General features: G+C 45.4%; 13 protein-coding genes and 1 long non-coding RNA gene across 29 annotated transcripts; 6 read left to right on the top strand and 8 right to left on the bottom strand.

The window, feature by feature from the left end:
* Positions 1–2,084: 2,084 nt before the first annotated feature.
* On the bottom strand, positions 2,085–20,697 carry LOC135401602 (phosphatidylinositol phosphatase PTPRQ-like). The gene is made up of 16 exons (XM_064634105.1): positions 20,578–20,697; positions 18,329–18,383; positions 16,072–16,386; positions 15,105–15,416; positions 14,764–15,036; positions 13,076–13,378; positions 11,972–12,271; positions 11,143–11,273; positions 10,095–10,290; positions 7,829–7,999; positions 6,770–6,868; positions 5,773–5,902; positions 5,638–5,702; positions 4,482–4,599; positions 3,704–3,736; positions 2,085–2,735 (listed from the first exon to the last, which is right to left on the bottom strand). The coding sequence occupies exons 1-16, from the start codon at positions 20,644–20,646 to the stop codon at positions 2,729–2,731; spliced, it is 2,577 nt and encodes an 858-aa protein (XP_064490175.1). The 5' UTR covers positions 20,647–20,697; the 3' UTR covers positions 2,085–2,728.
* A 2,585-nt stretch (positions 20,698–23,282) lies between these two features.
* On the bottom strand, positions 23,283–36,613 carry LOC135401603 (netrin receptor DCC-like). The gene is made up of 6 exons (XM_064634106.1): positions 36,476–36,613; positions 34,318–34,372; positions 31,397–31,714; positions 28,309–28,608; positions 26,500–26,817; positions 23,283–23,452 (listed from the first exon to the last, which is right to left on the bottom strand). Exons 1-6 carry the CDS (start codon positions 36,542–36,544, stop codon positions 23,376–23,378), a joined length of 1,137 nt encoding a protein of 378 aa, XP_064490176.1. The 5' UTR covers positions 36,545–36,613; the 3' UTR covers positions 23,283–23,375.
* A 1,933-nt stretch (positions 36,614–38,546) lies between these two features.
* Positions 38,547–58,171, bottom strand: LOC135401601 (venom metalloproteinase BumaMPs1-like). The gene is made up of 13 exons (XM_064634104.1): positions 58,046–58,171; positions 56,699–56,859; positions 56,248–56,337; positions 53,879–54,017; positions 52,614–52,747; positions 52,058–52,132; positions 50,924–51,063; positions 47,911–47,960; positions 44,638–44,746; positions 44,414–44,581; positions 41,667–41,811; positions 41,062–41,181; positions 38,547–38,685 (listed from the first exon to the last, which is right to left on the bottom strand). Exons 1-13 carry the CDS (start codon positions 58,104–58,106, stop codon positions 38,596–38,598), a joined length of 1,482 nt encoding a protein of 493 aa, XP_064490174.1. The 5' UTR covers positions 58,107–58,171; the 3' UTR covers positions 38,547–38,595.
* Positions 58,172–60,499: 2,328 nt separating this feature from the next.
* On the top strand, positions 60,500–68,561 carry LOC135401619 (fructose-2,6-bisphosphatase TIGAR-like). Its single transcript, XM_064634123.1, has 7 exons — positions 60,500–60,609; positions 61,051–61,088; positions 61,350–61,468; positions 61,927–62,001; positions 63,583–63,693; positions 64,222–64,385; positions 65,157–68,561. The coding sequence occupies exons 1-7, from the start codon at positions 60,527–60,529 to the stop codon at positions 65,449–65,451; spliced, it is 885 nt and encodes a 294-aa protein (XP_064490193.1). The 5' UTR covers positions 60,500–60,526; the 3' UTR covers positions 65,452–68,561.
* Positions 68,160–87,801, bottom strand: LOC135401614 (protein CIP2A-like). Of its 2 annotated transcripts, XM_064634119.1 has the most exons (23): positions 87,652–87,801; positions 87,371–87,539; positions 86,900–87,012; positions 85,494–85,588; positions 83,272–83,365; positions 82,478–82,600; positions 82,190–82,335; positions 81,135–81,213; positions 80,371–80,556; positions 79,733–79,889; positions 79,487–79,610; positions 79,296–79,377; positions 79,053–79,171; positions 77,747–77,951; positions 75,698–75,760; positions 74,753–74,863; positions 74,263–74,346; positions 73,305–73,429; positions 73,126–73,239; positions 72,100–72,182; positions 71,845–71,984; positions 70,457–70,638; positions 68,160–68,713 (listed from the first exon to the last, which is right to left on the bottom strand). In XM_064634119.1, exons 1-22 carry the CDS (start codon positions 87,751–87,753, stop codon positions 70,492–70,494), a joined length of 2,661 nt encoding a protein of 886 aa, XP_064490189.1. In that variant the 5' UTR covers positions 87,754–87,801; the 3' UTR covers positions 68,160–68,713; positions 70,457–70,491. The 2 variants fall into 2 exon arrangements, with proteins under 2 accessions (XP_064490189.1, XP_064490188.1); XM_064634118.1 differs by lacking the exon at positions 68,160–68,713 and having other exon boundaries at positions 69,540–70,638.
* Positions 87,802–88,028: 227 nt separating this feature from the next.
* Positions 88,029–89,876, top strand: LOC135400653 (NADH dehydrogenase [ubiquinone] 1 beta subcomplex subunit 2, mitochondrial-like). Its single transcript, XM_064632482.1, has 3 exons — positions 88,029–88,212; positions 88,507–88,630; positions 89,702–89,876. Exons 1-3 carry the CDS (start codon positions 88,130–88,132, stop codon positions 89,774–89,776), a joined length of 282 nt encoding a protein of 93 aa, XP_064488552.1. The 5' UTR covers positions 88,029–88,129; the 3' UTR covers positions 89,777–89,876.
* A 500-nt stretch (positions 89,877–90,376) lies between these two features.
* LOC135401598 (transmembrane protein 138-like) lies at positions 90,377–128,416 on the bottom strand. 2 transcript variants are annotated; one of them, XM_064634099.1, is made up of 4 exons: positions 128,348–128,416; positions 92,304–92,475; positions 91,552–91,627; positions 90,377–91,387 (listed from the first exon to the last, which is right to left on the bottom strand). In XM_064634099.1, the coding sequence occupies exons 1-4, from the start codon at positions 128,365–128,367 to the stop codon at positions 91,278–91,280; spliced, it is 378 nt and encodes a 125-aa protein (XP_064490169.1). In that variant the 5' UTR covers positions 128,368–128,416; the 3' UTR covers positions 90,377–91,277. The 2 variants fall into 2 exon arrangements, with proteins under 2 accessions (XP_064490169.1, XP_064490170.1); XM_064634100.1 differs by having other exon boundaries at positions 91,552–91,624.
* LOC135401599 (uncharacterized) lies at positions 92,746–97,282 on the top strand. 12 transcript variants are annotated; one of them, XM_064634102.1, is made up of 8 exons: positions 92,746–92,954; positions 93,403–94,229; positions 94,304–94,465; positions 94,589–94,786; positions 95,954–95,986; positions 96,187–96,315; positions 96,414–96,531; positions 97,025–97,282. In XM_064634102.1, exons 4-7 carry the CDS (start codon positions 94,640–94,642, stop codon positions 96,456–96,458), a joined length of 354 nt encoding a protein of 117 aa, XP_064490172.1. In that variant the 5' UTR covers positions 92,746–92,954; positions 93,403–94,229; positions 94,304–94,465; positions 94,589–94,639; the 3' UTR covers positions 96,459–96,531; positions 97,025–97,282. The 12 variants fall into 12 exon arrangements, 3 of the variants coding, with proteins under 3 accessions (XP_064490172.1, XP_064490171.1, XP_064490173.1); XM_064634101.1 differs by having other exon boundaries at positions 92,748–92,954; positions 94,687–94,786; positions 96,187–96,531; XM_064634103.1 differs by lacking the exon at positions 96,187–96,315 and having other exon boundaries at positions 92,749–92,954.
* LOC135401597 (protein AMN1 homolog) lies at positions 98,006–103,192 on the top strand. Its single transcript, XM_064634098.1, has 8 exons — positions 98,006–98,392; positions 98,888–99,023; positions 99,110–99,251; positions 100,625–100,842; positions 101,435–101,491; positions 101,988–102,099; positions 102,590–102,674; positions 102,997–103,192. The coding sequence occupies exons 1-7, from the start codon at positions 98,370–98,372 to the stop codon at positions 102,643–102,645; spliced, it is 744 nt and encodes a 247-aa protein (XP_064490168.1). The 5' UTR covers positions 98,006–98,369; the 3' UTR covers positions 102,646–102,674; positions 102,997–103,192.
* Positions 104,891–124,540, top strand: LOC135401593 (arylsulfatase B-like). The gene is made up of 12 exons (XM_064634095.1): positions 104,891–105,040; positions 107,294–107,449; positions 107,517–107,676; positions 108,723–108,835; positions 109,488–109,598; positions 109,937–110,086; positions 110,143–110,269; positions 110,726–110,889; positions 110,966–111,095; positions 112,684–112,912; positions 114,659–114,860; positions 124,373–124,540. Exons 2-12 carry the CDS (start codon positions 107,351–107,353, stop codon positions 124,496–124,498), a joined length of 1,611 nt encoding a protein of 536 aa, XP_064490165.1. The 5' UTR covers positions 104,891–105,040; positions 107,294–107,350; the 3' UTR covers positions 124,499–124,540.
* LOC135401594 (uncharacterized) lies at positions 115,075–115,580 on the bottom strand. The gene is made up of 3 exons (XR_010424850.1): positions 115,552–115,580; positions 115,277–115,327; positions 115,075–115,182 (listed from the first exon to the last, which is right to left on the bottom strand). It is a non-coding gene; the product is annotated as an uncharacterized LOC135401594 (long non-coding RNA).
* On the top strand, positions 127,702–147,694 carry LOC135401596 (A disintegrin and metalloproteinase with thrombospondin motifs like). Of its 2 annotated transcripts, XM_064634096.1 has the most exons (15): positions 127,702–127,956; positions 132,451–132,564; positions 134,539–134,729; positions 135,459–135,551; positions 135,710–135,842; positions 137,007–137,072; positions 139,645–139,760; positions 140,008–140,079; positions 141,073–141,203; positions 141,265–141,317; positions 141,417–141,525; positions 142,091–142,258; positions 143,072–143,210; positions 144,180–144,299; positions 145,768–147,694. In XM_064634096.1, the coding sequence occupies exons 1-15, from the start codon at positions 127,878–127,880 to the stop codon at positions 145,792–145,794; spliced, it is 1,611 nt and encodes a 536-aa protein (XP_064490166.1). In that variant the 5' UTR covers positions 127,702–127,877; the 3' UTR covers positions 145,795–147,694. The 2 variants fall into 2 exon arrangements, with proteins under 2 accessions (XP_064490166.1, XP_064490167.1); XM_064634097.1 differs by lacking the exon at positions 132,451–132,564.
* Positions 147,695–151,325: 3,631 nt separating this feature from the next.
* Positions 151,326–164,420, bottom strand: LOC135401592 (venom metalloproteinase antarease TserMP_A-like). The gene is made up of 14 exons (XM_064634094.1): positions 164,301–164,420; positions 161,572–161,759; positions 161,266–161,355; positions 161,074–161,197; positions 160,328–160,381; positions 158,638–158,759; positions 158,206–158,277; positions 157,920–158,065; positions 156,261–156,310; positions 156,096–156,204; positions 155,035–155,202; positions 154,656–154,791; positions 152,974–153,114; positions 151,326–151,487 (listed from the first exon to the last, which is right to left on the bottom strand). Exons 1-14 carry the CDS (start codon positions 164,359–164,361, stop codon positions 151,428–151,430), a joined length of 1,521 nt encoding a protein of 506 aa, XP_064490164.1. The 5' UTR covers positions 164,362–164,420; the 3' UTR covers positions 151,326–151,427.
* Positions 164,421–165,572: 1,152 nt separating this feature from the next.
* Positions 165,573–260,005, bottom strand: LOC135401591 (prestin-like). 2 transcript variants are annotated; one of them, XM_064634092.1, is made up of 20 exons: positions 259,742–260,005; positions 180,692–181,001; positions 179,417–179,527; positions 179,056–179,222; positions 177,536–177,700; positions 176,050–176,205; positions 175,797–175,879; positions 173,781–173,934; positions 173,570–173,683; positions 172,663–172,740; positions 172,502–172,597; positions 172,217–172,323; positions 172,060–172,129; positions 171,817–171,926; positions 171,663–171,720; positions 170,405–170,584; positions 168,663–168,717; positions 168,471–168,580; positions 167,363–167,412; positions 165,573–165,734 (listed from the first exon to the last, which is right to left on the bottom strand). In XM_064634092.1, exons 2-20 carry the CDS (start codon positions 180,969–180,971, stop codon positions 165,725–165,727), a joined length of 2,154 nt encoding a protein of 717 aa, XP_064490162.1. In that variant the 5' UTR covers positions 180,972–181,001; positions 259,742–260,005; the 3' UTR covers positions 165,573–165,724. The 2 variants fall into 2 exon arrangements, with proteins under 2 accessions (XP_064490162.1, XP_064490163.1); XM_064634093.1 differs by lacking the exon at positions 259,742–260,005 and adding an exon at positions 186,355–186,455.
* Positions 260,006–260,205: the final 200 nt, after the last annotated feature.

Below are 260,205 nucleotides of genomic sequence, written 5' to 3'. Positions count from 1 at the left end.
CAATTACAATTTGGATTCAAGTATTTTGTCTGGCGTATCTGATGGCAACACAGTAACCGGCCAGAAGCAGACCGTCGCGGACAGCGATTAAACAGCAACTGCGTTGAGTGGATAGCGAAGCCACGATCCTTCGGCGAAGCTCAGCAAAATGAACGAGAGGTGACGCATTCATTTTGCGAGCATATTTTGGGTACTGAGTCAATAACATCTACAAAAGGGCATTTGAGGTACTAGATTATGTAACGCTATGGGGGAAAGTCCCCAAATGAAGGTACCAAACACCAAGGACGGTTTTTAAGACAGAGCGCGGTACACAAGATGGCTGAAGACACTTTGAAACGCTGTGCCGATGAGAGACAACAAGCTCGAAACGGCTATCTCCCTTCAGACCGGCGTTCTAATGATCACCACGGAGGGAGACAATGTAGTAGATAGAAGTTCTGAAGTGGGTGGTTGGCATAACATAGTCTGAAAACACAACGCAGCAACAGACGCACAAAGGATCGCAACAATACAACTGCGTATACTCTCAACCAGGAGCGCCGCCAGGATTTTTTCCAGGACGGGGACGGGGGCAGTCCGGTTACTACAGGACGCAACTACCTCCTATTTTTCGCCTTTGCCTCCACCCTGCTCCGCAGCTGTGGCTCATTATTGACAGGAATAAAAAAAATATATATATATTATAATGAGTCGATTGTCACGTGAGGTAAGTGAGCCAATAGACGAGTTAAGAAAATCCCAGTGCTCTTTGCGCACGCATTGCATCCTGGGCTCTTGCTGAGCGGAGGAACGAAGAAGAATCCTTCTCAGTTCGCTTTCGCTGACCTTGACTCGTCGTGGACAATGGACCGGTGGGGAAGAAATCGGAACAGTTTGGAGGCCACCCGTTTCTTTCGTATACCAGTAAACTCCCACAGTTCAAAGCGGCTCTATAAGCACTCTGGGATTTTCTGAACCCGTCTATTTGTGTGGCGACGTGCTGCACGTGCCGCAGGGCAGGAGAGTGCGGATAGTTTCGACCACCTGGAAGGAAGTCATTGGGATATATGCGTAGAGCCCATCTTTCATACCCTGACAGCTTTGAGACATAGTGAACGGTGAAAAAGACGTCGCTTTCACGTATATGTGAAACAGGTTCGTAGACGTAATGTCAGGTTCCAGATTTGTCATATGGTCACATTTGGTGAGTAGAACTTGAAACTTGGTATTACGTATATTAGAACACAATTCCTCTTCAGTGCCACTAGCCCGCTCAGCCGTTCCGGAGGCCATTTATTGGGAAAGAAAGCACGTCGCCCGTCTGTGTGCCCAGACTCGGAGCTTTTACATTATGGAGTTCATCGCATTAGCGGCAAGCCAATCAGGATTCGGGAACGTAGATGACATTGGCTTGAGGAATTGGTGGTTGTTGTTTGTTTGTTGTTGTTGTTGTAGAAGAAAAAGAAGAAAAAACGAAGAAGAAGCGGAGGAAAAGAAAAAGAAGAAGAGGAAGGAAAGAAGAAAATAAAAAGAAGAGAAAGAAGAAGAGGAAAAAGAATAACAAGAAGTAAAAGAAGAAAAAGAAGAGGAAGAGAAAGAAGGAAAGGAAAGAAGAAGATGATGAAAAGAAAAAGAAGAAGAAGTAAAAGAAGAGGAAAAAGAAGAAGAAGAAGTAGACTTGTCCTATCCCTTTTGTGTCAGGGTGGACTACGCCTGCTCCAGTAGGGGGCCCGCGCGGCGCTGGGACCAAAACGAAAATGAAAAGTTCGCTGCGTAGCTCTCGTCTCTTGTTTGTGTCGTTTCCATTCCACCAGGCGGTTGGGGATTATTTCTCACCAGGTGTCGGCCCGAGCCGTGTTACTGCAATCTTACTAGCAAATTAAATTTATGTTTTGCGTTCCCTGCCACATAGGAGGGGGGAAGCTGTTTATTGGGCACGTGTGTAACTTGTCCTGGGTTTACATGAAAATTGTCCACGCAACTACGCAAGTGCATTGCAGTAGTTACGAAAACAGTAGTTACGCGACAATTTCGAGTATCAGAGAACTACTAAAGTAGTAATTATTGCCCGGCATCACCGGATATCTGCACGAGAAACAACATGGGTCGCAGGAAGGCTTTATCTGCATAATCTACGCGCTACATGTTTTATATGATCACATCTTATCGATATGTACAGTATGTATGAAAGTCATTCGCACTGTAAGACTTTCACGTGCCTTCATACGGGCCAACCCTTTTGACCACCTCTGACCCGTGACTAACTTCGTGTCGGTGGCATCTTCACGTTCACACGCACCAGCATGGCATTTTTCTCTATTACAATAAATATAACCGAATATTAAATTATTTCATCACGTCTTGCTGCAAGTCCCGCTTGTTACCCGCAGCTTAAAAAAAAAAGAGGCATAACGCTTCAGTAGAGCGAAAAACGGGAAATAGGTATGACGTGTTCCCGTAGCCGCGGTGACAAGCTCTGAGACGATAAGTTTTATCTTCTTGACCGATTCCTGTTGGCTACAAACTATAAAGCTGTCGTGAAGCAAGTGCAAAGAGTTGCAAGGAGTGCAAAGAGTTGCAAGGAGTGCAAGGAGTCCGACACAGGAAGCCGTCTCTGGGCGCAGGTCACTGGACTCCACACTGATCAAGTTCTTTGACAAACACTCTGCAATATTTCACAGTTCCAGATGGTCACACAGATGGTCCTTTCACCGGTCCCAAACACTCTTGATCGTCTTCGTAGATTTCACCATCTGGGAAAGTATTAGATATTGCATTACTGCCTGGTGCTCATGTAGTGGATGATCACTTCGAGGACAAATCAGCGAGTTTCAGATTTCGCAAAACTGGCCCGTAAAAACTTTCAGTTGTCGACTACGGGGTATGGTCCGGAGACACCGTGAGAAGTTATGTAATTAGGGTTCCGAGTTTTCGGTTTTAATCGAAAAACACCGAAAAACATACGCCGAGTAAATTTTTCCTCATTCGGTGTTAATCGAAAAACACAGAATACAGATGGACATGACAGAGCTACATTGCTGCACATGCACTGCAAGTTGTTGACGCAGATCAGAAAACCAAACAGAAATATGATGGTTGTGAAAAGTGTCACTTTACTTTTTCGTTAGCTGTAAAACGACACCGCACAGAACGACGCCATCTTGAATGAGCGTCGTGCGTTAAATATTACATTGGGATTTCTATTCGCCGGCAACTGTCGGGTAAACCCTGTACACGCCAGGAAAAACACCGCAAAACGCCGATTTCGTGAAAATAAAAAAACACAGAGAAACGTTCGCCGAATCCGCCCAAAAATAAAAATCGAAAATGCGGATTCCTAGAACTTATGTTTAAGAACAAAACGAGGCTTACACAAATATTGTTGCAAAATTATTATTGTGCACAGAAAAATAGTTGAACATTTGTCCAACATAAACAAACACAGTTTGAAAAGTGCTGCAACAGTGTAACATTTACTTCCTTATACTAATAACTCCTATCCGATCGACGTAGGAAGCAAATTGCTTATGTCGTCCGCTACTTATACACAGCTATAGCACATCTTCTGTCATCGAATAAAGGAAAGCCAACTGACTCTGCTTCATAGTTGCACAATCCAATCTATCCTTACTGATTTATGGGGCAGATATAACATATGTAGTAAAATGAAAATTTCTCTTATATTGTCTGTCTAAGAGCCTTAAGAATTTATTATACTTACATGACGGCTGGTTTGTGTGCCTCCCAGCAGCATCTACAGGACAGAGATACAGTATATTACACACAAGTTCAAAAAGAACTCGGGACACATCTATATACCTGAATACACATAACACTGTGGCGCTGGAGAAAAAAGAACATACACGCTGCTTTGTTGGCCACACATTAAATATAAGCTTCAGCTTGAGATGAGACGGAAAATATAATTAAAAAGAACGGAAAGAAACGTCACATGAATGACATTTCCGTCTCAGATTTCCGTGAGTTTTTTTTTTTTTTCGCTCCCAGAATACGAAAGGATTCCTGACCGATATTTTTGAAACATCATCCACACAGCCTATATTTCGAGACTATTCATCTTTTACGTTTCTCTCTCTCCCTCTACCTATCGTTTCTTGTGACATTTTTGCCATGTAACCAAATCAATCAATCTATCTATCTATCTGTCTGTCTGTCTGTCCGTCCGTCAATCTCTCTCTCTCTCTCTCTCTGATACCTTCTATCTATTTTTTTCAATTTCTCATCATTTTGTGTATCCTCTGTCTTTCTGTCTCTACCCAGTAATCTCTGTCGCTACCCTCCCCCGGGTGTCATCTCGCCCTGAGCGCATCATGTGCTTCTGTTTTATGGCAACGCTAAGTAGATCCTGGTAATTTTGTTCGATGCTGCAAACTCAACTTTGGCGTCGAGCGTGTCTTTCACTTGTCATCCCGCTATCTAGATTCAGAATGACATAGATTTATCTTGTGCGATGAAGCGGATGCCAATAAGAAACTCACTTCCTGTTGACGAAGAAATAGCAGAAGATGGTGAAGATGACAGCCAGGAGGATGACTGCGAGGAGCGTCACTCCAGCCAGCATCACTCTGTGGTTGAATTCGGAGTAATCCGCCTTGGCTTTTAAGCAACAAAACACCATGCGTCATTTGAAATACGTATGTACACATCCATATGACAGCAAGACTATTTATAGTTAGGGAATGACTTTTTCGGGTTAAACCCGGTTCCGCCCGGTTTCCCCCCCGAACTGACCTCCGACCAATTCGGGTTAAACCCGATTTCTCCCCGAATTCGAGTCACTATGAAATCCTCAAGTGACGTTTCAACTGAAGACGAACAAAAGGTCGTCACGTGCAACAAATCTAAGAATGGGTCGCTTACGTTCCCAGCAATACACCCGTGTGTGTCAGCACTGTCTATGCCTTAGGTGATTACCACTGGAAGGTCACGATCCCACAAAAACAACAAAAAAACACAAAAAACAGAGAGGTTAGGAAAGGACTTAATAGGCGAGAGGAGAAACAAAAACACACGATAACACCCGAAGGCACAATTATCGCCCGATTTCTCCCCGAATTACGGATTTAAAAATAGTGCCCGATTTTCACCCCCCGAATCTGAGAAAGGCATTTAACGCGAAAAAGTCACTCCCTAGTTGGATTGGATAGTTGGATTGAAAGAGAAGCCTGTTCTTCTGCTGTGAATGCTTACCAGGGACGTCGATGGCGGGAGCACCGTCGTACTCGGGAGAAGGAGTTTCAGTGATTCGTTCAAGCAATTCAGTCAAGCAGTTTTGGCTTTTATGCCCCGATTTCTCCACATTTGGAGTGTATAATAAAGTTTATCTTATCTTATCCCTAATTTGTCATTACGTCACAAAGTAAGGACGTCCACTCGGTGACATCAGAGGGCACCGAAATTTTCGGTAACAAAGCATGCGCGAGGTCCGTTTTCAATCGCGATAGAAATTTAATAATAGAATTTAAGAAGCCCTTATGCGGACACAGTACTTTTCCCAAACAATTACTGGACGTACCTACAGCTATATAGGCCAAGTTTATATAGTGACTGTGACATTACCCATGTGGATTATTAACCGTGGTGTATCGGGATAGCCCGTGATGTCGACATAGATAGCAGTGTAGAATGTAATACCTGTAACGAAGACCCGAGGCTCGGTGTCCTGAAATCCTGCGGCTGTGTAGGCTCGAAGAACAATTCTGCAAGATGCACAATCTACGTTGTAAGGAGCTTGAATGTCTTTTTTTTCCTTATTATTATTGTTGTTACCCATAACTGGTACCAGACTTGAGAGGTCCGTTACATCTGTCCTCAAATGGGTCGCAACCATCCGCAACACCAAGGGTGCATCTTACGAAACTGCTGTTTCGCATGCAGTTCATGGCGTCATTCTTGAAATCTGTTGAGAGGAAGAAAAGGTGTCACTCGATACGCGAAACAATCTAACATTTGAAAGAGCTGGCAATTTTCTTTCTCGCAAATAGTTAGATCACGCACGTTCAGTCATTAGCGAGAGCGTTTTCCAGGAACGCGCGGGCCTCTCTATGAAAGTAGATATGCACCACGTGGAGCAACAATAGAGAAGGGAGCCAACTTCTTCAAATTAGAAACGACACTTTCCGTATGATCTGCATCACACAGCCAAGAAATATTATAGCAACGGCAGTTATAATTAATTGTTATTGCGTTATCATTATAGTCCTCGCTACGCAGGAATCGCGGCGTGGCCTGTCTGTAGTCCCAGCGCGGCGCGCATGTGCGGAGAGTGGAGAGGGAAGGAGAGGGCGCGTGGAGAGTGTGACGCGGCCACGGCGCGTCGGCACTCGACCACTTGGCACAGTGCAGTGTGCAGCTGTGGCGGTCGACAGGTACAAACGTGTCTGCATGGGCGCGCCACGGGTTATGAAAGCTGGGTGAAGGAGCGGCGGCGAAAGAAGGCTGCGAAACTGCGCCGCCATGCTGAATCAGAGTAGGCCCGGATGGCTCGTTTGGCTGCGAATGCTGTCTTGCGTTAGCGTTGTGTATAGGGTCATGTGAAGAGTTGTGTAGCGTTTTTTGTGAAGGGAATTTTCCAAAGGGTTTAAATGCTTTCAAGTTTAAATGCTAACGTATTTCCGTCGAATCAACCGATCGATCGACCATGTTTTATTAGCGTGCCTTTGACGACACGTTTCACTTTTGCTGGGTGCATGATATGTCGATTACCAACGTAATATTGTTTCAACGACATGCCTGCAGCTACGAGGGTGAAAGTCAGGCAACTAACCTGCACTGAAGGGGTTCCAGTATTCTGGGCTGGCGACGTAGCAGGAGATGAAGCCGTGGACGTGAACTTTGCCCCAAGTCGAGCAGCGTGTTCGGCTACCTGAAATCGCAGCTCTTAGTCATGTTACCCCTAGCAACGAACGTCCCTTTGGGACCTGCATTTTTGCACAGGAAGTCAACGAGGAGTGTGTCCTCTTGCTGACATTAACAAAAATTTCAGCTACATTGTCGCTTAAAGATGGAGGAAAACTGTGCCTTAAACGGTACAAAGCTTTCAAAGCAACAACAGGAGGTTGTTCCCTGGTGACCGCGAGGCACAGAATGAATTGCTCCCAACTTGCGCCATACTGCTTGTAACACCATGCAAGGCTTGCTGATGAAACTTCCTGTTGTTGGATCCGTGACCGCCTGGCCACGAAATGGTGCTGTGCACACTTTGCTGCAACAGTGATGACGTGATATCGCCCCTCAAACTGCCGCGTCGGTGTGCACAGCTGCCTCTATAGTGGCAGGCCAAAACATGTGTGCAGCGCAACGGTATCTCATTTGCTTGGTCCATGTTATAGCTAAATTGATACTTTTTTACCCTGCCTTGTACTAAGTGAAAAGTGCTCGGTAAATACGACTACTTTCGCTGACCAGTGTGGGTTCTGACGCGACCACGTCGCGTGGAACACGGTGTTACGTTCCTGGATGAACGAAGACGTCTGACGCTAACCCCATTGAACAAGTCGATTCCAAACTCTCTGCGACCTGCAAAGGCCCGTCGGTCGCCGCTCTGTCCGCTTCCTGATAGGACTTGTCTGCGCTAAAGGGCGCTCCTTGTCCAAGTTACGTTTTCTTCGATGTCCAGAGAGGGTATTCCTGCATACCCTCAACATTAGTCTCCTGCTCTTGCCATGCATTACATCAAATCGGGCACAAACTACTACACTGACTCGCGTCAGACTTTTCGGCGTTATTGTCGGTGGTGTATTAAAAGTAAACGGCACTGTACTTTCAGAATCGACCGCGATGGATGCGCCTTGAAATGTCGAAATAATATCATTATCCACCTTACCAAAGTTAACATCCAACGATACCAGGATGTCATAAGCGATGATGTCGCCACCTATATCGGAGAAGGTGTCGTTCCAGAAGCCAAATGTTATCTGATGCTGTTGATTTAAGTTGTTGTCGGTCCAGGATGGATCGGCCTGCAGGATCAGGTCCTTTTGGGGTGGAGGAGGCGCTGAAAAAGGGAATCACTCGATGAAATCAATCAAACTCCGATTAGGAGCAATTTCGTGGAAATTGAACTCCTTTGAAAGCAATTATGCGCATGCGTGCAGTACATGTGACGTTGGAGGTGCACACTAACATACCGTGACGCAAATTGCAGAGGCTGAATTCAGAAAGGTTCAGCAGACAAACACAACTAAGCCTCACCAATGCAAAGCAATGATCAGAAAGACTGCTGTCGGTAGCGCACCTAACGGACAATCAGAGGGATATGAGTAGTATGGGAGGATGTCCAGTTAGCCCGCGTCTAAAGTCACTGGGTTGGGGAAAGTGATGCTATCCTTTCCCTTTCAAGCCTCGACCTTGGAGAAACGATGGCGGCTGCAGCTTTAGGTGGCTAGAGTAACTAAATAAGCTCCGCTTCAGAGTATCGACACTGAGGTCCAGGGGAGAGCAGGAGCGCCATCTTGTTTTCGCACCACGCCGGTACCATTCCCAGTTGAGGATCGAAGACAGCTAACATAATGCTCACTGTGGGATAGAGAAGCGAGTATGATTGTTGTGCGATAATCCACGTGTTGTCCACCAGAGCGTCCTGAGGATGTCAAGGTGAGCTCAAAGCCATCAGCCTTGATGGGCTGCTTGCAAGAGAAAGGAACATTTCACCCGCGCACGACAAATGGCATCATGCGTTAAAGTGCTCGCGGCTACAGCGACACGGAAACCAGATGGCGCATGCTCGCTCTTGGAACTCAGTGTCGATACTCTGAAGCGAAGCTTATTTAGTGGCTCTAGTGTTGGCATGCTGCAGCCGCCCTTGTTGCTACAAGGTCGCGGTGCAAAGATCAGAGGATGGTAGTACTTTCCCCAATCCATTGACCTTACCCGCGTCTTGCTGGCACCGCCAGCGGTCATCTGGGTGACTCTCTCTTATACAATGCCAATGCCATGTTCATTGGGAGGAGATAATCAGTATCAAGGTTAGGCAGACGTCTGAAGGCCTGTTCCGGCTGCGCGCTAATATAGCACTACAAAACAGCGTGCAAAAACAGCGCCCACTGTTATCAGATGGTTTACACTTGCAATGCGGCGCTAGTGCTATAATTTAACGCAAGTTCGGTGGTCGTCTCCGGTCTGTCCGATGATGCGCTTCTGGAGTTCAACATCATGAGGACGAACAAGTTCAATCAACTGACTGAAGGAAAAATTACCAGACATTTTGGATGACAGCCTTACCGGTTCCAATGCGGTTGTCGTGCCGTGAAATCTGTGCGCCGCTCATGGCCACAGTTGCTTCGCGGCGCTAACACCCAATAAAACAAAACATTTCCAATGGAATGCCAATGGTGCTGGAACGAATGCTGACGCTTCGACATTGCTTTAACAGGACACCCCTCTATACTACAGGTACGGGCCTATATACAGACAGCCTTGCAACTGGCTTTCGCTACCTTTTTGTCAAGTGCCGCCTTTCAGACCATGGCGATGCATTACATTGTATCATGTGTGTACTGAACAGATGACGCTCTACGAGTATAAAGCGTAATCAAGCCGTGCCGTTGTAATCATCAGGCATAATCACCTGTGAATGCCATCTCACGCCAGAGGTGCGCGCCGGATGCATTCTGATTTATGCGCAGAAACATAATATTCTGATATCTGCGCGGACAAAAAATCGGATAAACCGCGCGTCTCTGCGGTATACGCGCGGTATCCATATTTCATCGGCAAGCGTGCATTAGGGCCGACGTCCATTTGGGGGAGCCACAGTTGCATGCATCGAGTGAGCTCAAAATCCCTTGCATTACTATTATTGAACAATTTTAGGTGACATAATGTTCCTCGAAGAGTTTGTGCGCTGAAAAATAAAGACGTCTGCAACATAACACATTTGTTGTTTTTCCTACAAATGCAATGCCCGCGGTTTGCACGCGGATATACTCAGTATCTGCATGGATGTTGTTGCTCAACTAGTGCTGGTGTGGATCTTACATGTGCATGTACCATGTGGATGCAGATGTTGTCAATCGTATCCACGCTCACCTCTAGAAATGATTTGGCACAATCAGTGTAAGAAGCAAACAAGGATACTTGAGGAGGTTCACCTGCAGCAGGGACGATGCACGTATCAGCGATTTCTTTCATGGCTCCAAATCCAGGCATGTCTTTGTTCTTGGCTCTGATGGTGATGACATAGCTGTATTCTGCATAAACTTTGTGCAGCTCGAAGGCACAGTGCCCTCTATGACAGGACAGCCCAGCCCCAACGTTCACAGTCCGACGAATTGTTGGTTTTTGTTTCTGCAAATATTACGAGTGGAGTCAGTACGAAGGCATCGTGCTATGAGGTGTACCTAACGGTACATGATGCTAGCTAGCTAATTAATTACACTTAACGATGGAACGTACCGAACTATGAGAGGTACGTACTGACACTTGTATATAATTAGTTACGTGTATTTTGAACAGATGGCAGCTCTTCCTCTATCGTGAACAGTTTCAACAGGTCCTGCACAGGAAGCCCATCTAAATGGATATGCAGGTCGAAGATGGACGGTTGTGTGCTCCAGCCGAAGAGTGCTTTGATTGGCCAGCCTCGTGTTCATCCGCAGTTGACGCTTCCGGAATCGCGAACGCTGGGCGAAAATACCTGGCGTGGGCAGATCGTCGGCGAACGCTCACATTTTTGACGCCTCGCGCAGGGCGTCCGAAGCTGAACGAAGTTCGCGGCTTTTTCAGTGTACATTCGCTCAATGGAGGAGGCCGCTCGATGCTGACTAGCTTGGACAACAAATAACTTTTGGTGACGATGAGGAAATTTACTTACACAGCCACACCAAAGACACACAATAAATGTCCTCGCACGGTACTGCTGTTTTGTGTTCGGAGGCGCGCCAGCAATGAAGGAAGCCACCTCCGGTCCTCTGTGAGTGCTCCGATTGGCAGCACGAAACGGTTCTCGAAAAGCGAGGACGCTGTACTGACTTAAGAAGCACATGTGCGCACACATATGTAGTGCGTGTCCACACGCGCAGTTTCGCTATCGAGGTTGGTTCGGCAAATCGAGGCACAATAGTGGAGTCACCTCAGAACTCCTTCTGGATTGCTACCAACCGCTCTAAGTTATTTGCTGAGATTGGTTAAAAATGCTACCTTCTTTCCCGAAAGGGCGATGTTATAACCCTGTACTATCCCATAAGAATGAAGTGGTGGCTTCCAGGTGAGCTTGACGACATTGGGCTCCGATTCACAGTCAGCCTCTAGGTCCTGCACGACATCTGGAGCTGTTCACAAATGGCACCATTAATTTCAATTTGGCAAAAATGCAGTGACGCACAAAAGGGTATCAATTGCAGACTCTTATGGGTTAAGTGGCCCAAAATCACGAATTTGTAGTGCCTTTATCACAGTTATGGTTACCAGCAGTCTACTTCAAGCTCTCTACATCGCTTAGCTTCGGAAAAACCGTACGACGACAAGTCTGCATGTATAACATATATTTGGAGATGTCATGTCAAAATGCACTAGTTCCATTACAGGGCCCACTCAAGATTTCGTTCTAGTCCTGACGCAGATCGTATTTCAAATTACTCTATCGTTTATATTAAAGGGGTTCTGAAACCATTTTCAAACTGTCGAAGAAATAACTTGTAAATATTAATTTGTGTGTGCTAAACTTGTAGTACATCGAAATGCTATGTTTCTGCGACTGTTGTACTTCGGGCAAGCGTACACGGGTATAACGTCACTTCCCGTGTGTCTGCCGTCGACTCTCAGCACAGTTCGGCGCCACCGTCGGCTCGAAAAGATCGCAGTTTTAAAACTCTCAACAGTTAAAAACCATTCAGATGAGGAATGTGCCGGGTCTTTGCGAGTCGATTCCATTGAAACGGAACCGTTCTGATGGCGTGTTGCATATGGTTATTCAACCCCATTAAGCGACAGCATTCTTGCTCCATATAGTGCAGATATTGCGACGTACCTTCAGGATCTGTCTGGAGCTCTTCCGTGATGCTCTCACTCTCCCATACTTGTCCTTGGTACTTCGTGATAGCAGAGACGCTGATGACGTACTGGGTGAACGGCTCCAGCTGGTCGTACTGGATACGCGTGTTTTCCGTTTCTAGCTCAGCTGTGGGCACGACGGAGGCGACGGCCTTCTTTATGAGGACTTTGTACTTGAGAGATCCCTTGGGGCCATTTCGTTCCTGGGGCTCCTCCCAAAATGCCGTTACGGAACGTGACTTTACAACTGTCACCAGGGACATTGGAGGCGACGGTGCTACAAGAAAAAAAAAAGTTGCAAGCATTCTTGGAATACAGAAGAAGAACGAGAAGGAGGGGATGTAGGAATGTGGCGAGGTCAGACTGACTACCCCAGTACACGTCAAAGCAGCCTCACGCACGGAGGTGCATTCTGCACATTGACATACGAAAAGGTGTAGGCGGGAAAGCCATCTTTTGTTGACGTGTTTCGCGGAGCCGTTACGCGCCCGCCTAAGCCAATCGCAGACGTTTTAAGATTTATGGGCAGAGTTCACCTGCAAGGAGTTGTCCTCAGTATAGATTAGCTAAGAAAATTGTAATTAAAAAATAAGAAAAGAAAGAGGGGGGGCGAAAGTTCAACCGATTGCGAATCGACAGGGGAAAACGCTCGTCGAGTGACCACATGCAGTAGCGAAGGCCACAAAATGTCCTCAAGGAAGTGCGCGTCGCTTGGTACGGGCCAACGACTCAACTTTGTGAAAACATTCAAGTTATTTTACTCGGCTGGTAAACAACGTTCGAATATCTTTCCTCCCCTCACCGGCATGGGCTGCCTGGTTTATCCGGCAGTCTTTCCAGACGAATGTTGGCACAATTCCCCCGAAGCCAGCCCAGGACGCATAATAACACCCCTGTCCTACTGTATCCAAAAAAAAAGTATCTTTTGTTTAGGTGCAACCTATAGAAACGGGACATAGAAGATGTTGCGCCCCCCGTAACCATGGTTCCTTAGATTTCTAAGACTACCCCGCTGCGCTAACATGGCGGGTGTCGCACTTGAGCGACCATCCTCTATCCGGTGACTCGAAGTTCAACTTACGTCCAGGAAGCGTCGTGAACGTGACCTTGGGACGATTGCTGCTGATCAGCTGCGTCATGCTGGCATTCAGGTTGACAGCCCCGACAGCGACTACGTACTTAGTCCAGGGATGCAAGCTGGTGATCTTAGCCTCGGTTTTCTTTCCGTCAACCTCCAGTCCCGTTGGAACGCGAGTGCTTTCGATGACGACGCTGATAAAATAGGCGTCTATGGGTCCGTTGCAATCCTGAGGGGCCGTCCAAGACAGGACGGCGCTCGTGCTCGTAATATCCGACACTTTGAGACCTCCAGGTGAACCCGGACCTTTTAAAAAAAAGCCCGTTTGTTGCAGTTTAGAACATGCTGTCACGTGCCTTCACATGCGTATTTATTTGCACATACTACGAGCCAAGCAGGAGTGAGCTGCGTTTCATTTTCATATTAATAAATATAAAATAAAATAAAACAAAAATAAACCACATATTGCACGCGGAAAGCAAAGTGTGCACTCTTAAAAATGAACTTCACCGCATAGCACGCTCCTAGCCAACCATCATCCCGAATGACAACGTTCTCGCCTCTGATTTGTTGAAAACGGGAGGCGGAGCCTATTCTGTGCCGTGCATAATGAGCACAAAATAGGCTTTTTTCTTTTTTCTCCCTTTCCGACCTTTCACGTTAAACAAAAGTAATCCACTGAGCAGTCTCGTGATTTCAGACTGGAGAAGGTCCACAACGAGGACCCCTGCGCTGCAATCATAGATGACGACATCGTCAGTGTCGTCGCTTCCGATAGTGTTCAAGAAGAATCTGATGATGAAAGCGTGGATGCGCTAGCTGTGATGGTAGAATATGAGCGGGCGGCACTGAGAACAGCGCTATTATTTTTCGATCAACAGGACAATGTTTTGCAAGTCAATGCCATTCGCAAAGGTTTGCAAGAACTGGATGCGTGTATTAGAATGAAACAGATGACAATGGATAGTTTTCTGCGTAATCGTCAATAAAGATCTCGTTGTTGTTGTTGGTTGGTTAAATAACAAGGTCTCCTACCTTTTAGGATCACTCTGGAATTTCGCGTTTCACTTATCCGGTTCCCCCGCTGTCCGCACATTTTCACAGGAAACGAAGCCGTCCGTATAAACGCGGGTCGACTGTATAATCAGTACATAACGAAATAACCGCATAAGTTCAATGTGTATTTCACATCAAGTGACCCTGAATCCCCACAAGAAACTGCCCAACATTTGTCGCACGCTCTAAACACAGAACTTCACCGCATAGCACGCTGTGAGTCAACCATTGCCACGAATGATAGGGTTATCGCTTCTGATTCGAAGACAGAGGTGGGCGTACACCTTTTTTTGGCAATTTGGATATATGAAAATTTCCGAAGTAGCCCAATGTCACCATACCAATGGCGGTTCTCCCGTGGCCGGCTCCCTCTTTACAATCGCACACGTCGCCATGGTAACGGAAAAGCATGCACATCCTTTCTCTGCGATAAAACGTCACTCCATAAACCAGCGAAAAGGTGAAGAGTTGAGGGTTATGGAGGCCCAGCGCGTAACGTCCAATAGCTTCGTACGCGGAATCACATGTATTGAAACGTTTGGACATGGATTCACAACCGCTTTAAAGCAGGAAAGGCGTGCTAAATTTAACTGTGGAAAAGTTAGTGGAGGTGGATATAGAAATGAGCAACTTACGTTCAACCAGTGTTGTAAAGCATCCAATGCCCAACGTGCCGTAAGGCCTAATTTTCACTAGCACACTCGTCCACGGTGCCAATCCATTCCAGGAGAATTGAGGTGTTTCCGTCGTCTCGTTTTGAACCACGCAGTCCTGGGTGTCAAAGTCCAGTCCAGCGCACGGCCCGGTCCTGACGCACGATTGAACGCTATAAATGGATGCTTGTGATTGCTCTTTCCAAGATAGCGTAAGCCCAGTCGTCGTAATGTCTTGTACCTCAAGGGTCTCGTCTGCAGCAAAACAATAGAGTCTTAGATGTCAAAGAGTGTAAAAAGGGAAGAATGAAAGACTCTCTTACCAAGTGGTAAGCTTCGCACGCATAACGTAGACTCATTCCCGTGAACGTCCGATCGCAAGACTTCTATGAAGGGTGCAACGGTGAAGCATATCCTGGTGAAGGGCAGAATATCCGTAACCGTGAAGGTCGTGCGGGTGACCGACGCATTTCCCGATGCGACACATCCCTCTGTTATGCAGCCGCTGTCCGTGACTTCCCATATCACTCGGTACGAGACAGGAATCTTGTTCCGAGGCTTTGGGCCGGTCCACTCGATCGATATGCTGTCTTTCTTTACGGTGGACGCCTTCAGGTCTGTCACCTGGCGAGGAACTGAAACGACATACCGACGAAAGACACATGTACGTGCATGTAACAAAGCGTCGACTTGTCACATGCTGCATTCGCAGACACACCTGTGGATGGCGATGTCCCTGCGACAGGTTACTTACTTTGGACCGTCGAGCTGCTGGAACAGCGTAGCCAAAGATACATTGATTTAACGTATTTACTCAAAAATAAAATAACGAAACGAAAGTAAAGGAAAACAACTCGGTCCTCATTTCGTTTCTTTTTCACCACACAATGAAATTAGTCTCTCAGTTTTGTCGTGCTGCTCTGTCCGCTTACATAGTTAAAAATCCCTCCCGAGATGCCTTGCGTTACATTTTGCCATGCGTATGTCTCACTCTTGTAGTGTCTCACTCCACATTATTAATACCCACATATCCCATTTACTTCAGTTGAAATCTGCTTCACGGCGTAGTAAAATACAAACATTTCAGAACCATATGTTACTGGAAACCCTTGTTTTCGGAAATTGGTTAAATTCAAACGTGATGTTATGTGTAATATTACTCATTAATTAATTAAATGAAGTACTGATTAAATCTGAAACACGAAGACGAGTTATAGCATGAAGCACAATTGCGGCTTCGCCTCCCCCCCAGTCCCTCCTCTATGTATGATAGCAGTCAAGTATACTTACTACCACGCGGTGTCGCTATGCAGGCGATCGCGGCGCCGAGCCTGCACTTCTCTTTGTGGACACTTTCTCGGTACGAAGACACGGACACGGTGTAGGACGTGAGCGGCTGCACATCGTAAATGTGAAACTCAGTGTTACTCGTCATGTACTCATCACCGCACTCGTCGACGTCTTCGTGTTTGCAGGACGATCCCCAGCACCATTGGACCAGGTGCCCGACCATGGGAGTAGAGGCATCGGAGATCCACGTAGCTGTAAGGTTGTCGTCGCCGTCGAACGTGATCGTCAGGTTCACCGGTGGGGCGAACTCGCTCCCTGAGGAATAATGATCGAACTGATGATGGCCCAAAATAGAAATGGTGTCGAATGAGTGTTTTAAAAAAAAAAACCCCGACCAGCTCACATGACCAACTTGTTGTCAGCTTCTTGATCCCAAGGTCGAGCCCAGTCTGGGCTACACACTTAGTGCAGTGGCTACACCATGGCATGGTACAAATTTGATAGGTACATCATCCTCGACGAGGGACCACTCCTTACCTCCCTTCCCCTGAGTAACACGCATCCAGAATAGGCAGGCAGATCGCTCGTCTACCCAACGTTACTGCCCTCCCCCTTCCACCAAGTGGCGAGAGATATGTTCCAGAACACCATCATCGGGTGAAACCATGAGCTGACGGCTTTGCTCATGACCACGATAGTCTTGCGAAGCAAAGCCACGAATTATTACAGTTACATTACAGATACATATTACACGAATTAGTTATTAATAACAGTTACACAAGTAAATGGTACATAGACAACCTTGAAAAATACAAGAGGAAGGACGTATATAGAATTTGGATATGCCATTCTATACAATATAACTTGCAGAAGCTCAGTGAACAATAGACCTCTACCCGTTTGTAAAGAAATGACGTCATAGTGTTCGACAGCGCCACAAGTTTGGTAGAGTTGAACTACGTTCAAAGCTAGTGGCGAACAAGGTCGCGCCCAAAAGCCTCGATCTTGAGGGGATTACGATGGTCTCTGAAAGGGACGCGACCTTCGGTCCTACTTTTCTTTCAGCGAACAATTGCCCATTCGTGAAACCCAGCTCTCCCCCTTCCGATCTGTTTCGGTTTCGGTCTGTCTGCCAACGTCATGATGACGTTTGTTGGGTAGAGGTTTATTAGGACAAACAGAACATCTAAGCCACACCAACACCTAGGCAATGACGATCCAAGGAGAGCAGTCTCAGCTGACTTCTATTCGGCTGCAGTCGTTCAATGAATTCGATGTAATCTTCTCAAAATCAACGTCACCACCTCTATTCAATAAGTGACGACAAATCCTTATTCCTTACATAAACATGCAATCATTACCTGAAAATTTCGTTCTGGAGAAGAACCGAGCTTGAACTAGAAAATTTGATCTTTTCTGTGTGTGGATGCGTCAGAGCCTGTGTTAATGATAACTGTCGACTTTGCGTTGCTCGGTTTATTATCCCGATACAAGACGGCCCCTCAAAGAAGAAGGCTGCATGATGAGATACTTGAAACGATTTCCTCCCTTCGCGGCACGTTTTCTTTATCGCCCCTGATATAGACGTTGGATAACAGGTGCTGAACTTGGCTCGAGCACACGCATAAAAGGGCCCGCCCGGTAGTTGAGATGCGTAACATAAAGGACTATACGGGGTGTTTCAGTTAAACGCTGGGCTAAATAATTCGCGAACGGTTGCACCAATTGACAAACTTTCTTTTTTTTACAAGTATCTGTCCGATACCACCAACAGGCTGCGTGTGAATGAGTTGGGGGCGTCATTATTTAAATAAAAATTCGAATGAGTTTCGTAAAAAAACGTAACTTCTAAAGCAGGTTGCCGTCGGCAATTGGTACTACTCCTTTCGGTACTTTCAGTGGAGAACCTTTTAGAGCAAAATCTGCCACCGAAGTGGGTCATTTGTTGCAGTAATTAATTGCTTTCGGTTTACATATTTTTGTCGCAGCTGGTCGCTCTTCCACTCCCTTATGCACCAATCTATTATATCCTTACACCAATGAATTACGTCCTTTTGTGCTTCACTTCTACCAGCTGCGACAAAATATGTGGTGACCTAAAAACACAACACAAAAAGCACAAGCACCAACGATGGTGATCAAAAGGACCGTCCAATCGCCGTGCGTTCCACTGGTGGCGCCACAATTGCCGTTTTTTTTTTGTTTTTTTTCACGATAACAAAATCACCTGTTCCAGTGAGCACAGAATATCTCTCACCGCAAGCTGTGCTCTCCGTACTTGGACTTCGTGCCGCTGCATTTTCTGCCGACACCTGCGTTGAAGCGCGGGAGTGAGTCTTTTTTCTTTTTTCTTGATTTGGTCACACACAACGAAGAAAAACAAAAGATAGAGATATTCACTAATACGACGATTTCGGACCGCTCTTGGATATTTTGAGGGAAAACCATAATCATCGACATCGATCGTTATAGGCTCGCTCTCTCGTGTAGTGAGGACGAATATGTAGGTTCTTGCACACCGTACAATACTACTCGTTTCGTTGCCGATGACTATGTCGTTGTTCCATAGGAATTTTCCCTTTCTTCCCTGTTCATCCCTCTCATTTCCTTTCTTCCTTGTTCATCACAGTCGTATACTTCCATCCTCATCATTAGCTAACACCTGAACATTTGCTACGACATCATCTGCTTCGCAGTGCTGCACACTGGTTCACGAAAGACTGTCGTAAAACTACTTGTCGATTATTCTTGCAACGTTTACGAGAGCCGTCTTTGCACTTGTACCTTACCGTTGTAGCCGCCAATAATTTCCCTCTTTCTATCGCTTCGTTGCATGTGCCTATAGCGATCTTTCTTCGGCGCCATTAACGGACCCGTAACTATAGAGTGGCCACTACATAATTATTTCGTTCCCTGTTTCTCCTCTGAGCCCGTTTCTGGTATTTCCCATAACGGACACAGACCGCGGCCGTTTAAATAAAGCAAACAGAGAAATGGAAAAAGCTCACAGTCCAAAAAGCTTCGAACGGTACTAGCATTCCCTTTCCAAGAGAAAACAAATACTATATATTGCTCGCCGCGCGAGCTTCCGCGAATTCGAGGGTATACTGCCCGCCTCCGAAGCAAAACGGAGGGTGACCTGTCTAAGTATAATTCGATTGTGCACAAAAACAACAGTCAAGTGAGGAGTTGCGTGGTGTATTAACTCTGCAACAAGGTAACGCCTGCACTCTTAAAAATGAACTTCACCGCATAGCACGCTCCTAGCCAACCATCATCTCAAATGATATCGTTATCTGCCCTGATTTGTTGAAAACGGGAGGCGTACGCCTTTTCTGTGACAATTATGAACTGCATAAGTGTCACAAAAAAGGCGTACGCCTCCTGTTTTCAACAAATCAGGGAAGATAACGATATCATTCGAGATGATGGTTGGCTAGGAGCGTGCTATGCAGTGAAGTTCATTTTTAAGAGTGTGCGTGTCTTCAGTAGGTTCATCGAAAGTCAAATTTGAGAATGCCATAGAATTCCGCGTCTCTGCCTCTTTCGCAATAAATGCTCAATGCAACATATAGACGGTCAGTTTTGGATAGAGCGAAATCTTGCAGTCTTGCACAGGACCGCCCTTTGTTTCTGAGAAAAGTCATTCAGCCCCTGTTTGGCCCTGGTTTGTACTTTTTTGTTCGTAATGCGATCATCTCAGAATATCCAAATCTGGATGTACCCAACAAGATGGCGAGAATGTGTACAGCGTATTGGTTGGGACTGAACATGATTAAGAACGTGAGGCCGACAACGGCAAGCCCTATCACCACCACCACCACCACCACCAGAGGGACAAGTGCGTGTGTCGTCCTCGTCCCTCTGCGTTCTTAATCTTGTTCTGTACCCAAGATATTCTCTTTGGGACGTACACTCTTAAAAATGAACTTCACCACATAGCACGCACCTAGCCAATCATCACCCTGAATGACAACGTTCTCGCCCTAGATTTGTTGAAAACGGGAGGAGGAGCCTATTTTGTTCCCATTATGCACGGCACAAAATAGGCTCCTCCTCCCGTTTTCAACAAATCTAGGGCGAGAACGCTGTCATTCGGGGTGATGATTGGCAAGGTGCGTGCTATGTGGTGAAGTTCATTTTTAAGAGTGTACAGAGGATATACAGAATTTTGCATATAGGGAAAGGATGATGGTGGGGAGAGAAAAAAAAAACAGAAACACACTTACGGAATATCCTGCGAGGCGGATGTATAAGACAATAAATTAAGCCGCATGGCGGCCAGCTTTAATCAAATGAGCTTTAATCGGCTTAGGAATGAACATGCACACCAAAACAGATATTACTATTATATGGAACCATAATCATCAAATTGTAAAATCAAGCACCGCAGCACAAATTGCAACAGGTGTTCGATTGGAGATAGGGACCAACATATTCGACATACGTTGTGGCATAAATGTTTAGGCGATTGTTTGTCAAAATTGGGGACGACAACTCACTTACCCAACTGGCCAAGAAACACAGGTGCACACCTATTAAGAATGCCACGATGAACACATTCGAGTAATCCATTCCAGTTTGTGTTCTGCGCCCGCTAAGGTCAGTAGATGGATGAGAGTAAGTATCAGTTTTTTTGTTGTTTTTTTTTCTGTCCCTTCCACACTCTCAAAGATAGCGGTACCCTTCAAGCAACGGTTCACGTGGACGGAGATAATGATAAGGTGGCCTAGAGAAGAAAAGGAAATATGAGTGCAAGGACAGTTGGACAATAGGGAGTTTATCGGCACGATAACTGTTCCGAAAACACGGTAGGGCTTTCCTTTCTATATTGCTGAGCTTGGAGTGGACAGCTTATTTTATCGTATCGTGCTTCCGATCCACTCCCTAATACGGTTGTCTTTGATACAATGTCAGTATAATGGAGATAGAGAGAATATCATTATACCTCCCCATAGCGGCGTGAAATTTCTCAGGTACACTTTTAAAAATGAACTTCACCGCATAGCACGCTCCTAGCCAACCATCATCTCGAATGATATAGTTATCTGCCCTGATTTGTTGAAAACGGAGGGCGTACGCCTCTTCTGTGACAATTATGAACAGCATAAATGTCACAAAAATGGCGTACCGACCGAGACGCCACGGTCTTTAGGGGATTACGATGGTCCCTGATGGTCCCTGGACCGACCTTCGGTACTACGTTTCTTTTGTAGATGAGGTGTTGTTCCTCTACATGAGTCCCGACCGGCGATGTGGTATGTCATGGAGATGACGGTGACGGTTATGATGGAGATGACTTTCAGTAGGGGGCAGCGAACAAGTGCCTATTCGTGGAACCCACCCGATATGTTTCGGTTCGGAACTCACCCCAACCCTCTCGATTTGTCTCGGTTTCGGTCTGTCTACCAACGTCATGACGACGTTGTGATGCGCACACGCGCTCGCGTCACGCTCACGATTAAATCTATCGACTCGAAATGTGTGGGTCCACTCTGAGGTGAGGAAAGACGAGACGAAACCGACAAAGAGTTAAAAAATGTTTAATTCGCTATGTATGAACGTCGCATGTGCGTCGGGCTCACCACCACTACGATCCGGCGTGTCCACTGCTTCATCGAGACCGCTTGCTCTGGCGAAGGTATAGGTCGTCGCTAACGTTGACATGTGGTGGCGAAGTTGGCCCAGGCTGGTTCCTGACCGAGGATACAACGGCGGAGTTGGCTGGTGAACAGCCTGTTCGAAGCACACCAGTCTGAAGATGCTCATTGCTCGCTGGATGCCGCTCTTGTTCCCACTCGAGGGTCCCCTTCCTCACTCGAAAGCTCAGTCCCTCTTGTTTTTTTTTATAGTTCCGTGTTAGCACCGCGAAGCAACTGGTGGCTATGAGCGGCGTGCAGACGTGGACAGACGGAGAGATGACAGCTGGAAGGAGTTGGGGACAAGGGTGGTTACTATGCGTCCTGGGCAGACTTCAGGGGAACTGTGCCGACATTTGTCCGGAAAGTCTTCGGGAAAACCTCAGACAGCACAGCCGGTGACAGGATTCGAACCCGTGTCACCTCCCAGTCTCGGCGTGGAAAGCGGGCCACGGAAGCTGGTTGCCCATCTTGTCGTTCGCCCTGTCCTTCCAGGTGGTTCTCGTTTACCATTCGTTTTGGGCGCGGACTCGGTCCGCCGGGTCCGTCGACTCGCTCGAGGTGACGATTCCGCCAATTTGTTCCAGATGCGGAGTCTCGGTGGCGCGCCACAAGGTAGTTGTCATCTGGCTTTCATTGTACCTGTCTCTACCTGAGCATTGTTCGAGCCACGTATATCCATATACGGTTCGTTATATCAGGGTTCGCCCAACGTCACGGTTACGTTTCTTCGGTAGAGGACTATTGGGGGTGAAAGTTGCGACGAAAAACTACCGAGGGCTCAGACTATGGCGAGGAGAATATCGAAAATACCTTGACTCCCGACAGGCTCCCCGATTACATGCAAATCCAATCGGCAGCGCTTCTGAACTACCTGCGGGCCGGACACCATGCTTCTTAGCAGCCTGTGATATATATCGTGGGTGGAACTGCGGAAATATTGGTGACCTCTCGTCACCTAGAGATCATTCTCGTCGTCATACTCTGACTGCCCTCGAAACTAGATTCCTAACTAATCGTATTTTTCTTTTTCTTTTTTGAAAATCGGGGTAATACACGGAAGCTCATTTCAGCCGACCGTTTTCGCGTCCACGCTGTCATGGTGTGTTACAACGCGTTCGTGTGACTGAGCCCTAATTTGAAAGTTGCTTTGTGTGTTCTGAGTCTGCGGACTAAGCCTATGGCCCTGCCTCAACGAACAGAGCGCTAGATACGGCGCCACCCCTACACCCTCCCGGGTTCTCGCGAATACCCCTCGGCGGTGTTAGGGCTACTTCATTTACGCCATGGGACGGAGGGCAATGTCGTTGTTCACATCAACATTAAGAAGTATGAAGCTCTGCTGCGCCGTACTTATGCCAGTGGTGGATCCAGGAGGGAGCGGTTGCCACAAAAATCGTCAGTTTATTCATTGCATTTCCCACTCTCCTCTTCCCCAATACGTGCTGCGACAAAGGCAGCCCCCCCCCCCCCCCACACACACACACACACACACTCATATACCGCCCGAAGGTCTAGATCCGCCCGGTCGATACGCGGTCGTGGTGCCCCTCATCAAACTGAACAGTTGGCTCACTGCGACACTTGAGTTTATTTTTGAAACGACAGCAGACCAGTCCTACTTCTACTCTTGGCTTCTTCTTTCTTCGGCGTTATTCGACGTAGTCATCCCAAACGCAAACGCATGAGTCTCCTTATGATTTTTATGCCCAGACTGGCCCGTCCAAGTAACCTGCGCCGACCTGCAACGAAGGAAGAAAAAAAAAACACTATGCAGAAGAGCGCTGGTTCTGCGGTGCGATGCGTGTGTTCCTTTCCGTCTGTTTCGACATAGGTTGAATAAAACACTATAACTGAGAGCCAAAGTTGTACAACCGACACGGCGGAGAACGCCCAAGGCCTTTGGGTTTCTGTAGAGATGCGGAGTCGTCTCTGCGCATTGCGCAACTTCATTGGGGAACTTGAAAGCGCCTGGGTACGCTATACTAAAACTCTCCAGATTTTTCGTCGAGGAGCGGCCCCTGCACGGTCAGGTCCCTGAGCCGAACCCGAACCGAACCGATATACCTGACTACACTATACTAAAACTCTCCAGGTTTTTCGTCGAGGAGCGGCCCCTGCACGGTCAGGTCCCTGAGCCGAACCCGAACCGAACCCATATATCTGAACCGGTTCAAGCTGATAATTTCGGTTCAGCGGACCTAAACACGAACCGAACCAATATGCCTGAACGCGAACCTGAACCGGACCGAAAAGAATACCGATTCCGATTCCTTGCTCATCGGCAAGTTCCCACAAAATCGGGTGTTGCTCTACCAGGTGTATTAGATAAAAAAACAAAAGAGCTTGCCACATTGGCAACAGAGGTGTGTCTCTTTTTTTTTCTAATTTTTTATCTAATCTAATGAAGTTAGACGATCAGGAACGACCCCTGCAATCACTTTACCTACCTGAGGGTTCTCGAGCGTATATACGCACTCTCTTTGGGATCAAACTTTTTCACTACGGATGATGCCAGCTGGGACCATTCTCTCCGTTCAACCCTTTTTTTCTCTCTCTCTCTCTCTCTCTCTCTTCGGAACCCCATTTGTGCACTTCCTCGCGCAAAACTAGGACGCACCCTTGATCTTAAGAGATGGGCCTCACTTCGATGCTCTCCTACGCAGCTGGACTTTGTGCTGTAGACGACTTCGGAAAATCCCACAAAGCCGCCGCTTTAAACTATGGGAACTTGCTTATAACAAAGTAGAAGGTCTCCAAACTGTTTTGATTTCTCCTCTCTAGGCCCATTGTCAACGTGGTGCTAAGGTCAGCGAAAACGAAACATGAAGGACAGTCCTGCCTTTCTCGTGACAGTAATCTCCCAGGGTTCAACGCGTGCGCAAGGAGCACTGGGATTTTTTTTTTTTCTTGAAGTCGTCATTGAAGTCGTACTTTCAGATACCCACGAGTACATAACTCAAGGACTATCCGAATGCGCTACTATGTCGTTGAACATTCAGTTCGGTTCTGACTTCGAACATTCGGCGATTCGGAACATTCTTTCGGTTCGGCTTTCATGTAGTGCGTCCCTTATGATATTTTAGCTGATATGATATGACATATTTTATGATATGACAGTTTCCTCAAATCGGGATATTTTTGGCCCCAATCAATTTGAAAGCCAATCAGGCTTTCGGTGGACAACAGAGGCGGCAATTAAAAAAAAAATACAATGTTGTGTTTCATGCGCTGAACCCGAACATCTCGTGATGTCGTGAAAAGCCCGGGAGGGGGCTCGAAACGTGACGTCTTATATTTTTGGTGGGTCATAGGATAGCAGCGTTTGGAAAGCGCTGACGTAGGCGGTTGTAAAGAAAGGGCCTGCCACCCCAAGCAGCACAATGTACTGAAAGTCAGGTGCAACAGGGGTGGACGGTATGTGTCTTATCAGTGTTCTTTAGTTTCACGAGTTTGTTCAAGGCCTTCCACCTACCCGTCCACCCCTAATGCACTCGACTTTCAGTACATTTTGCTGCTTGGGACAACACCTCGTAGATAGTAGAAGGCCTGCGCACTACCCAACTCACGGAGGCCTGCCTGAGCTTTTCTCCTGTTCGCTCTTTCATTGACGTCATAGCAGCATCCACAGCAGGGCTTCGTGTGTGACGCTGTGTCACGTGGGGCGCGTGCCTGATGTTATCTAGGAGGAGTTGCCTCCCACCGGAGAACGGCCTTCGGTATGGTGACCTTTCGTGTATAATTCGGGCAAGCGTGCACGAATAAAACGTCACTTCCCGTATGTCATGAACTGTTGCCAAAGGACCACAGTGGGTGTACGAGGGTCAGGGGCATCGAGATGGGCATCAAGGCGGCGGAGAATGAGACCAATCCTCGTGAAGGTTTTCTGCCGCAGGCCCGAGGGATCGTGGTGCTACCACCAGAGACATGTTTAGAACGTCATCTACAGACCTGTCCTGACATCCTCAATACATTTTCAAGACATCCCTTCCACCACCGAGGTTTACCTTTTCCAGGCTTGCCATTTTCATCATTGCTTCCATATATCTACGCAGGGCTTGGAGTCCGTTTGTTCCCACGTTCACCTTCATCTATCACCACCCACGTACTGCACACTCTAAGGAAAAAAGGTAGAATTTCCTACCCAAAGTTGCAGCAGGACAGTACTTCTACCATTTTGGGCCGATCCACACGCGATTTCTCCCCCGCGGTATAAGCGGCGGCGGCCCTTTTCTTTGCTATTCTCTCACACGTTGGCTCTAAGAGGAGAGAAAATGGTAGAATCTCCTGCCCAAGCAGGTAGAACGAAAGATTCTACTCTGTAGTTTGTTTCTACTCTACATTTATACCCAAAAGGTAAAACTGGTTGGAGTAGAAATGTGGTTGCAATGCAGCTCTACCGAAATGGGTAGAAAATCGTGCCTTCTTTTCCTTAGAGTGTGGTATTAAAACATTTTCCAATTGTTTCCGCGTCGCAATTCCTGATCGTGTCCCGTTAGTACCGCGTCCCAACCTTCAGAGATGCTCGCTTTGACGAACCACCCCAACTAACATCACACCGTGTGTCTGCCGACGTCTCTCAGCACAGTCGGCGATGCCTTGAAAAGATCGCAGTTTTAAAGATCCCAACAGTTAAAAAAAAAAATATTCAAATGAGGAATGTGGGTCTTTGCGCGTCGAATCCATGGACTACAACGTCTAAAGCGGAGCCGTACATGGGGGTTGCATATGGCTATACTCAACTCCTTTAATCGAACACATTCTTGCTCCACAGTGCAGATGTACGTACCTTTGACGGACGACGCACCTTCAGGATCTGTCTGGAGCTTTTTCGTAATGCTCCGACTCTCCCATGCTTGTCCCTGGTACTCCATGATAGCAGAGACGCTGATGACGTAGCGGGTGTACGGCTGAAGCTTGTCGTAGTAGATATGTGTGTCTTCCGTTTCTAGCTCAACTGTGCGCACGAAGAAGAGGCCGTCCTTCTTTATGAGGACTTTGTACTTGAGAGATCCCTTAGGACAATTGAGTTTCGCGGGCTCTTCCCAAAATGCCATTACAGAGCGTGACTTTACGACTGTCGTCAGAGCCCACGGAGGCGAAGGTGCTGCAAGAAAAAGTTAGAGACATTACATTCTTGGAGTACAAAAGAAGGAGGGAACGTAGGGATGTGACGAGGTCAGACTGGCTACCCCAATACTTGTATGCTATACTCTGAGACAGCTCAAGAGCTACAGGCACAGAGATGGACGTTGAGATGGGGCATACGAGAAGGTGTAGGCGTGGAAGCCGATCTACATGTTTCGTTAACGCCAATATTTTACGTGTTTGTGCTACACTCTTAAACATGATGGTGGTGGGTGGGTGGTGGTGATAGGGCTTGCCGTTGTCGGCCTCACGTATGTGGGCAACGTCACGACTGTCGCCCTGGGGGAATGTGCGTCCTGGGCCGACTTCTCTTAAACATGAACTTCACCGCATAGCACGCTCCTAGCCAACCATCATCTCGAATGATATCGTTATATGCCCTTATTTGTTGAAAACGGGAGGCGTACGCCATTTCTGTGACAATTATGAACAGCATAAGTGTCACAAAAAGGCGTACGCCTCTCGTTTTCAACAAATCAGGACAGATAACGATATCATTCGAGATGATGGTTGGTTAGGAGCGTGCTATGCGGTGAAGTTCATTTTTAAGAGTGTACGACGGATATTTTCGCAACGTGATCAGTGTAACGTTGTGACGCGGTGGCCTTATGCGCCCGCCTTAGCCAATCGCAGACGTCTTAAAATTTGTGGGCGGAGTTGCAGGAGTTGCCCTGAGTACAGATTAGGTAAGAAAATTATAATTAAAAAATAAGAAAAGAAAGGGGCGAAAGTTCAACTGATGCAAATCACCAGGGGAAAACGCTCGTCGAGTGACCACATGGAGTATCGAAGGCGTGGTGCGGGCCAACGACGCAATTTTTTTTGTTTCTTTTGTTTTTGTTTTTTACAGTATGAAAGGTTCAAAGTTATTCTTGAAGTATACATAGGTGTCGTTCAAACAATACATTTTCAAGTGCACCACTACCACCGACAACGACGGTTTAATATGCTGGTTCTCGTTCGAACGCACCTGGTTCATTAACAAAATCCATTGTACTAAGCCTTTCCCTGCATTTTCCGGCAGGCTTTCTATGCATACAGTTCCCCCTGAAGGCGGCCCATTACGCACATCAAACCCCGCTCCTTTCATCTGTCCATGTCTGTAGGCAGCCCACAGCCACAGTTGCTTCGTGGCGCTAACACAGAACCAACACGACTTCCCAGGCTGCGTCATTCGGGGAGGTGTGTCAGCTTAGCTCAATTGGTATAGAGCCCTGGATCCAGAAGATGTGGGTTCGAGTCCTACACGTGGCTAACCTTTTCGGTGAGTCCCTTTCCCAAGCAGCACAATGTACTGAAAGTCGAGTGCATTAGGGGTGGACGGGTAGGTGGAAGGCCTTGAACAGACTCGTGAAGCTAAAGAACATTGATAAGACACATACCGCCCACCCCTATTGCACTCGACTTTCAGTACATTGTGCTGCTTGGGTTCTTTCATTCAGCGACGTACCTTCAGGATCTGTCTGGAGCACTTCCGTGATGCTCTCACTCTCCCATGCTTGTCCCTGGTACACCATGATAGCAGAGACGCTGATGAAGTAGCGAGTGAACGGCTGAAGCTTGTCGTAGTAGATATGTGTGTCTTCCGTTTCTAGCTCAGCTGTGGGCATGACGAAGGGGGCGTCCTTCATTATGAGGACTTTGTACTTGAGAGATCCCTCAGGACCATTGAGTATCGCGGGCTCTTCCCAGAATGCCGTTACGGAGCGCGACTTTACGACTGTCGCCAGAGACGTCGGAGGCGAAGGTGCTACAAGAAAAAGTTCGGAAACAGTACATTCTTGGAGTACAAAAGAAGGAGGGAACGTTGGGATGTGACGAGGTCAGACTGGCTACCCCAGAAAGGCTTACAAGCCTTACCCACGGAACAAACACGGTACAAACCTATCTTATCAAAAATGAGGTCACCCGACGGCTTGTAAGCCCTTCCCCCCTCGTGTGGCGTGTCAATGTAACCTCCTTTCTTCGCAGTTTTGCGCTCAACTACACTGTTAAAACAGAACTTCACCACATAGCACGCTCATAGCCAACCATCATTCCGAATGATATCATTCTGTGTATTGATTTGTTGAAAATGGGAGGAGGCGCCTATCTGGGACAAGATAATGTGTCCCAGATAGGCGCCTCCCCCCTGTTTTGAACAAATCAGGACACACTGGAATGATATTATTCGGAATGATGGTTGGCTAGGAGCGTGCTATGTGGTGAAGTTCTCTTTTAACAGTGTACGAGCCGTCAAAAAAGAGGCGGAGCCAATGGCTCATTTCCACGGATTTTCGGCGAATTTATTTCGGCAATTGCCATTGCATTACGAGTGGGATTATGGGCTATTCTGAGTAACATGACCACGGAGAACCCATTTCCGCAACGAAAACGTTAGGTTGCCTGGGGAAATTTCGGAGTTCAATTCAAGAAATAAACTTTCCGTCAATTGAAATTAAATAAAAATGTTACCAATATGTGGCAAAAGTTATTGGCAGAAAAAAATCCCACGACCGCGTGTCTCTCTGGGGCCTACGCTTTTTACTATGAATTTTTATCATGGTTGGTGGACCACGCTGTATGTACAACGCACTGGTTCCACTTGCATAATCCACTCGCCTTTTGGTTTGTGGGTGTGTTTTTGTATTTTGTATTCTTTTGTAATTTGCACTCGCTAGAAATGCGAGTCGAGTTGCCAGAGATTATGCTATTGCCGGGTTGCTTGCCTGCTTCGTACTGTGATCGACTTCTCAAGGCTTCGAGTGCCTGTAAAAAACTCCCAGCCAGTGCTGGAATTGGAACCCAAGTCACTCGAGTCAGCAAACTAAGGAAATGTCGGGGGAATTGCCTCAGGACCGAAGCCGCTGAGATTTCGAACAGAGACGGTTCTTCTGGGCATCGTCCTCATCACTGACAAGGTATACACCATGAACCTACAATACCCACAGTCCCTTAACACGCCGTCCCTATAACCCTTTAAGTAGCATGTCATTGATGAGGACGGTGCCCAGAAGAACAGTCTCTCTTCGAAGTACTGGAGGCTCTCGTGCTCAGACATAAATTTCCCTTTACATAAGAAAACCCTAGTAGCACATGTTGTTGCCACAACGTTGCAGCAACGTTGCGAATGTTGTAAATAGTGGAGCAATCTTTTACAATATTCAACAATATTGTGGCGACATTGCTAGATGTTAGTCAACATTTCTCTACGTACGGCAACGTCGCCACAACGACACACTAAAACGTTTACCGGAAATTTGCTGCCAGTAACATTGCAGCAACGTTTGAACAACGTTGAAAACATGTTATTATGTGGCAGTATCATTGCGGCAACATTGCAAAGCCAATTTAAACACTGTGGCAATGTTGGAGCAATGTTCGCATGTAACGTTACTAGAATGTGGCTTCAAAAGGACATTAGCCATTTGACACATTTGACAACGTTTGGGGGAAATATTGCAACAATGTTCCGGCAACATTTTGTGTTACTAGGGAAGCTGAGTATGTGTAAACGACGCTTATTAATGCCCTTGTAAAGAGCACGTGGGCCGCTACAGGTGCAGTGTTTCAACTTGGCGAGACAATTTCTTTCACAGAGCGACTGCTACCGCGATATACGGTGAAGACATTCAAGTTATTTTACTCGGCTGGTAAACAACGTCCCAGAACCGGCTGTGCTGTCGAGGGTTTCCCCCGGTCTTCCGGCAGACCTCCCAGTCGAACGTCGGCACAGTTCCTGTTGAAGCCAGCCCAGGACGCATTCTAACACCCCTGTCCCTCGCTCCTTCCTGCTGCCCTCTCTCCGTCTGCGCACATGTGTATGCCACTCGTATAGGAACAGTTGCTTTGCTGCGTTAACGTGGAATTATAAAAGAAAAGTATATCTCTTTAGATGCCGCCTAGAAACAGGGACATAGAATCCGTTGTGCACTATCATCATATACAGGGTGGGTGCATAGCCCCACAAGTAGCCCCCACATTTTTGCACGTATGCCGTTCCCTGCTTCCCGCATGAACTTCTGGTGGCGCGGGATGACGCATTTCTCGGATGAAAACGAACAATAAAATCGTAGTAACCAAACTCTACGTAATACAAAAAAAAAAAAAAAGTTATCCATGCAAACTTTGCTCTCCGTGCATCCTGATTTTCCGATGCAGAAGTCAATCAGGCAGTCACGGCACAGTTGCGTCTAGCTACCGCTAGGCGTACCAGGCCTCGTTTTGTTTCTGCGTGAGTGGCACCCCCAGCGGGAGGGCGGTGCAACGGTGCTGCACTGCCATGTCCCATTGAAAACACATCGAGCGAAGTTCGCGTTGCTAACGATTTTATTGCGCAAAGTTTGGGTTACTTCTCGACGTGTACCGCATAAATGCACCATCGTGCGCCGCCGGAAGTTTGTACGGTATGCAGGGAACGCGCTATGTGCGAAAATGCGGGGCTACTTTATCTGCACCCACCCTGTATATAGAATTATGGTGTGTGTGCTATGTGCGCTATCATGGCGGGTGCTGCACTTGAGCCATCATCCTACCTGGTGACTCTAAATTCAACTTACGTCCAGGAAGCGTCGTGAACGCAATCTCGTGACCATTACGACTGATCAGCACATCAATTATGCAGCAGTTCGCCGGTATAATTTCGACAGGGATGGGGTCCGGTGTGCCCAGGTCAGGCAAGAAACGCAAGCGGGTGAACTCAGCCTTGGTTTTCTTTCCATCAACCTCCAGTCCGCTTGGAAAGCGAGTGCTTTCCTGGACCATGTCGATGAAATCGGCGTGTATGGGTCCATTGCGATCCTGAGGGGCCGTCCGGGACAGGGCGGCGCTCGTGCTCGTAATATTCGGCACGTTGAGATCTCCAGGTGAACCCGGACCTTAAGAAAAAAAAAAGCCCGTTTTGTGCAGTTAAACACATGCTGTCACGTGCCTTCGCATGCATATTTATTTGCATATACTACGAACCTCTGTTGTGGCTCAAGCATGAGTGAGCTGCATTTCATTTTCATTTTAATAAATATAAAATATAGTAAAAAGTATAATAACATTATAATACAGTCGACCCGCTTTTATCCGGACTTCATTTATCCGGATCCTGCGCTATCCGGACAGAAAAAGCATGGGGACGGATTTCTCTGCATGTATTTCGCCCTCGTTTATCCGGACTTCAGCTTCCGGACTCGGACAAGGATTCCAGGGAACAGAAGTGACTAACACCCAACAGTCGGCTTCAGTTACGCGATCATTGTCCAGGAATGACACTTGGCCCACACCTAGTCAAGCGAGGTCCAGAACCCTGGTCGTGGCCTCCTTTTTACTGACACAGAGACGGTGTTGCTAGGAAGAATTTTCTCCCTTTCCGACTTTGCACGTTACACCAAAGTAATCCACTGAGCAGTCTGGTCATTTCAGACTGAGAAGGTCAGCAACGAGGACCCCTGCGCTGCAATCACAGATGATGACATCTTCACAGGAACAGTGTCGTCGCTTCCGACAGTGTTCAAGAAGAACCTGATGATGAAAGCGTGGATGCAGCAGCTGTGATGCTAGAAAATGCGCGGGCAGCATGCACTGAGAACAGCACCAGCTCCGGTGGCGCAGCGGTAACGCGTGCGCTTGGAGACTGGGAGGTCCGCGGTTCGAATCCGCGGGCCGGCTGTGCCGTCTGGGGTTTTTCCTGGGTTTCCCTCAGATGTGTAATAGGCGTATGCCGGCACAGTTCCCCTGAAGTCGGCCCATGGACGCAGCTATCCTCCCCCCGAGCGGATTCCGCTCGGTCTTCCACTTCACCCATTCCTCCTCTCCACCACCTTTCCCTTCCCGAGAAACATGCCGCCTAATCAGGCAGGCAGACCTCTCGGGTTCCTCCCAACGACACTCCTCCTCCTCCTCCTCCGAGAACAGCACTATTATTTTTCGTGCAACGGAACAATATTTCGCGATTATTAGCAAAAATTTACGCAAATTAGCATTTATATTAGCAAAAATTTGCAAGAACTGGATGCGTGTATTAGAATGAAACAGATGACAATGGATAGTTTTCTGCGTGATGGTCAATCAAGACATCCTTTTAGGATCACTCTGGATTTTCGTGTTTCACTTATCCGGTTCCCCCGCTATCTGGACATTTTCGCAGGAAACGAAGCCGTCCGGATAAACGCGGGTCGACTGTAATAGAAAAACCACATTACACGAAGAAGGCAAAGTGCGACAAATACAGGAAAGAAATGCAACAACACAAAAATACGCAGCAGAATAATGCGCATAGTATTCCTGTTCACATGATATTCTAAATTTCACAGGATCGCTTACAGTAACAATAGAATGCGGGAGCAAGTTTCAACCACGGATTCATGTTAGTAATGGGGAGTATTTGAATGTACTACACTCTTCAAAATGAACTTCACCGCATAGCACGCTCCTAGCCAACCATTATCTCGAATGATATCGTTATCTGCCCTGATTTGTTGAAAACGGGAGGCGTACGCCTTTTTTGTGACAATTATCAGCATAAGTGTCACAAAAAAGGCGTACGCCTCCCGTTTTCAACAAATCAGGGCAGATAACGATATCATCCGAGATAATGGTTGGCTAGGAGCGTGCTATGCGGTGAAGTTCATTTTTAAGAGTGTAGTACACAGATGAAGTGGCTGAACCTTTAAACAGTGATCGATTCTTCAAATATACGTCGGGGGGTGGCACTGTCCAGTCCAACTGTCTGTTTCTGGTGAGGCATTTCAAAGTTAAGCTTATAGAAAAAGAAAGTCTAAGCATACATAACAAAGTAACCGCATAAGTTTAATGTGTATTTCGCACCAAGTGACTTTGAACCCCCCCAAGAAACTGCCCAACATTTGTTGCACTTGGTATGGACCAGGGGTCTCGCCTGGGGTTGTCATGTGGCCCGCGCGGCCCCTGAGCAAAAAACATTTTTACAAGATGTTCTGCTCAAGCTTCATGAAACGGTCATGGCGCTGTCACTGGGCTTTGTACTCGTTCAGTTTGTCTTGCGCTAATTAGTGACAAAAAACTGTTGCCACTGACCTGTAACAGCTGATGACTCTTTAATTATAAGAGATCAGCAGGGCCGTGTGGCACGGGACAATAGCGAAGACGACAAAAATAACGCAAAGACAGGAATGGAACGTCGAACTTTCATTATTTAATCCTAATCCACCTTTAACAGCACGGTACTAGTTAGCCTTAAGGCATCCTGGCTGCGTAGGAGAATTCCTGACTGGTAAGAACGGCATTTCCGTACTCGAAGCCTCGACAAAATGACGCCTGAGAGGTGGAAGATATTATCATACCTGAGTAACTTAGCACTGGCAATTCATAAAAAAAAAAAAAAGCACAAGCAACAACGATGGTGAGCGAAAGGGACCGTCCAATCGTCGTGCGTCCTACTGGTGCTGCCACAATTGCCGTTCTTTAACGATAACAAAATCACCTGTTCCAGTGAGCACAGAATATTTCTCACCGCGAGTTCCGTCCTCCGTGCTTGGACTTGGTGCCACTGGATTTTCTGCTGACACCTGCGTTGAAGCGCCGGAGTGAGTCGTTTTCTTTTTTTCATGATTTGGTCACACACACACACAGAGAAAAACAAATGACGGAGATATTCATTGTTATGACGATTTCGGGCTGCTCTTGGATATTTTGAGGGAAAACCATCATCATCGAGATCAGAGCCGTATATTAAAAGGGAGTCTGGCCATTGGGAGGAGTCACAAAAAGAGGCTCGACCTGTCAATCACAGTTTCGCTCCTCTGATTGGTTTGCTTTTTACCAAGGGGGTCGCCATGACACCATACTGCCACCCAAAATGGCGACGAAAACAAACACAGTGAAGCGGGGATTTCGTGACAAAAAATTTTCACAGACCAACCTGATTTTACGCTGCAAATGTACATCCTAATATAAGTTTCTCGGAAATCAGTTTCAACTTATGCTCATCCATCGATATCTAACTAAAAATAATACGTTTTGTCGCCGGTGTTAGGCCTAGTGAACACGGCGATCACAACGAAATCTCAACAAAAACGGCGCAGTGCTGTACAATCTTATATTTAATTGCTGGATTTCATGGATATAAACATTCTTGTCTCTTATATTCCAACTATTCATGTAGATTTGTTTAAAAATCATACCGACAACAGAATGTGTCCCGGCAGGTAGTTCTGCCGGCAGCGGTACAACGACGGAAGCAGACGACAATTCCCGACGTGCCTTACGCTCCCTAGGTGGCGCTCATCAAATTTGCACCAACAATCCACTACTTTTGCAGATTGCGAGAGGTATCCATTTCAATCCCATCCAATCCACTTGCCACCCAAAATGGCGCTGCCCATGTTGGATAAGGGGGCAAATAGTGAGGATAGGCTGATTGATAGCGCCCCATATTTCAAGACTTCATTGGTCGGAAAGCTGAAAAAGTGGGTGGAGCTTCAGGTATAGGCATGACCCATTAATGGCCAGACTCCCTTTTAATATACGGCTCTGATCGAGATGACAGTAAGGCTCCCTCTCTCGTGTAGTGAGGGCGAATATGCAGGTTCTTGCTCACCGCACAATACTACTCGTTTCTTTACCGATGGCTATGTTGTTGTTCCATAGCGATTTCCCCTTCTTCCTTGTTCATCACAGTCGTACTTGTGTCCTCTTCATTTGCTAACATCTACAGATTTGCTGCGGCATTAACTGCTACGCGGTGCTGCACACGGGTTCACGAAACTTCGTAAAAGTACTTGTCGATTATTCTTGCAACTTTTACGAGAGCGTCGCGCACTTCCATACGGTACCGTTGTAGCCGCCAATAGCGGGTATTTTCCTCTTTCTATCGCTTCGTTGCATGCGCCTAGCGATCTTTCTTTTTATAATACGGGGGGGGGGGGGAGTCTGGGAACAATACGGCGAGGTTTCACCCGATTTCCTTTTCCCAAATGCATTACCGCATTCAAGGGGGGGTTGGACGACACCCCCACCACCTAGCTGATAGAAACGACAGCGATTCCTAATACGTTTCATGGAATCCAGTCATTTAGAACAGTACCAGGAAAGGTAGAAAAGCACGATTACATTTACGTTAAATGAATCGACTTATTTGAAAGTTAAAAGAATGGAACAACGTTATTATCTCGTGAAACCGTTGTCTAACTGCCGAGGGCGAGGGAACAGCGGGAAATTCGTAAGCAGGAATTTTCCCAGCACCCCCCCCCCCCAACACACACACATATTGGAGGAGGATGAGGGGGGGGGCGAGCATTTGGAACGGATGAGGAGATGATGATGGGGGGAGAAAGGCAAAAAAAATTACAAAATACAAAAAAAAACAGCAAATATAGGTGTCATCCTTAAGGGACACCCCGCGAGACGAATATCCCTGCACCTAAGGAAGAAGACAATAAATTAAGCCCCATGGCGGCAAGCTTTAATCAAATGCGTTTTAAACGGGTTATGAATGAACGTGTACACCAAAACAGATATGGAACCGTAACCATTCAATTGTAAAATCAAGCATCGCAGCACAAATTGCAACAGGTGTTCGATTGGAGATAGGGACCAACATATTCCGCATACGTTGTGGCACAAATGTTTAGGCGATTGTTTGTCAAAATTGGGGCCGACAACTCACTTACCCAACTGGTCAAGAAACACAGGTGGACACCTATTAAGAATGCCACGGTGAACATATTCGAGTAATCCATTCCAGTTTGTGTTCTGCGCCCGCTAAGGTCAGTAGATAGATGACCGTAAGTATCCGGTTTCTTTTTTTTGTTGTTTTTTTTTTGTCTCTTCCACACTCTTCAGAGATAGCGGTACCCTTCAAGCACCGGTCCACATGGACGAAGATAATGATAAAGTAGCCTGGAGAAGAAAGGAGATATGAGTGCAAGGAGAGTTGGACCATAGGGAGTTGATCGGCACGATAACTGTTCCGAAAATACGGTAGAGCTTTCCTTTCTATATATTGCTGAGCTTCGAGTGGACAGCTTATTTTATCGTATCCTGCTTCCGATCCACTCCCTAATACGGTTGTCTTTGATGGAATGTCAGTATAATGGAGGTAGAGAGAATATCATTATACCTCCCCATAGCGGCACGCCTGGTGAAATCTCTCAGGTAGCACTTAGGCTCCCGTCTTCAATGGGTAGCGCTGCTTGAATATGTCTATCATAATGCAAGAAAAATATTTCAAACGTGTACTAGTATTTCTTTAACGCACTTCTGAGGTCTCTGCGTGACGACTCGGTCTTGACCCGCGTCGCGTCATGACTGCCCCATCACTCTCGGATTCCGATCTCTTCCCCTCGATTGTTGTGGGCGCCGCCTCGGATGAGAAGAAACTTTTCTGCTGACTCACTGTCTCAAGTAGGGAGATTTAGCAGATTGGAAAGTCTTTCGGTGACGGTTCCGAAAGCATGATACGCCAAGCACATGATTCCTTTGAAATGGCTGAGATCACATTGCTCATCTCTGATTTGACCACTTCCTCTGTTTAATTTTCGTAGAGCTCTTCCGATATGATGAATCTCCCTAGTACCCGCAAAGAGCGTCTTCGCGCGATGTCGTCCGTGTCATCCGGCAACACGGACGCCGCGGAATTAAGGGCGAAACACATGTACGACAAAATGCACGACCCGTCGTGCGACGAGTCGCATAGTTTCGTGTCACGAGTTGTCGCGTGCTGCATCAGCAGACACATGGGCGGCGACATCCTTACGACATGTCGCTCTGGACCGCCGTGTTGCAGGAACAGCGCGGCCAGAGATACACTTTATTTAACATAACCAAATGTGCTCACAGTAAACGAGAACAATTCATCCCTTATTTCACGTGTCTTTCAAGGCGCAACACGACGAAATCAGCCACTGTTTGCATTCAGAACACACACTGTCCGCCATTTTTTCTCGGATCCATCGCATCTACCAGAGAGGCAGCATCATTGGCTGCTTGGCTCATGACGTCACTACATCCGCACGACAACCCACCGACGGAAGCGGTGATATCTGAGCAGTTTTGTCGCGCTGCGACTTGTCGCAGAGCGCCGCTGCGACGACCAATTTCTCCAGAATCAGTCCCAGGATGCTTTGTGCTGCGACGCGTCGCACGACGCGTTTTTTTAAAACTAATTTTTAACTAACTAACTTTTTTTTTTTTTCAGATGTGTAGATCCCCCCCCTTCCCCCAATCGGGGTGTGCACAGAGCCTCATTTCACCCGACCGTTTTCGGGTCCATGCTGTGTACATTGTGCCACAATGTCACGTGCATGTGGATGAGCCCTAATTTGAAAGTTGCTTTGTGGGTGCTAAGTATTGCGGAGTAATACATAGCCCTACCTCAACGAACCGAGCATTACAACCAACCCCCCCCCCCCCCATCGGTTCCTGCGTATACCCCTCGGCGGTGTTAGGGCTGCTTCATTTACGCCATGGGACGTAGGGCAAAGTCGTTGCTGACATAAGCATTGAGAGGTGTGAAGTTCTGCTGTGCGTTATATTCATACCAGTGGCGGATCCAGGAGAGGTGGGGGGAGCGATCACCCCACAAATCGTCCGTTTTTACATTGGATTTCCCTCACTCCCCTCCCCCATTACGTGATGCGACAAAGGTACCCCCCCCCCCCCCCGCAAACCGAAGGTCTAGAGCCGCAGATTCATACGCGGTCGCGGTGTCCCTCATCAAACTGAACAGTCGGCACACTGAGATACTTGACGTGCAGTTTATTTTTGTTAAAAGACAGCCGACCAGTCCTACTTATTCTCTTGGCTTCTTCTTGCTTCGTGATGATGATTCGACGTACTTATCCCAAACGGACCTGTCCACGCAACTGCCGCTGAGGCACACCTGGAACGAAGGAAGAACAAAACACTATATGTAGAAGAGCGCTGGTGCTGGTGCGGGGCGTGTAATTTCACTCTGTTTCGACATAGGTTAATTTTATAAAAACACTATAATGGAGGCAAAAGTTGTACAACCGACACAACGGAGAGTGCCCAAGCCCTTTGGATCTCTGCAGAGATGCGGAGTCGTCTCTGCGCGTTGCGCAAAACACTATTTGACTTTTGATGACCCCTTCATTGGGGGCTTCAAAGCGCCTGGGTGTAGCGCCATTATCATCGTCAGCGCGCAGCCTGCCAAGGCGCGCGAGAAATAAACCGGCGCTCGTTCAGTTGCTCTCTGACGAGCATCCAGCGAACAGCTGTCCTGGTCTGTCCCTCGTCTAGCAACATGGGCATACTAAAACTCTCCAGGTTTTACGTCGAGAGACGATGAGGAGCGACCCCTGCAACCACTTTACCTATACCTGAGAGTTCTCGAGCGTATTTACGTACTCTCTATGGGCTCAAACTTTCACTACGGATGATCCCAGCTGGGACCATTCCGGGACCATTCATTCCTTTCAACCCTTTTTTCCTTCCGGTGCTCTCCTACGCAGCTGGACTCTGTGCAATAGACGACTTCAGATAATCCCAGAGAACTTAGCGCCGCTTTCAACTATGGGAACTTGCTTATAATAAAGGAGAAGGTCTCCAAACTGTTTTGATTTCTCTTCTCTCGGCCGATAGTCCACGAGTTGTCCGAATGCCAGCGAAAACGAAACGTGAAGGACTGTCCTTCCTTTCTCATGACAGTAATCTCCCAGGATGCAATGCGTGCGCAAAGACCACTGGGATTTCTTGAAATCGTATATACACTCTCAGATACCCAGCAGTACATCCATCAAGGACTACTCGAATGCGCTACTATGTCTTTGAACTTTCCGTTCATTCAGCGTGTCCCTTATAAAACTCATTTTCTTCGAGGATGGTCACGAGGCCTTCAGTTTGAGGGCGACGAAGTAGATAAACCGAGACGGAAAGAACATACACGACGGACTCACTCACTCCGTCGTTGACTCCATCCTGTCCCGGTTTGTCCTCTTCGTTGCCCTCAGACTCAAGGCCACATGTTACCCTCCTCATGCTTACATCAGCTTGCTTGCATATTTCTTCCGCGTTCAACATTTTCTATGAGTATGCCTCATCAGCGGAAGCACTATCGGCACTGTGCACTAAAGTTTTCTTTCGACTGCAGCGCCCCCTCGCGGAGAAACGCGTCCTTCTGGAAATTAACAAAAACGACGTATTTATATCCTGAAACAATCTGGATTTATTGATTTTTTTTTTCATCATGACCACGTTGCAAATACTTACACAAAGGGCATGCCCTGCCTGGGGCAACACGTGCGTGTGAAATAGAATACCTCAAGCGTGGGAATATCATGCTGCACCATCACGCTAACAGGCTGCAGTGCATCAGAAAGGAACGAAAAAGATTGTTTCTACTAGCCTCATAAGGCCCATTCCAGTTTATACTTGACTATAGTATTGATGTGAATTTTCCAGTGCGAGCTTTCCATCCTCATATGGCAGGCACTGGGGTACTGGTGCAGGTTGGTTCAAGCAAATGCAGCGGGATACATATACTACACGCTTCTCTGTGCTAGACACTGTGCATTCATCTTTGATGTTCCATCTGCGAAGACTTCTCGTAGACATTTCGCATTGCGGAGGAGATGCCCTTCCTTCAAACCACCTCCACAGTAGTGGATACGGCGTCAGTATACCGTGCCGTTAGGCACGAAATCGCCACGGGTGTCGCTGTCGTTCAAGCGACCCCAGAGCCGTTTATAGGGAGAGTTTGGCCATTAGGAGGAGCCTAACTTGAAGTGCGTCATGCGACGTCACGGCTAGCCACCTCCCTCGCCGTGCTCTATTGTTGTCCCGTTGTCGGCCGGTCGGCGACGCCATATTGATGCTGGTCGTTGTTTACGATGCAAGGAGTGAAGACACGTGCGTATATTGTCCTTCGAAAGCCCTTCGTCCTTGAACTCTTTCAGTTTGGCAACAAAACCCCCCTTATCAGAGGCGACTGTGGGTCATAAGCCGGTTATTCCTGTAGATTGCATTCATTGCGACAACAAAGCTGACGGACGGCATCAATATGGCGCGCATCAGATGGCTGATTAGCGGATTCTGCTTGGATTCAGACTTTTTGAGCGGCGCAACGACGACTCTGACGTCAAAATAGGCTCCACCCACGAGGCGGCAAAAGATCAGAGAATGGCGAAACTCTCCCTATAGATGGCTCTGAGCGACCCACTGAACCTCCAACTAATTGCACGGTGCCGATAGCCCGCGTGATAAACTGCTCTGCTGTGGAGCAAGATTGCAACATTACCTTTTTGGGGTCTGAGTTGTCGCATCTAGCGCCCTCTACAGCATAGTGCGTATACGTCCTTGGGGGGAAGCCGGCTCTGGGTGCTATGCACTGCAACTTGCAGCTCGACCTGTTGTAATTCTGGACAAAGTGCACAAGTGTGACAACATCTTTTGTTAACCAAGTCAGACTAAGGCCCGGTTTAACTTCAACGTTTTGCAAATTAAATCGTTTAATTAACATTTGAACCGAGATGAACGGTCTTTTAACTTGAATTTAATGTTTAACTCTGCTTCATTAAAGGGAGTTACTGTCACTGAAACATTCATCACGTCACTAAATAACGTTTGTAAAAAAAAAAAAGAAAAAGGAATTGAGTGTTAACTTTTAGCCAACCTTCATCCTGATTCTACGCAACAGCCAGACGAGCACTGAACATTGATTACGAAAATGAAAATGATGAACGAAACGAAATGAAGGATTTTTTTAGCTAGGACAAGGCTGGCTAAATAATATCAGTTTGGAATGGGATAACGACCAGGCTGGTTGTGATATGATCTTGGGAGCAAGACACCGCAACGACAAAAGTCCCACTGCGTTTTAGCGAGCAATTGTTGACACCTTACCCCGTCAAGGTATGCCAGCGGATACCGAAAGGCGTGGACGCGTTTGCAGAAGTCTGAAGCATTCACAAAGTCTCCTGGGAGGGACTTGGATCTCGTGATGGTGTAGTTTGAATTCCTATGAAGGAGGCACGAGCGATCTGGTAACCTGAAATAGCCGGAAAAACTTCTTTTCAAGGTTCAGTGTATAGTGTACACCTCGAGGCTTTCATACACAACAACCAGGCGGCCTAATACCTATCACTCTAAGAAAAAAAGGAGTAAAACGGGGAGTAATTGCAGCTTCTACTCCCCTAGTCTGCAATTACTCTCCATTTTAGTCCCCTAACCCAACATTAATTAGTCCCGACATTTACTCCCCAGGGCTGCAAATTGTCACTAAACTGCGCGAATGGTCTCCTGAATGCGACAGTCCACGTAAATATGTGCCCTTGGTCAATTTGAACGACATAAGGCTGTATAACTCAGACAACGTAGCAATTTTCCAGCCACACAGAGTAAGAAACAGTTAGCGCATCTTTCTTCGCAAATTGTGCCCTAGTATGGCGCAAGATTTTATATCACTCGATATATCACCGTTGACGGTTTGCTTCAAAGTATTTTCATGCATGCACACGAATTATGTACCTACGACTCTTACAACAGCGCGTGAAATGCGGTCTTCACTCTGTGACATCCATTTATTCCCGTGCATTTACTCCCGAAAGGGACTATTTTTTGTGGCAATGCAATTACTCCCCAGAAGGAGTAAAAGTACTCCTTTTTTTCTTAGAGTGTAGGGCATGTCTTCAAGGAATATGCTCGTAGGGTGTTAACCTGCCAATGGATGACTTTTGTGATACGCTTGGTGATGTTACGCGCATATTCGATGATCATTGATTCAATGATCGTGTGACGGTATAAGTCACATAATTGTCCCTTTCTTTTTATCCTTCTCCCCTTCAATAGCATTCCTTCCTCCTCATTCTCCCTTTTCTCTTATTCCTCTTATCTGTTTCTCAACCTGCGGTTCTAATTTTCATTTTATTTATTCGGTTCTTTTTTTCAAATAACCCCAGAGTAACTAGCTCTACTATAGTTGAATGGCCTCATTCAACTTTACTCTATGAAGTCCCCTGTGCAACAGTTCCAAGAGGCCAGGCTACTTCAAGGTCTTCAGTCAAGGCTACTTCGTTCCGAACATCCTAGGGACGTCACGTGACTTCATGTACTTGCGAGTAACTGTATCAAATTCTATTTGCAAGAAACAGCATTACCCGAACTGAACTCTGAAATTAGCCAAGTTCAATTAGTGATTTGTCTCTGCTTGAAGCTGTAAGGCACGTTTCAGATATCGTAAGATGGTCTCGGTGACGGATTCGAAGCCAACCGTGAACTCCACAAATACCGATGGCCTTTCGCAGAATTACCCTGTATATAGGTAGGGAGTGACTTTTTCGGGTTAAACCCGATTCCGCCCGGTTATCCCCCCCCCCCCCCCGAACTGACCTCCGACCAATTCGGGTTAAACCTGATTTCTCTCCGAATTCCAGTCACTATGAAATCCTCAAGTGACGTTTCCACTGAAGACGAACAAATGTCGTCACGTGTGTCAGCAATACACCCATGTGTGTCAACACTGTCTATGCCTTCGGGGATTGCCGCTGGAAGGTCAGGATCTCGCAAAAAAAAATACAATAAAAAAAATAAAGAAAAACGAAAGAACAAAAAAGAGACATTATAGGAAAGGACTTAATAGACAAGAGGAGAAACAAACGACAACAAACCCGACAAAACACCCGATAACACCAGAAAGCACAGTTATCGCCCGATTTCTCCCCGAATTACAGATTTTAAAAAAAAATAGCGCCCGATTTTCACCCCCCCCCCCGAATCTGAGAAAGGCATTTAACCCGAAAAAGCCACTCCTTATACAGGGTGTTTCAGTTAAATCCACGGGCTAAATAATTCGCGAACCGGTGCACCAATCGAATAACTTTCTTTTTTACAAGTATCTGTCCAATACCGCCTACAAGATGCGCACCGCGTGAATGAGCGGGAGGCGCTCATTATTTAAATAAAAATGCAAATGAGTTTCGTAAAAAAGCGTAACTTCTAAAGCAGGGCGCTGTCGGTATTAAAACGGGTACTACCCCTTTTGGGACCTTCAGTGGACACCTTTCAGAGAAAAATCTGCCACCGAAGCGGGTCATTTGTTGCAGTAATTAATTCGTTTCGGTTTACGTATTTTTGTCGCGGCTGGTCGCGGCGAAGCGCAAAAGGACGTAATTCATTGGTGTAATTCATTGGTGTAACTCATTGGTGTAACTCATTGGTGTAAGGACGTAATTCATTGATGGATAAGGGAGTGAAAGAGCGTCTTTTTGCGCTTCGCCGCGACCAGCCGCGACAAAAATACGTAAACCGAAACCAATTAATTAGTGCAACAAATGACCCGCTTCGGTGGCAGATTTTTCTCTGAAAGGTGTCCACTGAAGGTCCCAAAAGGGGTAGTACCCATTTTAATACCGACAGCGCCCTGCTTTAGAAGTTACGCTTTTTTACGAAACTCATTTGCATTTTTATTTAAATAGGCGCTCATTCACGCGGTGCGCATCTTGTAGGCGGTATCGGACAGATACTTGTAAAAAAGAAAGTTCTTCGATTGGTGCACCCGTTCGCGAATTATTTAGCCCGGGGATTTAACTGAAACACCCTGTATAGGTAAGGTTAGCCGCGCAATGTCGACAAATCAGAGGCGAGAAACTTACGTGAAAAAGTGTCGCATTTGCGTCTTGCAGCAGTTTGAAAACTTGAAGTGGTTGGAGTCGTTCGTAACGAAACTCATCACGTAGCCGTCAGTATAGGAGCAGTTGAGCGTACCAGGATGGTTGGGTATGCTGGGATCTGGCCATAGACCGTCGTCCTGGCAGCCTAACCTGAACACGCCACTCGATCAGGATCCCATATAGACTGAGCAGGTTGGTATGCTTACTGATGCGCTATCTGGTGAACGATGAGGTGAACCCCGTCGTAAGTCAGAGGCGTGTCTTCTACTATCGCGAATCTAAAGTTTGTGCAGGCACCTCCTAAATAGGTGAAGGCTGCGATAGAGACAAGGATTTAGTTTCAAAAGGTCACCAGGCAAGCTAGCTACTATCTCATAAACGGGTTTCGGGGGCAACGCGAAAACACATCCTTCCCGTTCTACGTGTTTCCCAGCCACACTCATATACAGTTTACTGTAAAACCCTCTACTTTCGCGAGCCCATAATTTTCGCGAATTTCGCGAATCGAACCTGGGTAACAGTTTTGAAGGCAGGAAGGGAGTTGCCTCAGGACAGAAGCCGCCGATATTTCGAACAGAGACTGTTCTTCTTCTGGGCACCGTCCTCATCATTGGCATGGTATTTAAAGGGTTAGGTGTGACGTGTTTAAAGGTTCATGCGAATTGTGGGTCAACAGCCCGGAGGGAAGAAAGGTTCCGTACGGGCTTTATTCCGTACGTATGCGTGCCTTACACCCCAATCTCACAGCATAGCAATTGAGCTCCCAAACAACAACCATCAGTTGAACAATAAACGGAGTGAGATTAATATAAACTCGCTCAAAGACTCGTACACACACAACGCTGGACCCAAAACCCTTTTGCCGCCGACGCCGCGTATCGCGGTCACGAGACCATAAGAACGCCGTGGAGAGCCGCCACCGAGAGCGTCTGTCCTGTCGCCCACAGCGCCACCACAGCCTCGCACAAGGGGGCGCTCTATTTCGCATCGCCATCCAATACCTCCCGCTATCTCTCACCATGCTCCCCGAAGGAGCAATGACGTCATCCGCGGAATGCGACAGCAGCGGCCCCTAGTGGTGAGGCGTCGCTCGTAGCGCCCTCTAGTGGTGTACCCTACACAATGGCTAATCCTTCTATTCATCGGAGATAATCCGTCTATTGGGGGCTGCATTGGAAACAACACCCGTTACGTGGGGAAAATTTCAGAACCAGCAAAGTTTTTTTTTTTTTTTAATATTTGTAATGCAAAGTTGTGGCATGCAATAAAGAAAGTAGAAAGCAGTGGCCATGCAGAACATAACAGATGATAATGGAGGTAGAAGGGAAAAGCAGATTTTATTTGTGAAGTGTTTCTAGGGTGCCGTGTGATTTGTTGATACCGGACGGGTGAAGAGCGTTGAACTTGTATATGAGATAAGACTCCCTATCACGTCTGTCACGTGTGGATCTAAACCCGGTTTCTAGAATATATAGTTTAATGTTATCAAAATTGTGACCAGGAACGTTAAAGTGTTCGGCGACTGCTTTGGGGAGTTTGTTGGACGTGTCGGTTCTGTGTCTGTGTGGTAAGGCGGTTGTTCATTTGTTGGCGGGCCAACAAATGAACAACCGCCTTACCACACAGACACAGAACCGACACGTCCAACAAACTCCCCAAAGCAGTCGCCGAACACTTTAACGTTCCTGGTCACAATTTTGATAACATTAAACTATATATTCTAGAAACCGGGTTTAGATCCACACGTGACAGACGTGATAGGGAGTCTTATCTCATATACAAGTTCAACGCTCTTCACCCGTCCGGTATCAACAAATCACACGGCACCCTAGAAACACTTCACAAATAAAATCTGCTTTTCCCTTCTACCTCCATTATCATCTGTTATGTTCTGCATGGCCACTGCTTTCTACTTTCTTTATTGCATGCCACAACTTTGCATTACAAATATTAAAAAAAAAAAAAAACTTTGCTGGTTCTGAAATTTTCCCCACGTAACCACTAACCTCCTTATCTTTCGCTATGCTTGCCAATTCTTGCCTTTTGTCCCGTTTCGTCCACGTGTTCGTGAACCTTCCATTTTTCTGTAACCGGTCTGTAGCCTAGATCACTACGTTCACATAATCCCCCCCACACTCTAACAAAGCAGCCATTCACTCCGGCCGTGAAAGCCCGTACGGAACCTTTCTTCCCTCCGGGCTGTTGACCCACAATTAGCATGAACCTTTAAACACGTCACACCTAACCCTTTAAATACCATGCCAATGATGAGGACGGTGCCCAGAAGAAGAACAGTCTCTGTTCGAAATATCGGCGGCTTCTGTCCTGAGGCAACTCCCTTCCTACATTCTACCGGTTCGCTGGATTTCTACCCATCTAGTTTTGAAGGCAGTTCCTTCTCGCCGCAGTGTCGGGGTGGGGTGGGGGGAGGAAATTTATTGGCAGAAAAAAACAAAGAAAAAGAAGGGGGAAATGAAAAACAGAAAGGGGAAAGGTCAGGCATGCAACACGCCGGCTTGCTATTCCTTAAAAAAAAGGAAAAGAAAAAGAAAAATATAAGCAAGAAAGAAAAAGAAATAACAAAAAGGACAAATAAATAGCGCAGTGTCAGCTTCAACAATGGGGACCCTTGGGAATCCGATTTTTGTCTTCCGGTCACAACTCGCGAAATTTAGGGGTCGTGAACAAATCCCGAGTGCTCAATTCGCGAAATTTGCGGCCCGCGAAAATAAAGGGGTTTTGCAGTATTTGTTCACTGACGTCACACCTCCAGAAGGCGCCAGCATCGAAAAGGCGAAACCGCCGCCTTGATGCATGTGCCTCCAAGTTTGGTTCCGGTTTCGTTCACTGCCATCATGCTATTTAGGACTATTAACGTTGAAAGCGGGGGGATATATGTTTATTATTTTAAAAAAAAGGAGGGAAAGCGGGGTTGAAAGCGGGGATGTTACTTGAAGTATGGCTTAGGTGCAGGCCAAGTGGTAGACAAACTCCACAATAATGTGAAAAACCCTGAGTCTGGGTAACAACTAGAGGGACAGGACAAAGTTACTCTAGTTGTGCCCAAACTCGCAGGCTTTGCGCGTTATGAAATTACTTGGATAGTGTGTACAAATAATATTCGCACGATATGGGTGGCCTGGACATATACCTGGGTCCGTTTGCATAAAAGTTGACAGCGGGTGCCAACTTCAACAGCTTCGGCAACGTTTCTCACGCGCAATGCACTGCCAAGGCTATCCAGACTCGTACTCAACGAACGGTCCCCGGACAGTCAGAAACTCAGGACCTACATTACAGCGACAAATCTGCTAGCGACAGCGGCGCTCTCCTCCGGATGACGTTGAGCAACTTTATTTCCAGATGATGACATCACGTCATGAGGTCAGATATATTGCCATTTTTATAATATAGACGTCACATAATACTATACTAAAATATCGATGAGAAAAGTTGACGAATAAAGGTGGTGTACTCACCGACAGTTTCAACAATTGTACCAATTCCATAACCTTGCGCCAGATTTAGGCTATAAGAGAATTAGGACCCTCGTAAGTATAGACGGCAATTGACGAAACGCAACTAAAAAAAACTTGACAGCATATGATAGGGTTATCGCTTCTGATCCCAAGAGAGAGTGTGGGGCGTACGCCCTTTTCTGTCTTTATCGTACGACGGCAATTTAGACGGCAATTGACGAAACGCAACTAAAAAAACTTGACAGCATATGATAGGGTTATCGCTTCTGATCCCAAGAGAGAGTGTGGGGCGCACGCCCTTTTCTGTCTTTATCGTACGACGGCAATTTAGACGGCAATTGACGAAACGCAACTAAAAAAACTTGACAGCATATGATAGGGTTATCGCTTCTGATCCCAAGAGAAAGTGTGGGGCGTACGCCCTTTTCTGTCTTTATCGTACGACGGCAATTTAGACGGCAATTGACGAAACGCAACTAAAAAAACTTGACAGCATATGATAGGGTTATCGCTTCTGATCCCAAGAGAGAGTGTGGGGCGCACGCCCTTTTCTGTCTATATCGTACGACGGCAATTTAGACGGCAATTGACGAAACGCAACTAAAAAAACTTGACAGCATATGATAGGGTTATCGCTTCTGATCCCAAGAGAGAGTGTGGGGCGCACGCCCTTTTCTGTCTATATCGTACGACGGCAATTTAGACGGCAATTGACGAAACGCAACTAAAAAAACTTGACAGCATATGATAGGGTTATAGCTTCTGATCCCAAGAGAGAGTGTGGGGCGTACGCCCTTTTCTGTCTTTATCGTACGACGGCAATTTAGACGGCAATTGACGAAACGCAACTAAAAAAACTTGACAGCATATGATAGGGTTAACGCTTCTGATCCCAAGAGAGAGTGTGGGGCGCACGCCCTTTTCTGTCTTTATCGTACGACGGCAATTTAGACGGCAATTGACGAAACGCAACTAAAAAAACTTGACAGCATATGATAGGGTTATCGCTTCTGATCCCAAGAGAGAGTGTGGGGCGTACGCCCTTTTCTGTCTTTATCGTACGACGGCAATTTAGACGGCAAATGACGAAACGCAACAAAAAAAAAGAACTTGACAGCTTATGATAGGGTTATCGCTTCTGATCCCAAGAGAGAGGGTGGGGCGTACGCCTTTTTCTGTCTTTACAGTATAACGAAATTGAAAGTTTTCTTTTTAGAGCGCGGCACTGACATCAGTTGCCGTCTTTCAGATCACTGCTTCGACGTTGGTGAGTTTTAAATGTTCACTGAAGCCTCTGCAATTATCATCTATAGTGCTGTTCTTGAATAGATGAGAACCGGGAAGGATATCAACAATAGGCTGCAGGATACAAGCCATGCCGGATAAACCGCATCCATGTAAACCTGCATCCCAAGTAGAATATCTTAGTCGCGAATATCAAAACCGCGTGTGACACCATAACAGACATCTCTACCAATATAAGAACCTAAAGAGAGTCTCAGATAGCACAGCTGATTGGGGACCAAGAGACCAGTCTTTAACGTGACCTTGAAGCTGATACGCACTCGACCACCCCTTTAATAGAGGATACAGTGTTGCCATCTGTCCATTTTTTTATCGCCGTACACAGTGTTTGTGTTCCTCCAGGTGACATACCTGAGGTGCTTGAACGAATTGAACAAGCTCCTGCCCTATGTCAAAATAGTTGAGGTTCAGGCACTAACTAACTAAGCTGCAGGTTGTTCATTCGATTCGACCCTCACATATAAAAAGTGTTTCCCCTACTGAGGACTTGCCATATGGTTATTATATGATCGCAATGTGCCGGAGGTATAAGCATGTGTCGGAGATTTCCGGCGGACGTTGAAGAATCCCAGGTAGCGCAAGTGTGGGTAGACTCAGTTTACGTGTAAATCTACTTCCAATTATTATTAGTATTATTATTACCCTATTGATAAAACCTATAAGTAATTCATATAGGTCCTGTGCAAAATTATATACGATTCTAAAGGATCTCTATAGGTTATATAGGAACCTATATAACTCCTGTGTAGGCCATCGTGGGATCCTATATACGAGTCCATGCGGGAGTCATGTCGGAGCCATAAGGTCCTATATAACTCCTGTGTAGGCCATTATGGGATCCTATTCGAATTCATGCAGGAGTCATGTACACTCTTAAAAATGAACTTCACCGCATAGCACACTCCTAGCCAACCATAATCTCGAATGATATCATTATCTGCCCTGATTTGTTGAAAACGGGAGGCGTACGCATTTTTTGTGACACTTATGCTATTCATAATTGTCACAAAAAAGACGTACGCCTACCGTTTTCAACAAATCAGGGCAGATAACGATATCATTCGAGATTCTGGTTGGCTAGGAGCGTGCTATGCGGTGAAGTTCATTTTTAAGAGTGTAGGGCAACGCAGGAACCATAAGTTCCTACACTCTTAGAAATGAACTTCACCGCATAGCACGTTCTCAGCCAACCGTCATCTCGAATGATATCGTTATCTGCCATGATTAGTTGAAAACGGGAGGCGTACGCCTTTTTTGTGACACTTATGCTGTTCATAATTGTCACAAAAAAGGCGTACGCCTCCCGTTTTCAACAAATCAGGGCTGATAACGATATCATTCGAGATTATGGTTGGCTAGGAGCTTGCTATGCGGTGAAGTTCATTTCTAAGAGTGTACATTGAGGATGTAGCGGCTACACGGATGACCGTGCAGGAGTCATACAGGCTCATTATACGGCCACATATGAGTCGTCCTTTGTCGACCAGTTATGAGTCCCTGAAACACTGAAACAAGTAAGAATGTGCAGAAACACCATGTCAGCCCTCCTAAAATCAATATAAATCTCTGACAGCTTAAAATAACTGATGTTCCATTCATTTTTGGAACATACGAGTCATTTATTGATCGACCAAACATCAAACATAAAATAATGCGTGCGTTCCACGCACACATTTGGCATATTATTAGCTACTACGAATGTACATACCCTGCGATCAGCATGATCATGTCGGCATGTTGTAATAACGGATGCAGGAGTGGCGAACTTCTCATGTCCTGAATCGACCAGTACGTATCCATGAACCCCTTGAGTTCGTACATTCTCAATACGTACGGTTCATCGGTTGGCTGTAATGACATCGTATATGTACAACTGTCGTAAAGTAGACATTCGCTAATAGCTTATCATAGAAACCCTACACCCTTAGAAATGAACTTCACTACATAGCACGGTCCTACCAGCTCCCGTGGCATAGTGGTTAGAGTGATCGCTTTCCACGCCAAGACTGGGAGGTGACACGAGTTCGAATCCTGTCACCGGCTGTGCTGTCTGAGGTTTTCCCTGGGTTTTCCGAAGACTTTCCAGACGAATGTCGGCACAGTTCCCCTTGAAGTCGGCCCAGGACGCATACTAACCCCCCTATCCCCCACTCCTTCCTGCTGTCCTCTCTTCATCTGTCCACGTCTATACGCCGCTCATAGCCACAGTTGCTTCGCGGCGCTAACAGGGAATTTAAAAAAAAATAGCACGGTCCTAGCCATCCATCATCCCGAATGACAACGTTCTCGCCCCTGATTTGTTGAAAACGGGAGGAGGAGCCTATTTTGTGCCGTGCATAATGTACACAAAATAGGCTCCTGGGGTTTTTCCGTCTGGGGTTCCGTCTGGGGTTTTTCCTGGGTTTCCCTCAGATGTGTAATAGGCGTATGCCGGCACAGTTCCCCTGAAGTCGGCCCATGGACGCAGCTATCCTCCCCCCGAGCGCATTCCGCTCGGTCTTCCACTTCACCCTTTCCTCTCCTCCTCTCCACCACCTTTCCCTTCCCGAGAAACATGCCGCCTAATCAGGCAGGCAGACCTCTCGGGTTCCTCCCAACGACACTCCTCCTCCTCCTCCTCCTCTGCTATGTGGTAAAGTAAATTTTTAAGAGTGTACGATCAACGCTGCTGCAACAACTGACTCGACTTGGTCTTTTAAAACCAAAGTATCCAGCGATAATTTGTTATTTAGATGAATCTAAACTTAAACTTCCGCAGACGCAAAAGGCATCGTAAAGGTTAAGGTTAGGCCTGATGTCGTTTCGTTTAGGTTACGAAGAAGGAACCAGGATTCCGACTCACGTCCTTATTAATCGTGATTCCAGCAACACGGATCTGAACCTTGGGATCTGTGAAGTCGCGGAACCTCATATTCACCTGAAAAAGACGTCCATAAGGAAGTAATCAAACCCCTATAAGACCAAGTTTTATAGCTCCGGGCCCGCAAAACTCACCCATGGCCATCCTCACTCGTGCTCACTCACGCTCAACGTGGCGAGTGAACTGAGCATGAGTGGAGCTACGGATTACTGGGGAAGAGGAAAGCTGGACGAGTAAGTGGATCCTACTACCACCCTACACGCGGAAATGCGCCTCTATACTTCTGCCGCCCGCTCACGACGCCGCGCCGGGCGTCGCCAAGTGAGAACTGGCCCTAACCGCCACTTTCTTCGAATGATTACATATCATTGCGAGTACTTATAGTTCGCGTATTAAGACTAAATTGGAGCAGCGTTCTTTTATAATATACGAAATGAAACAATTATACAAATTTGTTGAGTCCACTAACACATCCGTCACAAAAGTGGAATGCGGGGTGACGGTTTGTACTGTTGGTGCGCGCTGGAAATCTACTTACCACGTTGAGCATCACTGCCAAGTACCGGATGATTGCAGTTTCATTGAAGCCGAAAGCAAGGGCGTGATCATACTGCACTATGAAATGTATCTCGGGGTACACCGTCTTTTTGGGGATATCTTGCCTACTGGTCACTACAATGGAAAGAAATCCGAATGAGTGTCAGCCCGTAATCATTTATTTCTATTGAAAGCTGCAGATGGGACAGCGGAGTAATCGTGGAGGCAGGGCCGGTGCTAGGGGTGTGCGGGGCCTGAGGCAAAGCCACATCGCGGGGCCTGTTTCACACCAGTAGTAATGAAAAGATAAGAAATGATAAGATTTTCGCAGTGGGAGATTTTAGCAGTACGAGAAATGCCAGCAAAAGAGAAAGGTGCTAAATCCTCGGTACTCATCACATGACGGAATGGCACATAACACATTCTTCTCTCATTTCTGTTTTAGTCGAAGATGGCGCGTGCGATTAAGTGATAAGATAAATAAGATAATTCCTGGTTGAGGCCTTCGTGCGCGTGGCTTATACTCGCCCTTCCCCTATCGCCGGCCCTGCGTGAGGGCTTTCTACTTTGGATTTGGACACTCGGATTTGTTTCGAAATGGCGTCATTGCAGGCTAGCCAACGCCATCTGGATTGTGTGAGACATGCCCCCTGGTCGACGCCGCCAATTAGAAGCACGTTTTGACCACCGTTGCCATAGAAGCATTCCCAGGTCATTGTCGCAGCTCGTGTTTGTTTAGGAGAGAGAGCAGACCTTGAACCGTGTACATGGTGAATAATCTTTAAAATAACCGTACAAAAAGTATTAAACGAAACGAAAAAGATTAGGTGAGCATCATACCGAACACGGACTGCTCCCTCGATACCGAATACAACACTCGCATTCATTAATTAATTCGTGTAATTAATTCGCGAGTAATTAATTCGTAAATGATGACAATGCCAAACCGAAACCAACATGCAAAGCGCACAGCGGTCCGCCCGGAGGAAGATACTGTGACGTCACCCGGCATTGTCGTCTGCTACGAAGCTTGCATCCTTCCATGCAGGATGACGTCGGCAGTGTTGCTTTCAGCGCCCTCTTGCTTCACAGAGGCGAAGCGCTCACTTCGTAATAATTCGTTCGAATAAAATCTGCGCACTGTGGGAACGCGACATTTCGTATGTATGTTCCCGACACCGCAAGGGTCGCTGCTATGTGGCGATTTTGTTGCGGAGTCACACTTTAACTGAACCCACGATACAGTGTGTTAGTGATATACTTTACCGATATCAGATGAGGACGAAACGTCCGCGTAGTGGCCTTTTTCCTTCACCTTGTATATTTCGTGAGCCGACTGCCCGTCCAAGGACCGTTCTAACCACGGCAATGGCCTGATACGGAGACCAGGTCCCAGAATCCCTTCCTACGTATCACAGAATAACGTCCAGTTAAAAAAGTAGCATACTTTTTTCTTGGTGCAGATCTACATATATACTTTGCGACACATGCGCTAAATCAGTGGTTCTCAACCGGTGAGGAATGTAACATATGCCTACAATGGGACATTCTGCGTAGTTTATCATTCTCCGTCGCCTCGACGGTGTCATGATGGCACGCACGGTAGTATAGCCACAAACAATGCTTTCGAGAAACTTCGAGAACTTTCGAGAAGCAATAAAATACCTCCAATATTTATGCGTGTATTGCTATGGGGTTAATATACGGGGTGTTTTTTTTTATTCGTTACACAATTTTTATTTTAAAAAACTAGCTGAGCAAAATAGATGCTTTTTTAGCGGGTGAGTTATACGCCCAGACGAACATCCTGTAGGACAGCGTATACAACTACAGGACGACTAATTAGCTAAAATTTATTAATTAACTTATTAATTAGATGTTTTCTGTGGGATAGCAGAACTGGAGCCAGTCATCGTTCAAATCCACCGTCCTTATTAAACACCCTCAGAAGCGAACGTACCTCGAGATATAAATTGTAAAAATTGGCTATGCAAATGAGCCGAAACCAGAACTATACGTAGTATACGCTCTGCAAGTAACCGAGCGTTCTGCGCATACCTCCTCTCCCGGTTACTCCACTCGAGAAGCCCCATTGGCTACGGCGGCGCCCTCCCTCTTCCCTCTCACTGCCTCCTCTCATGCGTAGAGACGCACTTGCACAGCGTTGGGCGACAGGCAATCCATGCGAGACGGCAATGTGCTTTGGAGCGATGGAGCTGATTGGAGTATTCGCGCCGAGAAGTTTGGGAGTCGCCCCCTGGTGTTTACTGAACGAACCTTGTCGTGGGGATGTCCCCGGGCAGTATTCTCACATTGCATTGCGTATAAAGGCATTGCACGTGTTAGGGGCTGTCCAGCATTGATATTTCCTGGTGATTCATGAAGAAAACGACATATGTGTTCCAAGTAAATCGCATTTTTTATTCCAATATGACAGTTTTTACTGTAAGTAACAGAAACGAAACCGAAACGGGGATCCCCACCAAGAGACGGCACAGTGGCGCCCCTAGTGAGGGTCTCGCCGCCAATAGGCGCTATCCTGTTGGCCAGATAGACTGCTATGGGCTCAAATAAGGCGAAAGTCGCGTCGTTTCTGCGCTCGAAAACCGCATAGCGAAATTGCGAGCGAACTCTCGCGTCTAACTGGCCCCAAGCCTGCTTCGAGGCGCGCCCGTGTTGTACTCGTCGTCTTGTGTGTTCCTCAAAGTCGAGGAAATATTACCGTACTTTTTACAGTATACCAGCTCGCTTGCACCACTCAGCTAAATTTTGCCATGCTATGTGGTGCTCTCTCTCTCAAAGTTGTTTGGTCCCTGGTCAAATCCATCCCCGCCGACGCTGTGCCCTCGAAGCTCTTTTGACATTTTTGGACACCACACAGGACTTGGAACATTATTGTGAAGGGGCTCATTATTTCATTCCCCACATCACCATCAGCAATGGGGTAGAGCATCGCCCCTGGCGATGAAACTCCCCAAAGTTGTTGTTGTTCTTGTTGTTGTTGCTATGCAAAGGAGCCGAAACCACGCACTTCTCGAGCGCAAAAAAAAGAGGGACGAGCGTTCGCGTCGGAGGGTCACATGTTTTTTAGCGATGGAGCTGATTGGAATAGGCGCTGTTGTGATGGTCAGATAGAACGTTTTTCGGCCCAGATAAGCTAGGGGTAACGTCTTTTCTGCGCTCGATAGGTGCGTAGTTCTGGTTTCGGCTCATTTGCATATCAAAATTTGGCGATTTGACTTTTTTTCAAAAGGGAGTGAATTGAAATAATGAAACATCTCATTAAAAAGTTAGTTAATGAATTTTGGGTAATTAGTCATCCAGTAGTTACTGCGCTTTCTCACAGGATGTCCTCCTTGTCGCTGAACCTGCCTGCAAAAATGGCATCAGTATTGCTCTCACAAAAAAAAAAAAAAAGCTCCTTCACGAAAAAAAAAAAAAAAAATCTGTAGAGGATAAAACAGAGAAAGACACAACCTGCACAGAGAAAAAGAGGCATCCGCAAGACTCGAACATGACTCCTGACCCTCACTAACGGCTGTGCAGAGCGTGACTAATATGCACAATTTGCATTTCTAGAAACCATTTCCTTATATTTTTCGCGCATTTAAAGCGTAAATAAATATTTCACTTACGACTCGAAGGTCATCTCTTTCCGTGACCATCACCGACGCCCGCTTGGCTACGTCATGGTACAGGTCCTTCTGGAAACCTTCTGCAGCGTGCTACAACGCGTAAAGTTCAAATAGAAATATTTAGAAACTTGAACGAAACATATTTACCGCGGGAGACACAATACTTGCACAGAACGGGCTCAAATTGACATATTACCACGGTTCAATCAGTATTTTTTTTATTTATTTTTTTACCAGTCTCCATTAATCCTTTCGTCACTCCCGCAAGTTCTCACGTCAACTAAAGTTGAAAGTGACGGACGAGTTGTTCCTGTTCATAAATGACGGTTATTTATGCGGAACGAAACGCCAGGAGAGTTTATTTCAATTAATGGAGGGAGCCAACTGACGTGTTGGGTCACGAACGCAGTTCTGTGTGTTTCGTATATGTCTTTACAAAATAATCACTTACGTAGCTTTCGTGCGGTTGACCATCTCGGAAGGTGCGTACCACGAAGACGTCCGAGAAAACGGTACTGGGTGCCAGGGTCAAAACTAAATCATCGTTCACCTTCAGTGCTCTCACACCATCTTCATCCCTGCTTTCTAATAGCCTCGGGTAGACGATGTCAACTGCACAGACGGGCACGTGACTTATACAAAGCTAGGGGGCGGATTTCTTGGGGGGGGGGGGCGGTCGCCCCTCTCCTGGTGTTCCCTATGTAAAAACCCTATCTCCTGGATGATGCTGTGCCGCAAAGCACGAAATTTCCTTAAGACTCCCCCTCCCCGACCCTTAACAGACACATGACATGACAGACCCTTCAATCCGCCCCTGTACAAAGCTGCTGTGCAACATCGCTGTACACGGTTGAAGCTTCGTTAAAAAGGAAACGTGCTGACACGGCGAAAATTTCTGAAATCGTCCATGATGATTGGTGATCCTGGATCCAAGAAGCTATAGACAGCGGAGGGAATCGAACCAGGCATCTCTCGATTGCGGGCCGTGTGCATTAACCAATTACACTACGCTGGCATCTGCTTTGCAGCGACCTACCAAGGGGCTTTCGAGTACTTTCAATTGCTCATGTTCTTAAAGGCACCTGTATTCGTGTATTGGCGTAGTTTCCGCTTCAGAACAGTTACTTTCCATCGCGTCTGACCATCACCATCACCTGCACCATCGCGCAGCCAGGAGGGGAGGCGGCTCAGGAGTTCCAACCATACCTGGGTAGTAAATGTCATTACTGCAATGTAATTACAGTAATGAATTACTTTTTCTTGTAATTTGTAATGTAATGCATTACGTTTGGCATTATGTAATTTGTAATGTAATTTAATTACATTTGGGCAGTAATTTTAATGACATTACTCATTACTTTTTACGAAAGAATCGAGTATGTGTTCTGTGTTGGCACTTGGCAGAAAGAGAATTGCCAACTGGCGAGTTAAAAGAATTCCAACGTCCACAATGAATTTCCACATCCTCAACATCGTTACGATTAAGCTCGCAGTAATGACTTTGTAATGTCATTACTTTTTCGTAGTAATTGTAATGTAATTTCATTACATTTCGATTGCAGTAACGAGTAATGTAATTTAATTACATTTTAGAAGTAATTTACCCAGGTATAGTTCCAAAATCTCCCGAAATTTTACCTTTAGCTAGTGCATTTACACGCACTACGCCCCTGTCATTACGAAACTTTCCGGAACTATAGCAGAGCCAAATGAAAGTGACCTGATGGGGCACATCCTCTGAGAGACTATTACAAAAAACAAAAAAAAAACATAAAACGGACAGGAGTAAAATGCTTACGCGACACAACAAATCCTCCAGTAAGAGCGAAGCCCGTCCATAAGACGCACAATAAAGTCATAGCGGGTATGTCATTGGAAAGACGGCTCTTCGTAACCAATCCACCTTTCAGATGCGATTAAGCAAGTCCGACGCATTCAGCAGCATTTCTTATTTCCGGTGTTTAAGTGCTTGTCGAACTTTTGTCGGCCATTGTATAATGTTGAAGGATGCACCGCGCAGCTGTTTGCCTTTATCGTAGTTCGCTACATCTCGTCGAGCTGTGAGAAAGAAAAAACTCCAAATCGGTTAAAGCATTTTAATTAAAATGGTGCGAGCGAGCTCGTGCCCTCTTTCTACAGATTTTTTTAAAATCCTTCACACATTAAAAAAAAAAAAGCTGTGAGAGCAGGATTTTTTTTTTTTGCGAGTTATAGGCAGCCAGGCCGACATCCTGTGGGTAATAGCGTGTGACTACTGGACTGCTAATTACCTAAAATTCGTTAATTAACTTTTGCTAATTAATTAATTCATTAAGATGTTTTCGCGAAATTATTTCAATTAAAAACGACATTATTTAAATCTACACTCTTTCTTAAAGATCCTGAGACGAGGGCGTAGTTTGATATATAAGTCGGCAAACTTTGGTACGCAAATGAGGCGAAATCGAAACTACGCACTTGTCGAGCGCAGAAAAGACATCGCTTCGGCTTATCTTGGCCGGAAAGCGGTCTCTCTGGCCAACAGATCAACGTTTACTCCAATCAGCTGGATCGCTACGAAACACGTGACCCTCCGACGCGAACACCCTTTCCCCCTTGCGTTCGAGAAGCGCGTGGTTTCAGTTTCGGCTCCCCTGCATAGCTCAAATTGGCGATTGATATCTCAAAGTACTAGTAGCTCGTTTCAGGATATTTAAAAAGGAGGATGGGTATATCAACAATGGCTGGCTCCAATTCTGCTATCTCGAAGTTCCCCGAAAACATCCGATTAATAAGTTAATTAATTTCAGGTAATTAACCGTCCAGTATATAGTTAGGTGGTCTACCCCGCAGGATGTCCGCATCACCCACCTGCGAAAACCGCATCTAGGTAGCTCTCATAGAAGAATGGAAGCCTGAGCGTGGTCAACGTGGTGAAGCCCTTTGTGTGTCTGTTACCCAAGCTCAGGCTTCCTCCTTCACGGATTTCGTCCATCAGCTTGCCTGAGTCTACGCCATTTTATTACCTCTGACGGCTTTATTAAACAAAAAACAATCTGTAAAAGATATAAAAAACGCCTTGCATAAAGCTGTTGTTGGGCTTAAGCTACACAGATACAAAGTGGTGAGGAACGAACTCTTGAATTTCGAAATTAAAGTCCCCAACACATTTATGTCCGCAGAGCTGGGAGTATGTTCCCTTGACGCAGCTGTCTCTCTCTCTCTCTTTGTTTTTTCACGCATAATTTACGTCCCTACGATCGGTTTGCGATTCTCACGCTTCGGCGTTACGGTTCCGTGTTAGGCTAATAAAATAAAATATAATATAATATAATAAAATAAAATGGATTATTAAGTAATTGAAGGAAATAAATTAAAGCCATTACCATACTAAAGGTCGAGAACAATGCTCATCTTCAGCACTTAGCACGTGTCATGTGAACTGACATTATCACGAGAAGTGAAATTTTACATTTTTTTTTTTTCTGGTTGGTGGACGATGGCCTTTTTCTTTCTTTTTTCCGAGCGACTACCTGCCGATAATGCGGCATATGTTGCTATATGAGGGGCACGGGAAGAACGTCCTATACAAAAGAAACCCATCACACATGTGTTGTATAATCACTTTCAAATGATTTGTTTAACACGTGGCTGATGAGTTTAGTCTGCCCAGAACGACTACCTCCAATCAGTGGCGTAGCCGCAAAGCCGGGTTCAACCCCATCCCCCGAAATCATGGGCGTACCGAGGAAGGCAAGGAGGAGCCGTGGCCCCCGCCCTCGAACTCCAAGGTCGCCTGTCAAAATAGTGCACTCTTTATAGTCATATGTCGTAATGATTATTCTCAGATGTCATAATAGGAACCTCTGGACACCCGCACAGTGCGCAATGTCCGCCTCCAGGAAAAAATTGGTAGGGGGTGGGGGTTTGCACGCATCCCCCACCCCCACCGGAAAAAATCCTAGGAACGCCCATGCCCGAAATCGCACCTTTGCTGCATTTGGGACATGGACACGAGGGTACCTCCTCAATGAAAGTTCCCCCAAGAGTCCCTTCGGAAATGATTTTCTGTCTACGCCACTGCTCGCGGAAACGAAATTCGGGTAAAATGTGCTGTGCTAAAGATACCACACTACGACTTGTGTCCGTCTGCAAAAAAAATCGTGTGCTTGGAAGAGTAACAAGACATTGTGCATTATCTACGTGTCGTATTTCTTTCCCCCGCAAACAGAAAGCACCTCGAACGAAATACCCGAAATACCAATCGCCATCAGCATCATTAGGGGTGATTCTTTTGAGTATGGGAGTGTTCACGTCGCTAAGCAGAAGCACAAGTTTCACTTCCAAAACCACGGCGATGTTTTCTCTCACCCTTGCACGGCAGTGAGTAATACACATTGTGCACATACGTGTTTGCATTGACGTGTGCAATGACGGGCTAATCTATGGAAGGCAGCATTGCAAAGGTTGACCCACACTTAACCTATGCTTCCACTACTTGTGTTCCGAGCAATTTTTGCGAAACAATTACTGCATTATTTACATTGTGCAATACTTCACACAGTTTGAACGTCGAGAGCGGGGCTCTCAGTTGTTTATGTGCTCGTGATCCCCTGGCATTTTGAAATCTGCGTTTTCACGCTGGTTCGGCGGTTTCAGATAGTAAGACAGGCATCTCGCAGATGCTTTTATGTTCGCAGCGTTGACACAGCTGTTAGAGCCCATGGCACACGTGTATAAGGCAGAAAAACTTGGGTGCTGAACGGGAAAAAAAAAATAAAAAATACACAGATGATTTAAAATGAGTTTGTGACAATATTTCAGTGGAGAGACGGAACATAACAAAGAAAACATCATTCAAGGCAAGTGCAAATTCGTCACATTTTTTTTTACAATTAAAAATTTGTCTCGTGCGTAATCCTGCTTTTGCACATATCCACACGTGGTTTTACAAGGTGTAGAAATTTCTAAAAAATTTACAAAATTTATTCAGTGTCAGGTTTTCTTGTGCAAGTTAATGCGATATATTATTTTAAGGAGCAGCAGCAAAGCTTCTGCGACCCAAAACGTTGCTCTTTCAAGTTGATTTTTAGTCAATTAGTACAATATGCATTTCCCTTCAGGCCAGCTGGACGTCCCTCTTTCAGCCATGGGTCTCATGCAAGCGAGGCTGCTCGGAAAATACCTGGAACAGCAAAAATACACGCACGTCTTTTCCAGTGATCTTTCCAGGGCTCGGGAGGTATGTGCCCTGCATGGCCTGGGTTTGGCCAGAAAAAGGAGAGCGACACATGGCCCTATATCTGCTAGGGAGCAAATTGAAAGGTGTCCTCAGTGGTACATGTGCAATGAACGAATTGACGAAAATGAAAATGAACGAATGAATATAAAACAATAAAACTTCTTTTACCTACCGAGTGTAGAAAGAGAAAGAAATAAAGAAAAAAAAGACTTCAGTGACGTCGTAGACCAATTTGCAGCACCAAAAGATGTTAAGTTACAGATTTTTCATATCATGTCATAACTTATCTCCCTGTCTGCCTCTCTTATCTGCTGGATGTATAAAATAAATGAGATATCGGCAGAAAAGTGAGCAAAAAAATGCTTTGTTACGACTGGTCAAGTTTTACGTATATGGGTATTGTAATATGTATCGTATGTATTCACTTTATATTTAACTACCTTTATACATTATTGCAGACTGCCAGGTGCATCTTGGCTATGAACCGCGAAACCACGTGTCCAGTATCCGAAGACAAAAGGCTTCGTGAACGGGTGAGTTGGCGTTTCCCGGCACTTCATTCTCGGTCACACGTAATTAGGGTTGCCACCAGGCCGGTATTATACCGGCACGGCCGGTTATCTGCTCGCTCTGCAGGTTGCCGGTAGGAAGGTGATACCGGCAGCCTTTTGCCGGTATTTGTGACTCAAGACCTTTCATATGGGCTTTTGCGGGGTTTTCCCTTCAACATTCCACTACAGCTTGAATAAATCTGGAGCATAGACCCAACTCCGCAGTCACCAGTTCCTTCCTTAGTTATTCATTATTATTATTACACACAGGAACATATGCTTCCTCGTATCATCTTGAGCTCTCTCTCTCTGTTTTCTGTGTGTGGTCTTCCACCCCTCACCCACTTCCCTTTCCCGCGAGCCTTTCCTCCTTCCCCTGTATTCCACCTCCTCTCCCTCAGCCGGTATTTTTCACTACGAAAGGTGCCATCTATTAATGGACACCTTAGTTTAGTTTCTGTGACACTCAACTAGTATTGCTAGTTTGGTAACAAATTATATAGTACAGGAAGTTTAATGGGGAGGGCTTTTCTGCTGCGGCAGATGTCACATTCCGCGACGGGGAATCCGAGATTCTGCAATTTTCCGCAGCAATTGCTCAGCAAATTGCGCAGCAAAGGTTGATGGAGACATACGAAGACAAAAATCATTATTAACTGTGTGACATACAAGTAAAGTGTCTACAAATCCAAAATACAGTTGTAGCTAAGCATCACATGGATGATACTTTGTGTCGCTTTAACAGCAGCATAACACAGTTAACGCAGTAACGACAGAAAACCAACCGGGCGTTTTCGTAGAACTCTTCAGTACCGTGCTAACCTATGTGCCCTTTGCACTCATGCTTCCCCAAGTGGGAACATCTAGCCATTCCGTGAGGAACGTGCTAGACGGGATATCGCCGATGGGAGCAAAACAGAAGTAGTAAAGGCTGGATGCATGTGAGCTGAACCAGTGTTGCCAGTGCGAGATACATGGTACACGGGCAGTGCTGGAGAGGGCGTTATGAGCCGTGGGTACATCCATTTCTGGCACCAAAGCTGTGTTACTCAAGTCAAGACTTGTAGTATACCGCAAAATTCCTTCTTCCCTATTGTAATTAAGGACTGGACTGCACTGCCCATAGCGATCTTGTTAACTCCAACTCTCCTGCCTCATTTATTTGTGGAATTGATGATTACTTTCAAAAAATGTAAACACATTGTTTTCTATTCTTGATGGTGTTTTGGTACCTTTCTCGTAGCAAAGCGTTTTCGTTTCGCTGTTAATGCCTACTCCTGTTTAATGCGCGTGTAGTTGTTCGTTCAATTATTGTTTAATCGTCATTTAAGTCTCGTTAATTTTGTTCTAATTCCGAGACGACGGATTTACTTTTGCTGTACAATGTGCTCATGACCTGTACATTTTCTTTTATGTTCACACTCCTGCTAATGACATCTTGGTGATGTCAGCTGTATCCTTTAAATAAATAAATAAATAAATTCCGCGCATTTTCGTGGATTCGCAGAAAAGTCAGGGCCTTAAGTTTCTAAATTGGTTTCTAAGCAGGAGTACGTTTTACAGAAATTTGGTTCAGCAGAAGGCAAACGATTGTCCTCACTCAAAGAAGCTGCCCGCAATGCAAACCAGACTGTGAGCAACTACACCCCTCCAGGAGCAGAGACACTCGACCAGGTCAGTTACAAACCTCTAATTTTACCAACACTTTGCGCTGCATGGCCCTCATGAAGGAGGGAAAGGGTTACCGCTGTATTCATGACATACTCTCGTCCTATTCTGTTCGAGAAGTCTGAGGGATGCTAGATGTCTGAAAAATTGTTTGGTGACTGTATGTCATTTTGTTATTTCCCTGCTCCTTTAAAGCTTGCTTCAGTAATGACATACTACTCTTCCACATGTACCGTACAGTCGCAGACTGACATTTCTGACATTTAAATTTTTCGGACAAAACTCCTGGCACCGTCAAACACCCCGTAGGGTCGATGTATTTCTGCTTCCAATACATATTTCGGACTGTGTTTCGGACGGACTGGCCAGTTTTTCGTACTCAAGCTCTGTCTATACTCTGGTTTATCATGGTTCCCACTCAGTTTTGGAACGAAAATTGAAGGGTCTTTCAATGACCTTTTAAGCGTCCCCCTAAACCCTAACCCTAACCCTAAAATATCAGGGTCTAGTGATAAACTGTACACAATCGCACAGGTGCACCAACGAGCAGTGGAATTTCTACAAGAGCTGTGCCACAAACTGCGCCACTCCTTACCACCGACGGGCATCTCCGCAAAGCTGCCTCAGGAACCTGCGCCACGTCCCTGCACCGAAGAACAGGTGTCGATAAACGAGTCCGCTACCTCGTCCGGGAGCAGGTGGGTCAGAGCCTGAAAGTGCTACACCAGACAGACGTAAAACAATTTTCCGTCTGCGTTAAACCTGCAATCCAAGTTTTATGGAAGAGGGGATTAAACGCGACAGGTACCACAGGTACTGGAGTAGTTGCAGCTGTGACATCCCGCCGGGCACGGGGAAAGGTAACGGAATCTTTTTCGTTTCCGTTACGGCCTCCATTACTGGCCTGTATTTGTTTCCGTTACCACCGTTGTTCCCATTACCACCGTTGTTTCCGTTTTCGGTACGGGCCCCCCGCCCCCTTGTTGTTTTCCTTCTTATTTCTTTTCAGTTTAGCTTTGAGACCGTGACGAAACTCAATACCTCTACATATATGTTCTGAAATCTATTTTGAGGACTTTAGGGATAAGTGCACGCAACGGACAATTTTTTTTTTTCAAAAATATGCATATGTGGTTTCTTTGAACAGCTAATATGAACATGGTTCTCACGAATGTTACTCGCGTTTGCAACTCACCACAAGAACTATGCTTCTTCTGTTACAATAACTGAGTAACTTAGTTACAGTAACATTCTGGTGAGGCTTGTGTTACTTCAGCCTTCCCTGCTTCAGCCTTCTGGTGAAGCTTGTGTGTTGTGTTTGTCCTTCTATGTTTAATTGCCTCATCCACAGCAACATTACTGCAATTACTTTAATCATAAGTTAGTGCAAAAAGTAACTAGCTACAGTTACAAGTTACCACTGCGTAGGATGAGCTTCCTCACGAGCACCTGATTTCTCTCTCCTGCAGCCTAGGCGACGACGAATGCCCTGCACTAGTGGCCAACGTCCTCATAGTCAGCCACGGCGCTTTCCTGCGGGAGATGGTGCGGCACCTGGTGGACAACTTTGGCTGCCACGTTCCGGGAAACAGGGCCCAGACCCTGAGCCCCAACGGTGCGGTGTCGCGCTTCACCATAGACCTATGCGTCCATGAGGGGTCCCGTGCGGTCTGCCACGAATTTCACGACCGCGAGCACTTGATGCTGCAGGGAGCAGGACATTTGCAAACAGACGCGCTTTCTGCCGAAAATACTGCACTATGAATGCTACGACACGAGTACACCTGGTGACGCAGAAATATTTTGATTTCCCTACGAGTGTGGCTTCCCCCGACTCAAAAAACATTTGTGTCGCGAGTCAGCGCACATAAACACTTGTGTAGTGAAAGAAACATGCGAAAAATTAATACTGTGTCGGTAATTTTTACACGTTGAACTAAATCTTTGTAGTATTACAAAAAAAAGGCGTGCACGGGACTCGATTTGGACTGCGTTAGCGTTAGCTAGAACGAAACTAAATTAGTAATTAAAAAAAACTGACACAAACGTTATTATTAAGAGACACGATGATTGTTCATTTAAGCTTCAGTTTCATCTGTTTACTGATGTTCTTTTCCTTGATCAAAACAAACGTGCCTTAGAAAGTATAGTAGAACCATGTTTGAGATCTTTACTGTTTGGTAGTTAAGATAGAACTGTAGAAGCTACAGTGGGACCTGAGGAAACTGCTATTCCACAAGTTTTACCATCTCAGGGGGGGAGGTCTACCTGACAATGTGATGCCAGTACCTAACTTCTAATTTCTGGAGCTTGAAAATTCCCACATTTTGTGATGTGCTCCGAGCACATATATGTTATATGTGTGATAAAGAAAAAAAGAAAGAAAAAAAAGTCTGAGTACAAAATGGAGGACAAAATAGCTTGCCAAACATTCTCCAAATATCATACTCCACGAAAGGACAATATCCTTTACTTGTAGCGAGCGTGCTTTCCTAGAAACAACACAATTCACGCGACCATCTGCTTGGAGTCCTATGTGTAGCAACATGGCAATCCAGGCACACAAGTACCAGTACCAGTTCTGGGTACATCGCGGGTACATCGCGGGGACCTCGCGGAGCAATACAGCGCCGAAAACATAGTGCGCACATGAAAGGCAACACTGCAGGCCTTTGGTACAGTTTGAATGTGTTAGCTTCTTTGTTTTGGTATGCAATACATACGTACTATTAATGTACAAGAAAATTAGTTAATACATTATTAAAATTGCGAAGAAGCATAGATTCCCCCAATTGAGTGCTCTGGGGGTCCTAGGGTGTTTACAGATTTTAATAATGTATACAGTCAAACTCCTTTACAACGAAACCCAGGGGACAGCAAAACAAATTCGCAGTAAAGGTATTTTCGTTAAAAAGGATGTCCATTATTGGACCTATGGGGCTCCAGCGGGACCGCAAAAAAATTTGCTGTAGTGGTATTTTCGTTAAAAAGGTGTTCGCTATAAAGGAGTTTGACTGTATAAGCATCCCATATTAGCATTTCCTTGTGTTTTCACTACCACGCGACTCAGACTGTGTATATTTTTTGCCTGCATCGCCTACGTGTGATACACCTATACTTGGATTTGTTCACTGGACACAATATGAAGTGTGGCATAAGTAGGCAGATAAAGTAGACACTTTACTGATGTGTTAAGGGGACAGTCGCATCCTTCTATGGAACAGATATGAACGGATATCACTAGGTTTGGCTTTGGCAGGCAATCTACTTGGCAAGTTTTTTTGGTCCGAAAAGTGCTTAGATATTAATAGGGCCTGACTTTTTAGGGTTAAACCCGTATCCGCCCGATATTTACCCCCCGAACGAAAACTGTAAAATTTGGGTTTAACCCGAATCTACCCGAAAACAACCGCGTCGCGTGGCACACTCATAAGCGTGCATTAAAATAAAGTTTGATAACATTGCTAAACATTAGTTCCATGTTAAGAAAAATTTTTATTAAACAAAAAAAAAAATCACCCGAATACACCCGAATTCCTGACGACAGAATATGCCGTAACGGGATTTAACCCGAATACACCCGAATTTTCAAATGAAAAATATCACCCGATATTTACCCCCCGAATTTGGCCAAAAATAAAACCCGAAAAAGTCAGGCCCTAGATATTAATAAACATTTTTTTTTTTTTTCTTAAATCAGAGCTGCTCCCACAGCTGTGGAGGCTCCGGCATCAACAAAAATCAGCAGAGGGCAGCGCGGAGGAATCCGCGGCATCCCTTTTCTCGGGACTGTGCTCTGATCGGTGGTGTAGGGAATTATGTTTTCCGCTGTTTTCCAGTGAGGGAATTCCTGCATATTCTCAACATCTGCCGTCTGCTCTCGTCATGTATCCCATCAAACAGCAGTCAAACTATGCCACTATTTCACGTGGGATTTTCGATACCTTGTTTGGTTGTCAACGACACCATAGATTCGGAATCGACTGGAACGGATGCGACAGTCCCTTTAAACAGCAATACCAACAATACCAACGACAGCGTACAATCACTGTTATTGATGCTACGAGTTGTTGTGCCTGTTTCAGCTCCCAAGCATATAGATAAAACATTGTCACTACTGTAGTGGATGTTCCAAGTGCTAACACGAGCCTGTGTATTACATTTAAAAAAAAAATTATCATCCGGGGCAAGTGTAAGTTCCTGCATAATTCGAACCCCAATCAAGCAGCAATCATCCAGACTGCAGGGTTCCGAAAGACTTTATTAATGGAACACGCTCGCGTTATCAATTGGGCTATCACTAAAGATAACATAGAATCAAAACAACGCACGTTACAGCCTTGTGATATAATGTGCCAACCTGACCGTAATGTCATCTTGCCTCAAGTACTTGGTGTGTAATGATAATGTCTGCAAGAGCACTTGGGTGATTGCATATCAATCAGGCAAGCAACTGTTATGGGCGGCGATACCAGCGGAGGCACATTGTGCATTTCTTTTTATGCTTAAGCACACTGTGCTGACATTGTCTATGCCACATATCAGTGCCAGAGATGAATTTACCTGGTTTGCTCAAAACTAGGATGTACCACGTTTTCGTCAGACTTTTAACCTCGGCACGTGACCCTTGCACTGTCGCACAACCCCCGAAACGTTGAAACGGACATTCATCAGATGTTACTGAGTCAGCATGAGGACTCTCATATTTGAATAAGTTACGATACCTGCGCAGTTTTACTGTACTTGACAATCCGGTGAGAGTTTTTTTTTATTTGTTTGTTTCCCTTTGGGAAAATGTGTACACGAGAAAGTTGAAGATGTGATATTGTCGTGATTTGTTTGGAAAGAAAATATACTGACACGTTTTTACTGCACGCTGTTTATCCTGTCTTCCCTCCTATGAATCATGACAACACTTCTTATAGAAGGTGCTTCAAAACCGCTCCGTTCAGAGTCGTGCCCAATGATAGCAGAACAAGATGCACAGGGCCTGCACACAGCTTGAATTTAGCCGTTTAACTGTAGTCTGAGGGGAACAAAAGGACAAGCGTGTAACACAGGACAGCACCTTCTGTCTCCACACGTCTGCTATTTCGCACCCCTCAGACCCAAGTTTTTTTTTGCTGAATTTAGGACTTAATCCAAATAATACGTACAAATATTAGTGATCCTTCCAGGTTAATACTGTGCTAATAAGTATTGAACCAAAACACTTATTTATAAACAAATTGGTGCCAGTGAGTTGGTGTACTGTAGGGAGAGGTAACATCTGCTTGAGTTCGAGGACGAGACAAGGCTATGAAGACAACCATGAGGTGATGGGGGGAAGGGGAGCTCTCCCTTTCCCCCTCACCCTCTTTGTTTGCTTCTATCCACTCTACACTAAAGCTTCATCGCTGGGAGGGGGGGTAAAAATCTGGTTTATTACAGGGTAAAATCAATTGGGAAAAGCAGATTTTCAGTTGATAAAAAAAAGTGTTTTAGATTATCATTTTAGATTATCACAAGATACAAGACAACCATGCTGAGTGTGTAGTGCCTGTATTGGCACATTGCCAAGTTCGTTTTCGTTTTTTTTTTTTTTCTTGGGGGGGGGCATATCCGAAGCTATGATGATGCACATTGGCAGGTACAAACGGGTTTTACCTTAAAACGCGAGGCTCTAATAAAACTTGGGTGCCTTTCAGAGTGTAGAAACAAGGAGATATACTGGGATGGACACATCATATGGACATCATAGGGACATCCCATGGACATCCCATAGCTGTTCATGGTTTATGGGATTGTGATACTGTAGTGAGTAGTAGTGCAGCGCTGCATGAGGTGCTGCCAAGAAACTTGCTGAGAAGCTATTTTATTGGTTAAAAAAATACTTTGATGCTCATTCGTTGCAGTCATTAATTAAAACACTATGGTCATGCTTTATATATAATGCATGACTGCATCAATCTGGGCACAGGTTTGTTCTTGCAGTTACGTAACACACAGCAAGATTGTCAACTTACATAAATTATATACCTATGTATATACAGGTACTTACTCTAAAACACACAAGCACGACGTCCCAACTAAGACTAGCACCAAGATTTAAAGAAAAACCACCCGAATGTTGTTGGCAGTCATGTACCAGTATTTTTTTCATTGTGCCTACTTAATTAACTAGCTAATTTTTGAAATATTGGTTTATGGGTGCACGTGTGAATTGGAAAATTGTAGAAAATGTATAAAATCCAGCAAACTGGTATGAAACCAGTTCACTGGATTTTCTACATTTTCTACCATTTTCAAATTCACACCTGACCCCGTAAACCAATATTTAAAAAAAAAAAACGGTCTCTGTTCGAAATGTTGTCCACTCGCATTCTGAGGTTCACCAGAGGCTGAGGTAGACTTTGTGCAGCCTTTTTTCTTCCCTGCCTAAAATGAAAGCTCACAGAATGTAAAAAAAGTACTGTGTTTCAACATGCCTGCAACTGCAGTGGTGAAAAAAAGAGGAGAAAGCCACACAAGGCATACGCTGTGAGACACATTTTGGCCTCTAAAGCAGTATTTTTAAATGTAGAATTAGGCACAATGAAATAGAAAAAAAAAAATGCTGGTGACTAGGATACATGGCTGGTAACAACATTCAGTTGGTTTCACTCCTGTAGAGTGCACCGTCTTTTTGTAAATCTTGGTGCACGTTCGTTGCGAACGACGTCCTGTGTATATATTACATTGAAGCGTGCACACCGTAATTACGTCACAACACTTGTGTATAAATGCTTACTGCTGACAACAAAATCGTCACCGCGAAGTGAGATGTCACAAGATGGTGTTCGCGCTGATGTTACGGATCATGGCCTGCATCTGCCGGAACTTTTCCAGGTCAGTCGTCAGTTTCTGGACCAGGGACTGCTTCTCTTGAAGGCACGTCTCGGTCTTTTGGAGAGAAGTGTTTGACGAGCATAACTGCGGAAAAGAGTGCATCCGACAGCGTGAGGTGAAGCGGGTGCAAACCGAAAGTGCCGTGCACGTGTGTATTTCGTAGTAAACGTCAGTCCGGAAAAACCTCGTTCGAGACAAAACGCGGTCCACCAGCTTTTGGTTTGTCACCTCATTTTGCAAACGTGTGAAATTTTGAATTTTAATTGGATAGTTGATCCTATTCCAACAGCATTCGCGGGGATTTAGGGACTTACTTTAGTGTTAACTACAGTAAAACCGGCGGATAGCGATATCGCGAATAACGATATCCCTCGTAAAACGATTGTTCATGATTTTACCGTCAAAATATACATTGTTTCTATGGGGAAACGACCCGCGTATAGCGATGGAGACAGCGGTTCCGAGTACTCGTATAACGATGTTGGGCGCTGTCCCGTGCGCGTAGGTGGTAACGCTTTTTTTTTTTTTGTCTCCGTATTTGGCCAATGCTGCTCAAATTCGCGAGATTCAAAAGGCCTAGCGCATGCTTTCCACCCGCGAGTTGCGCGACAGTGTTCTAAAGCGAGCTTCTCCTAAAGCACGCAGGCGTTAGGTGAAGCCGACTTGCGGAATGGTGACGTGTAGTGTTGCCAGAAGTTGTAATGCTGTTCCCTGGTTCCCTTCCACGAGTTCTGATCGCTGCTTTCCCAAGCCAGTGCGATGTCACGTAGCTTCGCGTTTTTTTTTAGCATCTGTTTCTTTTTCTTTTGCTACACGCGGGGTGACGCGAGACTTTTCGGGGACGCGCTATTTACGTCATCCTTCGTTTAACGATGTATCCCATATAACGATGGATTTCGCGATTACCGTCAATATCGTTATACGCGGGTTTCACTGTACTTCGTTTTTTTTTCCCCCCTTCGATTAGTGTTCTTAGTTATTCTTTCCCCTCGTTGTTGCGTTTCCCCTTGTTGTCTTAAAGTTAGTTTATTTTTCTTTTCTTTTTTATAGTTATTTTCTCTCTCTCTTTTTATTAGTGTTCTTAGTTATAAGTTAGTACATTAGTGAACTACCTTTCTCTTTATTCACATTTCTCTTTCTTTCTTTCTTTCTCTTAACTCGCTCCCTTCTCCTGTCTCTGTTCTTTCCCTTTATTTCACTCTTACTCACTCTTCCGCCAGTTATCCTTGTAACACCGTTGAGTGGCACAGGATAACATATGGCTCATATGTGTATTCACTATATTCTTACCTCCTGCTCCAGTCTGCTGTTCTCCTTTTGCAATGTTGAATTTGTGTCTTGCAGGTGATCATTTTCGGACGTCAATGACTTCACTTGAGCTGTTTTGTCATCTAGCTTAGTCTGTAGTATGTGGAGGCATTTTCCTTGTTCTGGAAAACAACAAGAGCCTGCAAACTGCTGCCTTTGGATACAACAGGATCTCTACGACACGGAAGGCACAGACGCAATGTACACTAACGGTGTCCATTGGTCTGGAAAGTGTACCTTTGAGTTTCGCATCTTTCTCTTTCAGTGTCTTGAGCAGGCCTTTCTTCTCCGCCTGTAGGCTTTCAATATCTCGAGACATCCTGATTCAACAAAATGTTGCCACGCATACTATTAAGAAATCTTCCGATAACATTCTGTAACAGGGTTGGTCATCACACATTTTGATCGCATCGTAAAAATAGAAGACGGGGTTTTCAGCCCCCTCGAAACTTTGCAGACTGATAGCCATTTGTCAAAAGTTTCGTTTGAAATGTTTTATGAGCATTATGAGCCTGTAGAAAAAAAAAAAATTACAAATCAAGCAAAATCTCACCCTATACATTTCCTATGGCCCATCTTACTCAAAAACTGCCATTTGTTGCTGCATTTGCAGTTCACCACACACAGGTGGCAACAACATACGAAACTCACCAGAACGGCTCTAGAAGTCATTGTTGTAGGCAGCTCCACCTGTGTGAGGTGATATGAATGTGAAGCAGACGAACCCCCCCCCCCCCCAAAAAAAAAGCCATTTGCCTTTTTTTTTTTCTTCTGGTGTTCAACAAGTGACACCACGTTGTAAAAAAAAAAATAATAAAGAAAGACTGCTTGATGTTATGTGCTGCGACAAAGAGAAGTCTAACAACAGCAATGCCCGGAGAGAGATACAAAGAGTTGAGTCTAGTTTTTTTTGTACACTGAAAAGTTACAAGAGGCTGGAAAAGTGCGCGGGATGAGTCGGTACGTGACCTTGGGAGAATGCTGCATTTTTCTTTCTTTGCTTGTTTTCTCTCGCATGCGAAATCTCTTAGATTTGCCAAGACCTTGCCCGCTTTAAGGCTGCCATCACCCAACACTACAAAACATAGTCTATATCTCATGATCACGTCACTTTCCCGTCAATAACCGGGCGGAATCGAGTTTAACCCGATAAAGTCTCTCCCTAATTATACATAGCGGATCGCGTTGAGCGCGACCAAAAGGCTCAGTACGTCTGAGCAGACAGTTTGGTTCCCCTGTTCCCTGTTTCTAAAGTGACCTTACGTTTCTTGCTTTTCTTTGAGCGCCTCGCTGTGTCTCTGCAACATGGCAATCATCTCCGACAACGACTCGTTTTCCTTCTGGTTCGTCTGCAGGTTTTTCTCAACCACTTCCAACCTGAAACGGTCACAGCTCTCATTGTATCGCCTCGCAAAGAAAATAAAACAGCCATCTGCTTCTACCTATTTGCTTTTTCCTGAAGCACTTCGTTGCACTCTTCCAAGTGCTTCATCTGTTGTTCCATGCTCTTGATATGTCGCCTTGCCCCTTTCAGTTGATCCTCCTTCGTTTGGCTCTCTGTCATGAGCTGCAATTAAAAGTCACCCCAATTTAATAGGTTAATTAAATAATTAATAACGATTATAGTGTCGAATAACTGATAACAAAGAGGATACGATGGAGGTAGGTCTAAGCCGACAATAATTAGATAAGACTGCTCTTCTGCTGCCACAGATGGGACAATCTCTGTTCGAAGTATCGACACCTGAGGCCCTTGCTCCAATAACAATCACGTTAATGAAAAGCAATTTGCATCAAACCTTTAATTGCAATTTTACTATCTCAATTACTCGAAGCAACCATATGAAAAACTAACATGTTTTTACCTAATGTCCCCATTCACAAGAGTAAATTTTGCAAGAGTCTCAACTCTTCTTCCAGTCGGGAAGCACTTGTGCAACATCTCTTAGACTCTCGCTTGTTCCAGTATGTGACGAGGACCTAGTCACAGTTTACTGGTGCTTCTTCTTTCATGAAGTGTGAAAATTCTTTATTCAGGCTGTCCAGGCTCCCACTGCCCAGACTTCCACTTCCGCTGCAGACTTTGTCAACAGGTGGCGCTGGACTCCACTATTCTACCTTTATCCCGAACTGCCCTTTCACACGTATTAATCCGGTTTAACCCGAAACTAGAGAGCCTCAAATTCGGGGAATAATCCGGTTAATCCCCAAAACTTCAGGCTCTAGATGTACTTCACACATCGACTTGCATCTTATTAATTAATTTCTTCGATTCCATAAAGCTACTGACGACAGAGTGGGCACACTAATTTTTAATTATTTTAATTTAATTTTTAGTAATTTATTTATTTATTTATTTATTTATTTATTTAAGTAATACTTTAATTAAGTTAGACAGACCCTTGCGTATGTCCTCGCATGCTCCTCTTGCGTCGCTTCGAGCTGGCGTTCCGACTGACGTAGAAATGTCCGCAGCTCATCCATCTGATAAACGTGAGAAAATTAAATTAGGTAAATTAATAGTTAAATACATAGGATGTCCAATATAACGTGCACAAGGATTTTAAAGAGTGAAGCGCTCTACATGAATGAAACCAGCTAATTGTGGCCAGCAATCACGTGTCACCAGTTTGTTTGTTCTACCTAATTAATTAATTAGCTAAGACTAATTAGGCAAGTTCAAAATATTGGTTTAAACTTTAAAGGTTACGGTTTCCCACAGGATTTAACGCCCGACCGAGCTGTCTCCAAGGTACGCGAAATGAGAAAGACCCCAAAACACAAAAAAGAAAGCCCTAAAGCCTAAACAAAACAGCGTTCAGTTGGTTTTGTTTGTGTCTTGGTCGGGACACCTTGTACATATTCAACAAGAAATCTTAAAGGAACCAACCTCAGAGTCTCGCTTGGTTTGGCTGCACAGATGCTGATTAAGAAGACGATCAGATTCTTGTAGCATCATCGACTGGGTCGACAATAGCTGTCGAAGCTTCTCTTCTTTGTTCTACAGGTTGGTAATAAACATGCGGATGTTGAGGGGGAATGGTAAGGACGGTGTGTAACAAAACCGCCTTGGAGTCTGTGGCAGCTGCTCAACTAACTGCCGAATTTTATTGCAGAAATTAGCATTCTTTTTGTCAATACATACATATTCTTGTAAATTTTTGTCAATATATTTCGTCAATCCAGCCCACCAACGCTCTGCACCCACGAGCTCTTCTGACCTTCTGAATTTTATTGCAGAAATTAGCATTCGTTTTGTCAATATATATTTTTGAAAATTTTTGTCAATATATTTTGTCAATCCGGCCCACCAACTCTCTGCACCCACGAGCTCTTCTGACCTTCTGAATTTTACTGCAGAAATTAGCATTCTTTTTGTCAATACATATTTTTGTAAATTTTTGTCAATATATTTCGTCAATCCGGCCCACCAACGCTCTGCACGCACGAGCTCTTCTGACCTTTCTGGACACCGTAGGACTACGGTCATCACCGTAATGCAACTCAATATTTTTTTCCCAAAAAATTCCCACGTTTTTTTCCCCAAAATTTCCCACGTTACCACCAGCAATGGGGTAGAGTATCACCCCTGGCGATGAAACTCTCCAATCATCATCAAAAAATAAAGTTGTTGTTGTTAATTGCACTCTCGTAGATAATGCATGGATTGTTACATCTCCCAATATTTTTGCGACATATCTCAGCATTGAGATAAGGCTCTCAAAGGGCTGAAAAGGCACTTATGGACACCCCCTCGAGACCTTCTTTGGCAAAAATTTTTTGCAAACAGGTAAATAAACTTATAAAGCTGAGAATAACTGGCATCATTGCTTACCTTCAGGGCCAAGATGCGCCCTTCGTACACTGACATGATATCAGACTTCTTCAGGTCTCCAACCTAGGAACATGGATATGTAGCAGAAACTAACATTACATCCAGTCACTCATACTATTCAGCAAATCAATCACGTACACTGCACTCAGGCACAGCACCTAAGGCAGCTTTATCAACAGATTTCATGGAACCGTGCTCGCCTCCAATGCCCTCCTCTGACAAATATACTCTAAACGTATTTTTATTCGCGACATATTAAAGGAGTACAGAGGGCCATCCAAAAAAAAATTCAGATTATGACATCTGATGAAAGTGTGTGTGTCATTATACCGGGTAGCGCGAAAGGTTTTGATGTGTGCAATTTGTTTCCCAGAAAAACTCACATAAACGTAGCTCCGAGCCTTCACCCTTAACTCGCCACTCCAGCTATAACGAGGACGAGGAGGTATGATGCCACGTCACCGATGACACATTAAGGAGAACTCGTTCTGGTTCGCCGGTCAGTGGGGGTCAGCGCCTTGTCCCTTTGCCGCCGTAAACCAGTTTTGCCAGTTCTCCCGGAGAATTGGGGATAAAAGGAGTGGCCGAAGCATTACCGAGCAAGGAGAAAGGCTTTATCAGAACCCCGAACAGCCGAGTAGCAGACGACAGCGGAGTAGCAGACAACATTTCTCTAGGCCAATCAGCGAGCATTCTCCTTATAGCGTCAGCGCGAGGTTCCAGGCAGCTCACAGGCTGGTACTGCTCTTTACCACCATTGCGCACGGTCGCTTTTTGCGGCGTATTTTAAATTCAATTTCCGCGATAATTATGACTCTGTGGTGTAAATTACTTCGCACGGTGCATCTTACTGGCCTATTCTTAACAGTTTTATAGGAAGAAAACTGGGTGTTAAAAATGACTTTCTGTGCTACTTTAATTTTCGCAAATTTCGCAACTGCTAACAAATTGCAAAAACTTGTACTCGCCAACACAGTTTTACGTTTATCCCACGAAAGGAAACAGCCCTAGAATCACGAAACTAAATACTGGCGAATAACTTCACAAATGACTGAATGCACGATTCGTGAAAATTAATACAGCGCAAATAAAAATATGTTTACAGTAATTAAAGTCGCTAAAAACTCCAGTGCGGGGCGACGCTTAAAAAGATGACACGAGACACAGCACTGAACTGGCAAACCAAGACTTCAAAACTCAACTCTAGCTGCCTATATTTGCTTTCTCCTCTCCCCTCCTTCTTTTCAGCTTTTCGATTGGTTATTTGGTTTATTATTTTGATTGTTTATGTTTCTACCATCAATTGTTGCTGATGTGCCCCTTCTAGATAAACTGTTCTATATTAGAATATAGGTAAACCGATGAACTGCTGACGCACCTACCACCTGCTTTCGTATCTTAATCGAATCCTGATACAGCAATGCTCCGACTTGCCTGCTTTTGTAACGAATTCTTGTGCCGTCAAAATTTTGTTCACACCCTTTATAAGCCTTTTAGGATGTTCCGTTAATTTACCATATCCTGTTGCTTTGCTAGCATTATGTTCTTTTAGTTGACAGTTCACGCGCCTAGACGTCTGCCCTATCAGCGACGTAGCCAGAAAAATATTTCGGGAGGAGTTCTATGGGGACTTTACGTGAGAAAGGAGGATTTCCCCTCGTTTCCCTTTCCCAAATACGCTACCAGAGGTACCATTTAAGGGGGGGTTGAACACCCAGACTACCCCCCCAGGCTACGCCAGCGTGCCCGATGTACCCTTTTGCTGAACGAAACAATGTTAAAAAACAGCAAAGTTTTTTAAAATTGTTCGACAAATATAAGTTTATTTATATACCGCTACTAGGTTATCGTAGAAACCGACAGTTTCAGCCTCAGAGGTTAGACGATGCATTTATCTCCTAGCTCTTCCTGGGTCTGTCTTGGAGTGAGAACAATGTTGACTCAATCTTTATATCGATATTACTTTTCCATACGTCACATAGAGCAAGAATATTTTCTGAGTAAGTTTCAACGACACAAAAAAGTACACACATAAAAAGTAGGAAGTACCTCAACACCATTTTCTAGCCTATGTGCTATCTCTTCTATGCTGCTTTCAATGGAGAGCCTTCGGCTATGTTTGGTGGGGGGCTCCCGTAAGCACTGCGAAACGGTGTCCGACAGCAACCTGCTTGTTGTGTTCAGGTTGGAGCAAGTAGTGCAGGGCAGGAACGTCTCCTTCCGCCGATTCACTGCAGCATGGGTGAACAGGAACCTGGTATGGTAGAGCAGCCCATAGTAAATGTAAATATAATAAATAAATATATATATTAATAAACAAATCATAATACACCACATCCCATGTGAGATATGCGTGCAGGAAGGCGTTGCCATCAGAAAAAGTGTTCCAATGCACATAGCCAGCAGCGTGTTTTCCCTTCACACACACACGTTTGCACACAAGTCAATAACAGTAAAGATGATGATTTAAGCAGTAATGATAAGAGGCAGTTCAAGTTGACGTAGTTCAACGATCATTAATACAAAAGTTTTATGATTTAGTGGTAAAGACATGGCAGTAAAATAACGATATAGTAAATTATTTTAATACATTACCATTACCTTGTGCAAGATATGCAACATGTGAACAAGAGGCAAATCCTTCAATGTAACAGCTTTTTTTTTTTCAGGCATACAAATTGTCTCCATTATACTGTTGTCTGCTAAGAAATGTGATGACTCTTTTGCAAATACATTTTTGCAGCACTGCATGAACTTCAGGCTCGGGCAAATTGGAGAACAAACAAGAACGAAAGTGATGGATTGATTTAGCTTGGATTTGTATTGACCAGTATAGGAACAGATTGTGAGCACAGCGACAAGTTGTCAAGCAGAAAAGCTAACTTTAGTAGTATTAACCCAGTAGTAACTGGGTATTTACCCAGTATTTAGTATTTTTCCAGCGGGTTCTTTGCACTTGGAAGTCAACAGAGCGAATAAGGTTTCAGGTCAGCATAAAATGCAACTCATCCTCAGTCGTATTGCATAACACTATATGCACATTTTTGTTGCTGTCTTTGTCTCATACACAATGCGGACATGAAATTGAGTCAATGAAGGTGCTTCACTTCATTTTGGGGATATATTTGAAAAATATTTGAAAAATGCAAATGCTCAAAATCACCTGCGAATACTGTTTGAATAGCAATACCTATATGACTCTAATTTTTCAAATATTTGCCCAGCTATAATATTTTCACAAAAACTTATTTTTCTGAATGAAATCTCTCAGATATGCCAAGCGAAGGGAACGTTCATGGCCGCTAAAGCTAACCTGTTATGAAAAATTTTATTTAAAAAAAAAATCTGCTCATACTTTTCACCGCTGAAGCCATCAGCTTTGGTGGCTGCACAAAGAAGCTGAAATGCTTGTTGCATCACGTTCTCCTTAGTTGATGATAGTCCGAGTGACAAGAAGCCCATCACCGCAGATTCCTGCAATACATAATACGTAGCAGACGAGATGCCAAGCCAGGCCGACGTTAACGAGAGAGGTGGCATTTTGGGTGGCACAAAAATAGTGAGAGCAGTAAGCAAAACAACAAAACAGTAAGCAAACCTTGAAAAATTTCTGAAGGAGCTTTTGAGAACTGTCCAGTGCCAGAATCAGTGTGGATATCCTCAGCACCACCTCTACGGTCCTTAAAATGAAACAAAAAAAGGAGCGTTTTTGGCACTTTCAGATATAATTTTACATTTTATATTTCCAAAAAGCTGCATACACACTTCAAGAAGTATCGCAACACTCACGTATCACCTGAAGACAATTCTAGAGGGTTCAACATGAAATATGGTTTCAAGACCATCAATAACCCAGCTGAAGAGACGTTTTTCGTAACAACCTCTTTTCCATGCGATCCTGACTCCCACAGCCCTGAAATGGAAGCAACATAATTGTACATGTTATAGACTATTAAGAGAATGGTGTAAAAGCACACAAATATTAAATTCTCTACAAACTTTTACTTTACTTTACTTTACTAAACATTTACTTACCAGAGAGGATTGTAAGACACGCTTGATGCATTTCGGTTGCAAAGTAAACGTCATCCAAAGCCTTGTCCTGACACTCGACAAAGACCTCCATCATTCTCTGGAGCACACGTTCTGCCACATTTTTGTTCTCTTCCAGTTGATTTGCATTACATAAGTGCTAGAGAGGAGGAAATGTAGACTTATGTGAACGAGAACGTTTCATGTCGAATCAAACTGATGCAGAAACCATCTATTATGTAGTCTTTTTCACGAGAGCTACAGAAAATGTGACAGTTATGTACTATGTGACTACGAGCAACACTTTAAAAATATATTTTATATGGTTCACATAACTGGTGCACATTTTTTACCCCAAAATATAGTGCCATAATTATACCATTAATTAATAATTATAATCATTCATTAATAAGCTAAGCCATATTTACACCATTAATTAATTAACACCAACTAACTAATGAATTAACTAATTAATGCCATAATCATCCATGGTAACTACGTGGCTGGAGCAGACGACACATGTCCACATAGCGAAGGAGGGAGAGAGTGCCTTCTTTACCGTAGACAACCTTAAGTCCGATTACGTAAAAAAAAAATACCTTCTAGTCCCAGTGCCATACCAACAATTCCTGACCTAATACCTTAAAAAATGCTGCAAAGGACGTCAATGTCCACTGTGCGGTCTGCAGAGAGGAGCCGTCCAGACAGACAAGAGTCAGCAAGGAATTGAGCAGTGGTTCAAGTGTACCGGAGGCATTTGGCGGCTGAAAAAATATCTCATCAAAGAGCTCGGCCTCGCCACTGAGCACCACCAGGAGGCGCAACACCTTGAAGAGGAAAAACACGCGACTTGACGTCACTTTTCACACACGTTTGGTTATTGTTACAGCCCCTAGCTTACCGCGAATCCGCAAAATATTGCGGAGTTGGCCATATCTCGCGGAGCATGCTGTTTCCCTCAGAACTGTCTGTTTTTGCTGAATATTTGATATCTTACAGAATTATGTAAGGATTTTCGATCGATCTGCAACATTTTTGACCAGGTTAAATCTGCTCACTCATGATTGCATTGCTTGACACCACTGATAACGCTGGCACTTACACGGCTGAATGTGCAGAGACGAAAGGAAATTAAACGACAGCAATGATTTATAGAGTTGAGGCAGCGCACTGAGAAGTTATGAAAGGCTGGAACAGCATGCAGGATTAGTCAGTGTGCGACCTGGGAGAATGCGCCTTTTTTTTTTTTTTTTGCTTGACTTCTCTTCCCATAGATTCGTAAATCCCACTTAGCAGAAAAGTAAATTTTACACTGCAAAAAGCTAGGGGCTTTAGTAATGATACAAGAGTAATAACAAATCTTTTTAAAGCACACTGTAGCGATCTCAAAGGCTATGTGTCTCACCGTTGTGAAAGTTGGCGAAGCAGTCTCTGGAGCATGGTCTACTATTCTCCGTAGGCACGGCACCAAAACCCGCTTTTGCCTTAAAATATGCGGAGGGAAGAAAAAAATGCTGTTGCAACAAAACATGTTCATGGGATATTTTCCGCATCGTTATTAGAGGCAAGAAATAAGTCTGCACACTGAGAGCGTGCTTTTAACAACTAACGTGTTAAAAATTATATCGAAAGATGTACTTGTCCGGGAATTATGAGGTCAACCGTAATCTTCTGCAGCCTTCTGCCACCACTTATGACAGCTTCGATCAATTTTTTGTGGCAACAAATTTTCTGAATTGAACTCCGAAACCACAAAGTGAGTGTAATGTTTCTTTGCTAGAAACAGAAAGCGCATGTCGGATTTACCCCATTTCCGTCACAAAATACATTGCCCATTAAAAAAAGAAAGTGAAAACTGTCGCTTCGAGAGGACCAAACCATCAGTTCTCAATCAGGCTAATGCAAAAAGTGGCGGGGGAAAGAAAAAAAAGGTGGTCTGCTTATTCCCGTTTGCTTTTTATCCGCTCTATTAATCGCCCCTTTACAACACTCTCTCCCTAATCCATACAGGAGGAACACAGAAAAAAAAAAAAAAACAGAAGGCAGGTTCATGTCCTCCTTTTTTGCTAGTTTTTGCACTAACTTAGATGGAAAACTGACACCAGCTATCAAAAACTGATGCAACTCTAGTTCAAGTTCACAGTGTTACCACTGCTGAAAGGAATGTCGGTATTTCATAATGGAACAGGGTAAATCTAACACATGCTTTCTGTTTGCAGCAAAAGGTGTTACATTCACTTCGCAAATTTTTGGACTTCAATCCAGAAAATTCAATTTGTTGTGGCAGAAAATTGATCGAAGTCATCATAGATAAATGCTATCCCAATCTAAATAAATAGTAGAATTTTCTATACAATTTTTTTACACGTTTGGTGAAACATATATAAAAAAAGTGAAAGTATTCTTATAGTTTGTGTACATTGAACGGAGCAGTATCAAAAGGAATTCAAAGTCAAGAACCTCAACAGCTCTTCTCGTCTCCCTGACTGAGACAGCAAGTCTTGAAAGAGATCCACGGCGGCGCTCCGAGCTTCCAAGTCATCCGAAGTCATCATGGAGAGGACCAAGTGTAACACCTGCTTCATGTTGCCGCTGCTGCCAAATATCTGAAGTGCAAAGCTCATTATTGGGGATAGCCTCCCCTTATGAAAAATGTTCACTTCAAGCAGTATTTCACTATATGTGTGGATTCACTATATAAGTTGCACCACACATAAAAGCGTTATATGTTTCATCAAAAATACTCACTTTTGAAGACAGTGTCGGTGTTAGGGGCAGGTTCGCAAGTGCTGATAACGAGTGTATGACAACAACGGGGTTCTGGACATTCACCTTGCACAGCAAAAGCTTGCAGATTTGGCTGAAGTTTGGCTGAAGTTTGTAATCGTTAGGCAAAAAATGCATCGAATGTCAACTTATCAAGTTTTCCAACATTTTGTACTGACAGATCATTTCAAGATTTCAACAACGCATTGTACAGAAGCAACAACTTTTTTCAAGGACGTCCGCTTTCTATTCCAGCAATCGCCATCTGCTCTTAAAGTTGATTTCCACAACTATACTTCTTTAGTTCTGGAGTTCAATATGTCGATATGCTTGTCCCATTGTAGCTAGAGGCTTTTTATCAGTTAAGTGTAAAATAACTTATCACACAGCAGTTTCTTGCAGAAGTTTCTAACCAAATTGAAAGCAATAAAAAGATAACATGTGATAAATATATTTCCGCTAGGTAATACCAATTACCGCAACCAATTAAATTAAATATATCTAGAACTTTTATATGTTTAATATTGAGACTTCCTTCAAGTCGAGAAACTACTCCTATGACAAAAAAATTAAAAAAATTAAATAAAGTTGACTTTTACAAAAGTGATTCAAATCTAACTTGAAATGAAGAAAAATGTACGATAAAATTTTTTTCTCTCTCAATAGTACAGTTTTCATAACCGGTGAAAATAAATGAATAATCTTACATCTCCTTGCTTATAGTCATATATCTTGAGCAAGGGCAGAAGTGCATTAATTAAGTAATCATGTCTCACCAGCCTTCCAATGAACAAACGATTCTCCCTAGTCCACGACACAAAATTCAGCAGCTCAAGGCACGGCAGTGCAAGGTCCGACGTCGGCTCTTCTCTGTGACCGATTATAAAAAGTACTACTGAGTTACATTTAACGAAACACACGAGTATCGTGTTAAACAAAATGTAAGAGGATCAGAACGTGTCGGTTTACTTGAAACCAGGGTGTCGAACCGCAACAAATACGGGTTCAGTTCGGGTTCGGGTTCGCTTTGTTTTGATTTCGTTCCGGTTCAGTTCCGGTTCGGCCACGCCAAAAATCGAACCGGTTCGCAAACCGGTTCGCAGCCCCGAACCGGTTCGCGAACCGGTTCAACGCTTCCGTTTTATATGTTCCATAAAACTGCTTTTATCAGGAAATGCGTGGCTAATAGCTTACTGCTGTTGTCTGCATTGACGTCTCTAGAGGTGAGGTAGCCCTTTAGCGAGAGCAATGAGAAATGGATGAACACTTATTGCAAATAGAGCGCGCGTTGAAGCGGTGTAGTCCTGCTACTTTCTGTTCCCAAAATCTCTTTTTTCACACGCACAGTGCCAGCAAGATACACTTAAAGGAAGCCTAATAAGATGGACAGTGTAACATATAGACGACAGTACTTCCCGGCACACTGCCTTCGCAGCGTGAATCGATCTGAAACCGTACTGAAGCATGTCGAAAATAAGCTGCCAGCCTTACTCTGTCCGAGCTCACAGCAGTGTACTAGTTCATCCACAACACAAAGGCAATGTGTCACGACACAACTGCACTACCAATAAGAAGAACCAAATTTACTTTTCAAACCACGACCAATCGAACAGGCACCGTTATGCGTACGCTCCTTCTCCACTTCTCATGTTTCTGACTTGTTTAATTTGTACTGCTCACGTGTAAAGGGAAATCTTATGCGCTTATTTGATCACATATTCGTCCTGTAGAGCTACATAACTGGCCTACTCCATTCCTGTTTCATTCGTCCGCGTGCTCTCTTAAAAATGAACTTCACCACATAGCACGCTCCTAGCCAACCACCATCTCGAATGATATCGTCATCTGCCCTGATTTGTTGAAAACGGGAGGCGTACGCCTTTCTGTGACTTATGCTGTTCATAATTGTCCCAAAAAAGGCGTACGCCTCCAGTTTTCAACAAATCAGGGCAGATAACGATATCATTCGAGATGGTGGTTTGCTAGGAGCGTGCTATGCGGTGAAGTTCATTTCTAAGAGTGATGGCACCTCTTCTCTGAAGAGTAGACGCCGCATCACCGCGTGCGTGGGGCGCTAGCCGCGGCGCTCACAAGGACAACTGCGCTTCACCGTGTTAAAAAGACACTGAAAGTATACTTACTATACGTCGTCGTCTGACTGCTAGGTGAAAATTTCTGAAATCCATGATATAGGCGCGTGATGATGATACCAATGTGCCTTCGTTCGGGGATAGAGAGGAACTCTTATGCTGACTTTTTTATGTCCGAACCGTTTTGTTGCGAACCGGTTACCGCTATCATTTTTTACGGTTCTGCTCCGGTTCGGGTTCAGCAGTGTCATGAAAATTTCGGTTCGGGTTCGGGTACGGTTCCGGCAAAAATAACGGTTCGGGTACGGTTTTCGGTTCGGGTTCGGGTTCGGTTCGACACCCTGCTTGAAACACAATGCTGGCCAACAGTTGCTGGCCCATAGGTAACGATAATTAAAATAATTTGTGATTTTACGTTGAAAGACAGCCATAATCATGAGCGACACCACAGAAGTCGGTCACAACGGTCACAAAATAAAAAACAAACAAGCAATAATATTACGTGTATAGTAACAAAATAAACTGTGTGCACTGAGTAATACGCATCATGGTTATTGAATCAACAAAAGGGGACAAACCATTCAACAGACGTGCAGCAAAGAAAACAACAGTGATAACTCAACTCAACTCAAGGCATCTGAGATTATTAGTATGACTGCGACCATAAAATGAATTGCAAATGCATACAATGTGTGTGAGGAATAAATGAGAGATCAAGGCTAAGGAAAGTAGAAAATGAGTACAAATAATTGAAAAGCAGCTTATACAAATATTCTGGCATAGGTTCCATCTTCCCCATGGCAAGATCATTTTCTCCTAGCGTTTTGCGGCAAAAGAATTTTGCCCTGAACAATGCAATGTCGGCATCCCTAGCGTCAGAAAGCGTTAACTGCTAGCTTAGGACGTACATGTGCCTGACGAGGACTTTCACGAGATGTGCCAAGCTCGATTCCGTGAAAATTGACTTGCGCCTGTAAACCAGGACCTTGAGAAGCTGAACGACCTGCGTGAAACATTGTGTCAACTGAATACGTGCGCTATGAGCACATGCGTGGTTGGGATGAAAAAAGTTTTTTTTTTTTTTAAAGAACACTGATTACGTATACATGTTACACCCTGCAGGCAGCAGTTTGCTCCCATCTAGACAAAGAGATTAACAGTTTACAGATTACAATACAGGTTAACGTGCTTGCTGACATTTTTGCAATCAAGACCAGCAACGACAACAAAAATTGTGGTGATCCGACTCTGCATAACAAAAAAATATAACCACGCAAGCTTTGCCACCGGTGCAGAAGCCGAAATTAGGTCCCACATATATGGAGGCTCATTTCTGCATGCATTTTGTATTATATCAGTATACATACAGGGTGTTTCAAAACCTCGCGTGATAAAAAATCGTACTAAAAAATTCTACTAGTCTCAACATTATGGGGTCAACACTTTTTGGGGCAGATTCTGCAGTTACTCCTGGGCACTTTATCAAAACTTAATCCGTGATGAATTGTATTCTCCCCGATTGATCTCCAAAATTTGCGAAGACAATTTCACTTTTTTTTTTTACAGAAACAGAAAGCGCAAGGTTCCTCCTAGCATTCTTTCGGAGATCTGAGTGTTGCTGGCACTTTGCGCACCTCGAAGCGACAATTTTTGCAATTTTTTTTTCCCGGCTATTATCATTGTAGTACTGAATGTATTTTGCAAAAGAATGGGGTAAATCCAGCATGCGCTTTCTGTTTCTGTCGAAAAAAAAAAAAAAAATGTTACGTTGACTTGGAAAATTTCAGAGTTCAATTGGGAAAATTCAATTTCTCGCAAATTAAATTCGATAAAAGTGCTCGTAAGTAATGGCAAAATCTTCCCGGAGATAAATGGCGTTGACCCCATAATGTTCAGACAAGTAGATGTTTTAACGCAATTTTTTTATCACGTCAGGTGAAACACCTTGTATATACTTCCGTTATAACGGTTTAGTGCCCCTACCAGTACCTGCACACAACCTTCAGGAGACTGCCATGTCAACATCAGTATATCTTATTCGAAATGCACAGAGCACAAAGTTTGCGTGGCTATTATAGTCTATTAGGCAGAGTTTTGTTAAGATTTTTTATATTGGTTTTGACCACAAAAATGTGTTATCGTGCGCCATCGGAGGTTAGTCCGTAAAGTAGGCAACATGCTGCATGTGCGAATGTATGTTGGCATATATGTGGGCCCTGTATAACTTTATTTTGCTGTATTAAACATTATCATTATAATCCACATGAATTAACATAGCGTAACTAAGTTGGGCTGCGAATTTGTGTCCACAAACCTGGATCAACAGGTGTGAGTTCTCCAGTATCACTGAAGATTGCAAAAATACTGCAAGCGCTGAGCATGGCTGAAACTCCTGGCAGAGCCATTCCTTGAGCCTTGGGTCTTGAACTACGATAATGAAAGGCATCATCGTGTATGGATAGATACAATGACTAAAAATTGTAAATACTACGTGATAATCAGTCTCTAAATATCTACAAGGCACTTTGGGTGCCGCTAACTTTTATTTATGCATGCATGGAGTTATGCTGTGTGAAATGCATGGCGATTTTCGTAGGGTCAGAAAGCATGGGCTACTGTAATTTTTACGTTTTGTGTAAGTATAAGTATGCTAGCTACAAGGTATTTTTGGAATGACAGTAATCTCTTACGATAGCTACAGAAAGAAACGAAATTAACTTTGGGGAACAGGGTTCCACAGTTCCCCCTCTAGATCAATGTCGTTTACAGAACAAAAAAATCGTACCTAATGTTTGCAGAAAGCAGAGTGCCTTTGCAGCCACATCTACAGTCGGCCTTGCATCCAGAAGAAGCGATATCACGCAAGAAATGCAGTCTCGCCAATGCTTGCTCCTCGGGCTATAGTCTGAGCATTTGCTCTTAATGTCAAGCGAAGACCAGTGCCCCAGTAAAATCTGAAAGTCACAAGCAATATAATGCGTCCATTTCAGATCATTATTTAGTAATGTGGCCGTTATAATAAACAATGCATCTCTTTTAACAGAAAGCTCACGCAATGGCACTTACATCTAAGTTCTGTAGAATTTGTTCGCTGTCCCCTGGTTCAGGGCTTGAGCTTACATCATTACACGAACTTACAAAAGCCCTAATGATAGAACTGGTGTCCATTTGCTCCGTTCGTTTTTCAAATCACCGCTCGACTCGCTCGACAAGGCTGACGAGCATCATTCATTTGGGATTGGTCGGATGGGTCGGATCGCTACTTTTTTTTTTATTATTATTCTTGAGGGTACAGGCTTTGAAACATTCACATTCATATTCATTCAGATACACTACATGTTGTCTATTTTATTCATTTCAACGAACATTTGCTGTTTTACTGAGCTTTTGTTATCCAGATATCTTTTTAACGCGTACCCTAGCGCCACCACCGCCCACACCAACGTTATTCCAGACCTGTCCCAGTCTGTCCTTTGCTTTTATTTTACCTTCTTTACTGCCTGACCTGTGTCTTTCGTATCAGAGGGAAGGTGAAATTTCCGAAATGTTAGGTTCTGTACTGCGGTCAGCTGTACGAGCTCCGTTGCGACGAAACGGGGCTGTTAGAATCCTGAAAAGAAATTCGGGGTGCGTTTCTTCCTACGTTTCTACGTACAGGTTACCTTCTTTTTCAATGCTGCTACGATGAAAGCGCCCGACATGTAAACGCGTCTTGAAGTAGTCCCAAGACGCATACTAACCCCCCCTGCCCTCCACTCCTTCTTGCTGTCCACTCTCCATCTGTCCAAGTCCTACGCCACCCATAGCACAGTTGCTTCGAGGTGCTAACGCAGAATTTAAAAAAAAAATCATTGTCTGCAGCCAGTACTACATGCAAGATGTGTTTTCACCCTGTATATATGTCTTCTTCGCAACATGCAGAAACTGGTACTATCGGCAAACCGCACCGCCGGAGAAGCAGGAAATTATTTTAGCAGACATTATGGGGACAGCAATGTGGTGGTGGATACTATGGCATGTCTTCACCGACTATCACCATATTTTCGTAAGCATCACCTCTTATGCTTGCATATGACCATTATCAATGTTTTCTGTTCCGGTTAACTGGAGCACTCATTATCCGCTGTGTGTTACCAGGAACAGACTTGCTGTGTTTTTTATTCGGTAATCTAAGTTGGCTATCCGTATCTTGATCTTGACGTGAAGTACCGGCAGCAGTTCTCCAGAATCATTGTAATCCGCATACCCAGAAACATGTCTGGGGACTCTGCCCTAGGCATTTATAGTGTTAAAAAGTAAGTGCGTAGGGCTTCCACCTGAGAGCATTTCCAGCCTGCAGGCCTGGACCAAAGATGCACTGATCATTAAGTGCTTTGTACTTTGTTTGGCAACATGAGAAGCCGGAATGCTGTTGCCCCTGGCAACACATTCATTGAAAAGGACACAACTGCGTTAGGTTCATGTGTCTGAAAATAGTACTATGGTGCTGTCCGCTTCTCAACAAACTTGGAAGATATATTTGAATTTCATTTTTAGTGTGATTTTTTTTTACATATTATATTGCGAGCATTCGAGCCCTTAGGAAAGGTATCTAGTTGTCTGTCGCTCACAAAAAGCACGTCTTGCTATGTCTCTCCCGCTGTTATATTTCACGCTTAACAATATTTGTATTTTATATTGTCTTAATACTAAATATGTTTTTGTTTACAGGTATTTATTATATGGACTACGTGTAACATACATACATATTTAAATTTTGATATTCAATATTATTTTCTTGCATTTCAGCGCGTCTTCAATATATATAATCATGGCACACGTTGCAAATTTGCTTCATCGTAAAAACTATGCTCAGTCCCCGAGAAAGGGGAGAGAAAGTGTTATGTACTGTTGTTTTGCGGTTATCAGTAGGTGTTAAAAATATTATTGGCACGATAACAATTAGGTGTTAAAAATTTAACGCGTTAAAATTTTTATTGAAAATTTATCCGATTCCGGCGTACTATTTAAAATTTTAATCGTCTAATCAGTTTCTTTTGGCAATTTCGTGCTTTACCTACTCATCAAACAAATATGACTGAAATATCTTGCGATTGAGACATTGTTACTCTTGAAGGGCCACTTTCCGGATGTGGAACCGGAGTCGTGGACCGACAGCATGCTGGGAATTCCGCAAGACGACGAGGAATAAGCGTGGATGGCTGCCATTAGAGTTTTTAAAGTCGCGTATCCTGCACACTGGGATGGACTGTAAATATATAGTGAAGTACAAAGAAGGTCTTCTGTCTTTACTTTCTCGTCTGTCTCACTTTTGAGTGGATATTTGTCGTCCGCTGCATCACTCTGGACCTTTACGGGCCTTCGGAGCCAAGGTCTTGTGTGCAAACCCATTTGAGGACGTCAGCAATTTGCCGGACTGGTACAAGTTGCTTAGACGTGTCCTCTTCTACGATTGACGTTAAATACGGGGTGGCATGTGCTGAGATATTGCCACTCATTAAGGAACTCCCAGGTGGGCGAAATTAATTCATGGGCCGACCGCTTTGCATTGCTCTTGGTCCAGTTGTCTTGCAAGGTAATGCCACAAGGTGTCGTTACTGTGGTGTGCCGTCGTCTGCTACTGTGTCATCGGCGTTTCTTTCCCATCTGTTCTCCGCTGTGTGTCGCGTACCATGTGGAGAAGGCCATGATCAGCTGTGCTGTGCATCTCGCACAAATCCGAACGTACCCAGAATAGTTACCCGGATGCGCAAAAATGAGCTTGCATCTCTGACCAGGAATTTCGAACATCCGAGACATTTCAAAGCTTATTGGGTATCCATTATAATGGCGTACTGCTTATTACTGGTTCCAGTTACTACTTCATTACAACATGGGTAACATTTAGTTTGACCAATTAGTAAGCTTCTTTATTAAACAACACACTATTTGGTAGATTCTAAAAAAAAGATAGCCCTCTAAATAGAAAGTAAAATAATCCCCTTACTCGAATATCGGTTGGCATTTTGTCTTTACAAAATATTGTCCGGACAGACCTGTCGTGAACAAAGTTTATAGCTGGCTGAACGAACTGAGTGACCTATATTCGAGTAAATGTGGTACTTAATATGTAAAACATATTACAGAATAACTAATTAACAACCTAACAATACATGTTAGTTTCTTATGGCGAAGACATTGGAAAGTACAATTGTATTTTCTAATGTATTACAGTTAGAGCCTTGTGTTCTCGGGTAAAACCCTTGTCTGACAATATATTTGCCAAATATTGCATGAATATCTGCAATACTGGTCGAACACTGGGCCACTATTGGACCGATATTGCCCATATCCAGCCAATATTGAACCAAGATGATGTGCTGCTTGGGATACTTTGCACTCAGCATCTCGTGTTCATCCGAAATGTGAGAAATAATTTTTTTTTAAATTTTCGACCCAAAAACCCACTTTTGCATGCAATATCGCCCGGCTTTTACGCTATTTTACCGTGATAAAAACAGATTTCTACTTCCCATTTTCAAAACACTTAAAACCCGAAAACACAAGGGTGTGATTACAGTGCACTACAACACAATGCAATCTACATGTTCTCGACTGAGGTAGAAGTTTGGCACCCGTGTCGTGGACTCTCTCAACCTGCCTCGGTGGTCAACATCAGTGATTTTCTCAGCGTCTTTTCACGTAAGTGCAAATCATGTGAACACGAAGACATGTCTCTGTAGCCATTCGCTCTGTCCGTAATATTTGGGCTGTGCTAGAAACAGCGCCGTTCTCTTGTGCAGGTAGTAGTGGCAGACAGCCGCTGAAAGACATTACATTAATGCGTACACTTAAGCAGCTGTGTTACAATATCAAGTAGTAGCATTCCTGTTGTGCAGTTAATTATGAAAGTGTCCTTCAATAACATTTAGACGGACATTTTACGACAAAAAAAAATCTAGAATGTGAAAAATAAAAGGGACTCACCAAATCTCTGTAGCACGTAAACAGCAAAGAGCCAATCGTGCTGCACGCAGTTGGATCCGTTCCAGGATACCACCTTCTAAACAAATTTGCATGCATATACGCATAAGCTTTCTCATAAATATATGCATTATATTTGTGCATGAATATCTCATTCAACAGGGCCCAGAAATCATCTCAAAGATTTTCTGTTACTGACGCATTATGAAAGGATAAGACCTGAATTTACAAGTGACACACACAAAAAAAATTATCTGTATTCAACATTTTTCTAAAAAAAAAAAAAAAAAAAAAAGACGCACCGGAACATCGACGTGCGCGTTCCCGCTCAACTCGCTCTGCAGGGTAAAACGAGGAGGAGGAGGAAAAACGTCACCGGTGATGTCATTACGGTCACAATTGACCCCGCTCGTCCAATCGGGGCTTTCCGCTTCTTCTTTTTTTTTTTTTCGCTTCTCTCTTAGTTCTCTGGGTAGCAGACGACATTCCTCTTCATCAAGCAGCGAACTACGTCAAAACGACCGGGGCAGCTAGTTTCGGGCACTGCCACTGTTGCGCACGGTCGATGTATCTGTCGAATGAATCACTTCGCACACTGTATTTTAAATGGCAGGTTAACGGCTTGGTTTAAAAGAAGGGTAGTGAATGAAGCTTTCTGTGCTCCTTCAAATAGAACAAGAGCGGAGTTCTTAAACTTGAGAAGTGAATTTCGCCCCAATATCTTTCTTGTTTATACATACATAAATTGAAATCACCGTATGTAAAAGGTGCAGGAGAATTGAAAGGGCCAGATAAGAGACGCTGAACAAGAGCGACGGCCCGAACGTCCTCAGAACGACCTGCAGAAGTCCCGCTTGGAACACAAAAGTGTTGCAGATCATCAGACCCTGTACCATGATGCTGAGTATAATGCAGAAGTCTTGCATGCTGCGCAAAAGGATGCCACGCGACATTATGTATCCGAAACATGCGAATCACATGCGAAAAATAAGTTTCGGTTTCAGCAAACCGACAACTCACACGAACAAAATTAGTTTCCTGACCAGATATTCCCGGATGAAGGCTTCTGTTGCGTTCACAGATACGTCGAAAACAAGCAACAGCACTTGTAGCGCGAGAATGATTCGAAAACTGTCGGTACCATAGAGATAATATAGGAAGACTCTAGAGAACGGCCTTGGCGCGCGGCCAATGCTTTCTCCCTACCGCGGGGTGTGCCCACCTGCGCGCGGCCAGCGGAGGCATAGACAGCGTTGCCAGACCTCTTTTTGCACGCTAAATGTTAGCGGAGTACTCGTTTTTGAGGGCAACAATGCGGATCTCTATGGCAACGTAAGTGAGAACGCCTCGGGCGTGGCGTTCGTCTGCTCTCATGGCCTCCGCATTGCTCGCCGAGCAGGAAATATGTAAGCATACACCTATCAGTTGTTGTTTGCATGCATGATGCAGACGTTTGTCGTCGTACCTTTGGGCAATTGCGTTGAACGGCTTCTTTTGGATTAATAGCTTGTATCGTGGCGTAAAAGGATAACGTGTGTCTTGTTGCACACAGTGAGGCCTAGCGAATAGCATGTAATGTGGATATATGACCGTTTAAGTGTTCGAACAAAGAAAGGTGTGTTTCCGAACTGTGCGTTTCCTCGAAAGGCCTTTATTTGCCGTGGTTGTTGGTCATTAACAGGGACAACAAGCGAAATTCGTGATACATGTTACTGCCTGTGTATCACTCCTACCTTGTTCCGTCGTTTGCGCGTTATAACAATGCAACAATGTAGGAAAGCGTCGTAAACTGTTAGTGTTGTCATCAAGGCACACAGGTATATGTAAGAAGAAAAAATAAATTTTGGGTCGCAGGTCCACTTGGGGCGAGCGAAGACGACGACGATTTAGGGCATCTACTGATTGCGGAACAAGATTTGTTTCGTGAGCATCTGCCTCACTTGGGCACCACGACTTGCTTCTGTAATTCTTCGACTATGTTCTCTTAATCTGATGCCAGCATACTTTTGCAGGATCACTTTCGCCAGTGAAATTATGTGATCAGGCTCCTCTGCATAGTGCTGGCACAGTGGTAGCTTGTCACCGTGTGTTAGGATGAAGTGATTAAACGATTTCAAAACGATCACCCGCACTACAAGCTTCACAGACCTCAATTTCTCTAGACGAAAGGTCTGCTCAGCGCAACACAGCAGACGTGTAACAAAGGAGGATGGTTTAACCAGCCCTCCATTGTCCCTGAGCATGATGAGAACACTTGATGTCTCGTCATCTAGGAGTGTGTCCAAACAACCATTACAGGTGAGTTTTGAGGAGACAATTCTAACAACATATCCTCCAATATAGGCAACAATGTCCTCGCTGAACCTGCTGAGTCTGGATGATTCCCCGTAGTCATGGTCAGCACACTGTAGAAGGGCACAGATGTTGTCCTCTGCAGGAACTTCTGCAGTGGGAGTCTCCTCACCTGCACTTTCCTCCCTTCGCGGCTTGCCCTGGTGACCGAGTGTCTCTATGCCTTCCACTGTAGGAGCGACATTCGCAGAGCTTGGGGCCTGAACTTCAGCATGTATCAGAAGCTTCCTGTAGGCATGACGGAATTGGGAAGCTGATGGGTTGTTATTCCATCCTCCTCTTTGCCTGATGCAGCTGAAGAACAGTTCCAAGTGGTCCTGGCTGAGGCGGTACGTAGTGATGTAACTAGGGGAGTGCAAGGGAGTAATATAATTTGTTCAAACATACTGTTTTCTGATTCTAGACCTCTACATGTTACCTGCATGCGCCCGCCTGGAACAGCGCTTCTGCCAGCTGTGCAACACTTTTCAGCGTAAAGGCCATGCTGATGACTGACATGCGTCTCCCATGCTGAGCAGCTAGCTCCCCGGATGGAAGTCGCAGTGTCATCATTCTTGACGACAATGTAAGCATCCTTTTTCCTTGCTGGGAAATTGTTCCATTGCGAAGTGGTGCCTTAAATCCTTTGCCAATGGGACTGTGCGAATTAAGCAAATCAAATGCTCTGTAAAAGATGTTCATGCTTTAGCTTTAGTGGCCACAGTCATGAAAATGAAAGGCCTACTCATCTACGTCGGCAATGAACGAAGCGGTTGCATCACTTCCTTCAAATTCGGTCAATCCCAGGAGCCGTGCGTGGGTCAGGGCTTTGCTCACGGATGAACTTAGAGTCTGCGCTGCAAGGCGGACCTTCATGATCTGGCGGCCAAACTCAATATGGGATCTGGTGAGCTTGTTTGCTGCTCTGAGGCCCTCCTTCTCTTGGAGTTGCTGCAGCCTTTCAATAAAGGCCCACCTGATTGTCTAAGAAGGGTGAAAGTATACTTAAATTTGTTGGCAGGCAAGAGAGAAACTGAAATGGAAGCTAGGTGTACTGCATTCAGATGCAGAAAAGTGAGCTCAACTTATGCATAATGCTGGAACGTGGAGGGACCAGAAAAAAACTCGTCCATCCTTGTTCCCACATTATTCACAAGGGACAGTTGGTAGTATTGTCATCCTATTTGCTTACTCCATAGTGGCTGCTCTGTAACACCTTGTGATCCCCAAACAGGTTCCTGAGCAGTTTAAGACTGTGTGCAGCATCAAAAATTAGGTGTATGCTCTTGTCAGCATCAGCAGGATGGGAGAAAAATGTCCGAAAGTCCTCTGTGTTGTTGGCATGGATATGGCACCCCAGCAGTCGCCCCATCATAACATTAGACGATAGCCCGTCACAGACGACTGCCACGACTTCGAGTCCACAATTTGTTAGCACCATGATGGCTTCTGTCAGTAGTGTCTTCAGTACTTCCCCAGATAGCCCCTTATTTAGAAAATAGCCGAAGGGTATTTTCCATGGTGATGCGACGCCCACAGCCATAAATACCAAAGAGTCACCTGCTAGGGGCGCATCATCCGTGTCATGAGGTGTGTGGTCCTCCCCAAAATCAACGTAACCAATTAGCCGTCCAGTGGCCTTGTCTACTTCACATTTTTTGCGTATGCTCATTCCATCAAGCATGATTGAGCACAGCTTCTCTCTCCTCTCAGTTGTTTCATGCTTTTTCTTCAGGTGGTCTAAGACTTCCTGCGTGAAGCCAGGCCAAGCACCAATAACCTTTGACCATTCGCGGAGTGTGTCTACAGCTGGCATTGGGAATAGTTTTGAGACATATTTGTAGGCACGAGGTGAATAAAAGTGGAGTGTCATTGCAAATCTCCTAGTTTCTGGGGAATATCTACGGCCTGGCTTTTTCTTTCTCACGTTCTTTGCCCATTCCTTAAGTATCTCTTGTGGCAGTTCCCCAAAGGACTCCAGCTTTGTTTGAGCCTCCTCTGCCAACAAGTTCTTTTCCTTCAGTTCAGCAATGAGGCTTTTTAGATTTTTAATTTTCTTTTCTCTCCTTTTCAGGGTCAGTTGCAGCCGTCGACGGACACCACGCAGGTACTGGTTCTTCTCTCGAAGTTGTCTCATTCCTGTTCTTGGCGTTGTTTTGCTGTGATAGGTGTGCTCCTTGTGACCCTTGGGTGTGATCGGGCTGCCCTCAGTATCTGTGTTGCTCACAGACACCTGCAAAGTTGCCTGTTGGTTAAGGACAGCATTCCCCAATATTTTGCATTTTAAAATTACCGGTTGTCGTGTAGGCGTGGTTTCATTGCATGTTTCCGGTTGTTGCTGCCCTGCTCTGGGGTCAGGGGACAAAACATCTACAGAAATGTCCTCAAGTCGTTGTGTTTTGGGATCTGGGCTTTCCTGCTGACACTCCTGAAATGGTAGTAGGAACTGTCGCTGCTCACAGGAATTGGAATGCATTGTTTCGCAGTGGGCTATAGTCACAAAAGCAATTTGTCTGTGTTTTCATGTTTTTCAGCAGCAGAAGAACCTGACAGCAGCAAGCAGCAGGAATAAGAAATGACATACAGACATATACTCACTGCTTTCCGCTTTTGTGGCAGCTTACAGTAGGGATGGTCCTCATGGTCAAACAGGTTAGCCTAAAAAATGTTTGCATTTATTTCTACAGCTCGGGTTACATGACGTCACACTGCATAGGATTCACGCTTTGAGAATAGTTATTGGAGCCTTAGGCCCACAAATAGGTATTACATTCTTGAGCACTAGTGAGGCATCATCATCATTATTATTATTAAGAAAGCTCATGTGCTCACAGGCAGTAGGATAGCCGGACTCGGGCTGGGGGTCTGGGCCCGTGGAATACTGCTTTCAGGCCCTTCCTTAGAAAAGAATGAAAAAAATCCTACATGGAAGCACATGTATGACTTATTGACCAAGCCATTCTTACAAGCAGTGAAACAGGTTGAGGGGGGCTGGTAGTCTCTGCTTCCGCAGCACTTGCCTGGGGCATCTCCTGGATAGAAAATTAAGGCCATTAAAAAGGGAAGGAATCGCACAATCTATAGGCCAAGCCGTCCTACAGGTCTAGTTGTAAAAGCACGTAAGCAAGAATTCATGTCCTTACAGGCAGTGGAACAGCTGAAGAAGGGACGGCGGGCTCTGCTTGCTCAGCACTGGCTTCAAGCATTTCCTGGAAAACATGGAGTGAAGGCAGTCATACAGGGGGGTGGCTGCACAAACTACTATGTACTTACCAGGGAAACTGTGTCAGCACCACTTTCATCTCTTTCATCTGGCTGGCTGGCTGTTACTTGGCTCTAAAAAAGTTCTTCCATTATTATCTCCTTTTGTATCATTTTAAAAGTAATAAAGAATAACCGGATACCTCAGCAGTTCCTGGCCTCACTGTCATAGGGACCGCGTTTGCCTTCAGTTTTGCTGTCTGATGACCAGCGATGAAGCTAGAAGTGTGGAAGTGCCTAGAGCATACTCTCTGACCGCGTGTAGGAACGAGCGATTGCATGTCAAGTGCTTCCAGCCATCGGGAAAGCAGGTGAGGATCCCGCGGAAAACTGCGATAATATGTATCTCAAGATCGTGCCGTAAGTTTCGACAATATTTGTTTGCCTTAGAGTGAACAACGTTTATAGGCGACTGGGCACGCCACAGAATATACTTGTGCATGCATGGACCCAGTGGACACTTACTTGTGAAATGACACCCCGCAGGATTTACTCTGCCTCATTTTACATTTCACACAACAGCTGGGCATCTTTCAAGCTGCGTAACTGCAGCGTCCGCGTCTGACAAGTACAAAGCGATGCGAAAGCGAAACTACATGCCAGTTCCCTGCTGGTGCTCGATTGAGCCAGAGAACGTTGAGATCGCACTTTGACAGCACTCAGGAACTGAACTTGCAGACTTTTATTGACTTTTATCAACACTTTATTTCTCAATTTTGCACATTTCACCAAAACAGTCACAGATTTGTGACATTTGAACGAGTTTTGAAACAAGATACGAGAAAGTCAAACTTAGCGGTGAAGCGCGCAGCCAAAGGCAACCCTGTTCATGCCTCCCAAAATGTCAGCGCCCGCGGGGGCACACTTTTCTTGCCGAGTCCGACCCCCCTGGTCGGTACTCATGTCAAATATATGTCAATGCACTAGCCCACTGTTCCGCCATACTTGTTTTCGGGGGTACGTTGCCTAGCAACGCTGGGAACGCCAGCAGGTGCTAGGTGCTGGGGTTAGGACGCATGCTACAACGGGTGGAAAGAGTTGACAAGTTTTCAACGTCATATTTTTGAAAGCTTCGTAAAAGCAAGTTTCTACTGCATGGAACGCGCTAACGTGTTTATGCCGTTATCCGTTACGCATAGGAGGCATAGGCGTGGGCAGGCTTGATGAAGAATTGAAGCTCTCTCAGTGCAAAACCCGCGAAACACCTGGTTTTTTGGAGAAACAGGTCAATGAACCAATCGCTTCAAGAACGGTACGTCACAGCGGATTGTCAGATTGTGGGATTTTCTTGTGCAGTACAATAACGACGGCAGACAATAAATGCTCATCTGTGATCGTACAGTGCCTAGGATTTCCATCCCGTACGTGAGAGCTGGCGATAAACAAAATTGTATGCGTCTTTTCTATGGAGTAAGGGTGCTGGGAAAATCCCACACATATGGCTGGAAGATCGCAAAAAGCGTGATTGGACGCTGACTAGCGGCGGTTTCTTTCACAAATGTAACAGATGACAGCTTGTATACAACTAACTGATGTTGAACAAGGTCACAAGTGTTCCACGAAACTGCACAGCAGCAAAAGTTCGGCGATCTGTGACATGAACTGCAAATGTTATGACAGTGTCATCGAGCAGCAGCGAGTCAGCTTCTTTGACTGAACTACGCGTGAAATTTCAAGCTCAACCTTCCTGCTTATTAATTATTATGTTAATTATCCTGTTTTTTTTTTCTCTCTCTCTTTTTTTCAGGTGCCTCAGAGTTTTGACAGAATGCCTCGCAAGTGGATACCAGCTCAACATTGAATCCCTGCCACGATCAGTTATGGACAAGTTTTATGTAACGCTTAGATACTCCAGGCTGATAAACGACAGCAATATTCACCTGGTGAGATCAGCTTGGATAATGTCACGCGCAAACAAAGTTGTCACGTATCAGGTTATCCATTCTTCTTTTTTTTTTTTTTGCTTTAGGTACTACATCCAGGCTCAACAGAAGCCAACCTGGCCAGCAGCGATGTTGGCAAAGGTGGCATTGTACATCTTCAGCGCTGCAAGGCTCTGCGCAGACTCAACCTTTCGGCGAATCTCAGGGACAGGAATGTTAGTGAGCAGTGTAAGTTAGCAGATGTTCGATGGCTGGTTCGCACTGTGGGAAAAGTGTGTTTTGAATGCCGTTAGGTATTATGGCTGAAAAGACAAAAAATACTGCTGTCGAAACCTAGTTTAAAAGGTGGTAAACAGCTTGTGACTGTAATGTATGTAGCATGATAGGGTTGTAGCAACTTATGTATTAGTTGCTAAGATGCTCCTAAGATCATGGTCTGTAGGCATTATGATATCGTATGGGCTGCACAAACGTGGTTCCGATAGTCTTAGGGATATGGCAACAGACTTCCAGAACCATGGCTGTCCACCCACACTGGTCACAGATGCTCTTCAAAAATCAGCACAAATAGATAGATTATCCATAAGGTTCTTTGTTTGTGGGTTTTATGATTTTTCAAATTCGGGAGGGAAAAATTGGGTGCTATTTATACACGAGAATACATCGAGAACACAAAGCTCGTCTTTGACTCCTCCAGGAAGGGATCATAAAAAGAGGACAAAAATGTTGTCACAAATACTAGCTCTCTTTGCTGATATTACGATTCACTTTTCCGACAGTTTATAAAAAAATCACAAGTTGAAGGACCGCAAGGATTTCTGGTAGATATCGGGTTTCATCCGAATTCTTGAAGAAAAAAAATCTTGCAAAAAAATTTATTGAAAAAAAAATTATTGAAAAAAAAAATTCTTGTTCGGGGGTGAGCTATCGTGAAAAACTCGGGTTTGACCCAAAAACGAAGTATCATACTTATCCACTCTGAAAGAGCAAAGAGCAAAAGAGCCTGGTTTAGTTTTTGCCGCCCGCTACTACAAATCCCTTACCGACTGCAGACGTCTCTTACGCGACCACATCAACATTCTCCATGCCGACCACCAAATTACAAGCAATTTTTCCGCGACCACCGACAGTTTCATTCAAACAGCGTAACACCTTGCGAAATCTACTCACGTCATTGACATTCACCAACAACCTCCTGGCTGCGCACCCTCTGCTGTAAAGCATATTGTCAAACTTGTAAATTTATCAAACCCCACCCATCATATCACATGGAATGAACATAACTACTCCTTTGTGGTAATTGTGCCACAAAATTTGTATAAGAACATGCGCGATACACATTGATCAACTAGGAGTTCGGGTCGACATCTTGAGGCGCACGATATAGATCTTTCGCCAAGATGAAAGCTGTCCCATTTTAGGTACACAGAAGTCTCAAATATAAATGCCAAGAAGAAATCGCAAAGTAGACAGAAAATAGCCAAGTCGCCAGTGCCCAAATTTTGGTGCCACGGCAATCAGGAAGTCGCCAATTCTGGCAACCCTGACTACAATACTCGATTACTAGAAAACAGTTGTGCCAACAGAACATGTCTTTCCAGGCCTTGTAGACCTAATGTCTCATCTGCGCTCCTTGGAAGAAGTTCGCCTGCAAGGTCTCGCCGAAGTGACTTCCGCTGTCGTCCACCGTCTCATCCAGAACAATCCTCACCTCACCATCCTGGACTTCCGCGGCTGCTCCGCCGTGGACGACGCCACGTTGGTCATGTTGGGATCATGTTGCAAGCACATCAAAGCGCTCAACATGTCTTACACTAATGTGAGCAAGTGTTCAATCTTGTGCCCGTTAAAGGGATAGTTCCCCTTATATTTCCCTGAAATTCCAACAATCGGTTCATAGGTTTTTCTTGCCATAGGTAACACATTTATTGATTCACCAAATTGTTGCTTAAAGGAGTACAGTGGGCCATACAAAATATTTTCATGCGTCAATTTGCCGAACAGCACAAAAGGTTTTGAAGCATGCAGTTTTTTCCCCAGAAAAAAACATACACAAACACAGGTGGGCTCGTTCACTCTTGACTTGGCCCCGGGGTGTAACGAGGATGAGAAGGACGAGTGTAACGTCGTAACGTCTGCGCTGTCAGTTGAGGTTAGCGTCTGTCTTTTTCTTTTTTTGTGCGAGGGCTTTCCCCTCTTGTAGTCGGTAAACAATGTTCCCGAGGGGTAGATTAGGAATTTAAACTCCACACACACACACACACACTATGCCGCTGGTTGCTCCTGTCGCAGCATACTCCGCTGCGGAGAATGCGCAAGGAGGATATGTGGGAGAGGTTGTGACCATTGAGTAAGTGAGTTGCTCTTGTATACTGAAACACACTTCGTCTTCCATTTTGTGAATGTCACAGATTACAGACGCTGGCATACTGGCGTTAGTGTCCGGAGGTTGCGGACCAGTCCTGGAGGTGAGTTTGTGCAATCTCTTTTTTTTTAAATCGTAACAGACTGCACTTTATGTCCCCTTCAGCTGAGTATCTTTATCTGTATCTTTAACTGACTGTAAAAGTCTCTGTTGGTGCCTAACAACAGAAAGCAGCCAGGATAGCTGCAGTAATTGTTGAACATAGAGTTGATGCCTACGCTCTTAAAGCAGAACTTGACCACATAGCACAGTGGGGGACAACCATTGCTCAGAATGATATTAATATCACTCCTGATTTGTGGAGAGCACTGGGTGTACGCCTTTTTGTGACAATCAACGCGACGGCATAAGTGTCACAAAAAGGCATACATGTAACGTCCCGGTACCATTATTTAGGGGGCAGTACGATGTGATTCGGGAGGGGTGGTTGGCTAATAGTGTGGTATGTAGTGAAGTTCTGTATCAAGAGTGCAGGATGGCAAAGTCTTATCTCGATTGAAGATCTTAAGGTTGAGGCTCCCTTGGTGTTCACCTTCCAGGAGCTTCTGATAAATGGCTGCAGAAGCCTCACAAACTACGCCATCGAGAAGGTGGTCGACTACTGTCCAAACCTTCGCATCCTGTCCTTCCACAAGTGTCCACTCATCACAGGTTGAGTATACAAGAGACAGCCTTCTCAAGCGAATCTCAAGTCCTCCAGCTGATCTAGCCCCAATGCAAATTCTCCAGCAAAAAGCCCAAATGCCCTGAGCAAAAATGTGATTCAATCCAGTCTGTGTCGTGGCCCAGTACTGTATGTATGAAAATGTGGTGGCCTGCACAAGCTCATCCTGGACAACAGCCACAAAAATACAAGCAGGAAGGACAACACAGTGGTTACACACACACACGAAAGAATTATTACTGTCATAAAGTACAAATTAATGGGTGTCGGGACCCTTTATTTTACAGTATGATAAGAAGTCAGTAGAAGTCTCTTCACTTTCCCGTTGTGATTTGCCCTGGCGATTGAACTCCCAGGTCATCATCATCTAAAATCATCATCATCATCATAAAATGGAATTGTTTGTATGACATGGGTCTGGAAAATCTGGACATTGCAACTTTTCCTACCTTCCATATGATTGTCTCAACATTCCAGACATATCCATCGGCCGTATGGAACAGCCAAAGCAAATATCGTGGAGCATTTTCTAGAAGAGCCTTCTAGAAATTTCTGTCTACAGGTATACCTGCATTCTGTACTCCTCTTGGTGAATGCAGTCTAGACTGAACAAGGCCTGGTTTATCCTTGAACGTGATGTAATGGGTCCCCCCACCCACGGCTACGCTTCTAGTGGTGCAACCATGGAAACGTTTGAAGTCGTCTGCAACAATTACCTAAAACAGACGACACGGTTACGTGACTCTTTTCTCATGCCTAGTGACGAGAGGAGGCATCAAGCAGGGCTGTTGTTTAGTCTAGAATTGTGTTGAGTTCATTCGCAATTCTAGATGGAATCTCACGCAAAATCCGATCAATCAATCCATTAATATTCTCGATTCCAGGGTTGTGCTGGTTCACAGTTTCTGAAGAGCCAAAGCTGTACAGGCGGCATTTACCGAATCCATTTTCTTCATCAGAGTTGTCACCAAAGGAATGTGTCCGAGGTGCATGCTCCAATTGTGCTGTGGACGCATGACTCTAATGTATGTGTTGTTTCAAATTAACTTATTCTGAGCAATAAAGTTTTGTTGATTTAAACCGAAAGCTGGTCATTGCTGACCAGAGACATTCTTGTGTGGAAAAATGCTTTATGAACAAGAAGCTAACTTGCTTCCTGATCACCCTGCAAGCCTGCATGCAGAATGCAAATCCTGAGGTTAGAAGAAAAGATGGGTTGCAAGGGGCATAGAAATGATAAGGAGAGAGAGAAAGCTGGGAGAGAAGGAGTAATAGGGGAGAGCAAAGGACTTGTTCGGAGGCGACACCTCCTCACAGGGCGTTTATGTTTATTCGCTCAGAAGCGCTCGGGAGCTCAGGCTCATAGCGAATACACGGCTCGGAAGCGCCTCCGCGAGAATAAACATAAACGCCCCAAGCGTCGAAGTCTGGGAGGCGCCATGATTGACACGGTGGATTTATGGGAATCCACTCTGATGTAAACCCTTGTCCGCAGGAGGGCGCCACTGTCGCTAGCAGCGGATAATGCCCCTGCCCCTGTAGGAGGTGCACTGGAAAAAAGTGAGTGGGGGGTGTCGATCGTCATACATTTCTGGAGGTTGTAGGGTCTGGATAAATGACTGCCTTACAATACGTCAGTCTGTCTGCGGTGTGACGAGACCCAGAACCAGTGATTTATCCAGGCACCCCCTACACCCCCCTAACACTCCCCCCAAATGTTCTGTAACACCCCCTAACTTTTTCACCTGTGTACCCTGTGTACAGGGGGTGCCCTTGCGATTTCAGCGTAAGACACATGTCAGTAATGATATGTTAAGCTGTAATGACGTAACTGTAATAATGACCCCCCCCCCTACTTTTTCCAACACCCCTCCGTGCTTGGGATTCTGGATAAACAACTGCCCAGACCCCTCAGTGTCGTATAGCCAAAGGGGGCGGGGGGGGGGGGGGCTCGGGGGTTCAACCCCTCCCCCGAAATCGTACCTTCGGTAGTGCATTTGGGAGAGGGAAAACGAGGGCGAAGTCCTCATCCTCCTTCTTCATGTAAACTTTCCGTAGAAGCCCTCTCGAAATATTTCCTGGCCACGTTACTGAGACCATCTTGGGAATATCCCTTCCATGTACCCTTCTAAATCCTTTGCGACACCCCATTCCTTTGCTTCCTGCGCACGCCCACACACTGTCACACGGGCTGTCTCCAATGACCATTGAAACCAACGACCGTTGAAAATAAGCGTAGCGCCATCAAGCGGATAACGTGTCAACTTCCCAACGAGCACTGGATCGAATGTTTCTTGATAAGTTGACACATTACACGCTAGGGAGCGCTGCCTGCATTTTGAATGGTCATCGATCTCAATGGTCGTTGAAGACTGCCCGTGTGACAGTGCCATTAGACACATGTCTGTATAAACCATTTGTGGTGGGCTAGGACCATATGAAGTACGTAGACATCGCTGAAAAGCGAAAACGTATATGATATGCCGTGAAAGACACAATAATCAAACTTCGTGCTGGCCATGTGTTTTATGTGTCTCATGGTGAATCAGATAATGACCTCGCCGTCCGCTACAAAATTCGGCCATGGATCTTGTTTCGCTGTGTGCTGACCTCGCGACCGTCAATACTAAGCCCTCAACCAGCTGGTTCTGTTGGGGATGCCCTAGCTGCTCTTGTGCGCTACGTGTGTTTGCGAACGTTTTTGACAACGACCAACCAGTGAGTGGAGATGGGATAGCAACGCGATAACCGATAGCCGACACTGCGGGACGCTCATATATCTCAATCGTAGTGCGCACGATTGTGTGGAGAGCGTGTGGAGTGCCTAAGAGCAAGTGTACCTTCAGCTGCTCAACTGTTTAGAATTCATATTGGAGGCAGGTTTTCCAACGTCGTCTCAAGAGGGAAAAACTACAAAAACAACCAAAGGTGAGAGTCAAGTTTGAACTTCTCCGAGTTGCTCGTGACATGCTGCCAAGACGCGTGGAGTTTCTCGCTATATTAATATTAAGGTTAAGACACAGAAACCCTGAGAAATACTTGAGATGTTACCTCACCTAGATCCCTCTAACACCCTCCTAAAGGTCTTGCAACACAACGACAAAAGATTTTCTGGTATGAATTAATGAATATTATATAGGAGGCATACGGTAGTAACAAGCTGATGTGGTCTCATACATCCCGGCTTACGGGATTCAACCCCCTCCCTTAAGAACATGTTTTGGCAGCTTTAAATGTCCACTGCGACTCAGCAATTAGGATTCAGAATTTCATTCACCTAAAGCGTTCAGTGATTCAGCCTACTGGTCCTTCAATTCCTCGAACACCCTATGAGTTGAAAACGCAATTTTTCAATGTCTGGAACACCATGGAAGTTGTCACTGTCCTTGAAAACCCTTCCCGTCTTTTTCTTTTTCTCATGGAGCTTCTAGTGCAATAAATTCAGCTTGTCTGGAGTCAGAATACTATAGTTTCGAAGCGACAGGAGTTAGCACAGCAAGAAATTAAGAGCACTCTCCGCAATATTAATCACTTTTCCCTTCTGTCTTACGACATTCAACATTCAGGAGCTGTCAGTCACGTGTGTGAATGGATGGCTATTGTGCAGCCCCCGTGTATTCTATCATGCGATACCCATAGCTTATAAATGGTTTGCGAAATATTGAAGCCCTGGTCATAAACTGTGCTTTACATCACAGACAGATTGACGGCTGCGCCTTAAAAGGTCCTTGAAAGACCATGGAAGCTTTGTTCAAGAATTCAGTGGAAACCATGCTTACAGTGAATGTTTGGTATTCATGCTTACTTTAGGAGGAACCGGCAGGATCACGCATGTGATCAGCTACATGATCGCCATAAATACGGACAACGTTGAACACCGTATTTTCCGTGAATATGTCTCGCATATGGGCTGCTAAAACGACAGATGAGCCCTGCACTTTACTTCAGAAGATCACCTGTAGTGCTGTGTCCGTCTGGTAACGCAAATGAGACAGCTACGCTCAGCACGACGACAGGGTGAATCACCCTTTTGACAGCAACTTCGAGGCCGGCTTCGTTGTCGCTTTCAACTTTCCAGGTACCAGAGATTCCGAGGTCAATGGGAACTCAGTGGTTCTCAGGAACAGCACGCACTGCCGTTCGACTGCTCCTGGCGTAGCCATGTTTGTGCACACGTTCCACCTCGGAACATAGAAACTCAGCAGGACGTCGACCAACAAATGCACTCAAAAAGCAATAGATTAATGAAAGTGCCCCCCTTCTCCTAGACATATGGCAAAGTCGGAACGACCCTTACGATGGACGCCATTTGTGGGAACTCCCCCACTGTAACCCGGTAACCCTTTGGCAGATAGCCAAGGGAAGGAAACAACAAGCAAGAGCATAATCTCAAACCGCGGGTTTAATGCCCGATAGCCAGTGTTCCCCGTACACAACACAGGAGTCAGTCGCTCTCCAGAGTTCAAGACGCTCGCCCAGAGCAGAGTCCCAAGATGGCCGCGTCCGCTGTTCTGCACGTAGGCCAAGTTGCCAGCTCCGACCCATCTATAGCTAGATGGTAGCTCTTAGCATCTACCTACTACCGTGGTACGGTTCTGGTAATGGTATTGTGTATTATACGTAAGGTTTGTCTGTCTGTATGTGTGGCGACGTGTTGCACGTGGCGCAATGTAGGACTGCGGATAATTTCGACCACCTGGGGTTCTTTTGACGTGCGCCGAAAATCTCCGACATACAGTGCTGGAAGCAATGTTTAGCTCGCCCACCATTGCTATCGTTCTCCATACTACCGTCCTCGACCGGGATTGAGCCCAGCAAGCTCAGGAAGCTAACCAAGCCAAGCCAAGCCAACCAGCTGAGCCAAGGCAAGCCAACCAGCCAAGCCAACCAAGCTGAGCTACCAGGCCAGCACGAGACTGCCACTTCGTTTTCCTCTTCCTCCGCTTTGGGCCTTCCTTGTCATTGTTTGATTGACATTTTCGTGTTGCTCTACTTCCCAGGTTGCCACTGTATTCGCGTCAAAAGGAAGAAAAAAAAAAGGAATAAATTATAGGGATTATGAAGATTTTCAATTCGTTGCGGAGTGTCACTCTGAATTCGAGAATCGACAGAGGGACGTTTTTGTAAAATTATACGCCTTATATTGTGCGCATAGACGTATGACACTGTCCTTGCATGCAGGCAGTGGAATGAAGGATTGGGCAAGGAACACAACCAGCGCATCCTGATACGATCAACATGAAACGCCACGTATCTCTTGCTGTTGCACTATTGTCTATCTTACACCAAGGTCTGTGCAGCCCTCCTCATATCATCGTTGTCGTAGCGGATGACCTGGTGAGTTAAAGTGATTGATTGATTGATTGCATGTAAGCAGGGTTGACAACTTCCCCTCAATTTGCAGGGCTGGGGTGATGTGAGCTTTCACGGTTCTCGTCAGATTCCTACTCCCAATATTGACGCCCTTGCCGCCAGCGGGATCGTCCTCAATAACTACTATGTCTCCCCGATTTGCACGCCATCTCGGAGCGCCTTGCTCTCCGGACGTCACCCTATACACACAGGCAAGTTTAGGTCTCCCTACGACAGCTAGTCCTCGCCCTAGCCCGACCGTGGATAGTCAGAGAGAGGCGTCGCACATCGGAGAGCCGGCAGAGCGGGAGTACGCGTCATTCCGATATCCCGGAATGCGATACAGTAAGCAAATATAAACAAGAGCTCCCCCAAGCAGCACAACATTTTGGGCCAATATTGGACCAATATTGGCAATGTCGGCCCAATAATGTACCAAGATTGGACCAATATTGGCAATGTCGGCCCAACACTGGACCAAGATTGGACCAATTATTGGGCTAACATTGGCAATGTCGGCCCAACACTGAACCAAGATTCGACCAATATTGGGACAGTGTTGCCAATATTGGGCCAGTATTGGGCCAAGATGTTGTGCTGCTCAGCCCTATTGATGAACGCGTTCACTTTTCGCCTCCGAGGGATTTTCTTCTTCTCTTCTGTCGTCCTAAAGTGGTCCCTGTCTGCCCGAAAGGTGTCCTTCTGACGCCCCTTCAGGCGAGCTCAGGAGAGGCCATTGCCCCCCCCCCCCCCCTCCCTCCGGCTCCCCGTAGTCTCCAGCACTGGATAAACGGAACTACCAGGGTTGCCGGTGGACACAGCACCTAGTTATACACGATTGCCGCATCCCATACCCGCGCGTGGACCTTTACAGCGCACCTGCCGTCTGGCGGACGGATTGATTGATTGATTGATTTTAAAAGAAAAAAATGGAGATGGTAGTCTCGAGCCACTCGGGACTGGCTACTCCAGGACGCGTTATTAATAAAAGAAAGGGAAACTACGCGGACGGAAGTCTATGACATCTATATAGACACGCATGTTCTCGGACGATGGAAGCTCTGTGCCCGTTTGCATAAAAGTTAAGTACGAGTCTCAGACTTCTGAAGAGCCTTGGCTGTGCATTGAGCACGCGTTCGCTGCCCCCCCCCCCTTTCTCAGAAAAATCCTGGACCCCCCAACCCCCAATGGCACCTGCACAGACCTGTTCAATTTGATCATTTGTTCATGCGTATACCTGATCTTATGTCCTTTCCAGGTATGCAGCACGGCACGATCTTCGCCGCGGAACCCTGGGGCTTCCCTTTGCAGTACCAGTTGATGCCAGAGTTCTTCAAAAAGCTCGGCTACGAGACGCATGCCGTTGGAAAGGTAAGCATCTCCCTGTGTTCGGAAACTAAAGTAAGGTATACCACTATGCCGGAGTCCACCCTCGTCGTTCGAGCATCCCATTGCCCTCTTCTTCACTATGGGGAATTTCTGTTCAGTTGAAATATGGAAGATAGTAAACAAAAAGTGCAACGTAAGTCACGCTGCAGTTCATCTTGCCGATCCTCACATATGGTACCGAATAAAAACTAACTTATCAATTGTAATTTCGTCACCAATAACTCCGGGGCGACCTGTACCGGCGTAATTTGGACATCGGCAAGCTGTAGAGTGAAATCAAGTTGGCACAGGTGAGCATAACGTGTAGCGATACGAACCAAATATGACTGTTAATGGTCCAGTGACGCGACCGCAGGCGATGACTGAATGACGAACTCTCAGGAGGACAGCAAGTCCTTGGGAAGGTCAACTCATCGTCGGATCCTTTTACCATAGAAGCCGTTGGACGGTTGATCGGTCCATTTTGGCAGCTCAATTTCCTAACGACCCTCGAATGCAGATTAGCAGATCCCCCCTTTTTTTTTTTACTAGCCTCTGAATAATTTTTAAAACGTATCGCCTCCCCAAAACTCTATAGGTGGTTTTAATGTGGTCATGCTTCTTTTAAGCTCTTTGCTTCCGTGTATTCTAATAGTGGCACATTGGGTTTATGACTGAGGATTATACACCGACAAGGCGAGGCTTCGACTCATTCTATGGCTATTACAACGGCCATCAAGACTACATGGACCACACGACATACGAGGTATGCTCAAACAGTATTTTCTTTACGCACTATAGCATTCCTGGATTATAGCAGCGCAAAAGAAGGCAATGAAACACAGCAGCAACTCAATGTCCAGTTACCTTCTCGTGTCTTCCTATGAGCGTTACTTGGAATGAAAGTCGCCTTCCGAGTTGCTGTGGTTTGTAGTCCGCACACTTTGCTTGGCGCTGCAATCTTCGAAATTAGATTGCTACAAAAATGCTCAATGTACAGCAGAGCTATTATTTATCTAAAGCGTCAAGTTACAAGCTTTCAGCGTCCATGATTCACTTTCCAGTCGTTCCGAGAAATGTCACAGAAGAGTTTGTGCGTTTCAGCTGTACAGAACGGGAAACGACACAGTATGTGGATGGGGATTGGACATGCATCATAATCTGGAACAGGACAAGTCACAGCTGGGAAACTACGCAACCAATCTCTTCACCGAGCGGGCCATTGACGTCCTTAAAAACAGGGACAAAACAAAGGTACGTGCGGTTATAGAGTTTCGATGAAGGAACCCAGTATTTTCCCCTTTTCTCAGCCCATGTTCTTGTACCTGGCCCATCTTGCAGTACATACCGGAAGTGGTTACAACATCCTGGACGCGCCATACGACTATGTGCAAAAATTTGCGTACATCAAAGACGACAAGCGGAGAGTTTTCGCTGGTACCGACAATTCCCTCACCCTTTACCTTCCTTCTCTCAATCCACGTGAGCTGAGGGTGCTCTCTGTGCTTGACACGACTGTGTGGTTCTTGCTTGTAGCAGCTCCGCACTCCTGTTTTATAAACGAGAACAAAAAATAATGCTTTCGTCGCCGCTTTAAACGAAGTTTTGTTTGCTTTAACCGTAGTTTCTCTGCGGTGATTTTGAGGAGTAGATAATTGCGAGTTTTTCTAGCGTTCTTCTATTGAGTTAAGTGTAGCCAAGATGAGTCTGCCCTATCTGTGCTGTCTCGGGTTTTCACTGGGCTTTCTGGCAGACAAGTTCCCCGAGAACCTTCCTTTCTGCTGTCTATCTGTCTGTCTGTATATCGCTCACAGCCACAGTTGCATCGCGGTGCTAAGCCACCGACAGCTATTTGCAAGCTTCAAAGACAACCGAATATATCGCTAATTTCAGCCATGGTGTCAGCTCTGGATGACGCAGTCGGAGAGCTCGTCAAGGCATTGTTGTTCAGCAACATGCTGAACGAGACGCTTTTGGTGCTGACAACCGACAACGGCGGTGCAGCCGGTGGAGTGGACCAGAGCGCAGGCTGCAATTGGCCTCTCAGGGGCACCAAGGTGCCTTTTTTTTCTTTTTTTTTTGTCGCTTTCCATTGGTTGATTGCTGAGCCGCTTCTTTTACGGTGCTGCACAGACGACCCTATGGGAAGGTGGCGTACGTGGCACGGCCGTTCTCTGGGGTCCTCGATTGGCTGGACGGCGTCACGTGGCCTCGCAGCTCATGCACATCACTGACTGGTTACCGACGCTCTACCACGCTGCTGGTAAGTCGCTCTCGTCCGTTATTAAAACGTGCGAGCCGGCCTCAGTGAAAACCGCCGAAACGCATTTTTTCCCCTTGAAGCGCGGTGTCCGATCACAAAACGACGAAACGCAGCTATTGCACGAGGAGTATACCGTAACGTCGTGCCCGTGACATAGGACGTTCGGACACCGTATCTGCCATGTCTGCGCTTTCAGGACGCGCTGTACGGTGGCATTTCTTGCGTGAAAAACGTCTTTCTAACACAATCGACAGCCAGTTAGCAACGGTGTATCGATAACAAAGGAACAGAGCAGTACAATTACGAGACAAGAGGAACAAAGAAGGCACAATCATGAGGCCAACAACATCAAGCTGTTCACATTACAGCCACCACCGCCACCCACTGGCGCCAACGATTAAAAAAATAGTATGTTCTATCCGAAACGGCGATAGACTGAGTTAAATCATAAGCCTATAGTACGTAAATTTACACCCCAGAGATTAGGCTGGTCATCCTATCGCAATAAATTGTATATAGTACTTCTTATTCAGGAGTGACCCTTTAAAGGAGCAAGGAAGCGATGTTGGACACCCTGTTTTATTCATCAGACGTGTCTCAGTGAGGAGATGTCTTCTTAGAGGGTCTCTCTTTCTCTCTCTCGCGCTATACATGTCAGCTATATACGATAACCGCTCTTATATTGCGCGATACTCGTTCAACAATATGTCGCAGCCAAAAACGAAAATATCGAGAAGCGCACCATTAAACTATATCTTAGATGTACGTGGCCAATGGCGTCACTAGGGAGGTGCGAGCGGTGCGGTGCGCCCGCGGAACAGAGCTTCGCGCAGTGCGCACAACGACCACGCTGTCCCATGCGTACGGGCGCTGGTTACCGTGGCAACAGATGCGTGCGCGACCTCCCGCGCAGCAGAACGCAAGGAGTTCGCCCGAGCTCAACTTTTTCCGCCGCACGCAGCAGCCCGCAAGCGGAGAACAAATCGCGAGGCCGCCTTCCGAGCATGCGCAGTAGGTTTGTCTCTGCGAGACTGTTTTCAACATGGCGGCCACCGGAGTGGAAGGCGTTGAAAATCCCGCTCGGCGCTCATTGGCTTACGGTTTGGTGACGCACGCATTCGGACGTTGGTATGTGAACAGCGGAACGGATTGCTTACGACGCACGCATACGCACGCATGCGCCCGCACGCAGCAGAACGCACTATAGTGTGAACCATGCTTAATCCTCATTATTGCTTTCGTCGTGTATCCCTGGTACGGAAAGGGATCCGTTATTAGGTGATATGATGATGATGATGATTGAAGTTTTTATGGAGCACAAGCAACTGAGGCCATAGTGCGCCAAGACAATGGTTGATAATGACTATAGATAAAATCAGAAAGATTTAGACTAAAATTCGCATTTCACAAAGGTTCAGACATAAAACATGATATACGAGCAAAGCTGGGTTAATGGGGAGGAGTGACGCAAAGAGCTCCCGTACCGGGTCTGTCAGACTACTTTCGTTTATGACCATCACCGAACTAACATATTTTTCCTGAGCTAGTCCAGAGAGCCGTACTCATCTGTTCAGCGTTATCTATCCAGGTGGCTCCGTAGCCGACCTGGGCGACATTGATGGTTACAATCTGTGGGAGAGTTTGCTGTCCGACAGCGTCTCTCCGAGGCCCGACGTCCTTCACAACATCGATCCTATGGACCAGAACTCTGCGCTTCGCCACGGGGGATACAAGCTCGTCCAGGGACATATTAGGCTCAATGACTGGTACAAGCCGGCAGACTATGATCAAGGGCCACACAATGTGGAGAAACTACGGTAAAAAATCGAAACAAGAAGCGATTACTATACTGAGAAGACCACCACCTACTAAGTTGTGCTGATCATGGTGCAGCCCTAATCGAAGTTCGAGCAATAATGATAATAATCAATCTATAATTTTTGCAATAATGCACGTCCCGTGGGACATGCAAATGACATGGTCGCAGGAATCCACTAGGTCGTGGACGGTCGTGTGCTGGCGGATTTTATGAATATTTTTTCCTAAACTAGGCCATAGTAAGCTTGTAAAAGTATAAGCATGTTGAGATTAGATCACTTGAATTTCTAGGGCTGTGTAACATTTGAAAGGACACTGAGCATTAGAGACCATGCTTTGATGGTTAAGTTGGTCCGGCTACTGCCACTATAAGTAGGAAGTCACTTTTTCGGGTTAAACCCGATTCCGCCCTGTTATTACCCCCCCCCCCCCTCCCTCGAAGTGACCTCCGACCAATTCTGGTTAAACCCGATTTCTTCCCGAATTCCAGTCACTGTGAAATCCTCAAGTGACGTTTCCACCGAAGACGAACAAAGGTCGTCACGTGTTACACACGTAAGAATGTGTTACTTACGTTCCCAGCAATACACCCACGTGCGTCAACACTGTCTATGCCTTGGGGGATTACCGCTGGAAGGTCACAATCCCGAAAAAAAAAAGAAAAAGAAAGAAAGAGAGATTAGGAAAGGACTCAATAGACAAGGGGAGAAGCAAATGCACCCGAAGGCACAATTATCGCCCGATTTATCCCCGAATTACAGATTTAAAAATAGCGCCCGATTTTTATCCCCCGCATCTGAGAAAGGCATTTAACCCGAAAAAGTCACTCCCTAACTTTAAGGTAGTGGGCCGGCACGGTACAAGGTAGACATATCGACCTCGGAGTTATACTGCGTTCTGTGCGCTTGCACACGTTAAAGGTACTGTAAAGCAGCAGAAGCCGAATTTTATTTAGCGTGGCTATTCGATAGTCCAAGACATCAGTACAAAAACGGCGCAAATTTCATTCCAATTGGTGGTGCAGTTAACTAGAAAATTACAATGAAAGATTATGGGCAACACTGTATTAGTATTCGGAAGGGATCCGTACTCTCAGCCGCGTACGGCGGCAACCACGTTGCATGCGTATAACACTGGGCCCGATAGCCGAACAGCGCTGCGTTTCTTTTTGATTTTATTTCGCAAAACACACACTAAACAGGGGTCTCTGCACTCGTATGGAAATATGATACGAAATAATATAGCCACCAAAAGAACAAAACGCGACAAAATAGCGCTGCATGCATAATACATATTCGACAGTGTTGCCCGCTGCACAGGGGGTTGTTCGACACCAGGCGTCGCGCCGCTGCACTACGCCGGATTTTTTGTGATAAATTAAAAATATTTAGAGAGTGTTGTCGGTCGTATGGTTACGCATGTGGGATTTACAAGCAAGAAAGTCTCAAGCCACGTCGCCAGCATATCCTGCTTGTCTACTGCTTTACAGTACCTTTAAGGAACCCTCAGGTGGGCAAAATGAATACCCGGATTGACAAATGTTATTTGTGGTCGGTCTACGAATTACTTTTGCCCATTCGGGAGAAGATGACGTGTCTATAAGCTATGTGCTAGTAGTAGTCGGGTTCTGACCAAACTGATCTATAATCAAGCCGGTGGGACGTAAAGTAGGGGGAAAGGGTAGGCAAGAGGTCTGGCTGCGTTTATAATTATAGCATATGTAACAGTGCATACATATAACGCAGGTACAAGAGTTCCGTTGGACGGACACTTCGCAAACTGGGTCGTCCGTTGGTAGAAAGCGTTGATGAAGCTCTCGATGAGGTGGTGGTCAAGTGCAACCTGCCCATGAACGTCAGTGCCTGCTTTCCCGAGAAGGCTCCCTGTCTGTTCAACATCGAAGCGGATCCGTGCGAGAACGACAACATTGCTGATCAGCACCCGGACGTAAGTAAGAAGACGAGAACACATGGTGAGACTAAAGGAATGTACGGGTCCAATTTCAGGTACGTTAGTACGGGCATTGTGATATTGCTATGAACATGCCCATGCTGAGTTCACCGTACTGCGGAAGCGCCCATTCGCTTGGCGAGGGTAAAACAACGGGATGAGGCAGTGTAGCAAACATAGAAAAAGAGGAGATGGAACACAGCCATTAGAAATTGGTAAATGCATATGATGTTTATGATAACATCCGGGTCGACCTGAACCGCATCACATCGTACGCTCTTGGATAGCCGCAAGTGAAAGTTGGCACCACTGTGGTAATCTGAAAAAGTCAAAATGCACAAAAACTTCGCAATGCTCTCATGGGCAGAAACGAAATATCGAAGTGAGATACACATCAGAAGACAGTTCCAAACCTAGAGAACGCTGTCCATCCTCACCCTTTTACTCCTGTGCTGTACCTCAGACTGTAAAAAAAAAAAAAAAAATCATCGGGGGTGAGTCGTAATACAGGTGCTTCTCAGTCCTGCCCCGAGAGTCAAGGCAATGACACTAGACTAAGACCACTGATGCCTAAGACCATACAAGGGGGGCAAATGCCACAGCTTGGATTGCCTACGGGGAATAACAAATAAATAAGAGCAAGCGCACTGCACCAGTACAAAGTTACAATCACTTGGTTACAACTTACCGTTTCTCTCTCGCCAGCCGCCGACGCAGCTTGTGGACTGATTTCCGACCGCAACTCCGCGGTTTCCGAGGATTCTTGCACGGCCGTGTCATTGCCGCGCGTTTCCAGTTTGTGCGAAGCGGCAGCAGCAACGATACTATGAACGTGCAGCCTACCGCAGTATCAACAGTTCAAATCAGAACACGACAATCAGCACGGCGCGAATGAATGCGTCCCGCAGCACAGCGGCGCACAGCCAGAGCAGTGCGCAACGCAACCAACGTGACGTACCGAACACAAGTGACGCAAGCGCCACCTTTCGCAGAATACTGGAGTTGATCACACGGTAGTTACATGCTCCGCCACGATGTGGCCAACGAAAATCCTGTATAGTTTCGGTTTGGTCGGAATTTTTTGGAATGGTTTGGGAACGTAATAACCTGCGCTATGCTCTTCCAATCATGCTGAAATTTTCAGCAATTGTTTTGCGCATAATTGCCCATCCACTGCCACTTCTAGGCTGGTGTGGTGACATTAGAACACCTCGAAACAGGAAGCCAAAGAAAGGCATTGTTTCATGTTTTTCTGAATGCGCTTCCGGATTATCGGCGTCATATATCAATAAGAGCGAGACGGTCCACCCTCCACGTATCACAGAACAACACAACGTAACAAATTGTGCGCCGCTATCTGCTCTTCCTTTTGCGCCAGTTTCGTACAAAGACCACCCATAATCGGAGATATTGGCATGTTCCAGGCCGTATGGCGCCGCAACCGCATGCCTGGCCGAAAATCGGAAGACGGTCCCCCCGAGTCAAGAATCATAGCTTCCGAATGGCACCAGTTTCACCACCAACAGACGAAAATGAGAGCTACAGGTCTGGTACAAAGTTGCCTCTTTTGAAGAGGGGAGTGAGACCATAGCCTTAATATTCCCCTGCTGGCACCGGAGAAATTTTTTTCCGCGCCGAAGAAATTCCTCCTATCCCCATAGCCTGAGTGCATTGCGGCCTCTAGATGATCGGTACGTGCTTTTCTTGAAACACACGCACACACACACACACACATATAAATACAAATACAAAATAAAATATCTAAATAAAATACCTGGCTTTCCCATATATGAATTATACAGGGTGTCCCAGAAAACGTGTCATTGAATTATAATAAAAAAACTACACCACCTAGAGTCATGCGGTCAACGACATTTGTTCTTACTGGGTTTTTGCCACCTCCTCATGTGAATGTCGTGTAACGTAAGTTTAATTATGTAAATTTTTGCGAGCTTAAGTCGGAAATTTGCCTAGTAAAGGTCACTTTTTTACCTCACCAATGTGAAGAGCGTGTCTAATTTACTCAAATTAATGATAATTGACAGGGATATTCAGGAGCTATCCCATCGGAAAAAATAGCCGAACATCATGCTCCACGGAGGTCGCAGAGAATAGCGCGCGATGAATTTTTTAGCGCAATCTTTGTCAGTCCGACGAAAGGAGGTTGGAAACCCAGCCCTCCCCGACGTCGGAGAAAGAGATAAAACAGGCATGGCTTATCACGTCCGACTTTCGCAGGGATAATGCTTTCCCTCTTCCAATTTTAGGAACTGTTACTTTTTCTACTATCACTCTGTGGGCTGGCTTCGGAACCTCCTTTCGTCGCACTGAGAGCGATTGCGCTCAAAAAGTCATCGCGCGCTATGGTCGGGTGCTCCGAAAAGCATGATATTCGACTATTTTTTCCGATGGGATAGCTCGTGAATATCACTGTGAATTATCATGAATTTGAGTGAATTCGGCACGCTCTTCATTTTGGTGGGGTGAAAAAGTGACCTTTACTTGGCAAATTTCCGAGTTCAATTCGCAAATACATAATTAAACTTGGAGTACATGACATTCACATTAGGAGGTGGCAAAAACCTAATAAGAACAAATGCTGTTGACCGCATGATTCTAGGTGGCGTAGTTTTTTTATTATAATTCAATGACACGTTTTCTGGGACACCCTGTATATGAAACTGTGATCTCAACAGCCTGTCAGCCTGAAAGACCAACAGCGTGACAAAGTTGTCGCTTATAGGATAAGATGCTCTATGTTGAGAAATGTTCGTGTTGAAGAGATGCTCAAAAGTTGCAATCAATGGTCGTGGTACCCGGGATCTTTCCATGTGCTGTAAACGCATGACGAGGACGCGTGGATCCCCGAGTGGAGGATTTCAACGTACGTTAGTAGCCTTTTCCTCCCAGGACAACGCGTCAGTCAGACTAGTTCTTTCACCACCCCTTCATTCTTTTTTGTTTTGTTTTTTCTTATATATCTAATCTCAACGGTACGTCAACGGACAAACGCCACCCTCAAGACACGTGTCGATACCAATCACTCGCTGGGGACGACAACGACAGAACCCGCGTCTTCAGCTTATGTGCTTGCTGCAGTGTGTAGAAATTTTTTTGTCACTGTCGCGTATAGCGCTAGATTGTAAGATATGAAGAAGTGTCGAGGTGTGTCCCGTGGACTTGTGCCTTGAATGGCTGATAGGCGCCATCACGGCCGCCATCGCCGTATATCGTCTCTCCCCTATCGGTGTCGTATGCAGATGTGGTGGCAGACCGATATTTTCCGGGTAAAGCGATCGTGAAGATTATCCCCAGTTTTTAAAATGCACGTAATATAACGAGCAATGATGGCCACTAACTACTTCTACAGTAGTTTAACTATAACTATTAACTACCTCGCGATTTGAGTAGTTTAACTAGTAGCTCAACTACTTTTCAGGGGAGGTAGTTAACTAACTACTTCTTTAGCTACTGCAACGTATTTTAACTATATCTCTTCACTACATAACGTTGTCCATCAACATCAATCCCATTCTATAGTGTTCCTGGACACCTAAATATGAATCGCAAGCAGCAATAAAAGTGAAGATTTAGTACGCATGCGCGGCACAATTGCTCTGCACCTCCGTTCTCATCAAACAAGTAGCTCAAGGTAAAAGTCGGAAGCACAAGCGTGCCGTAAAGCCTGCGGCTAAATCGGAGGTAGTTGGTGCCTGCAGTATAACCTAACTACTGTAGTTAACTACTCGAAATAGTAGTTTAACTATTAGTTGCAAACTACATTTCTGCAAATAGTTGATAACTACTTTTTCACTACTGATAACGAGTGAACCAGCGGCGAATGAGGCTGTGAATCAGGGTCGTTCGGCAGGAGGAAAGTCGTGCCCGACCATGTCCAAACTGAACACGCAGTACCAAATTTATTAGGAACTTGTTCTACGAGTGTCCAGCTTGAGAAATGAAGCAACTTTGTGCATGGGTGCTGTACAGTCGTGTGGGCAGATGAAGGAATGACGGTAGACTTGGGCCGACTTCAAGGGAAGCTGTGTTTAAAAATCTAGCCATCGTATGTCTAGAAAGCCTGCCGGAAAACCGGCACAAATCCTGACACAGCGTAGTCGGATCTGCGTGTAAAAATTACTTTTGAAACGTAATTGAATTAAGATTACAACTATACATGCTCATAAAAGTAATTAAATTACCGTTAAAAGCACACAATAAAAGTTGTAACGCGTTACAAATACAGTTCGTCTAAAAAGTAATTAACTGAATTAACATTCATTTCCAGGCCTGTAAAGTAATTCGTTACAAGTAATTCAGTTACTTTAATTAATTACATTCTTAGTATAATTCATTACTTCCTGATGGTGATGCAATTAAGAAAAACATGGGATTGTAACTGTAATTGAAATAATTTTGCTAGTAATTTGTAGTGCACTCGGAATTACTTTTGGAACTACTTTTCAAGCGGTTTGGGATAATTTCAAATGTTGGATATCTTTCACAATGTCCCCGATTTTTACTCTTTCACCAAAGATTCGCAAGACAAGATTAGTGAGTTTTAGTATACAGTGAACCCTCGTTATTATGACCATGATCGTTCCCGAAAATTCTGGTCATAATGCGGAATTGTCATATTAACGGGAGGGGGGATTTGCAGAGGTTTCACTGCGTTGTTCCCCAGGAGTATGGTCGTAAAGCGCGAATGTCAGATTATCGGGGGTCATATTAACGAGGGTTCACCTATCGTACGCCGTCGCCTTTGCCAAACAACCAAAAGCCGGGACAATACGATCCTTGGGCATGTTTGTTGACTGACATTGATGGAAAGTATAACTGTTGTGACGCTGAAACACACGACAGACGAATACGCCTCAACGTGCCCAAGGACAATGAAAATATGGCAGTCGTCGAGAAACCCGGACAGGGGCGAGACTCGACCGGCAATCGAGGGGTGCGTACTTCGAGTCTGTCTGGCAGACGACTGCCATTTATCGGCGACGTATGATTGGCTGGCATCATGGCTGCCGTCATGGCTGATTGGCTGACATATGGTTGGCTGCCAACCAAGAAAGTAATGTCATCACAAGTTCTACGGCTTCGCTTCCCAAGTTCGAGACAGACGGTATCCATGAAGCGAAACCAATCTGCAATCACGTGCGATCTATAGTGGAATGTCACAAGTCACCCGATGAGGAGGCTACTGAAAGCACAATAGGAGAAATAATTTAAAAGGTACCCGTCAATCTGCTTGAAGCTTTCATGAAGCATAATGTGAGGCTATACCCAGCAGTGTTGCAATGGAGCGTCTGTTTTCTGTTGATGGTATATATTCTTGACCAGAAGTCGTAGCAGTATGATGAACGAGAACTTTAAGAATACATTGGTTCTGAAGGCCAACGGACCTTATGCGTGAATAAGGGACAAAACGAAGGCTAGCTGGTGATACATGATGAAAAAAAAAAAAAATTAAACCACGAGACAAGGAATAGAGAGACGATCACATGTTAGCACAAAGATGCTCATGCACATGTTAGATCAACGATGTTAGCACAAACACATTCTCGAAAAGTGAGAATGTGCGAGAATTTCGCAACCGTCTGTGCCTGGTCGTTCTTCTAACCCTGTGTCCGTTGTGTGGGAGAGATTTACTAAACGGATTTCACATGGGTACTATACAACAAGCACAACACACACACAACATACACACAAGATCAACGATACAGGGCTTCTGCCCACCATGAACTATCACAAACTAGGTGTTGTCCGTTAGCCTGCCACGCATTCTGGCGATGATTAGATCACGGAATCGCACGTTAGGGAGTTTTAGTACAGTACGAACCCTCGTTAATATGACCCCCGATAATCTGACATACGCACTTTACGACCATACTCTTGGGGAACAATGCAGTGAAACCTCTGCAGATCCCCCCGTTTATATGACCATTCCGCATTATGACCAAAATTTTTGGGAACGCCCATGGTCATAATAACGAGTGTTCACTGTACATCGTACGCAAAGGCGTACGGTGGACTGAAACTCTCTATTGCTTGTTTGTTGTTTTGTTTTGGGAGTAGCAGAACTAGTCAGGAGACAAGTTCAATTTCTCCCTGGTTTTCTTTTAAATACTCAATCAATCAATCAATCTCTATTGCGTTCCGGTAACATCGCGGACATCGTAGAAGTGACTGAACATTCGAAATGATGATGTATCCCATTCGCCTGCAAAAGTAATTCAAAATGAATTAAACATTGCTCGCAAAAGTACAGAATTACAGTAAAGACTTACAGTTACAGTTACATAATGTAATTATGGAATTACTAGGAATATAAGTAATTACAGTAACTATACTTTACAGGGGTCTGATAGTGTCAAATACTAAGTACCTGGTCCTGTACCTCATATACTAAACATCCCGTATTCTCCGGAAGCTGTAAGTATAGTAGCCCAGACAGTAAGGGCCCTTTGATCGGTGAACAGGCACGGAAATGTCACTGCTGGTGCCACTTCTTCAAACAGCAGAGTACGTCGCCATATCGAGTCAGTCGATGACAACGATTGACTTTCTTCATCCAATTTGCATAGACCTTGTATAGCAAAGAAACAGCATGCGTTCAGAATGGGCGTAGTATTTGAGTCAAGGACTGAATATAAAATCAATCTTCCGAAAGTGGTCACGCGGGAACAGATTTTAATTGACACGCTGCCAGTTCCGTTCGTAGGAAAATTTCGCACCATTCTTAGCGCATGTTTTCCCTGCCCTGTAAGTTATGTACCTGGCATCGTTTTCTTTTGTGTGTGTGTATATACGTTAGCACCGCGAAAAAACTGTGGCTATATGAGCAGATGTTGATGTAGAGGAAGATGGGACTTGTGGGGAACTATCTGGAGAAGCTGCCGGAATTCCAAGGGGAAAACCAGTGGCAGGATTCTAAGCCACTATCATGTCAATACCTTGAAGATGCTGTAATTACGCCGCTGGAGACTGATATCTGTTGGTGGCGCAAAAACAGTATATATGGCCCGCTCACTTAGCAGAGCAGAGAGACACGGGTTGGTCTGAGTTACGTGGAAAATGCTTTATTTTAAAGTCTTTATTCTATAAATTTCAAATAATTTCACTTGACCAGAAGCGTTACCGAGTGGACACGGCGTGCGCTTGTTGCTCACGCCAAAGACGAGACGCACGCCAAGTCCAGGACGTATTACTAATACACTTCCTGCTGTCCTGCTTCCTGCTGTGGCCAGGTGGAGACCTGGCCAGAGCAGGAAGCAGGACAGGAAGCCTGTTGTCTCAGTATGCTTATAGCTGTGTCATACATGACTTGTGACGACCTCGAGTCCTTTTGTTTCCTGCTATTTTGTCTTGGACGTGTGACCAAGACGTCCAACCTGTCAGGGACGACAACGTCGCGAGAGGTTCAAGAACGTGTGAAGTAACGCCACATTTGAACATCGTCATCAAAACAAATTCTTCCATGTAACGCTCCACGGAAAAATGAATTTTGCACGTGCATTCGATCGATCGTTGACCAATAGACAAATCAATTCCACATAAACGATATCGCAATAATCGAGCACCTTTTGTAAACATCACGCAGGGCGCCTGGATCCCGGCCAGAGAATAACTGGCTTCAGGCAAACTATGAGGTCGATTGCACTTTGCCGCGTGACGCTCAAGTGACTTCCGTAATACGCCGCTGTCACGCCTTCGCGTTTCAACGTTTTCTTCTCAGACGAAAAAAAAAAAAAAACATCTGGAGATTGTCCAAGGTACGGATTTCAAGTTCAAGTTTACGCTACAAGCTATTATGGACGATTCGTATAAACATAGGTGATGCTTGATTGTATACAGGGTGTCCCAGAAAACGTGTCATTGAATTATAATAAAAAAAAACTACACCACCTAGAGTCATGCGGTCAATGGCATTTGTTCTTACTGGGTTTTTGCCACCTCCTCGTGTGCATGTCGTGTAACGTAAGTTTAATTATGTAAATTTTGCGAGCTTAAGTCGGAAATTTGCCTAGTAAAGGTCACTTTTTTACCCCACCAATGTGAAGAGCGTGTCTAATTTAGTCAAATTAATGATAATTGACAGGGATTTTCAGGAGCTATCATATCGAGAAAAATAGCGGAACATCATGCTCTACGGAGGTCGCACAGAATAGCGCACGATGAATTTTTCAGCGCAATCTTTGTCAGTCCGACGAAAGGAGGTTGGAAACACAGCCCTCCCCAACATCGCAGAAAGAGATAAAACAGGCACGGCTTATCACGTTCGACTTTCGCTGGGATAATGCTTTCCCTCTCCCAATTTTAAGAACAGTTACTTTTTCTACTACCATTCTGTGGGCTGTCTCCATGAGCCTCCTTTCGTCGCACTGAGAGCGATTGCGCTCAAAAGGTCATCGCGCGCTATGGTCTGGTGCTCCGAAAAGCATGATATACGGCTATTTTTTCCGGTGGGATAGCTCCTGAATATCACTGTGAATTATCATGGATTTGAGTGAATTCGGCACGCTCTTCATATTGGTGGGGTAAAAAAGTGACCTTTACTTGGCAAATTTCCGAGTTCAGTTCGCAAATATTTACATAATTAAACTTGGAGTACATGACATTCACATTAGGAGGTGGCAAAAACCTAATAAGAACAAATGCTGTTGACTGCATGATTCTAGGTGGCGTAGTTTTTTTATTATAATTCAATGACATGTTTCCTGGGACACCCTGTATACTGTGATGTTTCCAGGAGTATTTTCGTTAGCCTCTGAAATCGCATAACGCCGCTTTAATAAGCTACGGGTTGGTCGATTGCAGGCTCTACCACGATGCCGAAATCTTTTTTTCTAAAGGCACGAGTGCAAGCTAGTATAGAGCGTGTTGGTTTAAAGCTACTATGGTAAAGAACGTATACGACGGACCTGTCGGGCCAGTCTTGCCGTTAGTTTGTCAATAAACTGTGTTCCTAGTGAACGCGTCCCCTGCATGGTCCGTCCGTGTTTTTCTGGGCGTTCTTCGCCATGGCATCTTTTCTAAACTTCTAAGTCAATGAAAAGAAATTGGGCAACGAACCGCCATATAGCGGCGCTGAATGGCCTATCGTAGCTTATCGGGTTTTAGTTTTGTGTTCTTTCCTTTTATCTTTGTCTTTTCTTTTTCTTTTCATCTTTGTCTTTTCCTTTCCTTTTCTTCTTTGTCTTTTCCTTTCCTTTTCTTCCTTGTCTTTTCCTTTTCTTTTCTTCTTTTTCATTTTCTTTCCTCCATTCTCTTTTCTTTCCCCGTTTCTCCGTTTTTATTCACCTTTCCTTTTTCCTTTTCTTTTCTTCCCCAATTTTCCTTTTTTTTTAATAGCAAGCCGACCCCCGTCTGGCTGATCTTTCCTTTCTTTTTTCTTAATAAACATATCCCTCCCCCATATCGTCTGTGGTGACCAAACATTCATCTCGTCACCACCACCACTCATCATCATCATCATCAAAATAAACTGTTGTCCATGTTCATTACAGATTGTGGACTTTATGTTGAAGAGATTGGCTGTCTACCGAGAGTCTATGGTGCCGCCGCTCAACAAAGCACCCATCAAGAAAGCTCTGCCGAGACTACACGGCTACGTATGGAAACCTTATCTGTAGATAGAGCGATACATTATTCTAATAAAAGTAAAAGTCAGTCTACATTACGTAATTTTTGCACAGCTTCCACGAGCACTCTGGCACATCATTTACCCATTTGGTTGTTGGAGATACTAGAGATTGACATGACAAACGTTCCTGAACCAGGGTCACGACCCGGGCTATCAGAAGGTCCTTTTCCGGACTCCCTTTGCTATACCAACAACTGAGTTAAGAGAGTGTCGTCCTGTGTTGAACGTTTGTGTGTCTTCAGCCCAAACTGTTAGGGATATGTTTACGCCAGCTCGCTCGCGTAATCCTTTTATGCTCAACAAAAAAAAATCCAGGTATAAATGCTGAACGAACGGGACAAACAACAACAGTAAATGATGACGATGAGGCGAAACGAACGACGGATGGATGACGAACGAGACAGACAGACTGTACACTACACTCTTAAAAATGAACTTCACTCGAATGATATCGTTCTCGCCTCAGATTTGTTGAAAACGGGGGGCGTACGCCTTTTTTGTGACAATTATGAACAGCATAAGTGTCACAAAAACCGCGTACGCCCCCCGTTTTCAACAAATCAGGGCAGATAACGAGATCATTCGAAATGATGGTTGGCTGGGAGCGTGCTATGCGGTGAAGTTCGTTTTTAAGAGTGTAGTTTTTACACGAACGGATTATGAAGAGCATAAGTGTCACAAAAAAGGCGTCCGCCTCCCGTTTTCAACAAATCGGGCCAGATAACGATATCATTCGAAATCATGGTTGACTAGGAGCGTGCTATGCGGTGAAGTTCATTTTTAAGGGTGTAGCCAACCATCATGCCGAATAGCAACGTCCTCGCCCCTATAATTTGTTGAAAACGGGAGGCGGAGCCTATTTTATGCTCATTATGCACGGCACAGAATAAGCTCCGCCTCCCGTTTTCAACAAAGCAGGGGCGAGAACGTTGTCATTCGGGATGATGGTTGGCTAGGAGCGTGCTATGTGGTGAAGTTTATTTTTAAGAGTGTCAAGTAGGAAGACGAGTGCAATTTCTCTTGTTTTCTTTTTTTTTCTTACAAACAAACAAACAAACAAACTTTCACCTCGTCTCACGTGCGCGACACGAGAAAAATAAAGTAGGCATTGAAGTCGTTTCGAGCAGTGATCTACATCTGATCATACAACGTCGGCAACGCAGAACAAGAAGCGTGCCCGCATGCAAGGCGAGACACTCTTTTTCTTTTTTTTTTTTGTGTGTGTCTCGTTGTGATCCTGACAACTGTGAAGCACACTTCTTTCTTGTTTAGTTTCCGGCAACAGGTTTGCGATGTTATATTGACCAGACGTGTTCGGCATACAGGGTCAGTTAGATCACGGATCTGCGATAAGACGCGGAAGAAAAAAAAAAGTCACGCTTGCGTTGCATTTCGCTTTCCTATATCTTCAAGTTCTCTTCGTGAGTTGGATTTTTCTGCGGGTATACTCTCAGAGGCTGCTCATCCTTGTTTCTCCCCTCTTGATTGAAATAGTTTGGTTCAGTCTGGTTTGGTTTGGTTCTAGCCTTACATATATCACCCCAGGAAGTGAATATTCGATTCTAGGAGGCGCTGCGTCGCTTGACCGGGTAACGATAGTGAAAGCAATACTCTGTAATCTCGACGGGGACTGGTCTAAACTGACCGCATTAATCCTAATCTGGCCTGACTGCTGTGAGGATCTGACCAGGCCTTTCGGCTTCCTCAAATCACTCGGTGCATCACTTGAGACTGACCTCAGGGGAAAATCATTGTAGCTCATCAAGTCACGTGACTTTTATGTTACTTGTTTGCATCTTAATTTTGACCACTCAGCTTTAAGCATCATGGAGTAAACTGATCCACAGTTGTGGAACAACCATCTACATGAAATCAATGAAATCAAATGACTGGAGAAAAAGGCGATGGCGCCAGTAATCGAACCCGCGAGCTCTCCTGATTTCCCGTCATGGATGCTACCGTTACACCACCACAGCAGGATTCTTCGCTGAGACTTACGTGTTCGTGTTTGTCCATAAATGTAGTCGGCTTATTCCCGTTGTTTACGTTGTAACCATCTCCGTATCTTTCTTCTTAATATCCATTTCATTCCGCGAATTAACCAGTAAGTTGATAAAGTTATTCATTCGTCTTATTAAAGTATTTTACAAAAGCGCATTATCGTGCATACGGTACACAGTGCGCATTTGAAGAACTGTCGTCTATTGCTGATTTAGTTAGCAGAAGACGTTGTGGGGGGCGCGCAGTCAAATTCTTCCTACGTTTTCCCTATTTCCCTTCCCTATTTTCGTCTCATCTTTCAGTGTGATTCTGAAGTATACTACCGCAGGCTACTGGCACAGCATGATCAATTACACCACTTGTAATGATACGATGAATTAATCATTCGCATTGCGTTCTTTCAAAGTTGGATATCTTATATCCGAGTTTTTAACCCGACATTTGCGCCTCTCTTCCTATAGCCGGCTTATGAAGTGTGTTAAACTGCTACATAATCACAAAAAATAGAAAAAGAAAACACGATTAACTTATATTTATGCTTCTACCGGTACTACTCGCACGAAATTTTAAGCATCCTCAATAAATACGTCCAGCACACAAAAACAGGCATTTTCTTTTCTTTTTATTTATTTTATTCTTCTCTCTCCATCTTGATTCTTCTTCTTTTCTCTCTTCTTAATTATTTTCATTTATTTATTTCATTCTTCATTCTTCATCTTCCTTCTTCTTTTCTTTCTTCTTCGTTCTTTGTTTTTATTTTTATTTATTTCGTTCTTCTTTCTTCATCTTCATTAATTTTCTTTTTGTTGCGGAATAGCAAGCCGACGTCCCGTTTTGCTGATCTTTCCCCCGTTTTTTTCCCCCTTTCGTCTAATAAATATATTCCTCCCCTCCCCTACCCCACCGAGGCATTTGAAAAGAAAACGAAAAATCTCTCTCCTTCCAATATGTCATCAATGTCGAATGACCATCAAGAAACACGTCTGCCTGCATCAGACTTGCTGACCACAAACCCCTTGCACAACATGTCCAAATATCTCCTGCGGGCCCAAACCCGCAAGGACGTCTGGCGAAATAGTTTTTCACCTGCGCAACAAAGGGGGTTACGTCACGATGGGTGACGTTTCGCGTAAACGCATAAACAGAGCCACTGTCTTCTTTTTAAGAACTGTGGGTGCGGCTCTTGAGAGAGAAAGCGACATCGAGCAGAAAAAGAGCGTCCCTGCAGCCGGCGCATCGCTCCTGTTCATCGAAAGCTTCCGACTTTTTTGTTATTTGGAGAGATCTTGGGAGATCTTTCGCCGAGTCCGTCCTCGTTTTCGGAATCCCTTTGCTGAGTCGAAAGGAGATCGTCGTCTGTGCACGACATGACTCCGTTACCTGCAAGGATTATGCGGGTAGCCGGACCTGTGATGGTCGCGGTCTTGGCCCTGGTCGTCGCTAGAGGTCAGTGGTGCTTTTTGTTTTTTCTCTCTCTTACGACGCTTATGCGTTTTTTTTTTTTTTTTTGTGACTCATTTTGACGGGTCTTTAAATTGGGAGTTTCAGTTCGTCGCGAGACATGGCTCCGTGGACTAAGCTTGCACGTCTATGTCCCCTCGCGGAGAACGCGCTGCCCACATCTGGAAAGTAGTTACGGGTGTTTTGGTTACTCCGATTTTTTACTCTATATAACTAGGGAGTGACTTTTTCGGGTACCCCGAATTGACCTCCGACGAATTCGGGTTATACCCGACTTCTCTCCGAATTCCAGTCACTATAAAATCCTCAAGTGACGTTTCCACTGAAGACGAACAAAGGTCGCCACGTGTAACGCATATAAGAATGGGTCACTTACGTTCCCAGCAATACACCCATGTGTGTCAATACTGTATATGCCTTCGGGGATTACCGCTGAAAGGTCACGATCCCGCTAAAAAATAAAAAATAAAAACAATAAGAGAGATTAGGAAAGGACGTAACAGACAAGAGGAGAAACAAAAACACCCGATAACACCCGAAGGCACATTTATCGCCCGATTTCTCAATGTCACTTCTGCTTTCTGAATTGTTCGTTACTTCAGCGAAGAGCGAGTTTGTGAGCTTGTGGTTTGTTCTAATTAGGTGTCGTTTTTTTTTTCATCCGCTCTTCACCATATTTATCATCTTGTCCCTGACCTAACACACGCACATAAAGAAATGATGATGAGATGTGGCCGATGTCGGCAAGCAGACTGGGCTCTGACACATATTATGAAATCGGGTATGAAGAAACCGCATGATACCCGCAGTCGTGCTTCGCATGATAAGTATATATGTGCTAGTGGTAGGATAGGTATAGTCACAAACAAGAATGTCGTTCATCATACTCCGGCAGATATTACTACCTCTGTTGGGCGAGAATTTTCACCGCAACGAACAGCGCTGAAATGTTCAAAGTGTTACTGTACATGGTGTTGTTTGCAAACTGAGGCTGTGCCAAATTATTGCCCACACAGTATACGATCACTACTGACCTATCGATAAAGCCGCGTCAGAGACAGCCTCTAAAACCATTTCAAATCAGCGAATAACGAGTTCATCGTTAAAACTTAACGAGGGTTCCGATGCTGTTATTTACTTTATTCTTTAAAACGCGATGCTGGTAACCGCTCATTTCTAAAAGTGACAACAACAACTATTCACTCCGGGTGTTTCGGAAATAAGTAACTTTATTATCTTTATCTAATCTGTATTAGGTTGATGTTTTCTTGCAACGACAGACAGATCACTCATCTGTCTGTCGTTGCTCGAGGAATTTATAAAGAGTGCGCCGACATTTGCCTCAGTGCGTCTGAGGAGTAAAGACAGGAGAGGCGTGATTTGGACCACAATGGGAGTAGCATGAACAGATTCATTGGTGATAGTTGTGAGCTACATGTACCAGAGCCGTCCAAAGTCTCTTGATCCTCGTGTTATCGTCCAAGCTGGCTCACGGAACCCAAAGCCGCTGACGGAGCCTGCCATGCGCAGTGGCGCATCTAGAGCTACCTGCGCCCATGGCAACATGGTTAACATGATGTCCTTGGGGATGCGTTTTCGTGTGGTCCGCACTAGGTTTCACACTACAACCTCTCTAATGGCGGTTGCTTTAGATCATTTATGAACGTGCCAGGTTGAGTGCCCGACCTGGCACATTCACACCCGACCACATAATGGCGCCCCTGTTCACCTGGCGCCCATGGCACCTGTCCACACCTGCCACACACTATAGGGTGTGGCAGGTGTGGCGCATCTTTCGAACTGATTTGATGCGCCGTTGAACACCCGAAACTTTGAAGCCTCAATTGCGGGACTTTTTTGGGGCAGTTCCATTTGCAATATCGAGCGGATTTCTTGGTGGATCCGACTAAGTTCGCAACGGGCTCTCCAATTCTGTAAAAAAAAAAAAAAAAAAGAAACGTTAGGTTGACTTGGGAAATTTTGGAGGTCAATTAAAGAAATTAAATTTCTTTTAATTAAAATCAAACGAAAATATTTTTGCAAGATGGCAAATTCGGTTGCCAAACAAATGCCATTTACCCCGTATTTTTCCGTCGCACCGTTTCTTTTTATAAAGTTCGAATGACACGTTTTTCGAAACACCCTGTATGACCCCGTGTATACAAGACACTTATCCTTTTTCTTTTTCGAGAGAAGAGAAAAGTGTGTCTGCTTGGGCGCGGGGGGGGGGGGGGGGAGTGGACGTATGAACAGGGGATGAGCTTTTGTCTTGTTGGAGCCCCGTAAGTCACGGTGCCTGAGAAAAAGCCAATGGCAAGGCTCTGCACACGGCACTTTAGATACACCAGCTATAGACACGGAGCCTTGAGCGACGTGGCGTAACAATGAAGAGTCGACAAATCACGGTCGAAGCTACGGAGACGACCCGCCACGAGCCGCACGGGCAGCCGCTAGTAGCCACACATGAAGCCTGTGTTTGAAAATCGTCTTTGGCGATTGGCTAACATTCTGGCTGGCTGCGGTGGTTGGCTGACTTGTTTTGGCCACGTGCAAAAGAGTCAGAGGACGCATTAAGCAGGCTTTCTGTATCCAGGTGGCGCTGCAGGTCGAGTGACATGTTCGACAAAATGCGCGACGCGTCGTCCGACGCGTTGCAACGCCATGCATCTGGGACAGACTCGCTGGCGAAATAGGTCGTCACCTGCTGCTTTCTACGACATTTCGCGGCGCGACAAAACTACTTTGATATCTCCGCTGGGGCCCTATTCCGATCTATGTCGGTAGCGCGAACATGTCGTTCGGCAGCGCGCGCACGTGCTACGTGACGCAACGTAATGCTACACTGTTAAAAAAACACACAGCTACAGTCTTCGGCCGGGATCAAACCCACACTCTTAAAAAAAAGGGTGTACTTTAACTCCTTTCCTTGCCACATATATAACACCGTTTTGAGAGAGTACAATTACGCTCAAAAGGGTGTCTCCTCACTCCCTCAAGGGAGTAGCATAACACCTTTCTCCCTACTGGAGAGTAATATTACTCCCCGGCAGGGAGAAGGTGTTATGCTACTCCCTTGAGGGAGTGAGGAGACACCCTTTTGAGCGTAATTGTATTCTCCAAAAGGGTGTTATATATGTGGCAAGGAAAGGAGTTAAAGTACACCCTTTTTTTTTAAGAGTGTAGCGATGAGAATTTGGTATTCTCTGCACTCTTAAAAATGAACTTCACCACATAGCACGCTTCTAGCCAACCACCATCCCGAATGACAACGTTCTCGCCCCTGATTTGTTGAAAACGGGAGGAGGAGCCTATTTTGTGCCATTATGCACGGCACAAAATAGGCTCCTCCTCCAGTTTTCAGCAAATCATGGCGTTTGCGGAGAGTGGGGCTCTGCTGCCATGGCGACTATTCACCGTAAACTCAGCAGTGTGAACCAGCAGTATAAGAGTAGCTCTGGCCATGCTGTGCTAGCAACACGGCGGTCCCCAGTGACATGTCGTAGGGCTGTTGACGTCCATGTGTCTGGGAACGCAGCGTGCGACGAGTAGTGAAGCAAAACTGTGCGACACATCACACGACGTGTCGTACCATAGCCTCCTTTATAGTCGGCCTACTAGTATATAGGAGGCTATGGTCGTGCATTTTGTCGTACATGTGTTTCGCCCATTAGGGGGCCACCTCGCCTCGACACGTCACAATATAATCACACCTCTCCATGAATCCCGAAAGTATGCAATGCAGGCAACTGTAAAACCGAAACAGGAAAATTAGCAGTGACGTCACACTGGCTGGCCTCGAGCTTCACTTTTCGGTGGAAATAAGGCTCCTCCTCGTATTTCCCTGTCTCTTAATACATCCGATGACTCCGGATTGGTTAAATGCAAGAAACGTTAATGTTGTTATTTTTCACCCAAACTTGGTTAATTTTAGCAGCGTAGTCCTTGCGTGGAATCAGCTGTGGTCGCATCTGTCAAGGCGGCCTATGAACTCTTGGGAGGGGGCGCTGCCTGCATACAAATCAGCAAGATGGAAGATTGTCCTAGTTGGTATACGGTATCATGACCAAACAGCTCTCAAGCAGGACAAGGACCACGGAACGACACGGATACAAGTCCTTTGCACTATCTCCCGCAGCCTTTGAAAGATTTCTGCGCGCACAAGCCAGACCATGATGTCTGTCTTCCAAATGTTAATGCAACGGCGGCTGAGGAAGAAGGCTTCGGTTAAGTGTTCGTATATCTGGTAACTGTATACTTCGAAGAAAAACTGCACTCCTTTGACTGTTCTATACTCTCAGAAGAACGACAGTCCGGTACTGTTCGTCGGCTTCTTCCTCGGCTTGTCACTGAGTTTTCCTTCTATCAACATGCAAAGATGGTGGGAAGAATTGTGAAGTATATGTGCTATCAAAGGTGGTGGGAAGAATTGTGAAGTATGTGCAAAGGAATATGCTTACTCTATGCTGGTGCTAATAACAGGTTCGCGCACCAGCGCCCATAGGTTCCACACCAGATGGAGTTTTCCGACCACAGCAACCACAGCAACCACCGCAACCAACACAACCGCCGCTAGAGGCGGTGCAAACGTCTCAAGTTAGTTGGTTTGTCCTTTTTTTCCCCTTGCTTTGAAGCCGGTGGCGGGCAAAGAAACGCTCTATTTTGATGTCTTTGACTCATATAAGCAACTGGTAAGTTTGTCTGTCTCTTTACTCAGCACACATGGTTGCCACCTGAAACTGAAGGAACGGGCTACATCGAGAGCTTCTGTCCCGCGATTGTCTGCTTCTGAAGAATACCCCCCTTACCATGTATTCACACGAGCGACATCCTCGCGGAAGATTCTAGTGGAAGAAAAAGCGAAAACACTGCTTACAGAGCCGAAGTTCTGTCCCGTGTTACGTTGAGCATTCACACGGTGCGGAATATCGGGAGTGGCGTACTGCGCATTAGCAGACGACACGTAGCAGACGACACCGTCAGCGTGTTTTCCTGTCGTCTGCTACGGAATATCTTGCGGCTGTCTAGCAGGATATTGCCCGCGGTTAGCAGTGTACGTGAAGACGCGACGTTAAGCGCTCGCGCTCACGCGAAAGCAGAAAGCCATGGCGCTTTTCGCATCTTCCGCTTCTGGGGGAATGGCGCTCGCGTGAATACACGGTTAGGCGATTACATCGCAAAATATAATCCTTATGCTAACACGGGATTTGAAACTGGTCTCAAAGTGGCGGTCTGCCTACCGTTTCGTTCTTTAATCCGCTTTAGTACCTCCTCAGTGTTTCAAATGCAGCCCTTTCGCCTTTTACGTTACACGGATGTAATGAGACTGCATGCTAAGTGACATTAAAGAAAAAAATAGCATCGAAGGTCATCCCTTATTAGCATGGCGAGCCAAATGGTGACAGCTCCCCTCGAACCGCCAGTTGACTACAAATCAGTCTAACGGCTTTGAATATCTCGTACAACGGCTTCCGTTTGTGCTAATTTTGCGCGAGCGTATTTCTGCGATAGACTTGGTTTAGAAAGTCTTAGCACGCTTCGACGGAAGGAATAATTTATTAGAGCTGCTATCGGTAAACGTCGCATGTGAGAAATGATATTGGGTGTGTACGGGATAGCGTTGAAATTGAAAGCTTATCCAAATTTATTTGAGCTCCCATCTTTTAAAATGTCACTTTGGCTCGTTAATGTTATTTGGAAGTGGTATAATGCCATAATAACTTGAAGCCACAGTATACGCGTGATAATAACTTTGCAAAGAGGGATGTCTCAGCCACAACAGATATCGTGTAGCACAAGCGAGCGGTATCGAGGCATTACGTCGCGAGACAACTATATATGTGGGCATGAACGACGTTCGCTTCTAGGATGTTCTAGGATTTATTTAGGATGATCTAGGATGTTCTAGGAGGATCTAGGGTTTTCTCCACCTTAGGGTCAGAACTTAACGTGCAACGAAGTCTCGTCCCTTCGCAGCAACTTGTGCTCTGCTACCGAGTTGCTGGCGGCTGGGTTCGAACACGCGGCCTGGAGGTCAACAGGCTGGCCAATTAATCCAACGAGGCCGGTTTATTTGTATCCCGTATATGTGGCGACGAGATGGTGCTTGCGAAAGTTTTCTGAAAAACATCAAATCCTTCCTTTGATGAGATGAAACTATAAGACGCGGTCCGCGCTGTCGTGGTATATGCGAGATAGCATTCGGATGTCCTCAAGACATCCATGGGCAGTTCTCGTATAGTTCGTCCAGATTTTCTTGTATGCGAACCAGACCAAGATGAGAAAAAACTTTTAACATTTAGTCAGGGCCGATGCTAGGGGTGTGCGGGGCCTGAGGCAGAGGCACATCTCCGGCCCTGCGTTTAGTATGACGGATAGTTGACCCATATGTATCCGATGACGATATAACACCGAAAGCGTTGCTATCAGCCTGAGGACGGCGTTTCCTAAGGCTTTGAAGCTCAGGCAGTCATATAGTGTTGGTTAAAAGTGTCCAAATGAAGATCGGGGACTCTCAGCTGTTCAGAGTGTACTGACCCGGACATAATGAGTTATGGTTCCCCGTTGCAGTTCCTGTGTACCACATGCCCGTAATGGAAAACGAGTTCCTGGTCTTCCCACATTTCCACGTGGATTCGACGGGACGGAGGTTGCTTCACATTGCGGAAGGATTTGTTCTTCATCTTCACCAGACAACGTTGTTCCCAGACCAGGTCCTGATTCGGACCTACGACTCCAACGGTGGTCCCATAGACGAAATCGTAAGACATCTATTCGTGTATATAGGCGCTCGCTGAAAGAACTTTCCCACAAGAAACAGTCACGGGTAATTTACTAAAAAAAAAAAGTAACGTTAAGTTGGCATACGGACGAAGTGGGATTGAGGACATCAGAGCATTCCTGTTGTAGAAGTCGTCGAAGTTACAGAAAGTACCCAGATTCTCGCGACGGTCCCTCTGTCCTTGAAAGCGGTTCCACAAAAAGGGAGGATTGTTTTCGCATTCTTCTTTTTTCGTGTTGGTGAGCAGCTGTTAAATTACATTTATGCAGTATTGCGTTTTATATTCTAAACGTGAAACCTTAACCGTCCCTCACATATGTTCTTGCTCGTGCGTTGAAGGCGTCATCTGAAACGAAGGGGGGAAAGTTCCATTTCTTATCCTTTTGTGAGGAGTAAATCTGACGTGAAAAGAGTATAAATGAGAAATTCACTTTTTTCACCATTTTAAAACATCCTACGAAGGCAGAGCATAGCGCCGCGTAAGGAACCGTCGATAAAATCTCCGTTTGCGTGTGGGCTGGGCGGTTTCCCGTCGCGGGATGACGTCACGACCGCGGAGCTCGACGCTTTTTCGTCGAGAAAAACGTCGTATGCGCTGGTCCGGCTTTATTCATTCCTATAACGTTGTTATAACAGTCAGTGGCTTTTTTTTTTTTTGGCGGAAAACGACGCCGTCGACATTGTAAATGAAGTGAATATTCACTTTCAGATCGAGGCCATGGCCATTCAGGAAGAGATATATTGTGACGACGAACACTTAGCCTGCGTCGCTCTACACACGGACCCCAACGATATAACTGTGGTAAGTCAGATTCTATTCTCATTTGTCGCCAAATAGGTCTTCGATAAATTTCCATCGATGTCCATATATATTCGCAACCAAATTTGACAGCGTCACAATTCCTTCGATGCTTCCCGAATAAAACAAACTCTGTAACCTAAATGTTTCGCTCTCCACAGGAAGGCATCTTGTCAGACAGCTTACGTATCGTACCGGTACCGTTTCCAAACAATACTGCCCGCACAAACCGTACCAGGCACTCGCACAGGGTGTTTCGAGTCAAGCAACGAAACTCACATCCCCTCGACTCACGTAAGTATGTAGGAACTTCAAAAAAGGTTGAGATAACTGAGATAACTGATGGCGGCTTAGCTGGTGAAGTTTCATGAAGCAAGAAAACCTTCAGCTTGAGGAACGTAAAAGACAACACATACACACACACGAAAGCTCCTGAAACACAGCAATGAAAGTTTTGAGTTTGAATATATATATAACAAAAAGGGGGGAATAGATTGAGTTCGTCAGCAATGAAAATTTTAATACGGAGGTACAAATCTATAATATGAAGAGACAGAGAGGGGAGAGGGAAAAACACGATTCATCCAACGGTTAGTGCTGAGTAAAAGAAAGCAGAGAGCAGTGCTTTTGGGGTCGAGACAAGGTTGTCTTGTATATATAGTTTTTCTTATATAGGGGGGGATATGTTTATTGAGAAAGAAAAAACAAGGAAAGGTTAGTCAGGCAAAAACCGACTTGCTATTCCTTTCATAAAAAGGAACGAAAAAAGAGAGAAAACGAAAAAAAAAGAAAGAAAACGAGAAAAACAGAAAGAGGTTTCTTATATAGGCTATAAAGGTCCTATAGTTTTTCTTAAGAGGTAGCCGAAGAGTTCAAGTGGAAAGTATGAAAGCGAAAAAAAAGTGTTCCATTCGAGCATGAATCCTTCCTCCATACCGAAAAAGACGACGGGGCATAAATGATCGAGTCACGGGACCTGTGGTTTGAGTCGTTCAAAAATGGTTACGAGGACCCAAACCACGTTTGATACCGTTCGAAGGCGGAAAATCCAACTTCACACCTCAGGTTGGGTTCCCGGCCTAAGAATTTTGCTTCAGTCTATAGGAGTATCGCTCAGATCATTTTCACTTCGTCTGATGTTGTTTTATCGGATGACCTAAAAAACTATTTCAGTTCAGACTGGCTCTTTAAGTTTATCACATATATAAATACAATTAAATGTCTTAGGATATTTACTATCTAGGGTAGGGTATATGTACAGGGTATTTACTTTCCGGTAAATGTCTTAGGGAGTACTTAACTGCTGTATCCTAGTCCGTGTCGTAAAAGCGCTGTTTTTGTTATGTTAGGTACATATACCAACTACCCCGCACTTTAATTCAGTGTCTTACGGTATTGTAGATATAAGATTCGTGTTGGTCTCAGTATAGATGTTCGTAATCGTGGTTCGTCTTTCAGAACTCACAAACAACATAACCCAACTGACTGACATCGACACCAACGAACTGTTTCAACGTCGATCACGTAAGTAAACACATTCGCACGGGTTTTTTTTCCTGTTTTTTTTTTCGCGGCAGACTTTCCAGAAGAATGTCGGTATGGTTCCCCCCCCCCCGAAGTCGGCCCCGTACGCATACTAACCAGTAGCAACCCAGGGTACTCCTAGGCTGACCACTCTCATCCCATACCAAACAAACAAACCTCCCTGTCCCCGGCTATACTGCTTGTCTCTTTCCCCACCTGTGTCCCCGGCTATATACGCCGCTCATAGGGGTTCCGCGTTTCCGGTTTTAATCGAAAAACACCGAAAAATGTACGCCGGATAAATTTTCCCTCATTCGGTTTTAATCGAAAACACCGAAAAATGTACGCCGGATAAATTTTCCCTCATTCGGTTTTAACCGAAAACGCCGAATACAGAGGGACATTCCAGGACATGACGGAGATAAATTGCTGCACATGCCCAGCAAGTTGTTGATGAAGATCAGAAAACCGTATACGGCAATACGATGGTTGTGAAAAATGTCCGAAAAAATGTCCGTTTACTTTTTCGTTAGCCGTAATACGCCACCGCAGCGAACGACGCCATGTTGAATTAGCGTCGCGCGGAAATATTACATTGGGATTTCTATTCGCCGATAACTGTCGGGTAAACAATGCACACGCCAGGGAAAACACCGAAGAACGCCGATTTCGTGAAAAATCAATAAACATAAAAAAAAAACATACGCCGAATCCGCCCAAAAATAAAAACTGAAAACGCGGAACCCTACTCATAGCCACAGTCGCTTCGCGGCGCCAACACGGGTTAAAAGGAAAGCGTGATTATAGGAAGGTGGTTCGATAAACAACGTTATATAATTTATTGACGAACAGTGAAAACGAATATTCTGGGAAGCAATGTATCATTTTTCCCCCATATCATCGTCATCATGTATTTCTCTCTCTCTCTCTTTTCCGCGTAGACCTCTTGCTTCCCAATGCCGACGCACCGTCGTTGCGGAAGCGCCTGTATTCCAGTTAAGCAAACTTACGGCCTTCAGACGGCCAAAGATGTGGTAGTCCGATAGCGCAAGGTCGGGCGAATGCGGTGCACGTAGAAGGAAATCAAATCGAAGATCGCAAATAGCTGAAATACCGATACGAGACGTATGCGGAGGGATATTAGTGAGCTTTAGTGCATGCTTAGCATCGCTTAGCATACGACACGAGCGACACTCCCCCAAAAGCGGAAGATGCGGAAAGCGTCGTAGCTTTCTGTTGTCACGTGGGCGCGAGCGCTCAACGTCGTATCTTCACGTGCACTGCTAACCGTGGGGAATGCCCTGCCACACAGCCACAGGATATTCCGTAGCAGACGACAGGAAAACACGCTGACGGCGTCGTCTGCGAAGTGTCGTCTGCTAAATGCGCCGTACGCCACATTCGATATTCCGCGCCGTGTGAATGCTCAACATTGTTACGTGCTTGCAAGTGCCATGCGGAGGTCGCGCAAAACACAAAGTAGAAGGCCTGTGCTACCACCCGCAGCAAGAATATTAAGTACGAGATAAAATTTTAACCAAAGTTTTAAGGATATTTATTGAACTACCCTCGTAAGATGAATATATTATAATTATACTTTATTACTATCATTATATTTAAACGGAAAGAGAGACAGGTTGGTTTATTGACGCCCAAAATAACTTTACAGGCTTTAAGGAGGTATGCGAGGTAATCCTGTGGCCCAGCATGTGTACGTTTCAATTTACAACACGTTATACAGGATTTATTATTTCGACGTATAAAAATTCCAGCTTTTACGCGATTTAAGAGTGGTGTCGCCGGATGAGGCAAACATTTGTAACATAATTACAGCCGCGCCAACTATTAAACCTCGATAATGGAATATAAAAAAAAGTGTATGCTCTATATTGGTCTTAGTCATTGTTCAGTTTATTTGGACCGAAGCATTATGCTGGGGGGGGGGGGGGGGACTGCTCAAAAAGCAACAGGAGTGTGCTTGACATATATATTGCGCAGTTTTAATAATGTATTAATTAAGTACATATTTATGTATTAAGTAATGTTCAAATGTATTTCGGCAAAAAATACGATCGTATAACATGCGAGGAAGAACGGTTGTGACCAGCTGTGAAAGAAACTTCCTTCCTATACCACTTTTCTGAAATAATCAGGATCATGAGATGCTTTACTACGTGCGGCATACTTTTCTTTTCGTACAGCTCGCGTCAATGTTAACTTGAGCACCGCACCAGCCTGCGAAGCTGAATGAGAGTCACCTTGGCAGCGCCTAGCAGAAAGCATAGCGAGAGCCACCCCTCTAACTGCAAATAAATAGGTGACCAAAACGCCCTCCGCCGTTATTTCTACGAAGCACCACCAGGTTGAATGGCGTTCAATTTAACTCTGATGCGAGCTGTACGTCTTTGTTTTTTCTTTAATAATTCACAGAGGAACTCACAATCGCTTACATAGACACTCGGAGATTATATTGAGATTTTTTAATATGCCGTCTATTTTTTTTTTTTTGCACTGTCATAACACGTGTATTTTAGTGAGATTCTCATTTAAGGCAACTCTCGTGACGTTACAGAGAACCGGACTTACAGGATACGTCCAGAAGTCGTCATAGTCACTGACCACGAGCACAACAAACAGTTCAAGACCAGAGGGGACCTCATTCGTTACATCGGCATCTTCATGAACGCCGTAAGAATGTCTTCTTCTTGCTGAACTATATTACGCGACAACTGCAATTGACAGTTCGTACCCCTCGCTCGGGGATTTAACCTGCGTACACCTCAAATGCATTCTTCAATAATCAACGGGAGTTTAGGTGTAGTTAAATACATATGTAGAGTGCAGAACAGCCTCCATCTGTATAAGCACTGACTGTCTGAATCTCTGTACGGACGATTGTTTTCACTAGCTGCGATTGCAACCCTCTTTTTTTCAGGTGAATCTTAGATATTCGACAGCCACTGGAATCGATATCAAAATGAAAATCACGGCCATCATCGTAAGTAAGGTAAGTCAGACGAATCACTAACAAAAATATCCTCCGCCTAACCACAATGGCTCTCGCAATGATGTACACGGACAGGGGGCGCCTAGTAGCCTTTGTCCAACCAACTCCGCGTTGTGGCAAGAGTAGATGTGGTATCATACAGTTGATAGCGTGACATTTTTAATTCATGATGCCATCGGTATCGCCACGTATTGTGGGGTCACCAGTGTCCAAGCAGGCACAGTGTAGATCAAGTTTAATTGCAGAGGGTGGGCCGGGGTGTGCCATATGGCCAACGCGGAAACACCGTTCTGCGCTGGTATTTTCAATATAACGTTGCCATGGAGACGCAACGTCATGTTGACGCAGGGAGATTACGTCATAGCGGGGCGGAGTCCCCGCACGCCGGACAATATTCGAGACAATACATGGCCATACACGTAGCCTGCGCAACAATGTACTGATGGTGCATACGTGTGTTCTGTAACAAAGATAAAAGACATCGCGTGTCAGCGCCGCGAAGCAACCGTGGCTGGCTAGTCGTGACACCAAAATTATCATTACAGTGAAGTCTCGTTAATATGACCCCCGATAATCTGACATACGCGCTTTACGACCATACTCTTGGGGAACAACGCAGTGAAACCTCTGCAAATCCCCCCGTTAATATGGCAATTCCGCATTATGACCAAAGTTTTCAGGGACGACCATGGTTATAATAACGAGGGTTCACTGTATTGGCTACGCATTCCAAGCGCTGACCAAATCCCCCCGTCAATATGACAATTTCGCATTATGACCAAAATTTTCGGGAATGACCATGGTCATAATAACGAGGGTTCACTGTATTGGCTACGTATTCCAAGCGCTGACCAAATCCCCCCGTCAATATGACAATTCCGCATTATGACCAAAATTTTCGGGAACGACCATAGTCATAATAACGAGGGTTCATCGTATTGGCTTCGTATTCCAAGCGCTGACCATAACCCCATCATTGCTCTCTATTCCCAGCCTGATCAGGAGACCTACTGGAAGACACAAGGCAAATACGTCATCGCAGACCAATCGTTAGCTGGCTTCACGTATCGTCTAGCTACTGGCTACATTCCTGGAAACTTTGACTTTGCCTACCTCATTACAGGGTATGTGACTCCGCGCATGACGGCAGAGAGCTGACGCATATGTCTCACTTTTTTTCTGCAGACGAGATATCGCTCAGTTAATGCCATCTGGTTCCCTTCATCCTCTGGTCGCTGGTGAGCTCCCATCATGTATCTGATCTATATCGGGAAGATTTAATGCTATACCAAGGTTTTCCACTGACGATGGCTTTATATGGTGGTCCCTCATCGCAGGTCTTGCGTATATTGGCGGAGCGTGCACACACCAGAGGGCGGGACTAGGGGAAGACATGCCCGGCACCTACGACGGGGTTCACGTGGCTACACACGAGATGGCGCACCTGTACGTAATTTCTTTTACTTCCATATAAAGCCCTCCCCCCCCTTTTTTTTTCACTAACCTCTCAGGGACAGCATTCTCAGTGGCATATATGACTGAGTGTGTGCAGCATTCGCTCGTTCGTGATGTCCTCAAGGACATGCCAAGTGCTGGGAGGTAGTGGGTTCGAATCCTACCACCGGTCGTGGATATCCGAGGCTATCGGAATGTCAGCACAGTTCCCCCTGAACCCCCTTTAAGTCCCCCTGAAGTCTACACGGGACGCATACTCTAACCATCCTGTCTCCTACTCTTACTTGTTGTCCTTCCCCCATACACCGCTCATGGCTGCAGTTGGTTCGCGGTGCTGACATGGAACCCTTTATGGCGCATCGAGTGTGCTCTTCGCAGACGTGATGGTTTCGTATCCTCATGTGTACACGCTTGTACCTTTCAGCATAGTCAGTCTGTCCTCAGGGTATTGCCCTCCTTGCACAAGCTCTGTCCGTGTTATGTGACATTCGTTTCCATTCTCCCGTTTTTTTTTTAATGTTCTATTTTTCACTTCTTTTTTTTCCATCTAACGCAGGTTGGGATGTGTGCACGACGGCGACCCTCCTCCCGACTACCTATCCGACAGTCCGGGCGCCCAGGACTGCCCATGGGACGATGGCTACATCATGAGCTACAAAGAAGGAGGAGTCAACAAGTACCGCTTCTCGTCCTGCTGCATCGAGACAATCAAACACATCTTAGAGTACGAATTATACCTCTTATTATCGCTTCGTTATCACGCATTATTGCTACAAACAGGGTGAGGGTACAAACGTGAGGGTAGAAAATGACTTGTGAAGGGAAAGGCCTTATGGAAAAGGAATATGGGCCTTCGCAGAGATCGATCTCGACTTATGATGAACCGGAAGAGTGAATGTGGTTCACTACATGACGTCAGGTATTTCTTCACTGACGGGTGTCAGTGAGGTGGAGTTCATGCGGCTGGAAAATAGGATAGCAGTTTGTGGTACCTATCCGGCATCTTCATGATACAGTATGACTTCACAGGAACATTGAATATACCGGTATAAAATAAGCGAGACGTGGACAGCAGAAGTAGGAGTATGAAGTAAAAAAAAAAGATATATTGTGAATTAAAAAAGCGCTAAGGGACATTTACATTCAGTCTACGTTGCGGCGGAGGCTCCGCCTTCGTCAGGATAAAAGAAAATTTAATTCATAATAAATCTTTTTTTTAAACTTAATGTTCCTGCTTCTGTTGTCCACGTCTCCCTTATTTTGTATTTATAGGCGTTGACGTTATCATCTTTCGTGCCCATCCGACTTTTCATCTCTTTTCCTATATATGTATAGTCCTGACGAAGGCGGAGTTTCCGCCGCAACGTTGACGTTACCCCTTAGCTTTCCACGTGTAAATAAATAACTTCCCCCTTTTTTCTTACTTCCTACATCTTCGTCGTCTGCCCTATACCACTGTGTAAATGTTTCGATATCCTCCGAATAGTATCCTTGAAAAGGCACAAAACACGATTAAAGGTAATTCTGATATTTTCAGCCGAGGATCTCACAAATGCCTTTTGGATGACTTCAACTATCCGCTCACTCTGGATAAGAGACTGCCCGGCCAAGTCCTCAAGCCAATCGATTACTGTAGGGTGCGATTCCCAGAAATTCCGCACGTGTGGACGGATAACGTGAGTGTTATACCATATACCTGTTACGATCAATTTCTTTCAGTGTAACTCACTAGATATTCGTCCTCATTGTGAATGTAGTTATTAACGCGGTTATGTTTCTCAACGTTTGCTTCTTCATCGAGGAACAACTACTGACAATTTTAACAGCGAGATGTACATTTTCTTCCCCAATAATGTAGCTTAAATTCGACTTGCTAAGTGCTCGTTTAGTTTAAAGTTGTATACTTCCTCATCTCGTCCAATAAATTCGGTGCACCATTGCTAAGACTGCACGGTTATTTATGGGCCACTGAAATAGAGATTAGACACTTGCGGCCACACAGGCATATACCCCAGGAATAAACCACCGCGATCATTTCTTGTTACTGTTCTGTTACGCGAAAGAAGAAGAGAAAGACATTTTTACGTCTACGTTATTTATTTATTTATTAATTTATTTCCACGTTAGCGCCGCGAAGCAACTGCGGCTTTTTCTAGAGTCACTAAATAAGCTACGCTTCAGAGTATCGACACTCAGTTCCAAGAGCGAGCATGCGCCATCTTGTTTCCGCGCCGCGCTACGCACGCGCACTGCGCACGTTAGCGCGCACGATGCCATCTATCGTGCGCGGGTGAAATGTTCTTTTCGTTTGCAAGCAGCAGTTGACGGCCTTGAGCTCACCTTGACATCCCCGGGACAAAGAAATTAACGATGAAGCCTTGTGCGTATTTGTCCTTGCTATGTTGTTCCAGCCTCAGAACATCGGTTCTCTCATGATCCTCGGGACGCTCTGGTTGACAATACATGGACAGGTTGACAATACAAGCGGTCTTTGATCCTCAAATGGGATGATACCGGTCTGTGGTGCGGAAACAAGATGGCGCTCCTGCTCTTAGTGTCGATACTCTGAAGCGAGGCTTATTTAGTGACTCTATAGCTTTTTCGTACAATGTTGGGTTTAAAATTTGAACGTATCTTTCTTTCAGAATAAACAGGACCTATTACAGTGTAGAATTCGTTGCAATTATCCCGTCAACTACTACACGGGAATGTATGTGTACAGAATAGCCAACGCTCTGGATGGCACCGTATGCGCTTCAAACAGGGTAAGCCTATATCAGCGTGTAATGGTTTAGCAGTGTCGTCAATGGGTCTGGTTAGAGTGACAGCAATGGCATAATGATGATGAGGTTCGAGTGACGCGTTTTCGACGACTGTCTTACTTCGCTATTTTTAAGAGTAACGTAAAGCTCCAATCTCAGAAAATTTATCTGTTCGATATAGCCTCACTACTATAAAGTCACAATTTCCGTTCTAATTGCGCTCATATTTTTTTAGAAAATTGAGATTGAAAATTACGGGCAACACTGTGTCCAAGTAGCCATCAACTGCTAATTGCTCGACAAATACGGCGGCAAAACTTCATTGCATGCGCGCAACACTGTGTCTAAAACAAAAGAAGTCGGCTACGTAGCCGTCGAGCAGCAAGCCAGTCGGGAATATAGAGCACTGTTGCTTGACAAATTGGGTATCACTATACCCACCAGCTACACGTCGCCCCGAGCAGTTTTACCGAAATTTTACTGGCAGCGTTCCCCACCGCGTGTATAACTTGTTGTGCTGTCCCAGTAACCCAGGGAATAGGTGCTGACGTCAGGAATTGGACCTGTGTGTCCTCTGATTTCCGGGCAGGTATGCTGCAGCTACAATCAGAAGACCGGAAATCAGAATACCCAGGTTCAATTCCTGGCGTTGGCATCTATTCCCTAAATTACTTCAATTCGTTAATTTCTGGGCGTTCGAGGCTTACGTGTTTTTGTCGTCGCCTGCCTCAGCTAATCCTCGTTGTACGTTGTTGCGCCGTGTTTACAAGCAAGAAGCTGTTAAACTGTACCGCCAACATAACCTGTCCGTCTGCTGCTTTACACCATACCTTGAAACGACAGCGCGTTAAGAGGGACATTTTCACTAAGCACACAACCCAAGGAGAATTAACGGAAAAAGTAATTACCTCACATTACGTGTTGTAGTTGGCGAAACCCGAATACCAAACTGTCTTCGAAAAAGAAACTTATAGGCATCGCGGGCTTTTGCTTGAAAGATAACGATGCAGATTCACAACGATAAACTCCACTCGACCTAACTTTTGCACTTAACAGTTACTCCGAACTCATGTGCGTGACTGGGAGGGGGGGACGCCCCCCAGACCCCCCTCCCAATCTATGTGACCTAACTAAAATGCCCTTACCTGACCTACCCCCAAGAGTCATACCTTTCGCAAGATCACCCATCTGAAGCCGTTAGGCTTAGCGTGGCCGTGTTTTTCTGTGTTTCAGATGGTGTTAATGAAATACATATTAAAAAAAGGTTCCAGACCACGTAATGTTATAATTCTTGTATTTTTTTAACTCTGTATATGGTCTTCTCTCAATTCCATGCATTATTTATCACTTTTAGACACACTCACCAACTTTTTAAAAAAGCCACCAGTCCCACAGCTATAGTACAGAGCCTCAAAACTTACCACAGATGTCTCAAGAACGACGTAGATTTACGTCTGTCTTACTTTTCCAGACGTGCATAAACGGAGTGTGCCAGTAGACAGGGCAGTGCCTTCCGAGAGGTCGATGGCTATCAACAGCCCATTCTGGAACAACCTTGGGACTACAGCTGATATGGAGTGCGGTTATCGCTGGCCACGAGACCAAGATCGTTCACTGACTGCGTAAGCGATAACGATCGAGTGACATGGCTGGACTGGTAGACTACGCACTACCAAATTATCTTTTGTGATAGATTGTAAGATATTAGGCTACTTAATGCAAGTGTGACGTGTGGATCTGTTGTCGTTATACCATGTTTTGCATGCATAGAAAGGTAACACGTCAAAATGGATGCTCCCGCAAGGTTGTTCATGGTCAAGTTTGGTCATTGGAGTTAAAAAAAATATTACTATGAAATATAGCCACATATATGCGAAATATAAATGCTACCAGGAAGCGTTATGCGTTTCCACTAACTTATTAAAGCGCTGAGAAGCCATCAGAAGTTTCGATTGGAGGAGAGGAACGGGACGTCATCACGTGCGCTCAATGCGTTTGCCACCCAGTCTTTGCCGCGGCTCCGCAGTCCACCTGGAGGAAGCAATGGCGCACCCCGTAAATTCGAATCTGAAATTGGGGTGGGGGGTGGGGGCAGCCGTGTGACGTCACTGTTAGTTCTCTTGTTTCTGTTTTACAATCGTCTGCAGGGCTGTTTAAAGGGTAGTCTCAGAAATGCGTGTCAGAAATGACGTGTGCGAATTAAGCCTTCTCATTGGCCTCCTCGGGTAACGTGACCCTTACAATGCTTCTCAACGAAGTTCATGTGAACAAAGCTTGTGTTGGAAAAAGAATCTTGTTCCCCATCCCCACGCTTTTCTTGAATACCCTATGCCTCCATGAGTCCTCCCACTCTTAAAAAAAAAGAAAAAAGAGGGAGGGGGGTACTTTAACACCTTTCCTTGCCGCGTATATCACTCCCTTTTGGAGAGTACAATTACTCTCAAAAAAGGAGTCCCCTCACTCCCTTTAGGGAGTGGGGTTACGCTCTAACCCCCTATAGGAGAGTAATATTACTCTCCGGCAGGGAGTAAGGGAGTAATGTTACTCCCTTAAGGGAGTGAGGAGACTCCATTTTTGAGAATAATTGTACTCTCCAAAAGGGAGTTATATATGTGGCAAGAAAAAGGAGTTAAACGACACCCTTTTTTTTAAGAGTGCGTAAGGTGACCTTCCAGGTAGTGCACTTAGCGTGGCCAGTCGACACCTCGACGACACCCTTCTCAAAAAAAAAAAAAAAAAAAAAAGAAGAAGAAGAAAAGAAAAGAGAGAGAAGAAGAAGTTCCAGCAAATTCCGCATCGCGCAGAGATTTAATATCTTTTACGAGAATAAAATTGGAAATAAAGTTTAGATTTCAATAGCACAAATCACGTAGGATTAACCATAATTATGATTGCGACGGAACAGGGACAGAAAAGGTCTAGACACGGGCATGCACGTATACCTCCAACAAAATTTTATGTAAAAAAAGATAATAAAAAAACTCTGCTTATACGTGTTTCGATATGTCAGTTTATGTTATATATGTTGGTTATGTACAGTTTTCGTGTTCAGTCCTTTTCTGTTCCGTCGCACTCGTTGATTCTTACCAACGCGTCGAGACCATCTCGTTACCCACGTAAGGATTCTCGAGACACAAGGTCTGACAGCAGTGGCTCTATAACTAAAAGTAAGAAAAACAAAATACTATTATAGCATCGTACTGAAATCGTGCGTTATTTAGTTGGATCCTTCAATATCTGAGCGTTTGTCTCTCGTTACCTTCGACGTAGGACACCCGATAATAATCGCGTTTTAAATATGGAGAGAAGTATATACATGTTGAATAGTTTGTTTTGAGTAGTAGTATTTTTGTACATATAACTATCTGTTCAATAAACTGTACTTTTGCAAGTTTTTATTGTCGTTTGAAGTCGGTCATTGCAAAATTATTACATATGTCCTCGGCTCCATTTTTAACCATTTTTGCACTACACTCTTAAAAATGAACTTCACCGCATAGCACGCTCCTAGCCAACCATCATCTCGAATGATATCGTTATCAGCCCTGATTTGTTGAAAACGGGGGCGTACGCCTTTTTTTGACACTTATGCTGTTCATAATTGTCACAAAACAGGCGTACGCCCCCCGTTTTAACCAAATCAGGGCAGATAACGATATCATTCGATATGATGGTTGGCTAGGAGCGTGCTATGCGGTGAAGTTCATTTTTAAGAGTGTAGCTCTGTACCCGCCCATTGCAGCATTAGCTCCACACAAGCAAATTTCAACCTATGGCTCACTACCCAGGAAAAGAAAGTGAAAAGACAAAAGAGAGTTCATGCCTCACAGTTGGAATAGACGAGTTCAGAAAATCCAAGAGTGCTTAGCGTCGCTTTGAACTGTGGGAGTTTACTAATACGAAAGAAACGGGTGACTTCCAAACTGTTCCGATTTCTCCCATACCGGCCCATTGTCCACGACGTGTCAAGGTCAGCGAAAGCAAAATGTGAAGGATTACTCTTGGTTCCGCCGCCCAGCAAGCGCCCAGGATGCAATGCGCGCGCGCAAAGAGCACTGGGATTTTCTGAGCTCGTCTATTGCCCGGCCATCGAGGCTTTTATGGACGACGAGACGTCCCACACTGTACGCCTAGCCAGTTAACTGTCGCACCTAGAAATTACGAAGTTTGTAATACCAAGTGTGAAGTGTAATACCAATTGGTACTGCACTGTTACCGTTACACAAGGCGTTTATCTTCTTACACGAACAATAGGAACAGAACAATAGGAACAGGAACAGAAGGAAGGAACAGAACGATCTTTGAAAGGCTTGAAAATGAAAGTGTGAACTGTGGATAGACCACGATAGACGCCATTATCGTTTGTACAACACCATCCATGGAAGGGTAACAGCAGCGCATGTTCGTTGTAATTGTAAAGTGTCTGGTTTTCTTGTGTCCCTAACGGTCACTGACTGTGGATCGGGTTACGGGAAATGATAGAGTTTATGAAATAGACATTCGTAGATTTGTGATACGGTGTTGTATGTCGTGTGTGAAAAATCAGCAACACGCAGGACACACACGGACGTTTTCCTGTCTGAGACATATATGTTACGTAGCACAGAAAGATAACTGAAGGCTTTAAGTCAGGGGCCTCAAAATGAAACGTACTGGTTGAAGCTAAAGAAGCCTGGAGGGGGGGGGGGGTATATGTTTATTAAGAAAGAAAGAAAGGAAAGGCAAGAAGCCTAGAGTCACTAAAGAATCTCACTGCTGGTGCCTTTTCTTCAACTTCCTCTGTTCAACTGGAGCCTCAAACTGACTAGCCTTGTTTGATGAGTGGTGACACCACGGCCCCAGCCCCCAAGGTGTACCATAGCCCCATGCCAAGGGAATGAAAGGTGAAAGCATAGAAGCCTATAACCGTGGTGGTCGGGGTCTTGGACAATCCCCGGCCGATGGTTTCTTACAACTCCAGGACCTTCTTACATGAGTGATGTGTGGCGGACATCTCGGAACGTTCAAGTACCAAACTCTTGTGTGGATAGCAAATATTTCTCTTTAGCGACCGGATCCGCAAAGCTACGCAAGACGTGTGATTCCAATGCACTACCGAGTATACAACAGATCGCTCTCTGTCTGGCCTTCGGATGGTAGCCCGGCAACCTGCGTTATCACGACGACAACGAGATGCTACTACATTCGCGGTTTCCTATATTGGAGTTCGGCTGTGTTCTGTTTTCTTCTTTACCTGACTGGCGCTTGAGCAAGCTCTTAGAGAGGCTTTGCTTAGGTCTTCCAAGATATACGGCAAACGACGTTTGCGTCGGGGAATAATGAGTCGATGAGAGACTGTCGGCTTTGCCTGGTACGCCGTTGGCACCGTAGGAACACACCGCAGCTGCTTTTCGCCGAACAACTCCTCGCGCCATTGAGGATCTCTTTGGCTGATGTGTGCGTACTTGGTCCTTGCCGGGGTGCCCCCCGAGTTCAGATCGTTGACATATATCACGTGGATGCCAAGCGCCTTCCACCGATCACTCTACAGAGGGCATTGACGAACCACTTAAACCGCTGTGCGCAGTATTGATCGTTCGTTGCAAAGGACGCGTCGGTTTCTGAGGAGCGCGCTGGAGCTGGCTTGTTTTTCCCTCAACAAGCCAGCTGGAGCTGCCTTGTTTTCCCCTTGGTTTCCAGTTTCCGATTCGGCTCCCAGACTTTACCCCACCCTTTGACAGCGAGTTTTTAGCTATGGCCTTTGCCCTCAGGAGGGTTCCTCCCGCCTTCGAAAGGATTCTCTTGCTGTCGGACTCCCTATCCGTCATTTCAGCTTTGGCGTCGCCCTCAGAATCATTGTTGACCATTTTGGTACATCTTACCCCGCATCACATTCTCGTCGACGTTGGGCATGGCTGTACCGGTGCCCGCTGTATGCTGTTTCGTGTCATTTGGCATATATCACAGCACCTGACCATCTGCTCTATCACTGAATCCAAACCAGGCCACCACACTTGCTCTCTGGCTAGTGCCTTCATCCTGGATACTCCCGGATGACCTTCATGCAACAATGTCATCACTTTCCCTTTGAGTGTCCTGGGAATAACCACCCGCGTTCTCCGGGTTAAGCAGTCAAAATCAGTTGACAGCGCGTCTTGCCTGAGCCAAAACGGTCTTCGGCCAACCCCTACGTGTGTACTCAATCACTTTTAGAAGGTGCTTCTCTTTTCCTGTTTCTTTTCGAACTTTCAGACTCGTGATTGGCGATTTATCAACAGGCGAAAAGTAGTGAAGTTTGCTTTCTTTTACGTGTTATCGTAAGCGGAAGCCGTGATAAGGCATCAGCATTGCGGATATCTGTGCCCTTGTTCCGATACTGAATATGTACGTCGTATTCTGCCAACCCAAGCAGCACAATGTACTCAAAGTCGAGTGCAATAGGGGTGGACGGGATTTGTCTTATCGATGTTCTGTAGTTTCACGAATCTGTTCAGGGCCTTTCACCTACACGTCCACCCCTATTGCACTCGACTTTCAGTGCATTTTGCTGCTTGGGGGGGGGGGGGGGGTGGACGGGTAGGTGGAAGGCCTTGAACAGACACGTGAAACTAAAGAACATTGATAAGACACATACCGTCCACCCGTATTGCACTCGACTTTCAGTACATTGTGCTGCTTGGGAAGATTGTGAGTTACTTTCTAAACTCCCCAGGTCGGTTGTGACAAACCCCGTGGAGGGTCGCGAAATCGCTCGGGAACCTGAAAAAAATTATTATGGTGTGCGTGTTGGTAGTTCTCGTACGTAGAAAAAAAAAAAAAAAAAGAACAACAGCAATTCATGTCATTAGACCATACCCTGTCCACTGTTCTGAACTAAAAAAAAAGAAAAAAAAAAGTCGTGCTAGCGGACCTCCGTATAGTTCCAAACCGCCGTTCCAAACAACAGCAACAGGCACATGACACCGCATCCGCATGAGTTGCGGTACCGTAGAGTTTCAAAGTTGTTGCATTCCATCCTGGAAAACAACATTTACCACAGACGTGATGAGGTAAGAAAGAGAGGAGACGTTTTCTATTCTGTTTGATAACTTTTCTCGTAATTCAGCGTTGCCTTCCTTCTATATTCATGACGACAAAACCTGAGCACAGTAACTATTGCTTCTTCCGGCTTGTTATTTTACGCTTCTTTTGGCAGACACCATTATAGCAAGCCTGTAATCAGAAAGAAACAATTTGAAACAACAACTTTATTTGAACATGAGAGAACTGATGTTCTGAGGCTGGAACAACATAGGACAAATGGACGAAAGGACGAACATGGACAAATACACGAAAAAACGATGAAAGATGAAAGTCACTGAAAACGTTAGCCAGCTGCAGGACTCGACCCACATCTTCTGGATTTATTCATTTATTTGACGCTGATGATTGTGGATGTGGAGTTCTGTACTACAACTCGCCCGCTTTTTAGCCGTTCTTTGAGACTCAAACGTTGTTCACTGGCCGTTAAGGCAATGAGTACAAATTTGTGTAACCCTTTATACAGGGTGTCCCAGAAAACGTGTCATTGAATTATAATAAAAAAAACTACGCCACCTAGAATCATGCGGTCAAGAGCATTTGTTCTTATTAGGTTTTTGCCACCCCTAATGTGAATGTCATGTACTCCAAGTTTAATTATGTAAATATTTGCGAACTCAACTCAGAAATTTGCCAAGGGAAGGTCACTTTTTTACCCCACCAATATGAAGAGCGTGTCGAATTCACTCCAATTCACGATAATTGACAGTGATATTCACGAGCTATCCCATCGGAAAAAATAGCCGAATATCATGCTTTTCGGAGCACCGGACCATAACGCGCGACGTCTTTTTGAGCGCAATCGCTCGCACTGCGACAAAAGGAGGTTCCGAAGCCAGCCCAAAGAGTGATAGTAGAAAAAGTAACAGTTCCTAAAATTAGGAGAGGGGAAGCATTATCCCAGCGAAAGTCGGACGTGATAAGCCATGCCTGCGTTATCTCTTTCTGCGATGCCGGGATGGGCTGGGTTTCCAACCTCCTTTCGTCGGACTGACAAAGATTGCGCTGAAAAATTCATCGTGCGCTGTTCGGAGCGACCTCCGTAGAGCATGATGTTCGGCTATTTTTTCCAATGAGATAGCTCCTGAATATCCCTGTCAATTATCATTAATTTGAGTAAATTAGACACGCTCTTCACATTGGTGGGGTAAAAAAGTGACATTTACTAGGCAAATTTCCGAGTTCAGTTCGCAAAAATTTACATAATTAAACTTACGTTACACGACATTCACATGAGGAGGTGGCAAAAACCCAGTAAGAACAAATGCCGTTGACCGCATGACTCTAGGTGGTGTAGTTTTTTTTATTATAATTCAATGACACGTTTTCTGGGACACCCTGTATAAACGGTATTTTTGTTTATGCTCCACAGCTTTTTCGAAAAAAGCTGCGACTAGATAGATGTCGTTTTTGCATCTGAGATATACAGCGAGCCGTATGTCTTCTCGAAGGTCCGGATAATCGAGACATGACTCTACCTCCATTTGATGTAATCACATGCAACCATTTTAGATTTCATTGCGCCTTGAGAAGCGATGCTCTCTTCCGCTTATACCGGAAGTAACGGACTGACTGCACATTGCCGAAACTATGGGGAGTAAAAAAGGGTATTAATTACCGTTTTGTTATCGTATACCCTTTGGTCTTCCCTAGACATACAGGGCGTCCCGTCCAAAACGGGAATGACGGTGTGGGTCTCCCAACCCAAGTAGTACTTTGGCATGAAACACTTCACCCGGCAGATTCCCATTGCGTAGTTCTACAAGAAAGCATAGTCGAATCAGAACAGGAGTAGTACTACCTGACCATACACATAATATCAATTAATCGCTGGTTCTACTAGTGGTTTCAGAAACACGTTTATCGTACACTTTATTTAAAGGAACCACCAAGATATCCCATGAAAAATCGTTGTTCTCTGTGGGTAATGGCTCTGAAGAATGACTTCGCAACGTGGGCGCAGTTAAAGTATAAAAATCGGGACGCGCAAGTGCTATGATGCCATTTGCAGCTCCAAAGTTGCACCACGCCAGTTCGCCAGCGGGAAAGGTAACCTGGTGCACTCTTAAAAATTAACCTCACGACATAGCGCGCTCCTAGCCAACCATTATCTCGAATGATATCGTTATCTGCCCTGGGGGCTTAATCGCTTCATCGTCGTTACGGTCGTTACAAGCTAACGAGTGGCGGGAAATTCAAAAAGCCGGGCGGGAAATTTAAAAAGGTGGGCACGTGATAAAACACGTGCACGGCGCTCTTCGCGCGATACGTGAAGGCCGTGGTACACGTCACGCGCAATGTGTCACGTGCCCACCTTTTTGTTTTTCCCACCACTCGTTAGCTTGTAACGACCGTAACGACGATGAAGCGATTAAGCCCCCTGATTTGTTGAAAACGGGAGGCGTACGCCTTTTTTTTTTCGACAATTATGAACAGCATAAGTGTCACAAAAAAAGACGTACGCCCCCGTTTTGAACAAATCAGAGAAGATATCGATATTATTCGAGATGATGGTTGGCTAAGAGCGTGCTATGCGGTGAAGCTCATTTTTAAGAGTGTTGTGGTGGTGGAGGTGGTGGTGGTGTAGCTGCTTGCCATAGTCAGCCTCGCAAGGCGGGCAACGTCACGCCTAACGCAGGTCCGTAAAAAAACAAAGAAAAGGAGAAAAGGAAAAGAGAAAAGAAAAAGAGGAAAGAAGAAGAAAGGAAAGGGGAAAAAGAAAGGCAGGACTGTAGGTCTGGGTTTGCAGTGAAGTCCAATCAGGTCCCAATCACATCTATAGTTTCTCCACCAAGGGTCGTGCCGATTTTTTGTTCTTCTTGTGCCGTGGACTTTAGTTATTATCTCTGTTATTCTATCTAATTTTGGATTCATATTCTGCGTGGTGAATGTATTAGCGGCCAGGAATGCATTGCGTACACTCTTAAGAATGAACTTCACTGCATAGCACGCTCCTAGCCAACCATTATCTCGAATGATATCGTTATCTGCCCTGATTTGTTGAAAACGGGAGGCATACGCCTTTTGTGTGTGTGTGTGTGACAATTATGAACAGCATAAGTGTCACAAAAAGGCGTACGCCTCCCGTTTTCAACAAATCAGGGCAGATAACAATATCATTCGACATGATGGTTGGCTAGGAGCGTGCTATGCAGTGAAACTCATTTTTAAGAGTGTATACTTCAGAGGTTCCGAAGATATCTTTATGGTCCCTTTCTCTCGTTCCGCGGCACTTGCACCAGAAATAGTATATTAAAAACTTGGGAGGTCCAGTAGGCGGACCACCTGAGCCAGTCTTACCGTCATGGCATAGGTTTCATTCACAGTGGGATACCACCAGGAACACTGCTTCGACAAGTTGATAACCTCTCCCGGGAACTTTGTGGCGTTAGTATGGCCAGTATACACGTTTTTCTCCCGGAGACAGGGGTTACGGCTGCGACGTAAAGCGTTCACAAATACATTTTCGTTTCCTGGTGACACGATAGACACTTTATCGCAAAAGCAACTATACGCCTTTTCCCGAACAAGTTGTTCCATTATTTCGAGAAACAAGTTCAGATCGTGAAACAGTGAGACATCATGTCTTTGCATTTTACGTTAGTGAAGTCATAGGCCTCAGGTAGCAATCACAGAAAACAAAATTTGAAAGTCAATGCGAAGTGAAAGGGATCGATACCGTGCGGTGTAGCTCATCATGTCGTTGCAACACTGCGAAAACATGAAGTGCTTAAGACCAGTGTCCTTATAGCTCATGATGTAGCCATCAGTCCAAGGACAGTGCCGGGATCCTGGGGCGTTCAGCAGAGCAGTGGACGCATAGTCGCCATCGTGAGGACATCCGAGTCTGAATGTATAATTAGGTGATATATACACTTTGGTGCAATGACGTCACTATTGATGTGGTATTGAATAACAAAGACGGTTAAGAGCATCAACTGTTAACAAACGCATTCATATAGCATCAACTAAAAAACGAGTCACATAGTACAGGGTGAGGGTGAAGAGGAGTACAAACAAATGCAATTTTGTTTGCATCTGAGTAGCAAAAATGTGAGAGGATGTGGAAAGCAGTCTTGGGTAAGTTACTTCTAAAAAGTAACTGAGTTGCAGTTATAGTTATTTTCTTGGTTAAGTAACTAAGTTACAGTTATAGTTACTTTCTTGGTCAAGTAACTAGTTACAGTTACAGTAACTGAGAGAAAGTAACTTAGTTACATTACAGTTACTTTTGATAAAAATGACCATGAGAGGGTGATACAATCGTTAAAAACGTACATTTAATTACATTTACTTAAGTGCGATAAAAGTATTATTGCACTTAACCAGAAGCTGTATAAGTCAATATGTGGCTCTCCCACAGGGAAAAATACAACATGTGTACGTACGTAAAAAATGATCGACATTGAACAGTAACTAGTTACAGTTAAAAGCTACTTTTCTGGAAATGTAACTAGTTACTGTAACTAGTTATCCCCCACAGTTACAAGTTAAAAGTAACTTAGTTACTACCCAAGACTGGTGGAAAGGGTGACTACAGGGGTGGGTTCGAGTCCAACTGCTGATGACCCTGCCTCCTGAGAAGAAAGTCCCGAGGTGGCATATGGCGAATACTCAGTAAAATATCGTTTCTGGATGAAGCTCATAGAAGAGTCTTCTCCATGCTTTCATTTTCCTTGTCTAATCCAATCCAATCTAATCCAATCTAATCCAATAGAACCACTGAATGATATGACTCACATGTGGGCTATCTCATGAGCAAAGGTATGAACCCCCGTGAACCTTCTGAGCCAGTCTTCACCAATTCCCGTCTTGAAGTATTCACAAGCGGTTCCCTCGAAGCCAAAGCCTGAAAGATTGCTTTCGTGAAACGTCCTCACGTTACATGTATATCAGAATACTGACCCCTATAACTTTCGGGTCGTCCATCCTTTTCGTAGCCCAGGAGGTCCAACCTAAAGAAAGAAAAAAAAAAAAATATTGGTTGAGTACTCTTTCTGTTTTCTCATCCTCGTCACATGGGAAATTGAACTTCCTTCGTTCGTGCTGCGTATAATAGAGTTTCGCAGCTAGAAAAGAAAAAGGCAATAGTGATACGCCTGTAAAGAGTTAAAATTCCCCCTTCTTTTAAGCACAGGATGGGAGGAAAATTTTCAGCGAAAACTCTCGCTGATGGCATTCAGTTTCAAAGGATCGAAGCCCGCTCAACAAATAAACATGGATGACATGATATTAAATGGGAACAAAGAGCGAATTCGTCCTTTTTAACGTAAAAAATAATTTAATTTGGTTTTATTCCTGTTGGAAATTGCTGCCGTACGTGCCTCCTAAATGTTGCACAAAACTGTGTATAAGTGTGTGTGTGTGGGGGGGGGGCGATTAATAGCAAAAAAAAAAAAAGAAAAAAAAATGGAAATGTTAGTCATGCAAGACGCTTGCCTTAAAAAAAAAGAAGTCTGCTCTTGCACGTGTCACTGTTCAGGGGGGCACTGCAGGGAGGCATCACCGAATAGCCAAGAGTCCAGCGTCCCGAAGGAACCGTAGCGTGCTATGTATAGGGCCAAGAAGGACGGAAAGCTCTGGGTAGGCCAGATGGGCAGGAAGGAGACTGGAGTCTAGAACCTTGCACCACCCGCGGATGGAAGCGGATATCCGCAAGATACTTGCGGATTCGGATGAAAATTTAGCACTTAGTGAGGATGTGCGGATTGGATGCGGATGGCGCGAGGTCGGATGCGGATATACCGCGCGTACTTTAATTTTTCCACCAGCAATTTATTTGTTTACCTTTGCTTTTCGTCGTGAGTCCTTCCGTGACAGCGTGGAGGCATCCGAAATTATACCAACATACTTCCGGCTGTCTTTACGCGACCTTCGAAAGGTGCGGATTGAATGCGGGTTGTGAATCTTGCTCAGCGGATCAGATGCCGATGTAAACTGTTGTGTATCCTGCGGATGCGGATAACGCGTGCGCGGGTGGCTCTATAGACTGGACCAGCGTCTCAAAGTGGCAAGCGAACATTCCCGTAACCTGTTCCCGTGTGGTACACTCTAAGAAAGACTGCAAATTGTCACTAAACTTCGCGAATGGTCTCCTGAATGCAACAGTCTGCGGAAATATGTGCCCTTGGTCAATTTGAACGGCATAGGGCTGTATAACTCAGACAACGTAGCAATTTCCCTCCCATACAGAGTAAGAAACAGTTAGCGCATCTTCCTTCGCAAATTGTGCCCTATAGTATGGCGCAACTCGATATATCACGGTTGACGGTTTGCTTCAAAGTATTTTCATGCATGCACAACAATTATGTACCTAGGACTCTTACAACAGCTCGTGAAATGCACAGTCTCCGCTCTGTGACATTCATTTACTCCCGTGCATTTACTCCCGAAAGGGACTATTTTTTGTGGCAATGCATTTAGTCTCGAAAAGGAGTAAAAGTACTCTGTTTTTTTTTTCTTTTACTTTTTTTCTTACAGTGTAGCTGACGAATGGCGTCCAATCTAGTGTTGCGCTTCCGAGCTAATATTGCTTTGTATTATCCGTTGTTTTGCAATACCTACCCAGTAGTGAGATACACAATGTCGTAGTCTTTGTACAGATGCTTCTTCGCAATGTAGTGAGTCACATTGTAGAGAGATTCTACACCCCAGATCTGGTCTGTGGAACTCGTGGGGATAGGAAAGATGTAGTTTTTGTCTTCTTTTTCCTGCGAATCAAGTTCTTTCAAGTTCAATGCGTGACACTGACAGAACAACAACAATTAAATTTGAAACGATGGTGTCGTGGGGACATAATAGAATATCATCCACTTCCAGCAGTTTAACAGAAACAAAAGTTTTACTTTACCGAGTTTAGCGTTATTCCCATGATCTTGAGTGAAACCTCCGGACTGGAAACGCTCTGGTACCTCAGGTTCACCTTCAAACAGAACTCGTGTATCATTTAATGGACTCAGAATTTGTCACAGAAGTAATCGACTACCGGTAATCCAATCCACCACCCACCCCACTCCGGTTTGTGCTCGGGTGTGCTCCCATATAGTCTATGCACGACGAGCTCCCGTCCGTCGTTTTGTACGTTTTCTGCCTTGAATATCATATCTGTCGTTTGTTGCAACGATACACTGAGCCAAATTTCTCGAAAGAAGGCAGCTTTGTTCTGGTTTTTAAAAATTTCAGTTTATGCATTGGCAATATATAGGAGACGGTCCCTTCCAAATCATCCCCGTTGCTGTCCGGTTTATGCCTCCCCGTCGACAATAATTAATGAAAAACTTACGGCATTGATGAATATGCCGTAGTATTCGACGGCGCTTGTCATTCCGTCTTTGAAGTAACTAACGTGCGTTGAATCCGATATGATATGAATCTCCGGATAAATAATAAAGGGCATAACAGCATCTGAAAAAAAAAAAGAAGAAGAAGCTGAAATCCGGCATCAGTATATCAATGTACACGGTATAAGTCTTGTGGGAAAAGTGAGAAGAGCAATTAAGTGAAGTGGCACACCCATTAATTATGGGTACGGCAGCAATAAAGATATTTCCAGACTTGTACGTATCTTGAGTACGTACTCAAAATACAGTATTTTAAATACTTTTTCTGGTATTTTGGTACTCTACTCAATACTTTTTTGCGACAAGTATTTTTAATGTATTTAAAATACTTTTTTCGGTATTTGCTACTCAGTACTCAAAATACTTTCCTTCCTCGTCAAGCCATATCCAGCACGCTTCCCGCCGTGCCGAGATTTGCAGCTCACTGGAATTTAACCCCCTTTTTCTTCGTTTTCTTTTTTTCGGGAATTCGCGAATCTGTCTATCCTCTTGTACAATAGGCTGGTCCCAAGCCTGGCCTTGCTTCTCAATAGCCAGCTTTGTCAGAAAACCGTTCCTATTCATATTTCCAGGTGAATCACCAGGGGATTAGGTACAAGATAATCCCGGTATTTATTTCCTTGGTCATCAAAGCAATAAACACGTGCCAGAGGTTGAAAGACCCGAACCGACATACAGGAGGGATTACGAAGTTTTGGGTCAGAACATATCAACAAAGTTTACATGGGTTCACCAAAGTTCACCAAACATTACTTGACACCAAGACGTTGCAAATGAAAGATATGCATGGCTGATGAAGTTTATTCCTTTCATTTGTAGGGCCACGTTCAGAATACGCGTTTCACTTACTGCTAATACTAAAGTAATTTAAATAGTATCTTAAATACTTCTTAGAGTATTTAGTACTCTACTCAAATTACTTTCAGTTTTGAGTATTTTGTACTCTATTTTAAATACTTTTTCCGTAGAGTATTTAGTATCTTATTTTAAATACTTTTGCGCAGTATTTTGTACAAGTCTGGATATTTCTCCGATTGTGGTCCCTGGCCACATCGAGCACACCAACGCTCCGCCCTCAAGGCTCTCTCCACGACCTTTCTGGACAGCACAGGACTTGGATCCTAATTGTGAAGGGGCTCATCATTTCATTCCCCGCATCACCTCCATAGCAATGGGGTAAAGTATCGCCCCCGCCGGCGATGAAACTCCCCATCCATCCGATCCCGTAATAAAGTTGTTTATTTTTCCGAAGCATTGGAAAAGTTCTTTCACAAAGTGTCTTTAGGAAGCGGTCGAGCGTACACTCTTAAAAATGAACTTCACCGCATAGCACGTTCCTAGCCAACCATCGTCTCGAATGATATCGTTATCTGCCCTGATTTGTTGAAAACCGGGGGTGTACGCCTTTTCTGTGACAATTATGAACAGCATAAGTGTCACAAAAAGGCGGACGCCTCTCGTTTTCAACAAATCAGGGCAGATAACGATATCATTCGAGATGATGGTTGGCTAAGAGCGTGCTATGCGGTGAAGTTCATTTTTAAGAGTGTACCGGTGGGAACCGGAGTAGACGTAAAAGGAGATCCTTTTATCACTATTATAATTTATTAACGTTGCAAGAAAAATACTCACTGTACTGTTCGCCTCTTCGTTCACTGACTTGCGCGCGATGACTAGTTTCTCGAACTGCAGACAAAAGAGTCAACATTATTGGAGTCTATGGGCGTTCTCGTACATTCTCCAGCATTCTGCTACGCTCGTTTTTCTTTCGTTATTGGTGGTAATCTGTTAGCAATGGCGAGGTTCTTTTAGACATAAATATAGAATAAATATTCGTAAATCAATCACACATGTAACGCAATGAGATTGGTTTCTACATCTCCTGTTTGTATTTGGTCCGCCCGCCCATCTTTTATGCCTTTCTTCCGCTATTTGTCTGCTTACGTGTTTCCGAGAATTCAGCCATCGATTCACTCATTTTTCACTTCACTCACACATTCATTCACTCACCAACTGCGCGGATGCGCCAAAATGGTACTTCGCCATTCAATTCTGACATGAGTACAAATCATTCTCGAATTAGATCAATCAATATAAGACAGTCACTAAACACAACAAAGAACGCCCAGTTGCAACATACAATGCAACTGGGCGTTGGGTTTGTCCTATATGTCTTCATCCACTGCAATGTTACCTGAGGAGGATGCTATGCGTGTGAATATCTGGCAACAGTGTTGTTAAGAATGAATGTATGTGGCTTGGTACATTGAAGAGGGTGTAATTGATAGCATCTCTAACCGGCAATCAGAGGATGTCGGTACGAATCCCACTGCTGATGCAACTACCATCAATCAATCAATCAATCAATAGTAGCTTACCGGCACGTGTAAGGTGCGAATCACCTTCTTCCACCTCGTAAACCACATGAGCCACGTGGCCATAGTCCGACCGTTCCATCTCAGGCATTGGTCGAATGCGAAGACCTAAACCTAAAACACCTTCCTGGCGACGCAAGCACCTTTTGTACACACAAGCTCAAGAAAGAAAGAAAGAAAGAATATACCACGTACCACTTGTAGACCTTCTTGTTCTTTGACCATCACTGCAGCCATCTTGTCTTTATCCTGATAGAGGTCTTTCTCGAAGTCCGCGGCATTCAACTAAAATTAATATATTCTATGTCTAATATAGCATATATGGTTGCCAATTATATTCATTGTGAAATTTGTGATCACTTTCTGATGTTCGTAACTCATGTCGGCCGCTTTCGATCGCTTGTCACCTCGTTTGACGTCACGACCTCTTTGGCGTCACACCTAGCTTTTTGACTAGCCCAATTTCTTTGTTGTTTGCACGCTGAAACACAACGTATTCACCGTATGCTCCTCCATGGTGTAGCCATCCTCCTTGAATGTGCGAACGATGAAGTTCTCGCCAAAGATGTTCCCGCTCTTCGTGAGCGTAAACACCAGATCGTCGGCCACCTTAAGAACTTTGGCGCCGTTTTCGCTTCTACTTTGTACCAGTTGTGGGAAGACGAGACGTCCTTCTGGGACATCGTCTCCTGCAAGAGTACAGACGAGTAAATACTTGGAAAATCAAGCCATGCCCTACATGCCGTATCTTAAACGATCCTCGGCTCGACACCAGCGAGTGGAGGAACAGTTCAGGAGTCACCCGGGCTTCAGGAAAACGGAGGTACTGCCGGGTGGTACTCGAGGAAAGCTCGTATGATTCCCTCCGCTGAAGGGGCCTTTCAGTCCAAGGTTAATTTTTGAAGCCCAAAGCTGACTTCGAGGAGCAGCTCGAATGGAGGGTCGGGACGAGTCCGAAGTGTATAGGAGCATGGTATTATAGAAGAGAAGAGACTCGAAAAGCCACCAAGGAAGTGACGTAACCCCGTTAAGGACGTGACCCCGTTTTGCAAGGATTCCTCCCAGTTGAGCAAAAACAATTGTTTGTAGGCAGCTTCCAAGTAGTCATCCCTGCACTTGGGCTTTCAAATGGAGGCCCTGCTTATCAAGGGTTACTTGCTCTAGACACATCGCCCTGCCTTTCTCTTATTACTCACCATGAAGAAGGATGGCGTTTCCAACACAACAGAGCTATGCGCTGTTATTAATTTAAATGTATCGTAAAATAGCGAGCAGACAGGTTATGCTGGCGGCGCAGTTTGTTGCTTGTAAATTCAGCACAACAAGTAATACGTATGTGACCAGGAAGGCCAATTATTTTTAATTTGCGAGAAAAATTGCGATAAAAACAGTTCGTGGCGACGTCCGTAGGGATGCAATTCCCAATTCATCTAGCAACAGTGGTCTGTGTTACCGACTGGCTTGCCGCTCTCGATGACTATGTAGCCGACACGTGGCAGACTTGGTTTGTTTTAGACACAGTGTTATGCGCCTGCAATGTAGTTTTGTCGTTGTACTTGACGAGCAATGCTGGAGACTTGGACACAGTGTTGCCCGTAATTTTCAATCTTTATTGAATAAAACCATGCGAGCAATCGAAACGGAAATTATGACGTAAGAAAACTGAGCGCTCGGGCTATTGAATAGATACATTTTCTGAGATTTCACCTCTAGTGCTTTCGGTCTGCAGCACTTTGAACGACAAAGAATAGGATGACCTCAGTAGGTTTATCCTAATGGACCGCTGCACTTTGCTGCTCTGGTCCCTTTTATCGCACGCTCTGGTTGAAAAATTACAGGTGCGAAGTAACCGCAATTTTTCAAACCGATAAATGCGACACAGAATAACAATAAACATAGATATCGATTAGAAATTTCGATATACAGTCTATCGATATCCGTGCAGCAAATATGGATAATTTTAGGGCATTGATAGCGGATTGGTAGAAATATCCGTAATATCAACACAAATATAAATATAGATTAGATATAGAGATAGATTAAACAAAAGCCATTATTCGTAGACAGTTGATAACGTGGCTTCCGCAGTGCGGTACCTACGACATACATTCTCAATCATGCACGCGACTATTTGTTACGTTACGTACGACGGTGACGTCATCAGGGGTCTAACTAAGGCTACCTATTTGTTTCAATTGCCAATTGGCTTCAAAAATAGAACCAGTCGAGCTCCGTAGGTTACAGCGGGCGGTTCCGGCTCCGTTAAAAACTTACAGCCGAGAAAAACCTTTGTGTGAAATTGTCCCAACACTCTTATTTTGCTGTAGCGATTTTGTGAGCGATGCCCACTACAATAATTACGTAGATCCTAGTAAGTTTCTGGTACGTATGGTTGCTATGGTTGCAACGTTACAGCTTAGTCATGTTATCCGATACATTGTAGTACCTACATAACCGCGGCACCTTTCTGGGTACTCTCTAGGTATCCTGCCATTTGATCCACGTCTGCGCACGACTCGCAACCACAATTACTTGGCGGTGCTGTACGAAGGTGTTCTCGATAATGACTGTTTAAAAAGACACACACACACATAAATGGGATGATGATGATGATGATGTGGGTCATTCTCCGCCGTTACGGCGGTACACTGCCCCATTGCGCTTGTGGAAGGGGTGAGAAAGTGATGATGACAACGGAAAGGTGTCCGGTTGGAGTTCGTCCATTAGTCCAGTGCTGGAGAGGAACTCAGCAACAGCTCGTAGGGATTACATGAGATGTGAGGGGTCCGACCATGGCCCGAGAATTTTGGCTAAGTCGAACTGGCGTTGATCGACGCGTTGCAGAGCAGCTTCCATGAGAGCGCCCTCGCGATCGTATACAGTGAACCCTCGTTATTATGACCATGGTCGTTGCCGAAAATTTTGGTCATAAGGCGGAATTGTCATATTAACGGGGGGGATTTGCAGAGGTTTCACTGCATTGTTCCCCAGGAGTATGGTCGCAAAGCGCGTATGTCAGATTATCGGGGGTCATATTAACGAGGGTTCACTGTATACTGTCCGCAGACCAGGAGGACGTGATGGAAGTCACCGCGCACATCACACGTGGAACAGAGGCTGAACGGCGCCGACACCGAGGTGGTGTTTAAAAGCCGGTGTAAAACGCCACGTTAAGTTTCGTGCGGTGGAAGAGTGTGGCAAAGGAACAAAAAGACAATCGAGCAACTTACCAACGGCAAAGTGTCCATAGCCTTCCACAACGAGAACCCATATCCCCACAACCCAAATCATTGCTGCCTCTGTTGTGCACGTTAGCAATTGGAGCCGTAAGGGCTGCCTTTGTATTATTAATGATATCCACTCGAAGGAAAACAACACGCTTCCGGTCGTCGAGAAGTGCCGGTTGGTGGACAGGAAGTTAAAGGTCTTCGGACGCCTCGCACATTGAAACTGGCTCTCAGACCCTAATTGAAATACTCAAACTGTAGAACACGAGAAAAGGGCATAAGCGAGCTGGAGCATATTGGAAACTTGTCTTGAGGCCGAAGGAAATCAGTGACTGCTGTTCTTCCCCATAGCATCCAGAGCCGTACCTAACGAGTTACAAGGAACGCGTTACTATTTTTGGTAACTAAGTAAAGACTTAGTTACTTTCAATAAAAACTTAACTAATAACGTACTTAGTTACAAAGGGTGATAAGCGTTACTGCCAAGTTACTCGTTCCTTTTTTTTCTTTCTTTTTCCTTACTGTCACCTACCACGACCGAGAGTTGTGTTTGTTTGTTGTTTTTTTTTCGCGCACGTGGCGGCATTCGACGAGGCAGAAGCACGTGGAAAAACCCACAGCGAAGAGCAACAACAACAACAACAACAACATAGATGAATGGATGATGATGATGTGGGGTGTTTCCCTGAGTTGGGTGCAGGACCCTACCCCATTCCAAAGAGCAAAGGAGCAACGCCTTGCTCTAGTGTCCACAGTGTTCCAGAAAACTCACCGTGTCCTTTGTGTTCCTCCTTTCAAAGATTCACTGCTCTCAGGGCGTTTAGTGCTTTGTCTCTCTGTCCCTTACTTGGGAACTCATGTCGGCCAGCTTTGAGTACCAGTTGCTACTGAAGTGAAACCCCATCATGGATGAGCGAAAAAATAAAAATAAAGAAATAAAAAAATAAAGGACCCGATGCTTTCGTATTTCTGTTGTCTTGTATGTAAATGTAACGCGTAGAAATAACTCGTTACCTCAAAGTAACGAGAACGCGTTCCTTTTATTTGTTAGCAGCGAGTAACGTTATTTCGTTGGCTTTTTTTTTTTAGTAACGTGTACAGCCCTGATAGCATCACCATAATGGATGGGGCCGTTGTGCTTTTCCAAGTGATCTGTCATGTTTAGTGCTGTCACTCGGGAAGGAATGTTTTACCATGTGCACCGCGGAGTGTGAACGTTTGAAATACGTGTAACTTGGCATAAAAGAACAACAACAACAACACATACGCAATGTGTAATGATATAAATAAGACAATGTATTAAAATATCGATGATAAATACAACACAGAGCTGTACAGTCGAACGTCCGTCACCATCGAGCAGTTCCGGACTTCTCGGAGGATGTGACGTCACAAGAGTGCCCACGAATGTCATTCGTTTTCGAAGTTTACAGAAATCTGAAATTGAAAGAAAAGGACATCTAATTTAATTATCGATTGATTAATTGATTTGAAGAAAGAATTAAATATTTGGGCTTCACTGGTGTCAAGCAAGCAATCTGATCACTGTCAGAAGTATTTGGATACTTAATTGCTACAGTGCAATTAGAGCCCTACTGAAAAAAAAAAAAAAATCGTTTCAATTATCGAGCAGGCATAGATACTCTGACAATTTGAGACAAAGGACGTCGTTGTGCAAGTTCGCCCCCCCTCCCCCTGAATTCTGTACAGACATTTCACTATCAGATGCGCTAAGTTAAATATGAAAATAGCTTGCCCGAATCGAAGGGGTATTCGATCCTTCTGTAGCAAGACAATGCTTCTCCATATATGGACACGAAACGAGCCACGAACCACGGCCACTTTCCTTTTTGCCTGCCTCTTCCCCCCCCCCCCCCTCCCTTTTTTTTTTCGTAATAAACATTCTGGACGGTCTTCTTCAATCCTTCTACCGCAACAGCTGTCGCTTTTAGAGAAGAAGCAGTTTTTTTTCTTTTTTTATTTTAACAGCAGCAGCAATTTTCGCCTTTGGTCCATACTGAGAGACGCGGGAGAACAGCGGACGGAAGCGGAAGTTGATTGATTGATTGATTATGTGTTTAATGGCACAAAGGCAACGGAATCGGAAGTACAAGCAAGAGATTTCCACGTTGATGGTGGGCGCGCCTTGGTTATTTTATTTATACTGCATGTTTTTCAAGTGATATCTGTCGTGTATGTTATGCCAGCCTATATAATAGCTCTTACTCATGACGAGAAATGCCGCCAGGGGCCTCGAGTACAAACTTTGCGCCGGCTCCTATAGGCTCCGCCGAGAAAACGCCGCGTTTGCGGGTGGGCCCGACGTTTCTCCATCGGGAGTGACGTCGTCACGACCTCAAAGCTCGGCGAATCTGCGTCGAGGAAACGTCGTACGCGATTCCTGTTTGTGGCCAACGTTGAGCGAAATTTTGGGTCCCGACGACTCCTTGCATTACGCAGCTTTCACCTTATCTTGCCACGAAAATGAGCCATGGACTATAGCGGTCATCACAGGGCGGGATGAGGCATTCTGTCAAGACTCCTGTACAGGCTTGGGAATGCGGACTCTCCCAATTGTCCAGTCTGTGGCTCAATCGAAGACGTCGAACATATTATAGTTACGTGCCCAAGATACTCCGAGTGTCGTGACAGACTTGTAGCCGCGTTAGACCGGGTGGACAATCGACCCTTCGGAGTGCAGAAGGTGCTGGGCCCATGGCCAATGAGCACTCAACTGCCAGCTTTGCGAGCCGTTACACAGTTTTTAAGGGACACCAAGCTGTTAGATGGGCTATGACCTGTCTGTGGCGTTCGTCGCCGCTTCGCGACATCTCCAGTGGGTGATGGTGGCTCCTTTCCTTAGGTGATCTGGGGTAGCCGGCCCTCGTGATGAGGGCTACAATCCCCATTTTTTCTTTCTTTCAATCAATCAATCACTATTCTGTCAAGCTTATCTGATTTTCCCCCCTGTTTTCTCTTCACTCGCTTCGTTTTCTATTCCCATCCCTACTCAGGCCCATTTAAAGACCCGTAGGACATCTAAATAAAAAATGAACAACACTTACGCGCTAACTTCAGGATGCATTTCGTCTTGTTCTTTGATGGTACCGATGAACTGAAATTTGAAGGAAGAAAGCCATCAAAATAATGCAGCGATCAGTACGTGAGGTTAAAAGCCCTATACTTCAGAGACAGCTAGAACAAAGGAAAACGGAACTCTTCCTATATTGATTCGTTTTATTCGATACTACCGACTGCCCGTTGACAGTGGCAGGAGTGCACTTTGTATGTCGATTTTGCAATGAGCAGATGTTGCACTGGCAAACAAGAGCATGGAACAGCTGTAGTCGAAGGTAACACAATGCTGCACGCTACAGCGCGGCGCTACGAAACTAACGATACTGCTTCAATATTAACGTTGTGAATAAGAACAGCAAACAATTGAGTTATAAAAGGAGTACACATTAGATCCGCATGCTCCACTCAAACCAGCGTATGAAGAGCGGACGAGAAATATTCCAGTGTCCAATATTCGGTGACAAATTGAGTCAAGGCATTCCACTTGTTCACTGTGTGATATGCATAGGGAGTGACTTTTTCGGGTTAAATCCGATTCCGCCCGGTTATCCCCCCCCCCCCCCCCCCCAACCTGACTTCCGACCAGTTCGGGTTAAACCCGTTTTCTCCCCGAATTCCAGTCACTATGAAATCTTCAAGTGACGTTTCCACAGAAGACGAACAAAGGTCGCCCCGTGTGACACACGTAAGAATGGGTCACTTACGTTCCCAGCAATACACCCATGTGTGTGTCAACACTGTTTATGCCTTCGGAGATTAACGCTGGAATGTCACATGCTCGCAAAAACAACAACAAAAGAACAAAAAGAGAGATTAGGAAAGGACTTAATAGACAAGAGGAGAAACAAAAACGCCCGAATATCGCCCGATTCCTCCCCGAATTACAGATTTCAAAATAGCGCCCGATTTTTAGCCCCCCGAATCTGGGAAAGGTATTTAACCCGAAAAAGTCACACCCTAGATACGCAGTGTGTGACAGTGACGTGAACGAACCAACCGGTTTTCATTGTGAAAGATATCCCCAAGAGATGGACTATGTTTCCCCGTGTTGCGCGAATAAGTCGCTTTGTCGACCGAAATACGTAAAACACTTGCCTTGTTTGGATGAAGTGCTGCCCGAACAGCGTCAAATATGGATGGGAAGAAGGCGTCAGACCCGAGTAATTCCACGGCTCCTCCCTTGTGCAAGAAGTTGAACACCGAAGCTGCAGAAAGAATAAGTAATAGCCCTTTAGGACTACTCGGTAAGACTATACCATGTGCCATTATGAGGCCCGAAATACTCACGAGAACAAGAAGCGATGAGAAGTTTTATGTCGATGCTGTCGTAATCTCGCTTCAGCTGAAAAATAAAACTTGGGTTCAGCGTTTGGTTTACTCAAGGTTGCTTGCTACACTTCAGAGCGCGCTACAATGGTACTGGCCCCAGGGTCATTACGCAGTAAATACTCGGACAGACAGTACAGTACAGTTTTAAGTACAGTTGTTTGGTCAAAATATCGTGTAGTGTGCAGTAAGATGTATAGCGTCTTGAAAGAAGTCGAAGCAGCACCAAACAGAACACGCTCTTGCCTGTTTCGCGTTACTTACACATGTTGCTGTAGGGTGGAGAGATCCACAGCCTCACTCATCTACTGCTACGTTATTTGTGACAATGGATAAGTGCGGAAAAAGAGAAGGCTTCAAAAACGTGTTCCAACCTTGTACGGTAATGCGTATGATTAAGAACACCAGTTCTACAGAAAATAATAATACAATATGCGGTTAATCAGAACTAAATCCCCTTTGTTCAGAATCTTACCTACATTATACCATTTAGATTACGTGCATTCTCGCTAAATGTTGTTCCTCCGTATGACCCGTAATCATATAAAACGCGGCACATTCACAAACATGCGACATATATGGCTCTCGTCCAATAACATTGCCGCCCCATCTCATTGTCAGCATCTAGTTGTTGTGCCGCTCCGCGAGAGACAAAGACATGTCAAGGGACAAACAACGCGGTAAAGAAGCACCGACGGCCAGACAAACCAAGGTGCTGATCAGACTATCCTACCCCGTCAACAAAGTACGAATAGGGACGACTGCGCCACTATAATAAACTATACAACTGAAGCGGATTCCTGAGTACTGACAGGAGTCTACCGGAAAATAAGAAATAAAAAGTGAAAAAGGACAAATCTGAAGATACAACGAAGAGATATGATACAGGCATGTCCGCATACCATGCGGACAGAGCCACACGAGATCACCCCTCGATCACCCCTCGATCACAAAGAGGCTCGCTAGGGGTGCCCCTACAATCCATCCACCCACGACATCCAAGGTCGCCTTCCAACTCAAATCGTACAGCGCCACCTTGCACCGCGAAGACACTAGACTGATCGTTAAAGTAGACTGTTTACATGGCTGTCGAGTAAGACGACATAGAGCCCGGCATGATTCTGATCCTCGACTGAAGCGTCACCCTCATCTTTGAATTGTAACCTCGAAATTTAGATACAATATACGAATTTGTCATTGCGTTAATTAGTTTACTTCTCGAATACTTTTGGGCACGCCATTCTTTGCATTAATCAGTTATTGTTCTTCCTCCGTCTCCTGTCGTCATCCACCTCTTCTACTCTGACGCGATGGAGGACGAGGCATCCGGATGTACGAGGAGTGGCTGAATAAGTCGACTGACGCGGTTTACATGGCGGAGTTAGTCGACATTTATCGTCTGAACTACCCAAGCCGAGCGACTTATTTTTACTGCGTTGACGTCTCTTTTAAATCTATAAAGTGTGTTTATTTTTATCCTTGACATATGTTTTATCCCTACGTATACTTGCGTGCACGCTCCTAATGTACCTGTTTTCCCCCTCCTACGGTACCTAGTGCAGAAGTATCTTAAAATTAACAAATTGCGCGGTGACGACATACCTAGTGGACTTCATGAATAGAGCACGGTTTTAGAGCAAAGACTTGCCTTGCACGTTGAAGATGAGGAGGAGGAGGAGGAAGGTAAGGAGAGAGGAACGTACCTGCTTGAGAACGTTAACGCTGCATCCGTCTATGAAAGTGACTCTGCTGAAGTCTAGGACGATGTGGGTGGGAAGATTAAGCATCTCAGCGATGCAAGGTATCGTAGACTTGATGGAGACGTCGCTGACGCTGCTGTTGTAAGGAGGCTTCGTGTCTCCGATCACATCAGATGAGGGAACCTAAGTCAACAAAATGGAACTTGTAGTATACAGCTAATCGCGAAAGGGAAGCTTAGTTATGCGGGCATGCGTATAACAACTCTTTCCTACAGGTTATCGCAATATCGCAACCGATATATATATATATTGATATATCGGCACAGCCCAAGGGCCTTTTGGGAAGGGCGTTGCATGTGAAGAACTGTTCTTCCTAGTTGTTGGTACATACTGAAATAGATTGCAAAACGGTCACACAGACACAACGAGAAGGGTACAAGGACAACTAACAGCTGTAATAGAGTTGTTTGTAGTCAATGCAGTCCCTGTCCTCCTTCTCTTGTGAAAGTTTTGCACTCAATCTGTTCATTACACGGGAGTACCCTGATCAGAGTTCTGTTAAACAACTTAAACCCACCAAAAAAAGAGGAACAAGTACATGTTCAGGAGCGGATTTTTTAAAATAAAAAGAAATTCTTTGGCTGGTTCGGGTTTTACCAGAACTAGCTCTTTGTGTCTATACGATGGCGAGATCGCGTTCGTATATCTGGGAGTGGCAGAGAGCACACTCGTAGATCATGAAGTTTCTTTAGCGAGTGTGATCAAATAAGACTTGTCAGAATTCTTTCTATTTTAGAAATCACACACGTAACATGAAAAACGGTTAGGAGCAACTAATATTTATTCGAACAAGAACTTTCGTGCAAGAGACTGCACTTCTTCAGCTTCATCCTTCTTCAGGTTCTTCTTCAGCTTCTTCAACCTTCAGCTTCTTCTTCATCCTTCCACCTGAAGAAGTGCAGTCTCTTGCACGAAAGTTCTTGTTCGAATAAATATTAGTTACTCCTAACCGTTTTTCATGTTACGTGTGTGATTCCCTCTTCGCGGGCTCCTTGACAGTGTTTTATTTTTTTCCCCTTTTCGACGTATTTTAGAAATCCGGTGAACCTGGAATGCACTACCTTCAGTGCGGGCCCTTCTAGATCACCCCCTTCGATATCGTATGACAGCTCTGCAGTTGCACAACTGAACCAGTACCAGATCTCTTTGACGCGTATTGTAAACTGTATTGTAGACCAGACTTGCACCACGGCGGTCTTACCTTGACTAGTGAGGAGACGGAGCTTTTCTGAGCTCTTTTTCGGGCTTTCAAAACTTCTCTGTGAGGGGGGAGAGAGAGAGAAAACTTCAAAAACTGTTCGCGCTAGAGCGCGGCTTGTGGTGGTACACCTGCTTTAAACAAATAAAGAACTTACTGCACTGTAAAGCCAACGCGCTTGTTAAGTTGATCCTTGAAGTACTCGGCGTTCGCAAAGTGCATTGCACCCCCAAAATGGAAAAGTTTTATGCCGGGAACTTCGTCTACCTGCGTCGAAATTTATACCAAATTATTCACACAAAGAAAACTTGCACAGCTACGCACTCAAGCTCAAGAAGGAGAGAGAACCACTTTGCAGATACATGCATCTGTACGAGCACAAGAATGAGAGAATTCTCACCATTTGGTACCTCTTGATTGGGACATAAAATTCCGTATTGGCGACTGAACCCAAAAGGAACGTTTTAGGCCTGCGAGCAAAACGAGGGAACGATATAACGTCGAAATCCGAGTAAATAATTTTTTACAGTTGAACAAGAAATAATGAGGAAGCTCGCCTCTGGATCTTGTAGATGAGGGTCAGAAGGGAGTAAGCAACACCAATGGCCAGCCCAGTGATGACGTCAAAGATGACTGTAGATGCGAACGACACCATCCACACTTGCTGCAACATGGAGAGGAATACGGGCCATGTAATTTCATGCAATGTCTCCATATACACGCCAAAGCACATGGACAGAAATGCATAAAACACTTTTTCACTTGATTCCATTACTTTTACTGCTATATACACGTTGCAGTAGTAGATGCTTTGTGATCTCAAGATTGGATTGCAAACTCACTCCATCGATTTTTGACAGGTCCCAATATCGCTTGAAATCTTGTACTTGCATGACGATCTTCTTGAGAGATGTGACGATGATAGCAGCTAGTACACACTGCGTATGAGGGCGTTTCGTAAGGTAAAACATATAGTAGTTGATAATAGTACAAGGCCACGTACCACGGGCAGGTCCTCAAGGTAATGACCCAGGAAGAGAACCATAAAAATGATGATGACGATGTTTACGACGCTCACCAACTATAAGAGAAGGTGTTTTTTATTAGAAAGTATTAGTATTATTAGATTTAATAAACTTTAAAATTCATTAAAGAATACTACCATTATTAAAGTATCAAAAACAATTTGTACACTGCCGTCAAGTTGCAGGCGTCCTCGGCCTGGTCGTCTAACCCTCAACCTTGGGGTCGGACCAAATGAGAAACAGAGTCCAATACAGGCAAACGAGCTCCTTATAATAGTTGAGCACAAAGGCGAAAACAAGCGCCGATAGCTAGAGTGGGGATTTACGGTGTATTCACACGAGCGACATTTCCCCAGAAGCTGAAGATGCGAAAAGAGTCATAGCTTTCTGCTGTCACATGAGCGCGAGCGCTCAACGTAGTGTCTTCGAGTACGCTGCTTACCGTGCGGAATATCCTGCTACACGGCCACAAGATATTCCGTAGCAGAAGACAGGAAAACACGCTGACGGTGTCGCCTGCTAAGTGTCGCCTGCTAAGTGTCGCCTGCTAAGTGTCGCCTGCTAAGTGTCGCCTGCTAAGTGTCGCCTGCTAAGTGTCGCCTGCTAAGTGTCGCCTGCTAAGTGTCGTCTGCTAAGTGTCGTCTGTCACTCCCAATATTCCGCACCGCGTGAACGCTCTCATAACACGGGGCGGAACTTCGTCTCTGTAAGTAGTGCTTTTGCTTTTTCTTCCACTAGAATATCCCGTGAGGATGTCGCTCGTGTGAATACACGGCTATTGGCAGAAAGAAATAAAAAAAGGGGGAAACGTCAGCCAGGCAACATGCCGGCTTGCCATTCTAAAAAAAAAAAAAAAAAAAACCTAGAGTGTAATTATTGGCATACCTGTGTTTTCCCACCAGCTCCTTCTTGGACCGCGCTTCGAGGCACCGAAGCTGCGATTGGAAAGCACGAGAAGAAGGACGAAAACACGTGACTTGCACCGAGGGCTAAAAACTCCTGAAAGCGAAAATAACAGACGCGTCTTGCCTCATCTCGACAACGAATGAACTCGAGCAAAGTCCTCGTTCTCCGACGAATCGTCTTTGATTGATACCTGATTTGCGTTCACTTCGTAGCCATGTTTCTGCCCAAAGATCCGGCCCAGCGACAAGGTGATCGAGAAGCTGACGATTGCAAAGGCGAAGGCTTCAGGAAGGAGCGTTGTGATGAGGTGGGCATTGAAACTTGGCAACGTCGGTTCTGGAAGCCTGCGCGGATCATGCAAAAGCTGTGAATCGAGACTTATAGACCGTTGACGTTCGTAAATGTACGCCATATATGCGTAGTGTAGCCGGCAGTGATGGCCACTAACTACTTCCACAGTAGTTTAACTATAACTACTTCGCGATCGAGTAGTTTACTTAGTAGTTCAACTACTTTTCAGGGGAGTAGTTAGAACTACTTCTTTAACTACTGCGATGTATCTCTCTCTACTACATCTCTAACTACTTAACGTTGTCCATCAACATGAATATCCCTTTTAGTGTTCTTGGACACCTAAATATGAATCACAACCAATGATAAACTTTGGCTCAAGCCATTGCTACGATCGTCAAGTGCAAAGCTTGCGGCGGGATTCTTTCTGTGCCTACTCGATAAACTAAGTTGCAGAATTATTTCGCAGCAAATGAGGCTTCACTAGACAAGTAAAGCTTGCGACAAAATCGGAAGTAGCTGGCACCTACAGCAACCCAAATACTGTAGTTAACTACTCAAACTAGTCGTTTAACTAGTAGTTGCCACTACATTTCTGCAAGTACTTGATAAACTACATGATTTTAGTTAACAAGTAGTCAACTACATGTAGTTTAACTACTGGCCATCACTGGTAGCCAGTAGTACATAAAGTTACACGTTGTCCACGAGATCACACGGCCAGCATACATAAGACGATGGTTTCTCTCGTTCGAAGCACCGGCGTACTGCTTGGGCGTCTGAAACCCTCAGCTCGTTTTGGCCTGGTGGTCCTTGAAGGAGCTGTATCATTTAGGATGGACAGTATGCAGTCTTTTTTTGTACGAAAAAAAAAATGAAATGAAAGATTTGCAAATCCTCGAAAATTCGGACAGGATAAACTGCGAGCTGTCGGTTTAAAAAAATAAAAAAGATCTAAGGCAAGTATGCCCCCAGTGCTTCACTATGCCAATAGACCCCCCCCCCCCAAGACTATTTGTGTTCTGTATGCAGAAGTACACGACACATCAAACGCACGTTCATTGCAACAGTCCAGCTACCCTTGGAAGAGTTTTATTTTCAGGCACCGTCTCCTACAGTCCCTGATGATTGGGCAAAAGTACCGCCATCCCTGAAGCCTCAACCTTGGACCTTTCGTGGCAGTCGTACCACGCAAACCTATGCTGTGGTCGCCATTAAAGGTCCAAGGTCGCGGCGGGAAAGGGAAAAAAAGATGTCGCTACTTTTCCCAATTCAGGGACTGTACTGTCTCCCACCTTGCAAGAGTTCAAACAGCGGCCAATGTTGGTTGATGTAAGGAATTGATACGACAGGTAAAAAGGTGAAGAGCACCGCGATAGACCTCTCCCTGCCCAAGCAGCACAATGTACTGAAAGTCGAGTGCAATAGGGGTGGACGGGTAGGTGGAAGACCTTGAACGAACTGGTGAAACAAAAGAACATTGATACAACACATACCGTCCTCCCCTATTGCACTCGACTTTCGGTACATTGTGCTGCTTGGGTGTTTGTAACAAATGACGTCATAGTGTTCGACAGCGCCACCGGTTTGGTAGAGTTGAACTATGCTCGAAGCTATAGGGGGGGGGGGGGGGGGTCGAACAAGGTCGCGCACGAAAACCAGGGTCTTGAGGGGATTACGATCAGCCCTGAACGGGACGCGACCTTCCACCCTGCTTTTCTTTCAATAGAAGGCAGCGTACAAGTGCCCGTTCGTGGAACCCAGCTCTCCCTTTCCTATCTGTTCCGGTTTTAGTCTGTCTACCAACGTCACGATGACGTTTTTCGGGAAGAGGTTTATTGGTAGCTAATCTTAAGACTGGCACGTGCTCTCAAGAGGACACAAAACTGCGAGTCACGAAAGAAGTGGAACTTACTTCTCAGGAATCTCGCCCACTACGTCGATGCCGTAGTTGCCATGGAGGTCTAAGTAGTGAGATGCCACAGTGAACAGCACCACCTGTGAAGAAAAAATGAACTCCCACGTAAGAAACAGTGCGCCCATCCTACAGCAACCCGCGGGCCAAGAGCTGTCACAACCCATTGTGCCCAACAGCGAGAGAGTTCCGATAGCAAAATTCCCCTCTTATCATTTCATGTAGTCCAATGAGGATAGCGGACGTTACTTACCACAGTGAGTTCAATGGGCAGGGGGATGCCCAGTCGCCGAATGACGGGAGGATCGAGGAACAATTTCACCAACATGATGACGAGTATAGCGACGAAGGCCACAACGGTTGTCTGCCACTGCACTTCGCGGATGTGCTCGAAGAACGCGTAGATGGTCTGGAACAAAAACGAGGTCGCGACAAGGTCCGGACAAAAAGAAAAAAAAACGCGTAATACTTAGGGAGTGACTTTTTCGGGTTAAACCCGATTTCTACCCGAATTTCAGTGACTATGAAATCCTCGAGTGACTTTTCCACTGAAGACGAACAGAGGTCGCTACGTGTAACGCGCGTAAGAAAGGGTCAATTACGTTCCCAGCAATACACCCGTGTGTGTCGACACTGTCTATGCCTTCGGGGATTACCGCTCGAATGTCACAATCCCGCAAAAAAAAGAAAAAGGTTAGGAAAAGATTTAATAGACAAGAGGAGAAACAAAAATACCCGATGGCACAATTATCGCTCGATTTCTCCACGAATTACAGATTTAAAAATAGCGCCCGATTTTAACTCCCCGAATCTGAGAAAGGCATTTGACCCGAAAATGTAAATTAATACCTACTGAAAGCGCTAAAAGGCGGTCGGTTGGTATAGAAACCGAAAAATATGAACATGTTGGCCCAACACTGGGCCGGCCACACCAGTATAGGCATATGGTAGCGAGGTCTGGCTACACCAAGGAGTCTATAAGGACGTTTGTTCCACAAAAGTCCCGAGGAAGGAAGTCCATGTGCTGATGGCCAGTAACCGAATACCTTGTTGAGGTCAAGAGGGCCGCAGGACCAACAGGGCGAGTACGACATTTTAAGAAAGAATAGTTTTCGCACGAAACCATTGAGAACAGTTCTGACAGCAAGAGGTGGGATTTGTGCAAAGCACTACCCTACGCGTGGTTCGCGTGACGTTGAAGCTAGCGCCGACCAGCGGATGTTGTATACCTACGTAGTCACTTGCAACCTTGTTGTCACATAACGACCATGTCATAATCGGCAACCCATATGAGGAGCCCGTCCGCACGATCCGCTAGGGGTGCTACTCATCGGCACGCGAGATCTGCATCACGATTGGACGATGAAAATTTGAATTCTGAACGCGCAGAAGCGTACGGCACGACTGCCGTAGCAGACGACAGCCGTAGCAGACGACAGCCGTAGCAGACGACAGCCGTAGCAGACGACAGCCGTAGCAGACGACAGCAACATCACCTATGAAAACGCGTAGAATGATGATGATAATAATCAAGTTTAGAATGAAATATCTTCCGTGGGACATGCACCGCTTGTAGAGAAATACTAAGGTAAGCTGAAGTAGAAAGTATTGTAGAAGTTGACGAAGCAATAACCGGGACGATAAGAAGCGCCACCGCTACCTTCCAAAAACGCGGCGCTGGGAAGGGGTGCCTCCGACACGGTAGTTATATAATCTAGTGGGTAGTGGTTGTCACTAACCTTGTAAATGATGAACATGCCGCTGAAATGAGGCACATGGTTGCCAAAGAGGGCCCCCAATTGGCTGATGACAACCTGCACGGCGACGCCAGTGGCGAACCCGTTCACCATTTGCTCCGACAGGAACACGTTCAACGTGCCCAGGTTTAGTAGACCAAAGGCCAACTGGAAAAGACACGATTTCTTTTAACAACGCACTGTACGGGAGAATAGAAGACTCGCAATCGTGTCGATTACAGGTGGATTAATATTTGTGGTCACAGATATATTTAGCGATTTTTCGTGTTACTTCCATAGACTAAAAATTGCTGTTGTACGTTGCAGAGCATGGTCGTACACGGACGTCATCGTCACACCCCGTCTTGAATTCACCAAGGTAAGGTTCAGTTGTTATACCCCACCGTAGTTTTCACTCGTATTTTATACCCCAACACAGTTTTACCACACACGTGCAATGTGCCCTCATACACTTAGACCCAGATACTGAAACACGCGGTGCTCGAAAATATTTAGGAGAAAATTATAATTCAATATTAGAGGGAGGGGTTTCGAGCGGTCTGCCCGCTTCTTTTTGGTGTTCCAGTCTAGCGTCGGACGTCACCTACTTCAAAACGTTACCCCCATCAGTTTTTCATCCCACTCATATATCATCCCGCATGCACAGAGGTATGGTACTGCAATTCGATCAACGCCAGTTAGACTTAACCAAAATTCTCGGGCCATGGTCGAACCCATCACATCTGATGCAAGGACTAAGAGCTATTGTTGAGTTCCTCTCCAGCACTGGGTTAATGGACGAACTCTAATGGGACACCTTTCCATCATCGTCCCTTTCCCATCCCTCCCACAAGCGCAATGGGGCAGTGCATCGCCATAACGGCGGAGAATGAGTGACCCACAACATCACCATCCCAGTTATGTGTGTGCGTGTGTCCGCAATTGTTGAGGTGATGCACCTTATCCATCGTCATCCGTGTAGTTGTCGTTACTCTGCAACACGTGAAATCGTAACTACATTGTTTCCTCTATCCCGATTTGATTTGATTTGAATCTAAGGACAATAAAATGGAGATTTTGGCTTCCTAGTGTGAGGCACGCTGTCACGACCGTTGTCATATTCGCATCGTGTCTATAAGGGGACCTCCAGCGAACCACCCTAGACGCGTGCCAAAACAAACCCACGTAGGCAGAGTGAAAGTTGTTTCACTTTCAATTCGTCTATTGTCCACGTGGGCAGGATCAAAACAGGTCTTGAAGTGGGGGGTCGAAGAGTACGCGTGATGAAGTCGGCCGAATCTAACGCCATCTATTGCATACAGAGCTAACCATGTCCGGTGCGTCGGCGTCGTAACGCATGCGCAAACATATACGATGGTAAAAACAGATCAATCATGACACAGATTACACAAGTTCCGCTACATCTTCAATGCATGTGAACAATCTCACGAAAGAGACCATACGTAAGCAGCTGATGCCGTGAGATGACATCAAATGGAGTGAGGAACTGGAACAGGAAGTACCTGTATGACGCCTATGGTGAAGCAGAGCGCCGAGGTGACCTCTGGAACCGTGTAATGCCCTTCTGTGGCATTGTGAATTGCCACCATGGAGTGATGACCAAGATGTTCACCCGGGATTAGGCTGCGCACCACACCTCCAGTCATCATGGACATGATTGCGTCCGCTCCTGCCAAGTGCAGAGAGTTAACTTTTCTCATGTAGACAGTAGAGTGATGGTCGTATGCTGACTTCTGAACTTGGACTTTTTTTCTTTCTCTCTCATACATAACTTCTCCGAGAACTTCTCTTTACGAATTCTATGGCAATTGGTATGCTAGTCTACTTTTTCTGCCTACTTGCGGAATTGGACGACGTACTCACCGACAGATGCTTGCCGTACAGTGCCCAGCAGAATGTAGATCATCATAGGAAACATGGCGTTGTAAAGAGCAAACACAGGGGGTACTGCTGCCAGAAGCGTGTAACCCAAGCCTGCATTCAGAACATACCAGTTACAAAACAGTGCTGTCGCGGGCTAGGGCGCGCCTTGACCCTTTTATCTGTACCATCAGCTCGTTCTCATCTTGACCGCTAGGTAGCACTCCCCCTCACCGGACTACATGGAGCAATGTCACTTTTCACCCATTATTGCACCCTAGAGTTGTAATAATACCAGATGCTAGAGCATGGTGGTGCAACCTGTATCACATTAGATGGTTCTACAGCGGCTATAAGGACGAGCCAGTCCCGCACATCCACGACAGGCGGTGGCCATCAACGCAGCCTATTATTCTAGGCCAAAATGAGATCGCTCATAAACCAGGAAAGAATGTCGCAATTATTGAACCACAGCGATGCCATATCAGTCCTATGTGGTGCAGAGCTAGAACATGTAATGGGTGCTTGACCCCCAGATTAATCCGAATTGGACATGCCAACGATACTGGAAACTGAAGGCTCCACAAAACGAAACATCATCGAAAGATGTCCACGACACCAAGCGAACTGGGAGAAACAGACTAGGAGCGCTCTGTGAGCTACAGTCGAGACGATGCGGTCAATCCGACAGCCTAGCCAAACATGAATGTACCCTCCAATACAACCCCAACGGCATGTCAAAAATAAACTTGTCCACCTTTCGCCGAATGGCATTATCCCTTAAATCAAGACAGTGTTTATTTTTCGCCTGCGGTGTCGCAAGATATATCTGCCCCGATTTAAGAACTAAGGTGGTGTGCTATCTCAGAGCGCTCTTCCTTGCCGGTGTGGCGGCATGGTCCTCCGGGGTTGTCGCGCGACATGGGAAGACTTCACAGGTAACTGCGCCGACATTTGTCTTCAAGCGCCCAGCGAAAATACCCAGACAACACAGCCGGGTCGAACCCGGGTCACCTCCCAGTCTCTGCGTGGAATGCGATCACATTGTAATCACAAGACCACGGGAGCGGGTCCGATTCACAAGGGACTATTACAGATTGAGACCATGAGGTTTTTTTTTTTTTTTGGGGGGGGGGGGGTTCCTTGCGCACAGGGGACATACGAGATCCGGTTTTGGGGAGCAGTGATAAACAAGTTGGTTCCTGGACGGTCACAGGAACTCTGAACCATGAACAGGTGCGACTGCTGCGAGTCACTTCAAGAAGCCCACATACTTACTCTGAGGCACTTGAAACATGGCTACTGTAAACCCCGTCACAATATCGGCAAGAAGATAGTCCTTCACTTTATAGGTCCTTAGCCAACCAAAGACGGGGAACAACGTCGTCACGCCGGCCTTAATCTTTTTCGTAGAGCACTGACTGCGTCCATACTTGCGTAGAACATCGACGGAACCCGATCGGGCCTTGGGCACATGCACATAGGTGTCGTTGAATCCCGACTGTGTGTATGCGGGCCGAGAAACACCCACTGGTCCGCCACTGTCGTTCAGCGTCATCGTAGCGGAGGTAGCGGTCACTTAGGGCATCTGAAATTCAAACCAACAAGGAGGATCAATAATGGCGTTGTAAAAATACTCTTCTGACGTGACCGTACACGTTATGGGACTGCCTGCGTCCTTTTAATGTCCCGAAATCCCGCTATCACGAGAAGGACTCTTCTATCTCTAAACCCTGCCGAGTGCTATGGCTACACGAACCAGACGTGTTGTGTCGAGGAACCACGTAGTCTGTTTGGTATATGCACTGCAAGTCACACAAACAACATGAGAGGATGGCGTCGGGGATTATGCAGAAAAGTTGGGACGAAATTATCTTATTGACTAGCCCTGTCTATGGTTACCCAGTACTCAGGTCCGGGAAATCCTACAGGTCAATAGGACGGAATGATTTACAGAACTTAGGGGATTGCCCATGCTTGAGTTCCGGGATAATCACAGATGTAACGCAATTCATTGAATACCTTTGTGGGTTTTACCGAAAGTCATGCCTGAGCACGGGGAATACGTAAAGTACTAAAGTGATTGCATGCATTAATTAAGTGCACGACAATTTCAAAAGCCATGGAGTGCTCGGTCGTAGGATCTCCTTTTCGGTTTAACTACTACGATTTTCTTTCTTTTTGGAAACTACCGGCCTCATCGACTCTCTCTAAAACCCCGTCAGCGTCTTCAGCATCATCCTCATCACCATCCTCTCATTTTTTTCCCCAATAGCAATGGGGTAGCATTCTGCTCAACGAGCGGAAGTCATCCCCCATATCATCGTCATCATGTACTCTCTTTTTTTGTGAGAGGGTGGGGGTGAAAATCTGTCATTTCTTGTACTAAAGTTTGCGGTGAAACGTGGCTTCCACTCGGTGTGGTCACTTTTCTCCCTGATTCTTTTTAGTAATATAAAACCTGGCTAACTTTTCCTTTTTCTCTCCTTTTTTCTTTAATAAGCATATCCTCTCCTCCCCGTTACCATTTATGCAACCCGATAATACCGCGTTTTTTTTTGTTTTTTTGTTTTTTTTACGTTGTGTTTACGCGTGTCAGTCAGCCTTAGCAGTAGCCATATAGCTCGGAGTTCCGGGCCTTCGGAACTCCCGATCCCATACAGTCATCTAACAAGGCGCGAGTTCGGACCCTGCTACGAACTCACGTGAAGGTAAACATGGCGTATCTGTGAGCTCGATCATGCCGCATATTAGCACACTCACCACATAACATCACATTTGCCCAGTATATCAGTGTGATATTATCCGGTGAGTGCACCAAATTGCGGTATGTCGACCTTCACGTGAGTTCTTAGCAGAGCCCAAAATCACGCCTTATCAGATGATTGTGAGTTTCGAAGGCACGAAACCCCGAACAACAACAACAACAACAAATAAGTAATGATGAGGCGAGCCGCGGCCGATCTATATGGCCGTTAGCACTGTAAAGCTACAATTCAATAAAGAGCGGCATACAGACGCGAACAGATAGAAAGAAAACAGACAATTGTTATACTAGTACGCGGCCGACATGAGGGGGAACTGTGTCTGGAATAGCAAGCAGGCAATAGCCTGGCTGACCATTTTTTTTTCTTCCTTCTTTCACTCTATTAAACATATCCCCCTCCCCCCACTTTGTGTGGAATGTTCTATCACCTTGGTTGACGGCAGGACATGAACCATCCACCTCCCATAGTTTCAGGGTGATCTTGGAAGCACCAAGAACGACCAGATGCTGTACCCAATAGCCAGGATCAAAGGAAACGGAGCCTCTTGGTGCAAGTCTCACTATAGTCTACACTCTTTAAAAATGAACTTCACCGCATAGCACGCTCCTAGCCAACCATAATCTCGAACGATACCGTTATCTGCCCTGATTTGTCGAAGACAGGAGGCGTACGCCTTTTTTGTGACAATTATGAACAGCATAAGTGTCACAGAAAAGGCGTACGCCTGTGTGTGGAAATTTTTGAAGAGTGACGTCTCGAATGTGTATCGTAGTTGGTAGCATCCTTAACCGTTGATATCCTGAAGGGTCCCTGCTGAAAATTATTCGAGTTACAAGGTCACGACAGCGGGTTAGCGCAAGACTTCTTGGACAGAAAAACCGGTCCTTCGTAAACGTTCACCGCGTGTAACTGCCTGTGTAATGCAGTCAGCGCATAATGACAATACACCTACATGGACGTTTCATCAATTGTCAGAATTGCTTGCATCAGATAGTGTACGCGCGTGCTCCTGTACCCAGAGCACCTGCGACAATAACAATGATGTATTACACCATGTATTACGTGTCGTTCATTTTTGTCTCGCTATCACTGGGAGGAGTTAGGTGTCTGGAAGGACTATCTTTTTTTAAAAAAGCTTATCGACCATTTTTGGTTCTTGTCTAGCATTATGTCGCGATACTGAATACAGCCGTGCGACACAAACTGATAACTTATCCGCAATGAACAATAAATAAGTTTTGTGCACTAACGAGCAACTGGTCGAAAAAAAAAATACTGTTTTGTGGCAGGACTTACGTAGTTGGATCATAACAAATAAGTTGTGGAACGTACCATGGTATGCGATTGCAGAGAAAACAGACACTGTCAAAGAACAGCGCACTGGAGCTCAGCGAATGACAAGTTTCAAGTGAGACAGACCTCCAAGTGAGTGTCGTCTCTTACAGCTGGCTAACCTTTTCAGTGACTTTCATCTTTCATCGTTCAAGTTTCAAGTGACATGGGGAAGACTTTGGGAGCTGGAAGATCCTCTTCCCTAATCTAAGAAGAATGTGCGCAACGAACTAAGGGAGGTCCTTGATGGGTCTTCCCTCAATAGAGTTCGACCTTCCAACTTCAGCCTTCGAAAAATGAACGTGCTTGTGAAGTGAATACCGTCGTGCGTGTTTGCACAGACGTACGTATACATTGGATGATGATGTAATGTGCCACATCGAATTGCGGGCAGAACATGTGTGGATGTATAAGTAATAAGGATATACACAAGACGAAAGAATTGATAATTGCTACATAACCCTGATCAGGATATTTAATGCAGGGATCGGAACCCGAACCGAAAACCAGAAGAAAAAAAAAACTATTTTCTGGCGAACCCGAACCGAACAATGTTGTTGCTTATCTTGAACCGAACCGGAACTGAACCGAAAAAAATTCGTACGGTTCGGGAAGCGGTTCAGAGGTGAAATAATTGTACTACAGACCCACTTTTTTTTTTTTTTTTTTTTTGAATCACCTGAGACGGTTCTCACACCAAAATTAGTGCCCATGAACCGGGTTACACCGGGACTGAAAAAGAAACTGTTCCAATCCCAGTAAATGTCCCGATTGCTGATCGATTTTTCTTTGTCCGTGTGTGTGCGGGGGGGGGGGGGGGACAGATATACCTAAACCGGTTCGAGCTGATAATTTCGGCTCAGCGGAGCTAGACCCGAACCGGACCGAAAAAGATACTGTCCCTGTCTTAATGTGACAAAGTACACTTCACGTAATCCTGTTTGCATAATTGACATTATAAGATACGCAGCAAGTCATAGTCATTATCTCTGCTACAAGTGGAAGGATATAAACACCTACTAAGCAATCTGGAAATTGATTTCGAGAACGGGAGTATTGAGGCCCTCCCTTCACACGTGCGTCGCAGAAAGGAGAATGCTTTTGCAAGTACTCATTATTATCCGGGGTTCCCACCGCCTTCCCCAAATTCGGAGGGAACTGGACCAACACATGCTTGTTGGAAAGCAACGGGAAAATATAGCCAAGGTTGGGATTCGTCCCCAATACCTACCCCTTTTATATTCTAACGTATACAGCGTTTAAAAGTCATCTAGACCATACCTGAGTAAATTATTTCTAAAATGTAATTAAATTACATTACTCCAGCTAGAATTTAAATTACATTACTGCAATTGAAATATAACGAAATTACATTACAATTACTACAAAAAAGTAACGACTTTACAAAGTAATTACTGCGAGCTTAATCGTAACTGTGTTGAGAAAACGTGGAAATTCATTGTGGGCGTTGGAATTCTTTCTGACAAGTGCCAACACAGAACACAGGCTCGAATCTTTTGTGTAAAGTAATGAGTAATGTCATTAAAATTATTGACAAAATGTAATTAAATTTCGTTACAAATTACATAAGGTCAAAAGTAATGCATTACATTACAAATTACCAGAAAAAGTAATTGATGACTGATTTCATTACAGTAATGACATTACTACCCAGGTATGATGTAGACAAAGAGTGTCCAGGGGAAGCGAGAGAAACTGCTTATACCCCAGAAGAAACACTTGTGTCAACCGACTCGATAGCCAAGCATTCTTTGTAGAAGGAAAACAGCTTCGGCTCGTTGGATTAGAAGCAAGTATTTGTATCGTAATCCTGCTAAGGGATTTACGAAAGCGACTAAATTTTAGTTTTGCGTGTCTGTATGCTAACAAATGAAAAGTGTGCGAGGGAATGACAGAGGAAACGTTTCCATAAAATAGGAAACAAATACAAATTTCACAAAGAGAAATTGCGAGTTGTTTTTATTTTGTCTATTAGTCCGTATGTTCGTTCTGTCGCCTGCAAAGGACTGAGATTGCATTCGCGGTTGGATCAAAAAAAAAAAAAAAAATGAAAGAAAGACGAAGAGATTCCGAGCACGGTGTCTGTGTTTAGTAAAATGGATAATTCGGGGCTTTACGTGGAGAGACAACTATGATCATGAGCAACGCAGCAGTTCACCTAATTTTGTCCACCTCATTTGGTGAGGCTCCAAAAAAATCGATACCTTTGAAGATCGTAGATAAGATTTGATAACATTCGCAGGAAATAAAGTAGGACTTTTAGAAAGTAGTTCTATTTCCTCCGCGCTCGCTAACTTTTTCGACCACTGCCGTACTTCACGTCCTTAGGCACCTTGTTTCACACTCAGCACAGCTGATTTCAACCAAAGTAGGACTATACCTTAATACGTATATTAGTGAGTGATAGGTCCGCGATAAGGGATCCAATGTGACAGCTTCCTTTTTCTCCTCGTTTTGGGTTCATTTGTTGTGAAACGACGACCACGCCGAGTTTTTGATACTTTTTCATACCGCTCCTGTATTTGGACCTACCACAGTGTCCTCGTTCATGAACACAGTTGACGTAAAGGCTAAAGTTATCGTTATCATCAACAGGTATTCTATCGCTGTCGTCGGTGGATCAATTGATAACGCGTCCATTAACTGACTCAGCTACATAGAGCCGGAAGCCGACAGAGAGTGCGTAACATGATGCTGCAAGGCTTCGTGCTTTGCCATGCGGTAACCAGCTATTATTTGTTCACTCTCGCAGACGCATTGCATTTCTTTTACGAATAACGGAGAAAGAAAGAAAGAGTCGAAGCGAAATCCAGTACTGACCTTTTTTTTTTTGGAAGATCGCACAATTGGCTGATGCAAAGGAATGGCAGCTGGTTCAAAGCTCATATACGACTGAATGTAGATGCAGCGCCCGATTCTGGTTTAAATACCACAACAGTTGCGACACAGATGAATGGAAAAACGGAAGCTCCATCGCGATTGGCTGGCGTTCCAGCGAATGAGTGCGCAGGAAATGAGCGCGACATATCGTACTGTTTCATACGCCCGCTTATCTCTCGGTATGCGTCTATCGTAAAAGACAACAAAATCAAAGAATGAAGCTGGCTTCCCGTCGTCAAATTCGTTCTTATCCGAAGATTCCACCGGGACAATGCTTTATCAGCTGCCTGCTAGTATATATATAAACGATACGAGATAAATGAGGTGTGTTACAAAACGCGGAGTTCTAGACGTTGCCGTAATCAAACCGTTTGAAACTGTATGTGAGTGCACAAAAGGGGAAGTGTCCTTTTTAATTCCTCGGTATAGTGTCGGTGGTTTTATAATGATGGGGGGGGGGGGGGGGAGAGAGAATAGCAAAGATGAGGGTATGTGCCCTACGAGGGAAAATTTCACAACATGATAACGATATGAGAGAACTGATGTTCTGAGCTGGCTAACGTACCTTTTCAGTGACTTCCATCTTTCATGATAACGATAATTTGCGATAAACTATAGCGGGTTGTAATCCGATGGAGCACGCAATCAGTTTGGTGGTATGAGCTAGTCGCTTGGGCTGGCCCATATCATCATCATCATCATCATCATCCATTCATCGATGTTGTTGTTGTTATTGGGTGGGCAAGTCACGCCGCCAAGGACATTAAACACTGAGATTTCGGCAGACGTAAAAGGACCCTCGGGAGAGTAAAATTAACCCACGAATAGATGATGCCGCTCATGATGTAAAGACCTAAAGTACCGTCTAGGTGGTGCTGGTGCTAATGAAAGAGCTCACCGTTGTTTGACCTCACAGAGGTGGGCAACGTCACTACTAACCGGGGAATGTGTGGGTGGGATGTACTATTATATAATAACATAACCGATTATCTGCACTGCAGACCAATCGTGAAGGAAGTAGCTCCAAGAACACAGCTCATGCCCTGATGACGCCTCGTAGACTTTCTTTTTATGTCATCCCTTTGTAACCGTTACATTTCCCCTGCAGATGTGATCCCGAAGGAGTCAATTCGAGTCACTAAATAAGCTTCGCTTCAGAGTATCGACACTGAGGTCCAAGGGAGAGCAGGAGCGCCATCTTGCTTCCGCACCGCACTGGTACCGTCTCCAGTTGAGGATCAAAGACGACTAACATAATGCTCCCTGTGGGATAGAGTATAGTGTATGTGATTGTTGTGCGATACTGACTGTACGGGTGACTGAGGCCTCCGTGAAGTCTCTTAGAGACGTTTTTTGCCTCAGCCTCCTCTTCACTTGTTTCTGTGAAGAAATAAATAAATGAAATGAAATGAAAATGAAATGAAAATAATCCATGTATTGTCAACCAGAGCGTCCCGAAGATGTCAAGGTGAGCTCAGGGCCGTCAACTGCTGCTTGTATATGAAAGGAACATTTCACCCGCGCAAGAGAACTGGCATCATGCGCTAAAGTGCGCAGTGCGTAGCGTGGCGCGGAAACAAAATGGCGCATTCTCGCTCTTGGAACTCAGTGTCGATACTCTGAAGCGTAGCTTATTTAGTGAGTCAACGAAAGTGCTTGGCGTTCGCTGATATAAGATTAGCCACCGCGAAAACAAGGTACTGCCGCGCCAAATTTGGGTCGAGGGGAGCCGCTGGACGCTGTTAAAGATAAGGGGTTCTTTATTTCCAGATTAAACGCAGACTCGGCATTCATACACGTGCCTTAGCGATGACATATGTCTTACCCTCGGCGTGACACAGAAGGTGAATGAACTGGGCACGAACGTTGAGGCTATTTCACAGTGATGAACTCCGTAGCTTTGCCAGTGCTGAAAAGAAAGTGAAGCGTCGAGGACAGCACCGTGTGCTAAAAAGCACTACCGAAACTACGGAGTACAGCACGGAAGAATAGCCTCAATAACGGTTCGTGCAAGCGGGCCCTGAAGTTACTTTCCAATGTACTCCCCGCTGACGTCCGCACACTTCACCCGGTGCTTGCTTCAGTGCTTTCATCGAAGAAACGGCGTCAACGAAAAAGTGGGCACCAGGGAGTTCCTTTTTCACCTCGAAGAACAGATGCAAGTCCGAGGAATAGTCGACCACGCAGCCATCGCCACAGCAGGATGTTGTATAAGCGCACCCGTCCGGAGCAGTCGTTTGGCTTTTATGGCGTCATGCAAGCGATGAATCAGAGTTGAATAGTAGTCTCCTGGAGGGCAACCTCTCATTACGGCCGAAGTCTCATTACGGCCAAAGTCTCATTACGGCCGAAAATCCTTTAATCCCCAAGTGTCTCGTTACGGCCAAATCTCATTACCCCTGGAGATGCTCTGTCTTTCGCCCTCCGAAACCCAGAAAACCGTAACCATCATCTTGCCTGCTGATGGAACAGACTCATACTTCTTTGGCGGTAAGGAGGAGTTTTTTCTTTTTTTTTCTTTTTTTTCCGTTGTTTGGTTTGGGCTTTATTGCTCTTGGGTCGGAAGTGGTGGACCCAGGCCATAGTCAGCCTGACGGAAAACCGCCCAACCGCAACCAACGATTTCTTGACGGCACTTGACGATCCCCGGAGTCCCTAGCGGCTTTCTTTGTAACTAGAGTAACGTACGCCATAGGGGGCGCGAACAATTTCTGACCGGACAGCTGCTCACTAGACAATTTATCACAAGATATTTGCTCACCGTCGAAGCCACCATCCCCGCTACGCGTTTCGAAAAAAAAAAAAAAAAGAAACGCTGAAGAGGGTAACATATCCTTCCCAAGCAGCAGAATGTACTGAAAGTCGAGTGCAATAGGGGTGGTCGGTATGTGTCTTATCAGAGTAGTTCAGTTTCACGAGTCTGTTCAAGGCCTTCCACATACCCGTCCACGTCCACCCCTATTGCACTCGACTTTCAGTACATTGTGCTGCCTGGGTTGAGTCTGAGGGAAGATAAACGAGGAGACGAACAGGCAACGAAGTGGAATGGGCGTTTGCGTTTTGGTTGTCTCGGGCTCTCGAGCGAAACTTTACTTCACTTGTACAAGACGTCTTGAGTCTGTCTTGTCCACTTCGTTGTGTGTTCGTCTCTTGGCTTATCTTCCTTCAGACCCAAGGAGGCTAGTTGGTATACATAGTTAAAGATTAAAAACTTCCAGTGTCTGTGTGTGTGTGTGTGTTTCTTCCGTGTCTTGTCCAGTTTTTAACGTTGTTACCCAGCACTGTTTTTTTTTTTTTTTTCATTTTCTCTTGAGAGAGGACCTTGAGCCTTCTTGCCGTGGAAAAAACGCACCGTATGCGGTTGTTACGTGCTTACCTTACATCCCCAGTCGGGAGATCTGGCTGAGGTCTCATTTTTGTGAACCCCTATTCAATCATGTTTTCACCGGTGCCTTCCGCCGTACAAATGCTCCTGGTCATGTTTATGTTGTAGGCATGCCCTGTATGTGGAAGTCGTGCATCAAGTTCCAACCAGGTCAAGTGCGCCTTTCTTCCTGGGACATTTTCCGCGAAGATGTTGAAGGGCTTCGTTGCGTCTATGAACATCGTAAAATGAACAACCAAGTATTGTCCCCAATATTTGATGCCATTTGGTGTTGTAACTGTTTGGCGTGTACATAGGATAGATTAGTATGTTTATTAGTATATGTACTAGTGTGTTTGCACCACTGTTGTCGCGCATATATTAAAGACAACTAAAGTATCAGTGTACCAGTAGGCTCGTGTTCGCTCTCTAATGTCGAGGTCGCGGGTTCGTACCGTGCCAGGGACGCCAGCAACTTGGCGGCATCGTGTAGGAGTTGCGTGGGATGCGCATCTACACCTCCCCTGGCAGAGGTTTCGGGTTGGCAGATTTTTTCCAGACCGACATCTCATAATAATAATTTTCTCGCAACGTAAAGTCACGAATTATCTTCCCCGAGTTAATGGGCGGATGGAATCGGAACGTGGTCATTACTTTCAAGTTTGCAATACGTCACGCGAAGGTTAAAAAAAAGAACAAAAAAAACGGAGGAACAAACAACTGAACTGCTCAGTATATTAAGTAACTGGACCGATACGAAGGAAAGTTCCATTATTTGCCGAAAGCTTTTTTCCAACGGGTTGAAGTTCCGAAAAAAAAAATTGATCAAATTCATTTATTTTTTGGAATGATTATTTCCACCATACGTGTAAACCATACGTGTCTATGATCTAACTTAGCCACCCGAGACGCGCTTCCAGTAGATTGTTCCTATATGGAAAAGTGCCATACCCTGTGTGCCACTCCATAAAGATACGTTCGTTATAAGATTTCATAAACGGGGTAGGCGCCCTTCAGTAGGTGCTTACTTCTCGGCTTGTTTATCGCCTCTATGACAAACAACACAACAACTTTATAATGCCCTAACTGCCAACTGCCCTAATGTCCTTCACAGATACGCTCGATGCACGAACGCATCTTTGCACGTCCTTGCAGTGCAGGAGTCGGTATTCGTAGGCTGAGCTCGTAACTCACGGGGATTTGTTTTATTCCGTTGTTAGCGCAGCGAATCAACTTGGGCTATGAGATGTATGCAGATTGAGAGCGGGAATGAGTGCGTCCTCTGGAAAGTCTGCTGGTGAGGCAAATCTTCAGACAGCACAGCCTGTGGTTAGGAACCTTCCAATCTTTACCGTTACCGTTACCATTATACCACCAACGAGCGACTGCTTCGTCGCTATAGAATATGTCCAAGTGCGAAGGAGTGACAGGAGGTATTAAGAGGCCATTCTCCATCTAGGTGGCGTTGGTGCAGGTGATCCGTAACGCGTGCCAAATGCGGTCAATAGCGTGCAGAAGAACGGGGAAAGGTACGTCGTGACGTCACTTATCCCCCCCGGCAGGCCAATCATGTGGCTGGAGACGTAGAAAAGAAAGGGAATCGTGCCGGCTGTCCAAGTGACTCCAAAATATTCTGCTCCTGATGGACAGCTTGACGAATGGACAGTTGAAATCTGGCAGTCGTCCAAAAAGCGACGGGATTTGAACCACGCACCTCTCGATTAACCGCCTTTACTAATTTCCAATTGGTAAAGGCTGTCGATTCCAACTGTTCATGCCCCCTGGCACCTTGAGGCTTGTGTTGTGGGTCGGTGCTTGGCTCTTCGGTATTCTGATCCCACGTTGCTTCAGTGCTTCGTGTCTTTTGTGTACCGTGCACTGGGGTGCACTTTTAACGGATCATTCCGTTGCTGGATGTTCTACGAGGGTCGTTCAAGGTTGACCGAGACTTGTGCTCGAGAAAAATCAGCGAGTAAATGTAATTGGATAAAGTTTTCGGACGACCAAGTGCAATCCTTCTCGACAGCTCCCCCGGACATTCCCACCATCACGGTCAGGATCGCCATCGCCACTGAGATCATCACCCATCATCTCTCATCATTGTCAACACTCATATTAGACCCCCTAGCTATGGGACAGAAACCCCCTAGCACAGAGAATCCGCGCTATGCTGGCACGAAGCCTATGGGTGTGCCTCGGTGTCCCCCGCGGGGCCGAGACAAGGTTAGTGGTTGCGGAAGCCCGTGACATCCCTTTTGAAGTTCTCCGAAACACAGAAACTGTACGCCAGTATCTCCGCCTGATCGCACACCATCGCCACCACCCGGTCATCCGCAAATTTCGGGATCAGTCCCACGGCTCAAATCACGGCCCCGTGGACACTTCCGTCGGCAAGCGTCACCGCCTGTGTCCGAAGGATCTGGGATAGCAAAAGCAAGTACCGCGACCTCGTACTACAGCAACTGACTACGGATTTCATCGGCACCGCATATGACGGGTTCTGCACTGTCTTCACGGATGGCTCCTCAACGAAAACTTCGTCATCCTCATCTTTTGTGATACCCTCGATACCGCTCACCCGGGGCTGTCGGTTGTCCCATCGCACCTCTACGACCTCAGCCGAGCTGTACGGAATCCTTCTGTTTTTACAATATGCTGCCAACTGCGACCCACGGCGATGGGTAGTCTGTACGGACTCCAAATCAGCTCTTCGATGCCTGAAAACCTCAGGTCTCCGCGGCTCACTGGCCACAATCGTGAATAATATTCTACGCCTACTGAAGCCCATAACTGCCCACGACCACACCATCGCTTTTCAATGGATTCCGGGTCATTGCGGAATCTCTGGCAACCACGTTGCCGACGCTGCGGCAGCGGCCGCTCGCCACCAGCGCAAGTGCGTCACGATTGTATTCCCAAGTGGGGGATAGACGGTCCCTTCTTCGTGACTGGGCTGCCTCCTTATCCGTCGAACAATAGCGTCGGGATGTCCCCGTACGTCAATCCCAGACCTGCCGTGAGCTCCTCTTCGGGTGTTGGCGTTGCGATGGTTGTAGACTAGTGCGTTTGTTGCGTTAAAGGGAGCCAGCCAATATGGCCGGTCTTCCACGATGATGCCAATGCATAAGAGATGTCCCCCTCAGCACGATACTGGGAATGGTGGACCCAACATTCTCGTGTCGCTTCCCGTCATCTTTAAGTCCCTCCTACATCGCTTACGGCTGAATGTTGCCTTTACGCCGTACTACCGTTACAAGATAGGGTGTGCCAGTAGCCCCCCCGTGCCCGGAGTGTGATGTGCCAGCGACCGCGGACCATGTGATCATCGCATATGTGCCACTTACAGGAGGAAGCGTCGCTTGTTGGCAAACGACTTTGCGCGGATTGACAGCCGACCCCTGACCTCAGACTCATTTTGGATCCATGGGACAAACGAAAGCAGATGTCCGTCTTGCGACCCTTTATCAAATTCCTTGAAACTACCGGCCTGATCGACTCCCTCTAAGACCCCGTCAGCGTCGTCAGCATATCCTCCTCATCACGATCCTCTTATTTTTCCCCCAATAGTAATAGAGTAGCATCCTGCTCAATGCGCGGAAGACATCCCCATATCATCGTCATCATGTATCTCTCTCTCTCTCTCTCTCTCTCTCTGTATCTGCTTGGGCGAAAAAAGGGGGTAGATACAGGTTAACTGGTGGACGAACTTCATAATGAAGGTGGCTGAGCAATGGGGGGGGGGGGGGGAGGGTAGTTTACCGAAAGTAGCAGAGAAAACACAGCACGTTGTCTCGCGATGTAATCCGCGCAACTGTTTCTGTTCAAATTAGTAGTAGGTCTACATTAAGGTGAGTCAGTCGACCTGTGTTGCGACGTGCTGCGCGTGCCTCATGTAATTTGCCGCGGATGATTTCGACCACCTGGGATACTTTCAACGTGCGCTGGAAATCTCCAACACACGGTGCTGGAAGCAACGTTTACCCTCCCCAACAGCTACAGTCTTCGGCCGGGATCAAACCCACACTCTTAAAAAAAAGGGTGTACTTTAAATCCTTTCCTTGCCACATATATAACACCCTTTTGGAGAGTACAATTACGGCCAAAAGGGTGTCTCCTCACTCCCTCAAGGGAGTAGCATAACACCTTCTCCCTGCCGGGGAGTAATACAGTGAACCCTCGTTATTATGACCATGGTCGTTCCCGAAAATTTTTGTCATAATGCGGAATTGTCATATTAACGGGCGAGATTTGCAGAGGTTCCACAGCATTGTCCCCCAAGAGTATGGTCATAAAGCGCGTATGTCAGATTATCGGGGGTCATATTAACGAGGGTTCACTGTATTACTCTCCAGTAGGGAGAAAGGTGTTATGCTACTCCCTTGAGGGAGTGAGGAGACACCCTTTTGAGCGCAATTGTACTCTCCAAAAGGGTGTTATACATGTGGCAAAAAGAGGAGTTAAAGTACACCTTATTTTTAAAGAGTGCACGATCTCGAGCTCAGCACGCCAACATATTACCGACTGAACTATAGGGTCGACGGCAACTATTTTTTTAAACCGATAGCTGTTTTGTGTTAATCGAGGTAGACCGATTGCTTCTACGGAAGTGTCGTTGAGATGCGCAAAATATCCTTCGGCGTCGCCGCACCTCATCCCACACAAGATAGCAGGAAAGCAACAATGAGATAGACATTCGAAGTAATCCTTCCTTCGTTCTACCAATGGGAAGCGTTTATGAACAGTTAGGAATGAATATGGCCCCGACAAAGGCAAACATGTGAGATGATAAGAGTGTCCCGTAAACACCGGAATGAACGAAACGGGAATTCTGTAACGAGCGACCTTGTGTGAGCGTTATCGTCGCGTAGCTATGCACGAGACTCGGGACGTGACAGACACGGGTTGCCATCCGGCCGGTATTTATATTCCGCACGGTTGCTCGTTTGTTACTCGTGTCGGCTGCCGGTTGGAAGGCACCGTTTTGCCGGTATTTTACCGCAGAAGGCAGGAGTAGCAAGCCAGCTTGTCTAGGCTGACCTCTCCTAAAATTTCCCGTAATGAAAGAAAGGCGCCCAAAAGGAGCCCATTAAAGGACATGAGAGAACTGATGTTCTGAGGCTGGAACAACATAGAAAGGACATTTAAGTACATACAAGGCCTCAAATTATAAGGCCTTCAATTAAAAGGCCTTATTTGAGGCCTTGTATGTATTTGTCCTTTCTATGTTGTTTCCAGCCTCAGAACATCAATTTCTGATGTTCAACAGATGCCGCTTGCGTCGATTCCGTCGTATGATTGCGTGTATGAGTGAGAAAAATGTAAGAGTGAAAGGGGGATGAGTGAGAGATAGAGTGGTTGATGTGTCCCTTCAGATGACGCGCCCTTGGAAGTCACCGGGGAGGTGTGTTATAGCTTAGCTCAATTGGTAGAGACCTGGACCGGTAATGCATAGAAGATGTGGGTTCGAGTCTTATACAGCTGGTTAAACTTTTGAGTGACTTCCACCTTACACCATCAAAAGAAATTTGGGACGGGTTCCCCTCCCCTGTGGTAGTTCTTGTATTTTCCATCTATTTTTTGGACCGGCCTCGGTGGCTCATTCGGTAGCGCGTTCGCCTTCTGATCCCGAGATCGCGGGTTCGAACCCGGCCGAGGACTCCAGCAACTCGGTGGCAGGGTACAAGTTGCTCAGACACGTCGTCTTCCGCGAGGGACGTCAAATACGGGGTGCCGTGTGGTGAGAGCTTTCATCGCACGTTAAAGAACCCTCAGGTGGGCAAAAGCAATCCACAGACCGACTGCTGTGGCGTCGCTCATGATCTCAGTTTTTTTCTCTCTCTCTCTCTCTCGCGACGTAAATCCCCAAATTATTATTATGATTATATCTATTTTGCGACAACAAGGTACAAACGGAACAAACATTTTGTTCTTGTCCTCGCTGTTGCTTTCTTTCCAGATATGCCTGATGCCCCACTCCCTCCCTCCCTCCCCCTCCCCCCTCTCTCTCTCTCTCTCCCTCCCTCCCTCCCTCCCTCTGAATGAATGCTTTCTCTCCTGATATGCCTGATGCCCCCCCTCTCTCTCTCTCTCTCTCTCTCCCTCCCTCCCTCTGAATGAATGCTTTCTCTCCTGATATGCCTGATGCCCCCTCTCTCTCTCTCTCTCCCTCCCTCCCTCTGAATGAATGCTTTCTCTCCTGATATGCCTGATGCCCCACTCCCTCCCTCTCTCTCCCTCCCCCTCTCTCTCTCTCTCCCTCCCTCCCTCTGAATGAATGCTTTCTCTCCTGATATGCCTGATACCACCTCCCTCCCTCCCCTCTCTCTCTCTCTCTCCTACGCTACGTGTCACTCTCAATTACTCTCTCGCCTGTTCATTTACTGTTGTTCCTCTCCCTCTCGGTCTCGCCCACTCAGCCGTTACTTTTCATGGCCAAAGGTGACGCGGGAACATCTAGCACAAGTGTCACGGAGGATCTATGACGAATATTATTAGGAAATCGCTTTCATCGAATTGTCGCCGGAACAGGCGAAACGCGTTTACGTGTTACCAGCTGAGCCCGCTTATGGCGGGGAGGAAGAGCTGGTAAACCCAATCATGCGTATATACCTTTTCTTTTTTGTTTGCTCGCTTGAGCTGCAGTGTTCCAAGGCTGTGCTGTCACCGTTATCGCGGGGCTTCCTTTTATATAGACTTTCTGTCTGGTGGATTTCGTTCTAACGAAGGTTGCCGCATTGTCTCGCGGTACAGTCATACTCGTTGCAAACACTCGTTCGACATAAACCCTTGGAAGGTTGCGCTTTAGATTGCGACCTAGACGTCCGCAATAACTGCGAATAAAATTGATATATTTTCGATTGCCCCATCCAGATACTCGGTGAAGGTTATTTAAAACGAAACGTGGCATGTAGCCAGTACTTTCTTTTGCGCCGAACGAGATATTTTATCGTGTCCTTACGTGTTCGTTGTGTATACGTAAAAACCCGAATTCACTTGCCAAGCATGCTAGCTGATATCTTATTTACGGATTTTCCAATTGAACATTTTTATATGTTTTCAATAGCGATATTTCACAAATGTCTTCAGTGCCTATAATGACGTTGCGACCTTCAGGACTTGGGCAGAGAGGCACAGTAGAACAGCTGGCAGACGTGTTGTGTTTGCGGCGTAGTTTAACAGCTAGATGCTCGTAAATCCAGCTCAACAAGTTATTCATCTGACAAGGGACGCTAAACATTTTTAATTTGCGATGAACGATGAAAGTCACTGAAAAGGCTAGCCAGCTGTAGGGATCGAACCCATCTTCTGGATTGCCGGCTAGTATTGCCTTCTTCTATCTTGCCTTCTTCTATCGTCTGTATTGCCGTGTTAGCTTAGCTCAATTGGTAGAGCCCTGGACCGGCAATCCAGAAGATGTGGGTTCGATCCCTACAGCTGGCTAGCCTTTTCAGTGACTTTCATCTTTCATCGTTGATTTCTTAGGCAATTTGAGGCTTTGTTTGTATCTGTCCCTTCTATGTTGTTCCAGCCTCAGAACATCAGTTTATCTATTTTTAATTTGCTAGTAAAATTGCGGTAAAACGGCTCGTGGTGACATCTAGTGGGAAATAATCCTCAATTTGTCAAACAACAGTGATATATGTCCCCGACTAGCGTGCTGCTCATGATGACTACGTATAGCCGACTTCGTTTGTTTTAGATCCAGTGTTATGCGCATGCAATGTAGTTTTGCCGCCGTACTTGACGACGAATGCGCAGCGACCTCGACACAGTGTATCTTCAATTTCTAAAAAAAGAAAAAAGCGTATTCAGGGCTCAGGATATGGAATAGATACATTTTCTGAGATTAGAGCGCTACTGCTTTAAAGTACCTTCAAGTACCTTTTGTTAAGCCTTGCTTTGGCTTAATAACGCGATTGCACCGCGACGCATCTGTGGCTGCTGTGAAGAGCAGGAAGTTATGGGACGTCCTGGGAAAACATCTGCCTCCAAGTTCTCCCGTGAAATGCGGATAAGACCGTGCTGTTTGTATCCAGTCGGGTTTCGCGTTGGAAATAAACACGACGTCGAGGAAACCGTTACTGTGCCGTGTACTCACGCGAGCGACATTCCTCCAGAAGCGGAAGACGCGAAAAGTGTCATAGCTTTCTGCTGTCAGATGAGTGCGAGCTCTCAACGCCGTGTCTTCACGTATACACTGCTAACCGTCGGGAATATCCTGCTACACAGCCACAAGATATTCCGTAGCAGACGACAGGAAAACACGCTGACGGCGTCGTCTGCTAAGTGTCGTCTGCTAAATGCGCAATACGCCACTCCCGGTACATTCCGCACCGTGTGAATGCTCAACATAACACGGGACGGAACATCGGCTCTGTGAGTATAGTGTTTTCGCTTTTTCTTCCACTAGAATATTCCGTGAGGATCTCGCTCGTGTGAGTACACGGTATTCGTAACTTTCTAAATTAATTTCCTTCATCTACTCGGGCGGCTTTAATGAGTGTCATCTGCTTCTTTGGTAACTCTTTACAATCTCAAACAATTCCTCGTGCCATTAGGATGTCAAACGGAATTAGGAAGCCCGCCGGCAGACGATCTTTCATCCGATGTTAGCTTCAAGAAGGAAAGCGCTTTTCATAACATTGTGAAGGTCTATCATGCATCGCTGTATGGCTTCAATACACCTCTCCCTTTTTGTAAACAAATGACGTCATAGTGTTCGACAGTGCCATCAATTTGGTAGAATTAATGGGAGGGGGGGATCTATTTATTTCCACAGGAAAGGTCAGCCAGCAAAGTCAGTAGGTCAGGTAGAGTTGAACTACGGTCGAAACGAACAAGGTCGCGCTCGAAAGGTGGTCCCTGAAAGGGAGGTAACATCTCATTACGGCCGAAGTCTCATTACGGCGCAAGTCTCATTACGGCCGAAAGTCTCATTACGGCCGAAAATCCTTTAATCCCCAAGTGTCTCGTTACGGCCAAAGTCTCAATACGGCCGAAGGTAGTCTCATTACGGCCGAAGATGTATTGAGACATCGGCCGTAATGAGACTTCGGCCGTAATGAAATACAATCGAAAGGGAGGCAACCTTCGGTCCTCCTATAGGTCCTACTTTTCTTTCAGTTGGAGGCAGCGAACAAGTTGAACATCCGTGGAACCCAGCCCTCCCCATCCGATTTCTTTCCGTTTCAGTCTGTCTGTCATGATGACGTTTCTCGGGTAGAGGTTTATTGAGTGCAGTCCCCTGGTAGCCTGCATATGCGAGGCTACAGAGCAGCTGTCGCCCTTGATGTTGCGTAACGTTTGTTGCAACTTGCGCATCTCCGCTAGAAAGTGGGTACTCCGGAAGGACAGAGACGAAAAAAAAAAAAAAAGCTACAGCTAACGTATCCGGTCACCAATGTGACGCACAAAAGGGCGCATGCCTGTGTGGCGGGAATCGTTGCTCGAGGATCGACGTCGTCACATTTTCTGTCTTAGAGGGCCCCCGCAAAAAATAAATAAAAATAAATGAATAAAAGCAGCCAGGATTCGAACACTTCCCAGTCCCAATTGGCGTGGGTAAAAAACGCGATCTTATAACACTGTAAATTGCAGAGCAACGACAAGGCAATGAAACGGAGAACGAGTGTCGAACCTCGTTCTGATTGGTCCTTGGATGATGATAGTCGCCAGCTGGTAAGCCTGGTATAGAAGGGGGTGGCCAGCCCTCTCGCCACCACCGCCACCACCTGGTATAGAAGGGGCATCTCGGCCAGAACAGATGAGATTTTCTCACTTTTCTCTGTAGAACGGAACCCGATTAATACCCAGGCTGTCAGTCTACAATGACCACTGAAACCAATGGTCATTGAACATGCACTTGGCGCCGCCAAGCGTGTAACCTGACATTGTTCTTTGAAAAGTTTACGGTGATTTCATGACTATTCACTTCAATTGTCATTGAAAAGTGACGGTATAAAAGAGACACGTAATACTCGTGGTCCAGAGCACAGCGTTGCAGCAGCCACGGTCGTATCCATTTCTCCTCCTTAGTCTGCTAACGCCACCTGGATACAAAAGGCCTGCCTATTGCCTCCTTTCCCTCCTTCACTACGTGGACATATGACGTCAGAATTCGTCCGCTACTGCTAGAGTCACTAAGTAAGCTACGCTTCAGAGTATCGACGATGAGTTCCAAGAGCGAGCATGCGCCATTTTGATTCCTCGCCACGCGCACGCGCACTGCGCACGTTAGCGCACGATGCCATCTATCGTGCGCGGGTGAAATGTTCCTTTCGTTTGCAAGCAGCAGTTGACGGCCTTGAGCTCACCTTGACATCCTCGGGACGCTCTGGTCGACAATACATGGATTATCGCGCAACTATCATACACGCTTCTCTATTCCACAGGGAGCATTATGTCAGCCGTCTTTGATCCTCAACTGGGGATGGTACCGGTGTGGTGCGAAAACAAGATGGCGCTCCTGCTCTCCCTTGGACCTGAGTGTCGATACTCTGAAGCGAAGCTTATTTAGTGACTCTAGCTACTGCGAACCGCCGTTCTGCGAATTCAAGAACTCGCAAATTGGGACCTGTCGACCTGAATCTTTGTTCCTCCGAGATCTTGTTCCGAAATTATTTTAACGACCTCCTTTATACCGTCAGTTTTCAATGATCATTGAAGTGAATGGTCATGAAACCACCGTCAACTTTTCAAAGAACAAAGAGTGCAACACGCTTTCTAGAAAGTCAGTCTTGCGAAAGATACTGGACCATTTTGCGCTTTATTTTAAAATTGTCCCTTTAGTACGCGGGGACGTTCGATCACTGCTCGCGGACGATGTGATTGGCCTCCGTGGCTACGACCGCCGAAAGCACGTTCGTGATTGGCTACCGCCGTTGCAAACACGATCCTCATTGGCTGACTCTTTGTTGTTACGTCACGTCGACGAGTAAGCAGGCTTTTTATATCTAGGTGGTGTTGACTCTGCCGACAGAGTCAACGCTTTCTTGACTTCTTTTCTTCTTCTTTTCTTTTTTCTTTTTTTGTTCTACTTCTATTCTATTCTGTCCTGAGATTGAAACCGGGGTGTCGAACCGAAAAAATTACGGGTTCGGTTCAGGTTCCGGATTTTGGTTCAGTCCAAATCCGGAGCGCAGAAATAGCAAAGAGGACGATACCCGAGATAAGGAAGAAACACACCAGTCATTTCCCAGCTATAGTCGGCAGCTTTCTACTCGTTGCAGAAATAGCAGTTCGAACCGGTTCGCACCGATTTATTCCGGTTCACAACTGTTTGACGTACTACAAAAAAAACGTTGCGCAAACATTCTCTGGTAATGCGCTGGAGTGTATATACGTAACAGGATGCGAGCCACGAACACATTGAGTCAACAGCGTTTTGAAATCAGACATTGCTTTATTTAGGATATGCACGATGAGTGCAAGCAGAAGAAGTAGTACCTACATTTTGTGGTGCCCAAATCGCCACGCGCCTACAGTATAGGCGCATCAAGATCGCAAACAAACGAAAATAAGATTTTGTAGTACGAAGTTTGTTAGAAACACGACTCACAGCTGGGGCGTGAGCCAAACAGAGAAAGACACAAAGCGCATGACCAAAGGATTACGAGCAGATCGTGTACGGTGTACTATATATTCGCGTGTTGATGTAGCTTTGAATAACATTCACAGCATATGAGGCAGTTTTAGCCCTCGACTAAGGTGTCCTTCACACCTTTCATATCATATCCTTGTCCAACCGCCTTACGCAGTGGCGTATCTAGGGTGTGGCAGGTGTGGACAGGTGCCATGGGCGCCAGGTGAACAGGGGCGCCATTATGTGGCCGGGTGTGAATGTGCCAGGTCGGGCACTCAACCTGGCACATTCATAAATGATCTAAAGCACCCGTCATTAGGGAGGTTGTAGTGTGAAACCTAGTGCGGACCACACCAAAACGCATCCCCAAGGACATCATGTTAACCATGTTGCCATGGGCGCAGGTAGCTCTAGATACGCCACTGGCCTTACGAAAAAATAAAAAATAAATACATAAATACGTAAATAACGCCGAACCGCTTGCCGAACCAGTTCGGAACAGTACTTTTCATTATATAGTTCTGGTTCAGGTTCAGTTCCAATATGTCAAAAAAAAAAAACAAAAAAAAAGATGGAAGAGGGCCACGTAATAATCGAAAGCGTTTCTGCTGTTTAGAGGAGCCCATTTTTATTATGATTATTTTTTAATGATTATTATTATTATTTCATTAATTTTTTTCCCTGTCGTACTATGCGTGTGTTGCCCTAGCGCAGGCTTTCCTCGTCATGTCTTTGTTACGGGTTCGTTGCAGCAGAAACGGGACGAAACACAACACACCGCACATGTCTTTAACTTCATTCTCATATCTCACATCTAATGTTTCCCGTGTACTGGGGTAGTATTCTGCCCTCGAGTGGTGATTCACCTCAGGTCATAGTCACGATTTATTTGTTGTTGTTGTTGTTGTTGTTGTTGTTGGGACGAAACGCTGTCACACAGCACGCTGACGGAACCACGTAAAGTTGAACAACATTGAGAAAGGGGTTCTTTACAAACCCTTTCTCCCTACACAGCCCTCTTACATCCAGAGCTTTGTCGGTGATCGTGTGTCAGAAACACTGTCGAGTTCACCGTCATGCTAATAGAGGTCGCCACGAGACTGAACGACTGAACGTCTGCGAAATAAACCCGAGACAAGGAGTACAGACAAATTCTCGCTTGAGAGAATTGTCTGTACTCCTTGTCTCGGGTGTTTTTCGAAAATCATGCACCAGCTTGTCAGCACCTAAAGTGAAAGACAAAAGCGAAAGCTTTTGTCGAGGTTGAACGTCGCACGACACGGCACGTGACACGTACGACGGGAACGTAGCGCCTCCAGAACTGTCGTCTGCTCCCTCACCACAATCGCGAACTCTCTTTCATCAGTACCAGTACCACCACCACCTGCAGTCATAGGAACGTTCGCACACTCGCCTGTGCACGTGTCCGACAGGCGACGTACCCAAACCGATAAAAAAAGAGAGAAAGAAAGATAAAAAAAAAGTGAAAGTTGCGAGCTCCATTGTTTTCGACTAGGCGAACAATTTCCAGCGAACGAAGTTAGCATGGCACCGTTTACTGCGTGCATGCTTCTGTGTCTGAACAATTCGAAACAAAGCGGAAATATACGCACGCGATCGAAATCTATTGTCCGGTGAGCGAGTCAAATAGAAAGGGTATGCTATAACGATACTTGATTGGTCACTATTATCGACTTCTTCTTTCTTTCCTTTTTTTTTTTTTCTTGTTCCTCATGAATCGTGAGAAGCGACATTAAGGAGGCACCGCCTTGAGCGTTTGCTTTTTTTGCTCTCTTCCGGTTGCGAAATTGCTGGTCTTCCGGTCTGTGCTTTTCTTGCTTCGCTCTTCTTAATAAACGCGTCGACATAATTAAATGTATACGCATCAAATACGTCGATTGACGTTCATTGACATCATTCCGCGAAAAGCGTTTAAATGCGGTATGTAAATATAACTTTACTCGTGATCTGCGGGTGTCCGTTTCAGTGCTTCCTGTCTTACCTCTTCACAACTGTTATGGACGGACCTACAAGACTGTCGAAGGTGGTGGACTCTACTCACAAAATGCAACTTTCTTCGTTGTTTTTGCTACGCACAGATCTTGCCGTGTTCTTTTCTTTTTCTTCTTCTTCTTCTTCTTTTTGTCAACTCATATGGATGGAAGGTGTCGCTAAAGAGGGCAAATTAGGTGGTGGGATCCATTTCCAACCATCGACTCTGATGTGTCTCAGGGTTTAGCCTTATTATATCCTCCTTCCTCATCTCACCATGCCTGTACCACAGTAGGGAATAGAATGAAAAGAAATCACTGTAACGCCCCTAACGTATAATCGACAGTTTTTTTTTTAGTATCGAAGAGCGGAACGCGATATTTTTTTAAAAAATCAGTTTCGGCAAAGTATTTCCGTTACGAATTTGTGGTAACGCGATCTGCGTATCGTTACCGATACCGATACATTTGTAGTACCCTTCCCCCCTCTTTCTTCACCGGTCATATTTCTCACTTTTATTCATTGCGATTGGTCCGCCTGCGCGAGCAGACGAAAATTTTGAGCGCCAGTAACTGCTAAAAGTCAACCAAAGTTTCTAAGCTGTACAACAAGCTGCATTCTGATTTTTTTTTTTTTTTTGTTGTTGTTGCAAAAATGTATTCTCCCAATTCTGGGTTGCTCACGTAACCTTGATTTGGATGTTGCAGATTTCATGCAATTCAGCAAAACTATCGCGTCATTTTATTTTATTTTTTATTTTTAGTTACGGAGCCGGTACTCCGTTGTCTTCAAAAAGAATTATCGACATCGGTATTTCGCGACTTTTTACTCAAGTAACGATTATCGGTATCGCGATACCATATTTCGGTAACGGGTACAACACTGTAAAAAAAATACACTGCCATGTATCGCGTGTCGATCAGAGATAGTCGGATGATAAAATATCTTGAAAGGGAGACGCGTGTCCATATCACTATACCGAGTGATTTTGTAATGGGCGAGCGTTTAATTGGCAGCACTTAACTAGGCTATCGCTGCGCATGGCTCGAAAAGATTTCTTCACAATGCATGGTTCGACGGCCTTTCGTGTATCATGCCGGTTGTGCATTAACTATGTATTGTCCCCGATGCAGAATGTCCTTGGGCTGGATTTGCAAAGATGTCAGGTCGTGCTTACATTTGAGGCGATGCTACTTTATCGAGCGCACCTGATCACATGTTGCGCCGGTTTACACCATCAGGTTGTTAGATGACCAGTCATGGATGGAGCGGTTGCATTTTTTGATCAACTGTCCTTCACTAACTGCGTCTCGGATGGATGGATGGATATAAATTATAAAAAAAACGGGAAAGCGCGTCTCGTTAGTCTTAGTTACATGTGCGTTACTCGAAAAAGATGCTTCTATTAATTGTAGAAGGGTAGAAAAATCCAGCAAACCGGAAAGGAAATATGAAGGGAAGTTGAAGCTCAAGACGACAGCAGCCGATATTTCGAACAGAGACTGTGCCCAGAAAACAGTGTAGTCTCTGTTCGAAATATCGGTGGCCCTCGCCCTGAGGAACTTCCCTTCATAGGTAGGTGTATAGGTTTGTGCAGTTTCCCTTTCTTTTATGAATAACGCGTCCTGGAGTAGCCAGTCGATCCCGAGTGGCTCGACACTAACATCTCCATCTTTTTTTTCTTTTACAAATCAATCAATCAACTTCCCTTCATATTCTATTAATTGTCTTTATTCACATCACATCTATTAATTGTGTTTGACCGCGTGCGAGTCGTGTATAATGGAAAAGGAAACTGTGTTCACCGACGACTCCAATCGAAAAACTGGGGGAAGGGACACAAATGTTCGAAAGTCATCCATAGCAGGACTACCGAGAATATCGGGTACGTAAATATTCGGGAACCATAAGTAGTTTCCATATAATCTAAGAAAACAAAAACAGATACCTTTCTCTCTCAGTTTTCTTTTCTTTCTTTCTTTTTTCTTTTTTTGTTGTTGTTAACACGTGGCCGTTTCCGTAAATATATCCCACCTACAGCCACTCTATGTATAAGTGTAGCTTATACAGGGTGTTCAAAATTAAGCTTTCGCTAGCACTTTATAAATAGGCGAACAAAAGCAAAACTGGTGCTATTTTTTTCTGTTCCTTGAGTGAGAAACAGGTGCTACATAATTAGCAGCACCTGTTTCTTACACAAGTAGCGTAAAGTTATCATCCGGTTTCCTGTCATCGCTGTGTTTGCGTAGCGCTCGTGAAAGCTTAATTTAGAACACCCTGTATAGCGTCAGTCACTTAGTCACTATAGTCTTATATAGTCTTAGTCACGGTCTTAGTCTTATAGTCAGTGTCTTATTAGCTGTTATCCCACCCAAGCTGAACCATCTGGGAGTCGCCCGACAGGGTTGCGCGTGTATTTCAAGCGGACTGACAGGAGAGAAGGTGGGGTGCTACTGACTTTTCCTTCCGTTTAAGGATAATAGTCGTATTGTTGCGAACGTGGGAGCAAGACGCAATATGAATATCCTTCCGCGTTCGCTGAAACTCTTTGGGCTGCGATCGCACGTCAAGAGAACGAATACCGGCAGCGTACAGAATGCTTGCTACACTTTTTGACAGCCTGAGATTTGCCTCGTGAATGGAAGAAACAAAGGACATGCCTTCTTTGGACGTCACTTGAGAACGCATAGTGTCAGCCCTATATACTACTGACTGTAAAGCACTTAACGTTCGCGCCCCCCCTAATTTGCGCTTATTTCGCAAATTGAAAATTTTTCTGAAATTTTGAGCAAAACTTGACACTTCCAGAACAGTGGTATAATCGGAAACTTGATTTTTACCCTTGGTTTCTAGGAGTTGTTAGTTTTACCATTGACAAATTTTCTGAAATTTTGAGCAAAACTTGACACTTCCAGAACAGTGGTATATAATCGGAAACTTCATTTTTACCCTTGGTTTCTAGGAGTTGTTAGTTTTACCATTGGTTGCTAGTAAGCAAATGAACCGATTTACGCAATAACATCTTATATAAATGCAATAAGGGCAAATTAAAGCGAATCACAAAGTGAGGCAACCGAACCACGATCTTTAGCATTTATATAGATTTAGATTATATAGATATATAGATAGATATTTAGATATTATATTTATATTTAGATTTATATTTAGATATTATTTATATTATATATATATATATATTTAGATATTTAGATTTTATAGATATTTAGATATATAAATTTCGCGGAATCTACAAGGGCCCGATTTGAGAAAGAATCGCGTCGCGAAATTGAAGGGTTTTACAGTACCGTAAATTTACCGTAACGTTTACACGTTTACAGTACCGTTTAAATGGCGGCCGTGCAGCAGTGGGTTTCCATTCTGTCTGCGTTTGAGGATAGTCTCGCGGCACGTCTCAAAGATGGCCTCCAAATATGGCCTGCGCAATGCTTCCTTTGTTCTTCTCTCACCTGCCCAAACATCGGAGCTCCTAATCTAGATTGTCTCTTATTAAAATGCTGAAGAAAGCCAGGCGAAGACAATTTCCACTGGACTACGTCATCGGTAATGAACTTGTCAGTCGACTTTTTCCGATCCCGATTGACTTCCTTCTAGCGAGGATGTTACGCCCAGAGAAACTATCGTATAGGAAGCAGGAAGCGCGGAGAAGAAGAAGAAGAAAAAAACGTTGCTAAAAGTGGTCGGATGCTTTTGAAAAAGAGTTGTACGCGAAGGAAGGATGGACAGCACGATACTGGGAAAATTTCGCAAAACATTGCTGCGCAGGAAAAGTTACGTGGTGACGCTTTCAAAGGAAAACACCAAAAGTTCAAAACGCGTGTGATAGCTTTGTTTTTTTTTTCTTGTTCGCCATCCGGAAAAGAGCCAGTCGTTACAAGAGGGAATTCAGGTGCTTTGCGGCGACACTGGCACTATATGTTACAACGTAAACAATGTGAATTAGCCGGGGCAGGCCACAAACATGGACGACTTAACTAGTGCTTAACTTAACTTAACGACATAACTTGTGCGTGAGGACTAAAGGTTAAAAGGACCGAGAGACACGGAGCATGAACGACACGACGGGATTCTGAAACACGGTAAGGGTTCAAAACTGTGGCATGCTGGGGGTACACTGTAAACTGAAAAACACCCTTATGGGTGTAAATCGCTTGTCCTATGTTTGACTCCTCTTTTTACACCGTATGGTCTGGAACACCCTGTTTAGAGGGTGTATCCCGTGTAAAACGCCCTTTGAAAGGGTGCTTTTCCTTGAAAATGCCGTCTTTTGCACCCTTTATACACCTTTTTAGGAGGGTGTTTAACGATCTTACACCCTCCTAAAAGGGTGTTTAAAGGGTGCAAAAGAGGGCATTTTCAAAGAAAAGCGCCCTCTCCAGGGGTGATTTACACGGAATACACCCTCTAAAAAGGGTGTTCCAGACCATGTACGGTGTAAAAAGAGGTGTCAGTTATAGGACAAGCCATTTACACCCATAAGGGTGTTTTCCAGTTTACAGTGTAGTTGGTCAGCGATGTGTGTGTGTCTCTCTCTCTCTCTCTCTCTCTCTCTCTCTCTCTCTCTCTCTCTCTCTCTCTCATTTTTCATCGTAATACACTTACTAGGTTGTGAAAGTAATCAATCGTAGTTACTTTCTCGAAATTAACAGATATACACTTAGCAGGTTAAAATAACTTAATTACTTTCCGGCTATCGTCTACGAAAGAGAACCCACGAGGACATGCAAACTTATACCATCTAACTGCAATTAAATCACGTGCATGTTATGTTCTTTCGAAGCTTCCACGCCCCTTCCCGCACCAAAAAGTCGGTCAACAAAAGCGCTTTGGAGCTTTGTTAGTATGACGTTGTAAAGAAGGAACCTGATCGCACTTACATTTCACGGCGACCTCTACCAAAAGCGGTAAGTAGTTACAGTCACAAGCTACTTTTCCCATAGTTGTAACTATATAGTTACATTTTAAAAAGAGTAACAGTAACTCAGTTACTATTTTTGCAGCGTAACTGTATCTGTAGCTTAGTTACTTTTGCTTAGTAACTTACCCATAACCGGCTACAGCTACATAGTTACTCACCAAGTATCTATAGTTCCATTTCCAAGCTAAGTAAGTAATCGAGTTAGTTACTGCCCAGCAAGTTAGTCAAGACCTTAACTTACCCATAACCGGCTACAGCTACGTAGTTACCCACCAAGTATCTAGTTCCATTTCCAAGCTAAGTAAGTAATCGAGTTAGTTACTGCCCAGTAAGTTAGTCAAGACCTTAACTTACCCATAACCGGTTACAACTACGCAGTTACTCACCAAGTATATAGTTCCATTTCCAAGCTAAGTACCTAAGTAATCGAGTTAGTTACTGCCCTGTAAGTTAGTCAAGACCTGTCGGGAGCGCCGCTTCAACCTCACTCGAAATGAGAAACTGTGACGGCTAACAGGAAACCCCCCGATCGCCATTGTGTAAAATTTGTCAGGCGTTTCAATCGCAGAAGGGACGGCGAGGATAATTCTCGCGCATAAAAAAAACTGTGTTTTGGGGTCTTTTACAAAGTCAGATCGTCTTGACCGGAAATCGTGTCAGGGCGATCGCCACGTTGCGAAAGCGGGACACACAGACAGACAGACAGACATATTGGCATATTCACACGATTGGGTCAAAGAAAGTTTTTTTTGTCGGTAATGGTAATGATAATCCGTCGCTTTACACCGCCAGATAATTTTGGCGTACGTTTTTGGATTCGCAATCTGAGGGAGCTTGTTGCCTCGCTGCCGCAGCAGTGCAGAAAATTACCCGTATACGAAAAACTCAAAAAAAGACGGTAACAACAACTCCAGTCAACTCCTGATACAAACGCCATCGGTCCTGCAACTGCTGGCCTCATTTTTCGCAATCTAAGGCTCGCACGGTACGAAACCACTTGCCATGGAGTACTTGAGTAAATACTTTAAGGAGTACTTTAAGTGCTTAATATTTAGGTACTTTAAAATAAGTCCTCTAGTAAGTACAGATTTTACGGCGCCGTTTCGTCGGAAAATTGACGTTTCATCGAATGCCATTTCATCGTATCGCTTTTTATTTCGCCCGAACCATTCGATTCGTTACGGATTACTCGAGTTATACCTCTCAAAAAACCTATACTCCAAGCAAATTTCCGCCGCTTGCTAATAAGTTACTATCATTCACGTGAAGCATATTACTCCGGGGTCCTTTGGACAATTGCTCGCCGGATGCTAGCCACCCCCAAAGGCTCAAGGCGGAAAAATGCTCACCAGCCTATCATCCAACTTTTATTTTGTCGCATTTGTTGACATGTGTCGTGGCATATATATAGCGGCGCTATTATTTCCATAAATATGTTCCGTTATGCGAAATCAGTGAATGGCAAGTTGCATCGATAAGTGCACCAAACTGTAGCGAATGCGACGTTGTAGAGAACGTTGCACACGACAACAAAGAACATCGCAAAGAGTATCGTTTAGAATCGTCGCCCACCTGGGTAACCGCCTTTTCAGCCTTTCACGTCGAGACTGGGAGGTACCCGAGTTCGAATCCCGGTGCCGGCTGTGCTGTCTGGGGTAGAGCCCTGCACGGGCCCGGGCCCCCGACCCGGCCCGCGGGCTGTGCCCGGCTTGTTATTGGCTGCGTGTTCCGGGCCGGGCTCGGGCCGATAAACACGTTTCCGAGAGTCAGGCTCGACCGGGTCACGCAGCTAATTCCACGCAATGGAGGACTATGAGTTCATATCATCACGTGCTTGCGTCATTCCTGTGCATAGTATTTGCAAAAACAAACAAGGGACACTGCATTATGCGTATGATTTGACCCTCTATAACATTCTCAAAGCCACTTTAGATTGCTCCTGACTCCTCACGTATTTCGAAAACACGTTCGCAAAGCTTGGTGAGAGGAGTAAGGATTGGGAGGGGTTTGTCGACGACATTCTCTACATCTACAAAAACTTGGTAGTGTCAACGGTAATGCGCTTGCCCGCGTGCGTTCTGGATTTAATTTGGTCTCGTGCTGTTGTGGTGTTAAACCGACAGTTCTTGTATGTTTGTGGCCGTGTCTTCTCTTCTTATAAATCTACTTATAAATTTGTGTGATAAGCGCTAGAAACGCGTACGTCACGTCTGGAAATACTAGGCCGGGATCTACACGCTGAGTCACCGGGCCGGGTCTGGCCGAGCTCAATTCGCCAATTGAGCTTCGCCAATTTCGCCAATTGACAATTCGAGTCACCGGGCCGGGCTCTATTCACTGGGCCATTGGGCCGAGCCGGGTCGGGCCGCATAAAAACATGAGGGTCCGAAGCCCGGGCCGGGCCGGGCCATTTTTCGATGCGCCCGGGCCGGGTCGGGCCCGGAAAAGTCGGCCCGTGCAGGGCTCTAGTCTGGGGTTTCTCCTGGGTTTTCCTCAGACGTTTTCAGACCTATGTCGGCACAGTTCCCTTAGAAGTCGGCCCAGGACGCACATTCCCCCAGGGCGTGAGTCGTGGCGTTGCCCACCTCTGTGAGGCCGACAACGGCGACCCCTTTCACCACCACCACAACCACCACCAACAGAGCCGAAGCATTTCTTGGGCGCTGACCAAGTGCCGGTCATACACGCAGTTACGCAAGTTTTGAAATTATGCGACCTCCTCGACACCTCTGAAGCCTTCGTGTCCTTCGACTATACTGTCCTCAGGATACATTGAGCAATGCGTTGAGCGCCATTGCTGTATTTGGTTTACGGACTTTTGAACTATTGTCTATACTCCTTCATTGGTTGGCTCCTACACTCGTTTTTTTTTTTTTTTTCTTCTTCTTCTTCTTTTTCGTACCTTCTTTTCATACCTAGCTGCCACCGGCCGACCCACCAAATCGTGCAAATCCGAGGACGAAAAATTTTATAAATTCGAGGGGTACGTGATCCGGTGTGACGACCGCGAAAGTTCTTGCAGTTCCCGGCGACTATACCTATATAATCAGCATTATTTAATAGCTTTGAAATTGTGAGCTTTCTTCCAATCTCGTGATGCGGCCTTACCGGTCATAGGTAGTCGTATTATTAGGCTTTCACATATTCCATCTCTCATCTCGCCGTATGCACAGGTATGTGTGTGTGTGGGGGGGGGGGGAGTGCACCCAGCATCAGCGAGGGAGGGATTCCTATTGAGACCCCTCTTCGATGTCTGGCTACGTCACTGACTCGGTTACTATTTTTGCAGGGTAACCGTAACTGTAACTCAGTTACTCTCTTTTTAGTAACTTGCCCATATGACCGCCACCAAACGCTTAACGGAGTTCTTTGGTCACCGCATTTCGGAGCGATACCGACACTCGTGCGTCAACGATCTCCGAGAAAACGTACGTGCCGTGAGAAGTTATACTGAATGATTGTGTGAAAGGGATAGGACAAGGCTCACGAAGGTGTACCATAACCGGGTTGGGATGGGCAATCGTCAGACCGTGGAAAGTGGGACGAGACTCCAAAGTTTAGCCTTCAGTTTTGCCGGCGAGCCATATAAGCGTCGAATAAGTCGCTCTCCAGCAGTGAAATTGCTCTGCACATATCACGCGAAGGATACAGCGTCTTGGCTGTGATGACTCGGACGTGACCAGGAAATTGATCCAATTCCTGTACCGTGAAACGAAGGCACATTATATTCCTCCGGGACGTCGTAGTACATATATATAGTTGTTCAGGATACGAGTTTACAAGGTTTAAAGCGAAAGCGGCAATAAAGATGAACTATATATACTAAACTCATTGGCGGCTGTGACGCTTATTATGGTTCCCTACTTTGACGTCACTGCGTCACGTGCGTGACATCACAGCGTATGGCAGAGCTTGACCACCAAGTTTCTTGAATGGTTTCTCAGCCATATGACCAGGCCTCGATTTGAGTGACCAAAATTTCCTTCCGCGTATTTGGCGCACATGGCTCCGCAGATTCGAATGCATTGGAATCCGTAATTGAGTGAGGTGCAATTTTTTTTTCCTCGTCTACCTAACGCTACGTTTTAGATTTAAAGAAGAGTGCGTCAATTATGCGAGTACATACGGTTATTCTTTTCCCTCTGAAGTAGCTTTCGGATCCCGGGATTGTCCCGAAATCCTGGATAGCGATTTGACCTGGAATTTCGGGACAAGAATATACATGCCGGAATCTCGGGATCCGAACCCTGCTCGTAACTCCGGAGTGAAGTATATAATGTGTGCGCTATGGAATTAACCGCATATATCAAAGCGTCGCAACACTCCGCCGCTCACGATCATATGGACGCAACAAACCATTAATTATCTGTATTGAGTCTCCCATGTAGCGGTATTTCTGTATTTAGGTAATTCTAGTAGGGACTTTGAACGAGACGTGGACCGTTGAAACTGGGACGCGCCGTCTGGAAAGTCTGGCCTTCAAAATGGGCAGCTTTCGAACGGGGCGTTGCACATCCATTTTATTCCGTAATTGTGGGTGATATTGCACGCTATTTCACTGAAAAAAAAAGTTTTTTTTTTTTTTTTTTTTTTTGCTATACACCAGTGTTCCTCGGGCTTAGTTGATGGCCAAGAGAGGCTTCTCATCGGAGCGAAGTGGCGAATGAGAGAGTTTCACCAGTGCTCCATTCGCGTCCGGGACATTGAGCTGTTTTCTTCGTGACAAGTTGGAGTCGAGGATGACACCCAGGAACGACGACAACAACATCTACATGCATGACGATGATGAGCTGACACACACGCACATATAAAGAAATGATGATGAGATGAGGCTGATACTGGCCAGCAGGCTGGGCGCTGCCCCAGTGCCAATTGTATAGATAACGGAAAGACGATGGTGGAGATTGCAGTTCAGGCGATCAAGGCCTGGTGGAGAGACCGGTTGATGACAGAAGCTCCCAAAAGTGACGGAGACATTGACACATATCAACGGGACTGGACCAGGGGCCCAGCACCTTGCTGAGGCTGAAAGGCCGGTGGTCTATTGCATACATCTCGTGCTGCAAGACCTCGCGTTCCTGCTTGTAGACCGGGCAGTCCATAAGTAAATGGTGCATAGGTCAGCGCGCATAGTGCGTGTGGCACAAAGGTATGACGGCGCGCGGCCAAGGCGTGGCCTCATAACTGGGGTAAACGCAACATGTGCGGTGAAGATTTTAGAGAGTAGTGGAGTCGTTTAGGACGTCATGTCGGGCATCCGCTGAGAACTCCTCTGTAAACTGAAAAACACCCTTATGGGTGTAAATGGCTTTTCCTATAACTCGCACCGCTTTTTACATCATATCGTCTGGAACACCCTTTTAAGAGGGTGTATTCTCTCTAAAACACCCTTTGAAAGGGTACTTCTTTTGCACCATTGAAACACCCTTTTAGGAGGGTGTAAGATTGTTAAACACCTTCCTAAAAGGGTGCAAAAGAAGGCATTTCCAAGGAAAAGCACCCTTCCAAAGGGTGTTTTACACAGATTACACCCTCTTAAAAGGGTGTTCCAGACCATACGGTGTAAAAAGCGGTGTGAGTTATAGGACAAGTCATTTACACCCATAAGGGTGTTTTTCAGTTTACAGTGTCGTCTTGTCTAAGAGATAGCACGGAGAAGGGCCCAACGGTCGCCTTTGGGCAAAGTGATGGAGTGCAGAGAGAGAGATACATGATGACGATGATATGGGGATGTCTTTGGCTCATTGAGCAGAATGCTACCCCATTGCTATTGGGGGAAAATGAGAGGATGGTGATGAGGATGATGCTGACGACGATGACGTCTCCATTCCCGGGAAAGTCCAGATGCAGACGTCATCGGCCCAATGCATGGCAAGGTTAAAAGGCATCTTATAGTACCTCACCAGTCAACACGGCATTCGGCGTGGCCCTTATGTGCAGAATGTAGCAATGACTGACTGTATCATATAGGCTCCTTTGATTTCCAGGAACACGCCATGAACACGCCCTGCTCATTGCTTGCTGGACGGGTGGTGGCGAGATCGGGGACCGAATCGATGGAGCTACGATGCCGACGGAAGCATGTCAACTCTTCGAGGCCTTCAAGCCACCATCCTAGCCTATACATTGGTTACCATGTAGAGGCTGAATGAATACCATTGGTTCCAAAACTTTATACCAAAGCAACTTGTCAGGCTAACTGGACGATGAGAGGTCAGATGGATGTTTTCCCGGGGGGGGGGGGGGGGGATACGTTTATTTTAAAAAAGAACTGGATACTTTCCACACTCTTAAAAATGAACTTCACCGCATAGCACGCTCCTAGCCGACCATCATCTTGAATTATATCGTTATCTGCCCTGATCTGTTGAAAACGGGAGGTAATGCAATGTAATACAAATAGAATGCACGAAATACTTAGCGACACGCTTTAAACAAGCTAAGCAGCGCGCAATATCAGTCATGTACAAAGAACCGAGAGGGAAATCCACAAAAAAGGACGCAACTCAAGGAAGCCAGTGGCAATGCACGGCAAGGAGACACGGTCGCGGTGAACAGTAATGTGGCGTGTCGATCATCGTCAGACGAACTCTGTCTCTTTAAGCGTTACAATCTGGGCATCTGCACCCGGCGACAACTGGTCACGTGACAGGTGAATTCGGCCCATAGATAATCCATAACCATATCCTGGTTCATTACCGGTTCCCCTCGTGCGATCGCCTCTTTAATCTCGGAAGTGTATGCGTGAGATACCTCAGCTTTTGCATCCCGCAAACATGCAGACATGATCGGACAGAGCTACAGAGTATCTTGCACACTACTACTACTACTACTACTACTAAATCATGACTATGACCTGGGGTGATTCACCGCTTGAGAGCAGTACACTACCCCATTACACGAGAAGCGTGAGATGTGAAATATGAAAATGAAGTTATGTGCAAGTACAACTCTTGAACTCCCGTCCTCTGGTTGCGCAACGCTACGTCACACAAAAGGAAGAAGCACATGAAACGGTTCTGCACACGGTTCTGCTGGCTATAACGTATTTTCTTCGGCGTCAGCACCACTAACCAATAGACCTCTACCCGAGAAACGTCATCATGACGTTGGTAGACAGACTGAAACCGAAACAAATCGAAAGGGGAGGGCTGGCTTCCACGAATGGGCACTTGTTCGCTGCCACCTATTGAAAGAAAAGTAGGACCTAAGGTCGCCTCCCTTTCTGGGACCATCGTAATCCCCTCAAGATCGTGGCTTTCGGGAGCAACCTTGTTCGCCCCTAGCTTCGAGCGTAGTTCAACTCTACCAAATTGGTGGCGCTGTCGAACACTATGACATCATTTGTTTACAAACAGGGAGAGGTCCGTTGTGGCGACGTATATACAAGCGTAGACAGGGACAGCAGGATGGAGTTACAGATATACGAGAGTTGGTATGCGTCTTGCGGGCACGCTTCAGAGGGAATTAACAGTACCGACAATGGCTTGAAGGTCTACCGGAAAACCTCATATGGTTTTCATGGGTTACCAAATGGGAATCTACGCAGACAGAAGGCCATCCACATATCTCAACTGGTCCGCTGGAAAGATAATTGGTGCGAGAGGCTGTGTTGAGTGGATAACGCGAGACACATTCGCGTAAACGCTGTCTACAAAAGTTAGAGACAATGGGCTGTCAAATGGGTGATTACCCCGGAAGATCGTAACGTTGTCCGAGAGTCATCGAACGCTGCATGGCACGTGCACGTTTTGGGGACGCCAAGAAAACAACGTCCTTCAAGGTTTGTTATGGTGCGATTAAGAAACAGACGATTAACGCATGCACGCTTCAGATGCACGACTAGCAACTGTCCTGGATTCTTGCTCGTTTCGCAAGGGTGTAAAAAGCGTAATCAACTATTGTCACGGGGCCAACGAGGCCTAATCGGACGTGACGTAATCCGTAAGTATTGCTCCAATCACAACCATCTCGTTCTGCTGCAGCTGTCGAGTTACCTTCAGCTGCGTGCCACTCGTATAGCTACAAGCCTTAGAAATTGTCCATTGGCTGATGCAGACAACATGTAGCGAAAGAGGGAAAAAAGGTGTTCTCTCTTTCTTTGTTCCTTCTTTTCTTTTTTGTTCAGACAGTCTGTAAGGAAAATGTTGTCACGGCTCCCTATGAAGTCGGCTCATGTACCCCCTATACCCCCCATGAGCCAGGGGTGGATTTAAGGGTCTGTCATGGGGGGAAGGGCGGTCTTAAGGAAATTTCGTGCATTGCGGCACAGCATCATCCAGGAGATAGGGTTTTTACATAGGGAACACAGCCGTATGGGGGACGGTCGCCCCTGCCCCTCGCCCCCCTTAAATCCGCTCCTGCCTTGAGCAGCGTGTCACCATCGCCATGCACGAGGTAAAGAATGCATTAACCCTGTCTTCTTCTAAAGGCGTTACGAGGGCTTTTCTTTGTCATCTTTTCTTTTTCTTTCTTTCTTTTTTTTTTCTCTCTTTTGTCTTGCCGACTTTTTTGTGCGCACTAACAAATAATCGGCTATAATTCGGTCCGCCAGGTTTCGTTTTTGTTAAAATTTGTTAAAATTGTTTCTGAATATTGTGACGAAGATCACCGATCGCAATCATCCCCATCGCTCTGACCATGGCGCGAGACCGCGCCCAATTCATGCTGGTCTCTGCCTCCATCCTTTCCGGCTGCTAATAAAAAGCCCTACCTCCACTGGCTACACCTGTCTCTGTTTTCTGCCTAACAATATCAACAACTGGTCGCAAAAAACGATCTTTCTCTCTTTAACCTTCGTCACACAAAGTTAGTGATTCGTTTACTGTCGCTACTTGATTTTTTATTCCAAGATTACCGGCCTTTCATAATATCCATCGAATAATGCGCAATACATACTACGAACCGAAAATTTCCAGGTCTCTTTATTCTAGAAGGTCACTGTGACAGGATGTCCCATTTCGCCTGGTACAAATTGTCGGATCAGTAACGTCGATTAATAATTATAACGATTAACAACTATAGTAACATATCGGCCCCGCTCCTAGAGTGATCGACGGCTAGATTAATAATTTGTCAATCAATCTATCCACCAACTGGTCTCCAATATGAGGCTCCGACGCTTCGCGCAACGAAACCCAGCTAGGAGTTGCTGACAGTGAAGTGAAGTCACATGTGGACGAACGTGATGAAGCGTTATCATCTTCAGCACCATAATGACACCATCCCAGAGCAGTCTTCCATTTTCGATTTATCATTACACGTTTGCGTCGCGACGCGATTTTGGCTACACTGTAAACTGAAAAACACCCTTATGGGTGTAAATCGCTTATCCTATAATTGACTCCTCTCTTTACACCGTATGGTCTGGAACACCCTTTCTAGAGAGTGTATCCCGTGTAAAACGCCCTTTGAAAGGGTGCTTTTCCTTGAAAATGCCGTCTTTTGCACCCTTTATACACCTTTTTAGGAGGGTGTTTAACGATCTTACACCCTCCTAAAAGGGTGTTTAAAGGGTGCAAAAGGGGGCATTTTCAAAGAAAAGCGCCCTTTCCAGGGGTGATTTACACGGAATACACCCTCTAAAAAGGGTGTTCCAGACCATGTACGGTGTAAAAAGAGGTGTCAGTTATAGGACAAGCTATTTACACCCATAAGGGTGTTTTCCAGTTTACAGTGTACGAGCTGCGTATACACATGACATGGACACCAGGAAGGGGTGGGTGATTGCTTCCCCCATCCGTGGGTGTGGTCTGATTGTGATGTGTGATGGTCACCTATTTGCCCCCCTTCTCACGCTGGAGAAAATTATACGCTAGCGTGTGACGAAATCATTGATTGAGAACGAACCCTTTACTCCTATTGTTCATATATATAGGTACTAGAAACGAGAGGCAGACAACGACGGTATAGGAAGTAAGAAAAAAAAAAGAGGGAAGTTATTTATTTAGATGTGAAAAGTTAAAGGACACGTCGACGTTGCGGCGGAAGCTCCGCCTTCGTCAGGACAGGCGGAAGACATCAGGACAATCACTTTTCCCTCCTCTTTCTTACTTCCTATACCTTCGTTGTCTGCCTCTCGTGTTTTCTAGTACCTATTTCATTGCGCGGTTGCCCGAACCCATTTCTTTCAGTATATATATGTGTGTGTGTGTGGTGTATATCGCTCGCTGAGCAACCCCTGGTTTGCCAATCCCGAACGATGCGCAGCTACCCAGAGCTGACGAGCGGCAAACACGGCGAAACACGTGTCCTCTGGTGCTGTCGCATCGTTCCATGAGTATCTGTTTCTCTGCGTGCAGCCATAGAAGCCATCTTAATCTGTAATTTTGAATTTCAAACACGTCTAGTGTCATTTACTTGTTTCTTTAATGGCTTTTTCCCCCTCATTATATATATATATATATATATATATATAATGTTTAGAAGTCAAGCGTGCCACATCCCAGCTGTGGACGGTCGTTTCGAGCTTCTTGGCTCTCATCGGCACAGCGTAGGGATGTGACAGAGCTCTCGGGTCGGCACGAACAGTGTGTCCGTACGAGACACCAATGTTCCAGGGTGTTAGCAACACCTCTGGAGGCCGCAGTGCAAAGCCAGCTAGTACAGATACAAATACAGAAATGAGCGGATGCTGCATGGCTGCACGTGAAGTATATGTTTATAAGTCAAGCTTGACTCGTATTGCCAACTGTAGGATGGGACAAGGGTATAAGCTTGCCCACATCACGCTTCAAAAATAAAGCGCCACCCGTGGCACGCGAGGGACTTATAAACACATACTTCACGTGCAGCCACGGAGCATCCGCTCATTTCTGTATTCGTATCTGTACCTGCTGGCTTCGCGCTCACTGCGGCCTCCAGAGGATGTGCACCATGGAACATTGATGTCTTGCGGAGACACACTGTTCGTGCCGACCCTATACGCTGTGTCGATGAGAGCCAAGAAGCTCGGCTTTCTATGGCTAAGGCCACTAAACGTGAGCTCCACATTATTTAGCGTTGCAGCTGCCTATATAGGAGTTCGTACCCATCTGGACCCTTTCAAACGAGGAGGTGAAAAATGAGTTAGCAGAAGATGATTCCCATCCATGTAATTTTATGCATCCTTTCCTGCATGTGTGCCATTGGTCTTCATGGGAAAGTGGGTCGACGTCTCTCGGAAACTGATACCCCTGTCACACGGGAATTTTCGATCCTGCTCGACCGAACCTGCTTGAACCCAATGCAGATCGGATGGTGCTACACGGCCGCTTCCAAGCAGGATCGAACTTTGATCCTGCTTGACTCAAGACAGTTCCCATAACAGGATTGAGAATTTCAAGACGGCTCGACGGCCGCCATTTGCATCCTCGACCCCGGTGAACTGTCATAACTTAAGACGGACATGCGCGCGAAGCTACAAATGATGCTTACATCGGTATACGATAAATTACCACTAATATCGCTGTTATATAGGAAACGCGAAATTAATGAGTTCCGTTTATTCATTTGCACAGGTCAACCATTCAATGCGCATTGAAAGTGGCCGTGTAGCAGCGTCAAAACTCGAGCGTGCTCGGGAAGTTCGATGCAGATCGGATTCGAGAAGGATCGAAATGCCCGTGTGACAGGAGTATAAGATCACTTGCGCGTTCTCTTGTATAGATTCCACTATAGACTCTGTAGGCTAATAGACATTGATTTGTTACTTTATTTGGTATTCTTGCTATCCCGTGAAAAGGATTTCCGACAACCTACCAAAGCTATTGAATACTATAGACAAAAACCAAAAAAAAACATTACTAATTTTCACTACTTAACGTCGAGGGTGTTAGTGCCACACCAACCGACATATTTGACAGAACTTGAATTACGTCAATATTTTCATGCACTGTAAACTGAAAAACACCCTTATGGGTGTAAATGGCTTGTCCTATAACTCACACCACTTTTTACACCGTTTGGTCTGGAACACCCTTTCTAGAGGGTGTATTCCGTGTAAAACACCCTTTGAAAGGGCGCTTTTCCTTGAAAATGCCTTCGTTTGCACCCTTTAAACACCCTTTTAGGAGGGCATAAGATTGTTAAACACCCTCCTAAAAGGGTGTTCCAGACGAAACGGTATAAAAAGTGGTGTGAGTTATAGGACAAGCCATTTACACCCATAAGGGTGTTTTTCAGTTTACAGTGATGGGAAGAAGCGCAGTATTCAATGACTGATTAATTGCACGACAAGTAGAAAAGTTGTGACGGTGATGAATAGAAGAAAAAAAAAAGGGAAGGTTGTTACTTGACGCGTCTCGGCTGTCAGTCGACAAAGATTGTCACGTGGTTTAATTGAATTAAATGACGCTCGCATTTCGGTTCGTGGATAAGGGACAATTTTACGAGTACACGCAGGCTGTCGTGGTTTTACCTATACAGTCATGCTGGGCAAGGCTGAGCCGTTCAATGATAAGACATTGGTGTCATTGGAATTTCTGCGTAGCTCTCCGCGCACGGCGTCGAAATAACAAATCCGTAATCCGCTTAATCCGTGATTTTTTTTCTGCGGCTCGATATCTTGGGTTTCCTTGAAGGGACACGTGAATACCGTTCCTGATCAGCGAATGATACAAATCTAGTTAATAAATAAACTTCCAGAATGCGCGTACTTCTCACCTCGCGTGGAGGTGGGATCCAGGTCAATACTTTTGCACTAACCTTAGGGGGGGGGGGTATATTTATTAGACGAAAAGGAAAAAAAAACGGGGAAAAGTCAGCCAAACGGGACGTCGGCTTGCTATTCCAGAAATAAGAAATAATAATAAAGAAATAAGAGGAAAATATAAGTATTAAAGAAAGAAAGAAATAGGAAGGAATAAGAAAGAAATAAAGGAAGAAAATTAAGAAATAAGAAATAAAGAAAAATAATTTGGAAATAACGAAAAACTAACAGATGATGAAAGAAGGATGAGGTAGATTAATGACAAAGATGACAAAAAAAAGATGACTAACAAACGGTGAAGGAATGATGAGATGAATCACAGAAGAAGAGTGAGATTTCACGACTGAGTTCACAGGCTGTTCATCAGACCTGAATCTCTCAAGAAAGTCAGAACTGCTTTGGTCACAGACCGCTGTGTGTGATCTCGTACTGGGCCGATCAGTGTGCTAACCTTAGGGTTACAGATGGGGTGTGATTCTTAAAGGTACTATAAAGCAGTCGGGGGGCAACCTCGTGTTTTGTGTGCCCCGAATTGTGTACGTCCTCAGGAGTAAAATGCCGCAAAATTTTCTCACATAGACGTTATAGCTACCGAAAAAAATGCAACATTAAATTTACTGACAACACTGTGGCGAAGCAGACCGACGAAACGCCAACTCCGCCAAGTACGGCGGCGAAAATGTCTCGTGCGCACGACTCTGGGCCAAACAGAGCGACGTACGATAGCAGCGCCACGGTGCTGAAACAAGGCCCAGGTATAGACGTTTAGCTACTGAGTGCAAGATTCGGCTTTTGTTTATTTTCTTTCACACAAATTACATTTTCTCAAAAGGTAGTATTTGCAAATCCCAACGGGAAAGCCATCTGTTTATCGGTCACCTTGCTTGCAGGGTTGCTCGACAAATTGGGGACTTCTTCCCACCAGGCGTCGCCCCGACAATCTTGACTGCGTTTTTATGTACCAATTTAATATACTTAGAGTAAACTCCTGCGCATATTACTTGTCGTGCTGAACCTTTGAGTCTAGCACTCTCACGTCATGCTGATTGCATAGGTTCGACCTCGACTGCTTTATAGTACACTATAACCTGTGAAGTCGGCCTGTACTTTGACATTCGGGCATCATTACTTTCAACTTTTATTATTATTATTATTATTATTCCCTGTTAGCACCGTGAAGCATTGTGACTGCATGCGGCGTACTCGGACTTGGAATGATGGAAGGAGGACAGCATGTAGGACAACAGGACAACAAAGAAATTGTCCTAAACAGGCCGAATGGCGCTGTTTTCTTCCTCCGTTCGCCTCACACGAAGCGATTTTATTGGCGTTGTAAGCAATACGGCTGTAGTTTGATAACGACTGATTTTTGAGTCCTCGGAGGTTGGAGCATCCCGAAGTTATACGATAGAGTTGCTATATAGTACAGTCACATCTCGCGATGTGGCGACGCACAACTTACGACCTCTACGTGCATATAGACCAATAGAAGTGAGGCATTTGAAGCAGATGACAAAAATTTAATAGAATGTAGTGTCTCGAAGTGGAATAAAAGCCCAAGAGCTTTTCTGAACTAAAATCCTAAGCTACGAGTTTCTTTTTTGTTTTTGTTTTTTGTTATTCTAAGCGAACAAAGATACAAAATAGCACACATGCACCGTGATATTGCTGCCGACACACAGCATCAGTTATATTGTTGCACCGTCCTATAGCAGAATGGTGGCTGTGCCTTGAAGGCCTCAGGTCTTCATTGAAGGCAGTGTCATCTTGTTCGTGTCCGCGTTGCCGTTTCTTGCCTATTTCAGTCAATTTCCGCCGTATTAAATTCGCCGAAAAGGTACTGTATCATTTTGCAGCTTACCGAAAGGCTTTCCTGTTCCCTTATAGATACGAATTGAGATTTGGTTATGACTAGGGTTAGTCCTGGGACAAGAACAGCGGGTACATCGAATACGAGCTGCTAAGATTAAAGCGCCCCGCATGTGGATAGAATTAATGAAGACTGTGGCGTCTCTCATATGTACCTGCCCGGTGGCGTAAATCCTTGAACTAAAACATGTGTAGTATGACAAATTCAGTATACTTAAAGATACTGTAAAGCAGTAGAGCTGCAATCTCAGAAAATTTATCTATTCGACAGCCTGGGCCCTCAGTACTCCTTCGTCGCAAGCCTTTTAGAAAATTAAAATCGAAAATTACGGGCAAAACTGTGTCCAAGTCACCACCCACTGAGCATTGCTCGTCAAGTACGGCGGTAAAACTATACTTTGCATGCTCATAACACTGGGCCTAAACCAAAAGAAGTCGGCTACATAGTCATCATGAACAGCAAGCCAGTCGGGAACATAGATCACTGTTGCTCGACAAATTGGGGATCATTTCCCCACCAGGGGGCGTTTATGTTTATTCGCTCGCAGAGCCGTATATTAAAAGGGAGTCTGGCCATTGGGAGGAGTCACAAAAAGAGGCTCGACCTGTCAATCACAGTTTCCCTCCTCTGATTGGGTTGCTTTTTACCAAGGGGGTCGCCATGACACCTTACTGCCACCCAAAATGGCGACAACAACAAACAGCGGTGAAGCGGGGATTTCGTGACAAAATTTTTTCACAGACTACTCTGATTTTACGCTACAAATGTACATTCTGATATACGTTTCTCGGAAATCAATTTCAACTTACGCCCATCCATCGATATCTAACCGAAAATAATACGTTTTGCCGCCGATGTTAGGCCTAGTGAACACGGCGATCACAACGAAATCATAACAAAAACGGCGCTGTGCTGTACAATCTTATATTTAACAGCTGGATTTCATGGATATAAACATTCTTGCCTCTTATATTCGAACTATTCATGTAGATTTGTTTAAAAATCATACCGACGACAGAATGTGTCCCAGCAGGTGGTTCTGCCGGCAGCGGTGCAACGACGGAAGCAGACGACAACTCTCGACGTGCCTTACGCTCCCTAGGTGGCGTTCATCAAATTTGCACCAAAAATCCCCTAGTTCTGCAGATTGCGAGAGGTATCCATTTCAATCCCATCCAATCCACTTGCCACCCAAAATGGCGCTGCCCATGCTGGATACGGGGACAAATAGTGAGGATAGGTTGATTGATAGCGCCCCATATTTCAAGACTTCATTGGTCGGAAAGCTGAAAAAGTGGGTGGAGCTTCAGGTATAGGCATGACCCATTAATGGCCAGACTCCCTTTTAATATACGGCTCTGTTCGCTCGGAGGCGCTCCGAGCCGTATATTCGCTATGAGTCCGAGTACCTCCGAGCGAATAACGCCCCAGATGTCGCCCAGAGCCGTTTTACCGCAATTTTATTTGCAAATTCAAAAATATATATTGCGCTCCTTGTCGCATGTATAACCTGTTCTGTTGGGTTTACAAGCAACGGGCTGTTAACTATACGCGTAACATAACAACATAACGTTACCTTTAAGGATCGAACGACTCCAAATTACGTTCTTGATTCACTAACAGCTCCATTTTTCTCTTCTATCCATCCTCATCACATTCTTGATTAAGCACTTGAAACATGCACCGAGCAATTAAGCAGCTCATCTCATTTCTTCCAACATATCTAAAAAGGCTTACCAAGCGGTAGAGAACAGCGACGAAGGTCACTAACCGACGTTATTCCATTGGCCAAATATATTTATGCACGGCAACACAAAGAGCAGACATGACGTCCCAAGCGAAAGCTCGCACTGCGGGGGACGAGAAAGACGGCCACTGATCTCGGCCCATTTCCCTCTCCCTCGTACACTTAACCCTTTCCTAGTTACCTGGCCACGAGGAAGGACTTGCATAGCTCACTTTCGTTTTCTAACGCATTACATATGAGCGAGGTTTCCGGTCAGTATTTTTGGGCTTCTGCGGTGGATCTGTATAGGCTACACATTCTGGTTGGCAAAGAGCAATGTTACATTTTTTTATATATATATGTAACGTCGTGAGTGCGCACCGATATATCTTGGGCCAATAAATTTTACCCCATTTTATTTTTATTTTTTTCAATGTGCCAAACCAATTTTTCTCGCTCCCTTTCCCTTAGTCCGTCCCTTGGTGAAGACAGACGTGTCTGTGCCGACTTCGTCCAACGAGTAGCCCTTGGACCCATTACCAACTGAACAGCCGAAACGCTAGCTAGAGAAACCAGAGTTTCTTTCTTATAGTGTTGGGGTCGACCGGTACAGCCAGTATGGTTTCTAAAAAAAAAAAAAAGAAAGAAAGAAAACCAGTATGGTTATATGGGCGGGAAATAATGCCTCAACAAGCGCGGCAGAAGAGTTCGGCAAAAACTCTCATAAAAAGTCTTCTCGTTAGACTTTCACCATGTTTTTATATGTGATGTTGCAAAAAAGAAAAAGATGCTTCTGGCAACTTGGGAGGGGGGGGGGTGAGTTATGCTATTCGAAAAAGAAAAAAAAAGAGACAGGAGATAAAAAAGAAGACACACTGACAACTATACTAATCCAGTCCATCACTATATCTTCATTTCCATCATTTCTTTTTCGACGGTATATGGCGCTTTCTAAAAAAAAAATATCCATCTGCATGGAATTATATGTAACATTTTGTCGTATGCTTTCTTTCTTAGCGGTCCGTATCCAATTTGAAGATACTAGGGAGTTTTAGTATATCGGAAGACGTGCCTGATAACGGCTATGCACGACTCCACCTGTGAGTTTCCTTTACTGTTTTCGTACCGTCCCGAAGTACAAAGACTCGCTATAAATATTCCGCTCAGGAAGAGAGGGAACGGAAGAGAGACGCTCATCGGCGGTGGTTGGCCCTAAGGAGGGGCCAACTCGTGGGGACCATCTGGGTTCCCAAGTTCAAGTGTTGTACGCGTTAGCAAAATATATGGTATCGCGATACTGATACTCGTTACCTGTGTATAAAAAGTATCGAAATACCGATATCGATACTTCTTTTTTAAAGTAACGGAGTACCGCTACCGTTACTAAAAAAAGTAACGCGATACTTTGCCCGATATTTTTGTTGAAAATGCGAAGATGATGCAACATAGAAGTCTCATGAACATTTATATAATAGCAAATTAGGAGAAGACAGTTTTGCAGTAAAAAGACAGCATATTTATTATGTAGCTCGGACACTTTGTTTGACTTTTATCAATATAGCTGGTTCTCAAAGTCTTCTTCTGCTGCCCTCTAAGCAGGCTGTGGTCTATCCGGAAGCTAACAGAGGCCAATGTAACAATTACGTTAGTGTCGGACCCACACACACCGTGGAGTCCAATCACCAAGGAAACTTGTTCCAAGTTGTGAGCGTTACTCAGTGTGATACGTACTGCAGGTTGGCAGTGGAATCTAGAGCGTACTGTCAAGGACTTGACCTCTGTTCGTTGACCTTCACTCCTTTGTTGAGCGCGGTGTGGTTATTTCCTCTAGGTTGAAAGAAAAAAAGTGAGCACGTGTTTGGGTATTGGTATAATTCCCCTTACGGCGTGTACACAGGGGATATGTTTATTGAGAAAAAAAAAAACGCAAGGAAAGGTTAGTCAGGCAAAGACCGACTTGCTATTCCTTTCATAAAAAGGAAAAAAAAGGAGAGGGGGGAATATGTTTATTGAGAAAAAAAAAACAAGGAAAGGTTAGTCAAGCAAAGGCCGACTTGCTATTCCTTTCGTAAAGAGGAACGGAAAAGGAAAGGGGACGAAAAGATAGGAAGAAAACGAAAAAAGGAAAGAAGGCGGCAAGAAAGAAAACGAAAAAAAAACGAAAGAAAGAAAGCGAAAAAAAGGGAGAAAACGAAACAGAGGAAAGAAAACGAAAAAAAGGAAAGAAAAGAAAAAAAGAAAGAAACGAAAAAAAGGGAAAGAAACGAAAAAGAGGAAAGAAAACGAAAAAAGGAAAAAAAAGGAAAGAAACGAAAAAAAAAGAAAAAAAGGAAAAAAGAAAGAAACGAAAAAAAGGAGAGGGCTTCTTGTCGAGCGTTATGCGGAACAATGTCAATGAAGAAGAGTAACCAATATGGTCGGTGAAGAAAGGGTGGGGCACTAAAAAAAAGTATCGGTATGGGTAACGAATATGAAGATCGCGTTACCATAAATTTGTAACGGAAATACTTTTCCGATACCGATTTAACGAAGTATCGCGATCCGCACTCCGATACCGAAAAAAGTATCGGTTACTTGTAACGGCGTTACGTACAGCACTGATTTTTCAACTAACTGGAGTTGGCCTTCGCTTGTGGTATCTAGTCCAGTTGGTGTGAGCTGGTGGAAAACGTTGTGTCGTTTGGAACTATAGTTGAAACTTACTTATCAACACCCGTTAAACTCAACGAGGAAGTTCCTTGATGAAAGGAGCAGACATCGCTTACAGAACCCTAATGGGGGGTCAACGTGGCTAATATTGCCCTTATTAGAAGCTCCGACCGAAAGTCATTCATGTTTTCCTCGTATCGAAAATCTGCAAAAAAAAAAAAAAGAACCTCTCTGGCAGCACAGCCGACGGTGCTTACTATGATAACAACAACGATGAGATTGGGGGGGTATATATTTATTAGACGAAAAGGAAAGAAAAAAAAGGGGAGGAAAGGTTAGCCAAACGGGACGTCGGCTTGCTATTCCAGAAATAAATAAATAAATAAATAAAATTAAGAAATAAGAAATAAATGAAGAATAAATAAATAAGTAAGAAATAAATAAACAAATAAAAAGAAAAGGAATTAGGAAATAAAGGATAAACTAACAAATGATGGAAACAGGATGATGTAGATTAAAGACAAAGATGACAAAAAAAAGATGACAAACAAACGGTGAAAGAGTATTGAGATGGATCACAGAAGATGATGAGATGGGGTGTTACACCTACTATGAGCTTTGTCCCCTCAGTTTTTATTACGTGAAGAATGTTACGTGGCCACGATGTGCATGACTGCTTAGGGAACGCACCACCATAGACTAAGCCTTCGTTATATGACGTATTGTGTACATTTCAAGATATTGGTACGTGTGATGTGATGTGATAGAGAAATTGGTAGGTCTTTGTTTGGTTTCTGCTATATATCCTTACGAAATAATATTGTTTGACAAAAATTGCGAAGGTCTAACTATGCTGGATAGGATAGGTTGGTTTTTAATTGTATGGGAACGCGAGTGTGAGCCAACTAAGATTAAACTTCCTTGAAAATATTTTAAAAGATCAAACTGATATTGTAACTGATAATAATAATCAAACTCATAAGTGAAACATATTTGGATATCCCCGAGGTATCGGTAAATGTTCCCGGGAGAAAAACAATACAAAACAAAAACAAGCAAAGAAACAAAACACTTGTTTCACGTCTTCCTTCGGTTTCGGCGAGCGCCACTATGCATTATGATACGCAGAGTTCTTTTTTTTTTTTTTCTTATATATATATTCATCACGTCAGTTTTTACTAGCAGAGCCTTGGAACTCCATGTAACACATGAAGACCCGGTCAGAGCCCTGGGTAATCGGAATACGGATGCCAAGCTTCCTGTGTCACGTTCGTAGCAGACGACAGCTCGTGTCGTCTGGTTTCAGAGGTTGGATTATTTCTGGATCACGGAAGCGACCACCTTGATCAGTAATCAAGTTCATCACCAATGGTGTTTGGAAAGAGAGTTTCCTTCTCATCGTCTATACATCCCACATGTCGGCAGCTTCGTCTGCTTTGAGCTCGTCCCAGTTCCTCGGGCGACAGATCTTAGTTTTCAATTGATGCGGGGACATCCTTGCTTCAAGGACGAGCAAGAAGAAAGGTTACTACCTCTTGTTTGTCGTCGCACAAATGCGATGTTCCGAGTCCGCGCAGGAGAACAGTGACCGTGAGCACCTTTGTGTTGACTTTCAGTCTCAGCTTTTAGCTTTGTTTTTCTCGCTACAATGAAGATTGAGATGTAGCGGAGGCAAGAGGAGTTGAGCCTTGAAAAGTCGTCCCACGCACGTGGGACGACTCACGACGAATGGATCATATCACGACGAATCCACAGACATCAGGGACATCTGAGTGATCCTCGCTTTCAAGTTTTTAGATAGACCACTTTATCTTTCGGTCAAGCGTCGCAAAGAACTTTCGTCGTTATTATGTTTTCGTGGACGTGTCTATCACACAGGGCTTAATATACTAATACGAGAATCTGAATAAGTTTTGTTACACTGGCTCTTTTTTTCCTCGCGAGTTATCGTTCTCATTCAAAGGAATGGGATTGTAAATGCCAGCGAGAAACACCACTGGGCCAACATCTCCGTATCTTTCTTTTTTTTTTTTTTATACCAACCAATCACCCCAGCGAGGAACACTATTATGAGATACTTTTCCGAGCGAAAACACACGAGAACATTGCTCTCGTTGGTGGTGCAGAAAGGGTACGGGGCCATTACATCCAACGAGCTGTTACATCCATCGTGTCGTTACATCCATCGATGGACGTAATGACACGTGGATGTAATGGCTCGTTGGACGTACTGGCCCCGTGCCACTACAACTACATCCAACGTGCCATTACATCCAACGCGCCGGTACATCCAAAAACGAGCCGTTACGTCCAACATGCTGTTACATCCATTGTGCCGTTACATCCAACGAGACGTTACATCCATTTTTGGCCACTACATCCACGGGCCATTACATCCAACGAGCCAGTACATCCAACGAGTCATCACATCCATCGGGCCAGTACGTCCAACGAGCCATTACATCCACGTGTCATTAACTGCAGAAAGTATTATGGGGGGGGGGGGATGCTTGCTCACCTAGGATTGGCTCTTGAAAGGCAGAGCCAGATAAGTGGCCGGGTCTGACCAATGGGGACGTCGTCTCGGGGGATACCAGAGCCCCGTCTTGTCGTTTTTCATGCACACGTGCAGAGTTTGAAACACGTTAAAAGCCGTAAAATATAGCTCCACTTGGAATAATAAGACCGTTTGTTGGCTAAAAGGTTACGCTGAAGACTTGCAAGTGAACGCTAGCTGTAATCTTTCATGTTTTCGTGGACCTTCGGAACGGACGCTGGCACCGTTCCCGCTGAAGGTGACGTATTAAAACCATCCATGCGTTCACGTCTATGCATTGCTCATATCCACAGTTGCCTCTGTGAGGTCTACCCTCGCTACCACCGTTCCATTCCGCTTAATTCTCCTTTCATAAATAAGTCCTGCAGTATATATGAGTTCCTTAGTTGAGGAAAGCACGAATGGGGGTTCAGTAACGATGAGGCTAGCTGATGAGGCTAGCGATGAGGCACCATTGAAGCTATAGCCTAGCCAGAGACGCGCAAAACTCTGTTACAAAGCACAAGGACGATTGGACATGGAAGATACCAGCAGGGCTATTGGACGTGGCCACGTGGGCACTTGAAGAAGTGAAATAGTATTGATGACTGGGAGGGCAGCTGCTCGAATCCTGCTTTCCTGGACCGGTGGTAACTACTGCAAGCAGCAACCATGAACACCAAAAAGACAGGGTCTTTCCTTTTCTGCCACAGTCGCGCTCATTTGGTGGAACGTTTCATCGAAATTTAATCGATAATTTGGGGCTCTACGTCACGAGACAACTGCGATCTTGAGCGACGCCACACTGGTAGGGTCTGTGGATTAATTTTGCCCCCCTGAACACACGCCACACCACATTTAACGTCCCCCGCGGAAGACGGCGTGTTTGAGCAACTCAACATGTACCCTTCCACCAAGTTGACACCGTCCTCAGTCGTGTTTGAACCCGCGACCTTTTATCCAAATTTGCGTCTCACTAAGTCTTGGCGATGCAGTGTGTAGGGAGTCCCACAACAACGGACTTGGAAATCACGCAACGACTCCTTTGTATATAGAACTGACGCAACAGTGGCGCAAGGCAGCGCCCGGTGCACGCAATGCTGCGATAAAACGTTATCCAACAATCTTCGCGGACGAGTCTCGCAATCGCAGGAAGCGGAAGTGCAAGATATTGCTGTGAAGGACAGCGAAAACAATAGCATGTGTGCTCTGCAGGAGGAGCGGAAGAAGTATACGTCAAACCCTTTCGATGCCACTGACCTTTCCTTGGTTGCGGCATCGAATTTCCCCCCTTTTTTTCTCGCTCGTAGAGGCCATGATCGTGACGATTGCAGGCATTGTTTGATCTTGTAACTGCAGCTAAATGGCAATACTGTTTCGTGTGTCGTTAACGCGGTGTCATAAATGTTGGCGGTCGTCACAAGGCGCTTCCGTTGAGGACGTCTTGAAGGTTTAGAGGTCGGTGAGACACTGTCGTGGTTGTTACTGTGTCATTGACGTGGGGTTAGAGACAATGGATAATTTTTACGGATGGCGATAATTTGTTCTGTGAATGTTCATAGGTCACCTCCACAGTGTCGTTTGCTTAGGAAAGGAAATGCCACTCGCGCTTCGAAGACAACCTTGTACACCGATTGTTGACGAAGAGGGGCGAATATGTGCACACGACTGGTAGAATAGATGACTTTGCGAATGTAATCTCGAGTCCTTCCGGGCAATCATTGACATACAGGACGTATTGTAAGGCTACCCTTTGCCCATGACTGTTGCGTCGAAAGCACGCGCTATTGTACTTTGTATTTTCGGTGCATTATGGAGGCTTTTCAGCTCTAGGTGTGGAGCGTACAAACACAGAGATCTCGTATAGACAATCAGGGCATTGAAAAAGGACAACTGATGGATACTTTTCGCATTCCTGTGATTACATGGTGGACCACTTTCTTAAAAAAAGTAACACGAGCGCAATAGCAGACAAACGACGGAGAAAACGCTGCTCTTACAAAAAAAATTCAGTGTCAGCTGTGCGTGTGGTGAAATGAGGCCAGATAAAAGTGTGTCGACAAATTTATTCAAGCGTGATGAGTAGTGATTTGTGGTCGCCGAAAATGGTTGGCAAGGTGAGTGTTGTCCTGAACGAGAGGGCTGTCCTGGAACACCAAGTCTATGCATGAGCCATGTCTAGTTGTGGGTTGGCGGATGTCGGTGCACAGCGCAAGGTCCAGCTGTTCGGACATATCACTTAGGAAAGTGGTGTTCTTGGCCAGTGAAACGTCCACGTTGAAGTCTCCGACGACGAGAAGCTTGTGCGCGCGGTGAGGCGCGAGTATATACATACACGATAAAGCTCGGCGCAACGTTTCCCACGCCATCGGCAAACTTTGCTGACGTACTTTGGTTTTCATCTCACTTTCCATCGATAGCGGTCGTAAACTGGCGAGATTCTTCTCCTTCCTCCCAGCGCTGAGCGCACATGCGATAAGAGTTTTGTGCGGATATGCGAATGCCGACGACGCCGACGCAATCTGGGGGAACTCTCCAGGCTAGAGCCCTGTGCGGGTGACATTTTTTGCATCTGATCAGCATCCGCGCACACGTTATCCGCATCCGCAGCACACACAACCATTTACACCCGCATCCGATCCGCTGAACAAAACGCACCATCCGCATCCGATCCGAAAAAATCCGCACGTTTCAAAAGACGCGTAAAGACCGCCGGAAGAATGTTGGTATAATTTCAGACGCCTCCATGCTGTCACGGAAGGGCTCACGACGACAAGCAAAGGTGAACCTTTCAACAAACGCGATATGGAGAGACTTCTGGAACGCGCCTTGTCGGGGCTCGCGCGGTTCGAGACGCCAGAATGCCTCCTCTCCCGTCTTGGCCGTGCATGGTCACAGGTGAAACCGAGCATGCGCTCGCTGTCGGCGCGCAATACAAATATATTGCTGGTGGAAAAATTACAGCACGCGGTATATCCGCATCCGAACTCGCGCCATCGGCATGCGATCCGCACACTGCAGAAGGTGCTAAATTTTCATCCGAATCCGCAAGTATCTTGCGGGTATCCGCGGATATCAGCTTCCATCTGCGGATGGTGCAGGGCTCTATCTCCACAATACAGCTGACGCTGTAAAACGTGCAGACGTCGTATGTGTCATGACGGTTGCCAGACTGTGACATTGGGAGATGGAGGCTCATAAATATCTCCCCCGTTTCTCGTATTTTGTTGTTGTAACGTCTCTCTTTAGGATCCGTGTGATTGTAAAAAAACTTAGTGGAGGAGGCTGGGATTATTTATTGGCCTGCTTAGGTGAGTTCATGTTCGAGCTTAACGGTACCGAGCTTTAACGGTTCGATCTTTAACGGTACCGTAAAGTAGCAGACAGGCAGCTTATGTTGCAAACAGAACCGTATGTTAAACTGGAGTGTGGCTATTAATGGGTCATGCCTATACTTGAAGCTCCACCCACTTTTGGAGCTGTCTGACCAATGGCGTCTTGAAATACGAGGCGCTATCGATCGTCGGATCCTTTACTGTTTGTCCCCCGCCCTACATGGGCGGCGCCATTGTGGCTTGTGGATTGGATAGGATTGACATTGATACTTCTTGAAATTTGCAAAACGAGTGCATTTTAGTGCCATTTTGATGAACGTCACCTAGACGACGCAAGGCACGTCGGGAGTTGTCGCTTGCCATCTGTTGTTGTTCCACTGCCGGCAAAACCACCTGCTGGTACACACCATGTCGTCGGTACGATTAACAACGTGGCTATAGTTGGAATAGATAAGAATGTTTGTATAAGATTCGGTAATTAAATTCAAAATTGTACAGCACAGTGCCGCTTTTCTTATTATGTCGTTGTGATCTCCGTGCTCACTAGGCCTAACAACGACAAAAAGACGTATTATTTTCGGTTAGGCATCGATAGCGGAGCATAAGTTTTAACTGATTTTCACACGTTTTGACGTCTGGTGCGAAATAATCCCCAATTACTTCAGCACTTACTATCATGGTTAACCCTAGCATTTCCTCGTAATTCCGTCAAAACTAGCCAAACTTGAAAGACGTTTTCTTTTCAACTGTCGCTTCCCAAATCGGTCGCCAGACGGAGCACGCCTCGGGTTTTCCTCTTTTGCTCCGTCAAGCTAGTCACGCTTTTGTCGAGTACATTCACCACCAGTGCGGATCTTGTATAATCGGATCACCACCTCTGGTCTGAGACATAGGAGTGCTAGAGGAGTGCGGCTCAACCCTTCATCTGCTTGTCTAGTCGCATTTTGCTCTAAGTTGTGTTCAGTTTTAGGCTTCTGCCACTTTCACTTCCCGCCAGTTTCCTATATATACAACTAGGGCAGGCGCTAGGGGTGTGCGGGGCCTGAGGCAAACGCACATCGCGGGACCTGTTTGACACGATTAAGTGCGTACTTAATATATAAAAAAAAGTAATCCCTGGTTGAGGGTGTGGATACCTAGCAGATAATAAGGAACATAGGTCCGTGCTGTGCACCTGCCAGGTGACAACTGGCCGGCGCGTTTATTGCGTCGCCGTCATCATGATGGCGTCCACAGAGGGCGCTACAAGGGCTTTGTGCGCGGGGCCTATGCAAGCGCGGGACCTAAGGCAGTCACCTTACTCGCCCCCCCCCCCCCCCCACCTCCTTATCGCCGGCCCTGTATACAACTCGAGCACAAATACCACGTTGGTCAGGACGTATAGCCGCGCACCTTTTTAGACCCGCCCTTGCACTCGGCGAGCGGTATTATTACTTTCGCCTCGTTGTAACACGCCTCATGGCAAGACAGGTGTAGGCTCTGGGCAGAACAAGTATACCTCGCTGTTCGCGAGGTCCCCCTGAGCGAGCACACAAAAGGCAATCGTGGCACCTGACGCAGAAACGATCGTGTTCTACTTTCCTTGCTCTTCGTGGGAGCCTTGCTCTCCCTGAGCGATCACGCGAGAGGCCAGTGGAGCCTGGCGCAGGATCGAAGGGCTTATACTCTCACGCGAATCAGTTTTCCTTGCTGCCCGTGAGAATCTGGTACTCTGTAAGCGCGAGAGGTGTTGGCAGTGCATAGCACACTAGCACGCGCAGCAGCAAGCCAGAACTACTTTCCGTTAAGACCTCCGGTAGCAATTTTGTACCTGACACCGATTTCGTACTTGACGGTTGCGATTTCGTACACTTACTTTCACACGTACTATAGGGTTTACTCACTAGTTAGAATTATTCAGTAATAGGTGCTTCCTATTTCGCGGAATGGCAGAGCCGTCATCTTCCTCTCGTCTAAGCGTTTTGAAGGGAATGATGATGGCCGTCCAGGATGGACCTGGGGAATATGGCGATCCCTACAGGCAGCCGTTCTTTCCGTGGCCCAGCTTCTCTCCTTGCTGAATCCATTCTGGTGCCTCCCTCAAAAGCAGCACTGGTCAGGCGTTCGGGTGCTGCCATTATCCACCTGACACATACAAACTCCCTATTCCTAACAGAGAAGAGGGAGTTCGCGCTTGAGGCTTTCCCGCCGGCGCTGAAGGCGCTGGTGAAAAGGATCCCTGAGCCAACAGGCGAGGACGTCGGCAAACTTTTTCGCAGGGCCTTCATGTCATGGCTAAAGGGAATGCCCAGGTCTGGCGTTCTTTGGACACCGCCATGGAATCGGTCAACAGGCCGGTTGGGGTCTCCCAGGGTGCCCCAGTTGCTGAGAGGTCACGCAGCACAGCCGGAGAGAGGGAGGCGTCAGCACACCGGCCCTTTCTGCAGCCCCTGTCCCAGGCGCGTGATTCCTGAGGGCGGGGGCTCGTGTACAGGAACAGAGGTAAGGGCTTTACCCCTCCTAGAACCGCCACAACATGCAGGCGGTATGACAAAGTGTTTGCAAGCATGGAAATCTCTAGAGGTGCGTCCTCACCATGCCGATTGGCAAAGCCGATCGGCTCTCCCCGCTGTGCCTTGTCTATGGCTCACTGTGCCGGTCGGCATAGTGAAGATGCACCTTAACAGACGACCCTTGGGTACTTCGATCACTTCGGGTTATGCTCTGTGCTTGATCGCAACTCCTCAACAATTCAGGGTGCCACCGAACCCATCACCTTCGGCAGCTCAGAGGTCACTGGTCAGTCAGGAGATCATGCTTTCGAAGGAGGCCATTGGCACGGTGGAACCTTCCCATTCTCGGTTTTTCTATTCCATTTTCCTATAGTCCGCCCAGTCCTCAATCTCCGGCCTCTAAGTCCGGCCTAAAATACGAGCATAGTATGCATCCTGGGCTGACTTCAGGGGGAACTATGCCGACATTCGCAGGTAAAACCCAAACCCTAAGCAGCACAGCTCGTGCGGGGATTCGAACCCGCGCGTTACCTCCCAGTCTCGGCATGGAAAGCGGTCACTCGAACCACGGGAGCGGGTGTGGCCCATTTCCTGTGTCAGGGCATTTACCTTGTGGTATATCTGGACGATTATTGTTACATATGGAAGCTTCTCAACTCTAGCTCACTTCAGACCCAATGGGTGACGCACATGCAAGAGGTCCTGAGTTTCCAGGTGAATGCACAAAAGTCCCGGACGCACCCTTGCCATTCCTTGGGGTTATTGGGTTTCATCATCAACACACGGACCATGCATATTCAGCTCCCTTTAGGGAAGAAGGGAAGGATTCTATTGAAGATCAGGTCGGCTTCTCAGTGAAATATTCACATTCTCCCGGGAGATGGCCGAGGGATCTTAGACAGCGTGCGACAGCTCTGCTTTAATGACATCTCTTGTGGACATTGCAGTAGCGCCTCTAACTTTTTAGACTTACTTTTTTTTTCTTCGAGTGTTTTGGAGTAGCCGGCTCCTGTGTTTTGTAGTAGCCACCATCTCCATATTTTTCTTTTCTAATTCCAACTCCAACTCTAGCTGTCTCAAATAATAGGCCGTCTAAATTCAAAAGCACTGGCAGTTTTCCCGGCCCCTTCATTGCCGCGCGTTACAGCAGCGCTGCACTCGGGTCCTTACAGTTCAGTGGTCTTCTCCACATCATCTGCCAGAGGAGAACTGAAGCGGCGGAAGAGAAACCTGCTTCATTCAGAAGGCCGCTCTCTCCACAGCGTGACTATCGTACTTGCCATCAAAACGGACAGCTCTCAGTCTCGTTATAGGGAGCAGTCTGCAAGGGTCGCTGCATAGGACACCTTTGGTCCCAGCTGGGTCGCAAGCTACACATCAACGAGCTCGAGCTCCAGACAACACGACCGCCATAGCTGATGTCAACATACTAGGCAGTGCTCGCTCACCCCTCCTGTCTGTCCTAGCTCGCCAACTGTGGTCTTGGTTCAAAGAGGGATACCAGTCAGAGCGGAGCACATCCCAGGGAGGTTGAACATACGTGCAGACTGGGCTTCGAGGACGGACCTCGACAGCTGCATGCAGTTGGAGACCCAAGCAGCACAACATGTCGGACCAATATAAGTCCAAGATCGGACCAATATTGGGCTGGTATTGCCAATATTGGTCCAATATTGGGCCAACATGTTGTGTTGCTTGGGGACTCGACTCTTGCCAGTTGGAGAAGATAAGCCGCCCGTGGGGCAACAGACTTGTTTACGGACTTCACCAATTTCCAAATTCCCAGCTTCTGCAGCTGGAAGCAGGATCCTTTGTCTCAGAGCGTGGATGTCTTCATCAACGGGTGTATATCAACTTTGCGTTTCCACTATTTTGTCTTGCAGGGAAATGCCTACAGAAACTTTAGCAAGCTGCGGAAACTCTGACCCTAGTTGTCCCAGTATGTGGACAACTCAAACGTGGTATCCGGCACTGTTCGAGACACTGGTCGACCTTCCCCGACTAATACCGCATCACCCGCACCTTCTTCTCATCAATGTCCAGCAACCCCAAGCTCTACGCAGTTGCTTTCCCCTCACTCTGCCTAGCTTGCCCACACACATGTGACATGAACACTGCCAGATCCTGCAACCACACTGACAGTCAAAGTACAGTGCATAGTATGTCATAACTACATGTACACAGCCATGCAGTCGAATGTACATAGTATCTTGTGCATTTCTCATTGCAACGAATTGTAAATAGAGCAACAGTGTGCTAGCGTTGTTGACAGATGCTCTATAACTTTCCTCAAACAGGGTCGAACTTCGATATAACGAAACTCACGGGAGACACGATTTGTACCGTTGTACATACACGGAATACACACACACGGCGCGGAATACAAATTATTTCGCTAGACCGCGAATTTCGTTATATCGAGAGCGTTATAAAAGAGCAAACGCGGAGCGTCTTGCTGGAAGCGCGCTCTGACGAGACCATTGAAGATGGAATTAAATAGACACAGACAGGCATTGAAAACATTTCAAGGTAGCCCCAGATAGCGGAATCCCAATGATAGCAGTTTAATGATAATGATGATATCTAATAATAATTTGCTCAATGGAGGGTAAGTTGATGCAACCACATGTTCCTCGATACGCAATCAAATTTCTCTGGAAGCTGGTTAGTATCTCTCTTCGTGTTTATTTACGTATAGGAAGTTTCTCAGGTCACAGCAAGCAGTCGTCAGTGCCCTGTATCCCACTGTTCGTTTATCAGCTGCTTGCTTCTCCATGAACGATTCCAATCTGCTATATATCACGAAGGAGATCACCTGACGTCGCCAAATGACGTCATCATCTGCCACGTGCGACTTTTGCCGAACGATAAGGCCAGAATAAGTGTGCACTAAATGTCTGCAGAACAACGTTTTGCATACGCTATGAAAGATGTGGCACACATTGGATATATTCCAAGGTCACGTTGACGACACCCCGTTTACGTCGTCGAGAACATTGAAGAATGCAAATAGATATCGATCAACGAAAAATAACGTCGTTCTGCCTGGAAAGGGCTGTCGTTGCGAAGGCACGGCCTAAGAAATGTTCGGTTCTTTTTAATTTCGTAATAGCGCAGCGAAGCGACCGTGCTACACACGTGGACAGATGCAGGGAATACCACTCTGGGAAGGAGGTCTTAAAGGTATAGCGGTACAGCTCTAGTCTCAGAAAATTTATCTATTCAATAGCCTTGGTACTCTTACGTCACAATTTTCGTCCCAATTGCGCTCGTAGGTTTTTTTTTTAAAATAGAATATTAAAATGGAAAATTACGGGCAACGTAACGGGCAACGTGCCAAAGTCGCCATCAACTGCGCATTGCTCGTCAAGTACGGCGGGAAAACTACATTGCGTGCGCATAACACTGGGTCTTCGGGAACATAGATCACAGTTGCTTGACAAAATGGAGATTATTTCCTGGTGTCGGAATGATGCGGGGTAGTTGGTGATAATTCGCGACAACCATCGGTAGCAGAGGGAACATAGACGGGTTAGCTATACACAGAAACAACAGGGACAACTGTCGACTGATGATTCTGTGTAGCTTAGCCCGTCTGTGTTCACTCTGCTGTCTCGATGGTTGTCACGGTTATCTCCCACCAGACGTCGTCCCGAGCCGTTTTACCGCAGTGCCGTGTATGCCAAAGGGAGTCTGGCCATTAATGGGACCTGCCTATACCTGAAGCTCAACCCACTTTTTGAGGTACCTAGCCAATCACAGGCCGAAATACGGTTGTCTATTATTACGTCCATCCAGTACTTATACCTCACCCTTATTTACTGGGTGGCACCATTTTGGAGAAACTCGATTGATTCGGATTGAAACGGATACCACCGGTGACAGACCAAAACAACGGATTTCGCGCCCACTTTTATCAACGCCATCTGCACGGAGAGAGGCATGTTGGGAAGGCTCAGAATTGCAGAAATGGTTGCTGGCAGAAGTGATTGGCCAGGAGAGCGGCACAACCGCTTCTTCGTAGCAGACGACTGCCGGCATGAAGTTTTAAATCACGTAATGTAAGTAGAGATCGAATCAAAAATTAGCAAAGATGTATGTATAAATAAAATACAATTATATAATGCAAAATCCAACGTATAAGGGTCGTCTTTCTTGCTATCGTCTTGGTATCACGGTCTTAACTAGGCCTAACGTCAGCGACGAAACATCCCATTTTCGCGTAAATAATGATGGCGGAGCAAAGGTTGAAGATGATTTTGCAGATGCGTACATGAAACGCAGTATGAAATTAAAGTATTCTGAAATTTTTTTTTGTCACGAAGGCTCCGCTTCACCGTTCCAAGCACTATCCTCCATCTTGGAGAAAATTGGGTGTCATGGCAGCTCCCATGGAAAACGGTAACCAATGAAATGCGCCTAAGTTGGATTGTATTGAGGCACCCTATTTTACCGCAATTTTACTCGCAAATTTAAAATATGTAGCGTTCCCTGTCACATGTATATGCCGATTTTACAGGCAACAAGGTGTTAAACTACGCCGCTAACATCCTGTCTGTCCGCTACTTTACGGTTGTTAGAGTTGTCATGTACGCGGGAAGTACAGAAAGTGTTTACACTGTGCACGCGCATTATACGTGAAGTCACGTTCTGCGCTTGCGGAATGCAAAGCGATTGCGCACTAAAGCTCTGTTCTGTGTTCGTGCTAATCTCTCGTTAGTAAGCTTATTTCTGTACATCGCATTATAAGCCATGCTTGGCATATAGAGAAGCAGTTCCGCGTAATAATGCGGCATTTCTAGATTCCCAAATATGTTGCCAAGTGTACCGTAACAAACACGAATGGACTGTCAGGAGGTCACATGGTGTACAAATGATTCGCTTTTCAATAGAACTCTTCTGGAACTGCTCAGGTCCCAAAAAAAGCGATATTGTAAAATATTTTAGTGTATCGAACATTTCTTCCGTAGTTCCAAAACTGTATTTTTCTGCGTAGTATGTGAATATGTGATCTATGTATGCTGCCACTGTACTGGGGTCATTGACCTCGTCAAGCTACGGACAGCGTTAGTAAGAGCCGAGAAAACCTGACTCTAGGGAAACCCACATCCGATGAAAGTCACTGAAAAGGTTAGCCAGCTGTAGGGATCGAACCCACATCTTCTGGATTACCGGTCCAGGGCTCTACCAACCTCTCCAGCGACTTTCGGGGTGCGTCATCTGAAGGGACGAGAAACCAGCCACTCACTCTCACTCACCCTCCTTTCACTCTTATATTTTTTGCTTACTCATACACACATTCATACGATGGAAATCGACGCAAGCGGCACCTGTTGAGCAAGAGAGAAACTGATGTTCTGAGGCTGGAACAACATAGAGGGGACAGATACAACAAGGCCTCAAAAGGCCTCTGTCCCCTGTATGTTGTTCCAGCCTCAGAACATCAGTTTTCTCTTGCTCCACAGCCGATATCACGATTCGAACCTTCCAATCGTTAGCGCGACCTTGGAGCATTAGACGACTGGCTGTTTACAAACAACTGACGTCACAACGCCAGAGTCGCGACCCGTCGCAAAAGGAAGCCGTTGGCAGTCGCCGTCACATGCGTTGTTTTGATTCTGATGATGGACGCCATTGCGCAAAGGCGATACGAAGGAAGACTTCGTGTGCGAGGCAGATACTACCCTGACCTCACCCCAGGAAACGCGAAAACGAAGAAGTTACACGACGGCAACAAACGTGCGCTGGTTTTGCCAGCGGTCCGGTTTTTTTTCACAATCACATGATGTCTTGATGTGAAGTGCCGCGGCGGGTGGTCTTCAGCACTGCTGGTCAGCAAAGTTGCGGCTGCTAATGGTTACGTCATTGCAAAATCAAATGTGGATGTGCGTTGTGTGCGCGGTTCGTTTCTCCTATCGTGTCAGGGAGTATATTGTACGCAATACTGTTTGAGAAGTTATACGCTTGATGGTGTTTCAATGATCGTTGAAGACCCGCGTGACAGCCCGGAGTGGATGTTTTATCTGCTCGGCAGCTGATGAAGTGGTGCTTGCGCAAAATCACTGGAGATGTGCCGAATTTTTATATTAACGCTCTTAGGAACGTACAGTCCGTCTTCAGAATGAACAATACATTGACGTGCACGCACAAACTAGAACAATACACGACGCACCGTTCTCAAAGCATCGCTTTCGGCCATTCTACCGTGACGAGAATATGGTGGTGGGATTTCAACGTCGAAGGCGAAAGTTGCCCAAGAAAATTACGTTTTCGTGAGTGCAAAACGCTTTCGGAAGATTTTTCAGATAAGCCAGCGCACTATATTTAGCATTGGCAGCAAAAAGCCGGCGGCATCCGAGCTGACCTACTTGGGCCCTTCGGGGGAAAACGGTAACTGTGAATGACGCAGTTTCTTTTCTTTTTTTTTTTTTTTTTTTTTTATGGGAAAAAGTTGAGCAATAGTCGATTTCCGCATCGGCATTGTACGATTCTGAGAAATCTAAAGGCAAAACGTCTACAGTGTCTTTAGATTTCTCAGCGCGATTTCACCCTCCCGATGCAGTGACGGGCCAAGTACACTGTAAACTGAAAAACACCCTTATGGGTGTAAATCGCTTGTCCTATAATTGACTCCTCTTTTTACACCGTATGGTCTGGAACACCCTTTTTAGAGGGTGTATCCCGTGTAAAACGCCCTTTGAAAGGGTGCTTTTCCTTGAAAATGCCGTCTTTTGCACCCTTTATACACCTTTTTAGGAGGGTGTTTAACGATCTTACACCCTCCTAAAAGGGTGTTTAAAGGGTGCAAAAGAGGGCATTTTCAAAGAAAAGCGCCCTTTCCAGGGGTGATTTACACGGAATACACCCTTGAAAAAGGGTGTTCCAGACCATGTACGGTGCAAAAAGAGGTGTCAGTTATAGGACAAGCCATTTACACCCATAAGGGTGTTTTCCAGTTTACAGTGTACCCCCAAATTTTACTTCAAAGTACTTGGCTATGTTGGTTCAGCGTCGAGATACTTGATGGGCCGAGAAAAGTAATCGGAGAGCGCCTATTGGTGGTGGTGGTGGTGGTGATAGGGCTTGCCGTTGTCGGCCTCACGTATGTGGGCAACGTCACGACTCACGCCCTGGGGGAATGTGCGTCCTGGGCCGACTTCTAAGGGAACTGTGCCGACATATGTCTGAAAGCGTCTGAGGAAAACCCAGGAAAAACCCCAGACAGCACAGCCGGCACCGGGCTTCGAACCCGGGTACCTCCCAGTCTCGACGTGACATGGCCAGCACGCTAACCACTGAGCCACGGGAGCTGGTGCGCCTATTGGACAGCGGGAAGCACGGTGCTCCCTGCTGACCAATAAGCGTGTTCCGATTATTTTTCTCGACGCGTCAAGTACCTCAACACTGAACGAACATCAACGTTCTTGTAAAGCAGTAGCGCTGCAATCTCAGAAGATTTATCTATTCGATAGCCTGAAGCTTCAGTACTTTGACGTCACAATTTATGTCGCAATTGGAATCATCGTTTTTCTTTTTCTTTTTTTTTTTTAGAAAATGACGGGCAACACTGTGTCGAAATCGCCACCGCCAACTGCGCATTGCTCGCCAAGTACGGCGGCAAAACTACATTGCATGTGCATAACACTGGGTCTAAAAGAAAAGAAGTAGGGCTACGTGTCGGCTACGTAGTCATTACGCACTGTAAAGTAAAAGAATATCTTATGGGTGTAAATGGCTTTTCCTATAACTCACACCCCTTTTTACACCGTATGGTCTGGAACATCCTTTTTAGAGGGTGTATTATGTGTAAAACGCCCTTTGAAAGGGGTGTTTTTCCTTGAAAATGCCTTCTTTTGCACCCTTTATACACCCTTTTTGGTTACACCCTCCTAAAAGGGTGTTTAAAGGGTGCAAAAGAAGGCATTTTCAAGGAAAAGCACCCTTTCAAAGGGTGTTTTACACAGAATACACCCTCTAAAAAGGGTGTTCCAGACCATAACGGGGACGGGGATACCCGACGTTTCGGTGCCAGTTCGGCGCCTTCCTCAGGGGCGACTCTAGTGTCCGTTTGCAGCAGCGTTCTTGCCATGGTTCGAATTTCGTGATTCGTAGGATTGTTTTTTTCACTCACGTGACGAAGGCCGCTGACATACATGCTTGAGGATTCTACAAACGTTCTTTTGATCTGATTACCCTCAAGGTCAACGATGCAGGCGTTATAAAGGTCGGTAGGATGGTCTCGAACTTGACAGTGTTCAGCGAGAGCGCTTCGTGCGATGTCTTACTAAAGCAAGCTGCAAATACTGAGAAATGTACTTAATGCGGTACTTGAGTACTTGGTACTTCACGAACTGCACGTCACGTCCAGATGCATCTCCACCCAAAACCAGAACATTCATATCGTAGGCTTACTTTCGTTTTTGAGACTCTCAGTTACCACCGCAAAACAACTGTGGCTAATTAGAGCGATGTACAAACGCTTTGCGTGCGATAAAGGCACTTGCAAAGACCATTCTTTTCCATAATCCATATCTCTATACCTATATTTAACGACATGTTTACGTATCACGCTGCATTACTTTTCCAACTCCCATATCCGATGCAGAAGTCGTGGTCTTTTTACTATAGTCCGTCGGACAACTCGAAAAATCTTCCACGGATCTATTAAATTGCATGGAGGAGTTTTGAAGCCAGACGGAATTCACGCATTCATCCTCCTTATAACCTCACCTGTTCACCCTCACCGATTCATCAAGTGCAGCGACAACGACAGATGAGGACGAAAATAACTGAATACGAGGACTTATAAAGTGGTTTCGCCAACTGCTGCTCGTTTATTTTTGTTCCGTGTTAGCAGGAAGGAGTGACTTCTGCGCCGTCTGGTAAAACGATTCGAACCCACTACCTCCTTGTGTTCTGCGCGACCTTGAAAGTGAGACACACTTGTGCATAGCCCCGATATATCGCAGGAAGTGAGGTTCCACATAGATCAATTCTCCACTGCGAAGGCCTTCAAAGTCTGGTTACCTCTATCATTATTGGACTCGTTCACATCTAGTATGCATTACTTATTATGCAGCTCTAATGGGGAGTGCCTACCTTCCGTTTGGTAAAATTGCTGCCTAGTACGACCTCCTCCTAGACGCTCTAAATGCTCGCCACAAACAAATGAAAAGGTCATTCTAGATGCTAATGCGCAAAAGACACGGAACGGATTAGACATTTTTCCAAGTACATATCTTAAGACAGACAGGCATGTAGTGTTTTGAGCATTGCCACAACGGCTTTTTTTACGCGCATATACATTTGTACATTCGGATTGGATTTTTACGTCGATTCGCACCAACCAGTCCAGGTTCTCTTCTTTGCCTCGAGTCGTCCCTTTTAGGCCTAAATTATGGCGGGCTAGAATCTAGCCCGCCATACCTAAATAGACGATTTGAAAAAGATGCTCGCGCCACCAAGCGCGCGGAGCAAAGCAGCATGGGAACTTTGAGGGACACTGCTCTGTCGTCTGCTACGGTTATGGTGTATCTCGGCTGACGCCGCTGCTGCGCACACCGGGAATGTTGTTGTTCTTCTTCTACCTCCGCCTCTGGCCGTCTCATAATGCTTGTAGGCGCTCTAAGTTCCCATGAGCCCTTGCGTGCCACAGGTGGCGCTTGCTTTTCTAAAAAGGTCTATTGCGGCAATTTTGCGACACATTCAGTCAGTCACGCGTAAGTTACTCAAGCAAGTAAAAAATTACAGTTAGCCCGAAAAAATAGTAACTGGGCCACAGATAGCGTTACTCTTTTTGGAATTAAACTACACATTAAAGTTTCTTAGTTACTTGATAGTTGCCTTTGAAGAAAAATACTCTTCGATGCACTGCCGAACGGGTACTAAATGGGACAGCATTGCAGTAGACGAAGGACGGTCTTGCTGTACACAATTTGCGAGCGACGCAACAGCCATACACTCTAACAAATAGAACTCCTTTTTAGGTGTAACTGGGGTGTATCAATTGCTCTGCTCCCTTATTACGCCCCCAAGAAAAAGAATACAGCGTGATTTTGGTGTAAAATGGGTGTAATATGTGCACGTCCCGCTCCGCAAGGTGTAATTTCGAGAATTGGTGTGAAAAAGCTGTGCATTAGAACCTTCATGGCCACCACACCTTTATCACACCAATTCTCGAAATTACACCCTGCAGAGCGGGACATACACATATTACACCCATTTCACACCAAAAACACGGTGTATTCTCTTCCTTCGGGGTGTACTAAAGGAGTACACTGTAAACTGAAAAACACCCTTATGGGTGTAAATCGCTTGTCCTATGTTTGACTCCTCTTTTTACACCGTATGGTCTGGAACACTTTTTTTAGAGGGTGTATCCCGTGTAAAACGCCCTTTGAAAGGGTGCTTTTCCTTGAAAATGCCGTATTTTGCACCCTTTATACACCTTTTTAGGAGGGTGTTTAACGATCTTACACCCTCCTAAAAGGGTGTTTAAAGGGTGCAAAAGAGGGCATTTTCAAAGAAAAGCGCCCTTTCCAGGGGTGATTTACACGGAATACACCCTCTAAAAAGGGTGTTCCAGACCATGTACGGCGTAAAAAGAGGTGTCAGTTATAGGACAAGCCATTTACACCCATAAGGGTGTTTTCCAGTTTACAGTGTAGAGCAATTGATACACCCCAAATACACCTAAAAGACAATGAAAAAATGCACCTAGGAAGCAAGCCAGCTGGTGAAGATGATGCATAATGTAAAAAAACCCGAGACTAGGGAACACGAAGGGACAGACGTGTTTGTGTCTGTCCCTTCGTGTTCCCTAGTCTCGGGGTTTTTTACATTATGCAACACCTAAAAGGTTTGATTTTTTAGAGTGTAGGTGCGACCATAGGTGCCTCGTGCGGAAACACGGCTTTCGCCTCCAAATGCGTTCACTTCCTCCTAAATCCACTGTGCACATCCGGCCGAGTGTAATGGCAGCACGGTCTCCGGCATTACTTACGTTCCTCATGTTCGCCCATTGCGTCCTACGAATTTGCGCGAATGCCCCGCGGCGTCCGCGTTGCCCGTATGGTTGCAGGACGGCGTGGACGACATCACGCCAGACGCGCTGTGCCTACATATAACGGAGGTATAAAAGAAGCACATATTATCGTATTTCATCATTAATTTCTTAGGCGCTCGAGGCTTTGTATGTATATTTGTCATTTCTATGTGTTTCCAGCCTCAGGACATCAATTGTCTCACGTTCAAGCACATATTACGCCCTCCCGAGGGACTCTTGGGAGTAAATAAATTGATTGATTGATTGATTGATTACCTTGTCACTAAACCCTCCGTCATACGCCCGCTCCGCTTTCTGCGTCATACGGGCCTCCTGGCCTCCCTCTGAGCCGGGTTTATTTTTCTTTTCTTTTTTTCTCTTTTTATTTTTATTATTTTAGAGAACAGCAAGCCGGTTTACTGCATGGCTGACCTCTCCCCTTTTATCTCTCCTTTTCCTTTTTTTCTGCCAATAAATCCCCCACCCACCCACACACACACATATTACGGAGTATTAGCAGATCGGCAGCGCCCTAGGGAGACGATAAAAGAAGCTGTCAAATCAAAGATCATCAACGTGATGTTAGCCATTGGAAAATGAGAGAGAGAGAGAGAGAGAGAGAGAGAGAGAGAGAAATACATGATGACGATGATATGGGGATGACTTTCGCTCATTGAGCAGAATGCTACCCCATTGCTATTGGGGAAAAATGAGAGGATGGTGATGAGGATGATGCTGACGACGCTGACTGGGAATCACTTCAAAGGAATCATATGCTTGGCTTTCGTGTTTTTGGAACCGTTGAAGCAAATACTTTCCAACCTCCCTAGCGAGCCCCGCCGAAACGTTTCTTCTCAGCTGCTGTGGCGGCCGATAAAGAAACAAACGAGTAGATGCGAAAATACTCCAAAAGCCGCGAGATGACATAACGAAAGAAAGAGATAGGACTCCGACTTAACGTAACAAACAAACAACTTTAAGCAGGCGTTTCGCCTGTCATACGATGATGATGCTGATGATGATGCCCGTCGTATGACGGGCGGAACGTCTGCTTAAAGTTGTTTGTTTGTTACGTTAAGTCGGGGTCCTCTCTTTCTTTCGAAACAAAGGAGGGGGAGAGCACACATCTCCTTCTCCAAAATGCGTGACGCGACGCGTCTACACCGAGGCCTCAAAAGTGTGTTAAAGAATGCTGTCGATTGTTTTTCTTTTTTTTTTGTTTTTTTTTTCAAAAAAGGGCGTGCCAGCGTCCTACTCCTAACGAGGTAAACCTTGCATTATAGGCAAGAGCGAACGCAATGTACGTTACACGAATTCGCTCCGGTGGCGTCGAGAACAACGACGGCATGAGGCAAGGACTTCCGAACAATACCGCCAAAGAAAAAAACGAGGCCTTTTCTGGACAGGTAATTGATGAACACAGAAGAAGGGTATAAGCACGCTCGTGCAAGCATCAGGAGAGTAACATGCATGGCCTTGAGTTTGAGGGTGTACCTAAGAGGACAAACCAGGACGGAAAGTACAGACACTATGGACTCACTGGTTTTGAATTCGAATGACAGGTTTGGAGCCTACTTCACGGGGTAAGAGGAGACGAGAGGATTGGAGTAAGAGGAGAGCACACGGTGTAAGAGGCTACAGAGAGCACAACTTCACAGAGCACACTGTATCTGCCTTTGGAACATTGACACACTCACATGAGAGGAAAGTCCGCTCAAATCTGCCGGTTTTGGCGGAGTAGTCAGCGTTGCTCTGTGAAGCGACCTTGGTCCCGCGCGACACGAACTCTGCTCCGTGTGCTTGCTCCGGAAGTGCTCCCGATCCGACATTGGAATTCAACATCAGTCCATCAACAGTAAGTCATAGAGTCCATCGTGTCTGTTCTTTCCGTCCCGGTTTTTTCCTCCTCGTTGCCCTCAGACTAATAGTTATGTCACCCTCCTAGCGGACGAGCGAAGGAGCTCCTATGGCGGTCGGGGTCTCGAAATGTTCCGAGGGACAAGCTGTCTGTCTGACGCCGCGACTTGAACAGATAGCTGCATGGGTCTTGCAGCTACTGGACTCAAGTTCTCGAAAACGCTGACAGAGACGTTAGTAACACGAATAGTTCTATCGATACTGCTTAGCATGACTGGCTTTTCTATATATCGTCTCTGCACCGCCATGTAACTGTGGCGACCTGACCGGTCTGGGAAAACAGCACAGTCGGGTTCGAGTCTCCCAGTGACATTTAAGCGAGCGTCTTCCTGTCTACACATTAATCGGCAAACTCTGCAAATATGTTCTTTGGTGCTAGCTTTAATATCATTCTGGAAATTAGCAAGTTATGTCTCGGATTTTCCTGCCGTATTGCGGCACGGGCGGTAAGGACGCATAAGCCTGCCTATCTCCGTTCCAGGTGTCCACGTGAAAAGACCGGTCACAGTAGAAAAAAAAAGTTACTTGGCGGGGGAGACACGGAATGAAGACACGAAAGGAGTGTCAAGATCAAAAGAGAAAAAGCCGGTCGATCGTCTCTGATGAAACAATCGACAGCTACCGTACCTGAAATGCAAGCGGCACTCCACGTGGCGTGACGCAGGTAACGGGTATTGTTCGTGATATATTCCGGGAAAACGAAAGGGAAGGATGTCATGAGATCGCGGTTTCTCTTGTCAAGGTAATGTTACGGGTAGTTTATATTGTGATGTCCTATATCATGGCCAGCCTTCCCCTTTTTCTCTCTCTCTCTCTTTTTTTATCAGCATTACATATATACCCCCCACCCCACCCAATCTCACATAACGAGCGTTATCTTTTAAGTTGGCGCTGTCTAAACGACAGAGTAGGTTTCAAACCAACGTCTTCGCGTGGGAGCTCGTGCTACGGAATATTGAGATGATGAAGACACCATGTATTCACACGAGCGACATCCTCGCGGAATATTCTAGTGAAAGAAAATGAGAAAACACTGCCTCACAGAGCCAAAAAGTTCCGTCCCGTGTTATGCTGAGCGTTCACACGGTGCAGAATACCGGGAGTGGCGTACTGCGCACTTAGCAGACGGCACTTAGCAGACGGCACTTAGCAGACGGCCCTTAGCAGACGACACTTAGCAGACGACACTTAGCAGACGGCACTTAGCAGACGACACCGTCAGCGTGTTTTCCTCTCGTCTGCTACGGAATATCTTGTGGTTGCGTCACTACGGTTATCAGTGTAGTTGAAGACATGGCGTTGAGCGCTCGCGCTCACGTGACAGCAGAAAGCTATGACGTTTCTCGCATCTTCCGCTTCTGGGGGAATGTCGCTCGTGTGAATACACGGACACAATTGCTTCCCGTGTCTTCCCGTCTGCTCCCGTGGCATAGTGGTTAAGGGAGGAGACTGGGAGGTGACGCGGGGTTCGAATCCCTGCACCGGCTGTGCTGCCTGTGTGGCTGTGAGCGGAGTACAGATGCGGACAGATGGAGAGAGGACAGCGCAGGAAGGAGAGGGGGGGTTTAGTGTACGCCCTGGGCCGACTTTACGGGCAACTGTGCCGACATTCGTCTGTGGAAAGACGAAAAAAGATGAAGAAAAAGACTGCCGGTTAAAACACGGGGGAAGCGTTTCAACTGGGTTTTCCGACAGACGAGTTGATGGAGACACTGTGGACCATACGGGACGTTCAGGCGACATCGGTGCGTCTGAATGGGTCGCGATATGCTGGACGAAATTTCAGCTATGGGGTAGCAAGGATGGACTACTAAGGGAACTATGCTGACATATGTCTGACAGCCCAGTCTGAGAAGAACCCAGGAAAAACCCGTGAGCTCCATCGGGATTCGAACCCGAGTACCTCCCAGTCTGGACGTGACATGGTCAGCAACCTAACCGCGAGCTGGTCATGTTCACCATACCTCACGTGTAATTGTCGTGGTACCTTTATTTAAGAGCGATCCAATGAGACCGTACTACGTGCACAATAAAGTGACTGGGAAAGGCACATGGGCTGCGCGACAGGCTGGCTTACTTGCATAACGGGAGTATATACACGTAAGATGACTCAGCCTATCTGTGCGTAGTTCTGACATATTTATCCACTTGTCACGTAAAGTGAACTAATCCCATGGCACACCAGACACCGCATTGCTGCGAGCAATCTTCGTGAAAGCCGTCTACCAAGAAAAGAAACATTTGCGGTATTGGCATGCTCGTAACGTGAAAGTGAAATTCTTAGGAGGGGAAAGATTGGATCAAGAAACGTGTTTTGGCACATATACACTTTGGTGCTGATGAAACATTCCCATTCGATATTCAGACGACGTCGCAGCAAATACGCGAGAATTTGTTCACGTGTAGTTCGAGCGCAGACTATATTTGTCTGGGGTATACAAGGAATGCGGTCCTGTTATTTTTTCTTTCTGGCTATTTTTAGCACAGTTATTTCCACTTAGCATATGACAGATCGGACCGTATGCTAGACCACCGGCAAGTGCGTTCGAATCCTGCCATCGGGCTGTGTACCACGAGACGGCACACCCCCTGAAGTATAGGCCTGGCGCAGGGATCGGAACCGGTATTTTTTTCGGTCCGATTCGGGTTCAGGTTCAGGCATATTGGTTCGGTTCGGGTTTAGCTCCAATGAACCGAAATTATCAGCTTGAACCCTCACACACACGCACAGACAAAAAAAAATCGGTCAGAGGTCGGGACATTTACAGGGATTGGAACCGTTACTTTTTTCGGTCCCGGTTTAACCGGTTCGTGGGCAGTCATTTTGCTACATGATTGATTGATTGATTGATTGAAAGAAAGAAAGAAATTGCTACATGAACGCGAGCTTACGCTCACCGTACACGGTTGTAAGAGAAAGGTGTGAGATAACCGTTTCAGGTGATTAAAAAAAAAAGGTGGGTCGGCAGTACAATTATTTCACCTCTGAACCGATTCCCGAACCGGTAACCGTATGATTTTTTTTTTCGGTTCAGTTCCGCTTCGGTTCAGGACAAGCAAAGAAATTGTTCGTGTTCGGTTCGGGTTCGTCAGAAAATAACGTTTTTTTTTTTTTTTTTCGGTTTTCGATTCGGGTTCCGATCCCTGGGCCTGGGACGCATACTAAATCGCCATCCTTTCTGTGCTCTGCTCACGTCTGCAGTTTCCTCATGACCAGCATGCCTTGCGTGTGACACGGGTTCGAGTCCCGGCACAGGTTTCTCTGCATTTTCTGACACGTACCTCCCGGACGAATGTCGGCACTGTTCTCCCCTGAAGTCGGCCCAGGACGCAAAATAACCCCCAGTCCTTCCTGCTGTCCTCTCTCCATGTGTCCACGTCTGTATGGTGCTCATAGTCACAGTTGCTTCGCGGCGCTAACACGAAATTTAAAAAAAAAAAGTCCCTCACGACGCTGACGCGAATCTACAAAGTAAAAAAAAAAACGATTTCTTAGGCAGCGCCGCCTGAGCGATAGCACCTTCGATGCAGCAATAATATCGGATGTTTTTTTTTAATTAAAAAGTAGAAGACGTTATTTGCGACATCTAATTATTTCCATTTTCCATGAACTTGATTGCATAAATGGACATCGTAGCCGACCTTGGAGTCTGCCCAACGCGTACCACGCCTTTCGTAGAGTATGCAAAACGACGTTTTCTAAAAAATATACTGGGACCTTATCGCGGCTGATAAAAAGAAAACGTAGGATTAACGCATTTTCTAGTGAAGCAAACATCGTTGCGCTGCCAGTGTTCAACATAAGTTGGGTTGGACGCGTCACACCATCTTATGAAGGCGCCTTTTTTTTTTTTTTTTTCCCCTTCCGAGTTTGGCTTTATTGCGGTGGGTCTTTTCCAGCCAACTGATAATACGTATTGCATCAGGACGGTTCTTTTTCATTTCTGCTGCTCTATCCGCAAAGCAACAGACGGAGAGAAGACAGTCAGGAATGTCCTTTCACTGTACCGTCTGCAAAGTATGCCGGAAAAACCTTAGTCAGTTCCATTATAGTGGATCACCTTCAACACCCGGAGACCAGGAGGTGAAACAGGTTCGAATCTGTTTTTTCTCAGAGGCAATAAATGTCGGGAACACCCTCCCATCTGAGCAATAATATCCCACGAATGAGCGGATCGACACACCATTGAGACTCATTGAGAGAGATTGCTCTAATAAACCAGGCTTTTCTAAACGGAAGCTCCGAGGTCACATTATGTTTTGCGGCAGTCAAAAACATAAACGAGGTTAAGCGTGATTAATAAATGATCATCAATAAAATGTCTCGTTGTCCCGCACAAATAAGTTGTCCTCTGGGCAAAATACTTATATGGCCGCATACGGGAAATATCCTGGAAAGGCGTCTCTCCACACTGGACACCCGCACCCGGCCACTTACCACTGCAAAGATTCTGGTTGCTCGGTCTACAGACGACAAATGTCGCAAGGAACAAATGTCGCTGGACGTGCGACACGTGTACTTCTCACGCATCTTGATTGTCTCGTGTTTGTGTTTCTTTTTTGTTTGTTTTGTGTGTGTGTGCGAATTTTTTTCTTTTTTGGTTCGGGTGAAGTTTTTTCCTTTTTCTGGAGTAGCAAAGCTTGAATTAATGAATCAATGTTCATTAGGATGGCTGAGTGGGCATCTTGGTACGTAGCTATACGAGGAACGTTGGAGCTGTAAGGACAGCGGACAGAAAGAACACGAGTATACACACGGGACCGGCTGCTCCACACTCTTAAAGAAAAGGGTGTACTTTAACTCCTTTTTCTTGCCTCATATATCACTCCCTTTTGGGATTGTATCTCATTACGGCCAAAGTCTCATTACTCTCATTATTCTCATGATATTTGGCCGTAACGAGACACTTGGGGATTAAAGGATTTTCGGCCGTAATGAGACTTCAGCCGTAATGAGACTTCGGCAGTAATGAGATGTTACCCCCTTTTGGAGAGTACAATTACTCTCAAAAAAGGAGTCTCCTCACGCCCTCAAGGGAGTAACATTACTCCCTTACTCCCTGTCGGAGAGTAATATTAACCGTCAGTAGGGGTTATTAATTATACTCTCCAAAAGGGAGTGTATATGTGGCAAGAAAAAGGAGTTAAAGTACACCCTTTCTTTTTTTCTTCTTCTTCTTCTTCTTTTTCTTAAGAGTGTGGAGCAGCCGGTCCCGTGCATACACGTGTTCTTTCTGCACGTTGTCCATACAGCTCAAAATTTTTCGTACGGATTAACGAATCACGTGGAAAAGGCAAAACAAAAAGATTCTGGACGAGCACGTAAGAGCATTAACACTCTGTGGATGCGATAATTGATAAAACAGAGAGGCTGCGCTCACTGGAGGGACGTATAGAAACCGTTGGCTCCTCATAAATTTTATTCGTTCGTGACCCGCTGTCACCGTGAGTGGAGGGCGTCCCCCTATAGTATCCCGGCATCCTTAGTAGAGCATCTATTTTAAGCAAAAGTCGATACGTGCTTTTGTGTGTCAGATGAACCCATTTCGTTGTAAGGCCCGGCCTCTCGGCTGCGTAATATATTCCTGATGACTTGACGCGAAGCCAAATATGATGGACAATTATGTCAGGATTGTCTCAGATTTTTTATATACGAGTAATCGCGTTGCCACTCGCAGCTATAGCTTTCATGGCTCCCTTCATAAATTTCGATGCTACGGCGTTAGAGTTTTATCTTATCAATTACTCAATCGAACAATATTTTTTTTAATATTGCGTGTGAGCGCCGCGAAGCAACTGTGGCTATGAGCGGCGTACAGATGTGGATAGGTGGAGAGAGGACAGCAGGAAGGAGTGGCGGACAGGGGGATTTTTATGCGTCCTGGGCCGACTTCAGGGGGAACTGTGCCGACATTCGTCTGGAAAGTCTTTTGAAAAAAAAGAGTGTACGCAAAACGACGCAGTCTGATTTGAAAAAAGAAAAAAAAGATGGAGATGTTAGCCCGGAGCCACTCGGGACTTGCTACTCCAGGACGCGTATTGAGAAAAGAGAGGGAAACTTCACAAATTCATACAATTTGAACAAAATTGATACAATTTGTGGTGATGTTGTCATCCATTCCGTTTCAAAGTGTATGGATTTGCGTAGTTTCCCTTTCTTTTCCGAAAAACGCGTCCTGGAGTTACTAGCCAGTCCCGGGTAGCTCGAGACTAACATCTCAATTTTTTTCTTTTAAAATCAATCAATCAATCAATCACCACAAAACTTGGCACCAAAAGCAACAGTGTAGGAGTGTCCACGTGCGAAATCTCAATGCACAAAAACCAAAGAGCATCACAAAGTGTCGAAGAGGTCCGTCGATACGAGAAATTGCAGAAGGGCGCGCATGGCAGGTATGAGCTGATTTCCGCCCCAGCACCCAATAACCTTTTCCGAAACTGTTCCGGTAATTAGTTACCGAAAAAGTCAGTCCTTCAGTGGTTTGTCTAGAATCGCAAGCACTGGGTGGGTGGGGTGGGGTGGGGTGGGGTGGGTGGTGGGTGGGATATGTTTAATGCGAAGTAAAAGAAAAAAAGAAAAAAGGGTGGGTGGGTGACCGTTGTATTTACGTTATAGCGGCATTATGTATCATTGCAGGCCTGCGGCCAAAGATGAAACAACAGAGGGTGCGTATTGTAGGGTGCGCAAAGAAGTCGTGGGGTATTGGGGAAGGAGAATGGGTAATTCACAGTTGATGCGAAAGTGAGTTTACGACAGAATCCCTCAGGAGCAACTAGCAACTAGTTCAGAAAATCCCAGAGTGCTTAGCGTCGCTTTGAACTGTGGGAGTTTACTAATACGAAAGAAACGGGTGGCCTCCAAACTTGTTCCGATTTCTCCGCTACCGGTCCGTTGTCCACGACGTGTCAAGGTCAGCGAAAGCGAAATGTGAAGGATATTATTCTTCGTTCCGCCGCTCAGCAAGCGCCCAGAATGCAATGCGTGCGCAAAGAGCACTGGGATTTTCTGAAGTCGTGGAGTACACAGACGTGGAACGGGTTAGTTGTGGTCTGGGCCGCCTTGAGGAGGAACTGTATATACCGAAAGAACCGAGGGAAAACCTGAGACGACACAACCGGATTCAATCTTTAACCTGGCGAATGATGTCACCAAGACCCACTGACAACACTCGAGTGGAAAGTAACATTCATGAGCTGATTCTTGAAGGCATCCAGTGTAGTAATGGGTAAGTTACTAAAAAAAGTTACTACGTTAATCTACAAAACAGGTAACTGAGTTATAGTTGTAGTTACTCTTTTTGAATTGTAACTAGTTACAGCTGAATAGAATATTACAGCTACCACGTTAAAGTAGCTTAGTTACTTTACAGTTGCCTTCTGGGGAAAAAAGCCGAACGAATGTAACTCTCAAAAACTTCCAAAAACCAGAGATGACAAAATTCGTGGAATTCCTGGTTGGGAAAAACGGCGGGGCATTTGAGGCCCGAACAAAATATCGTTAGAGAAATGACGCGTGGAAAATATTGCCGTAGCTGGGTAACTTATATACATCGTAGAACGTGAAGAAAAAACAATGTACCAATTTCCGGCGATGCAGAATCAAAAATAACAAAGACGGTTAAGAGCATCAACTGTTTACTATATACATAAAAAACAAGACTTTCGTGCAGTAGGCTGCACTTCTTCAGGTTTGAGGACCTGTTACAAGTCAGGTGTCCTTGTAACAGGTCCTCAAACCTGAAGAAGTGCAGCCTACTGCACGAAAGTCTTGTTTTTTTATGTATATAGCAAACAGTTGATGCTCTTAACCGTCTTTGTTATTTTTAACTTATATACAGTTAGATTTTACGGTTACTTTAACCAAAAGTGGTAATTCGTTACAGTTACAAGTTACTTTGCTTGAAAAGTAACTAGTAACTGAAAAAAAAATGAACTAGTTATAGTTACAAGTTTCTTGTTCCTTTATTAATTACTATCCAGGTCTGTTTCTGCGCATGAGCAGAAAAGTACCTTCACATTGGGCGGAAAGACGAGTGTCTGAATCTTCTCTTCCAAAATGGGCTCTGATAAGTCAACTATATACGTCCTATTAAAACTCAAATGACAGTCGTCCTCGAGAGACCTTGAAACACTTGTCAGGGAATGCGAGAGGCTTCTGTTTCCCCACAGTATCCGTGCATTCTTTGAAAAGCTCACATTACTCGGCTGCGGATGCTTGCTTCCTATGGCGATTGGCGACGTCACCCCCTCCTTGCGTATATACTGACTCTTTTCGATCGCTTTTTCCCTTTATCTTTCCTCTGTCGCGTTCCTGGTTGTTGATGTTGTTGTTGTTTTCAGTTCCACGAGATGGGTCCAGAAGTAACTTCTTCGCCAGCGAGGCACTTTCTCCGTAATTTTCTTCTACAGCGATATAACTGTTAAGCGCTCACTCCTATATGGGTATAAGCGGTTATCTCGCAGCAAGGTGCGTGCCCAAAAAACGACGATGTGAACGCCCTGGTTATGAGCGCTTGCTTAATCTCTTACTGCATCTCATACCCGTCACATTCGTGCTGTATACTGCATTGCGTGACTGTTTTTCTTTCATTTTTTTCCCCTTTTCCTTCCTTCTTTTTGTTTATTTTCAGTTTCCTTCTTTGTCTTTTTCTTCCTTGCTCTTTTTCGGAATGGCAAGCTGGCAATAGCCTGGCTGACACTTCGTTTTTTTCTTCCTTTTCTTTCACTCTATTAAACATATCCCACACCACCACACACACACACCCGTTTCACTGTTTGTTAGTCATCCTTGTCTGTACTGTCTTGGCGCATTATGGCCTTTGTTGCTTATGCGCCAAGAAGACCTGAATCATCATCATCATCATCATCATATTTGTCTGTAATCTGTATCATTCTTCTTTCACCGTTTGTTGGTCTATCCCTTACCCAAGCAGCACAATGTACTGAAAGTCGAGTGCGATAGGGGTGGACGGTATGTGTATTATCAATGTTCTTTAGTTTCACGAGCCTGTTCAACGTCTTCAACCTACCCGTCCACCCTTATTGCACTCGACTTTCAGTACATTGTGCTACTTGGGTACCTCCCACCCAGGCAGCACAATGTACTGAAAGTCGAGTGCACTGGGGGTGGACGATATGTGCGTCATCAATGTTCTTCAGTTTCATGGGTCTGTTCAAGGCCTTCCACCTACCCGTACACCCCCATTGCACTAGACTTTCAGTACATTGTGCTGCTTGGGCAGTTCTTTTCTTCTTTTTTTTATATTTATTTCATTCTTCTTTCTTCATCTTCATTCTTCTTCTTTTTGTTGCGGAATAGCAAGCCGACGTCCCGTTTGACTGCCTTTCCCCAGTTTCTTATTTCTTCTTTTTTTTTTCATTTCGTCTACTAAATATATCCCCCCCCCCCGGGTTCGAAAAACGAATAAGTACATAACAGTATGGACTATGCTTCGGTGCCGCCAAGAGAAATACAAGAAGATCAAGAAGAAGTATGTCTTTCTCGAGCGTTTTAACGCTTTCCTATAGGGAGGGAATTGGTAAGATGTGTGTGGGGTCGTCTAAATTTGAAGCACAACGGTGTTGACACTCCTCGAGAGTATTGAGTGCGATAGCAATTTGGCAAAGTTTTAGATCCCGTCTCAGTCGTTGACTCCGGGTAGCAAAGAGGCGAGATACGGTTACGAGCGGGCTAAACGGTTAGGGAAAGTTTAGGAATCTTCTCATCTCATATAGGGTCAACAGTACAAGAAGGACTGAAGCCTGCAATCGCGGAACGACACAACCAACATAACAACGTGACATGGATCGTGCGCGTCCTGCCAGCAAACACAACTACTACAACAACAAATAAATCGTGACTATGACATGGGTGATTCACCGCTGGAGAGCAGAACAACTACCCCAATTTCACGGGGAACATTGGGATAAAGGGTGCCACTACAGCGTCAGGAGCTAGACCACGAGGAACTCCAAGGACATTAGAAAACATCTCCAAACAAGGTTGTTGTTGTTGTTGTTCGACGGTGTTGCACGTGGTGCTGACATGGACCAATAATTGCCATTAATAACCGGGCGGCCATCACCAATTTGTTATCACTCCCCTGACTCTTCTTTAGGTTCTTTTTTTTTTCTTTTTTCTCTCGCACTGTTGTTCACAGGATCTATATGTGTACATCCTTGCTGGTTTTTTGCATTATGTCTTGATGACCATAGTGTTGTATTTCCTTTTTTTTTTTTAGTATATCTGATGTTTCTTTGGTTGTTTGCCGATCATGGTAATTGCTTTTTCAGTTTTTACAGTGTCATTGTCGCCCAACTCCTCCGTTATGTTGTACCCGTTTGGGTCTTTAACGTATTCTAAATAAATAAATAAATAATTGCAGCAAGGTTGAATGTCTGTCTCCTACCAGTACTCAACAGAGCACAGAGTTGTCGCCTCTCCGTTTCGTAGAACTCACATTAATGTGAGCTCTAACCGGACTAACAGAACTATAAGACTAACAGTGTTCGGCACAGCGCCAGCAGCCAACCATTTCAGTGACCATAAAGGTCACATTCATGCTATCATCACATTTTCATGCCAGAACCATCAATAAAGGTACTCTCCAGAGTATAAACGGTCTACCAGTGCTTTCTACAACATATTAAGCGAGCGCTCATTACGGGAATGTAACCAAAAGATAAGGGAATGTATAGACAGAGATGTTGTGTCTGCGAGAAAGCAAAATCTCTTACTGCGCACCGTCGCTTCATGCATATAATCGCATACGTGCAACAACTGTCACTGTAATCCCCAAGTATGAGCGCTTCCTTGATTTTTCAATCGAATTAGTGACCAGAGAGATTTGGTGGAAGGAGTTTTAACTTTCTGCCAACGCCGAGTTGGTACCTGAGCAATGACGGTAAACTAATAGGTGATTCACAGAGAGAAATATTTTTTCGCCCATGACAATTATTTTGAACAAATCAATATTTCCCAACTGTACTTTTTTCAAATAAGGAAAACCACCAGATTATTTGTGGAAATGGAAGAGTATTGCTAAGCGCCGTATTCCATACCACTTTGAGTTTGTTTTGTCCGACATATTGACCTCTTTACTCTTCGTACAACATGCCTCGTCATGTTCTACTCATGTACCAAACATTCTTAAAACCCAGCAATTTTGAATATTTACACCGATTCGGATTTACTCACCGAGCAGTGCAGGCGTCGAAGACTGACGTGCGGGGTCGCGGAAGAGCTCCCAGTTATGACAACAACAAAAAATCAAGTCCTACACGTTCACAGACAACAATCCAAGATGCACTATAGGGCTTCACAAGGGGAACAACGCAAGGCGACCAAGACACAGTCCAGTGTGTCCGAGTTAAAGGCACATAAATGATTCACAGCGGCCACGAGGCTTCGAGAGCTCAGTAAATGACGTCCATGCACGCGCTCAGTCCTGCTTTTGACGAGGCTTTCCCTTTCACTGTGGCATTACTCCCGTTACATTCCCCCTAGTAGATGCCACGGGAAAGGGGTCTATTCTCGAGAGAGAGGAAAGAGAGAGAGAGCGCCGATCGCTGGAACGGAACGATGCCCTTCTTGAAGGCTTTGCGGTCAAGCGACCGGCAACGGGCAAGGTTAGAGAGAGAAGGTTCCGTTGTTTCGTCGGC

This window comes from Ornithodoros turicata, chromosome 7 (genome assembly GCF_037126465.1).
Source record: "Ornithodoros turicata isolate Travis chromosome 7, ASM3712646v1, whole genome shotgun sequence".
In the NCBI taxonomy this organism is placed as follows: Eukaryota; Metazoa; Arthropoda; class Arachnida; order Ixodida; family Argasidae; genus Ornithodoros; species Ornithodoros turicata.
Note: the sequence above shows the minus strand (reverse complement) of the source record. Positions and strands in the feature narration are given on the sequence as shown.

Coding starts and splice junctions, on each gene's coding strand:
- LOC135400653 (XM_064632482.1), top strand. CDS start 88,130: ATGTTAGGTTCTGTACTGCGGTCAGCTGTACGAGCTCCGTTGCGACGA. Junction 88,213..88,506: donor ATCCTGAAAAGAAATTCGGG/GTGCGTTTCTTC, acceptor CGCAACATGCAG/AAACTGGTACTATCGGCAAA. Junction 88,631..89,701: donor CCGACTATCACCATATTTTC/GTAAGCATCACC, acceptor TTACTCTTGAAG/GGCCACTTTCCGGATGTGGA.
- LOC135401596 (XM_064634096.1), top strand. CDS start 127,878: ATGACTCCGTTACCTGCAAGGATTATGCGGGTAGCCGGACCTGTGATG. Junction 141,204..141,264: donor TTTGCCTACCTCATTACAGG/GTATGTGACTCC, acceptor TTTTTTCTGCAG/ACGAGATATCGCTCAGTTAA. Junction 141,318..141,416: donor CCTTCATCCTCTGGTCGCTG/GTGAGCTCCCAT, acceptor CCCTCATCGCAG/GTCTTGCGTATATTGGCGGA.
- LOC135401601 (XM_064634104.1), bottom strand. CDS start 58,106: ATGACTTTATTGTGCGTCTTATGGACGGGCTTCGCTCTTACTGGAGGA. Junction 56,860..58,045: donor TGGAGGATTTGTTGTGTCGC/GTAAGCATTTTA, acceptor CCGTCTGTGCAG/TTGACATCGTCTACCCGAGG. Junction 44,582..44,637: donor GTTCACCAGATAGCGCATCA/GTAAGCATACCA, acceptor TGGCGTGTTCAG/GTTAGGCTGCCAGGACGACG.
- LOC135401599 (XM_064634101.1), top strand. CDS start 94,431: ATGGAAGTCGCAGTGTCATCATTCTTGACGACAAT. Junction 94,466..94,686: donor TCATCATTCTTGACGACAAT/GTAAGCATCCTT, acceptor GGTCAATCCCAG/GAGCCGTGCGTGGGTCAGGG. Junction 95,987..96,186: donor CGTCGACGGACACCACGCAG/GTACTGGTTCTT, acceptor GTTGTCGTGTAG/GCGTGGTTTCATTGCATGTT.
- LOC135401593 (XM_064634095.1), top strand. CDS start 107,351: ATGAAACGCCACGTATCTCTTGCTGTTGCACTATTGTCTATCTTACAC. Junction 110,270..110,725: donor CAAGCGGAGAGTTTTCGCTG/GTACCGACAATT, acceptor CGCTAATTTCAG/CCATGGTGTCAGCTCTGGAT. Junction 110,890..110,965: donor GGCCTCTCAGGGGCACCAAG/GTGCCTTTTTTT, acceptor GGTGCTGCACAG/ACGACCCTATGGGAAGGTGG.
- LOC135401603 (XM_064634106.1), bottom strand. CDS start 36,544: ATGGATTACTCGAATATGTTCACCGTGGCATTCTTAATAGGTGTCCAC. Junction 31,715..34,317: donor CACGGAGGACGGAACTCGCG/GTGAGAAATATT, acceptor TTTTTTCTTAAG/GTCCGGGTTCACCTGGAGAT. Junction 26,818..28,308: donor GCTCCAGACAGATCCTGAAG/GTACGTCGCTGA, acceptor TTTTTCTTGCAG/CACCTTCGCCTCCGTGGGCT.
- LOC135401598 (XM_064634099.1), bottom strand. CDS start 128,367: ATGGGTGTATTGCTGGGAAC. Junction 92,476..128,347: donor ATGGGTGTATTGCTGGGAAC/GTAAGTGACCCA, acceptor CCTTTTGCGCAG/CATGCAAGACTTCTGCATTA. Junction 91,388..91,551: donor TTACGTGCTACAGAGATTTG/GTGAGTCCCTTT, acceptor AATGTCTTTCAG/CGGCTGTCTGCCACTACTAC.
- LOC135401591 (XM_064634092.1), bottom strand. CDS start 180,971: ATGACGCTGAACGACAGTGGCGGACCAGTGGGTGTTTCTCGGCCCGCA. Junction 179,528..180,691: donor CATGTTTCAAGTGCCTCAGA/GTAAGTATGTGG, acceptor TTCTGAATGCAG/GCTTGGGTTACACGCTTCTG. Junction 172,130..172,216: donor CTCATCTACAAGATCCAGAG/GCGAGCTTCCTC, acceptor TTTTGCTCGCAG/GCCTAAAACGTTCCTTTTGG.
- LOC135401602 (XM_064634105.1), bottom strand. CDS start 20,646: ATGGATTACTCGAATGTGTTCATCGTGGCATTCTTAATAGGTGTGCAC. Junction 13,379..14,763: donor CTTTACAACACTGGTTGAAC/GTAAGTTGCTCA, acceptor TTTTTTTAAAAG/GTCCGGGTTCACCTGGAGGT. Junction 6,869..7,828: donor ATCGTTGGATGTTAACTTTG/GTAAGGTGGATA, acceptor CTGCGATTTCAG/GTAGCCGAACACGCTGCTCG.
- LOC135401614 (XM_064634119.1), bottom strand. CDS start 87,753: ATGGACACCAGTTCTATCATTAGGGCTTTTGTAAGTTCGTGTAATGAT. Junction 79,890..80,370: donor CCTTTGCAGCATTTTTTAAG/GTATTAGGTCAG, acceptor CCTCCTCTCTAG/CACTTATGTAATGCAAATCA. Junction 72,183..73,125: donor CTCAAAGAAAAGCAAGAAAC/GTAAGGTCACTT, acceptor TTGTTGAATCAG/GATGTCTCGAGATATTGAAA.
- LOC135401619 (XM_064634123.1), top strand. CDS start 60,527: ATGGGAGTGTTCACGTCGCTAAGCAGAAGCACAAGTTTCACTTCCAAA. Junction 61,469..61,926: donor ATCTTTCCAGGGCTCGGGAG/GTATGTGCCCTG, acceptor ACATTATTGCAG/ACTGCCAGGTGCATCTTGGC. Junction 63,694..64,221: donor GAGCAGAGACACTCGACCAG/GTCAGTTACAAA, acceptor ACAATCGCACAG/GTGCACCAACGAGCAGTGGA.
- LOC135401597 (XM_064634098.1), top strand. CDS start 98,370: ATGAACCAATCGCTTCAAGAACG. Junction 99,252..100,624: donor CAGGAATGTTAGTGAGCAGT/GTAAGTTAGCAG, acceptor ATGTCTTTCCAG/GCCTTGTAGACCTAATGTCT. Junction 101,492..101,987: donor GTTGCGGACCAGTCCTGGAG/GTGAGTTTGTGC, acceptor TTCACCTTCCAG/GAGCTTCTGATAAATGGCTG.
- LOC135401592 (XM_064634094.1), bottom strand. CDS start 164,361: ATGATTTGGGTTGTGGGGATATGGGTTCTCGTTGTGGAAGGCTATGGA. Junction 158,760..160,327: donor ACGAAGAGGCGAACAGTACA/GTGAGTATTTTT, acceptor TTTTTTTTTCAG/ATGCTGTTATGCCCTTTATT. Junction 158,066..158,205: donor TGGGAATAACGCTAAACTCG/GTAAAGTAAAAC, acceptor CTTGATTCGCAG/GAAAAAGAAGACAAAAACTA.